Raw genomic sequence first — 286577 nt, forward strand, 5'->3', positions numbered from 1 at the left:
CATTGCTTTTTAGATTGTCTCTTTGTTTTATTGTTTTCTGTTGTAAACTACTAGTCCTAAGTCCAAAATAACTAGAGTACCGAGATCTAATATTTGCACGCACATATATTTTATTTTCTTAACATAATACTAAAAATAATCTAATACAAAGATTTATACTAAAATCAACATTTACAAAGAAAAATTATTTTTTCTAATCCTTAATTTAATCTAAATACACATAGAGCGATAAACATCCATTTAAAACACAAATATTAAAAAAAAAGACTTACCTTAATATTCTTTTTCTCCTCCCCTTCTCCTCCCCTCCTCCTTTCTCCTCCTTTCTCCTCTTTCTCCTCCCCTTCTCCTTCTCCTTCTCCTTCTCCTCTCTCCTCCTTCCTCCTCCTTCTTCTCCCTCCTCCCTTCTTACTCCTCCCTTCATCTTTTCTCTTCTCTCTTCCCCTCTCTTTTACTGGCGCGTTCCCTCTCTGCTCGTGACTGAAATTTGAGACGGGCGGGCGCAGCCGTGCGAGCGTAGGGGTGAGGGGATAGGGGGCTCGGATTTTTCAACAAACCGTTTGGCGAAAATACAATTTTTATCGTACGGTTTGACGATAACTAATTTTTGCCCAACCGTTCGACGAAAATTGCCTTGAAACTGCCGCCGAGCACCTCAAACCTTCCGCCAGCGCCACGTCACCAGTTTTCGTCATACGGTTTGACGAAAATAATGTTTTCACCATACTTTTTAGCGAAAACTTGTTTTCGCCAAACTGTTGGACGAACAGATATTAATTTTAGAATTTCCTCATTTTTGATATTATTTCCATAGTATCCTAAAAAATGTAATATTGAAAAAATAATCCTTGCATGAAGGCGCTTTTAGTTTAGTTTGGGTCGTCACCTTTTAGTTAGAATGAATGCAAAAAGGTTAGCGTGCCTGTCTTTTGTAACCTCCTATCATCATGTTGTCGTGGAACGGCGTGCTTTGTCACCACTCTTGAGTACACACATCTCCATCGATTCCATCGCCACATTGGTTAGTTATATATGTTACTTTTGGATAAGCCAAATATAGCAGCTGGTTAGCTGTTCCTTAGTTGAAAATGCATGTTCGACTATATGGCTGTACTTTCCATGCTTGCACGGTGTTCACGGGGTTAAGAAGCAGCTGAAAGCCCAAGGACAAGAGAAGGAACTCGAACATGCATCCAATCCAAAGATCAGTGCATGATGCGTAGCAAGCAACTGATCTCACTTTCCCCTCTGCAACTGCAATCAAACAGGGGGGGGGGGGGGGGCGTGCTGCTTCCATAAATGACAACTTCGCAGAATTATGACATTGTTAACAGCAGTACCAGCAGAAATAGGAATAGCATAGAGGGATCCGTGGATATTCATAGATCTAATCTAATAAAAATGACTAATTAATTAATTAAGTTAAATTAAAATGGATTCACGGCTCGTTATGTACCAATATCTAACCGCAAACCACATGGAACACGAAATGAGACCTTGGATGATCCATTGTGATAAACTGACCCAACTGATAGGAATTTGGCCCTCTTAGAGTAACTCCACCAGCTTTGCTAAATCCTATTCTCTATATTTCTCGTATAGGGAATGTTCTAAAAAGATTCTAGTCCTATATCTCTTCAGTCTCCAGCAGCTTCCCTAAAACTCATCCTTTATATCTTAGAATTCTCTATTTTATTTGTATCCAACCACTATAATTCAAACGACAAAAATTCAAACGGTAAAAATTCAAAGGCTATTTCTCCAATGGTTACATTTCAAACGGCTTCTTTTCAAACGGTTATTTCTCCAATAGCTATATTTGAACTTCTATATATTAGCTGTTCTTGATGTCTCTTCTCCACCACACCATAATGAGTCATTGTAGCTTCCTCATGCAACATGCCTTGGAGTCTGATCACCGCGCCCATCAAATACACAACGATTTAGCAGATCGTAGAATTACAAGGTAGAGGGTTTGATCTTACCATGGTGGCACAATAGGGAAGGTCGTCTAACGCTCCGGCTACCGCGCAGCGGCACAAGCGAACTGGTGGCTGCAAGTTGGATCTGTGAGGTGGGGCAGATCTGGAAGAGAGGGGGTGAGAGGTGAGAACAAACGACGGGCAGTATACTGAGACGCTAGCGAGTGGGATGACGAGCATAGAGCTGAGAGGACCACCGGAGATGGAGTCGAAGATGATGGCGGGGAAGAAGCCGGTGGCCGGGTGTCGCCGACGGGCGTGGAAATGGAATCTGGGTCCAATCTGCTCGCCCACCGAGCCACTCTGCCTCCTAGTCACTTGACGTGCTGCACGTCTTGGCGCTGTGTGTCGCAGATGGGGGAGGCAGGGGAGCCAGCGTGCGGGAGGTGGACGAGGCGATGCGCGGGAGTTGGAGGAGGTGAGATAGGGAACGAGAATCATTTGCTATCTTTGGGGAACGAGAGGAGAAGGATAAAGAAGCGAATAGGATAGGGAAGCTGCTGGAGGTGAGTTTTTTGCGCTATATTTCTTACTTTTAACTATATGGAAGTAAGTAAGGTAGTTGCTGAAGTTACTTTTAGACCCAGCTTTGAACCCCTAAATCCCCCCCCCCCCCCTGAAATTCTAGCAAATTCATGTATTCTTTTACCCCTTTGAATCTCATAACTCTTGCTGCAGTCTTCACTTTCTACATTGCCAATGGTGCCAGCGGTGCAAGCATTTTCTTTTTTGCTTGCAAGCCTGACAGTCGTGTATCTTGGAATGTCCTAATGAATGAGCTCCATGACGAAGGTTTTTCTCATCTCATGAGAAAAAAATATTACTGCTTGCATAATTTATTTGGTATGTTTGGTAGGGTTTTTTTATTTAAATTTTTTAAAATGATTATGTAGCTAAAAGTAATTCTGTAAAGTAAATTTTATGGAGAAAATAATTGTATAGGAGAAGTGAATCGGAGAAAGTTGATTTTTTCAATTTTCAACATCTAATTTATTTCAATAAATTACTCTTATAAAATTATAAAAGCTAAAAATACTGTTTAACAAAACTCCCATTAATTTTAGTCTAAAAACTGAAGAAAATTACCAAAACGAAGAGGAAGGAAGAGCAAAAGCCCAAAACAGCACAGCGCAGCCACAGCAAAGCAGCGCACACAGCCACAGCACGACACCCTGCCTGAACCGAACGGACAAAAATGGCGAGCTCCCAGTAAAAAATGTCCACTGGGCCCTGGTCTTTCGGGGTCGAAGGCAGGCAGCGGGCGGCAGGGAGGAGAAAGGAGCACGCAATCAGTCGGCCCCGGCTCAAGCTCTCTGCTCTGCTGTGCCTCGCTCACCACCGGAATTCGGGGATCAGTAGAAACTGAACGGATTTTCGAGGTGTTTCCTTCATAAAAATTCCATCTTTCTTTCCGATTTCATCTGGTGTTGGAGGGAGACGGATGTCTTTTATTGGGGAAGCCATCCAGCGACCACGGAGAGCGGAGGCAGTTGGGAGTAGTCGTCCTACCAGTCCAGCAGGTGCTCCAATCTAGCACCCGCAGCCGCAGGCCGTGGAGAACGAGGACGACGACCCGGCCGCCTCATGGAAGGTACGTGCTTTCCTCTTGCTTCAGGACCTGGTTTCCTCTCGAGGGGAGATGAGATAGCTTTGGTTCTAGATCTGCGCGGGGTTTCCTGAGAAACAGGATTCAGGCGGTTTTGTTCTCCTTGATTTTTCCCGATTCCCGGCTAGTTTTCGTAGTCCGAGCTGTAGAATACATGTACAAATTCCCGGTCGATTGTTTGTGCTGTTCTTGATTTTTGTTAGGCACCGAGCGGCTGGGCTGGCTCCAGGCTCGCGCATGGCCGGGCCATCGGTACAAAAGGGCAAGCAACTCCATCCAGAGGGGCCATGGAACAAACAATACACAGAACCGTTTCCTTCTTCTCCTAGGTTCTTCCTTCTCGGCTGTCTCTCCCTCTCTGTACTGCTCATCTCCTACCTCTAGTCTTCTTCTTCCTCTAGGTCCTCCCCTCTGGTTCCTTACCTTAGCAAGGTTGCTAACAATTGGTACAAGAGCCGTTCTTCCTGGAGTGCCACCATGACGGATGAAGATTGCGCTCTTATCATCGCCGATGCTGAACTCGGCGACATCTCCATCACCTCTTCTGACTCCGAAGCCCCTGACGTCGACTCCGAGATCTCCATCCTCTCCGGCACCAGCGTCGAGTTAGTAACTGACTAGCGTACTACTGACATCCCGGAAGCCATCGCACCGCACCTTATCGAGAGTGGGATCCGGAAGCCGGACTACGTCTTCGACCTCGACACGGCATCCGACGCTGGTGCGGAACATGCTGCGATCACCAAAGCCTCCGACGCCAGTGCGGACCACAACAGTCGTATCTCAGACGTGCTCTCCACCAGCATCATCCACCCACACTGGTGTGCGCAAGTAATGAAGGAATCCAGGGGTGCGACAGACCTAGAGCGCGAGGTGGAGGCGCAATCGGAGCGTGGGGTCTCGGAGCTGCGTCTACGGCCAACTCCGCCGATAGACGGCCTCAAGCAGGAAGCTCCCGTCGTCATTTGCCAGGTGACCGGCATAGGACAGCTCTACATCAGACGAGCCATGGGGCACTACCCACAGGTCGTGAATTGGGACCCCGGCATTGACGCCGTCGTCTCCACCGTCGAACCGGAGAAGGAGCTGCCCCTCATCACTGCTGAACCGAAGAAGGAGCTGCCCCTCGTCACCGCCAACACCATCCTCTCCATCCTCGCCGCCAACTACCCAATCGAGAAGCTGGCCTGCTACCTCTCCGACGAACAACGGCGTCTTCCCGGCCTGGTTATGCTTTGAAAACAGCGCGTCTAGCTCCGTCGAGGTCTTGCCGGACAGCATCTCCCACACGGAGCAGAGCTGGCCTGTGCGTGCGGCCGCGTGCATCGCGGCGTTGTCCTATGCGCGTCGCCACGGGTGCAGCAGCGCCCCTGGGTGGTCCTCGCCTCTATCCCCTTCATTGTCGGCAACAAGGACGAGCAGGCCGAGAAGATACTCCTGGGCACTGACGACTTGCTCATCTCTGGCGGATCCATCACAATCCTCGACACCGACAACCATCCCACGACCTCAGCGGTCGGTGACATCATCCGCGACGACATCAACGTCGAAGCGTTCACCAACCGTTCGACGAAATGCCTTGATGACGACGATGCCGACATCACCGCGCTGAATGGGCTCAGGGCGTCCATCCACAGCCCGCTCGTGGACGAGCTCCATGCACGCGGCGAGCTTCTATGGCTCGTCGCGCTGCTCCGCGCGCCTAATCTCCACGCCGTCGACATCCGTGGCCGCGCGTCCATCCAGGTCGTGCGCTTCTCGTACCTCGACCCTGCGCTCCCCGTCATCCGCGAGTTTGGCCTCTTCCACAACATCGTCGGCAACAAAGACCTCGGCATCCAGGTCGTGCACTGCTCGAAGCTGGAGGTGCAGTTCTGTTACGCGTTCATCGACGACCTCGTGCTCATGGCTGCCACCGTTGGGCGCACCATCGTCAAGGACAACGCCACGAGGGGCTTCAAGTCATGGCTAGTGCACGGGCTCAAGCACCTGTTTGGAAGGAGGCCAGGGAGTGAGCTGTTGGGCTGGTTCAAGCACCTGCACTTCGACGGCTACACCAACGACACATTCGAGACACTGGATACCAGCAAGCACTAGTGCAAGGTTGCCTTGCAGTGGCAGCTGGGGCTGCAGGAACATGACGACGTGCCGCTCATCGGGCGGCTGGACCACCAGAAGGGTGTTGACTTCGTCGCAGACGCTATATCGTGAATCGCCGGGTAGGACGTGCAGTTGGTGTTGCTAAGCATAGGGCGCCATGACCTGGAGGACTTGCTGTGGCGGTGCAAGGCGAAGCACAACGACAAGGCTGTGGAAATCACCACCACGCTAGAGCGCTGCGGCCATAGCTTCCTATGGGTCCTGCGGGGCCCGCCAACTGTCGAGTCGGGCGCCGGTGCTCTGGACAGGGCGGAACATTCGACGGACACGAACTTGGACAAGCTGCTCGCAGAGGACCTCGGCAACGACATGGTGGGGCGCGTGTATGTGTTCCAGACAAGGGACATCAGAGTGCATAGCGAGCATGACATCAAAGTGCACAACGATATCAACACGGTGGACGAAGCGTCCAACGGCATGGGGTGCAGCGCCAGCCTGATCACCTTCGACCTCGCCAACTAGGACGTTTCATGGGACCCTGGTGGCGTGACGACAGCGTCTTGGGGGCAAGCTTCATTTCAAGGGAAGAGGAATGTTAGGCCCGAGCGGCTGTGCTAGCTCCAGGCTGGTGCATGGCCAGGTCATCGGTACAAAAGGGCAAGCAACTACATCCAGAGGGGTCATGGAACAAACAATACACAGAACCACTTCCTTTTTCTCCTAGCTTCTTCCTTCTCAGCTGTCTCTCCCTCTCTGTATTGCTCATCTCCTACCTCTAGTCTTCTTCTTCCTCTAGATCCTCCCCTTTAGTTCCTTCCCCTAGCAAGGTTGCTAACAATTTTGCGGCGATTCTTTGCGTGGATATATCAGTAAGGATTAGGGACAAAGAGGAAAAGGTTCGATTTTTTCTTTGAGGAGTTATTACTTGTGACCTTTAGGATGCCATTCTAGGATTTTAGCTTTGAATGCCGTGTTTGATTGAAGTCCTGCTCCCATGGGAGTGTCCAGTTGCTCACACCGGGACTATTTTTGCAGGTACGGGTCTTGCGATAGATTTTTTCTTAAACTTTGGCTCTTGCTTTGGCGTGGTATAAGACGGTATTAAACTCTTTCACATGATAGAGGATGGCTGCGTAGCTTTTGCGGTCCGTGTTTTATGGGTGATTTGGGCTTTTATATAAGATTATCTTTTCTAAGGTAGGGCAAATTCAATTTTAAGCCACTCAGCCAGTTTTCAGGTTCATGTGTGCAATTTGTGAACAAAATTAAGATAGATATTTAGAAAGGAAAGCAATTCCAGTCCTATGGGTTAATTTTGAAATGATATTACAGAAATTACCATATGCATTGCGCAAGTGCAGTTGAGTTTGCCACTTTAGCAAACAACAACACACTAATACAGAATGCACTGCACATTTCTGCCACCTAAGTTTCTGAATTTTTTGATGCTCTAGTGTAGATGCCGTGTATCATTAGGTCAACAGCAATGCCATGTATAATTTGGTCAACAACAATGCCATGTATAATTTGCTCAACAGAGGTGCCATGTATAATTTGGTCAACAGCGATTCCATATCCTTGTCCCCCTTGTGACCAGAATATATATGAAGCGAGTATTACAAAACGTAGGAATGCCCAATTCAATTCGTTTGGGATTTCAGTCGTATTTTGTTTATTTGGTTGTCTCAGTAATTCTTGAATGCCTGGTAATCAATCTGTTCAAGGCAGATTAACTTGAGTAGTCCTTTTTGTTAGTAGATTGGTTGATTGTTCTCTGATCCTAAATGTCCTGAACATTGTGTCCATATTTAAGTTTCTATGCTTTTTCTTTGATATGTATGGACTTGTTGGATACGACTAGAAAAACACAAAAAGTCATGTCCATATTGTATTGTACTGGTATTGGCATGCCAGTATTGGTTAAACCATGTCCGTATTTCCTGTCATATGTATGGTTTCATAGTACACCTGTTATCTACTTATCTTCAGTACTCTAGTGTTTATCTGTTACTTCCTGTTTCTTTACACAGCTTCAATCCTAGAATTTTCTTGAAGCCCCTCGCATTCATTTACTCTGAAGTCTGAACATCCTTTATGTACAAACTTTACATTTTGTAACTGAGGAATTTGATGGCATTTTGCAGGCCAATCACCTGACCATATATCAGTTGATTCAGCTCCAAAAAAGTCTAGTACTTCATCACGAGGTAGACAGCATAATTTCTCATCATCTACATGTAAAGATTTTCTCCGGAAGTTTGTGGACAACAAACTTCTGACTTCGAGCCTAGAGGATTGGTTCTCTGGTCACAGTGAAGATTATGGTTTCAGGAAGCCGGCATTTGATGTCCCTTTTGACCTTACTGAATTACAGAATTTTGATTATGCTCTGGAGGGTGTTACTTTTCAGCAGCTAGTACGGATGCCAAATGCTCTTTATGCATCAACATCAGATGTTTTTGAAGCTACTGCATACCTTGCTTTGGAGGATTTCCTACATGCAGGTATTAAGGGATTTTGGGAAACTTTCTGGGGTCCTGATGAAGCAATGCCTTGCTCAGTTGCCTGTATACACAGCACAAGCTCCAAGTTCTATCCTGCTGAGAAGGCTATTAGCAGTGGGAAACTCGATGGTGTTTGTGCAACAGCTGTCCTGCTGAAGAATTTAAAGCATTCTCAAGGAAGATGGGATCATATTGTTGTATTGGCTTTGTTGAGACCTGATATTGGAATGGTTTCTGCACAAGGTGACCACGAGCCATCTCCTGGTATCTTGGGGGAGGCACTGTTCTTTGCCTTGCGTGTTCTACTATCTCGAAGCCTTAGCAGATCCTCCACCGTTCTTCGAAATTCAGATTGTGTTTACTTGCTTCTTGTTGATTCACAGTTTGGAGGAGTGGTCAAGGTCCAAGGTGATCTGAACAAGCTGGATTTCGATCTGAACAATGTTTATGACTGTGCTGCTGAATGGATAAAGAAACATGCCAAAATTACAGTTTCTTCCATAGATCGAGTGTGGAACAAACTTGGGAATGCTAACTGGGGAGACATTGGGACCCTTCAAGTTCTCCTTACAATTTTCCATTCAATGATCCAGTTTTGTGGAGAACCTAAGTATTCTCTTGATGAACTAGCAACGGAACATAGTTCCCGACTAAAAAGTCGCAGATCAGAAAGACATTTGGTCGACAGACAAGCTAATGGAAATGGTTTATTTCGATTCCAACAACAAAGTCATTCGCCTGAAATTGTTGAAGTACAGGAGGAAGCAGCTGTTGATGTGAAACCACAAGAAACCTTGAAGCTTGAAATAGGATCTGTTGTATTGATGGAGGATGCTTACTGCCAAAAGGGTTTCCAAATCAATGACACTCTAACTTACAGTGATCCTCCTATTTATACTTCTACTCCTGTAGAAGAGCCTACCAAAACCTATTTGTTCTATGTAGGCTCCAGCCCTTCTCATTTGGAGCCGGCATGGGAGGATATGAATTCCTGGTACCAAGTACAAAGGCAGACAAAAGTACTGACTTTGATGAAACAGAGTGGCATCTCAAGCAGATATATACCACAGATGGTAGCTTCTGGACACGTCGTCCATCCAGGCCCATGTAACAAGCCTAACTCGAGTGGGAATTGTGGTCACCCATGGTGCAGTACTCCAATCCTTGTCACTTCACCAGTCGGTGAGACCATTTCAAATCTTATACGGAATGGTTTGTTCGGTGTTGAGGAGGCTCTGAGATGTTGCCATGATTGTTTATCTGCCCTTGCTGCTGCATCATCTTCAGGAATTCGTCACGGTGATTTCCGGCCAGAGAATGTGATCCGTACGAGTAACGGTTCAAGGCATCCATATTTTGTCCTTATTGGATGGGGTCATGCTATCCTAGAAGATAGGGATCGACCTGTAATGAATCTGTTCTTCTCATCTACGTTTGCGCTCCAGGAAGGCAAGCTATGTGCAGCATCTGACGCAGAAAGTTTAATTTATCTTCTATTTTTCTGTTGCGGTGGAGTTTGCCCAGAGCTTGACTCAGTTGAAAGTGCACTTCAATGGAGGGAGACGTCATGGTCCAGGAGAGTTATACAGCAGAAGTTGGGCGATGTCTCAGCAGTGTTGAAAGCTTTTGCAGATTATGTTGACAGCCTCTGTGGGACCCCATACCCAATGGACTATGAGATATGGTTGAGAAGATTGCGAAGAACAATCAATGAAGATCATGGGAAGGAGATCGATACATCAAGTTAATACTGCAACACATTTTCTTGCAAATTCAAATCGTGGAAGATCAAGAACGATCAGCCCATTACCTTTTGTTGTTGTTGTTGTTGTATATAATTGATTTGTTAAAGGTCCATAGCTCATAGTATTGTCCTTGGTCTTGCACCATTTCATCGATAAGGTCACTTCCAAAGTTGCAATCTGCTGCTGCTATCCTCAACTTGGATCACTGTTCACTGTTCCGTGGTTTTGCGTTCAGCCCTTCACACAAAAATGTAGTATATAGATCCTTGAGGATATCAGCAACATGATGTATTTTGTGAATGGTCTTTGTATATTGGTGAGCTGCTCTCTGGTTGCCCTCCGAGATTCTGGGTCCATTTTATTTGGTACGGCTGGGCTTGTTGATGATTTTATTTTTCACATGGTCAGTGTTTTAACTTTTAAGCAGTAGGTAAATGTGGATATGGAGTGTGGGAATAGTCGATCAAGTTTTTGTCCTTTCTCTTTTTGTAATCTGACCAGAATGGATTCGTGATTAGAGGTGGTTTGGCATAGTAGCATTTTGTTCCGAGTTCTGACTAAATTATTTGTTGTGTGCAAGTGCACCAAGTTTCCTGTAAATGGTATCTTGCTCAGTTGTTCAAGTTCCTATCCTGAAACTGCTGGGTCTGGATTTATTTGATGATGCCAACATGCTCCATGCATCAAGAAATGTCTTTCTGATGGTGATATGACTTTTGTTTGCATCACTGCGATGGTTGTACAATTCATGTATCACATTCAGCGGCTGCTTCATGGGATCGTTACTCATGGGGCCTCAAACTTGTATTGGTCACTATTTATAAACTTCGGATGATGTCTAAATTATGTTGTGATGAATGTTTCTGCATTGTTTCTGTGATTGTTAAGACAGCCTTTTCCAGGTTACAGTTTGCAGAACAAGAAGAGAGCTGCATACAAACTCGAATGCTGTGCCGATTCTTGTTTAATGTGTGCCTTTGTTGTAATCCACATCTACCATAATCATCATGGATGGATCAAATTATCGAGTTAAAGACAAGCAAGCAGATTAGTTGGGCTGCTCTATATAAGAGCCAATTGTTTTTTTCACCGCTAAATAATTTCATTTATTTGTCATTCTAACTTACAGTTATTTACTCTTGGGTGGTCACATTTTATTGACACAAGTGATATTATAATTAAACGGGTCTGCTAGCGTCCGGACGTTCGATCCGGGCACAACGTCGAACGGTTCCATGAAACATTGTCAGACCGTCTCCAACCGAGTCGGTATCGGCTCGGCTTTGTTCCTGTTGCGGCTGGCGGGCGCCCGGAAGCGACTCCAACGGAGTCGGTATCGTGTGCGACAGGGATGCGGGGTGGGAAGCGTTCGGCAAAACCAGATGGCGCTGGAGGCCGCATTCGGGCGAGCGGATAGGATAGCCACCAGCTCCCGAGACGCTGCGGAAGGGGATCTGGCGAGGCGCCGCGGCGGTGAGGACGGCGGGGGGGGGGGGACTCGGGCGGAAGCGCGGAAGGTCGGGGCCCTCGGCGGCGGTCCCTGCGGAGGAGGAGAGGAGGGGAGCAGATCCGGCGGAGGCAGTTCCATCGTCCCCGCCGTCCGCGGGCTCGGCGACAGCACCAAGGAAGACGTCGGCAGCAACGTAAGTCCTCTCGCGCTACTTCCAGTCCATGCGGTGGCCGCTGGTGGGGGGGGGGGGACCGAGGTGGGTGCATCGGCGCTAGGGATTGGGTTCTCCACGGCGCTAGGGATTAGGGATTTGTTGACGCCTCGGTTCGGTTGTGGCTGTGGCAAGCGCGTAGACGCAAAGCATGTAGCTTCGACGGCGATTCATGGTGGCCACAGGTTGTTCGGCCGCAAGCATAGGAAAAGTAATTTTGAGCCATTTTACCGAGGCGTTTGTTGAGGAGTTTATGAACTGGAACACTGCTTGGTTGATCTGGAAAGCACATAGTGAAGGCATTGGTGATGATAAGCAATGTAGTTGAATTAGGGGCCGAGCTTGAAGAATTGGTATTTGCTCCCTTTGCATTCATGTGCTAGACCTCAAGATTAGTAAAATTGTGGTAGACTTGCATTTGAGCTGCGGATCTGACATCATGGAGTCATGTGCTCTCCTGTCCTAGCTGGTGTGGCTAGTGTTGCTTTGATTGAGCTATGTGTATTATGCACTGATCTTTCTTATATATACACACTGTCTTTCTTTGAGGATACACACTGTCTTTGGTATATATACACATAGCTAATTCTTTGGTAGGATTATGTTGTGCAAACTGTTTCCCCGGCTGAAACCTAATGAGGGACTCCATGTGCTCTCCTAATTGTTTCTGAGAAACCTGAGATGAAATAAAGGGCTCTCCTGGCCTAGCTGGTGTGGCTAGTGTTGCTTTGATTGAGCTATATGCAGTTATGCACTGATCTTTCTTATATATACACACTGTCTTTCTTATATATACACACTGTCTTTCTTTGAGGATACACACTGTCTTTGTTATATATACACATAGCTAATTATTTCCTAGGAGTATGTTGTGCAAACTGTTTCCCAGGCTCTCCTAATTGTTTCTGAGAAACCTGCGATGAGGGAACCTTGTGCTCTCCTATCCTACCTGTTGTCCACAGTAGTCATTCTAGTTGCAAATACCTGTTAGTAATGACCTGTTTACTTTGTCCATATGATCTGTTTGTGTCAGGCATATTCGATAGCGCAATGAACCAGAATGCTTCATTCATTTCAGATAGTAATGGTCCATTAGATAGTGTAATGTACCAGAATTATTGGTTAATTTTGGCTGCTGCAGGACACAGAATGCCATGTGTTTGCCTCATCTTTATTTTTCTGCATATTACTGCAAGTGTCAGCATAGTACTGCTATTGTACTGCAACTGTATGGAGAGGTACATTAGGTACATGTACAGAATTCATGCATGATTGGTAGGTAACAGATTCTCAGTTGAGCCATCGGTCTCATTGGTTGTAGATGGACGCCGCTTCGCTCGCCGCCCTTGTCTCCAAAATGCAGGACCACGTCGAACAAATGGCGGTAGAACTGAAGAACGTCGTGAAAAACAACTTGAGTACGGAGGGCACCCCCGCCGATGTGGACCTGAACCGAGCTCTCCTTCAGGTCGAGAACATTGCCGGGGAACTGGAGATGCTCGTGTTCCAAGTGGAAGATGCGCTGCAGACTGGTGATGGCTGCAAGGAAGTGTCCGAGACCACCACTTTGCTCGAGGATGGGTCCGGTTCACAGGATGTCGACTGCAACGACATTGTTCCAGTGGATTGGAGCGGCGATGAGCTGTTGTGTGGAGATTCAGCGGACTCTATGTCAATAGAATCCGATAGGTCGTGGCGTCTGCAGTAAATTGCTCTATGTAGTCGGCTTTACTGCAGTGGTAATAAACGTAGTGTTGTGTTGTACTGATATAACGAAACCATATGTTGCTTATTGTCTTTGTGTATTGTCTTTGTCGAGTAAAGTGCATGGTTCATGTATTTCATAGCCTTTGTCCCATATTTCATGTGTTGTACTGATATAACGAAACCATATGTTACTTACTGTCTTTGTGTATTGTCTTTGTCGAGTAAAGTGCATGGTTCATGTATTTCATAGCCTTTGTCCCATATTTCATGTGTTGTACTGATATAACGAAACCATATGTTGCTTACTGTCTTTGTGTATTGTCTTTGTCGAATAACGTGCATGGTTCATGTATTTCATAGCCTTTGTCCCATATTTCAGGAGCAGTATGGAGTATGCCCCTTTTCTTCGGGGTGATGAGGATGACATTCCGTGGGACGATGTTGTGCCGCCCACTCAGGATGACTTCATCGGGACGCAGCTTCCTACGTCCGAAGAACAGAACGAGTTGCCAACGGCATGTGGTCGTGGAAGCAGTTACACGATCCAGGAGGACCTTCTGCTAGTCAAGTCGTGGCTTAACGTGAGTATGGATCCCGTGGTGGGGACGAACCAAAGTATGGGGGCTTTCTGGCAGAGGATCGAGATATTTTACCACGAGCACAAGGAGTTCCCTACCACTCGGAACAAGAAGTCTCTTCAGGGTAGGTGGACCTTCGTCAACGGCATGGTGCAGCGATTCTGCGGCCACTATGCTAAAGCCCTTCGTACTAGGAGGAGTGGGATGACGGAGGCCGACACGGTATGCATAATTAAATGCAAATGTGTAGTTTCAATTCATTATATGTACTGTGGCATTTAATATGATGTGGGCCAATTTCAGATTGCAGCTGCATGTCAGATGTTCCAGGCAGCGGAGAAAAGGGAGTTCACATTGATGCCATGCTGGGCCGAGTTACGCCACCATCCTAAATGGCAATCAGAGCCGTCTCACAAGAAGAAGAAGACTGCGGCACAGGGAACTCCGGTATCAACACAGGAGGGAGAGACCTCCCCCGGCTGCATCGATGGTGATGGTGCGACGCCCACGCATACCAGCGGGAGCAGCCGGCAGAAGCGGCCAGCAGGCCGAAACAAGGCAAGGGACCTCGCTCGCGGTTCGGCTTCATCAACATCGGTCACAAAACCAGTGCTTGAGATGTTCGACAGGCAAATTGCGGTGAAAGAGAAACTTGAGAAGGAACGCGCCGATCGCTTTGCAGAGCTGTTGAGAATTGAGGAGCAGAGGTTGCGCCTGGAGGAGGAGCGTGTCCAACTGGAAAAGGTCAAGGAGGAGAGGCAAAAAATCAGGGAGGAGAGGGAGATCATGAGCATGGATATTTCGCAAATGGACGAGGACCAGCAGGCATATTACAAGAGCCTACGCCGAAGCATCATCGCAGCTCGCCGAGCTGAATCTGCCCCCTGAGTTTTGGTGCCCATCTTTGCAAACAATGTTTCCTTCACTTCATTTACTTTTCATGCAAATAGACTTTTCCTTTACTGCCTGGGACTTGTTAAGCAAACAGGATTTTCAGTTTTGTTTGTTCAGTACTATGGACTTCCTACAATTTGTATTACGTGCATGTTTTAGCATATTAGTCGGAACTGTTAGATTGTGGCCGATCGGCCGAGTATAACAGATGGTTGCCGATAGTGGACCAGGTATTTGTGATATTAGACGTATTCGACAGATATTTCATTATGCTGAACTTTTGGTGTGAGTTTGCTGATGATTTCCTTTGCGCTGTCAGAAGATAGAGGATCGGCCAATATTGATCTGTTGAGCAACATGCATGAGTGCCTACCATGATCTGCTGTTTTCAGAATTGGAGTGGCTGATGTGCAGGCTCAGAAGTGATATATGTGCCACTTGTTGATGTGCAGGCTCCGAAGTGATATCAAGGAGGACGCAAAACCTCCTCTGGCAGCGAAACAACCCCTCCAGCTTGGACGAAACAAGCTGCCGGTTTGTGTGCAAGCAAGCCTACACGCAGAATTTGTTGTTCAATTGGAAAAAACTGTTCGGCAACAAACTGAATTTGTTGTTCAGTTGGCACAAGGGAAACGCCAAATATTACATGATACTTAGTGTGCCTCAAAGTTCACATTACCCCAATGAAGCCATGGAAGCGACAGAATGGAACCATGGACTGGGACACGATATTACATTTATTTGAACACGATGTAATGCGATACGATATTACATTTATTTGAACACGATGTAATGCGATACGATATTACATTTATTTAAGGTGGCATGAGGTCTATTGTCCTCTTGCGACCTGCCACAGGTGCTCCACAATGTCGTCACGGAGTTGATGATGCGTTGGTCGACTTCTAATTTGCCCGTACCTTTCCATAAATGCTTCAAGCGGGGGGGGGGGGGGGTTGGTTCGTGAGACGGCACCGCGTCCTCGCCCGAACCCTCGTAGACGTATTCGACAGCACCTTCCGTTCTCTCATCCTCGATTATCATGTTATGCATGATGATACACGCGGTCATTACGTCGCTGAGGATTTCTTGATCCCACAACCTCGCCGCGCCACGGACGATGGGAAACCTGGACTGCAACACTCCAAATGCCCGCTCAACATCCTTTCGTGCAGCCGCCTGCTGCACCACGAAGTGTTGATGCTTCGGGCCTACTGGAGATGGTATGGGTTTCACAAATGTCGCCTACTCTGGGTAGATCCCGTCTGCAAGATAGTACCCCATTGTATAATGGTGGCCATTAATAGAGTATTGTACCTTCGGTGCTACTCCCCCAGCAAGGTTGTCAAGGAGATGAGACCGGTGCAGCACATTGATGTCGTTCAATGAACCTGGCATCCCAAAGAAGGCATGCCAAATCCATAGGTCCTGCGATGCCACAGCCTCTAGAATGATAGTCGGTGCATTGACATGGCCCCTGAACGAACCGGACCACGCCGTGGGACAGTTCTTCCACCTCCAGTGCATGCAATCGATGCTTCCAAGCATCCCGGGGAACCCTCGACACTGGTTCATATCCAGCAATCGAGCAGTGTCCTCCTCGGTCGGCGCCCGGAGGTACTCGTCACCGAACACCTTGACAATGGCCCGCACGAAACGCCGCATGCTCTCGATGATGGTGCTCTCCCCTAGCCGGAGGCACTCGTCAAGAGAATCTGCAGGAGCATCGTAAGCTAACATACGGAAAGCGGCAGTTACTTTTTGCAAGGGTGACAGCCCAAGCTCTTCGGCAGCGTTCCTCCTTTGCTTGAACCATGGGTCATGGTCCTTCACCTCCCTCACAATCTTGCAGTACAAATCGCGATTCATCCGGAACCTGCACGGCGATGGATCAGTACTAGTTCATAAATCGTCCGTTTCGTACACCATCGAATAGTGTTACCTGCGCCGAAAGATGTAGTCGGGGTACACTGTGGACTCAGCAAAGTAGTCGTTGTACAATCGATTGTGTCCCTCCTGACGATTCCTACGGATGCGCCGGTGCCCGGGGACGGAGCCTCCCCACGGCCCTCTGCGCGAAGCTTCGACGTCGTTATGCCATGCGGCAAGCGTCGCTAGGACCAACTCATCTTCCTCATCGGACTCCTCGGTGGAGAAGCATAACCCTCTCATGTACTGCTTCCATGCAGCACGAGGCTCCATTTCGTGGCTTGCAAATGAGAGCCCCTCTTGCACGTATATATAGTGCCCGACCGAACCTTCCAAGAGAAGCCACTTGTGCTCCTTCCCTTGCAAGCCATTTTGTCGGAGCCTTCGCCCGCAAGCTTCCGTCATCCTTGCTTCACACGATTCCTTCTACTGGAAGACACCAAAATTTATGTTGCAACAAACCAGTGCAACGGGATGCTAAGTATATGTCGTCACGATGCTCAGTATATACCAAAATAGGAAAGAGAAGATAGAGGATGAAATAAAGGAGATTCTGTTGGAGATGAAGGGAATGAGGGATGCTGCAATAGTGATAGGGGATGCTGTAATAGTATTTTAGAGGATGAAGTTTTAAGGATTCTGTTGGAGATGGCCTCAAAGAACTTATGCAACATCGAAATACATACACTGAAAAAGTAATTAACGGATCTGAAAAAATTATCCATTTGAGTTAATTTCGTAGGATGATGTGTGAAACATTCTTGAAGAACTTTTGTAAATTTTCATAATATCTGAAACATTACATTTGAACGTCTAAAATATTAAAAATTCGAAAATATAGGAATTAACTCGAATGGATAATTTTGTCAGGTCCATATCTGTATATAAGAGATTTCGGGATGTAACATAAAAAAATAACTATAGCAATAATTTTTCATAACATCTGAAAGATTAAATTTGAACATCTGAAACATTAGAGATGCGAAAATATAAGAATTAACTCGAATGAATAATTTTTTCGAATCCAGATCTATACGTCAGAGATTCCAGAATGTAACGTACGAAAATAATTATAGTAACAAATTTTCGTAACATCTAAAATATTAAATTTGAACGTCTGAAACATTAGAGATACGATGACACAAAAATTAACTCAAATAGATTATATTTTTAAGTTCAATTACATGCGCCAATCAAACAAAACGTCCTATGGCTCCGGACGTACGTAGACAAACATCTCCGATAAGCAAAAGATCAATCTTTTCTATGACAAATCATCAATTTATTCCTATAAAACGCCATCCCGTTTGTCCGCTCGATCGGACGGTTCCCGAAGCGAGCCAGGCACCCCGGCCCCTCCGTACCCGGCTGTCTCCTCTCGCCGCATCAATTTGAGGAGAGGGATCGATGGCGGCCGCGGCGCCGGTGTACCGGCGGGTGCTCAGGGCGGTGCAGAAGCACGTCGGCGGGGGCGCCTCCAAGAAGCACTTCCGCGACTTCGTCGCCGCCGAGTTCCGCGCCCCCGCCGGCACGGAGGCCGACGTCAGGGCGAGGCTGCGGCTCGCCGGGGATTACGCCTACCTCCTCGCCAGCGTCCACCACCACAAGGTAGGAGGTTAAGCGCGATGTTATCGATGCGGAATGTTATAGCTGGTGGTGCTTCTGAGAAGGATCCGTTACTTGTTTTACGGGGGAGATCATGTGTTTGACGAAATGTCAACGAAGAGTCTTCCCCCATTTTATTCGGCTTCCTTGCTTCGATATGGTATGCATTAGTTACAGAGAATGGGATTTAACTAAACAAGAGCTTACAAATGTGAGAAATTTATAATTTGGATATGCACGAAGTGCTAGTAGTTGGCTGGCTGAATCTCACTCAGGTCTTCGGAGGTCTAGTTTGGTTGATAATCATACAACGAATAGGATAGAAAATTTCATCATGTCTGTATGTCTGTTAATCATAATGTGCTCACATGCTTTTTTAATTGCTAATTACTGACATTTGAACTAATTAGATAACCTATTTTACATCAAACAAGTTCTTCAAATCGTTTCGATGATTGCATGATACCATCTGTTTATAGTGCACTGATTACTCCATTAACTCTAGATCATGTTTGATTATCCAGGACCTGCTATTCTCATATAATATAGCTGTGGACCGATCCGATGAAATGAAGAAGATATTGAACAAATCTGCTGCCAGTGTAGGCCTTCAGCTTCCAGATGTCTACCAGCCATGAGAGCTTCTTTTTCTGCACGTTTATGGGACCCATGGTACTGCCATTTAGCTATGTAACTTTGTTCTGAGTCCTACATTCGAGTTGTTTTGGAAAATTTAGCTTGCTTATTGTGCACCTTTCCCAATAATGAGCAATGGCATTGGTTTGTTGATGATGTTTTGTTCCATGCTGTATGAATTCCTTATATGAGAATCAATCGCTTCCCTGCTGTAACTTGCATAGCATCTAAATCGTGTTACATCATTGGTTGTTCCTATTCACTGTCTCTTCAATTTTATCATTCTGACCTGGCAAAAAGCAAGAAGGCAATCCATAGGTGTACCTACTTTGTTGATACATCCACTTTTCTTATCCAAGGTCAACATGCTCTTAAAAAAATAAAATGCAAAGATATTATGAACAATGCGTGGGAGATATAGAAAATAATTAGATTTAATACACTCTCATTGAAAACATTTTCTGTGGACTGAGGTATATAATAAGAATAGTACTACACTTTCCTTTTTTTTGTTAATGATGTCAACTCAAAATCACAATGGTCATATCTGCAAACAAGCTCCCAGTTGTACACAAGTAAAACAAAGCTATCAGCTCTTGTCCTTTGAAGATTGGGCAGTTCTATTTGAACTATTACTTTCTTTAGCATCATACTCACCTGGTGATTCTGCGTTAGCTTCAGCAGATGTTTGTGTGGAAGATGTATTTGGACTACTAATTTCGTTAACATCGTCCTCAGTTGTTTCATCGTTGCATGCTGTGGTAGCTGCTGCAGATGTTCCAGCACCTTCATTTCCTTGTGCCCAGGCTGAAGGAAAATGCCCTGATTTTTCGCCCTCGTTCCTGTTCTTGTCATCTGAACTATCTTCAAATGAACCATAGTCTATGTTCTGAAGTACTGTTGGAATCTGCATACCCCCAACAAGTACTTCTTTGTTATCCATGTCTATATCATTCTTTTTCCTTGGGGTTGTCACATCCAGACCAATATATGGAGTGTAGAACCCGGCTTCAAGTGCTCCCTCACCTACCCGTGAACTGAAATCATTCAGCGGAGGAGGTATATTGGTAAAGAACACTTCCGCAAAGTTTGCTGCTATGCTCTTTCGGTAGGGATCGTCGTCCTTATCATAGTGGTATCTGAAGTTCTCATACGTTGTCTGCAGTGCAGAATATGTAGTTAGTATTGGTAAAACTATAGGAGCTTGTAAGTACTAATACCATTAAAATGGTGGAAACTTTTAAACTACTCTGTTGACCATAAAGACATTTTAATTTGGATATTATATAGCTCACAACAGTAGATTACAAAGCCATTTTAATTTGGATATTATATAGCTCACAACCTTAATCTGGAGTTTTTACATTGTACTTGGTTACATGTGATCTGAATTGGGAATTCAAATCAACAATAAATGTTCTAACAGAACCAAATTTCCTTTTTTTTTTCTTTGTGTACGGCCTTGTGCAGTCTTTGCATCTTAATAATAACACTTTCAGTAGAGATCTACCCCATGCCAAAAATAACATCCAATCAAAATATTTGGTCAGTGCAAAATTATTGTTGCTTCCACTGGATCTACCAGCACCAGAGCAAGAAATTAGTTTATTTCCCTTTTCATGGTAATCATATGGAGTTGCTAGTTCAAGAGACCAAAACTGTCTTACTGAGTTATTGTAGTCCAGTCAAATGCATTACTCGAATTCTGGTATAAGAGAATCAGAATTCTTAACAATATTCTAAAAAGATATGCAACAAAAGGAAGTAAAATCACCTGATTAGTACTGAAATACTGTGAGGCCACCAACAAACCAAACAACTATGGAAGTGTATATGATTAGCGCAAAAGAGTAAGCTTCCTTGTGCAAGGCCTTCCAGATAGAGCCACTATTGTCTTCCATTTGGCTGTAGACACTCACCATGAAAAAATAAAGACAAATATGCACAGGAAAGTCGATGTTGCTATGAACAGAAAGAAGTAGCGGTAGTTCCTCTGTAAGGAACATGAAAAAACAATGGTGATTATTCTTGGCCAATGGAAACTATTTAAGAATGCAAATATCGATGGAACTTACTTAGACAGTGTTTATCTGTAAGATATTATTGCATTTCTGAAATATGAATTTGGATTATGCTTGACTTATCAGTTTTTAATGCAAACTATGACACATGTCCGCAAAGCCTCAAAAGTCAGTCAGTGAGACATATGTTAGGTGTGGTTCAGTATTTCTTATAAAAATTTGGAAGTTCACTTTCCTAGTTAAGTGTCTAATCTGATTAACAAATCCAGTCAGAGCTAACAACTTTCCCTGGTGATTTTGTAAAAAAGTAAGCTGCTACTGAGTTTGGTCTAACACAACTAATTGGAACTTTTTAGTTAATAGAACAACTAAAGCTGTATGCATAAGTCCAAATTACTAAACACCTGTATTTGGCAGGTTTCTCTCTCCCTTTAATACAATGATACACAACTCTCCTGCATGTTCGAGAAAAAAAAGAATTTTTTTTTTGCTTGGTAATGTCTGGATATTCAGGAACAGATTAAAATTAGAGAAATATCAGAGATGAAAGGAAATTAGGCTAGGTTTGGGGCTTTGGGCTCCTTGCCGTTCTTATTGAAAGCAAAATTCATTCCATGGTGGGCGGGCGGTACCTTAGGCAGGTCTCGCAAAACTTCACCTTCACTGTGAAACCATTCACAATGACGTCCTTTGGCTGACGGAACCTCATCCGTGGGGTTCTCCCGACGCTCCAGTCCATGGATGGTGTGCTGGAGCCAAGCAACTCATCAGCTTCAGGTGGCACTCTTCTTGGTACTATTCCTGGGTCTCTAGCAGATGTCATCTAGAGGAAGACCAAATCCAGCATTTGAGGCCATGGGTTGTTCAGTTTTACGTTCTAGTGGCAATTGGAATGTTTAATTCTTGAAGTACTGGATGGTCACACTTTCAGATGTTAAGGCTGAAATCGTTGTGGATTCATATGATTGCTGGTATGAAAGTAGAGATGACAAAGAGGCTGCTCAAAAAGTTGCAGTGACGACTTGATGACGGCATATACTGACCATAATTGTTGTGACGATCACTATCAGCAGTGCCTCGATGCATATGCTGTTGCCCAGTGGTGTGCTCCTGAGAGTTGTAAAATTTGGATTTCATCTGGTAGCAGAAGACGATGGTTGGGCTGACGTTGAGGAACGTTGACAGCAGCAGTGATGCTGCATCTGGTCCAAGTATCAGCCTCCCACCACACAAGAATACCTTCAGATTAAGCTTGACGTACATCATTAAATGTCTCTCTCTTTCAGGTAAGAACTTTGGGGCTTGAAGAATTCTCATGTAATTTGAATTTAAAGGCTATGTACCTAACTATCAAGAGTTGTACAGGTGCCCTATGGCATCGAGCTTTTTGTGAAGAACAAATTGCTGGAGATGACAAGGCTATGCGATGCTGTGCCCGTGCAGACATGGTGGCTAAAGCACACATGTACAGGCGAGGGGGAAATGAGGCAGGTGATGAGGTGAAAATTAAGCAGGCGTGCGTACGTTGTTTCCTTTCCAAGCTTGGTAGAGCCTCCTGGGCTTGGCGTCCAGCTGCTGCAGTGTCACATCGGCCTCTGGCTTGATGATCATGTCTTCTCCTCGCCGCTGCTGTGTGAAGCTTTTCTCGTCTCATGAGTCATGGCATGGTGATGAGAAGGAGATCTGTGTGTGTTCTTTGGTTTGAACGGATGGGCAGAGCAGAAGCATTGTTGTTGCCGTAGGAGGAGGACGGATCATTGGCACACTCTCTCAGCATGTACCAACTGGATTTCCCTTTTTAATCTATGGAGTCCCCAAGGATTGGAGAAGCGATGACTTTTTTTTAGCCTCAGCACGGGATATAAGTGTAGTATCCGAACATACTTCACACATACTTAAGATCTACAATTTATACACACATGTCTACCGAAGAGGATTACGAAGTCTTTCACTAGAGATGGCCAAATGAGCCAGTCGGCCCGGTTCGGCTAGGCACGGCCCGATATGCTCGGCTAGTGTAACGAGTCGTGCCGTACCGGTCCGCATGCCGTGCCCTCGGCCTAAGGCACAGCCCGTCATGCATCGAGCTGTGCCGGCCCGGTGGGCACAACGTGTATGGTGCCACGGGCGGCCTGAAAAAATAAAAATAAAAAATAGCTACAAAATTTAAAAAATATATAGAAAATAGATTAAAAAATAAGATAAAAATATAGAAAATAGATAAAAAAAGCTGCAAAATTAAAAATATATATAGAAAATACAAAATAGTTGGATCCAGACGTGTCAAGCCGAGTCGTGCCCTTCCGTGCTGGCCCGCGTTGGGCCATGGCCGTACCGGCCTGTCGTGCCGCGCGTTCGGCCTATGGTCTCATGCTGTATCTGGATCGTGCCTACAGTGTCGAATCTTGGACCGACTCAATAGGCACAACCTATTTAGCTATCTCTACCTTTGACTTGTTAGTGACAGGCACATCGTGAACAAGAGGAAGACTGGCTGCGTCCGATGACTTTTGTGAGTATGCATGCAAGCACAGGGAGGAGGGTTCTTTGTTTTGTCCTGTTTAGGTTGGGCGTGTGTTGACAAATCACAGCGTTGATCCCAATTATATCCTGCTGCGATCCCCGGCTTTGTAACGCAATGCTATCCCCTCTCTCTCTCTTCAGTTGTTTGGTTTGCTGTTTGGAGATCATGTAGATTGAATACAACAGTAGTAGAATAATCATTGTGGATGCTCGGTTAACAGCAAGGAACTTGGTTTATCGTGCTGCTGGTTTTCGGGATCGATTATCTAGTCAATGATGACGGGCATATTGGTGTGGTGTGAACCAAGCCTTGGAAGCTGCTGCACATGACAATGACATGCATGAAGAGTGCAGCCAATTGAGAAGTAAATCGCCAGCTGAGTCCATACCTGCGCGTCGCCGTCGTCGGATCTTCAGGGCCGCTGGTTTTCACCTGCGCCGCTACAAGTATTAGGCACGTTCTTCTGTATTTCCTTTTCTGAAATCCACTTTGGTTCGTTGGACGGAAAACGACTGACGAAACAGATCCGAAACCTCAGTCAGGCTCAGCTGCCCTTGGCTGACCGCACTACCGGAGTCAAAGTGCAGTGGTCATCGGCTAAAAGATCAAAATTTATGTTATTTTTCGTCATTTGCTATATAAATCTCAATTTATTGAAAAAAAATCTAAAATTAGATATTCCGTTCCTCTAAAATTTTCAAAATTCATAAAATAGCTTCAACTCAAAGCTACCAATTAGATTGGACCAAATAGATCGATACGAGGCACGACCATTTTGACTTGGTCCAGACACGGCATGACAAACTAGGTTGTGTTTGGACCGACACCTTGTCACGATATGTTGGCACGACTTGATCCTGCACTGCCCCACTCTAAAACGTGCCATTATGATACTATCCGACTTTAAATGAGCCGTGTCTGAATCGAAGACTCAACATATAAACCTATTTAGCTAACTGATCGAGCTGGAGCAGACCTGGTCAAATGAAAGTTTCTAAATCCTAGATGAATGTTCCCTAGTCGAAATCTTGACCATTCGAGAAGACATAATTGGAAACGGACCGAGATCCTCTGATTTGAGAGAGTAAAATCATGGGTGAACAATACTTGTGACTTTACCCCCTCTGCGAACCGTCGGATTAGAAATAAACGAATCGCTACAGGCTTGATACAGTAGTGTACTACAATACAATCGATACAACATTTTATGTACATCATATTTGCTACAGTAAATATGTTCACCTCTGACTTTCCTTCTTCAAATCCGAGGATCCGGTTGCATTGGAAACAAACAAGAACCCAAAATGCAGGCCCCTGGGATCTTCTATGGATCACGGGCAGTGCGACCACACGGCTTCTTTCTCTTCTCTTCTTCCTCAACCGGACTCGTCTTCTCCTCGGACGGAATCCCGTTCTTTGAACTAAACCGCTTCTCCTCTCGTACGGTACGTACTACCGTTTACTTGCCCAATTCACTGTAGCCTCCGGAGCCTAGAAGGTTCTAGAAGGCCAGGATGTGCGGGATCTTCGCGTACCTGAACTACAATGTGTCGCGGGAGCGGCGCTACATCCTGGAGGTCCTCTTCAACGGCCTCCGCCGCCTCGAGTACCGCGGGTACGACTCCTCAGGGATCGCGCTCGACGCAGACCTCCCCTCCTCCTCCTCCTCCTCTTCCTCTTACGCGGGGGCGCCGCCGCTCGTGTTTCGCCAGGAGGGCAAGATCGAGAACCTCGTGCGATCCGTCTACTCTGGTCAGTCCTCCCTTCCGATTTCCCTCGAGTTCGGTTGAATCTTTGGTCCCTGTTACGATGCTTCCTGGCGCAAAGCTAGGATTCTTTTTACGAGATCTTTTGTTCATTCGGGGTCTGTGTTGGGTGTTTCACGCGGTGACGGCAAGCTTCGATTTTGACCGGGTTTCTGGTCTCAATTTGGGGGATATTTTTTTAGGAAGCCTTTGGGGGTGATTTCGAATAATTCTGCCGTTCATTTTGTTATTGGAATCACATACTCCCAAAGGTCAGGATCCTTTTTCTTGATCTCATTTTACATGGTCTTGTCGCAAGAACATGAAATTCAACTCATTCGGATCAAGTATAGTTGTTTCGTTTATGCCATTTGTCAATATCCGCTGCAATTCGGCACTTCAAATCCATTTTTTGGATTTCCTTGCAATTTCATGCTATACAAGTTCCGCTTGCAATTTTGGTACTCCCGTTACGTGCAACTCATGAAGTATAGGAGTAGCACATAGGCTAAATTTTAACTCCTACTTTCGTGTTTGCGTTTTTCAGAGGTTGATGAGAAAGATGTGAACTTGGATGCCGCATTCAGTGTGCATGCTGGAATTGCCCACACCAGGTGGGCCACGCATGGTGTGCCTGCCCCGAGGAACAGCCACCCCCAATCTTCTGGTGCAGGTGATGAGTTCTTGGTCGTCCACAACGGCATCATCACAAACTATGAGGTCTGCTTACTTTGCCATGGTGATATTGTATAATAAAATTCTGGTGTTTTGTTTGTTCCATATAATCTTCACAGTTGTGGGTGCACATGGGATGTCTTGTTTTTCGATAAAGGAAGCTTTATTATTTCTTATCGTCACATCAAGATTATTATACAATAGCACAAGAGAATGCTCCCGGCCTTTGCATAACTAAGATGCACACAACAAAAAGGGGAAAAACACAAGCCAGGACGAACCACAAGACTCTGAAAAGGGAAGCACTTCGAAACAGGTCTAAGATGGTGAATCAGCTATACGAAGTCTAGACTGCCACCCAAAATGGGTAAACAACACCCGCTCCAAGTACGCACACGCCGTAGCCACCGAATGTCGCCGTTCCTGTCGTTGCAGAATAGACCGCATACAAGAGAAGATAACATGCAAAGGAGAGGAACACTTCTTTTTGTTAAAGGCAATATCATTTCTACATAGCCATATAGACTAACAAAATGCGGCAGCAGCCGCCATTAGATCTGCTTTTAACTGTTTACTTAGACCACGGAGCCAATTACTAAACATATTAGTTGTGCTACGTGGTGGGCAATATTGGTGGCCACTTGGACTATGAACTATGCTGATCGGGCAAAACGACAGTAAAAAAAGAGGTGCTTAATCGTCTCATTCTCGTGACAGAAGCAATACTTTTGGCTATCTTGTCATTGTCTTTTATAAAGGTTAGCCTTTGTTAATTGAACTCCTTTGCGCAGGTACCAAACAAAGACTTTAATTTTAATGGCACCTTCAATTTCCGTAACTTCCTATTCAAAATTGGCGTGTTGTGATGTATTAGAGAGCGATATAAAGAGTTTACGTGGAAATTTTTATCTTATCAGCCCGTTCCAAGCGAACAGTTTTGGACCAATAAGGCTCCTTCGGAAGGAGATATCCGGTGGATTTGAGTGTAGCACGACGGCAACCATGTCCTCCTTGTTTCGTGGATGTCTTGTTATCTTCCTTCATGTTTCTTTCAAGAGAGAATCTGCCCTATAGTTTCGAAGTTCATATAGTTAGTACTAAAGAACAGTAAGTCCTGCAGTACGTTATTACTATTTAACAAGTGGAATATCAAGAACCGATATTTCAGTTTGGCGGGTTATTTTCACCATAGTCCAAAATTTCTTTGTCTTATTGTTTATATGATTAGCAATACGCAATGTTAGATTTCAAAAGTTGATCATTTGTTTATCAGACATTTATGTCACTGAAGTCTCAACCATCTGGTACTTGAATGCACGTGATCATTTGCAACCTCCCGATACTGTTGTAAACTAATGCCACACCGTGTGATAAAATTGGAAATTACAGTGCTAACTTGTTTCTACTGACATATGTGTTCAGGTCCTGAAAGAGACACTAACTCGGCACGGGTTCACCTTTGAGTCCGATACGGATACAGAAGTCATCCCTAAGCTAGCAAAGTTCGTTTTTGATAAATGTCATGATGAAGAAGGTATGCATATATGTCCTTTAAACTGCAATATTTTTGTCATAGCCAAAGTTGAAAAGATATACCCTCTGATCTTTATCTGGACCATTCATTCGGTAGTTGCAGTTATTCTCTTGGAGCATTGCACTATGGCTAAAGCATTATTGTCCCCTTGCTCTAGGAACCAGATGAGGCTATAATTGATACACCTGTTATTCTATTTTTGTAAACACTTTCTATCAGCATGTAGAGACTTGTAAAGCAGCACACTACTCCAAACTTGGCAGCAGAGCTCCTTGAGCATGCAAGAACAGTATTATTGCGTTACAGAGTAAATAGTTATTGAATGAACCCATCTATGTTTACTTCTAGTTAAGGCAGGTCTTTACATTGTTCTCATTTCCTTAGGTGATGTGACATTTAGCCAAGTTGTTATGGAAGTGATGAGGCAGCTTGAAGGAGCCTACGCACTTATATTTAAAAGTCCACACTATCCCAACGAACTGATTGCATGCAAACGAGGCAGCACACTAATACTTGGTGTCAATGTAAGCGAAATAGCATCCTTATACCCTTGGGCTCTTGGGTAGGTTTAATTTGAGCAAAGTAAAGTAGTATTTTTTTTGTTGTGCACAAAATATATCTGTTATGCACTTATGCTCTGAGCTAGATTTTCTGTTAAAATCAGAGACAGTTAACCTTTTCTTGTCATTATCTGCTTGGAAAATATAAGCATTAAAGATGTTAATTCCACCTTTTTGAATCGAATATGCTCTATAACTGCCTTTTTTAACCATATGTTTTCCTTATCAAGGGAAACTCTTAACAAGGTCCACACGTAAGTACTCAATATAGTAACTAACTGGCTAATTTTCACATAATTTGCTCCACACTGTTCGGATATTAAGAACTATGCAGTTAATTGGTTCCAGATTGATTTTGTTGAGAGGTTTGTTTGGTTATGACTTATGAGCAACCTTTTCGGTAATCTGTTTTTGCATACTGCACTTCATCTTTTGTTATTGTTATCATTCAGATCTTATAATCCTCTTTTATTGAATTCAAACCTTTCCTGTACAATCATGACCATTGTTTCTTGTGTTTCAGGAGTTGAGTGGTCAACATAGTGGGAAACCATTTCATGATGTCAAAGCTTTGACAACAAATGGAAAGCCCAAAGAATTATTTTTTTCCAGTGATCTATGTGCTATTGTAGAGCATACCAAGAACTATTTAGCTATTGAAGATAATGAAATCGTTCATATTAAGGTATTCTTTAAGGGCTTATTCTTTAGTTTACATGCCATTTGTGTTTCTTTGTCATCAATTTTTTCTCTTTAAGGTTCCTCCATTTTAATTTGTGTAGTTTGCGAATGACCTTTTCTGGACCTTGATATATATAATAACCATCAATGCTATTCTTGGTTCCCTGCCACCATGATGTTATGTCCAAGAAATACATTTTTTTTGTTCTTTTTTCTATTTTCTAAAAAATGGATTGCACTACGTGCAGCAGTTCTTTTGTTTCTTCCAGGACCCTTGTTCTTTATACTTCACCCAAGTTCTAACAGTTTGGGCATTGCAGGATGGCAGTGTGTCTATCCTTAAGTTTGACCATCACAAAGAGAAGCCAGCATCTGTGCAACGAGCATTGTCTGTTCTTGAGATGGAAGTTGAGCAAATAAAGAAAGGAAGTTATGACCACTTCATGCAAAAAGAAATCCATGAACAGCCACATTCATTGACAACAACAATGAGGGGTAGGTTGAAGGATGGTGGGGTTCTTCTAGGTGGACTGAAGGAGCATCTCAAAACAATTAGGCGCAGTAGAAGGGTGGTTTTTATTGGTTGTGGTACAAGTTACAATGCTGCCTTAGCAGCAAGACCTTTTGTGGAAGAACTGACCGGTAAGTAAAACCAATTACTCTAGATGTATTGTCTTGGTGCAGAAATTTTAGACATCGTTAAAGCAATTAGTATTTAGTTATTGATCCTTTAGCCTGACCATTTCTCCTTGCTTTATTTGGATGATAGGTATTCCAGTGACTATGGAGGTTGCAAGTGACTTGCTGGATAGACAAGGTCCCATCTACAGAGAAGACACTGCAGTTTTTGTTAGTCAGTCAGGGGAGACAGCAGATACCCTCCTTGCTCTTGATTATGCACTAGAAAATGGAGCGCTTTGTGTTGGCATAACAAATACCGTTGGAAGCACATTGTCAAGAAGAACACATTGTGGAGTTCATATCAATGCTGGTTGTGAGATTGGTGTTGCCAGTACCAAGGTTGGTCTGTGTAAAACTTTCTTGTTGCAATGTTTTATCCCTTCTTTTAGCCATCTTATTTCCTTAGTCCTAACAGTACTTGACAATCTTGCAGGCATATACAAGTCAAATAGTAGCCATGGCGATGATGGCCTTGGCTATTGGGTCTGATCAAATATCAACTCAAGCTAGAAGGGATGCTATCATCAGTGGACTTTCAAGGCTTCCAAGTATGTTGAATTTCATTTTGTATTATGTAGTCAAGCAAAATGTTGTTTTTGACTGACATTTCCAAACGCGTATATTCTACGATGCAGGCAATGTTAGTGAAGTTCTCCAACTTGATGTTGAAATGAAGGAACTTGCCTCTTCCTTGATCGATTCAGAGTCACTCCTCGTGTTCGGAAGAGGTTATAACTATGCCACCGCATTAGAGGGTGCGCTCAAAGTTAAGGAGGTTGCACTGATGCACAGTGAAGGCATGCTTGCTGGTGAGATGAAACACGGGCCGCTGGCACTAGTGGATGAAAACCTCCCCATCATTGTCATTGCAACACGTGATGCATGCTTCAGGTAAGCTCTTTGAAATGGAACCAGGTCAGCTTTTGGTTGCTTAATAACAGGACTCCCCTAAACTAAGCCCCCCCCCCCCCTCTTGCAGCAAGCAGCAATCTGTGATTCAGCAGCTCCTTTCACGTAAGGGGCGCCTTATAGTCATGTGCTCGAAAGGAGATGCTTCTTCTGTATGTCCTAGTGGATCTTGCAGAGTTATTGAAGTTCCAGTGGTTGCAGATTGTCTCCAGCCTGTGGTTAACATAATCCCATTACAGGTTTGTCTAAGCTTATTTTGTAATTTTTTGTCGAATCCTCAAACCTCCTTTTACACCTTTGCATTTTTACTACAATTCTGTTATTCGTATAAATTTTGTTATTTTTGGTTCAGTTGCTCGCATACCACCTTACTGTTCTTCGTGGATTCGATGTGGACCAACCAAGGAATCTGGCGAAGAGCGTGACCACACAATAAGTAGAGGGAGTGGGTAACTGTCAGAAATGTTGTATCAGGGTTCTAGAGCGCAGGCTGGCTAGCTATTGTTTCATACTTGTTGGTTAGCCATTTTGTGTAGTGTAATTATTTCTATGCAACAATGATTCTTGAGGTGGTCATTGTTATATTATGTTAAACAACTGATTATGAAATGTATGACATTTGGGAATGAAATGCCCACGCTTTTTCACTTGTTTATTTGTTTGATTGCCAAACTTAAGAATTCACTCGGGTCGCTGAAATTTTGTAAGCAGCGTGGGGAGTTCACAAGGCGTTGCCAAACTTAAGAATTCACTCGGGTCGCTGAAATTTTGTAAGCAGCGTGGGGAGTTCACAAGGCGCCCATATGTTACAGCCATCGAGGCGGCTATTACCAGCCAATCGTAGTTACGACGAGTGGTGTGAAAACTTGGAAGCCAGTCTTGGTCTCCTAGGCTTTCTCGAGACTACAGATTCAGATCATGAGTTCAGACTTGAGATGCAACAAGCAATGAACCAGCCTAAGTTCATGCTTAGTTTGAAATACCACTGAGACTTGACATACAGTTTCAGGGTTCACACTTGCCTGACGGCCGAGGACAATGTGACCACTAAAGCTGTCCAAATAGACCGTGTCTAATAGGTTGGCATGTGGCTCGGTCCTGCAAGCACGGCACGTCTAGCTAGGTCATGCCTGCGCCAACACCTTGACACGGTCTGGCTACGCCCTGCCCCTACGTCGTCGCCCTGCCACGTCTCTATCATGCCCTGCTGCCCGGTGTGGCACGACGTGCCACATTCGTGCCCAGGTCGGCCCGACATGGCACGGTCTCTCACGAGCCATGCCATGGGCCAAGCCTTCAATACGCGGGCCAGCACGACACGACACAGTTAGTTAGTCAGGTCTGACAGGGCGTGTCTAGGTGTGCCCATGCCGGGCCGGCCCATTAGACCCAGTTGGCCAAGTCTGGCAACTACCATCCTGGTCTGCTAGTGGACTGCACGTTTGGCCTACAACTTGTACAACATCTCACCCACCGTATTCACCTTCTCCCTCTGGTTGGGACGATAGCGGCGGGATGGTGTGTGACCCTCAACTCTATCTTAGTGCCACTCAAGGATTTAAATTTCGTTTTATAATATATTTTTCACCGGCGAAAAGACCGAAATTCACGAATTTTCAGTCATTTTTCATCCTCTGCTCTGCGGGTGAACGAAAATTCTAGAATTAGATATTTTGTTTTCCTCTGAAATTAATCCTTGGTGCCACAACAGTCTCACACGCCCAACTCCGCATCACAGCAACTTTGTCTTTGATAAGGATGTCGACGGTGAGATAGGCAGATGCAAGTTAAATATTTTTGTTTGCACAATGATATTACGTAGGAAGCACGTCCAATTTACACCCTCATCTATTACCTCGATTTATTTTTTTACTATTTGAACCGATGAACTTGACCACTCAACTGTGGTGTGGACGGATCTGGTTTTGACATGTTAGACGTTGACATTGTCAAGTTTTACCAAGAGGGAACGAGCTCGAAAATGGATACATGAAAATATGTATAACTAGGGACGTAAGCTCTTCTTCTTCAATACCAGTAGGGAATCATAACAAGTAGGCACTGATGCTGCGATCGAATCGACGGAACAATGAAGCAGATATATACTGATGGAACCACGGGTAAAGGGATATGCGCAACTGCTGATCATGTGCCAAGTGTTGTAGAATCATGTCAGTATTGCCATGCCAAGCGACTGAAATAAATAAATAAATAATCAAAGGAATATACTTTCTAAGTTTACAAACATGATTTTTAATGTTAATAACACTACTCAATCATGTTTTTTCGAAAGAACGACAACATAATTGCCGAGCATATATTATAAGAAGAAAAAAAAACTGGACAAAACAAAAGTTTTAGTACATCATAGAGGCTCCTGGAGTGAGCAACGACTCATACTAGTCTGGAGGGAATACCATTCCCTCTCCTTGCGATACCGACCTAAAAAGGTAGATATCGTACATAAAAATGCTTATAACTAGATTACTATTAACTATCTTTGGTCTAAAGCATGTCCATATGCCATTGTATGCATATCAATGTCCTCTTTTATCTTGTATGTCACTTACGGAGTAGTTAAGTATTCTCTTTAGAAAATTCTTCTATTTCGCTCTTTCCAAATGTTCCACTACAAGTATATGACGGCTTCATAAAAAAATTTCCGATAGTGCTTCTCAATTTTCAGGCGTGCTTTTTTCCACCATGTTCTGGTGGTGATGTAGTCTGGAGATCTGGCAGCCCTGTAATCGACATCCAAGCTGTGATATTCATTCAAACTTGATAAGTGAAGGGGCAAGTTTTGCATAAATATTTCGGAGTTTCATCTTATGTTAGGCAGAGTTTACAGAGTCGATGATGAGACCAACCTCTTTTTGCAAGATAGTCCACAGTTAGGATTTTGTTCTGGATAAGTACCTATGCAAAGAATTTGCATTTCAGCTTGGTTTTCGCTTTTCAAACTGGTTTCATATCAAAAGTGTTGTAAGAACCTGTAAACTGAATCATGTGAAGGAGTAACAGCAAAGGAGCCCTGCAGTGGAATACAATCTAAATAAATCGAATGCTTGAAGCATGCTTGCAACATTTAAACCTTGACTAACTGCTGTCAAGCGAAAGAAAACCGGCAGGGTGCGCCTATTCACTTATTCTGATATGTTTGCAGAAGGATATTATGGAGATCTTGCAGCTGCAGCGTCAACAGGCAGGCTAAGGGCGTGTTTGGTTTGGTTGCTCCACTCATACAGGACGCGTGCGTGCAGCCAGACGGAGAGAGACTGACGTTTGGATAGCTGCACTGGTGGGAAAAGCTGCACCCGCTGGTGCAAATGCATCCGCCCAGCCAGGCCGGCGGGAAACGCCGGATTCGGCCGTTTCTCTCGGGTCTGGCCGGCGGGATGCAGCAGATTAGCACTAATGACGAATAATTAGTGAATATTAGCTCATATTAATATTTTTTAAATTAGATTAAAGTTTAATATGATAAATTAATTATTATAGAGTGTATTTATGTTAAATAAACATCATATTAATACTTGTTTTTTATTTCAATCTAATGTAACGTATACTCGTGCGGGCAACCAAACACAATATCTTTTCAACCAGACTGAACACATGCAGCTAACCAAACAGACCCTACTGCATCTCCTCAGTCTATCTTAACTCAGCCTGCATGAGCCATACGAGCCAGGCTGAGGACGTTCGGGCAACCAAACACACCCTAACATTCTGCGTTTTGCAATTACCGTTCCACACATCATGTAATCTCTGTCTCCCGTGCAGATCTTCATCTCACGTTATTGCTTCACATGTCTGGCACGGGTTTGACTGATCCAGAGCCAGATCAAATGAAGTGAATGGATAAGAACTGAGCCCTGCGTCTTTTCTGCAGCACTGGGTACCTCGCTGGTAACTGGCACACTGTTTGCAATATAGATGTTAGACAAGCTTGCTGATACCTAGGAATTTGGCCTACTATCACCACATGTTCAAGATTGCTTATTCAACCTAATTTTCTTTTTGAGTCACAGAAAGGTTCGTACGGGAACTCCTCTTAAAAATGGTTCTTTCCATACCAGTCACTCTCAATTTCGAGTTCCAGCATGGAATTCGTAGTATCCACCTTGAATGTGTTATTCTGCGACTCCTGACTGCTTCCCTGATCATACTCCTCATCGAACCAAATTGCATTTTCCGTTTCACCAATGTTGTGACATCCAGACAAAATCAGATCAAGCATTTTCCTCCGTACATTGTATACAGGGTTAGGCTCACTCAGAGATCCTTTACTGTAACTCTCCCTCAAAATGACTGCCTGTACGCTTCCTTTGGTCGAGATTTAGAAAATACCAGGGTGCTTAATCAGAAGTTCCCGCAATTTTACCTCCATAGCAAAAACTCTCCTAAAGTGTGACAATCTCTCAAGTGGTATCATTTTTGGGGTATTTGCAAATACCTCACTGATTTTTTATTTTTTACAAGAATGTCACTCGAATGATAATTTTAATGGTATTTTTGTAATTTTCTAGTGACAAGTTTGCAATAACACCCGGAGTAATAGTTTCTTTGTAATTGTCCCTTTTTTCTATTGTCAGGCTTAAAAATTCATGAAGAATACCAACAATACGTTTCTCTAACCGCTCCACATTGTGGATCGGATGCAAGTCATTCTTCTCATAAGGTTTGGTATAGGGAAGCCTTTGCCAGTTCTTGACTTTTTCCCTAAAACCTTTCTCAATCTTAAAGGCAGTAGGAAAATTGATTGGGAAAGCATATTTTGTCTCTGATTCAGCCAGACATTTTTCTGTGTATTCATTCTCCCTCCATTCTTCAACCTTAGCTACAGCTAATTCTTCATCCCAAGAGACAAGTGACAGGTATAAGGGGATTCAAGAAACAAATCATGTCGATGCTTTGGTAGTATAGAAGACCTGTAATCATCAGGCAGTCCAAGCTCTCTTCTTATGAGCCATAATGGATGCATATTCAGAATTCCCTTTGTAGAGAGCATGAAAAGTTTCTTCAGGTGCTGAACTATGCCAGTCTCATTTTCCCTGACTGCAGCGTCTTCCTCTGCAATAAAATCGGTCGTCTGTTGCGTAATCTCGCAGCAATGGTTTTTCTTGACAGGGTGCATGCAAATCTGAAAAATGTGGGGATATTTCTTGAGGAAAGCACCGATCTCAATGTTAAACCCGACCTCATGTCTCCATTTTGAAAGAAGTTGGAGAGATGCAAATCCGTTCCTCTGTTGAGATATCAACTCATGTAAAGCCAAGGTCAGCCTCAAGTTCTTCAGTTGGATCATTAGCTTGTCCAGCCTATGATCCCTTGTTCTGTCCTCCAGACGGGTTCTTGCTGAATCTACTGGCTTTTTCCACAATTAAAAGGACCGTACTGAAACGTCTCACTGAGCACGCGCAGTCGCAGAGAGAATGCATGCAGGTTCCTTGGACCAAATATGATCGATGCCCTTCGCTTGTATAATAGAAATGCAATCCGGAGAAAATGTAAAACCGCATCGAGAACGAGACCTGCATCTCTAAAGTAATTGCAACCCGTTCAAGCTGCAAGGAAGGAGATTCAGCATTGTTAGTTTCGTAGTTAACAAGATGTACATCATCAAAATGGCATGAATGTCAGTTTCATAAGATCCAGTACGTTAGCTAGAACGAAGTATGACACGATGCATTGGAGCGGCAGAGAGAAGAGGATTGTCCCCGAATCGACAAGAAAGAGGACAGAGAAAAGGAAGGGCATACAAGTTGATGAACAATGGGTTCCTTCGTAGCCAGCCGCAAACTCTCGCATCCGTACGTAAAATCATAAATATTAAATATGATAATTTTAAACATAAACTTAAAGTACAAAAATAAATTTAATATAAGAGCACCATATAACAAATATGTCGAGAGTCAAAGGTCTAGACCAAGACTAGAACCATGTCCAGTATAGACCCATTAAGACTTGGACTTTGGTTCTGATTATCTCAGTGGAAGCTTCGTCTTTGTGAGTAGCGATATTGTAATTTGATTTTAGATAAAATTTAATAAAAAAAATTATCTGTTATAGGACGAAGATAGATAATAAAAAGATAGAGAGCAGGGGGAAGATGACGTGTTCCCCTCTCTTCTCTGCTCGCAAACTCAAGGGTTTAAGCCTTGGCCTCGCCGTCAGCAAGCCATCGCCGCGCTGTCCGCCCTAGCCCCTCGGTTGCTTCCGCCGCCGCTGCGCCGCTCCGCTGCTTTCCCTGCCGTTGTCTTGTCTACTGTAAACTCCAGGCCCCCTAACCCAACCAAAGAAATCGACGATGCCGAGCTTCCCTCCGCCCGGCGCCGTCACCGTCTGCGAGATCAACCGCGACCTCGGTTCGTACCTTCCTAGCAAATCGATTCCCCCTCCTGCTGAACCAGTTAGCATTTGCCTCTTTGCTCATTTGATTCGATCTGCCTTGGCCTCGCAGTTGCGGCGGATGTCCTGTCCGACGACCGCGCCAAGGACGCCTACGGCGATGTCCTCGTCAGTTCGCTTCCCTAAAAATTTCGCCTTTACTCTTCATCTATGAAGCGTATTGTGCTTATCTGACGAGGGATTGGATTTTGGGGTTTGGCATTTGCAGGGGATGGTCTTCAGCCCTATCCCTTTCCAGCCCGATGCTCTTCGCACCAACCGCGACCTTCCTGCTGCCGACCAAGCCGAGCCTGCTGTTGAGAGCGCACCAGCAGCTAGTTTGGCATCCACCGTATCCGAGTTCTTCAAACGGATGATCTTCCCTCCGTTAAATGTGAGTTGGATCATCGTATCTGAATTACTTCACTCCAATGTTCTTTTAACTCCATAACTTGACTGCTTCCTCCAGCACACTTTCTAAATTTTTGGCATTACCCAGTTATCTTAAAATATATCCTCAGCATACTTTCTAAATTTTTGGCATTACCCAGTTATCTCAAAATGTATCCTCCAGCATACTCTCTAATTTTTGGCATTACCTAGTTATCTCAAAATGTATATTGGGATTTGCTTCCTACTTGTTGAATTTATTTATTTTTCTGTGTGGACCTTTTTGAGAAAGTCATTATAGTCATACTCACAAATAATCGTTCTGATTTACCAGCCAAATCTGCTAGAAGAATCTGATACCCAGAAAGTAAGTTGGAATCCACACAAACATTGTTTGGCATTTGTGTCTGCAAAGAACCAGGTTACAGTTCATGATTTTGAGGATTCAGGTGAGATCTGCCTACTTTGTTATGTTGCATTAGTTTCGTGAACTAAACTATGTCCATCAACTTAGTTGCAGCCCATAATAATGGCTGATCTTTTAAACAGATGGTAAAGAACCGTGCATTTTAACAAGTGACCATCAAACGGATGTTAAGTCTGTTGAGTGGAGGCCAAATAGTGGGAAGATGATTGCGGTTGGCTGCAAGTGTGTATTACTACCACCTGACCATAAACCACTTTAAATTGCCTCCACACTCTTGTCATGTCTTACTTTTCGATTGAGTTGTTCATTTTGTTTTCAGGGGTGGAATATGCCTCTGGTCAGCATCATATCCTGGCAATGTTCCGTTCATGAAATCTGGAGTCACCTCTTCTTCCTTTAGTGCCTTTCCTAGAGGTTCTGGTGGTCAGTGGATACTAGTGGATGTTCTTCGGGGTTCTTCTGCTGAGCAAGTTAGTGTACTTTGTTGGAAGCCTGATGGAAGATATCCTTGATAAATTTTCATAGTAACATTGAGCAAAGGTTACTGTTGGTTTTCATCTCTTATTTGAAATCTAAAATAACATCAAATTATCTGTGTGGGCTATTGCCAAATTAGCATTTACTATGCCCCATGCATACAGAAAAGTTTACGATAGCTGTAGCCATTATTCGTAGGGACTATCAACAGCTATAGACATTTTTCCTTGACATATCTCCACATACTTGGCATCCGCCTCCTGTGATAGTCCATCTTTCACAATTTGGGATGTTTCTCAAGGTAGGTATAGCAGTCCTTTTCTAAATGCAGACAACCAATCCCATTTCGCACAGAACTGTGTACTAATTAATATCTGGGCACCTTTCTTTTGCTACAGGCTTGGGAACTCCTATACGGCGCGGATTAAGTAGTATATCATTAGTGCGGTGGTCACCCAGTGGAGATTACCTTCTAGCTGCTAAATTGTATGGTCAATTTCATTTCTTTTTTACATTTATTGTTACTAATCTTTCCAAAGAGTTACAAAATTGATTTTATATTAGCGATGGAACGTTTCACTTCTGGGAGACAAGCACATGGACGTCAGAACCCTGGTCTTCATCTAATGGATATGTGTCTGTACGTAATATCTTTACTCCTAAATAGCTATTTTTTGAACATTCAACATCATTTGTTTGCCTTGCAATGCTATATTGATTTTATAATATTTTATGTTGGAGCGCAATACTCCTTAGTGAGGAAGGAATAAGAAACTTAATGCATTTTATTGATTGCTTGTTACTTTAGAAGTTATATGGGATCTGCTGGAAATGAGTGTTTACCTACACGGCTTTATTCATGAATCCGTTCGGGTATCATATAAAGGTATCTTGAAAGCTAATATATTTATCATCTGATTGATGGATATGGAACATCGCTAAATTTCTCGTTGCATATGGGACCTTGGATTTCAATAAATATACTTTTAAAGATACATGTATCATGCTTCTGAACTTTAAGTTTATTTTCTTTATTCATGACAACCTTGCAACCTTTTTTTTGACTTGTTAATCATTTCTGAATGATTTGTAGTCCCAACAGCTGAAAATAGTTTGCTTTTTTATACGTGAAATGAGAATTGTTTAATAGGTGGATATAATTTTGTTCCGCAAGAAATATAGATGCCTGTTCAAAAGTTGATGGTGCCTAACTTTAATTTGGTAATAATGTAGATATTGCATAAAGCTTAATTTGATATGAGTGTCTAAGCTATACCAATACATAATCAGCTTTATGGCCAAACTATTGGCAGTACACATACACATCCATTGGTCCCTTAAACATTATTGGATGATATCTTGTTCTACAACTGTTTCTCATGTTTGCTTCTTTTTTTTTTGGTTCCTGTCAGGGAGCAAATTGGGACCCAGAAGGCCATGTTGCATTGTTGTCCTTTTCTAACTCAACAACACTTGGCTCAATTCACTTCTCATCTAAGCCACCATCTTTAGGTATATGCAGACATTCGTCCAAATATTTTGTTGCTAAAGCTATGCTATTCCAAATTTTTTTTTGTCTGGATCCTGATAATTTGTTCTGCGGTCCATATCTTCAGATGCCCATCTCCTACCAGTTGAACTTCCAGAAATTGCGTCCCTGATTGTTAGGTAACAACAGAGGAATTACAATTCTATACTCTTGACCTCATATGCACCTTAAGCTACACATTTTTCTCATCTTGGCTGCTAATTTTAGCTGATGATATTTCCAGTAACATCATTCGCAATTAATTGGTAATTTTATTTTCTATGTAACTTTTTTGAAGTAAGTCTGCTATCATCTTGTCTTAGCTCGGAAGTCATTCTTGATGTATATAGCATAGTATTGTAGGATCGTAAGGAAATTTGTCTTCAAAATCTGCCTTTTGCCGTCACACATGCTCTCATTTAGTGTACACTTATATTTAAGAAATTCATCCATTATTATAGCCTAGAATCTTACTTCCATTCACTAATTTATGCTTTAACTACTTCATCTAGCCGAGGCATAGAGAAATTAGCATGGGATGCTTCAGGGGAACGTTTGGCATTGTCGTTCAAAGATGGAAATGAAATGTATTGTGGTCTTGTTGCTGTATATGATGTGAGGAGATCTCCAATTGTCTCACTATCACTAGTGTACGAGCAAAATCTTCTGATTACCACATCATTTTGATCATTAAAATTGTGTTCCAATGGCATTCCTTAACCATTCTTCAATGACATTCCTGTGTGCATATCTAGTGGATTCATTAGAGGACCTGGAGAAGGAGCAAAGCCACTTGCTTTTGCTTTTCATAACAAATTTAAGCAAGGACCATTGATTTCTGTGGTAGGAGATCTGTGAATCCTGTACAAATGATTAAAAAACAATGATATCCTTATGCTTCCAACTTGTTTTGTTCACATATTGTTCCAATCTCACGTGCAGTGTTGGAGTAGTGGCTGGTGCTGTACATATCCACTGATACTTCGTTCTCATTGACTCCTTCGTTGGAGGTAAGTTTCTTCAACGGACTGAATCTTTCAGTTGCCTTTGATGACTTGATATTGGCGTTGCCTACAGTTGATAATTCCAACTTTTTCTTTTGTTGTCTGGCGTGGCATCTCACTTGGTTCAAGACTGAATGTTTCAATTCTGTCGACGACTTGGTATGCATGCATTGCAAATGCATTGCAACATGGCTTTTTGTGAACAGGGTGCAGTTTCTATGCGCCTAGGTGAAATGCAAAACATGAATTGTATCCTCATGTATGTAACATTGTGGCTTGAGAAATAGTGCCTATTGCACGGATACAGCTCCAGATGTATTTGCTTTGGATGTACATTTCCTTATGTTGATTGTAACAGTTTCTGTCAGTAGAGATGGCCATCGTCTTTGGTTTTGGAAAAAAGACATGGCCATCATCTTTGCCATGTTCAGTGCACGTAAGGCTGTGCGTTCCAGAAGCACATTAGCTATCGTAAGCGTTTGGTGCAAAGCTCTAACCAACGGTCATTCAATTCCCACGGATCATTTGTTTCGTGCAAAATCATGTGTGGTTTTGCATCCGTGAGATTGAGAATATTTTGGTTTTCGGTGGGGTTAGTCTATAATGAGTCTATAAGACCATATCCAACAGCTACCTTAAATTTTCATCCTCAAAATACTATTACAGCATCCCCTATCACTATTACAGTATCCCCTATCCTTAACACTGTAGCAATACTGTATAACTGGATAGAGGATCTGTTGGAGATGAATTTCTAGTGCTACAGTAGACCGTAAAGTACTGTAGCACTGGAATTTGCAGGTTTGGAGACTCCGTTGGAGATGGCCTAAGCTCGTTTTCAGCAGATACTTTAAAAATTTATCCTTTATAATACTATTACAGTATTTTTTAACATAATTACAGTATCTCCTATTTTTTCTATCTCTAATAACTATTCTATTTCCTATTTTTTATTATACTTCTTCTTCTTTAAAACCACGTATATACGTTATAAACAGTGTTAGAGGATATCGTATCCTGCTGTAACTTTGCCTAACTCTATTTGCAATCTCTATTCCTGTAGCAGTGAAAAAGTCGGTTTGGAGTAGCTGCTAAAGCTTGTTGCGGTAGCTTCCGATCGGCAAAAGGACAAAACCAGGTGGTACAGTGATTTTACGACAGGGAAACGGAGACTGCTAGAGATGGCCTAAGATGTGATGGGGATATGTTTGTTCAGTTCCTGTGCTGGTTCTCGAAGCCAGTTTCCCTAGCAGAGCATTTTAATCCCCTGCATCTATATGTTCTTGCGTCAGATATTAATCCAAGGACTTATGCAAATACAAGGCAAATCTTAATCCAAGGACTTGTGCAAATACAAGGCAAATCATGCATGATGCCGATATAGGATGACTATCTGAATAACTGCAGTTTATTACACCTTGAGAAACTAGGGTTCAGTTTGATCAAGCGAAAGCAAAGTAACAAGAAATCAGTTTGGCACCATTTAGACTGAAATGAAAATAAAATAACTCACACAAACACATTGTCTATAGATATAACTTCACAAATTTTCGGAGCTAGGAATACTCTTCTCGGAATCTGAGCTTTACCAAACAGGTCTTATTCTCGAACTCGTCAACATCCTGGCACCGGCATGTTGGCTGCTTTGCTCACCGTGTACCCGCCGTCGACGAGGAGGTTGTGCCCGTTCACGTACTTGGACTCGTCGGAGGCCAGGTACAGCGCCGCCCTCGCAATGTCTTCCGGCTCGAGCACCACCCCTTCCATCTCGTTGATGTCCCTCTCCACGATCCGCCTGTGCTCCTCGGCGCTCGCCCCGGGGAACCACTTGGCCATAGTGCCCATCACCAGCGGCGTCGGGATGTGGCTGGGCGAGATGGCGTTCACGCGCACGCCGGAGCGCGCCATCTCCGCCGCCACGGCGCGCACGAGGCAGACGACTGCCGCCTTGGAGACGCTGTGCGCGGGGGACCCCACGCCGCCCACCACGCCAGCGATGCTCGCCGTGCAGATGATGCTGCCGCTGCGGCGCGGGACCATGACCCGCGCGGCGCTTCACGCCCGCGACCACCGCACGGGTGTTAATCGCCATGACGCGGTCGAAGTCCTGCAGGTCGAGGGAGCCCGTCGGGGCCCGCTTCAGGTCGCTCCCGACGCCGGCGTTGTTGAACATCACGTCGAGGCGGCCGTGGCGCGCGACGGCGAGGTCGACGGCAGCGGCGACCTGCGCCTCGTCGGTGACGTCGCAGCGGGTGTAGCACGAGGCGTCGGGCCCGAGCTCTGCCGCGACCGCACGCCCGAGGTTGTCCTGCACGTCGGCGACGACGACCCTCGCGCCGTTCCTGACGAACTCGGCGGCGGTCGCCTTGCCGATGCCACTCGCGCCCCCGGTGATAACGGCCACCTTCCCAGCCAGCCTGCAAACCAATTCCATAACCAAGGTAAGGCTCCTCTCCATGAGTCAGGAGCAAGTAAAAGAAGGAAGTGCACCTCTGAGAGCTGGAAGCTGAGGAGAAGCCATTAACGAAGCCCGAGGAGTGTGGCCCAAGAACTCCGCTCTTCTCCCTGCGACACACAAAATCGACCCGCCTCGTTTAGAACTTTAGATCGATTAATCCTAATGCCGGTTCTTGCGAACATTACAGAGCAAATTTAATTTGGCGCGCCATACCTGAGGACGAGTTGCAGCGCTCTGAACATGCTGCTCGCTTCCTATTCCTTGACCAGAGCAAAGCAGCGAACTGATCTTTGTCTCGACGAGGTGGTTGATGAACCCGCTGCTTCTTAAGGAGTGGAGAGTGGAGACTAGTATGCTGGTCAGCTGGTCTTGGTCTTCCATTTTTGGTATGTACCATGTCGGTCAGCTGTCATTAACTCATTGTTCAGATCGGACTTCGGAGCGCACCGTTCCGACGAGGGCCGCCCTTCGAGATGCGCCTGGTAGTGGTAGGTGCAGAGGTCGCCGCCGCTGCAGGGACTGCGCATGACGCTGACATCTGCTGACAGAAGTTCAGCTTCGGCAGTGTCATGGGCACATGGCGATCAAGCTCGGGGCCGCGCAACCACCGTCGCCGCAGCGGCGGCATCCTCTGCCCGGCGAGAACCGCGGACCTGCTGGGCCGGCGGCGTGGCGTCCCGCACACCGTACAACATCTCGAAGGACAGCCGTCGCCGACCGGCCCTGTGCGAGCTCCGTGACAGCTCAGGGGAAATGACGCACTCCGGCCGTCAGCCGTGCAGGTGAACGCCATCTCCGTCAGTCAACCTATGGTGCTCCAACAGGTGGGCTTGCATGCGCTCGTTCAAATCACGTGAAATCAGAACAGCCACAGCTGGGAACGCCATCTCGGCGAGAGCGCGGCGTGAAGCGGAGGCGTTCTCGCGCTACTTCACAAAAGATTATCACTATCGATTTAAAATTAATCTCATTATCAAATTTTTAACCAACAGTAAATTAACGGCTCCGGTTTAAACCTTGAACCGGTAGTGATAATTCTATTTTCATTGCCGATTCAAAACACCAGTATCATTGCCGGTTCAAAGCATGAACCGACAACTCTACTATCACTGCTGGTTTAGAACATCAGTATTATTATCGGTTCAAGGTATGAACCGACAGTAATAATTTTTTCAAATATGCAAAAATACTCTACTACGACCTCTTCAGTATAAGGATCTGTCTTAAATTTAATGTTAAGATAGACATCTCATACCGAAATGTTCGGGATAGAGTTTTATACCTAAATTTAAAAATAGAAACAGATATTGTGAAGTTGTTGTACCAAGAGCTCTTCAGATGCTTTCACGTCAAAGAGATCCTTATACAGTAGCTCTATCCCATCCGTTATACATTTTATGTGCTCTTGAGACGTTGCGACCGAATTTTCTAGGTGGAATGGGGTGTTGGCACACACATTTATTGGAGCTGTTGGCAAGAACACCGGCCAATTTTTGCAAGCCTGTGGATACTAGAGCTAGTGAAACGGTTGCTACTAAAGTGTAAACTGCTATCTAAGAGTGACAATAGTAAATCTAAATGAACGAAAAAAAACACGATCTTTAACACTCAAACTCAGCTTGAAGTGACTGTGCTTTTCGTCATTCCATTATATCTATCTATTGTCACAATCATCTTCACACAACATTTGTGCAGTGGAGACATGGAGAGAGGAGATGAGGAGACGGAGAAGGCACGCAGCTACGTGTTGGCTCAGGAGACGGCGGGCTCGGCGAATGTATGCGAGGTGGCTATCTGCTCGAAGGACGGTGAGAGGAGACAGTGAGAAGAGGAATGATGAGATGGGGAAGGCGCACATTGGCTCGGAAGACAATAGGCACGATGGACATCGACCTCGGCAAACGGTGGCTATGGCGAGGAGCTCATGTAAATAGTGTTGAAACTGGGCACAAAGGGTAGAGGCGGCTGCAGTGGAGACGGTCGATGACTACCGCTCCACTTTAACTGCCACTACCCCTATAGAGTGACTTCTGGGAGAGCAAGAAATGAGAGATGGACGTGGCTGAGAGAGACATGTTCTATTTATAGAAAAATTATTACGACCGATTGAGAATACGAACTGACAGTGACAATAATTAACACAGCCGGTTCATCGTCCTCAATTATTACTCTATCGGTGCAGCTTATGAACCAGCAGTGATAAACATTATCACTACAGGTTTTTAAATGCATTTATTTTTATGCCCGTCTTTTCACCGTTGGTTTAAAATATGAACCGGTTGAGATAAATACTATCACCGCCAGATATTAAAGACACATCTTTTTAAGAACAAGCGGTGATAATTTGAACATCACCACCGATTCTTATCGGTATAGCTTTTTTTTTACGTGTCTGATTATTTTTTGAACCGACAGTGAAGAGGGGACGTGGATGACCCTCTATGAGGAATGGTGATGTCCTAAGAGGGGGAGAGGAGAATTAGGACACATAGAAACCTAAACCAAAATGGCTTTAAAAACTTCACAAGATAAACCTATATCAATCTCTATCTAAATATACTCTAAGTTTATCTAGTGTCTATTTTACCGCTCAAGAAAATTGCAACCTACTCAAGCAAGGTAAATTGCAAGTATGTAAATGCAGAAACGTAAATAAGATAAAGAGATAAACTCGGTACAAGGGATTTTTATCCTGTGGTAGCAATGGCATGAATGCCACCCCAAATTCACGTTGGAACTCCATAAAGGATATGCTCCCTGTCGCTAAGCTTCTTCTAGTCACAGCTCTTGAGCTATCAAGTCACCAAGACAAGCTCTCAAGCACGATGAGCCATCAAGCCACCAAGGCAAGGTCTCACCACTAGCCTCTCTTCCGATCACTTGTCGTCGTGATCACTTCGAAGCTTGAGCCACCAAGACAAGGGTCTCTACGTCCTCATACATGTATCTTGCAACTGCACCACACCAAGTCGGAATGTCAACAAGCTTGAGCTACCAAGACCCAAGATGTTGGTGAGTCACCAAGACTTCAAGGTGCCGATATACCACTCGGTACAAACTAGAATCACTATTCAATCCTTTCTTCAAGTTGCATCACTTAGCTACAACTCACTCTAGACCTATAAGCACAAAACACTCTCTAATCTTGTGCTCAATCGCCTTCTTTAAGCACTTTGATGGTTTAGATGTCTTCTAAAGTGTATATGAGCTTACTCTAGACTCCAGCAGTATGCCATACCTTCAAATGACTAAGTGGAGGGGTATTTATAGCCTTAAACCCACAGACTAGATATTTCTCCAACGGTCCAGAACACCGGATAATCCTATAAGAACAGTAGTACTAACACATGATCATCCAGTGAGTACAACTTCAGAAACTAGCCGTTGGACTTCCACTCAAAGTCTCTATGAACATCAGATACTCTGGTGTGCCTTCAAATCCATCAGCGGATCTTCTGGCGAGTTATCTTGAGTCATCTGAGCCTTTGCAGCCTCTCTTAAACATTCTCTTCTTTTCCTTAGAAATGCTCCGATGTAACTATCTCTGTGATCACCAAACTATTCGGTGAGTTGATCTTCATTCTTTAGCACTTGCAGTTGTCTCTACAAGAAATGCTCTGGTACTATACTCTGGTGTGCATAAACCAAATATCGAACTATCTGGTAGGTTGATCTTCAGTCTTCTGCACTTGCATTTTTTTCTGAAAGAAATGCTTCGATGTTATCCGATGCAGATCACCGGACTATCCGATGAGATCCTCAGCCTTCTCTCCTTTTATCAGAAATACTCCAGTGAGTTTAACACACAGAGCACCAGACTAACCGGTGAGGCTATCATCCTCTGTGCACAATGCTCTGGTGAGTGCAACACACAGAGCACTAGACTATCGGTGAGGCTATCAGTCTCTATACATAATGCTCCGGTGAGTGCAAACTCCTCTGCACCGGACTTTCTGGTGAGATCAATTCTCCTAGGACTTCTCCAATTTAATCAAACTTTATCCTGACTATGGTGGCTTCTTGATGTATTGCATCCATGAGATCTACTAATATATATTCTTGACATACATGTTAGTCCTAATGACTATATTATTATTAATCATCAAAATCACAATCATGTCCTAATAGGATCATTTTCGCTACAAGATTCCCCTTTTGTTGATTGATGACAACACAACCAAAATAAGTGATAAATAATAAATGATATCAATCGTAAAGAGCCTTACCACATTGCTTGGATGCATGTTCTTACCATTTAGTTCCTCTTTGTTGTGGCTTCCCTTTCTTCATTGTCACTATCTCTCTTGATCGACCCATGCAAGCGCTTCTCCCTCTTTATCAACCTAGGTGCCTCATGTTGCTTCTTGTATCTTCTTCTTCTCTCCCTTTGTCAATTTCGATATTTCTAGATATCTTGTATCTTTGCTTCTTGTTTTGATCATGAAACTTATCCCCTTTTATCAACAATCTCAAAAAGGGTTACAAACATATGTTGAACTTGAGAAAAAATGTTAGAGCACATGGGAGAGAGCTTTATAAATTATGATCCAATAAAAATGATACCAATTGAAAAGATATACCAACTGTAAGGATATGATGCATTGATATCAATTGAAAAAGATAAATAGAAATCATAATTCATGAAACTCAAATGATATAATCTAAACTCTCCTTTTATATGTGCATACATATAATGAGATTCACTTGTGAATACCACTTATAGAAATGTAGCAATATATGCACATCTTGATAATAAATAGAGGTAGGAAATTTAAGTCATATCATATATGGAGCTAGTTTAAATGTAAAAATAAATTAACAATAATACCAATTAAAATATTTAAGCATTGCATACCTCCGATGACGTGTTAATTTCTCTGTGAGACTACAAAAGATACATCTGGGAACATATGTTAGTCTCAAAATCATAACACATACTCTCCCTAAATATGTGCATACAAGTTTTGAATATTTACGAGATATATGCACTTGTTATTAATAACAATGAGAAATGTACCCTATAGATTGATTCATGGCACGTAAAAGATATCAATTATGAAACTAATACCATAAAAGAAACCTACAACTGATAAATCATATAGATTGTTCATAGATTAGAGACAGGCAAAATCAACCTACCATATAAAAACTAGGCATTGCAATAAATCGAAATATGCATAGGCAATCTTAGACAAGGCAAATGTGCATGCAAAAAGAAATGAACAAAAGTTTAGCTACCATTTACCTCTTTTACCTTTGGATAGGGATTTGGATATATAATGATCATGATCTTCATCAAAGCGCCCAATCTTATGTACTTGACTTCTTAAATTGAACCTTCACTTTATCTTGTGAACCAAGTCTCCAAATCCCCATAGTCGTATTGGGTTTCAAGTCTTTTTTAAAACCCAAACTGATTAGGCCCCTTCATGTTGGTGATGACTTTCTTGGACATCCAAATAGGTTGGTTCCACTCCTAATTCTTTATTCCAACCATATATGTAACCACTTTTCCATTGTTCTTCTTCTTGAGCTTGTAGTGGTTGCTCTTGATTTTGATCTTGTAGTTGGGTTTGATGTAGATATTGGAGATTTTGTTGGAGAGGTTCATGATCTTCTTCTTCTCCTTAATCTCCTTCTTGACTTTCTTGCATTAGAAGGACTTGTGGTCTTCTTGATGACATTTAAAGCATGTCACGGTGGACCCTTCCAAAAGCTTACTCACCTAAACGGAGGTGAATTAAGACACTTAGAATCTATTCGGCTCTAAAAACTACACAAGATAAACCTATATCAAATTGTATCTAGATGTACTCTAGGTTTATCTATCTACTCTACCGATCAAAAAACTTGCAACCTATCTTGGAAGGTAAATTGTAAGATAGTAAATGCGAAAACGTAAAAAAGGTAGAGAGCAAACTCGGCACAAGTATGTTTATCCTATGGTATCGATGGCATGAATACCACCTCTAGTATACATTGGAGCTCCACAAATGATATGCTCCCAGTCGGCACCCGATCACGGCTCTTGAGCAACCAAGTCACAAAGACAAGGCCTCCACCTGGATGAGTCATCAAGACACCAAGGCAAGGTCTCACCACTAGCCTCTCTTCTGGTTCTTTACCGTCGTGATCACTTCGGGGCTTGAGCTACCAAGGTAAGAGTCTCCGCGTCCCTATACACGCTTCTCGTCGCCGCTCCACACCAAGTAGGAGGGTCAACAAGTTTGAGCCACTAAGGCCCAAGATGCTGGCAAGTCACTAAGACTCCAAAGAGCTGACGTACCACTCGGTACAAGCTAGGATCACTCTTTGATCCCTTCTTCAAGCTGCAGCACCTAGCTATAACTCACTATAGGCCTATAAGCACTAAACACTCTCTAATCTTATGCTTAATTGCCTTATATCATCACTTTAAGCACTTTGATGGCTTGAATGTCTTCTCAAGTGTGTATGAGCTTCCTCTAGACTCTAGCAGCATACCACACCTTTAAATGACTGAGTGGAGAGGTATTTATAGCCTCAAACCCGCGCACTAGCCGTTAACCCAATGACTCAGCAAAGTTATTAACACCGGATGATCCGGTGAGAACAATAGTACTAACACCGGATCATCCGATAAGTATACTCTCACAAACTAACTGTTGGAACCCCACTTAAGCCTCTATGAACATTAGACACTCCGGTATATACTTTATCTCCATCATCAGACTATCATATGAGTTATCCTGAGCCATCTGAGCCAACTGCATCCTCTCTGTGTAAATTGCTCTAGTGTTAGCATCTGGTTCACATCACTTCATCACCGGACTATCCAATGCCTTAAACTTCGTTCTGCCTCTTTGCACTATTTATTGTTCGGTGTAGCCTTACTTCATCACCGGATCTTCCGGCGTGTTGATCTTCGATCTTCCATGGCTGCAACCTTCTCTGATAGAAATGCTCCGGTGTCTATCTTACTTTGATCACCGGACTATTTGGTGGGTCGTTTTATTCTGCCTTTTGTACAGAAATACTCCGGTGTTGCCATGCTTTGATCACCGGACTATCCAGTGAGGTTTAGTCTTTATTCTTTAGTACGACATCCTTCTTTGGAAGAATTACTCCGGTGAGCACACTTGGTAATCATCGGATCTTCCATTGAGGTCTTAATGCATCTCTTCCCCTTTGTCAAATATGCTTCGGTAAGCTCAACACATAGAGCACTGGACCATCCGATGAGGCAAATCTTCCTAGGACTTCTTCAATTCAGTCCAACTTTGTTCCGACTACGGTAGCTTCTTCATGTATTGCATCAATGAGATTAAGAATATATGTTAGTCTCATTGACTATATTGTTATTAATTATTAAAATCATACTTATAGACTAATAAAACCATTTTCACTACGTGTGGTAGTGGCCAGAATAAAACAGGTCGATGATGTGTCTAAGAATGATAAATTAATTTGTTATTTGTTCTATCATTTTACTCTTAACGAATATTTTCTTTCATTTGATAGCCATGTGCACAATAGCTTACACACGCACATGCATCTTTTGATTGATTCGTTCCTGTTATGAAAACTCAGACTTAAGGATCGTTATTTTGTACTCAAATATATATGAGGCTATGTAACTATTTTGTTTGCATTTATCTAGAATATATAATATTAGATATCCATCAAAACTATGTTACTGGATATCTATCGATTGTTTCGATAGCGTGTACTATGCCTATGCATGGATGGCTTGTTACAAGACATTTCAATATCTTACTGTAGCTTGCTTTGTTAAAAATAATGAATGATCAGGTTAAAATCAACGTTGTTTATTGTAACTCAAAGCTACTAACGTAGAAATATACACATCACTATATTTGATTAGATGGTTCGTTTGATGCAAAAAATAAATTCATACCGTCGGCATGATTTTAAAACCATTGCAAAGGACGGGCATTGTCCAATAAGACCATCCCAACGCCTTCCCGTCCCGGTTCCCATACCCGTCGCGAAGGGAAAAAGAACGTGAGGGGAACCGCACGCGAGCTCCAACGGACTCCCGTCGTGAGCCGGAGTGGGACGGGATAGGAGAGAGGTTCCCACGGGCGTGGGAACCTCTCTCCTATCCCTTCGCGGTTCCGCCGAGCGGGATAGAGGCTGGTGGTTGGCTCGCGCGCTCGGGCGGAAGCGTCGAAGCGAAGGAGCATTGACTGATGAACTCGATTTGGGTGGGGGCGACCTCAATCCGATGTCGAGGAACTCGATTTGGCTAGGTGCGAGCTCAATCCGAGTAAGAGGAACCGGATCACGGAGGCGGCGGAGCTTCACCCTTCTCCTGCATCCACTGGAGGCGGCGGAATGGAAGCGGTACCAACAGGGCTCCATCCCTTTCTCCTCTCTGACCCCCTCCCCTGCAGATCGAACCTCCGTCCCTTCGGTTAGGATTCGAAGGGATTTGGTGGAAGATAGAATGGGGATTTGGTTTGGGGCTTGATTTTAATCTCACTGATGGCTCCTAGATGATCTTCCCTTCGCATCTGAGTTGGATTCTCAAGGAATTTTGGACTGGTTTGTTGTGTGTGAGAGAGAATACGGCTGAAGGTTGAAGATGAGGCCGGTCCTTGGTCCTGCGCTGCTTGGAGTGGAAAGAAAGGGAAAGGCAAGTACTATACGTGTATATCAATCCAACGACGATGAACTCAATCTGGGATTCTGGGTGCCCATTCTAAACAGTGTATACTTGTCACGTATTTATGTCGTATTGTATGTGTCGTGGTAGTTATAAAAATGATAGAATATTGAAAGTCTGTTAGGGAAAAGAATGGGGAAGGGAATGCTGTTGGAGTGCAGGAATGTGAAAGGAACGAATCTGGGAAGAGAATCTTTTTGGGAAGGGATTTTGTGCTGGAAAGGGAAAGAATCGGTTGGAGATGGTCTAACAATTGAACGCCAATTGCTCTTACGTCCTGTTCCTGCAGTGCTAGCGTTCCTGTATGGGACAGGAGAATGACAATGTTGTGATTGAAAAAATCATAAAATGTGAGCAATCCTGCCGAGTTGTCAGAGTGGTTATCTTTTATTTATATCACCATTTCCAGAGTAATGTGGTTTATGTTGCTGCCAGCTTTTCCAGCAAGTGGGGGAAAAAGAGGAAAACAAAAACAGTTGTCTGAGCCCAGGTTCGAACTGGGGACCTTTAGTGTGTGAGACTAACGTGATAACCAACTACACCACCCAGACAATCTGCCTAACTGGCTGTAGGTTGCAAGTTAAGCACTGCGACTTATGAGGACGAACGGAATTCGAACAGCCTGCACATGATATGAATTCGCAGTTTTATATGAAGAGTGATCGGAATCATCTATATTGGAACAGACAACAGTAGTATGAGCTATGATATCAAAACAAATATATGATAAACTTGGATACAGACACATGTATTGAAATCCGATTTGGATCGGGTGTCCAATTCAACAAAGAAATTTGGACACAAGAGCGAAATCCGACTCGGATTTAGAGTGTTCAATTCGGCAAAAAAAAAAAATGAACACTAACATTGGTCATGGTGTACAACACAAGCTATTGAGTATTTACCAGAAATCTCCACAGGAACACTCCCCGTCTCTGAAGTGATGGAACCGGGTCCGGTCCCTCATGATGATCTCCCTTCCATATACCCGTGAGGCAAGCTTTGCGCTGTCGTGACAATCGGTGCAGACCCGGAGGTTCTTGATTATCCTGATGGGTGCGCCTGGAGCGGAAGCAATCAGCGCAAAGGCGATGGCGAGCTTCTCACTGTGGTAGGACAGGGCATCAGCCTTGTCTTCCTCCTCGACATCAAACAGCATGGCTGCGGTGCTCGGCCGGCGCCCACACTCACTTAATCTGGCCTCGATCTCTTCAACCATGGCGTATATCTGGATCGAGGCAGGGTGCAACTTGTCACCCATCAAAAACTCATGGAGAACGCCATCTATGTCCAGAAGACTTGACCCAGGACTCTTGTCAATGCCCATGGCCTTCATCTCTTTCCTCGCCTTCTTGGCGTCTTCCCATCTGTTCATTCTCGCATAGAAGTTGGACAGCAGGACATAATTCCCACTGTGCTCTGGCTCGAGTTCCATCAACTGTCCAATCATCCTCACCCCAAGCTCCAGCTTGCCATGAACCCCACAAGCCTGGATCAGAGACCTGTACATTGCTGCATTCGGTGCGACGTCCGTGCCCTGAATGATCCTCTCAGCATCATCAAGTCGACCTGCCCGGGTCAGCATGTCAACCAAGCATCCATAGTGCTCAACCCTCGGCACAATCCCAAATTCAACCTCCATCCTATCAAAGTACTGCTGTCCTTCATCCACCATTCCAGCATGAGCACACGCACACATCACAGCCAGCATGGTGACGCTATCCACCGGCACCTTCTCAATGCACATCCTGTCAAACATGGCAAGCGCAGCACGGCCATGCCCATGGACGGCCAAGCCATGGAGCATCGCATTGTAGCAGCGCGTGTCCCTGTCCGCAACGCTGGCGAACACCTGTTCGGCCAGGTCCAGCCTCCCGCACCTGGCGTACATCTCCACAAGCACGGTGGCAACGAAGCAGTTCACGGCGAGCCGTCGCTTCAGGACATAGGCGTGCGCCCAAACACCGTGCCCGAGAGCGCCAACCTCGCCGCACGAGCTGATGACGGCGACGAGCGTGATCTCATTCGGGCTGACTGCCGACGACATAAGCCGCGTAAACAGGTCAAGAACCACGCCCGCCGAGTCCGCGCACGACAGGTCCCTCGCCCAGCGCGCGTAGGCAGACAGCAGCGCGTTCCATGCCGGCAGGTCTGGGTGGGCGATCCTGTCGAACACCCGGCGGCAGGAGGCAATCCTACCGCAGCGGGCGAAGACGTCGAGCAGCGCGGCCCCGAGGACGCGGTCGCGGACGGCGGCGTGGGCGCCGAGGAATTTGAGCGAATGGGTGGCGAGCGCGAGAGAAGCGCCCGGGGGCGCCGCGCGGAGGAGGGGCGGGTAGGTGAAGGCGTTGGGGCGGAGCGGAGAGGAGGAGGGAGGGAGGAGGAAGAGGAGGGCGTAGAGCGCGAGGGCGGAGGGAAGGTGGAGTGGGGAGGCGAGGAGGAGGGAGTTGGCGAGGAAGGTGGTCGGGGGCAGCGGGGAGCGGAGGAGGAGGCGAAGGCGGTGGGAGAGGGAGAAGGAGGCGGGGGAGAGACGGAAGAGGAGGGCGAGGTTCGGGGAGTGGAGCGCGTGGCCGGAGGTGAGGAGGAGGGCGTGGAGCTGAGCGAAGACACGCGGCGCGGCGCGGCGGCGGGAGGTTCGGAGCGCGCGCAGCGGGTCGGCGGGACGGGGGCGGCCGGGGGCTGCTGAATCTGCGAGTGGGCCCATTTTTGGCTTTGGGCTATTGGGAGGGGAGGTAAGGTAAGAGCTTTTTTATTTTTTATGTTTCTTAAATCAAAAAATTAAAAAATAAGCGTCCGTTCTGACATGTCGAGACTACTAAAAATACACCAATCTAGCACTATAAAACTTTTCAACTCAAAAAATTACTTATACAATAAGAAACTACAAAGATAAATTTCATTTCAGACTACTAGTACATATCATATTTTTGTCTAAATTTTTGAGAGAGCTAGATCATAGTATGATTAGTATCTTCTGCACCGTCAAATGTTTTTAGAATCTTTCATGTTTTTTTCGATAATATTTTGAATTTTAAGAGCAACGGAACACATCGTTTTTTAATTTTTAAACATGTCACCAACCAGCAATAATTGTGCGATTTTTTAAAACAAGCGTCTATTTTACAATTCTTAGATTTAAGAAATATAAAAATAAAAATAAAAATAAATCGGGAGGTGACGTCGCTTCTACTCTAGTCTTATTCTGCAGGCTGAAGAGTTAGTGGGCTTCTATTCATTATACGGCCCATTCTTGTCTACCAGATGGTCTTCTTCCTCCTGCAGATACAGCTGTTCCAGTGCACTGCAGATATCCGTACCTTTTTTTTTAACGAATCAAACACTATCTACGACAACCTCCGTTTCAAAATACTTGTCATTTTTAATTTTTTTATTGTAATTTTGAATACTAATTTTTAGCAAATACACCAGAAAACAATTATAAGTGTATAACATGCTTAAAGTGCTTTATATGATAAATCTAATGATGTTATTTGTATTTTACTTAATTAGATATTTTAAAAATTATTATTAGTTAAAGTTTAAACAATAATATAAAAATATCAAGTATTTTGAAACGAAGGGAGTATTTTAGACGAACAAAATATATCAGGATCCATCAAGCTAGCAATTCTGTTCAATTTCACAACCACTCCTAGGCAACGTTGTAATTACAAGCCGTCAAGTTAAGATATGAACTTATTAATCTCGATATACTTACACGTCTCCTAAGTACATGCGCCCGTGTGAACATGGCGGCCGGTGGTGGGTTAGGGTTCGGGGTTTTCGGGATGGGGCGGTTCGGGGTGCCGGATTTAGAGGGAGGCTGGAGGCGACGGAACCAGTGGTGGGCGGTGGTTTGGTGGTATGGTGAGGCAACGGCGGTGGCACCGATGCCACGGGTGGTATGGGCGGTGGGCGGGGTTGACGACTAGGGAGCCTAGCGGTGGGCGGTGGGCATGGATCTGGCGGCATTCCTGCCGTTAGAGACGGTCGGAGATAAGCGGGGCAGGGGGAAATGTCGAGAGGAAGAACCATCGAGTGGGAGAACCATCATGCGAGAGAACCGTCGAGAGGAAGAAGGTGGCCGGAGGAGGAAGAAAGAAGCACGACCGTTGAATCTTCATCGGATGGCTAAGATTAATCGCTGAAGAAAAAGAAAAAATCATGTGCCTGGTAGATAGCATCATCCATGTATTTAGTACAGGCGACATAATTTACGGTGGCTTAAGGAGAGAATTCATGCCTGCCTCGGTTAATTCCGGCCTTACCAGTACAGCTTTAATGTCTTTTTGAAGACTTTAGAAGTACAACTTTTTATTTTTTTTAAACATTCTTTTCTTTTCTTTTTATGAAGGCTTTACAAAGCACACAGCTTGAGTCTAAGGTTGTCCAAAGAACCCTGGTTTTTTATCACCACTACTCACTGTTTGTTTTCCCAATTGATTCGACGGTCTACGTACATTGCGTGAAACATGAGCTTTTGGCTCATGGTTTTTGTGTGGAATTGTGTACTTGCTCCATCGGACGCCTCCAACAGCTCCACGCCGCCTCCTGCTGCGAGCAGCAGCAGCAATGCCGCCTCTGCCGCAGGAGGAGGCGCTACCAGCGCGATGGATTGGCGGCTCTTTGCTTGGTAATTCGATTCTGCTGCAGTGTTTCTTCTTATGCTCTGCGTGCAAGTGCAACTAGCTGGCTCATTGATTCAGCTGTGCTTATCTTGAAATTGTAATGTGTGATGACAGGTATTTGATGGCTCTTGATAAGAATCCGGCGGTGGTAGCTAAGGCGATTACTTCTGCTGCCCTAACTCCAGCCGGGGACCTTATCTGCCAGGTGACTTGCTCTCAATGCAATCGTTAGGCAGTGCAACATGGATTTCGTAATATAGTGTTAGTTAATGAACCGTGGTTTCGAGGCATGGTCTCTTGACTCTTGTTGTGTTACCCCTTTTTAGACGTTCCTAGTCGTGCGCAGTAAACTGTTAACCACCCACTGTCAATCCTGCTGAGGTTAAAGAGAAATTTAGTGCTGCAGATATCCTAAATTGTGCTTAACATTTCAATTTTCTACTGGTGTTATGCAACCTTGTTAAGGTTGCTTACAAACTGATTTTCTCGTATATTTACCAATTACCATAGCTGTTGTTGCTTCCTACTTATTGTGACATCTGAACCCATTTCTGACAATACACTTGTGCAATACTATTACAAACCCTGTTGAGGGTGGCTCACTGAAGTGTTTTTGGTTTATAGATATTCCTATTGCTGTTCTTTGCTGCTTACTATGCAACCTCAACAAATAATCCCCCTAAATATACTTCTGTTTATGTTAGAGCTTGCCATTGATCGAACACCAGAGCTAGATTTGAAGAGAACATTTGTATTCACATTCTTGGGACTTGTTCTGGTTGGACCAACTTTACATGTCTGGTAATCTTTTCTATGCTGCAGAAGTAATGGTTATCCATAGTCAGTATAGACGGTGTTCTCTGCCCACTGCTGTTTGTTTGATAATTAGCCTCCACATGCAGGTACCTGTATTTGAGTAAATTAGTGACAATTGCTGGAGCATCAGGTGCAACAGCACGCCTTTTACTTGACCAGGTTTGGTTCCTATTCCTTTCTTTATCCCAACCACAAGGATAGATATAATAGTTACATAATTTTCTTGCATGTCATGTTCGACCTTCTTTCTACATTTATTGTATTTTTTTTACATATAGCTAATCTGCTCTTTCTGTCCAGTTTATTTTCTCTCCCATTTTCATCGGAGTTTTTATGAGCTTTGGTCACATTGGAGGGAAATCCATCTCTTGTAGTGCCAAAGCTTAAGCAGGTGAGACGAACCTTTTGTTATAAACCTATCGTATCACAATACTATGTGGTTGTGTATGCTATCTTTGCTCCCTTTTACTGCTATCTAATTTTTTGTTTGTAATATTTACAGGAATGGTTATCATCAGTATTGGCAAATTGGCAATTGTGGATACCGTTTCAGTTTTTGAATTTTTACTTCGTCCCACAAAAGTTTCAGGTATTTAAAAATGCACATTTTAGAATTTCGTATTTAATACTCTGGAAAGTTTTTTTTCTTTTCTTTTTGTGAATGTTTTTAGCACAATGTATTCGTTGATCTGACCGAAATTATTGCCCAATTTTTTTCAGGTTCTTGCTGCTAATTTTGTAGCCCTCGCATGGAACGTGATTTTATCATTTAAAGCTCACAAGGAGATTGTAGCAAAATAGGTAATCTCATCGGGTAGATACAACAACCAGGGTTTCAGTCTCTTAGGTTAACTTTTCCAAGTGATGGCCCCATTTTCACTGACTTCATGCCAATCAGCCAATGAAGTTTGCCTGTGTTTATATCCAAGAAGGGCTCAGGGTTAAAACTGATTTGACTTTTCCTTTCTGCAATTGTGTATGTGTGTATGGATATTAATTATTCACTGATAATCTCATTTGAGAAGCTGTAGCAAGAAAAGCATATGTATATCTACAGGAATTCACACATATTACTCTTTCACGATTACTTTATGGGCGGACAGTGCAGTTCAAGTTCATATTCCATTCCAGGGGTAACTAGATTTTCTGTACGTTGGTTTTCACTAATGATCCCATCTGTTGTGATCTTTATTGCTTTATTGTGAGGAAAAGATTTGTTGCACTGGACTTCTCAGACCCTACCTAACATTTGTTTCCATAAGCATTACATCTGTCAGTTGATGCATCACAAACATGTGGTTTACACAATTGTACGTTGTATGATGTCATTAATCATGGAAGTAGTTACATTAGTGGTCTAGTCTTTGTCTGCCCAATGTGTTTTTGTTGGAACTGCAGGTTGATTCATCCTTGTTTTCCTTTTTCTTTTACTTTTTTTTCTAGGAAAAGGTCTATTCATGGTCCTTACATCCTGTGCTTTATAGATACTTGGCTTGAATGCAACTATGTCTAAGTGAAGATTTTTATCAACACATATTATATTCACTCGGTATTATTGTATACTAGTAGGCATTCTGTCTGTCTTCGAGTGAAGTAAAAAATACGAGCTCTTTTATGGTGGTCCATACTATCTAGAGGTAGAAGTAGTATAAATCTAATCTGACGATCCATGTAATTAGATATTTTGGTAATTATGATAATTTTGTTAAAATTACTCACTATACTTTTGCTAATAGAAAGATCGACGCCGCAAACGTCGGATTGCTACCCTAGCCGATGGGTAGCAAATGAACTCTCATATCGAATGCAGATTAAAATGTTAAAACGACAATGAAATATTACTCTATTTAGAGACATATAACTGTAGTTAATTAGTTTCATGCCACGTATTTTTCTCCTCAAAATAACCCTAATATTATCATACTACTCACATATACTACATATACTACCGGTAAGAAATAAATAGTATACTGACTAATCTAGACCGTTAGACTTAAAAATAAATGGCTCATATTAATTTTAGATCACTGTAAAATTTCTCAAAAAATAACAAGAGAGGGGGTCGTAGTAGGCATTGTGTATGCCTCTGAGCTTCCCTTTCCTTTTCTTTTTGACCAGCCATGCGAGTGGATTTGATCTGTTTCTGTGTGCTTTAATTACACTATGTCCATTAGCTTTTTCCCTGAACTAATTTTCCGCCGTCCCTGAAAGCAACATTATGGACCTGTGTAATTACTGCAACTTGGCCTCCCTGAAGTCAGACATGTCAGCTTCGTATCGCTTTTGCAATTTAACATGATCCTGACTGATGCTAAAGATACTTTTTGTTATTTTGCAATAAGAAGGCCTCTAGAGTCAAAGGGAATGGATCTGGTCAAAATATCATATTTTTGCGTGGCTTCTAGCACTGTAAACACACTGTGGATTTGCTTGATTCGTCATTTATGACTTGATCGTTCACTGATCTCTCGCTCCTTGTAACTGACTTAGGTTTCAGTTGATTTAGCTGGCAATGATGAGTGTCGCGGCAAGTCAGAGCAATTATTCCTCAAAGAGCGAACTCCGGGGAAGGATAGCCATTTTGCAGCAATCTATACTGCCAGCGCAGTTGTATATAGAAGTTGTTAGATTAGGTCATCTTCAACGGCTTTTTTTCAGGGACGAAATTTTCGTTTCTTTCAACGGTTTTTCTTCACGGTTTTTGTCACGAAAAAATTCTCAAGATCATAAGAATAAAAATAGAGAAGAGAATCAGAAAAGGAACGAAATAAAAGAAATATGGTTGAAGATGATCTTAAATTGTGCATGCCTCATTCTGAAACATATCATCGTTATGACATGTTTGTGTTAAAGTGTTGGATGATCAGTTGGAGGCGAAACTTGATGTCATGAGACCCGCCTTGTAGGCTCGACGATGTGCATGTTTATATGTTGCACTTGCCTCTGTTTTGTACATGATCATGCCACACGTGTGTGTTCTTTTATTCTGCTGGATTATGGTGGTATGCATGGACAGCGTCGCCTCCTTAAGAGCTGTTTGGAACACCGAGGAATTTTGAAAGAAACAGCTTGAAACTCGATGAAAAAATTGCATGATGGAAAAGGGGACCTTAGGGCGTATAAGTTGCTCTGATGTTGTACTGCTAAGTTTGGACTTGTGAGGACATGAACAATGCTAGTACTTATGACTAGTGATAAAAAAAAGAGTGTTAAGTATGTACATAAAAAAATAATTTCTAGTGTAAATAAAGATACAGATGCTTAAAAATTGTAATTTCTAATGTAAATAAATACTACACATGCTTAAATATAATTAACTATCTTGTTAGCACTAATATAAGCATCGATATTTAAGTAAGCTCATTATCCTTCATCTAAGCATATGTGCTACTACACTTAAGAAAAAAAATCCAATTTTTTTCATAAGCATCTCATCTAAGTATTTCATTGTACATGCTTTGAGTGAATGATTGAGATGGTGGTAGAGACGTTGTTCGCTTGAGCCAGCTGAGCTGCATTGCACCCAGTTGCATTTGCTTTGTAAGAGCATCGTCAACCAAACCCTCTTCCCATCCCCTACCCTATTTTTTAGCAAAAAACGCTCAAGCCCCCCTCCAACCGGTCCCTCATCTAGCTCTCTATTTTTTTATGATCTCCTTCTTAGTATCACTCGGTCCTTAGATGTAGGGGCTTCCTATCCCTCAACAAATGCTCCTTCTTGCCGGCACGGACATCTCCTTCGTGCCATCGCAAGTTCGTTCCCCTCCCCCTTCCTCTTCTGTTTTGAGGTGGATTTGCGGTCGAATGTGGTGTTTTCCCGGATTTGAGAGAGAGGGCGGCAATAGAGGGGGAGATGATACCAAAGGTTGCCGACGGCCCCGGATCCAAGGCTCCTGGCCGCCCTTCCGTTGGTGCTGCCCTGCTGCTTGCCGGTCGCTCACACGCAACGCCCTCCCTTGTTGCCCCGGATCCGTTGCTCGGTCGGCTACACGCACGGAGGCCCCTCCCGCATCGCGCCGCCTGACCACCCGCACTAGCCCGACCGCTGTGATGCTCTGTGCTGTGGGGGAAAGAATGAGATAATTGGAGAGAGAATGGGAGACAGAGAGAGGACACAATTTAATATTAGAAATTCTGCAATGCTAGAAATTGGTTAACTGCATATTTTGCAATGCTAGAAATTAGTATCATGATACAATTGTTGTTATGCAGGTGCTGGTTACAACAATGAATGGTTTTTTTGGAATTGATGAGTGAGCAAAACATTGAAAATAATAGACCGTATTGGGATGATAATCAATTTGCAAGCCCACCTGAGGAGCAACAACTGCCACATGTAGAAGCTGGTGCATCCCAAAAAGCAAAAAAGGTCAGATAAAAAAAAATCAGTGTAAAAGAAGACAACATGTTGGTGTCAGCATGGCTAGAAGTTAGTTTGGATCCTATACAAGGGAATGAACAATCCCGTGCTACGTATTGATAAAGAATTGTTGATTATTTTCACGAGCACAAGAAATTTACATCTGATCGTAATTCCAATTCTCTCTAGCACCGTTGGTCTGTCATACTAGAAGGTGTTAACTGGTTTTTGTGGATGTTATGTCCAGATTCAAAATAGGATGCAAAGCAGGATGATATAGTAAGATAAGGTATAATGTTCTCTTCTTTATTTGATTATCATTTCATATGTTGGTGCAAGTCTAATAAGACGTATTTACATGTGTAGGTAATGCATACATGTGAATTGTATAAGTCAAAAGACCCGAAGGGCAGATCGTTCGGATTGTTGCATTGTTGGAATATTTTTCAGCATAAGCAAAAGTGGAAGGATACGTGCGTCCAGAAAAAAAAAGACATCCACCATTGGAAATCCTCTTCCACTTCTAGGACCAATGAGAGTCATCAAGAGGATGATGGGGATGGTCATACTTCAGAGCCCGTGGTTAGGCTAGGAGGTAGGAAGGTGGAGAAAGAGCGACATCAGTGAGGTAAAAATCATGTCTCTTCCGGAGATAATCTTTATATGGAAGTCTTGGCAAATATGTGGGCTAAGAAGAAAGAGATAGAAGCTTTGAAAGAGGTTGCAAAAAAAAAAAAGCACTATGATGAGAGACTTGCACTTGAGAAGAAAAAGATTGAACTGAAGGAATAAGATATTGCGATAAGGAGAAAGATTGAAGATGATAAAGTGATGAATATGGATCTTAGTGGTATGAGTGAGCGACAATGACTATACTATACAAGCTTGCATGATGAGATCATTGCTCGGTGGTTTGGTATGGGCTCGGGTTGAGCTACTTCATATATCAAACTTTAAGTATTTTGTTTGCACTTTAAGTATGTTGTATAAAACTTTTAGTGTATTGTACGAACTCTATGTTAGTTGTATAGACTATCTATGTTAGTTGTATGAGCAATATTGTTGTTATGAAAAAACTGTATACATTACCATACATTATTACAACTGTATACATATTTAAAAACATTACATGATAGATACTGACTACATTATTACAAGTGCATATGTAATTAAAAACAATACATGATAGATAGCGACTATATTGGTACAACTACATACACTACACCCTTCCGTATTTTTTCCCACAAATGCTCGACTAGATCATTGCGAAGCTGTGAGTGAGTTTCCCTGTTAGTAATGACTTGATGAGTTCAAAGAAACTCTTGCAGTTCAGGTGTAGGACGATGAAAACTATCACAACTCCTCCCATCCCATCAAAATAGTTGTCACCTACTGCATCTCGCTCATCCTCAACGATCATATTATGCATGAGGATACAAGCTGTCATCATTTGTCCTAGTGTGTCTTGATCCCAAAATCATGCTGGTCCACGAACAATGGCAAAACGAGCTTGCAGAACTCCATAGGCTCGTTCCACCTCCTTCCTCATCGCTGCTTGTGCTTTCGTAAAATATTTCCTCTTAATCACATGTGGAGATGATATTGGCTTTGCAAATATCGCCCATTGAGGATATATACCATCTACAAGGTAATACTCTATTGTATAATTATGACCATTGATGGTGTAGTTCATTTCTGTAGCGTGCCCTTCAGCTAGCTTTGCAAACATATTAGAACGGTGAAGAATATTAATATCATTGTGCGACCCTGGTAAACCAAAGAAGGCATGCCAAATCCAAAGATCTTATGAAGCAACAGCTTCTAGAATAATGGTGGGCTCATATACATGGTCGGTAAACTAACTTTGCCATGATGCACGGCAATTCTTCTACTTCCAATGCATGCAATCTATGCTCCCAAGCATGCCGGAAAAACCCTTTTGCTCTCCAATTGCAAGTAATTTGAATAGCAATACTTTCTATAGCAGTAATTTTTTCAATCTGAATATAATAATCAATAGCATTTGCTACTACTCCCAATCTATGTAACCTTTTAAGACTCTCTATAGCAGTATTTTCTCCAATTCAAATATAATCATCAGTAGCATCTGTTGCTACTCCATAAGTTAGCATCCTAAATGTTATGGTTATCTTCTACAAAGGAGATAACCCAAGATGTCAGTTTCTATCTCTTTGCACAAAAGAATTATCATGTTGTTCTACAGCTTGCAGAATGCGAAGAAATAGAGAGCGAGTCATTCTAAACCTGAAGAAAGAAATAAGAATCAGCCGAACCCAAGAGGATGAACCAAAATGACGTACAAACCAAAACAAAAGACCATTTACAAACCTGTTACGAAAAACAGTTGAACCGTAAGTAGGAGTATTTGAAAAGTAGTCTTCATATAGCCTTCAATTCCCGGTTTCTCTGTTGCGCTGACGTCCAAGCACGGAACCGTTAGGTCGTGCAGCATTCATAAGCTCATACTGAGTGTGTGCTTGGTGTAGTGTAGCAAGAATGAGTTCTTCATCATCATCCTCTGACGACAACGATGAATCTAAGAGAAAACGACAACTCATTTCGGTTAGAGAGGTAACTACAAGGGAGTGAGACTTGGTGAATGGCAATCAACGGACTAGCCGGGTATATATAGAGTTGGAAGAAGTAGCTGTTGGAAAAAGTAGCCGTTGTGAAAAAATAGTCGTTGCAAGAAGAGTAGCTGTTGGAAAAAATAGCCGTTGGAAAAAAGTAGATATTAGAAAAAAAATAGCCATCGACAAAAATAGCCGTTCGAAACAAATCGTTAGAAATATAGCCGTTAGAATTAATTTGGTAGTTATAGATAGTAGTAAAATATAGGTGAATGAAATACATGGTCAAATTTAGAGGTCGGTTGGATCGGAAAAAAATAAAAAGTTAATCAGGATAGGAATAACCTCTTATATAAAAATATTGGAGTTAAATATAAAGGACAGATTGAAGACGCTCTAACCTAGTTAAGTCAGAGCGGATCGAGTCATCCAGTTGAGCTGATGTAACATCACATCATGTTGCTTATTCTTCTTTCCTTGCATTCTTGCAATCCCGACACCCTCTTTATTGAAAAAGAGAAAAGAAAAGAAAAAATCTATTTGACAGATAATGACATGAGCATGAGGGGACGATGGCGTCTGTGATGGTTGGCCGGCGGCCGAACAGTGATGAGCCGGCGGCCGGCAGGTTGGCCGCGAGGAAGCACGTGTGCGACGTGAAGGGGTCCAGGCTCGACAAAAGCATCGTCTTCTTCTTCAGTGAGTCCAGTTCTTCTTCTTGGACCGTAGACCGTAGTGCAGCGCAGGTGACCCGAAATTCCCATGGCGAGCAGTCAACACAGCTCGTGATAGTGCTGCTGCTCTGCTGGTACCTGGTACCACCACATCCATGGTCGTCGTCGGTACGTGTCCCCTGAGCTAGGTAGACAAAAATCCTACTCATTATCGATTCACGTCCTGGCATCCATTCAATTCATCATCTGCCTCTGCCTGTCTGTCGGTCAGTGTTATCTAGATATATGTTTAGGTACCGAAATCTAATTCAGATTTAGAGTAAAGAAAATTTAGATATATAAATACAATTCGAAATGCAACTTAAATTTGATATGTCTGATTCGATAAAAAATGAGATACGGGTGTCCGAGTAGCACTGCTGTCCGTACAACTCCGACAAGGTCCGTGCTGTCTTCCTCATCGCGAATCGTGACTACTCCGAACGTGGTTGATGACTCGACGGTCGATCCTCCCTTTGGGCCGCCACTTTTGACTGCTCCGAACTCCGAACTCTGTCCAAATTGATCTCAACCGGACAGAAACCAGAGCAGTACTCTACTCGCAGATTTGATGGGCAGTCGTCAGCTGATCTCGCCGGCCATCGTTCATCCGACCCATTCCTGCCGATTTCTCAAAACCCAATTTGCTTTCAAGTGCTGCAAATTTAATTTTTCACAAGCCGGCATATGCTTTCGTCCGTTCACAAAGGGGCAAAAAGAAAATGCAGAGTCATATTGCCGTGAATATTCAGCTTGTCACTTGTCAGTAGTTATTTTTCACCTCCAGGGAAGTGTTTGGACTTGTGTGAGTGATGCAGCATACATGGCTATGGCTTGGTGCCGAGCAAGATTGAGTGGCTTAGGCTGTGTTTGTTTGCTGCTTCTGAAACTGCTTCTGCTACTGGCAGAAGCCAGAACAAACGAGGTTCTGGAGAAGTAGCTTCTGGAGAAGCCAGAAGCCTGTTTCTGAGGAAAATGAACTAAAGTTGAGAAGCTCGCTGAGATGTGCTTCTCTGAGAAGCTATGTGCTGAGAAGCCAAAAATTTATTGTAGAAGCCAACAATCTATTTCTAAAAACAGCTTTTCAGAAAAATCAAAAGCACTGCTTTTCATAGAAGCTCAAAAGCAGAAGCTCAAACAAACACGGCCTTAGTACAAAAGGATTAAATGGATCGATCTCACGATTCATTGTCAAGGACGTACTGTGCTTTCTGCTCTGTCCCCGTCGAATTTGGCTTCATCTTAACGTATCGTAGGGTCTAAGTAGCATTACATGTTGATGCTGCTACCCATTCTACTACTACTTTATTAGATCAGATAGGAGAACACACACATGCTTTGGTTTGGTGCATTGGTTAAACACTTTAGCTGAGTGCGGTGGCGGATGCAGAGAAACCAAATAAAAATGACTTATGCACCTCTCTCCCTCTTCTTTATTCTCTTCCTTCTCTTTCTCCTCTTCTTCTTCTCCATCTCTCCTCTCCCTCATACATGATAAAAAAATTATTGAGAGGCTCAGTGGACTTTCATTGTAGTCACCCTAGGGGTTAAAATTTTGACAAAATTTCAGTGAAATTTTACGAATTTTAGAAGGGAATAAAATATCTAATTTTAAAATTTTCTTTCACTGACATATGAAAGAAAATTTGGCTGAAATTTGATGAAATTTCACTAATTTGGATCTTTTCGCTGTAAAAAAAAATTATAAAATGAAATTGAAATCTCTGGCCTCTCTGGCTGAGTGCACTGCACCTGAGAAAAGTATTTGATCAATCAATCAGTCTCCTTAACTTTCTTCTTGTTCTTCAGTTGTTCTCAGCAGAGCTGGAAACATGCACGAAGATACATTCTATCAAAAGATAGATTTTTCTTGTTGCTCCGCGATGGAAAGGAAATAAAAGACATGGAAATGGCAGGCAACCAAACGAAAAGGGCTTGTTTTCTTTTAAGAAACGCAGCAATTAACGATCCAGATTGTTGCAAGTTAAATGGGAGAGAGAGAAAGAGATGTTTTCTTCGATCAAAAAGCATGGTGATCAGTTCAGAAATCGTCTTAATGAAGAAGTAAAAAACAGGGAAATCGTCTTAAAGCAAATGCATTCATAGGAGTATCAGGATTTCAATTCTGTTTTACAATTTTTTCGTTCACTAGCAAAATTCACAAAATTTCGATCATTTTTCGTGATCACACGTATCAGTGAAACAAAATTTCGAAACTGAATATTTCATTTCTCTCTGAAATTCCCAAAATTCATAATATTTCACCAAAATTTCGGCAAATTTTTTTAACCACTGGCGAGTATGCAAGCCGAAATTAGCAACAGAGACTGATGAAAAAAGATGCTCGTGGATAATCTGGCCATCTTATCTTAATTATGCTAGCTTACAGGCAGAGAAAGATGGTAATTAGAAGAGAGTATCCCAAGACTCCAAGGTCGGGAAGCCACAGTTGGTAGCACTTTGGTAAGGCCCTCCTCCTAAACCATCCGCCGGCGCCAACGCAGCCGAGCCGTCGCACGGCGCGTCTGCCCGGGCGGGTCCGCCGAGCAGGAACGCCGACGTGTCCAGCGTCGGGAGCGTCAGCGCGCCGGGGGCGGCGGAATCAGCGCGAGCGGGGACCGGGCGGCAGAGGAGATCGGGCGGAGGGAGCGGCAGGTCGTCGGCGCCGGTGACCTGGTGGACCACGCGGCGGAAGCTGGCGGGGTCGGTGCTGATGTAGGTGGTGGGCAGCCTCCGCGACGGGCGCGCGCGGCGCTTGGCGACGCGGCGGGCGGAGGGCGCGACGGAACGGAGGTGACGGTGCAGCGGCACGGTCGCGGGCGGCGGGGAGGGAGAGGGAGCCGAGGCCGCGAAATCGTAGAGGAGGCCGTGGTGGTCGGCTGGGAGCCAGGGCGGCGGCGTGGTGGTGGCGGAGGAGGAGGAGGGTGCGTGGCCGTGGGTGGAGTCCATGTGCATGGCGGTCATGAGCATCCTGCTGCAAGCTCTTGCTGTGCGAGGAGAGGAGATTGCAGGCAGCAGCGGAGATGATCAGATGCGTGCGGAGTCAGACGGAGGAGGGGCGCCTGTCGTATTTATGGAGTACAGAGCTCCAAAACCCAAGTGCACACTTTAATGATCCCGTTTGACAGAATTTTAAGTTTATCTAATAAAATAAAGTGATTTAAATATTTATTTTTAATTTAAAATAAAAATAAGATGACTAAATCAAAGACCCTCTGCTCATAACTTCAGCTCCAAAAATTTACGAAGCTAAAAATAACTAGCTCTAATTTTCTTTTTAACTAGAACTCTACCAAACTAGCATAATATATTCGAGTCTATATGGTACACATATTTAGAACTGGTGATGCACAAGAAATTAATTTAAATTGCTATTGTAGCTTAGGATGTAGCGGGGGGCTGGCAAGTCGCCATCAAACTCGCAAGCCTTTCAGCATGTGACTCACCGTTTGCGAATTTTTTCAGAATATGCCATTCTCGTTTTTTTTTTCCTCTCATTTTCAGTTTCTTTTTCACCTGGCCTGACGAAACTGCCCCTGTACCTCACACGATTGTGAACAAATTCGTGGGCGGAGTTGCACATCCTAAAAGTCTTGCGAATTTGATGGCAATTCCTGTGAGACTTGATGGCAATTCTGAAATCTCTCCGACTTAAACAAGATTGATCCCTATGTAATCTCTATTGACATCAGTCAAACAGAAGCAGTATACATTGTTTAAAGGTTGAAAAGGGCCGGAATGCTTAAACTTTAGTAGCATCGATCAAATGTTATATATATATAATTGCAGATGTGGATGGTTGTTACTGTGGGCAGCACCGTCCATGCCCCAGGAATTGAATTGTAGGGCTAGCCAGTAGCCGACCATGCAATAATCTGTGTCATGAGCTTGCTGCCTGCCTGGTTACCTATTTTAGCATAGAAATTGATTGGACACGCACTATGTACGTACGTAACAAATTGGTCCAAGATTTTGGATCCACACATGTAGGTGTAGGAGAGCGCACGTGAGTGTAATGTGCGTATGTATTTAAAAAAGACTTTGCATGCAATGTATACAATTCTCGTGCCACACACCAAAAGTTTCTTGCTCCTGTTTTGTCATTTACTTATATTGGGACCGCTGACCGACCGGTCGATGTATGTATGAATTCATACCGACGCTCAAGATCAATGACAACCGGATTCCTGTTGCTAACCATGCATACATGTGTTATTGATTTTGATCGAGGAATTAATACTTTAGGGACAGACTATTGATCAGGCGATTGTTTCTATCCGAATTTACAATCGACAAACGTGAGCCATTGGATGGACTCTATCCGAATTTACAGTCGACGAACATGGGCTGTTGGATGGACATCCAATGGCTCACGGGTCATTTCTCCCTATCCAGTAAAACCGTGTCTATTGTCTTTCTACCTTTTCAACAGCTCTATACCCTCGCCCTTTACCCGCATGGCTCTTGCCATCTCCGGCGATATCGCCGCCACAAAATCCGCACCCGTCGTCCTACCATGCTAACCCGATATCGTCGGGCTGCTTGCTCGCCTCTTCCATAGCCAAAACCGTCTACCGGTCATCCTCTGTCACCCGCTGTTGGTGGCGCCCCACCCTCCGTCTATCGCCACCACCGGACTGGCCGCCTCCCAAGTCCATCCCTCTAACACCAGTAAAAGAAAACCCCTCCACCACTAACTCGTTGTCGGCACCATCAACGGTATGTCAGGCTATTTTCAGTCGGCTGACGTACATGAAACGTGAATACTTAAAGATTTTACCCTTGATGTGTACCTGCTGTCTCTGTTGAGTGCATCCATCTAGCTAGTTTTAATTTGTTTTGGACTTCAAAATGCAAACGCATGCAAACATGTGTGCTAGGTTTGGCCTGGTGATTGATTAGCTTGTGTGAATGGTTAGCTTTGGTCAAATTCAAATTTGGGACCACATGCCACTGCAGATCTCGCCCCTACGACATGACGTGCAAACCAATTTACTCAAATAAGTACTAGCTAGTGGCTGCCGGATACACAATATACTCCATTTTGACGGTTCAGATTAATTATTGCATGCCACGAGAACAAATCTGATCAACTAGCAAATCAATCCAAAAATACAATACGTATTTTATTATGGCCTGATCTTCAAAATTAGACTTTGACCATTGTTTTCATATAAAATATAACATTTATAGCTACAAAACCAATAATAAGGAAGTATTTCGGAATATAAATCTAATTATATAATATTTATACACTAAACATATTTATAATTTAATTAATTATTAATCAAAATATATAAATTTGACTTTCCAAAATATAATACGTCTTGTATTCTTGGACAGAGCAGTAGGATTTGCATTGCGTGTCAATTTCATTCAAAGATGCATGGTGGACGCAATATATGCTCAGCAATTAATCCAAGGTTTTGACCGTATTTTTTAACGGCTTGTAAGTTGTAATTCAACATATATAATTAATTTGATGCGCAAGCTCCATCATCAGTCCTAGATTAATCCTCAAGGATGACGCGCTATATTGCGTCAGTTGATACATATTAAATTGTATTGGTAGCATTGACCATACCCCATAAGTCAAACTGTCATACTTTGTTTCTTTTTAAAGGGTATATCAGTGCCGGTTCGATCCCGACTCAATCATTAAATGAGCGCGAGAAGTTATAAACCAACGCTAATACTTTATCAATACTGATTCTGGCCTAGTCATCAGTATCAATGTCGGTTCTTATGAAAAACCGGTACTGATACTTCAGTGCCGAATGGTAATCATGAGCCGGTACTGATACTTTTTATCAGTGTCAGTTGTAGATATCAATTGGCACTGATATTACTTCCTACATATCAGTACCCCATAGTCATCTCCATGCCTCCACTCTCTTTCTCTTCCCATGGCGCCCCTACCCACTGACTCCTCCTTGTCGCGCGCCCCGGACCATTGCCTCCTCTATGTCGCGCAGTGGATCGTCGCCTCCTCATCCTCTTCATGCATTGGCCCACCGTCTCCTCCTCGTTGCCTCTTCCTCGTCATGCCCCAGCCCGCCGCTTCCTCCTTGTCGCGCGTCGACCCGCCCCCGTCTCCTCATCCTCTTCGCGCGTTGGCTTGCCGCCTCTTCCTCATCGCACGCTAGGCCACCGCCTCCTCCTCCTCTTCGCGTGCTGGACCACTGCCTCCTCCTCCTTGTCGCCTCCTCGACGTCCCCATGGCGAGCAACAATGACAGTGGAGGTGGAGGGCGTAGATCCAAGCAGCATGGAGGCGGCCGCTGCATCCTATCTAGTCATCCATGATCGGGTGACCTCCCTCGCACTCTCGGCCTCCAAATCCTGAAGCATCGAGATATGACCTAGGGGGGTGAATAGGCCCTTTTTCAAATAATTAAAATAGAATAGCACAACAGAAATTAATATCAGATATTCCGATCTAAATGATCAGATGTTCCAACTTACATCGGAACTTCTGATATACAATATCGGAACTTCCGATTTGCATGAATATAGAACAAAGCTAAATCTATGAGCAACAATGAGTTAAACTATGAAATGCAAGATGCAACATAATAATATACTATTCAATTTGGAGAAGTACTACCAAGCACAAAGTCTAACTCAAGATATTAACTGAATTGCTCGCAAACACATAAAAGGAGATAAATAACCACAGAGGGGAGACGCCACGAATTTGTTCCCGAAGTTCGGATCCTTGAGGGGATCCTACATCTCCGTTAAGGGGCTCAGTCGCACTTGAGCTAGGTCTCTTTCAACCTTTTTCCTCGCGAGGTTACACAAAACACTCCTCGGCTTCACTTGGTATTCATTCCCTTTCGGAGGTGGAATCCAGCCTTCACAAACTCTCACAGCGCACCACAAGTGATTCGGTGGCTCGTGAGTCACTCCTAGTCGTCTAGGAGACATTAATCTCCAAGAGTAACAAATGGGCACGAAGAACACTTGGAGATGAATCCTAGTGCTCAAAGATAAAATCAATCCACTTTCACTAGATCTCTCACTCAAAACCCTTTCACAAGATGTAGCACAAAGCTAGGGGAGTGGAGAGTTGAACTTTGGGGCTCTGGAGAGATTCTAACTTGTCAAAGCACCAGCAACCCGAAGAGGTGTGAGAGAAGGAGTATTTATAGGGTACTCTAAAAAACTAGCCGTTATGCACTTTTTCAACCCACATCAGAACTTCTTATTTTATGATCGGAACTTCCGATCAGTGCAAGGTAACTACATTCATTAGCTCTACTCAAACCAAGAACTGGGGATATACACATATCGGAACTTCTGATCTAAAACATTGAAACTTCTGATTCAAGCGAGAACTTTTCGAGCTCCATAGATTTAAACATATCGGACACACCGGCTCACATCGTAACTTCCGATTAAAATCATCGGAACTTCCGATCAAGCCGAGAACTTCCCGAGTACTAGAAATTTAACTACACCGGACACTCCGGCACACATCGGAACTTCCAACCAACAACATTGGAACTTTCAATTAAGTCGAAACCATCCCGAGCGCTGAGATTTTTAAACCACCGGACACTCCAGTTGATTCCGATATCAACAGAACTTTTTTTTAAAAAAAAACAAGTGACGTGACTGTGAAATGTGTCTCTCATCTAGGGGTTAACTTTGAGCACTAAGTTCAAAACAAAGTCTTCAATGCTGCATCACTCTTAATAGTACGGTATTCCTATACTCATTTCATAATAAATTACTATAGATATAGGAATAACCATGTGCTATCTTCTTTCTTTATTTTTGGGATCGCCAACGTCGTCTAGCTTTCATCATTGGGACTTTTACCTATTCAAAAGCTCATTAAACATATTGGTCCCTTAATTGTTTGTCGTCAATCATCAAAACTCACTTAGAGAGACTAGATGCACTTTCAGATCCTGAATGACGTATCTATGCCCTACCCGAAAGGGCCACGAAACACATGGGTTAGTTATCAAATTCTAGGTCTCCAATTACAGTTAGCAATTTTAGTTAGTAAATTGTAGTCAGCAATTTTAGTTAGCCAATTTAGGTCCTAAAATTTGTATTAGTAATTTAGTTGTGCTGCCTTATTCTTAGAGATGTTTCCTAGGGTTTTGGGTTCTTAAAGATGGTGCAACAATATATGGCTAATGGTAATTCAAAGTTGTGTTGCCTTGTTCTTAGACCAATGATGATAATTTGTGAGATGTTTTATAGGGTTCTGGTTTCTTAAAGATGGTATAGTAACATATGGTTAATGGTAATTCAAAGACGCTGAAGACCATCGTTGAGTCATTATTCACATGTTGTTGCACTATTTTTATCAAATTTGAGTTACTAAATCCTAAACCTCTATGGTAGTTATTATTTGAAGCCAATTTTGACTTAAACTTCAAATGAGTCGATTGATTTGGTATTAGTGTTTTTTCTGGGCATGTAGATGTATCTGTGACTTGTCTCAGGTACATCTGCATGCTCAATGATGAAAATCCCTTTGCTAGAAATTATAAGAAGATCAGTTAATATTGTAGTTCACAGTTAACAAATTTTGACACGATTAAATTCAGAAACTGGTATGCTGATTGATATAGATGCTTCCTCGACTACAATGGCTACATGATATTATTACGAACATTGGTGACACCCCACCTGTGGTGACGATCACATTGGCTGAGAACAATAAAATTAAGATCACTATCTCTTTTAAGGTTGTAGTACCTAAATAAGTATATATAATTTTAACAGCATCTAGCTCCAAAACAGACCAAAAGCTTATAGCTGAAAGATCTGTTGTCTATACGCTTCTACAATCGGTTTACCTGTAACTTGGATATATATTTCTGGATTACAACTATTTAAAATTGAAAACACTTGAACAAAATGAGGATGCGCTTGCAATGATTTCTAGGCTCTCATGGTTATATGCAGCTAAAATGGTTGGTGACATGAATCTATAGCTTGTAGTTAGGATTATTTCAATAATATTAAAAATTTTCTCTATGTTGCTGCTCTTTGCCTATTGGATTTTTACTGAAATACTTAGATGTGGATGGATCGTAGCTTGGCTTCAATCTTACCTCTTCTTGCATAGCACTAGGGGTACACAGTGCTGGGCCCGTAATGCATGAAGGTTCGTGAATAAAAGTATCAGTCATTCCTTGAGTTTCGGTGTGATAGCAATTATTTTGTTATCTACGAAAGTCCAACAGAACTTTCATTTAAAGTAACGGCTAGTATGCTTATTTATACACTGAACCATTTTGATGTAATATTTGGAGTTGAAATTTTAGATATAAACTATGTACGTAATGGTCCTTGATGTAATTTTAGAAATACTTGTAGTTTGAATTAATGTATTTGAGTTTATCGTGATTGAAATATCTGTTTATGAGTAAAATATCTGTATATATGCTTGTTATTTGTGATTGAATTCTGAGTGAAATGTATATGTGCTTGTTATCTATACGGTTTCCTGGATGAATGAGAACTGAAACAAGCATTGACAATCAGTATCAATGTCATTTCGTAACAAAGAATCAACACTGATATTGATTATCAGTGTCGGTTTATAACAAACAGTTGGCACTGATACTCATTATCATTGCCGGTTCAAAAATCGACTGATAGCGTTTTTGAGTCGGCACTGATGACCATTTCTATAGTAATAATGCTATGAAATCAATATCTTATTAATATATATGTGAAATACGAATCTATTAATACATCTTTTGTACATGTCAAAAAAACATATGCAAAATTTGACCAATGTTTGGTTAAAATTTACAAAGTTTGATTTGTTTAATCCTAATAGTCATATATTTTGAAACAGATTGAGTATAAGAATGCGTGCAGCATGCGCTTTCAATGATCTTACCTAGAAAATCAAGCACAGCACCACAAAACTTGCATTGATTTACTCGCAAATTAAAATAAATTGCTTCCACTTATGTTTATTTCAATCCGAACAATTTCATAGATGTCGCACTACATTAGCCTGAATATATACTACATGCTTGATCGAACAAAATAGCCGATCCTTTCATCTGCCAGCCAGCTACAATACATGTTGTTGGCAGTGTGAAAATGGTTTGGTACGACGTGACCCTTTTGGCCGGGGTCTAGTCTATTACATATACTAAAGAGCCAATATTTGGAGTAATTATAGGATTAAGTTACTGTAGCTACTGTATATAGAAGTCCCACGTATATGTATGTATATCATAATATATACATATGTATAAGTATATATGTACATATATATATGTATAAGTGTGTGTATATATATACATATGTGGATGTATACATAATTGTTTTTTGAAATTCTAGAAAATAGCAAAAGTAATCATAGTTATATTGATAAATCGGCTGAAATAATCTAAAATACATAGAAAAATATCTAAAACTTAAAAATAATATGAAACAAATTTAGTTAGGTTCGTATTACTATCGTGTACATGTTAAAATTATGTGTACGTATGAAGTATCAATGTTTTTCTCATTATTAAATGAATGTGTTAAATATTGATAAATTTATAAATAAATATTGAGATGTCCAAAATTAATGAACCTAATTTTTTAGTTTTCTTTTATCATATTCTGTCAAAAAAAATAGACGTGAAGTAAACGCGCTAATCCCCTAGTATAATGTCAGGTCGACAGGTCCTTCCTTTGCAGGCTTGACCGAATCAGAGTACGTGGGCTCACTTTTTTTTTTTTACTTACTCGTGCATTCTTCGAGCACATGGATTCGTCTGTTCGTTTGGACAGGGTTCACAAAACTGTGAGAAAATATATTTGGTAAATCTAGTTAAATGCATAGCCAATTTTTTTTGCTAATGTAAAAATCATGAGACTAATTTGTTGGTCTTCTTACATGATCCTATGTCTTTTAAAAATACATGAATTTATGAAATAATTATTGTAATATACATGATTGTGTAAATGTATTACAACTAGATTAATTCATAACTAACTCATCACATCTCCAAAATTAGTGAAACCACTTTTATTAGCATATTCACTTTATGCTTGTGAACTTTGTAAAAGTCTTGGAGATATTAATAAAACTCTAAATAAAGTGAAACCAATTTTAAAGATACTCTTAAGATATTTCCTACATAAAAAAATATGTGTTTACATGTTAAACTCTTTCTTAACGTGATGGGCCCAATCATCATGTTCATACAACCCATTTCAGCAATTTTTTCAAACTTTGTCTCCATGAAATATGATGCGCAAACGACATTATTTTTGAAAAAAAAAATCACATAAGGTCTTAGAATTGTCTCTAGTATTTTTGTGAATTTTTTTATTTAAATTCGAAAACCGGTCGATATCTAAATGCAATGTGGACTGAATTGGCCAATATTCGCGAATATCGAATAGTTTTCAATGATTTTTCAAACCCTATCTTGGACTCAACTATTCCTCCCTTCCTTTCTTTCTTTCAATCTTTCTTACTTAACTAAGCATGTCTGCTTCGTTAATTGTTTCCCAATTAATATTTTCTTTTCGAGAAAATGAGAACTTGAATAATGCTTTGACTAATTGTGTTGCACTGATGAATGATCCTACTCCTACTTTTTGAGGTGGGTTCAAATTGAGTTGAAATACGTTTATGAGGGGATTCAAATTGTGGGATTACTTTAACTCTTGCATGCAATAATCTTACATTACAAGCACTTCTTCCTCTTCCTAAAAGTTGTGGAGCTGAGATGATATGGCCGGGGTTCATATATAAAACCATGCAAGACTCTGGCTGGACCCATGCGTAGAGAAATGCCAAGTTTTGATATAGCATTCTTTCTTTTTATGAGAAACCCAGTACAATACATACACATTTACACTTCCACATGTAAACACTCACACAACATCTATTGAAGACCGGAGATACAGAGCATGAAGATTAACGAGGTCATCACATACGTATGGCTATCGACGGGTACGTCACTTATTATTGGGAAAAAAAAACCCACCTTGGTGAGATATATAAGAGCAAACCTAAGATAAGAAGGTGAGATCTTGTGGATAGATGGAAGGAGCTAAGAAGATTGATGGTCTGTGGTGGATCCAATGGAGTCCTTTTGGACTCTTGAAATCAAAAGTAAGGAAGACTTCGTTGTGCCAGTCTTAATAAGGAGGGGAGTCCTTATTAAGACCTCCTGAATGAGACGCCAGGGCAGGCATACGAGTCATGAATCCATGATGTGTCATAGCAGTCAGTAAAATGCAGCAACTTACTGTAACCACACAAGTGTATACAAGAACGAGACACGCGTGTTGTTGAGGTGAGGGTGACATGCATGCATGAACTGATGAACACAAGGTTGCAGGAGAGCGCGGGGAACCGGAAAGAAAATAAGATGAGGTCAAATGGCCGGTTCCTTCCTCTTCGGCTGCACAAGGGACGATGCCAGCTGTCTATAACGGATACACATGACATTTTGGATGATGTAGAAAAGAGAAGAGCCGGAGAGAGAAATCCTATCTATATATTAGACACTTTGCTTGTGTCTACATCATTGTATAAGCGGTTATTGATGTTTATATTATTAAATAGGAGTCTTACATACAACTTTTATAGATTATACGTTGTATGAGTTATTTTTATTACTATTTAGAAATACCATGGATTAATATTTTATCCGTTCAAAAATAGTAAATATATTTTTTTAACTCGATCTTCGAAATGGTATTTTGATTAATATTTTCTTATAAAATATATCATTTATACCTACAAAACTTATATAGTGCGAAATTAATTTGAATTATGAATATATTTATATAATTTTTATACACTAGATATTTTTATAATTTAATGAAATATTAATTAAAATACATAAAATTTAATTTAAAAATATATATATATTTACTATTTCTGAAGAGACAGAATACTTAGAATCCTTGTCTATACTTGTCCTAGGCGTAGCTAGGATTAGTGGGACTGACCCGTGATTGCAGGTTGTCTCTTCTCTTATGTTCCCGTGAACTTGACAAAAGGCCAAACAGATGGCATACATGCAACGCAACTATGTCACGTCAAATGTGAATGCTGCAGCCAACGAATTGCAGTTTTCGTGCTTGCGATGATGAATCCGATCGACAACGTCCACCGGAAATGGTTGCGAAATCTCACCCTGAGCATTCTAGCTAGCCCTCTTGTAGCAACCGATTCTGAGTTTGCCTGATATGCATTAAGATTTGTGCTGAGGATGGCCCCTTCTTGACGGGACCTGCTCTGGCTAGGTTAGGATAAGGGTTTTGGGTGTCGGAGGTGTTAGAGTACAGTAAAGTGACAATCAGGTATTGGTTCATTTTGAAGTGCTAGACCCTTTTTTACATGAATTTGGGGTAAAACGGTTGGTAAATCTAGTCCCTGATCCAGTGAATATGGGCCGTGGGTCTACGTTCTGTGAGATGAACGACCTGCATCATTCCATTCCACTCATGTAGTGTTCATTTGGACTCTTTGTTGTAGAATTTAGAGATATAAACGACCCAACTACCTTAGAGTCAATGATATGTCACCAAACCTTATCTCTCGCGCTAGACTTGGATGTTAAGAAGCTTTGCATCTCATCGGATGCAGCCAATATGGTGCATGACATTAATGAAGGAAGCCACTAGCAATATAGCTCTGTCCTGAGGGAGATTGAAAATCAGCGATCCTCCTTCCTGAAAACCATTTTTATTCATGGAGAAAGAAATTCTAATAAAAAAGCGCATCAACTTGCTAGGAACGCTCGTTTGCTAGATGGTAATCATCATTAGACCTTGGTTATCCTTTTGTGTTAATGAATAAAGTGACCTCGTTTCTAAAAAAATCCATTCCACTCGACTCAACCCCAAAACCAAAGAAGGAGAATCCCGCAGTCACCAGTGAGGAAGAAGAAGGCAAAGAGAATCATCTCCTGCTCCGTGACACCCCCAAACCCTATAAGACCTAGGACCAGCACCGACCACCCATGACCATGGCGTACTCACTCCCCAGTCCCCACCCACGAACATGATCCCCCACTGGTGGACATGGAGGACTCGAGATCGTCGTCCGTCGCACCTGATCCTCCCCCGCCCCCGCTGTAGGACAACGGTTAGGTGCTCCTGCCAGCCAGCAAGGTTGAGGGGGCCCATGCGCCCGAGGTCTTCCACTGAGAAGACCTGCAGCAGGAGCTCGCGTGCCTCTAGAGCCTCTCCATCGCACTCCAAGCTGCTAGGGACCTCACCGTGCGCCTTGACTCCGAACTGGAGGTAATTGATAAGCTTTGTTGATCCAGGTGGCGCTCCTTGCTCAATTCGTAGTGACTTGGTCGGATTTGGATCTTGCGCACTTTAGCTTTCCATTACATACGATACTCGGATGTCCGGTGCCATTAGGTTCGGAATCGGAAAGATTTCTGTGATTCGTTTCCCTACCTTTAACTTTGCATGGAATGCGATAACAAGGGAACCCACATTTCCTATTCTTTATGATACAAGCCATATGATTGGTTGAATTGTACCTATGGAGTCATTCTGGGTGTTTGATTTCTAGTTTTAATGTCTTTGTGCATAAGAAAGAAGGGTGTTTCTTCAGCAGGACAATGAGTTGGCTGAAATGAGGCAGAGACTGCAAGAGCACGCTGATCGTATGGGGGCTTTCAAAATGTGCATGAAGAAATTATCTGAGGATGTCAAGGATCAAAGGGAGCAGTTTTGTGTCAAGATTAGACCATTGTCAGTGGCAAGCAAAACTCTTGGTGTAACACGCAGTAAACTAGAGGTATGGGACATGAAGAAATGGTTGCACATTTTACTTTCATTATGGACTATACCAGTTCCTAGATACTGATATGATATAACTGCAGTTCACTAAGTTTTTGTGTCTGTTCTGTAATAAGCTTCTGTTCAAACCACAAGTACCCTACACATGAAAGTTCTGATTGAAAAGTATATTTCTTTACATTGCCCCTTTTTTCCGTGATAGAAGTTGAAAGACCTGTATCAATGAGATCATTGAGTGCTGATCATTTTCATTTTATTTCCCTTTTGAGCTCTAAGAATACTCCTCAATGCCAAAATCAAACGCTACAGAAGTATGTAGGGTATTGTACCAATTATTTCCCTTGAGAAACTTTTGAGTACAAACAAATGGTGATTATATAAGTAATAATTATTTTGTTAACATATTTATCTAAACTTGCATTAGATGTATTCTTCTTTTGAATGTGTTGCTTGATGCATTTGGGTTCTCAGGATGTTGATTCTAGGAAAGAAAGATTTTTCTATGCATTCAAACTTGATATGACGCTGCCAAAATATTTTATTTTGTGGTTATAGGAAGCTAATAGATTGTTGTCAGTGGAAAATGGTGTTATATGCCTTAAAAATCTGGAACAAAAGTTGTGGATGAGACATCAATATATGATAACGCAAGTTGCCCAAATATATCATGTTAGGCCTTCGGATGAACAATGTCCAGATCACAAGACTGGCTTAACGTCCAGCATCATCGAAACAAGTATGTCATTTTCCGGATTTCAATTTTCATGGTTTTTCAGTTGTGTATTCATGCTTGCTATAAAATTCTAAAATAAAAATATCGTATTATTGGTGTACGACAGCAGACCTTATTTGAAAAATGAGAAGGCCAGATGATTGCCAAATAATAATTATAATGTGGACACAGGATTACAGTTGTTAACAAAGAAAGTGCTAAAGCGTTCATTGTAAAAGATAGGAGTATTGAACCTTTTACTAAGCTACAATACAATATTGTGGTTAGCTAATTGCATGTCTGGTAATTAGGGATGGGCATAGATCTATCAATTGAACCACTCTAGTTCAACTTAATTAACTAACTTGATAGATCTAACTAGACAATCTATCTAGTTAGTTAGTTAAGTTGAACGGATACCCATGGATCGATCCATGCTCATCCCTACTTAGTAATGATTTTCTAGTTGCAAAACAGTACAATTGGTAATAAAGGTCACCCAAGTTGATGGTACAATTTTTTGGTATAGTAAACTATTGCTGCTAATTCACTACTCCCTCAGTTTCACTGTATTTGTCTATGGCCTCGGGAGAAAACATTTCAAATGTTTGTCCATTGAGGAAATCAAGATCATAGTTATTGCAATATTTCTACTCTCTACCCCTAATTAAATACTTTTAATTTTGAAAGAGAAAAAATGGTTGTATCATGTCATTTAATAGGGGTATGAATGGTCATTTTACATTAACTATTTCTTAGGCCTATTGCTTTCTTGGTTAGTGTGTACGGTGGGCTATGGACAAATATAGTGAAATAGAGGGAGTAGCTTGCTTGAAAAATTCATCTAAAGATATTGGATAAGGCATGCAAATCATGAAGACTTAAATGTTTTTGTCAGAATTAATGGATAGAGACTTAGTTCTCTAAAACTAATGCTACTAGTTCATCTATCTTAAGACTCTTCATCCGAGATGGTGTTTTGGTCAAAGCTTAAATGCTATAGAAAATCTTCAGGCAATGATGAATCAATGTTGCCAAGTGGCTCCCAAAACAAATCTTTGGCCATATTGGGTCTACAGTTATCAAAGTTTTCTGTGAAAAAGACCGGCTACTTCAGTGATAAGACAGAGTTTCAGAATTCTGCTACTATTCTAGGATATGCTACACATATATGTATAATCTAAAAATTTGATTGATAATTAATTTATTATCAAATGAAAATTGACTTCACCATTAATTTGGTATTTCTACTTTCTTTTCTAGAGGATGTTGAAATTTTATTGGTTTATAGTTTAACCAGTTCTAGAACAAAGAGATATTCAGATTAGGTGGACATGTAACTAAATATTGTTCTTCACTTTGTACTATTTTATAATAATAAACCTAATTGTTTATTTGTTTTGAATCATAGGTTGTCTCCCTCATTGCATCATATCTCAATGTTCCTCTTCAATATCCTTTTCGCTTTGGAGGTTCACAATCATATGTTCTTGATCATGTGCCTTTAGTTGAGCTATCATCTATAAACTCTGTAGTAAATTATGTCCCTCCGGGCACTAGCTTGAGGACAATGGAATTCCCTCTGTTTTTTTTATGGTCAAGAGACAACAAGATCAGCATATGCAATATTCTTGTTGAACAAGGTTGGTCTCCTTGCTATTTGGGTATTTATTTAATGCAAAGTGAGCACTTAACATTGGCTATTGTTTTTTAGCGATGCTGTTGATCATAGAATCAGGATGATGTAAAATAAAGAGATAATATACATGTTTTTCTTTTGTCGCCATGTTTGCCTAATCTGAGAATTTGCCTCACTATAAGGTAGAATTTTTTTTAGTGCAATCAAATATGGTTTGAAATAAAGTCATGCCTATGTCTTTTTGTTAATCCTCTTGAATCTGGATTTAGCTTCAAATAGACCAATATGTGTTTTGGTACTTGAGTAGGCGAATGAGTACAAATTGTTAAAATATCTATCCTATCTAGCCCATCTAGCCAAGCTGATAGGCCCAAGCCGGCCCTCTCACCCCCAGCTGCCACTCACCCTATTAGGGCTTTGTATGCATAGAAAGTACAGCGGTAGTTTCCTATATGGCTCATTTCTTACCTAGTTTAGCTCTTTGTACATCTATATAGGCCAATCGGCTATATGGGAATAAACAAGCCAAGTATTTCCCCATCTTCCTACTCTTTCATGGCATCAGACTAGGAAATCCCCCATTCCTCTCCTGTGCCATCCACCAGGACGACGCCCACTGTGCGTGCCTCTCCTGCAGGTCGGCGCAGAAACCCCCTCTCCCCTAGCACCAGCACAACCCCCATGGCACAGAACCGCCTCACCATGGCCAATACACAAGCTTCCACCCTCTCCACCATAAATGTGCGTACACACATCCCCTTTTCACTCGAGCTTCACCCATCAAACTACTCTTAATGGTGTGAATTGTTTCAAGTTCTCGTCGGCAAGTTTGGTGCCAAGGGCCACATCGATGGATCCTCCCCCAAGCTGAACACCAAACCAGAGACCAGTGACACCATCTCTGCTTGGGAGTCGACCAACTACGCTGTCCTCTCCCTTCTTTACGTGTCCATCTCTGAGGAGATCCTCCATCGTCATCATGCCTGGTGCTTCTGCGCACGCCATCTAGACCAGTATGGAGGGATTGTTCCGCGACAACAGGACGACACGCGCCCTCTCCCTTGAGGCCGAATTCCGCAACTAGGCTCGGGGTGACTAGACCATTCTGGTCTACTCCCAGCGCCTGAAGTACTTTGCCAACGCCATCGCCAACCTCGAGCAGAAGGTGTACGAGGACACTCTTGTCCTCACCATGTTGCACGGTCTGTTAGACCCCTTCTGCAACATTGCCACCATCATCAAGACCAAGACGCCCTTCACGACATTCCTCGAAGCATGCTCTCTCCTCCTTCTTGAGGAAGCAAACCTCAAGATTGTGGCGCCTGCCGGCTCCTCCAAGGTATTGGTGGCCACCACCAGCACCAAACCCGTCGGTAACTCCAGCCACTCAACTGGCTACGGCACTGGCACCAGGAACTCCTCCACCCACCATTGGGAGCAAGAACAGCAGCAGCAGCAAGAGGAACAAGAATAAGAACAACCAGTGTGGCGGCGGCGACAACAACGACAATGGCGCATGTGGCTCTAGCGCCCCTCCCTCCACTTAGCCCTGGGACGCCATGTGGCCTGGGGCCAACCAAGGCATCCTCGAACCTCGAACTCAGGCTCCCAGCGTGTAGCACGCCTTTGCCACACCTGGCGTGTACAACATCCCAAATACTTCAACACTGTCATGAGATCAGGCCTCCCTCGTCTAAGCCATGAATGCCATGTCTGTGCAATAGCAGGCACCCTGGTTCATGGACCTAGGTGCCTCCTCCCACTTGTTCGTCGACCTGGGTAACCTCTCCTACCTCTTTCCACCCCCAAAAGCTAGAACACATGTCGTTGTCGGTAACAGCTCTATGCTTCCCGTCACAGCTTCCGGTCGTGTTGAATTTTTCGTAGCCAAGCCTCTCACTCTGTCTAATGTTCTGGTTTCCCCAATCTCATTACCAATCTTATTTCTGTTTGCAAATTCACCACTGACAATTTATTGTCACACCCTGATTTTCGGATTTCTCACATTTCTAAAAATTTTCAAGATTAGATTATAGATTAAATAATTAGAATAGGAAAAAAATCCTATTTTCTAAATTCAAATTCAAATTTGAATTAGGTTATAATTGTTTGAATGCATTCATGCTGAAAATAGGCATTTAGGTTTTATTATTTTTCTCTAGATCTTATTGGATTTTATTTGAGCTCATTTGGATTTTATTTGAATTCATCTGAGTTATATTTTATTTCCAAAATATCAAAATATTTTCATAAGTTCAAAATATTACAGTTGTAGTTTCCTATTAGGGTTTTGTATGTATAGAAAGTACAGCTATAGTTTCTTAGTTTAGAGAGGTTGATCACTTACCTTGTATATCTCATCTCTTACCTAGTTTAGCTCTATGTACATCTAACATCTATATAACCAGCCGAGTCTTCACCTATCTTCTTCATACTCTTTCACAAATGAAGCTGCGTGAAACAAATAACCCAACAAATAATTTTGCAGCATGGAACCTAAAATTGTGACAATAATAACTTACTGGGTGTCCTTTTCCTAGAAGTACCCGACCTGCAATTGATAAATGTAGAGTTGTTCCATATTTTCAAGCCAAAATTTTTATTTGATTATTGTAGCCTGAAATATGTGGCTATCAAAACTCCCACAGGTGTTCTTTTTTATTCCATCCCTTTTTGGCATTGTTCATTTCAGACATTAACCTATCGCGTGTGGTTTCCTGGCAGGATATTGAACAAGTTCTGAATTACATTGGTGCAGAAAGTTTTGGCCCGAGACATGTATTAGCTAACCTCAAGCAGCTGACAACGATCATCCAGTCGCAACAATACATTTCTAGTTTATTGATGTGACCCTAAAACAATTTTTGAGTTCAAAGTGAGTTTAGTGCAGATGCAGTTGGTGCCAATTTTTAACAGGCACACTTTTTTCCCTTATGACACAGAATATTCTATGTTTTTCTGTGCTGATATGTTCATGTAAATGAGTAAATCAACATGGTGTAAATTGTTCTCACTTCCAGGTGTACAGAAAAGACGTGGATGATAAATGAGACATTAGTGGCAAGTATAGCTGCTTGTTCTGGCCAGACTTGCTGGTGTTCTGTGTGTTCCGTATTAGTAGTGTAAACTTGGTAACTTTTGACGGACGAGCTAGCGATGTTTTTTTTTCTCCAATACGTAGGAGAGCTGCGCATCATTGAATTAAGGAGAAGAAACAGAGGTTTAAGGTACACTGCAACCGCAAAAGGTCAAAAGAAAGAAACGGAAACCAGGAGAATTACAAAGTTATGGCGGTCAGAAACTAATTAAGAAACGACCAGAGGCGACGAGACAGAGCAGCTGGTCTTAGAACACTGAGCCGAAGGTGCGCAGCCGGTCACAGAGGGTGGCCAAATTCGTAGCTCCGGTCACGCACCAACAAGCAGCGTCCTCCCATATCTTAGCCGTAAGGGCGTCGAAGGAGGCACGGAGTCCATTGAAGATGATATCATTACGCAATAGCCAAATACGCCATGCGTTGAGGAGAATTAGGGAGTCAAGACCTTACCTAAGGCTGGTGGCAACATGAGCACGCAAACCGGCCCACCAGTCAAAGAAACCAAGCTCGTCGACCGAGGTAGAGGTCCCCAGCACCCGCCACCAAAGGTAGCGGGCCAGCACGCAGTGAAGAAGAAGACGGTCCACAGTCTCGGATCCCTGTGAACAGTGGGTGCAAAGATCGTCCAACTGCAGACCAAAGCGTTTCCGGTGAGCGGCAGTCCACAAGTGGTCGTGCATCCCGAGCCAACCGAAAAACTTCACTTTTGTTGGCGCCCAAGCTTTCCCAAGGAGAGAACCAGCAGCGAACCACGTGGATCCATAGAAGAGGACTTTGTACGCCAAATGAGCAATGTATACACCAGCTGAGTTCCATTTCCAAATAGCGCGATCGTCCTCCCCAGTGAGAATAACTTGCTGCAGCCGAGAGCAAAGAGCAAGGTATTGAGACAAAGCAGGGAAGGATAAGGAGCCAATGATATTCCGAATCTGCCGATGATCAGACAAGGCCTCGCGGACGGTCTTGCGGCGTCTGCAGGCAACAGAGACGCGGAGTAAGAGGTCAGGGGCTAAGGCATGGATTGAGCGGCCGTCAAGCCATGCATCTTTCTAGAACAATGTCGCGTTCCCATTGCCGACGACAAAGGTGACTGAAGCGTCGAAGAGGGTTTGGACAGCACGCTCATGGCGCAGAGGAAGGGTGGCCCAAGGTCTAGACGGATCCCCTTTGCCATCATAGCCATCGTAGGCGAAGCGCAATGCCGACCATCCGGAGGTCCGCAATTCCCAAGCTAGCGATGTTTCTTTGTACCATGCACAGCAGATCAGTAAAATCGGGAGCTGAGTTGTTCAATTATTCCTTTTCCCTCCCTTTAATCTTTTTTATCATTTATGGTTGTTGATCTAGCAAGCACTGATTTGATTTATATAGCACATACAGCACGCCCCACCCTTACCCCACAGGGAAAGGTGACCACATGCTGCTGCGCCATTATTGTACCATCTGGGTACAGATTGAAAAGAAATGAAAAATGGTTCCTCGCTGTATATGTACATGTAGTTACAGAAATTAACAAGACTTTCTGCCTCTCCATGCGAATAGCTCGAATGGATGGTGTAAGCTCCAATATAAAACGGAAATGGGAGACCTTCTTGCCCATCTCGGTCACAACTGTTCGGAGTTTGATCTCGCAGCTTTTATGAAGGTAAGTGGTCAGGCTTGTTGCCAGTAAAGCATTGTCGCACAATGGCGGAAAATGGGGAAACCTTATTGTCTTAGCTATGGAGCTGTACGGTATGGTCCAAACTCTTAACTACCACTGCAAGCTCCACAGTTGCGGGAGCAGGCAGAGCCATGTCAGATGCCAAGGGGGAGACTGTTTGGAACAGACGAGGAGAGATGAGCACGACAGCTATGGATCAAGGGACACTATGATTGCCTTGCACTTTCCCTTTCCCTTTCCCTTTCCCCTGCAGCTGAGAACACCACCTCTCTTTCTTTCTCGCAGTACAGACATTGCCATCAGGCCATCGTCGCCTTTCCGTGCCGGCAAAGCATTTTTGCTGGTACTTAAGGTGGCGGTGCTGCTGCTCCAAAGCAAAGAATCCTCCGAGAAGAGAAGAAGAGAAAGAGGAGGCACTGCACTGCAGCTTCGTGCCTGCTTCCTTGCTTTATTCCCTCCCTACCCATCGCTTCTTCCCCTCTCCACCCCCCTTGCTTTCCCCATCCGCCCATCCCGTCACCTGTTGCTGCATTCGTGAGAGACATTTGAAGGATTCTGGCTCTTGCTGCTGCCTGCCTCTCGTCAAGTTGCGGCAGGTGCGTTTGTCATTTCCCAGTTCTTGTGCCGTGAATTCTGTTTCTTGCGCTGTGCTGCTCTTCTCTTGAGTGGCATTGTTGGATTCTTCTGAGTGAAACCTTCGTGTTACCGTAGCTCTTTGTTTCCGTCTGCGTAATGTCATGGTGTTGATTTGATCTGCAAATTTGCTTCATTTTCTGTTCTTTTGTTTACTAAAATTTACTGTTGTTTTCCTCTCGTTTGGGTTACTCTTAGACACATGTAACTCAAGGGTGCTGGTGGATTCAGAAATGAATTTCGTGCTATCTGCTGAAGGATTGGGTATCTGACAAAATTAGTCACTTTTGGTACCGATGATATGTTCGTCTTTCTAAGCAGTGCCTTTCCATTCCTCATTGCTGCACAATGTTGGGCAGTAGAGATGTCGATTTCCCGACCATGTTTTCAATGTTCGACGGCAGAGAATAATAGTTTTCCAACCAGAAAAAATCACATAAAAACATTAATCCGATTTCTCTTAATCTGTGACTGAAATGATGATGACTTGAGTCACTTGACCACCTCATATCATGGGATTGATTTGTTTCACATGATTAAATTACTATACTTTTTTAACTATTTCTATAGTACTGATCTGCTTCCTTCTTCCTGTTACCAGGTTAGGTTTTTGTATCAGGACTCAATCCACAGCGATAAGTATGGCTTTCAATACGAACAATCTTCTATCCCACATCAAGACAGCAATGCATTCTTCTATCAGACTTGGCTATCAATCTGCTTGTGATTATCCTGTAGTACTTGGAGCTGGCATTTTGTTGCTGTTCGTACACCAAATTTGCCCTTCTCTATTCAGGTTCCTGTTGTCTTCCTCTCCGGTGTTCCTGTTAACTGCACTTCTTCTTGGAGCACTTTTGAGTTATGGTGAACCAAGTGCTCCTGTGATTGGAGAGGAAACACTGGAGAAGCAGCAAAATTTATCCCCTAAATCTTATATTTCCATTACTGACTGTTCAATCGAGGGGGTTGAGAATGTTGATGTCAAGGCGCACACGGCGAAGAGATTTGAAAGTCAAATTGTCTACGCTGACGAGAGAACTTCTGATGGCATTGTGCATGTCACTCATTGCGATGAAGAAAATGTCGTATCGGTGTCGGCTGATACTACCGTTTATGCAGAATCTTCTGAATTTTCCAAGAGCAAAGCCATTGTGGAAAGAGAAGAGTATATCAAGGAAACCTGCGAGAAGGTTGAGCTGCAAGAATTTGAGAGCACCAATGCTGAGAGGGGTAACAATGAAGTGAAAAATCAGTATCAGTTTGGTGAACTCATGAGCTCATGTTGGCAACCTGTTATGAGGCAGGATCCTTGTTCTGATTCTGAATCTGACCTTACTGAGAGTTCTTCGGATGCATCAATCACTGACATTTTTCCGATGCTCGATGAGTTGAACCCACCTGCAAACTTGGGGACTGGTCACCCTTCCTCAACCTTCAGAGAAAACTTGAACTCTTCATCAGATGATGACGAAGATGACTCTGGGGAGGATGGTGACCTTAGCTCAAATGAAGATGGAGCAGAACAGAAGAAAGATGATGGAAATAACTGGAAGGATGTTACCGCTCCAAGCTCTTCGAATTCGGAAAAGAATGGTAACTTGGAGAGTTTGATGGAGCGGCGAAGAGCAAAGAATATTCTGAAGTTTGAACTAGACAAATGGTTAATGGACATGCAAGCTGCTGATGCAATTCAGAAAATGGAGGAGGTGTCACGCTTCCGTGTTCAGGTTCCCTCCATTTCCACAACAAGGCGTATTATTCCGTTTGACCCTTCAAACGTTTCAGAGGAAATAGTGGAGTTACCACAAATTCCTGATTCAGCACCATCTGTTCTCCTTCCCTGGAGAAAACCATTTGATATTCCATTCGACCAAATAGTGGACCATGACAGGCAATTGCGGGAAACTTGGACTCCTCGCTCATACTTTCCATCAGCTCAGCATAGAAAGCATGGGAACTTATACGCACGGCAGTCTACTCATCTGCAACACAATGGCATAAAGCCAGAAAAGCCTGAACTTGGTGGAAAAAATGCTTGTGATAGTCACTCAGACAGCGATTCTGAGCAAACAGGGAACAATGGCAAGTTGTTCGGTTCACTGGAAGCATGTATAGGTGAAGAAATTAAAATACTAAGCTCAGCAATTTCAGATGCTTGTGTGTTGGAAGTAAATTATGGAAGTAATGAAGGCACTAAAAACACTGATTCTAGCGATGGCACGACTTCATTTTATGTCCAGAAATCCAAATCCAGCACTTCAGAAACAAAGGATTCGGTTTGTGCAGGTAAAATTGTTCATTTTTTCACATTATAACAGATGTAATGCAATTTACCTTTCTGAAACATTTGCTCAATTGAGGCTTATGTTGTGCAGGTAGTGAGCAATTGACATCGTGTCCTGTATCCAAAGAAAATAATTTTGAGCAACATATTGTTGAAGCAGACTCAATCAGTGAAGTTAACTCATTGTTTAAGTGTCGCATGGAGGAAGTACTAGTGCAGTCCATTTCAGAGTCCAGTATATGTCAACCCTTGACAGTTAAACTTGAAGATGAGTTTCGTGCCACATTATCTTCAGACTGTGGGATGCATTTCATTGAAGCAAGTTCAGTTGAAGAGTTGAATTCACAAATTGCACAGCTCAATGAAGAAACACTGCCATGTGCTGCTTCTGACTCCACTTGTGATAATGAGTTGATTCAAAACAGACCATGTGAAGCATTACCTGCAGAAAATGGGCATACATCTGAACTGCCAATCAAAGATGAGCATTCTTCAGATTGTACTCTTGACGAGCCAATGGCCGTGCCCGTGAAGATTGAAGCCAAGCCAAATGAGCTGCTGACTGAAGATGGTGAGCTTCCTGTTCTAAAAGCAAGCTCAGTTGAAGAGATGAACTCACTATTCAAGCAACTGGAAGAAGAGGCGCAGGCGCAGATGCCTCTAAGTCCAGAGCACATGTTTGGTCAGGATGAAGGAGAGTCTACTTCTGACGTGCTAGTTCTTGAATCGAAGACTATGGAACATATCAGTTTTGCTTTCAGACAGTTAGGCAACGGCCATGATGAAATGAAGATGTCTGAAGATGGCGAAGTAAATCTAAATTCAGCGGAACTAAACTTAGGACTACATGTTATCGAGGCCAAAACTGGGAACACTGATGACACATCAGATAGTGGCTCTAAGGTGACTGAGCTCAAAGATTCACCTGAAAGGGCCGAATATACTGCTGGTCAAGGGCATCCAGTTGAAGGGTTGTGAATTGTGATGCTACTTCTGGTCTTCTGGAGTTCTTTTTTTAGCATCTATGCGAGAAATTGGAACTAAAACAATCCTTATAAATCATCTCCCAGAGAACCAGAGAATACTCCTGACTGTCAAAAAAGACTCTGGAGCGCAACAGATCTACATGGCTATGTTCGTCTTTGGTTCTCTCTCTTATTGCTTTGTTTATACGGCGTTCTTTTCCTAGTAGCATGGATGATGGATGTCTAGTTTTTTCTGCGGACTCCGAGAGTTTGTGCTTGAACGTTATTCGTCTGTTTCATACTATTTTACTGATATAGTATTATGAAATTCCAAGAGATGACATGTTGGATTAATCTGTAATTGAGTTACTATTGCCTGTGGGGGCACAACACAACAAGCCGATAAAAGAAGTCTTTGCGTTAACAAATGACACCTACATATATGTGAACTGTAGCATTGCTGCACAGCATGCTCATATCGTGCAGCGCGCTGTGCATGACAGCATCGCTGTGCAGGCCTGCAGGACTTAAAACTAAAATTAAGGTAGTGTTTGGTTTGTGGGACGGGGTGGGACGGAGCGGTTTCATCCCGTTTTTGAGCTGTTTGGTTGGAGTTCAGTGGGATGGAATGGTTCTGAATCAGAGAATATTCTTCAAAGATTCGGGACAGATCCGTTCCAAAAAAAAGGTTGAACGCAGCCATCCCACTTGGGACGGGTCACTGACGGTGGGCTCGAAATCTAAAATGGACTCGTTCCATCCCACCCACCAAACAAACATCTAATTCCGAACCATCCCATTCCATCCCTAAATATATGAATGGAATCATCCCATCCCACCTCACTCTTCAACCAAACACTAACTAAGATGGCATCTGAACTGACTAGCCTCCGTGTGTCTGGAATACATCTGGTCGGGTTCTATTATACTATGAGTTGCGTTGCAACCTTATAATCTGTCCATTTCCATATGTTTCGAACTGTGTGTGCCACATGCAGTTGTTGTTTCAGAAAACCAAAAAAAGAAAACACGATGCCTGGCTGTGGGCAGGCCGCTTCCTTACAGTTGTGACAGGAAGAAGACGAAAACAAACCGAAACGAGTTTATATAGGTAGTCCATTTCTGTGGTGGAACCTGAATTAAAAAAATGCAGAGGCATATTATATTGGCCTGACCAACTGTTTAATTTGGTTTGGTTCAAACTTGAAGCATGCGTGCATAGGCATGTAGTAGCTTATTCTAGTGCACATGGACCCTGAAACGACAGTTTCCTTGGTCGATCGCGTGCAGCCGTGCACCACATGCAAATATGCAATGCATGCGTGCTTATAGTTATATATGTTGACCGTCTAGCGTGCGTGCTTTTCTATTTCACAATCTTGTTTATGTATCGTCGCACACTTTTGTGCTGGTGAAGTTTCGAACAAGGCCAGTTTGTGTGCGCGTGGTACATACAACACCCGTGTTGTTGCACGATTTTTTTTTTTAAAGGAACGTCCTTTTTCCTGCCTCCCTGCATGAAGCATACACTCAGCTATCTATTATTACGAGTTTCAAACATAGGAAATAAAAAAGGCAACAAATAACAATAGTTCATAAGTTCCAAATGACTGAAAGAAAACTTAATCGTATAGTCTATTAGTAGCCAATGCTTGACGAAGATCTCTATGACCGTAGTCTTTAGATGTTGCATGCTCATTTCATCCTCTCTTTCCGCCTCTTTTTACAGCAAGGACCAAAAGCGAGCCTGGTGGATCCCCGGAAGACAACCTTCATGAAAAGATTTGTTTTTGTTTTGTCAAAGATAGATAATGCTGTTTCTGCACGAATTATATTTGACAAACTATGGGCCGGCGGATTGGAGGAAATAGTATCGCAATGCAGGCATAATATGTTTAATTACTCGAAGGGACTGTCTAGCTTCCAGGCCGGCGTTTAACAATTCCAAATTTTTTAGAAGTTGGTTCATAAGGCATGTTTGTTTTTTTATTTTGATTATAGATTTTAGCACCAGAAGCAAAAACAAAAGGTTTTACTATAAAATCCTACAATCCATAATCTGATGAGAAGTTTTCACAGACTTTATACACTGGACTGGATTATCATAATTTAAAGCTAAAATAAATAAGCCTTAAGTGGAGTTTGCCGGTTTTCAGATGACTAGAAACCAACCAGAAATATGTACATTGAAGAATTGCTTCCAAATGTACTCAACACAAACACAGATGTGAAATTGAAATGGATAAACATATAAAACAGCTTGACTGGCATTGCAAGATTGGACAAGCATACCAGACAATTGAGAGGATACACGGAAGGAAAGAAGAGTTGAGGAGCATTGTTAATTGGGAGAACAGGATTAGGAAGGGGAGAGAAAAGCCGAGCCTAGGTGTTCTTATCATGTGGATAAGACGTGGTCAGCTTAATTCAGAGCATACACCGTAGAAGATTATTCAGGGTCTTCATGAGGTGTGTGAAGAACCAAGTTAAAATATGTTGTGGTTTATATGTGATTAGTAATTGATAAGGTTATAGATTTAGTTTAATGATGGTTAGATTACATTAGCATGTATATGTATTGTAATTATGATCATAACTAACCAAAGTTACATAGAAAATAGAGTTGACATATTTTTCTCTAAATCTAGGAAAATTGTACACGTTGGACGGTCAGTCGCCTAGGATTTTGAATTCACTGGATAGTCCGACATCCAGATGGTACACATACCAAAGCATTTCAATTCAGAAGAAAAAGTTGAAGTACATGCCAGATAGTCTGGCGATAGGCACTGTGAGCGTCGGTGTACCACCCTGCGTTTTAACATTTAGAATTATAGCAAAATTCATTCCTTTTTTAAAAAATCTAACTATTAAACCAGTATAAAATCAAATATATATATATATATATATATATATATATATATACTTGTATGTGTGTATTCAAATATATTATTTTAGCTAAGTGATGCAAAAAGCACCAAATTAATTTTTAAATTAATCCTTGTAATAAATTGAGCATATGCATTTGGTTTAATTGCTTTTATGGTTCTTTGAGTGGATATTTGAATTTAAATCTCTCTCAAATTCAAATCTATTTCATAGATTCTTTTCATATGAAACTCAATATAATTCAATTCTTTTGAATTCAAACCTCTTAAGTCCCGAGGCAACCAAAACTGATCACACCGCCGCCATTCTCTATCCCTGATCTCCTCATCCGAGCAGCCAAAAATCGATCACACCTCTATCCGTGATCTCCTCATCCAAGAAGCCAAAACCGATCACTCCTCTATCACTGATCTCCTCATTCGAGCAGCCAAAACCGATCACACCGCCGTCATTCTCCTCTGTGTTCACATTGGCCATCACCCCATCTTTTTCCTCATCTTTTTCCTCGTCCATCTAAATGCAGCGGAACTAAACTTAGGACTACATGTTATCGAGGCCAAAACTGGGAACACTGATGACACATCAGATGGTGGCTCTAAGGTGACTGAGCTCAGAGATTCACCTGAAAGGGCCGAATATACTGCTGTTCAAGGGCATCCAGTTGAAGGGTTGTGAATTGTGATGCTACTTCTGGAGTTCTTTTTTTAGCATCTATGCGAGAAATTGGAACTGAAACAAACCTTATAAATTATCTCCCAGAGAACCAGAGAATACTCCTTAGTCCTTACTGTCAAAAAAGACTCTGGAGCGCAACAGATTCAATGTCACTTACTTATACCTTAAGCAAGCAATCTGATGTTAACGCGTGTACTTCGTCTTGCGATCTTGATCATCAATAAATCTCTCCCGCTCTCAATCCCTCAGGCCGTTTTATCTCTTGCACCAGTATTTCTTTCGCTTGACTCTGTTAACACATTATTTTAATCCGTCTTCTCACGCTTTGCTGCTCTCCATGCGTACAGCTAGAATCACCTTTGATTCCGTTCGGCCTCTTTGATCATTCGGCACCAAGCACCCCGCTTAACCCGATCATCTCGTCATCGACTGTCAAGTTGCATTCATCACCTACATATCATAAGATAATCAAACACGTATTTTCAACTCCATTATAGATTAGTCAAAATCAAAATCCTCAGTTAAAAGCACATCATAGAAAAAAAATGTAAACACCGAATGATCCGACGTGTATTGCCCTCTGATCATTGGATCATCTGACGTGTGCAATATTTTATTTACTGACACACTCCTGGAAAACCCTTCAGTGTGCATACCTTTAATTGACGAACCACCTTACATGTACATCATCACCAGACAAGCTTTGCATCCTCTCTGGAAAAATTAGTCTAACGTGCACATCTTCTATCGTTGGACCATCCAGCGTATAGAATCACACCAAACACGTTTTGCAAACTCTCTGAAAAAATTAGTCTAGCGTCCGGTGCTACCCATCGTCGAACCATCTGATGTGTTAATGGATTTTCTCTACTGAATCAAAACCCTCTAGTGTGAAATCTTCCTGAGCACCGGACCATTCGATGTGTTCATTTCACTAGACGCTGGACCATTCAATGAGGCAAATTTTTCTGGATTCAGAGACAAAAAATTCCAAATTTATTTTCTGTGCACCTTTACTTAGACATGATCATAATTGCAATACATAAATATGCTCATGCAATCCCAAAAATCATCAAACCAAAATTAACAACCTTATCAATCACTTGTCACTAAAAACTAAATCACATTTCAACTTGTTTTCTCACATATTCTACTAGCACAGGTGGATGCAAAACCTAGAGCTTCTTGTTCGATCGTATGTACCACATACGATTCATGCATATACGTAGGATGTCATCGCCTATGTACGTGCTCCTATTTCCTCCTCTTATTTATCCCTACATGTACGCTTTTGTGCTGATAAAGTTAGCGTGTGTTTAGTTGCTTGTATATATTTTTTTAAGCTGCAGCTTATATTCTGAACGAGTAGATGTAGGCTAAGCGGATGAAATAACTTAAAAAGAAGGGTATTTGGTTGTTTACATAGGCGGATACAATGACCATTTGAAGGTGTTTGGTTACCTGCATGGGCAGATGCAGTGACTCCATATATGAGATTAACGAATGAGCATGTTGCAGTACTGTAGCAGATGCAATGTATCTACCAGGTTAGGCTCCATAAAGAAGCTCGATTCGGACGTATCCACCAGACCAGACTCCAACCGTATAATTTTATCCGCGAATGTAGCAACGAACAGTGCATGCAAACAACCAAACGACCTTTTTTCCGTGGGAATATAAGCATAGGCAGAGCCAAGATGCAGAGATGGTCAAATGGGCCATTCGAGCCGCCCCGGCTACGGCACGGCCTAAACGGCCCAGCTACTATAACGGGCCGTGCTGTGCCAGCCCGCGTGCCTCCCTATCGGCCCACGGCACGGCCCGTCGGTCACCGTGTCGTGCCGGGTCGGCCCGGGAACGATTTCGGCCCGACGGCACGGTCGGCCCGGCGAGCACAGTGCCACGGGTGGCCCATTGGCAGAGTTAGCTCGAAAACATAAAAAAATAGCTACAAAATTAAAAAAAATATATATAATAGATAAAAATATAAAAAAATAGCTACAAAATTAAAAATATATATAAGAATAGAAAATAACCGGACTTATGCGTGGCGGGCTGGATCGTGCCGGCCTGGGCTGGGTCATGCCCGTGCCGACTCGACTCGGCCGGGCCGTGCTATGCCGGCACGCCGTGCCACGCGCTCGGCCCAGGCACGGCCTATGGCCTCGTACCGTGCCTGGACCGTACCTACAGTGTCATGCCTCAGATCAGCCTAGTAGGGACGGCCCATTTAGGCATCTTTAACAGGATGTCTCTGATGCGGAAAACCAAACACACTCTTAGTTTGCCACCAATTCGTAATATATATATATATATATATATATATATATATATATATATATATATATATATATATACAACTTATAGACGTACACACACTCATATTTACATGTACGTATTGAAAACCGAAGACGTGGAACTTGAAGATTGATGAACTCATCGTAGACGTCTCTCTGTAAACGGGTACATTATCTACCACTAAAAGAAAATCTCATATTAATAAGATACTCAGGGAGCAAATCTAAGATTTGATTTGTGATGGGTAGAAGATACAACCAACTTTACTATCTAAGTCGAGGCTCGGTTTTCGTGTTGTACAAACTTAACATGTACTGCACGATTTAAGTTGGCAAACAAGAGAATAAGTCAATAATGCAGATTAAGCTTAATTATTGATTAGGAAGTGCATGCCTATCATCTATCGCTGATACATAATTTGAGAACTTGGCCCCAGACTGAATCGTCGACTACCGTATACGAATGAAAAATACAGACTACAGAGGCGGCAATGACCTGGACTTCGAAGCACACAAGTAGCTAGCATTGCCTGAAAGGCTGGAACTCCTTGCAGAGGCTCGAGGAGAAGTTGCTTCCGAATGGGCTCGACGCAAACAAAACATGTTAGCAGATGTGAAAGGGAAATGAATAACACTCAGGCTGCAAAATTGGAGAAGCATATAAGACAAGGGAGAAGATACAAGGAATTGAGGTAGATTAGAGTTGCCTTGTTAAAATTAGGGGTAACAAGATCAGGATGGAGAAAGAAAAAAAAAACATAATTTTTTCAGAGGTGGAACAACAATATGAAATTTTCATTAGACGTACTGTTTATATATGGATGCATTTCACCTGATGAATGACACCGTTCTGTACAAATCAACTCTGGATGCCTGGATGGAATAATATATTAAGTGATAGCAATTTCTTGAAGGTTATACGGCACTAGGTGGTGTCATCTCGTGTGAATCGATCGGGAGATACGTCCCAAATTCAAGGAAAGTTGTGGCCACTATCATGTAGTAGTAGTACATCGTGAGATGTATCATGCATGAACTTAAAGCTTAATTAAGGTACGATACGAAATACTGCTAGGATATTTTTGAAATTGGACTATCAGAGGCCAGAAAACATGGTGCGAAATGGATAAATGTAAACGTGCATGGAGGCATTGATCAAGCCCCAGTCACGCACTAAAGAAAATGGAGTAGATAAAAACAAACATTATCTGCCGCTGAGAGGCTAGACTAGACTTCATCCTCGAGCTCCCAACGTCATTATCGTGCATGATCAAATCACACACCAACTCCTGCATCACAAATTTAGTAAATGTATTAATATACACGACACCTGGTCTGAAGAATTATAATATTGTAGTTAAGTTTTATAGTGAAGTGTGGAAGAGCGTGAGACGACCGTTTCCCTGCCTCGTGTCCCTTTCGTTTCATTTCTTCATCTACTCTCACGCGCTGCTCTAGTAGAATTTTCAGATTTTAGTTTTTTTTCAAAAACTTTTTTTTACATATGGACCTACGAGAAAGTAATGTTAAAAAATAGATTATCTTTACAGTGACATGACTCTTAACGTTGTTGATAAATAGTATGATGTTGTAGTAATTGGTGACGTGGTAGCTGTTAAGTCCAACGTACAAGATCATATGTGATAGTTATCACGACATTAATTGTTACAGCGATATATTATTCAACCACGAAAACAAATTTAAAATAATTTACTTTTAGAAATTACTTTTACAGAGGTCTTGTTATTTGTAGAATTTGTTTTTAAAAGATCAAAATGTAAAAAATCCACCGCTGCTCTCCTGCTTCCTACGCGACTTGATCGGAAAGAAAGTTCTATAAGACCTTTTATTATTAAAAAAAAAAAGAGGGAGACATAACGTAAATAAGAGGAAATTTTTGCCGAATCTTATTAATTGTCTTCCGCTCGGTCGGCCTCGCACGTACATAAATAAACGTAGGCAACGTTCACTCGCACGCTGCTCCATTTCCATTTCGTCGTTGCCCGCCTCGATCGGCTCAGCTCAGACAGCTCACAACAACCCAGCTTCAGCTTCTGCTTCAGCCTCTCTCGCTCTCTCCATGGCCGACCGCGTCCACCCCATGCCACCGCCCACCTCCTCCTCCCCGCCTCGACGACCCGATCAACAAGCGGACGCGGACGCTGCTGCGGCGCTCACGGAGACGACGCCGCTGCACCCGTCCTTCCGCCGCCCTTTGGCTCCGCCGCCGGGCACCTACATCATACAGGTCCCCAAGGACCAGGTCCTCCACGTCCCGCCCCCGGACCGCGCCCGCCGCTACAGGAAGCTCGCCGCGCGCCCCGCCAGACGCCGACTCCTCCGCCGAGCCTGCTGCTTCTCCTGCGCTGCCGTCATCATCCTCGTCCTCCTCGCCGCGGCTTTCGTGGGCGCCGTGTACCTCATCTTCCGGCCCCGCGCGCCATCCTTCTCCGTCGCGTCCATCTCCATCCGCGGCCTCGACAACCCCACCCTCTCCTCGTCATCCACGCTCTCCCCGGAGCTCGACGCCGGCGTGCGCGCGGACAACGGCGCCAACAAGAAGGTCGGCATCGACTACCGCGACGGCTGGGAGGTGGCCGTTTCCTACTCCGGTGTGCGGCTCGCGTCCGGGGACTCGCCCGCGTTCTACCAGCCGCCAAGAAACGTGACGGTGTTCCCGGCGGCGTTGAGGGGCCAGGGGGTGAGCTTCACGGAGGAGCAGAGGAGGCAGCTGGCCGCTGATCAGGCGGCCGGCGCGGTGCCGCTGACGGTGGAGGCAAGGGTGCCGGTGCGGTTGAGGTTCGGGAAGGTGTTGCGGACGTGGACGGTGGACGTGAAGGCGAGTTGCGACGTGGCGGTGGACAAGCTGGCAGGGAACGCGGCGGCGGCGAACAGGGGGTGCAGGGTCAGGGTCAAGCCGCTCTGGTGGTGGTGGTGATCGCCGGCGCCACCGCTAGCTCATGCGTGGGTAATGCTGCCGCTTAACAATGCATTGAACACAGAGATTAAGTCCTACTTAGTATTCCGCCTGTGAAGTAAATTAATCTCAATGTCTAGAGAATTTTTGGGGTGTATATTTTGGAATCAATGTGAAGACTGTCGGTTATTCAGTATACAGAATTCTCGGTTGCACTATGTCGTAACTGGGGTGAAATTAATATGGCAAATAAAATATATGTTCTTTATCAAGAATATTTGGCGGTTTAGTACTATGCTATATTATTGATGATTTATATTTATATGGTATTTTACACTTTCATTTCCTTTCAACATTCAGATATAAGTTAAGATAATGTAATAATGAATAATGGAATCAATGTTCGCCGCCTGAAAAAACTAGGGGGACTCGATATCCTGAACCTAAAAAAAATCGCAAGAGCTCTTTGACTTCGTTAATTGTGGTATGAATGGACAGCGGATAATAAATCATGGATTGGTATGCCTACACCGTTCACTGGCACGGACCGAGCACTCTTTGCAACGGCTACCACCATCATCAATGGAAATGGAGAAAAGGCAAGTTTTTGGCACTCGGTATGGCTCCAAGGGGAACCACTGAAGATGATAGCGTCAAACATCTTCGCGATTTCCAAAAGGAAGAAACATAAGGTGAGGAAGGCTATGTACAACAACACATGGGTGCGACACATCAATTTTACTGCTATTTCATCCGCCCAACAATTCATTGACTTTATCCTCCTATGGACATGCCTTCAGTAGATCCAATTGAATAAAAATGTCCTATACTATCACCTGAAACTTCACCTCCTATGGAGAGTATACAGCTATCTCAGCCTACCAAGTGCAGTTCTTAGGATCGACATCCTCATATATAAAGCGACTAATCTGGAAAGTATGAGCACCATTGAAATACAAGTTCTTCTTGTTACAAAATCTAATTTGGATTGCGAACAGGCTCATAAAGAGGGAATGGCCGAACCAGAAGACTTGTCCACTATGAAGAACCACAAATGAGTCGGTGATCCACATTTTCGCACATTATAGATTTTTCAAGCATGTATAGGAGGCCATCTACACTTGGTGCGCCAGGAGAATCAACTGCACAATGGCATGGGATGCTTTTGACACAGTCAAGCAATTGTGGATAGCAATTGGCTCCCTGCAATGAGTGTTGCCTAGGTCTCTTAGATCTCTTATCATTCTTATAGTATGGGAGCTATGGAACGAAAGGAATATGAGAGTTTTTCAAAACTATGGGAATAAGACGATCGCCCTAGAGGCAAAAATCAAAGACGAGGCTAGGGCATGGTGCATTGTGGGAGCAAAGAGACTAGCAATTTTTCTTTCACGGCCATAGTTAGGTTCATTTTGATTTTTTTTTCTCCAGAAGATTTCGTACTTTCTCATACTCTATTAATATAAAATTGGTAGATCTCCTGCCAATTTATTTTTTAAAAAAATAATGAATAATAGATATATGCATCACATCGACCGAAACTTTTTCTCATTGTCTAAAAAAAGATGAAGTATATGTTTTTGTAAAAAGTAAACGTAACTTCAATCAGACCATTCTGCCGTGTTGTGAGACTTTGAGCTCTTGGTTATATCTGTAGAGTGTAGCCAGGTCAGTAGCTCGTGGTGCCTGCCTCACTTCCGTTCGCTGCTAACTTATTACCGGGTCATCTTTCTTGTTTTTGTCTTATTTTTCCACGAATACTAATTGACCTTTTGCAGCTCTGCCGACGACTAAACTACGGCATGCAGCAGTGTTCTGAAGCCTATTTTAATCTTGTTCTGAAACCATACTGTTTGTCCATGCCTCATGATCGTGTGCTGGGTGTAGCATGGCCAGCAATCGGCGTCATTGGCCTGTCCTGTTGCTTGATTCTTGTGTCAGAACGGCATTGTGCACCCACTCAAACCGCAGTAGCTAATACTATTTCTATTACGCATTGCTAGTCTGTATCATTATTATTGTTTTTATTTTGCGAGGAAGTGTTGGTCTGTATCGTAACTCTGAAGGCTCGACTGACTCAGCTGGGGCGAGCGATGAAACATTCAACAAGAACAGCGTGCGGTGTTTGTACCCATCAACCTCACGTCACCTACTGATTTGGTCTAAGCTCAACTTTTGCAACCAGCGTGCAGCTGTATGTCATCTGGGATTGTTCATTCTGCCACAACAGGGCATTATACAGTGTAAGGGTAGTCATCTTTGTGTCTCCATTTTCGTCTCTCTCCCAGCTGGCTCTGGCTCTGGCTCTGGCTCTGGCTCTGGCTAGCTAGAGTTGCATCAGCAAGGAGAAAACGGCAAGCAAGCAACTCCAGGGAGACAGGGATCAACGAGGCAGCTGTTCTCCATTTCGTAGCCTAATCAGGATTGGTCAGGGCCTGGAGTGATGCGTTCATCATCTTCGTACCAACGTCGATGAGAGCTCCGTTTGAAGTACAGAGACAGTTACCTTTTTTAATCTGTTTATCAAGAATTTATAGATGGAGACAGTTACGAAGATGCGTTCATCATCTTCGTATCTTCTCTGAATTTTATCAAGAAACCATTAATCTGTTTTCCTTTAGAAGGTAGGGGCTGTTGTTCAGAATCGGACGGATTAGGTGTAATTTAGTCATGCTCGGCAACGTTTTCACTATGACTAGGTAACGCTTGGCCTTGATCAGGGAGTTCAAGAAGCCCTCGGTTTTTGAAACCTTCATCCTGGTCTAGCTTCTTTTCGAGGCTCTCTCCTTTCTTGCTCTTCCTGCACCTTCCATTCACTTTCTACTCCAGAAGAGGTCAGGAACCACGTTCCTTCTAAAACTTTTTAGTGTTGCCAATTTCTTACCTTCCATTTGAAGAAGATGAACCAAAGGAAAACAAGCACTAGAAAAGATCAAAACAGCATGCCTGAGTCCGACATCAACAAACAACAAGCCCATCCCTTGCTCAAGCTTTCCAGTGCTCAGATATGTGCTCTGCTACCAAACAGGTAAACTGGGATTTGCTTTACCAATCTAGATTTATACTGTCAGAAGATAAATAAGCTCTAGGGTTTGAGAAAAGCACATCTTAAAGCTCCACATTCCGCGCCAGAACTAGAAGTTGCAGTGTTGCCACTTCAAAAGGACCGTCCACTACTACCAGGTACCAGGTACCGCATGTACATGACAAAAGAGAACCTAGCAATCTTACTAGCCATCCAACCGGTAGCATCACTTCTTTCTTCTTTTTGAAGTCCTGGTTGGCTGCGAGGCTCCTGCAGATGACTCTTCTTGAGCAACCTCCAATGCTTCAGCTTTAGTGCTTCTCAAAATCCTCCTAGGCATCGCCGTTGATGGACCTATGTTTTCATTTTCTTCCACCAGTTCAGCTTTCACTCCCTTGCGTCTCTTCCTCGAAGAACGGTTGGCTGATGGAGCTTGATCTTCCCCAGGCTCATCATTCACATCATCATCACCATCGACTTCGCCCTCCAACCGGGGCCATTCAGTACCACAACTGGGACAGGCTCTTGAAGCCTACATATGCAAATAAATTAGAAAACCATGACTTTAACATCAACATGATAACAGTGTCCAATTGCTCTAAACTCTTTTCTTCATTGTGCTTTTCTCTCCTTTAATAAAATCGGCAGAAGATCCCCTGCCGTCCTTTCGAAAAAGATAAGGAAAAAGCATAATAATAGTGTGAACAAGAATTAGGCAACTACCTTTCGTTGTGAAAATTTCTTCTTCAAACAGTACCCATGAATTCTTACATTGCATCCCTCATTAGGACAACTTGATGCCTGTTGTGAGCATAAATAGTAGAAAAAATATATCACAATGTTAAGGGTTTACGGTAAATTAGAAACAAGAGCAAGGCAACTGAAAATCATATGATTGTCACATACAGTACCTTTATACAAGCTTCGTTGCAGACCACACATGATGGAATATCATTACCACGGAACCAGCTTCGGAGATCAAGAAATGATCTGATGCCAAGACCAATCTTACCTGTGGAGGTGTATGACAGCCAATGATCTCGTATCAGTTCATTAAGAGTTTTCTCTTTCTGGCTCAACGTGAAGTTTTTTATGGAAGTAGGCAGATGAGATTGACTGTCCTGTGAACCGTCTACAATTACGACCTGGGAACAGAACACTCAATTACTCATGATACTATATTGCAATCAAATATTAAACTGTGGGTAGATATAGTGCTGCCACAAATATATGAAACTATTGTAAGCTTACTTAACATCTTGTAAATTATAATTGTATGAGCTACATCAAAAGCACATGACCATTTGGTACAGTTAGATATATGACAATATGTGGTAAATAAATACATGAAAACAGACTAATCATGTTTCCAGAATGGCTATACAACAGACCTGGTTCTCAAGCCGGACATTGAGAGCGTCAATACTGGTAATGCTCCCATCATTTCCAGCTTCCTGAACTACTGCTTCTAACTGACACAAGAATCATTGATGATATAGTTACATGAACATATACGAAAATTAATGCAGCATATGTTATGTCAGACTGAGCTGTACAAAGGAAGCAATGGCATACCAGTCCCTTGTAGAATGCAATCTGTGGCACAGAATACTTTGTTCCAAGCTTTGATTCTTCGTCAACAATGTTATTGACCACTCCATAATACACTGTTCCATCATACTGGTTTATGCATGCTCGCAGCTCAAACTGCAAGTATGCGAGCTCCTTGTTGATCTTGAGAAGTGTATCGTTGAAAAGTTGTTGATGAGTGGCTGCAAGCCATGATATGGAATATAAGTGATAGGAGGCAAGAAGTTTGGCAAAATGAATTAGGGAAAGCTTAAGCCCCATAGGATAAATATTCACTAAAATACTCTTCAATAAACTTGCCCTAGATACAAATTCAGCCAGCATAGCAGGTCTCAGCTGAACTGTAAACGAATAAATCCACCGTAATGTGGGGTGAAGGTCATTGACACAATCGGACAAGGCATGTTTAAGTTTGAAGTGATTGTGCGATAGGTTCAGTCTATCATCCATCAAATAGTCAAGCTTCCACCTCTGGAAACATAGAAATTGCAGCTATTTTTGGCTCACATGATAAAACTAAAATGTTCGTTGCAGGGATCAGGATCGGCTGCAGTTGTAGTAGTGACTGGAACTTTAGCAGTCGCAGGGGTTGGGATCGAGATCATGATTGGATTGCAACAGCTCTCGTTGAGTGACTGCTAGAGTTGCAGCCGATCCCGATCCTCGTCCAAGACATGGTATTCACCTTAGAGAGCTTATATAGACTACAGTGAACCCGAGCAGGTCAAGAGACAAACTAAGTCTCGAACAAGAAATGATGACCAAGGGGCAACAAGGGATAAGGAAAAAAAAAGGCAATGGCCATAAATCATGCTACATGCACGAGCACAAGAATACTCGAAATGGTCGACTTCTTTAAAAAGAATTGTAAATAGACTTGTAAGCAGAGTGAGCAGGATCAGATTTGTAAAGTGCATCTCTGTGCAGTAAATTTAGGGTGTGACCGACCATCCTTTTATTAGGAGCAGCAGCAGAACTCATCAATTAGAGAGAAAAAAAATAGAGATAAATATAGCACAATCGGAAGAAGTACTAGCAGCACAACAGGTTATTCCCGGAGCAGCATTTCGTCGAGCACTTGGGCTACGGCATACGAGTATAGAGAGGATGGACCGGGGCCGGAGCAAGAAAGAAGAAGACACACCGGGGTTCTTGCCGGAGATGGCGGCGAAGACGGCGTGGAAGTCGGTTTCGGAGAGAGGCCCGCGGGAGAGCAGCGCCTGCAGCAGGGTGTAGTGCCGCCACGAGAGCGGCGCCATGCTCTTGCGCTTCTTGCTCCCGCGCGGGATTGGGCGAGGAAAGCCTAGCAAGACAGCGAGCAAGCTCGGCGTCTCCGGTTTCCCGATCAGATCGGACGCCTAGATGGCGAATTCCGCTCAGGGATCAGGATCGGAGGAGGGAGGGAGGGAAAATCAATTTGGGGGTTCGCGGGAAGCAGAGGCGAAGAGCGGGAAGGAAATGTTGGGTGTGGGGGGGGGGGGTGTTAGACAAAAAATGTCGGGTTGGGGAATGGGATTAGCATCTTGGGTAAAGTCAGATGTGCTATAGTAATTTACTGTTCTACAGTAGCTTTGCTGAAGCAAAATTAGAGGATGTGAGTCCTGGGGAATGGGTGCAGTGCAACTGTAACAGTCAGCCCAGAACAACTATAGAAAGCGCACACCACACTCATATCCATGTACACTCATCTTGTTACGTATTAATATACATCTAAATAAGATTAGAGATATAGCATCATGTAACATTGGCACACGCTTTGACCACCGAACGTATTAACATGTGCATAATTATTGTTCTCGAAAAAATATGACCATTCGTACCGAGTTCAGAACTCAAATCTGGATAGACATGTTTCACTGTAATGATCCTAACTAACTGAGTAATGATGTGAGGAATGCGTTGTTTGAACTAAGACATAGCGAGAAGCAATGGCGTTGTGGTCAGGCAGCGATCGATCGATGGCCACACATGAACCAAACGAAACTTGCGCTGCTGCCGTCGGCTCCTCACGGCGCGAGGTGAGCACCTGCATGGCGAGGAGGATGAGGCGAACCAGGAATCCGCAGCTGGGTTCGACGCGATGGTGGCGCTGTTCAACAGTGGGGAGTACCATGCGTGATGGAGGAGTTGTGGTACTACGTCAAGGACCCTATGCAAACGCTCCTACACTGCATCCACCAATGCGTCGTTGGATTCCACCACCTCTTTAACCACGACCTCCCAATTGGACTACCAAGCTTGTGATTAATGAATTCTAAATGGCAAGTTGATTTGATTGAACTATGGGTGCAGAACCACCGTGGTGCGATGATAGAACTCAGGGAATGCCTTTGCAAGATCCGCAAGCTGCATTGGGAGGACAACATGTTACGAACCAAATCGAGATACAGAGTTTGGGTGGATAGAAATCTAGAGGGCATGTAAGGTTCCAGCCATCATCGAGCAGAGCTCACCGTCCTGAGTTCGTCGTCCTTGTTCTCCTTCCCTTGTTACATCCCACTATTATAAGCCCCTTGGGCCGAAATCACTTTCTCACCCACTTTAGGCCGAAGATTGCTGGATTGGGCATGCTTGTCCGCTTGGCCTTTGTGCAGTTGACAGGTCTTGATTCTAAAGCTTCTTCTTAGCAACATCTTGAGCAGGCTCACCTTCTTCATCATCTAGTTAGCCATGACATAGGTTCTTGACAATCTCTCCTCCTTGAAAACTGGCTTGACCCTAATCCAATGCAACTATAAATTCTTATCGAAGTCGCTGCTCATCTTCCCATGTTGCTATAGAATCAGGCCATCCTAACTAGCTAACCAGAACCTACGGGGACACACTAGAGCCAACCTTATGGGTGCAACGATCAAGTATGGGTTTTGGTACCTGATAAGGGTTGGAGACAGGAGGTAAGACCCAGCTTGCATTGACATAAGTACCAATTGCCTTTTTCAATTGAGAAACATGAAAAACCAGGTGAGTTGTACTAGAAGCAGGTAATTTCAGTCGTCAATAGATGACTAGCCGCAAAAAGGTTTAACAAGTACGACGGTACAAGGAAGAAAAAATGGCCGAATAAAGGATCATCATCGGTTGTCATCGTTGATGGTGTCGGAGAGCTTTGCCATGGAGTAACCTTAGTCACTTGGAGCTCAATGTTGCCATGTTGTTGTTGTTGGGTTGGGGTCTTGGGCACTAGGGTCATAGGGTCGGGGAGGCTGGGACAGTTGGGGAGACAGCATCGTGGTGACGACTGAGATTCAGACCAAGAGAGCAGGGCAGCAGCGACCAAGATAGAGTACAATAGGCAATGACGGGCCAACGGCTAGTGCAATTACTCGGAGGAGACTGGATCTGGCGGTAGCCGAGATGGGAAGGTAGCCAAGAGGGGATAAGGCAACGGCAATGGCGATCGAGAGAGGAATAGTGACCAGGAGGGGATCTGGTGATGACGATGGCTAAGACGGGAATGGTGGCCAGGAGGGGATCTGGCGGCGACGATCAAGAGGGGAATGACGGGTGATGAGGTGAGTGGAGTGGAAAACAAGCGATGGGCGACCAGGGCAAGAAGGGAGTGCCTGAGTGGGCGACAAAGTTACTGACCTATTAGGTTCGAGTTGTGTTCATTAGGCTAAGCGCGCGTGGGCCGTTTAGGCTATATGAGTTATGGGTCAGATCTACAACATTTTACAAGGAGGTGGGGGACCCATGGGTAAACTAGCTGGGGGTACTACGAGAACATACCCGAACCAGTTCCACCCGATGGATGAGATTTTTGCTCGTTAATAGACCCGTGGGTAACAAAAATACCTCATACCCGACTCTTGATGGAGTAATTACCTGTCGGGTAGCGGGTACTCATTGCCATCCCTTGCCCCTCCACCGCTTCCCCCTCCCGGCTCTCGTGAGGTTCCCTATTGCCGCAACTGAGTGGTCGGGGAACGGGAAGGATGCCACCACATGATCACCTTCGTTAACTCCCGCGTCTCCCTCCCCCTCACATCCCCTCGAAAGCACCAGCGGATCCAACCCCTCCCGCCCTCCCTCCTCACGGGACCCTGCCCACCTTTTAAGTACCACCTACATGTGTGGCACGTGTGCCATCTTTCGCTTCCACCGCCGCACTAGCGATGTCATGTAGCGGGGTGGAGGTGGTCGCTACTAGGGGTGTGTGAGGCTGTTGCTCCCAGGTATGCATTAGCCCTCCCCCGCCACTTCCATCGCCTTTGTCGCATCCTCCTCTGCCTTGCTCGCCGCCGCCATTGTCGCTACCAATCCGAGTGTGGGGGCACGAGCCAACATGGGCGGGCCCTTCTATTGCGAGGGAGAGGTAAGGTGGTGAGATGCATGATTGGGGGTTGGGTGAGGGATGAAACCGTGAGCGTAGTCTCATGTGGGGGACGCTGGGAGACTCGAGCGACTTGGTTAGCCAATTTTCCAATTTTCGCTCATCCTCAATCTGAGAGCATATTCCCTTTAGTTGGCTTACCCTATTCATTCCTGTAATCCAACCAAACACTCTCAAAACTAAGATAACCATCTTTCATCCATAGATATCCCTTCAACTAAACAGTACCTAAATCAAGAAAGCACATGAAAACTTAAGAGAAGCAAAGAATTTTGGGTTTGACTAATGTTTGAATTTAAAAATAAAAACTAAAGGTACTACACCTTTACAATTGATAAAAATAAAAATAAAGTTTATAGTGCTACAATGATTAAATATGTAGCCTATAAATTAAATAGACTTATCATAACAAGAAGTGTTTATGCACAAAATATCTATGCCATTGCCACACATAACGATATGCTTTATTAAAAGAATAACACGTAAATGTGTTTTAGTTCCACAATATAAGTCGCAAAAATTTGACAAAAAACCTATGGGTCATTTGGATACCTTGCCAGGCCAGGCTATTGCCCAGCTAGCCTTGATGGACAAGGATACATGTTTAGTAGTAGTCTTTAATACTTGCTTTGCCAATCAAACTCGCCTTCGTAGGCAAGGAAAAGGTTGTCAGGCCCGGTGAGCCGATTTGGCTCTCCCGCATCGACAAGGCGAGCGTGCAGACAAACAAAAAGCGAGCGGGCGAGGGGTAAAAATGGTGCGAGCGCTCAGCTCACCACCCTCAAGTCCTATTTACCACCTGCAATGACCGTGCATCCAATCGAACCCAATCCACTCGTAGAGGAAGCTACTCTGTTCATTACTCATGGTTGGTAACTTTCCCCTCCACGTGCTCTCTCCCATCTATTATCTCTTTCTTCCTCTCTAAATGCTCTCTCCTAATACATATCTGGTCCTCTCCCCTTCCCCTTCCAAGCTCCTTATCTGTGTGCTAGCTGCTCCATTGAAGGTAATTTCGATTTCTATTTATCCTTACAATTATCTATGGAATTGATGCAAAGATTCATTTCTTTTTCTACAACTGATTCATGCCTTTGGATCGATTTCTATTTTCCCTTGCGATTGACTGTTTCGGTTTGTTAGGGCTTTATGATTGGTCCCTCTTTTTCTTCATGGTGGAGTGATGCTTATATAATTTGGGAGTTTTTGTGTTCAGAAATTATAATTACTTATTTGAGGTAGCAACTAAAATCTTACTGGATGCTAGGCTCTGCACTTACACATCAGGCTGTTGCAGTACTTGGTTGCATCCTTTTAACTCATGCGTTTGTAGTATGTTGACTGCACTTATTTTTTGTGTTTCAATTCATGCACCAGTAAGCTAGTTTCAATTCATGCCAGACAAACAATTAAAAATAGTTGTTATCATGAGCTTTGTTCCTGGATCAGTGATAGGGAAAATTATTGTAGTTGTTTGCAAGTAACTTCAATTTGGGACCTTGCTTTACTCTTGATTGTTTATTGTTCATCTAGATGGACATCACATTGGAATTGATCCAAAAAAATATAGCTTTTATGGTTGCATGTATGGTGCCATATTGGGCAGTAATCACCTATCTGCATAATAAAAGTAATCATGTAAGATACTCTATTTTGGAGAGGAATAGACACCGAATGAAATATCTTGAGAAATTGTACTGTGACCAGAATTCATATTGTGTTAATCTTCTTAGGATGAGTAAACATGTATTATTCAAACTATGCACCAAGTTTCATTCTATGAATGTACTTCGGGATACATGGCATTGCACGATTGAGGAACAAGTTGCTATGTTTCTTCAAATGGTAGACCATAAGAAAAAGAACAAGAACATAAAGTTTCTTTTCACAAGGTCCGTTGAAACTGTTAGTATATATTTCAATGAAGTTTTGTATGCTATTGGCCAACTTGGATCTGAGATGATGAGACATAGATCAACAGATGTACCCTCTAAAATTAGAAACAACTCAAGATTCTACCCATATTTTGAGGTATGCTTCACCCTTTCTAAAGAGAACATGCATAATTGATTTACTAATAAATAAATTTATAAGCCTTGTTGATTTGTACAATCTAGGATTGCATCGGTGCTATTGATGGAACCCATATACCCTGCAATGTTCCTACAAGAATAGCAAATCGTTTCCATGGTAGAAATCCCTTCACAACCCAAAATGTGCTAGTAGATGTGGACTTTGATTTAATGTTTACTTATGTGAGTGTTGGTTGGGAAGGATCAACACATGATTCAACTGTCTTGAGACACCCCCTTGATCATCCAAATAGCCTCCGTATTCCAGAATGTTTGCCTACACCTTTTGATGCATTTTCATGATACAACAAATCATGTGTTGATGTTTTTAAAACTTATGCTAGGTAAATTTTATCTTGCTGATGCTAGATATGCAGCAATGCCGGGGGTTTTGCCACCTTAGCGTCAAGTTCGTTACCATTTACGCGAATGGATTGGTAATATACCCCAGACCCCACAAGAACTTTTCAACTTGCGACACTCTTCTTTGTGCACCACTGTTAAGAGATCATTTGGTACTTTGAAGAATTGATTCAAGATCCTCATGAGTAGACCCTACTACCTTTTTCCTACACAAGTCAGGGTTATCATAGCATGCTACATACTTCACAATTGAATTTTGCAAAATGGAGGACCTGATTGGTTTGTATACTCTGAGGAACTATGGAGGCAACTATATCCCCACTCAAACTGTTTCCGTCAAGACGCTAGAACAGAACAAAGGCAGATGACTGAACTTAGGTATGGTATTACAAATAGAATGTTTGATAATAGGCACTTCGTTATTAGAGATAATGCCTAAGATTTTTCTTGTTTGGGTTGTACGTGTCTTTGTTGTATCAGCACCTTAAGACTATTATTGTGGTACTATTTGAGTTGTAACAGCTTTGAGACCACAAGACCAATGTATGCCTTTTATACATTGAAATTTGATAATGTTTAACTATGAACCATTGTATTATTCTTATTATTCAAGCAATTTTTTAGTGGTCAAGCGCAAGAGATGGCTGGGGACAATGTGATATGGCAGCCCTAAAAAGTGGAAGATCTCCTTCTCTACTACAAAGAGAAAATTCAAGTGTTATGGAAGGCCCTGGTGTTAATAGAGGTGCATCATGAGGAGTGTGCTCGAAGAATTAATCAAAAGTATGCTACAAACTTCACAAGGAAACAAGTCTAATACAAGTACCACAAGTTGAAGGCGGAATGGAAGGTTATTTTGGAGGCAAAGTCTGCTAGTGGTGTTGGTTTTGATGATGTCCAGACGAAGATAATCCATGATGAAATAGAGGTTGTGAAAATGAAATCTGTAAGCATGCATGCCTAAAATGTTTTGTTATAGCTATAAGTTTTTTAATATACTGTTTAGTGTCCTAATAAAGCCATTAATTTATTTTTTCCTTATGTAGAAAGGTGACAAGAGAGTAGGTTCTAATTCCATTGTATGGTGAGATGAAGTTTGTCTTCATGGTCAAACATGCAACTGGAGAGTTTAGTGTGCTTCAAGCACCTTTTGATTACCCACTAAGACATGGTGATCTCATTGGCAATGGAAGACCAACTCAAGAACAAGTGCATGTGGATATTGATTCTTCTCAGCACTACGATTATGATACTCTTCTAGATTCTAATAGTCCTAGCTCAGTTGGTTCTAAGCACCAGCCTGAAGATAAGAATAAGAGAAAAGGAAAACGTGGCAAGCATGATTATGCATTAGTCCAAGATATCAGTGGTGCTATGAACAACATGCTAGATACTATGTGCTTCACTCATGTCACATACCCAAATGAGCGTATCTACAAGTCCATCGATAACACGCATGAATATCCTTTGCTAGTGCGGCTTGATTTGCAAACTTATCTTGCTCAAAATGGTAACATTGCTAGCATGTTGAAGGGGTGGCCGGAGGAAACTATCAAGCAGTGGATGGCACAGGGGGTCATGAATTACTATTCTACTAACTAGTTTAAGTCCTTCCTATAAGCAGTGACTAACTAATTTATGCTTTAAGCAGTTCATGGAAGCAAGGTTTGAAGAGCCATGCATGACATCTGTGTGTTTTGGCTATATAAAATTATGTGTTTTGGCTATATAAAATTATGTAGGCATTCTGCATATTTTGGCCATACAAAATATACATGACATACTGCGTATTTTGGCCATATGAAACTTATATATGGTACACTATGTATTTTAGTCGGATGAAATTAGATAGGGTACACCGTGTATTTTGGCAAAAATCTATGGATCATAAAGGTTGTAATGGTTCTTAATGTTATTTTTTTTTCAATTGGAAGTGTTCATAGCATGTATCTATGGCTTGGTATGGTACAATTTTCAAGCTTATACCTTTAGTTAGATGGATGGAGGGTAATCTCACCAATAAGGCAAAGTGATGTATATCTCTATAGGCAAAGGTTCCAAACAACCACATCATCAATCTTATTAGCAAAAGCAAGTTTTCAACAAGAATACCAAACATCACCTTGCCTATATTAGCAAAATAACCAAACGAACACTTTGCTATACGTAGGCAAGTTTGTGGCAAAATACAAAATTAGACAACATATGCGACCATATTTACCGAAATAGATAACATATCATTGTATTTACAATTTTAGCATCAGTATTCGGCACCTCATTTATCGAAAATTGACTTTCAGTACATCATACACCGAAAATACCATATTCGGCACACGGTGTACCAAAAATGGTACTGTAGCACCATATTCGGCACACGATATGCCGAAAACAGCACTGTAGCACCGTATTCAACACACGGTGTACCGAAAATAGGCTACAACACCATACGTCGAAAGCGAACAGTACCGCGTATGAACAGTAACAGCAGTGCTTTTGAATTTCGTTTTTCCTCTTTTTCAAAACGGTGGTCTTCTGTTACTCCAAAAATGTTAATTTTTTTTACATATTTGATAATCCATATGCAACCCATTTTAATTGGATTCACCAAAAAATCCATTGTATATTTAAAACTAAAATTCTCTAAAAAAGACTACCTTTATAACTTGTAATAATTGTTAGTATCTCAAATAAATTCCAAAAAATCTAGGAAAATTTACTAATATTCTTCTTATGTGATGGAATAATTTCTAAAATTATTTTTAGCTCTAGTTTATATGATGAAAAAGTGAGTTCCTTTGTAATGCTTCATTTACATGAAATGATAAAAATGCATATAAATTAAGCATTACAAAGAAACTCACTTTTTTCATCATATAAACTAGGGCTGAAAATAATTTTAGAAATTAGTCCATCACATAAGAAGAATATTAGTGAATATGGTATTTTCGGTGTACGATATACCGAAATTCAATTTTCGGTAAACGAGGTGCCGAATACGAATGCTAAAATTGTAAATACGATGATATGTTGTTTATTTCGGTAAATACGATCGTGTATTTTATCTAATTTTATATTTTAGCCTAAGGTTGCCCATATGAGCTAGGCAAGAGGAAGAAAATGATGCAAGCCTACCCTATTTTTCGATCATGATTTTTTTACCCTATTCTCCTCCACGTCTCACGTGCAAAATCCGCCGGGAACTCAAAAAAAAAAAAAAAAAAAAAAAACCAAACACACACACACACACCCCCCAAAGGGGAAAGAAAGGGAGGAACCTCTCGTCTTCCCCCTTCCTCCTTCGCCTTCCCCTTCTCCTCGGCTCCTCCTTCTCATCCGCGGCGGCAAACTGAAGCTCAGGAGCTCGCTACAGAGGTACTCATCTCTCTGTCTCCCCCAAACCCTAAGCTCCAGCCTTTCCCCGAAATCCCCAAAATTTCTGATCTTTTGGGCGATTTTTCTAATTTTTTCTCTGCACAAGATTGCCTCGATCCTGCTTTCCCAAGAAGCTTAAATTTCTTTAGGGTTTTCGCGTCTCCGCAAGGGAGCGGAGTTAGGGCTGAGCCTTCGTGATGGCGGGCACGAAGGCTGATGCAAACGCAGAAACAGGGGACGGCGGCAGGGGAGGCGGCTCCTTTAGCGAGCAGAGATTGGTCGACAAGCTCAACAAGCTCAACAGCTCAGCGGCGAGCATTCAGAGTATCCTTTTGGTTTCTTTCTTGCATGCTTGTAAGTTTGGTAATCTAGCTGTTGCTTTCTTTTTACTATTTTGATTAATCTATTATCGACTAAAGCCCTAAATTGCAAGTTGCAATGTATACGAGTAGAGCTGGCCAGGAGATCTCATTGAGCATTCAAGATTGGTTTTATTGCGCTGTTTCTTTTCTGGTTTGTACCTGTCTTGTTCTGTCATTTTGCTGGTGCACATGGGTAGAAGTTATCAATACTGCCTCTTGTGGTTGAATGTGATTCATATGAGTGTGTCTATAGCATAATCTGATTTATTTTTCTGTACTTCCTGACCATTCTTTTGGTTATAGTTTTTCTCTTGGACAGTTTGTTCGAGAAAAATAGTTTTCTTTTGCTGCATTACAATTGTAATTAGTTTTGTGCTGCACTTGATTTGTTGTGTTTTTACTGCCAGTGCTTGGTTTCCGATTCTTTTGATATGATTTCATTGAGGGTGTGCTCGTTGTGAACTGGAAAATAATGACAACTCCTAGGACTATACATTACATTTTGTATTAAGATTTAGGACATATATGTCTCTTTATTCTTGGCGCATACTTTTTTATCCTGTTCTGTTTACCAAATTAAGTGAGCAAATAATTATATGCTGCATCCTTTGATAAGGAGCTAAAGTCTGTTTAGTCATGTGATTTTAACTGGTTGTTCATGATGTCAAATTTAATAAGAAATTTGTTTTTTTCTCTATATAAGTTTGCACCTAGATTGCTGTAGTGTTTTTTTCCGGGCGTTCCTTAATTCTTATTCAGCACTTTCACAATGGTGCATTTTTCACCGCAAGAGAGCCAGAAGGGTTGTAGACACATGGGAAAAGCAGTTTAATAGTGCAACAAAGGATAAGAAAGTATCGTTCCTGTATCTATCAAATGATATCCTGCAAAACAGTAAACGCAAGGGAGGAGAATATGTGAATGAGTTCTGGAGGGTTCTACCTAGATCACTGAAACATGTCTATGAAATTGGGGGAGACGAAGGAAAGAAAGTGGTGGCGAGATTGGTATGATTTTTTTCTTTGTTTCAATGTTACATGATTAATAATTCGCAGTCCAGCAACTCCTTTTATTCTAGAGTGCTCTTAGTGCCTTGTCCAAGAACGCCGGAGGATCTAAATGTGTCAGTACCATCATAGTACTATAGTACCATTGGACCAATGATTACTGTTAGTTTAGTTGATATAGCAAACTATTGGAGTCATGTGTTATTTCTGCTTTAAGTTATTCAACTATCCCATTATTCCCTGGTATACTTCTCTGGATTCCAGATATTTGTTTGCTCTGATGTCTTCTGAAGGTATGGCCATGGTCATTTGCATGGTGTATTAGAGTTTGACATACATATGTGCAGAAAATGTGAGAAAAAAGTCATACAAGAGTGTTACCAATTAATTAAGCGAATGCACCTTTTAGTTTCTAGCTCATTTCCATCTATTTCCAAGAGTGATGGGTTCTATGAATATCATTGTCTTTTCATGATGACTGTCTTGCTTGGTAAGTTGGTAGTCAGCTGCCAGAAACAGTGATCCAGTCTTTCTTCCACTTGTATTCATTAGGTGTATAAATATTTGCACAGGGTCCTTCAATCAGAATTTTCTTTGACCTTCGTCAATATTCTGAAAGGAAATTTGTTGCAAAGTTTGTTGGAGCCATTTGCTCTAATAGGACACTGTACGCATTGAGAGTAGGTTAATTATGAATAAACCAATGGCAAATTTAATCATTTACTTAATTTTTGTCGCAATACCAAAATAAAAAAGAAAAATTTCCATTTTGTTATTTTTTTGGAACTACAGATAGCAATTTGGGATGAACGGAAAGTTTTTGGGACCCGTATTGAAAGTCTGAAAGATGACATTGTTGGTAACAACCCTCCTGCATTGGATAACAATGGGAATAGTTCGAACCCTAGCTCTAATCCCTCTTCAAACTCCAAAGCTGCAAGGAAAGATTCCAGTACAATAGTAAAAGTAAGTTGCCTACTATCCTGTGCCACAATTTTGCTTTCTTGTATCTGGATGGATTTAATATATTGAATTCGGTATGAGAGTGCCTTCTTAGTGTTGGTCTATTACTGTAGAAACTGACTGTTGGCGGGATGCCTGAAAAGATTGTAACTGCATACCAATCGGTGCTTGATAAACATTTTGATGAAGACACAGCTTTGAACAAATGTAAGAGTACTGTTGGTGTTTTGGAGAAGATAAATAAAGATATAGACAATGCTTGTACACATGGTAAGGATTTTGCTCACTCACTAGTTATTTAATGTTATGGATTTGAGGATTTCTGCTGTTGAAGAAATTTGACACCATTCTTATGCTTTCTGCTATTTTGGCCTATTTATTTTTCATAAGGTGTTCAGCCAGCATCATCATTGATTTCCGACCTTCAAGAACAGGAAACAACCCTAAAGAAGTGCATTAAACAACTTGAAAGTGTCGAGACGGCGAGGATATCCCTGATCAATCAATTAAAAGAAGCCCTCAGTGAACAGGTCTTGAGCACTCCTTTTATTATCTTCCAAATGTTCCATCTCTATTACATATGCCTCATGTTTTTAAAAATTATATGTTTTCTTGTTTATATAACAGCAGTCGAAGTCGGAGCTTCTTCACAGTCTGTTGCAAGTAAGAATTATTCTTTATGTCTACTTGCACGTTGTTGTCCTTTTCATTTATTGTTATTCCTTGCAAAATCACATCCTAAATCATTATATCCTATGATGCCTGTTCATGTCCAACTAAATGGGGTTTATTAGGTCATAAATACATGCTGAGCATGTTATTGGATCTGTAAGTATTCTCCTTATGATGCTTATCTTCCTTGCCCCAGTTATGTTTTTTCCGTTGAAGTCTTGGCACCATTCTTTTATCTTGTTATTTCCTACGGTGTCCCATGATGTGGGCATAAGTAGAGTTTTTTGCTTTATCAATGATATCCCATTGACGTTCAGGATGAATAGTGTGATAAAATAATTAAAAAAGAGCGGCAGCCAACTCACAGTTTCATAGAGAAGCTCTAACATGGTTCTGTTGCTTAAATCCTTAATCCTCTAATGCATAGCTAATGACTTCTGAATCTCTAGCATATTTTGCCTTTGCGATGGAAGGCAGACCAACTGTGCTCTGCTTGGTATGTGTTTGTTGCACATATATGTCAATGATCATAACAACTTGGTGCGCCTGAAGTCCAAGATGGTCTTTTAAGGTGCGCTTAGATGCATTTGGACTGCTTGGACTGTTCTGTGCACTGACATTTTTCCAATTTGCTATTTTCAAATAAAAAATGGATCAGCCCTCACAACTCAAAAAGTGTCCAGTGTCCTAGCCTTAAAAAAATATTTTTATTATTTCGTATATGCTTTCTAGTTCTTTTAGGTACTCTAATTTCTTTTTTGGTGCGTAGTATAGCTCTTAATGTAATGACATGCTCACGTCTCGCCACAACTTTCATGGCACTTCTATAATAGGTCTGATTGTCTGGTCCCTTCTTGGGCATCTGATCCCATCAATATCACTTTCCCACATGTACATGCGGTGAATAACACTATTCACCATCATCAAACGTGCCTTGAGATATAGGGCCGTCACTGGGTCTAGGAACCCAATTGACTTCTGTGCCCATACCCATCTATATTTGACCTATATATCTATCCATAGCCATAAAAGCGGGCACTACTGATTTACTGAAAGGATATGGGTAGAGCAACGAGTAGAGGTGAGAATATACTTGATTATCCATGGGTTCCGCATTGCAAGTGGTCCCACCTGTGCGCTTGGACCCATCAATTTGCACAAAGCAGCTCCTGTGCTTATTGAATTATCTCCACCAAATTTCAGCCGTGAAAACTTTATGGTGCCAACGCAAGGTTATAATTCAAAATATTGAACTTTCAGTCTTTTACCATTCATTTTCTTCAAGCCTATGGGTCCCACTTGTGCAGTTAGTCCTGCCAATGTGCACAAACTTTATGGTGTCACGACTGAACTTTTTCTTTAATATATAGAGTGGGAACATTACTTTCTAATTATTCTGTATGGGTATGGGTAAATGATGGGCAAGCAAGTATTACCCTCCCGATAACCTAAATTCAAGCGGGTTGGGAGATTGGTGGAAGGATTATATTGGAGGAGATAGTCGTGGTGTGTTAGAGGACTTGGCCGTGGACTTTGTAGATGTGGCTGACTGATTGCGTTGTCAGCTATCGCCTTGGCATGGCAAGGTTGAGAAGGGGACTACGAAGGTAGATTGCTAATTCTTGTGTGATTTTCTTGGGAGTAGGCAAGCTTATATAGTGCTTTCCCTAACAACTGCAACTAGGACTAAAACTAGGAAGTGAACCAACCTAGAGATAGCTTTCCAACTAATGAAGGATAATAACTAAAATCTAATTAACTTAAACTTAGGCCTGACCCACAGGAGATATGTTGCCGCCGACTACATTGTTCTTGAGCAGGACATACCCCACGACTGCTTCACATTCTTACCCTTACCTGACCCTACCTATATTGTGGGTATGGATTTGGGCATAACTACATGGGTAGTGTTTGCCCAAGGGCATACCTATCAAGATTGATGCAAACTTTCGAAATTCTGATCACCATGCTGTCTTCTGACCTTAGCAATGTATTTCCATATGTTAGGAATAGCAACTTGTATTCAATGGTAGCCTATGGGGGTAATATATTGAGTACATGAGGGAAACCCTAGACTAGGAGATTACCATAATACCGTTGACTATTATACCCTTAACCCCCTCCCCTTCCCAAATGCAAGACGTATACAATAACATTGCATTCGAAAGAGGTGGCACTAAGTAATTGTAATAAATTTAGGCAAAATAAAACTAATAAATCTAAAATATGTCTCTTCAAAGCCGTCAGAGTGGAGTATTGGTAATCCTGTCGAATCAAGCTGAAGAAGTGCAAAGTGGAGCACATAAGTAGAGTCATGATGATGACATCAAAAGAACGCCCTTGATCAAGAATCGCAACAAAACAATGACAAGTAGCAAGACGACAAATGAAATTGTCACTAGAGCTATGGAAGACCAAGATGATACAAGAATGCTCTAGATCAAGAATTACAAACAAAGCAATGATGAGTAGCAAGACAACAAATGAAGTTGTCACTAAAGCTACAGAAAAATCTAGATGGCATTGCTGCATCAATAATGGCGGAAAAGAAATTGACTAATCAATGAAGGAATATGTGGACTCGTTTGGCATAGATGAACTCACATTGAAAATAGACTTGGATGTGGATGTAGCGGAAAAACGACTAAAACTAGACAAATGAAACTAGCAGCAGATAGCACTAAAGCACAGCCTAGCACAACAACATGCCACCACACCTAAGACGCAATAGACCATCATGAAATCTTCAGTAGGAGCAACCCACAACCTAGACGCAGAAGAGCAGAGCAAGCTATGCGACCAGAAACAGGAGACCAAACGATGGAGAGAAGTCTCGGGTGTGAATGTGAGCATGAGTGTGCAACAGAGCAAAAGCTAGCAATATGCAGCAGGAGATTGACAACCCAATGTCCAAAGCAATGACGAGTAGACTGTGTGTGACCCTGCCTTGCTCGGACCTAGAGGAACAAGACCATAGCCTCTCGAGTCCCAGTTGACACTGGCATTGGCCCCTTCCACCCAGCAATGGTAATCAACCTAGCACATGAATCCACGAAAAGAGAACACCTTGTCAACGTCCCAGATAGCGGGAAGAGCCCCTTGCTTGGATCAAAGGGGATCGGGAGCTCCAAGACCTCCCATTGCTCTGTGGAAGATGAGAACCGCGTGAGCTTGCTCACCTCCTAGCTGTCTGCTCTGTCATACCATCTTGCACCTACTTCGCCGTGGACAAGATGCTCTATTGCCCGGACTGTCGCCGCGTGACGAAGGTGGTGCTTGACCACGCCACCGGCGACATCATTTGCACTGACTACGCGCTCGTCCTCGAGGCGCACAACATCAACAAGGGCTCGGAGTGGCGCAACTGCGCCAACGATGGCGGGGGCGAGGATCTTGGCAACGGGCGGGCAGCGGCAGGGACGGCCTGAAGTGGATGCGGTGAGGCGGCCTCGGGCTCGACGAACCCAGTTGGGCGACGACGCGAAGGCATGGTGTGGTGCAGCAACGCGCGGGACAGGGCTGTCTGCGGGGTGGGGTTGGGTTGGATCTGGCGAGAGCGGGGCCAGGGCGAGTTGACGCTTCTCGGAGAGGCATAATGGCGAGGATGGGAGGCTGCGGGTTCTGTTCCTCCATTGTGGAGCTCAGCACCATGGGCGAGCAGTCTGGTGAGGCTGTAAAGGCAGTCGGAGTATATGCCACGGAGGCTGTCAAGCATGGTGCTGCTTGCATCGGCCTCCAATCCCACACCTACGCCGCTGTCGTCAACAAGGCCGCCTTCGAGCTCTCCTCCCACCAGTGCACGGGAAGGCATGACAACCTCACTAACATCGACTCTGCCGCTGCAATTGTAGATTTGATTGACGAGGTACCAGGTGGCGACGTGAACGAGGTGGGCGACTGTGAAAGAGCCGTCAGGAAGGGGGGTGGGGGGTGGGGAGCCGGCGATGGAATAGATCAAGACGAGTTGCAGCGTCCAAAAAAGAAAACCTAGCGGTGATTTAAATATTAGAAATAACAATTTGTATTCAATGGTAGCATGTGGGGGCAATATATAGAGTATATGAGGGAAACCATAGACTAGGAGATTACTATAATACCATTGACGATTATACCCTTAACACCATAAATCTCGAGACACCTTGGAGGGCAAAGATAGTACAAGGCTTAAGTTCGTTGAAATTTGCCGTACTTGTACATGTTAGTGTGAAATGTTCAACTTCATGAGTTTGACAATGTAGCTTCCAAGTTTCATGCAACTCCCCACATATTTGGGTGTAATGGTCCTCATTTCGAAACTAACATTTCAAAAGTGTGTTTCAATTTCACTGTAACTAGCACCGAATTCTAAATTCATGCAGGTTTCTGTTAAAAGAGTTCTAGACTTACGAATTCTTGTTTTAATGAATCCCATCGGGGCTAGCGAGCAGTGAACACGTTTTGGTTGAGCCATCTAGCATCTAGGCAGCACCGATATGAATATGTGCATCGGTATCGGACTGATACATATACGAGGATGTGCCATTTTTCTAGGAAACCCAATACACGGATACGTTTTATTTTAGAAAAAACAGTAATAAGTTTGTAGGGTATGCTTATATTATCTGAATCACTCAGAGGCTACTATCGCCAACATGTCATATCAAACCAGAGCATGTGCCTAGATTTAACTCATCGGTAATTTGCATATGAGATGACAAAAGGTAGTTCAAATTATGCACTATCAACACTAATTTGTTTTGTCATCTTCACAATATGCAAAAGTGTTTCCACTCCATATGAATCATAACCACCGGCCAATTTTGTTAACCAAATAACCTGAAAACCAGTGCAGTAAGAAATTTTTAGGGGCACCGTATTTACAAGAAGGCATTCACCACTAATTGAAGTTCAATCACAGCATCAGCAGTTCAGTAACATATGAGTACATGACACATCACATATCACACATTAGCCGGTCACTACTCGGTCGAACAATCTCACAAATAGTCAAAATCACATAAGAGAGGGAAGGGGGGAAAAGGAGGAAAAGGGGGAGAGTCGGAGAGGAACTCACTGCCAGTCGGATGCGCCTAGGAGGGCGTTGAGGTGTGCGGGTCTGTGAGCGGCGGCTGGCGTGAGAGACTGTGGGCGACTTGTTAGGTCATGCTGGCGCAAATGGGTTGGGCTGTATCCCTGAAATATCGGAGAAGTATCCAATTGCGTCTCCTTACATAATTTTTTTTTCCGGATACTTATTGGATATGTATCCGGCGCATATCGGTATCGGCGGATACGGTGCCTTCTTGAAGTATCGGTGTTTCAGAGCTAGCATCCCTGTAACCCAAGTATGCCTCTTACCGGCTCCTATTGCAACCTGGCCAGCACATGGCCTTTATAACAAAGCTCACTGCACACTTGGACTGCCTCCTGATTCCAACTTAAGCGTGTTAATTTGAAAAGGCCAACCTAGACTGCTTCCCTAGCACCTTGTGATGGGCATGTCTTGTTGACTATTGCTGCTCCTCAATTGTAGTATTTATTCCTGTGAACTTCTTGTTGGAATTTTTCTATGAGGGCACAGTTATTTTTTTTTCAGTATTGGTAACTATCATCATATATGAGATTATAGTATCATTTCTGCAACCGTAATCGTGCTTTAGCTGTTATCTGTCTGATCCCTGATCTAATTGCCAAAACAGGTTGCTCGAATAGAAGCTGAACGTGCCATGCAACTAAGACAACAACATGGTGGTACCCTTGTCACCAATGGTGCAGGATCGAGTTCTAGCCCACTCATGATTACTTCTCCAGAGCAAACAGCTACCACGACGCAGAGTTCAGGAGTAAGGCCAATATCTCCCCAGTTACAACCACTGCATCCAGTGACCTCACTTCCCACCGCAGTCAGTGCAGTGGGTGACGAGTCCAAGAAAACGGCAGCAGCTATGGCAGATAAGCTTGCATCTTTGTCAGCACCTGAGCAGGTGCTGTCCTCCATTTTGTCATCCTTTGTTGCTGAGCATGCTGCTTCCATGAATAGTGGATCGCCTTCTGGAGAACTCTCTGCAGGACCACCAGGCTTCCAGATTGAAAAGAGGCCTAGGATTGAGAAATACGCGCAGGCTGGTGACATGGTTGCTCCTCCCTTTTTTGGGCAATTGCCACAGTTGCAACAACAGATTGGAGCAGTGTCTACTTCTCTTGGAGGCACACAACCACCAACGCAAGCAAACCAAGCACCTGGCACATTTCCACCACCTCCACCATTGCCACCACTTTTGCAACAATTTAATCAAAGTACTGGAGGAATGATCGGAATGGGACCTTTTGGGATGATGGTCGGCTCTATGCCACCTCCGCCTCCACTGTCTAACATTCAGCCAGCAGGTTTTCCAAGACCAAGCGGACCACCCCCTCCACCTCCGCTTCCACCAGCTCAGAATCAACCCCAGCAACAGCAGTTTCGTCAGGCACCACAGCAATCACCGACATCAACTGGATTCTTTCAATCATCAGGCATTGGGTTCTTCCCTCCGGTGCAGGTACAGCAATCTCCGTCTGTCCAACGACAGTGATTCAACGGCATCCGCCAGACTATAAAGGTAGCACAAGGTTGTGCTAACTTTGTATATTAAACAATAATCCCCGAGTATTAAGCTTTTACTAGATTGGTCCTGCAAGCCAAGCAGGATCAATGCTGAAAGATTTGTAGAATAGGAGTGCAGCTTTTGTGATGTATAACTGTTCCTTTTTGTCTGAGGAGTTTGTTGAACTCTTCCTGGTCATGTGAAGCAGAGTTAGACTTTCATTTTTCTTTGCATTGATCCTTAATTAGTCCTGAGGCAAAGGGAAAGTGACATGACATTGTTGCTTACGAGCTGCCCAATGGTGGAACAGTTTTATGGCTGAAACAGTTGTAAAACTTACTGGTCATAGTCTCATAGATATGATGTGAACTGCAAATATCTGTCCTGTTGTTAACATTTATTTATTTATTGTTTTCATTAAAACATTTGGTGTAAAATTGCTGTTTTTTATTCACTTGGTTCCTACATTGGGGTCAGTTCAGATCAAGGGGTGGTGATTTAAATGAGGTGAAATCAGCAAACTTGAACTTTGCCAATAGAATATGAATATCGTGCACAGATTGATCTTATGTTGCCAACAGCGCAGTGGAGAGAAACTGACACATTTTTTCTAGTTCCATCTTCTACAAAATGAGGCCTCCAGCGAAGCTACGAACTAGCTTAATCAGCAGATCTAGAGATCATATGAAAACACTTTATGCAGCACTAGAATAACCTGCTCATATAGAAGCACTTTGAGATTAGTATTCTCTACAAGATGAGAAGAATTGCTAGCTACAAGAGACGAGATGGAAGAAGCAGCAGCTTCAAGCTCCGGTCATCGCCTCCATCAGATCAGACGGACCCGGTAACTAATTGTGCCAGGGGTTGAATCTGGGCACCGGCACGGGCCTCTTGCTGGCGTCGAACTCCAGGTTCGGCGTGGCGTTGGTCCCCGGCGTCGTCTGGACGCCGTCCTTGACATGGAAGGTGGTGGTGGCCATGGCCGCCGTCGGTTGCAGCAGCAGCAACCTCCTGGCCGTGTGTCGACGACGCTGCACCAAGCCTTGTGCTGCTGCAGGATTTTTGTTGTCGTGAGGAGGCAGGGTCGTTGGCGATGCTGCTGCGCTCAAACTACTCGGCAGGAGAAGATGGAGCAAGAGCATGGCACTGATAATCACTGCACTGCTGCGTTGAGACTTCATGTGTAGAGCCTTCAGCTGTGACTTGAGCAGGAGCAGGAGCAGGATTATGTGGAGTAGTAGATCGATGGAAGAGAGTTTAATTTGTCTCTCTTTTGGACTTGGAGGGCGTTAGTAACTTGGGATTGTATATATTGTGCCCGGCAGTTAGCATGTACTAGTAAGCATGTAGTGTAACACATGTGCAATAGTACAACCTATTTAATATAAGATAATAAAAAGTATGAAAGTTAAATAATAGAAGAAAACATTTAGTATGGAAAGAGATGAATTACAAGATGCAAGGAGACGTCAGTATGAAAGGAAAATAATTAGTGATTGATAGTATTTTTAGAAGAAAAATAGGATTAACTTTACACGGTGACCGTTTGATCAACACGGATGAACAATGAAGACTGTTTAGATCCATCACAATCAGTGAATTATATAGGGCCTGCTTGTTTTAGCTTGCAGATCTGCAAGCTGAAACAAACATGCTGAGTTGTACGATCCACTGCAAGCTGAAACAAAATGCTGGGTTGTACCATCCAGCCTCTATATTGTCATAATCCAGCAATCTGTATTTCACTAACTTTTGCAGATCGTACAATTCAGCTTTACAATTCAGATTTCACGATCTAGCTTTTTACAATCCGCAATATATAAACTGCTTTTCACACTTTATAACTGAAACAAATAGGCTCATGGGAGTATAGATGCATGCAAGTGGAAGCACGCTACTTCCATTCCACTAGTTGGGAACATGCAGAGAACATGGTGCTACTCTCCTCCAAAGAGATGTTTAATAGTGTAGTGGAGCAGAAGGGCGAGCCATGTATGAAGCATATGGCCGAGCTGATGTGTGAACATGTCACCCTGAGATCTGCATCAGTTTCTTTATTTTGCCGGCAAAAGAAGCATTGGGTTATTTGATTCTCCATGACCTAAACACCTCATTTTCTTGATGTACATACCGTTGCCGTCCTTCCTTTCACAGAAAACGAGCAAAGAAAAACGCATTGCCGTCAGTTTACGGTCATCTGGTCAAATGCTTATTTCAGTACAGACGAAGCCCTAAATGCCGACCATGTGAAGATCATCCCTGACTAATGACTAGTATTTAATTTGTTGCTTTCCGGCCGTATAATTGGAGTTGTTTCGCCGTGTCATGTGATGAGATGAGACGTTCGCTACTTGGAGCACGGTTAGGACACGACAGTTGAGAATCTCATTTGGTTGTGCGTACTGGTACAATAATGCAGCAAGTTTCAGATTCAGATGGGAACCGTGGCGATGTACCGGCAGTATGTCACAAACGTATCATACACAGATATATAGCATGCTCCTTCCTTTGGAACCGCAGCAGCTATGCACTTTCTAATCCCGAGATATATATGGACAATACATACATATCCGATACTATTCAAATTCAATTCCTACTACGAAAATCTACTTGTGTCTCAGCTCTGAAGTTGGTTTTCGAAAAGACGATATGAAATTTACCGATTTTATTAGAAAAGAAATAAAGTCGGAGATAAAACAAGGAGACCTAAAGTACGAAGCAGGAGACTACAAAGTGCACCCGTTACAAAGACGAGGCCACAACCCAAAAGCAAGGAACAGACCCCTCTACCACTAGAAAGGCAAGCAAATCAACCAAGCATTGCGCTTTTTTTTTAATGAAACAGTAGGATCGTCCCCTACTGGTTATATATTAAGAAATAGAAAGAAAGTAGATACAAGGAACATCTATAAACCAAAAACAAAAAAGCAAAAAAGACCTATACAAGTTATTCTAAAGAAGCAAGCCATTGAAACATTGTGTCAACACGACAAGCCTTAGCACAATGAATGACCAGCTTGAATTCTTTCTTGAAAAGCCTCCAAACCTCCTCTGTTGTTGGAGGAACTTCATTGAAGACCCAATTATTCATAACCTTCCAAATACTCCAGCACATCAAAATGATAATCTCCATGGCAAAAGGGACATTAAGATTCTTTTTGAAAGATCTCAAAGTTTGAATCGGTCTATGATGGACATTAACACTAAGGTTTAGTTTTAGCCAGCATATCCTCGAGAAATTGCAGTGTAAGAATAAATGATTCCTGGTTTCATCCAACTGAAGGATACAAAGATCACAAGTATAGGATTGCAAGTCCATCTTTTTCCTTCTTAGGAGATCTCGAGTATTTAATCTGTCCTTCAGAAGAAGCCAGAAGAACACTTTGTGCTTCATCTGACAACGACTTTGCCAAATCCAATTGAAAATGGGATGAATCTGCTTGTGGCCAATCATGATTTTGTAAACTTTACTGGCAGAGAAGACTCCTGAGCCCCAAATGTATGTCCAAATATCATTGTCTTCAGAAACAGTGAACTGGCTAAGATACGTTTGAAGACTCTAAAATTGCTCAAAAGCCTGTACTGAAAGAGGAAGGTGGAAGGCTTCATATAAGTTGTCAGCTTCAACAGCCTTTAGAAGAGATAGTCTAATATCCATAGCAAAGGAAAAAAGTTGAGGAAATTGGAGTTTAGGGACAAAACCAGCCCAAATATCATCCCAGAGCGAGATGGTGCTGCCATTACCCACTAGAGGCCTAGAGATCCCTTTGTAAATGTCTACAAGTTTCATGATATCTCTCCACCAGAAAGAGCCTTTTTTAGCATTGGGGTTGAAAATTCCAGAAGAAAAGTAGTTACTCCAAAGAAGATGCACCCAGGGAAGATCAATCTTGTTGAAGAACTTATGCAAGTTTTTAATGAGAAGAGCTTGATTATGAGTCCTTAGATTAATCACTCCAAGCCCTCCTTCTTTTTTTGGTCGACAAACCATTTTCCAAGAGGCCAAAGATGGTTTTTTTTCCATTAAGATCTGAACCTCTCCATAAGCAATGTTTTCTATACTTATCAATTTGCTTGATAACTGCGCTGGAATCTTAAGGGTGCACATATAGAAGGTTGGCAAGGCAGACAAAACAGAATTTACCATCTGGAGCTTGCCAGCTTGACTGAGCAAAATTGAAGTGCTGATTAATCTCTTCTCAGCCCTTTTGATAATAGGCATAAATTCTGCCAAATTTGGCTTGGTGAGACTGAGGGGTAGACCAAGGTAAGTAAAAGGAAGGGAGCCTTTCTGGCATTGAAAAGTTCTAGCAAGGATAGCCATCTTTTCTTCAGACATATTGATTGGAACCATAATGGATTTATTATAATTAACTCTTAAACCAGTGGAATCGGCAAAAGTATTTAGCAGAGCTTTTAGCAATAAAAGTTGCCTAGGGCAAGCTTGAACTACCAAAAGAGTATCATCAGCATACTGAACAATTGGGAAGTCCTGAATGGCTTCAATCTGGAGCGGGAGATTAAGGAGTCCCTGACTTCTTGCTTTATTCAAAATTGACTGGAGGAGATCAGCCGCCAGAACAAAGAGTAAAGGAGAGAGAGGATCTCCCTGCCGAACTCCTCTTTTACAATTAAAGAATTGCGCTTTGACATTGCTTAAATTTCTGCTTGATCCGTTCCGCGACCTGCACAACCTCAGATTCAACGTTTTGTAAAGTTCTACTGTTCATTCATTTCCAAATATTTCACCAAAAGGCAAACACCAGACCATCGAATTATCTTTGAAGTTGTTTGTCGATTCGGCGTGACGTCACGGTGCACCAGGCCTTTGTGGTTCGGAAGGATGATAGTTGTGTCGTATAAACACATAGTCTTTGCTTAAGTGTGTGGGTGTTTCCTCCTCTTGATCACATAGACGGTAAGTTTGTTGCCCAGACCAATCTCTTTTAGCAAGGTTGTCCGTGGTTAGGATTTTATTTTGCATGAGCACCCACGAGAATAGCTTGCACTTCGGCTCAACTCTTGGCTTCCAAATAGATCGCATGTTGAATTTGTTTCTTTGGCTGACAAATTGGATTTTGTACACGCTTTTTGCCGTGTATAGACCGTTATTGGTCCACCACCATGTTATTCGGTCTTGTATGTCTGGTTGGAGTTGTTGACCACTCCGCAAGCTCCATAGATGTGAGATTTGAAGTAGTTTATGCTTTGTTTCAATTTAGCTGATGTAGCCAAGCCATCTGTGCTCCAAGAACCCTTTTTTTGATCTTGAATTTTTTCCTCGAGGATACTACATAGATGAGAGGTGCAATATTCTTGGGAGCCTGGCCATTTAGCCAACTCAAATGCCAGAATTGTGACTACTGTCGAGGCACTGAAAAGGTCAATGTCCGTTTGATCACAAGGCACTCGGAAACCATTCCATGGCCTATCATCTTGCCATTGGAACCACAACTAGCGAGGTCTAAGTGCTCTTGCAAAATGATGTAGTTCCAGGATACCAAGACCACCCAATTCTTTATGCTTTGCAATGGTTGGCCAATTGAAGAGGCAATGCCCCCCCCCCTCCTAGACTTTGTCTGGGTCCTCCCCTCTCTAGAGGAAGGCTCTTCGAATCCTGTCTATCCTATTGAGAATTCATTTTTGCAGGGGAGGATAGTTAAATGATATGTCGGCTGGGAGGACAACATAGCTTTGACGAGCGTTTCTCTGCCGGCCAGAGAGAAGAAGCTTCCTTACTACCCTGAGAGCCTATCGCCAATTTTGTCAATGAGTGGTTGGATGTCAACTCTTCTTACCGTCTGGTGTGTAGGGAAAGACAAAAGTATTTGCATGTAAAGAGCCGACCTTTCCGGGGAAACCATCTAGAATTTGAGCCAAAGAAAGTTCGTCGCATCAAATCATATAGATTTCTCTTTTGGAGAGGTTTGTGACTAGGCCAGGGCAGTCACCAAAGGCCTTTAGTATTGTTTGTAGCACGAGAAGCTCTTCTCTATTTGGGTTGGCAAAAATTGCTACATCATCTACATACAGGGAGCATCTAAATTTTGCCGAACGTAGAAGGATAGGCTTAAGGATGACTTGTTGCTTAGCCAAGGAGATCATTCTCTACAAGGGATCAATTGCAAGGTTGAATAGTATTGGTGATAGCAGATCACCCTGGCGAAACCCTTTTGCATGCTTGAAAGCTGGTCTCGCTAGACCATTTAGCAAGACCTGTGAAGATGATGTCGTGAGGATGGTCAAAACCCAATCCTTCCATTGCTAACCGAAACCAAGATTTTCCATTACCTCTAGGTGGTACGGCCAGCTCACTGAATCGAAGGCTTTGGAGATGTCTACTTTAATTAAAAAAAACACTTTGCTTTTGTGCAGACATCGGACTACGCCCTGAACGTAGAGGAAGTTATCGCGGATACTTCGCTTCTTGATGAAAGCACTATCCTTTCGAGATAAGGTCGTCTAGGAAATGTGCTAGTCTGTTGGCCAACAGCTTTGTGATTATCTTGGAGAGGCTACAGATCAAACTTATTGGCCTGTTGTGCATTGGGTTTCTTGGACTGTAAAATGATGTTGGCTTTGTTTATAAGGTGAAGCTTGTCTCATCGCAGCCTTGAGAAATCATTGATAGCATCAATGAGATCCTCCTTAATCGTTTGCCAGCGGTGATTGAAGAACAAGCCGATGTAGCCGTCCAGACCGGGTGCCTCTTCTGGATGCATAGACTTGATAGTGTCCTGATTTCGTCAAACGGGAGTTCGAGGCATGATAGAGCTCTCAAATTGGTCATTATTAAGAGAAAACAATGCAGTACTAGGCACCCACAAGTGGCTCTGAACATGGAACAGAGGTTGCCCAAGGACCGTCTGTCTCTCAAGTCCACAGATTTGACCACCCATCAGTCGAGCTCCTTGCATTTCATTGCTCCTCTGCAATCAATCATTGAGACATTCTTGGTCTTTTTAGCTCTTGGACCACCCGTGGTAGATGCATGGCATACTCAAGTAACATGGGGGCGTCTACGTTTCTAATGGATGACGCATGCTATTTCGAATTGCATTACTGCAAATGAGACTTTTTTGTTTACTGAACTCAACTATCTTTGCTCTGCAAACTTCAAATCCAACTCATCTTAAACAACACTTACCTGACAACAAACAAAAAGCTCTCCAAAGGCAGCATCCACTGCATTTCACGGTGCAGTTTTCTGGGGCACAGATGGGCTAGCACTCATGTTGATGTTACCAGGAGTCCAGGACCGGTCCACGAAAAATCGTAGTCGGCTAGCATTCATGTTGAGTGGTCGGGGTTTCAAACGACGACCACCCCCGACTTGATGTTTCGCTTCATTTCGCGATTAAATCGCGACGAAAAAACCTGAAACATTTCGTAGATATGGATGATCCAATGTTGAAACAACATACAAAGTTTCAGAGTCGAATACGAACTGTCGGGAGAGAACGAAAAAAGAGAAACCTGGACTCAAGGTGGACGGTATTTCAAACACTGACCACCCTTAATCCTCATATTTTAATTTGTTTCCCAATCAAATCACGACTAAAAACTCTGAAATAAATCACGTTGACGGGAAACGAGATGGAGAAACATCACATAAAATTTCAAGCTCAACAGAAACCCGTGGAGGGAGAACGAAAAAGGAGAAATCCGACCACCCCTGACCTACTATTTCACTTTGTTTCTCAATCAAACAGCGACGAAAAAAAATGAAATAAATCACAGACATTTGGAATGATACGGAGAATCAGCAGATAAAATTTCAGGCACGACCGTTACAAGTGGAGGAAAAACGAAAAATGTTAATTCCAGACTTGGGGTGGTCGGTACTTGAGATAACGACCACCCCAGACCTGTATTCGGCCAATTCGTGACGATAAAAAATGAAAAAAAAAAGCACAGAGGCGAATGATACAATGGAGAATCAATACACAAAACTCGAGTCCAAATACATCTGTGGTGGGAGAACTAGAAAGGGAAAAATCATAGACGAATGGTGTAGCGCTGCTTACGTGTCGGAGTTTCACTTGGTTTGGGATTCAAACGGCCACGAGAAATTCTGGAAGAAATCATAGAGGTCGAAGGTCGAGCGAAGAATGGCCATAACTCGGAGCTGGAGAATGGCCGGCACCGGCGGCGACAAGCTAGCCACCGTAACCTATACACATTGACTAGTCTGGGATCTAGGCAGTAGGGCATGCAGGCACTAACTAGGATAGAAGGCACGCTACGCTAGACCTGTCTAAATAGGCTTGTCGGACTGGTCCGACACAGGCATGGCTAGGTACTGCTCGGCTAAGGCACGGTCCGATAGACCCGGCTAAGCAACCGGATCATGTTGTGCCGGTCCGCGTGCTGGAGGCGCGGCCCACGATACGGCCCGTGGCTGATTGTGCCGTGTTGGGTCGATCCGGGCACAGTTGCGGCACGGCGGGCCGGCCGAGCGGGGAGGGGCGGCGGGGCCGGGGCGGAGCGGCCAGGAGACGGCGCGGCTAGGCGGGGCGGGGAGCTGCCGGGGAGGCTAGGCGGCTGCCGCGGCGAGGCGGCGGGGCGGGGCAGGGAGGTGGCAGCGCGGTCAGGCGGGCGGGGAGGGGCGGCGGGGGCGTCCGGGGCAGGGTAGAGGCAGGGGCGGCGAGGCCGAGCGGCGGTGTGGCCGGTGCGGGCGGGTGGCCGGGAGTCTGCGCGGGCGGCCGGGGCGAGACGGGGTGGGCCGTGCCGTGCCGGCCCGTCTGCGCTCAGCCTAGACACGATCAGTCGCACCGTGTCGTACCGGTCCGGCCCGTCTACGCTCGCACCATGCCGTGCCTGGGCAGTGCCTACAGTACCGTGCTTCAGGCCGGCTCAATACGCATGACCCACTTGGACAGCACTACGCTACGCCGCGCCCATTGTGCAACCTTGCATGGCAGCGTGGGAACTCTGAATAGGACTGTTTTGTTTTATATACCCATCACAATGACACTAATAATATTCATATCTACAATGTTGATCAGAATTTTAAAAAATTGAAAAGGATAATTAATAACAGATCTAATGAAAAAATTGCTTCTTTTTCTATTCCCTCCGATTGCAAATATAGGTCGTTTTAGACTCATGCACAAGGATTAAGAAAGTAGATCAAATGACCTTGTTGCCCCTTATTTATTCTGCATTGGAAAAGATAACTCATTAATTTGTAAGAGTGATAGCATTTATTAAACAAGGGCAAGAAGGGAACAAAAGAGAAAAAAGTGCATAGAAGTTTGAGAACGACTTATATTTAGAGAATTGTTGAGGGGGCTAAAACGACCTACATTTGCAATCAGAGGGAGTATAGTCTTAGATAAAGACGTCCAAATGGGCCGTGCCTACTGGGCCGGCCCGAGGCACGGCACTGTAGGCATGGCCCAGGCACGGCACGGCCCGATCACCGACGGGTCGGGCCGGCACGGCACGACGCCACGGGTCGTGCCTGGGTCGAGCACGTGGCACGACGGGCCGGCACGGGTACGGCCCAGCCCGGCCCGGCACGGTCCGGCCCGGCACGGTCCGGCCCGGCACGTATTTTCTATTATATATATATTTTTAATTTTTAGCTATTTTTTAATATTTTTTATCTATTTTTTTATATTTTTATCTATTTTCTATATATTTTTTATATAATTTTTCATTTTTATATATATATTTTTTATCTATTTCGGCCCGTCGGGCCGACTGGGCCGTCGGGCAGAAATCGTGCCCGGGCCAGCCCGGCACGACACGGTCACCGACGGGCCTTGCCGTGGGCCGAGGGGAAGGCACGCGAGCTGGCACGGCACGGCCTGTTACTGTAGATGGGCCGTTTGGACCGTGCCGTAGCCGGGCCGTGCCGAGTCGGGCATGTGCCGGACCGGCACGAATGGCCCATTTAGCCATGTTTGGTCTCAGAGCTATGATTGTAATAAGCCTAAAAATAAATATACAATCTTTCTAGTTAGTTTTGCTAAATATCAAAGTGATACACCATGAAGGATTAGCCATACAGGGAATATAGCTTTATAAATGTACATTCTACGCAGCTATTTCATAGTGGTTAACTAACAAAAAAAAGCCATAAGTAACACTGAACATTCATGGGTCTAGTTGGCTTGAAGCAAGTTATGGACAATACATTCTTTCATGCAACCATCTCAATATAAGCTCCACACTTCTTTTAAGAACAGCAAAGCCAGACAATCTATGATTTTAGGTAACCAAATATATGAGTAAATACTGATAATCGGCACACGTTAGGCCTAAATAAAGGTGAGAATAGTAAAATAGCAGAGAAAAACTGATAATGTACTTTTCCTAACTTGCAATCCATAGACGGTTCAAGCTTCTGAGTCTCATGATCTCAAGGTCAAGAAAAATTATGGGAAATAATTATAACCCTATGCATGCGTATCATAATTTGGACTCAAGAAAATGTACCTGCCAATGGCCATTCGCTACACATGTAATAATAAATAACACATGAGAACGGCAACCCGTTAGGGTCTTGGTTACTCAAATGGAGTCTTAACCACTGAACCATAGACGCTTACATAATTGTCGTAGGACATAAAGGTGTTTCAAGTACTACAGAGGGTAACCTCTATAAAAAAATACATCCTCATATGAATAGTAAATATATGAAGTAGAAATCCAGATATAAATATTCCAGAATAAAGTGGTGCAACTACAACCTCAGATAAGAGATATGGGAACCTCTATAAAAAACATAATTGATATATTCTCATATAAATAGTAAATATATGAAGTAGAAATTCACACATAAATACTCCAGAATAAAGTGGTGTAGCTACAACCTACATATGTGAGAAATATTAACTTTAGCATATTCCCATGTATAGCATGAACAAAAGATAACATGCAATACACCGTAATTCTTGTGGCTAAACAGATCATATTGGCAGGTACAAGTATTTATGGTTAAGGCTATTAGATTGATGCCCAATATTCGAACATCACCATGTATATATTATAAGTTCAATGCATCAATTAACCTCGTCGTGTGACATCATGCACATACATAAAGGTCAGGTGGGATCTCATATGCTCTCAGGATTTGCAAATTTTGTGAAAGCTCAAAAAAATCCAAAGGTCAAATTTGGAACATCCATTTAATATGGTGAACCTTTACATATATGTTAGACCATGATTTGCAAAAGGAGTAATATTTTAAATCATAGCCCGAAAAGGATTAGCAGACAACCATATGTGAAGATGTCAACACATCAGATTACCTTTGGCATTTTAGGAAGATATCGCACTCCATTACATACAGTATAATTTTGAATTCATCTCAAGAAAGATGGGCTCAAATTCTTTGACTTGTAACAGTCTTGTGTCACATTTGTGTTAAAAAAAGATAGAACTTTAGTAGCACACTAAAAAATGACATGGCGAAGGTGATCCCTTGAATGATGATCACCAGAAAAAATTGAAGAAAGGCTGGAGATACCTATAATTCTGGGAGGGGCTTTTATTTTTAGCCAGTATCTTTACTTAATTATCATTTGTGTCCTGCAAAACTCATATAAAAGGTCAAGGTAAGAAGCTAAATCGTCCCTAGAACCTACACCTCACAAATATCGTAAAAAAGCTCCATTTATCCCAAACTGCTTAGGTCCTCATACCTTTGTCTTCCATTAATAAATAATCTATCAATGTATATGAATTTTATATTTACAGGCTTGCAATTTGTTCATCCATGAAATTATAATTTTGAAACACATGAAACTATGAGTAACCCGGCACCATAATTAAGCTCACTCCATCAAAGGCTGCCTAAACCTACAACTGGTTCAAGAATACAATGTCTATAAATAGATTCGGGTGCATAGGCGAGAAGTGACAAAAGTCCAACAGTAAAATGCAGTGAATCTGCAATGTGTTGTCTTGCAAACTTTATCTTTGATATGAGATTTTGAAAATTCAGTGACTGCATCACCACCATCATCTCCACTCCAGTGGCCGCGCCGACGGTGGTGGGGCTGAGCTCCTATCTCTGCACCTGTTAGCTAATTGAGCCTAAAAAATGCACGAATAAGAATGCAACACAAAGGAAAAAGGGAGAAACATGAGGTAAAAGATGAATGGCTTCCCATCGATAAAGAAACATAGAGAGAAAGTGGAAGATCGATGAACCCAAGCGTAGGATAGAAGTAGTTGAAGAAGGCGCACCCAACCATCTGGATCCCCGCCGTAGTGGTGAGCGCTCGAGGAACAGCGTGTCGAAGCCAGCCGTGGTGGCGGTAGGATGGCAGATGGGGGGCTCCTCATTGTTGCCAGTAGCACCTCGCCTATCCCCATGTTCGACTCTATGCCGTCACACTCCTCCCCATCGATGCTCCTCAACTCGAAGGGCAGTGACCGTGGCGTCGAGTCGGCAACAACCTTTAGGTAATGGAAGAAGGAGGAAAAAGGGATGGGGCGATGACTAGACCACGCGAAGCACCGACGGTGACGGGTGCTACGGATCAGGCTAGCCCAGATCTATCCTCACCTGAGCCAGATCTAGCCGACGCCATCTCATTTTTACGGTCGTCGGAGCCCGCTACCGCCCTCCACTGCTAGTGACACCGCCATCCTCATTGCCTTCCTCCTCTCTGTCTCCCCCTCGATCCCGTTCTGAGCAACTGGTTCGACACCTCCCTCCAGCGCTCAGGTGAAGAGGGGTGGGGGATTGAGAGGGACGGTTTGCATCGTGAGAGTGGCTTGCCGATGTCAGATCGCTGGGAGGGGTTGGGGAAGGTGGAGGGGCGAGGAGGAGGCAGATGGAGCAAAAAATGCTAGAGAGACGTGGAAGAAGGAGGTGGCGACGATTTTGGCTCCGCCGACTAGAGTCTTCCTCCGGGACAGGAGCGAGCGCCAACGTCGGGACCCACCTAGTACGAAGCCTGTGATTAGTAGGGGCCCACCTATTAGGAATAGGAAACTACAGTGAGGGAGAGACTTAGGAGGCTGCCGAGGTCCGAGCCACATAGGATATAATTTATATTTCGACCGGCCATCCGTGCGAGCACGCCAGCGTGATCTCTTTTAGGTGGACACGACGCGACCATCCGGTGGTGTTAAGGCCCAGAAAAGGAATGACCAACGCCCTAAAGACCAGCAATCCTCAATGCATGGGCCTCGACAGACATGGCGCAAGACGAAATCTCATCCATAAGTTGTCAGTGAAGAATGGGTTAGCAAGTAGGAGAATTTGGACTAAGCCAATGTATCGAGAGGAGATATAAAAGGAGAGTTGCTAGGAGATGAGGAGAGGCTACAAAACGATGTATTCATTTTGAATATTGTCTTCCTCTTGCCCTGCCAACGTCTGCTTCTAGTTCCTGCTTCCTTTCTTCTGATTCGATTTCTTGCAAGTCGCTAACAATATGGTATTAGAGACCCTCCCTGTGCCAATCTGGATCCACGGATTGCTCCACGCCCATCCCTATTTCTGCAACTCCAGTCTTTAGATTTACATGTACTGGGCTAGAGGATAGCCACTGTGTGTGTGGTATCGTGTGTGTTCTGTGGACAATCCGATAGCGGTGGTATATAAGCCAGGGTCGAACTCTGTAATTGGCATCAAACCAGAAATGTATTGAGACCGGGAATGGTGTTCCTCGGCTGGCACCGTCTTCCCCAAGAACTCTCCCTCGCTCTTGCTCTCAGTTGATCTCTAGATTCCGGCCGGTCTGTTACACAACTCTATCTAGGCAAACGCTAATGCCAATCAATCTGCTCACGTGCGTGTTTTCGGGCCTCAGAGGCAACGAAGCAACAAGAGAGTGTCCATGTAGGTCTCTCATGTAAGACCGACCACCCCTGGGTTGATATTTCACTTGGTTTCGCAAATCAAATCGTGATGAAAAATCTGAAAAAATCTAGTACACACTGGTCACCCCAAAAAAGAGAAATCTTGACTCAGGGCGGACGATATTTCATATACCGACCACACCTGACATCCTAATTTCACTTTGTTTGGTGGTCAAATAGCAATGAACTATTCTGAAATAAATCAAAGATATGAGGAATGAGATGGAGAGAGGTCTTCACACAGAATTTCAGTTTCAATAGGAAGGGTGGACGGTATTTCAAATACCGACGAGCCCTGAACCTTGTATTTCAATTTGTTTCCCAATCAAATCACGTCTAAAAGTTTAAATAAATCAAAGAGATGGGCAATCAGATTTTGAAAGATCACACTGAATTCCAAGCTCAGTCGAAACCTGTGGAGGGAGAACCAAAACATAAAAACTCTAGGATTGGGGTGGTCGGAATTTCAAATATTGTCCATCCCCTGACCTCCTAAATTCACTTTGTTTTTCAATCAGACGGCGATGAAAAATTATGAAATAAATCATAGTAATGGGTAACTAGATGTAGAAACATTTCACAAAGTTTCAAGCTCAACCACAACCTGTAAAAGAAGAACAAAAAAAAGAGATAAATGTAGACTAGGGGTCGATGGTATTTCAGAAACCGACCACCCCTGATATCCTATTTCACTTTGTTAGTCGATCAAATCGCAACAAAAAATTCCAAAATGGAGAAATGACACACAAATTTTCAAGCACAACTATGACCTGTGGTCGGTGTTTCAAATACCAACCGCACCCCTGACCTGTATTTTCAGTTCATTTCACAGTCAATTTGTGTTGAAAAAAGCCTGAAATAATTATCAAATGTAATGATTCAATGTAGAATCGCTGTACAAAATTTCAGATCCAAATACAATATGTGGAGGAGCTTTTAACTTGTTCCAGTATTTTCTATTTCTTGTGTCAAAAACTCTACATCAGCTTTGGGAATTTATGCTTAAAAGAAAGAACTATGTCAACAGTGAGCACACCATCATAGTTAGATAAAAAAACAAGAGTCATGTAGCGCAATCGAGCTAGTAATCTATATGCCTTGGATAGCCTAGCTGTGGTTCTGTATGCCTGTGCTCATGTGTTCCAGAACTCCTATAGTATTGCTCAAACTGAAGACGATCACCAGCCTACTGAATTTTCAATAACAGCTATTGCTGTGAGCATAACTTTTGTCATTTGGTTAAAACCAATAGACACAAATCTTCCAAAGTATATACAAATTGTTTGCTAATCCCAACCTTCGAAAGAAATATTAAGAGGATAACCTTCACATAAAAAAGACAAAATGCTCATGGTTGGCCAGTAGAGTCGTAATGGGCTAATGGCAGCCCTAATGGGAGTGAAAGAGAGGGTGATTGCCCAAACCCAGGTGTCGCCCTTCGCCAGGGCCCTCACCGGAGATGACCAGACGTGATGCCATTGTGGACAGCAGCGCCACGGCGGCGCCCCCACGGTGGACCCCCGCAAGACCACAACGGTGGCACCGAGCAACACCACTGGTGGACAAGCAGGACGCCATGAGCAACGTCGCTGCCAAGGAGGTCCCCACTGCGGCAGCACCCGAATTGCTGGTTCTCTATGCCCAATCCAAACTGAAATCCTTCAAAGGCTAAGGGAAGGCTGAAAGTGCCTAGGGGGGGGGGGGGGAGTGAATAGACTTTTCTGAAAATTAAAACTAAAACAGAGGATTAAATCTGCCGGATACTCCGGTGAAGGTCGGATACTCCGGTCTGGTCCGGAGTATCCGGTCTAGTCCGGAGTCTCCGGTATATACAGGAAATCTAGAACAACTACGAATTAAAGCAAGTAGCTAGAATCTATAGTTGAAGCTAAGTCTACTAGATATCACAGAGCTAAAATAACAATTAATACTAGGATCACTAGGGCAATTTGTATGAAGAATCACAAATTCACACGATTAAGCAAATTACACAAATAAGAACGTGAGAGATTATCCCAGAGTTTAGCCACCTCACAAAGAAGTGCCTACGTCTCCGTTGAGGAGCTCACAAAGAGTCGGGTCTTTTCCAACCCTATCCTCTTCTAGCGACCACAAAGATCAAGCTAGAATTTCCTTACTCAATTCGAAGATGATTACAAACTTCCCATGGCACTCCACAAAGTTTGGGTGCTCTACGGGCGATGCTTTGCCATCTAGAAGCACGAAGCTGCAAGAGTAATGATCACAGCGAATGCCCGAGGAAGAACTCAATACTCAAGTGGCTTAAACCCTCTCCAAACACAAACTCACTAAATTTTGCAAACTTTGCACTAAAGGTGGTTGGAGGGTCTTTGAATGCTCTTAAAGTGCTCAAAGAGTGTAGAGTTCACCAGCAACAACAAGCCTTAAATGCCATGGGATGTGGGAGTATTTTATAGCCCTCTCTCAAAAACTAGCCGTTATTGTTCTGTCAGACCTAACCGGAGTATCCGGTGAACACCGGAGTATCCGGCCCTAAATCCAAAAACGGCGTCAGAACGGTCACATAACGTGTCAGAACTAGCCGTTACAATTATGTTAGGTTACCGGAGTCTCCGGTCCTGACAGGGCTTTCAAAAAGACTAAGTCCGGAGACTAGCCGGACCCTCTGGTCTCTCCAGGTACCGGAGTCTCCGGTGTTCCGGTGAACACCGGAGACTCCGGTCTTTTTATCAAAAAGATTAAAAACTAACCGAGACACCCCTACCGGAGTCTCTCTCGGAGACTCCGGTTAAAACTTATCCTCTTACCGGAGTATCCGGTGAACACCGGAGACTCCGGTCTTTTTCAATTAAAATAAAGACTTAACCGAGACTCTTTGGCGGAGTCTCCTTCCTAAAAACTCATAAACTACCGGAGTATCCGGTGAACACCGGAGACTCCGGTCTTTTTCCAATAAAAATAAATCGGAACCGAGACTCTCTGCCGGAGTCTACCTCGGAGACTCCGGACTAAACACTGAGTACTAGAGTATCCGGTGAACACCGGAGTATCCGGACTCAGTGAACTTTTGCAGAACTAACTCGGTGTCCGTGGGTGAGTGTGTCTCTCAACTAGTTGGTTCTAAAGGATATCTTGAGCATTGAGACATTAATCAAGCAATCAAATGCAACCCTCTTAATAAAGCAGCTATCCTAGACTCAATTTCAAAAATAAAAGAATTTAAATCCTATTGAGTACTCTTAGTTGCTTCTCCTTTTGTTTCGACGTGTGTCAAACATCATGTGTCTTCTCAACTAATATTTAAACCTATTCATAACTTAGATAAACATATTAGTTCCTTAATTGTTTTGTCATCAATAAGCCAAAACCCACTTAGGGGGCCTAGATGCACTTTCAAAGGCACAACAATATCTCCGATGAAACCGCGGTGGATGATCGAGGACGAACGAACTCATCTCGCTGAGGTAATATAGTATCACTTATTTAATTATTCACCAATTTCTGAAGAGCTTCTTGATCTAAACAACACGATTCGATGCAACACGTTGGGATATAGGCAGTCTGGCCTAGATCCGGAAGCTTGGCCGGCAATCTCGCTGGCGGGGAGGGTGTCCTCATCGTCTCCGGCGTGTTCCAAAAAGGGGGAAATGTTCCCCAGGCTGCTACAGTCTTCTATGGGTCAAATGAACAGGGACCCGGCCCAGCCCACTGGGACACCAATGTTTGGCTACTCTCACACATACATATACGCACACTCCTCCCAGCTGGTGCCGCATCCTTGAATTTGGATCCCTAAGGCCAACAACCAACTAGGGTTAGGGTTCCCAGCAACGAGAGAGGAGATCCGACAATTCGGTTTGGGAGCGAGGAAAGCGAGACTTGTGAATCCCCCTCCACCTTTGTCAACTCTTTTCGCTCAAGTTCTGAAGGCGGTTCCCATGGCGCGTCCTCAAGACCAAGATCAAGGGAGGCTGTGGGGGAAGAGAATACCAGAGGAAATCTGGATGGATAAAGAAGATCTCCATGGAGGAGATCTGTAGAGAGAGCGTGATTTGAGCCACAAGCTTCAACAAAACTTTGCTGCTCAAGGTGAGCAAGGGGGCTCCTGTACCCACACGAGAGATGAACTCCACCACCGTGGCCATGGTGGCCGGGGGGGGGAGCATATGGTGACTCAAGACCACAGTTTGGCCAAGGAGGCTGCGGATCTGGGGCTGGAGACCATAGATCTGAAGGTGGTTTTGGGGGTACATGGGGTAAACAAGAGGGAAGGCAAGAAGGGAGATTAGCGGACTGGCAGCAGGGCGGCCAACACTAGTGGGACGCATAGTGCCAAGGATCCAAAGGTAAACACCCAAAAATGACCAACCCTATAGAGAAAATTAGGTGCTTTAGATGCCAACAAAATGGCCATCATCAGGCGGATTGCACTGATGAACCACTTTGTTTCAAATGTAAACAAACTGGCCACATAGAGGTGAATTGTGCTACTAGGTTTGGCAAGACCAAGAAGATCTAGATGTACGAATTCACCACACAAAACCTTGGCTTCTACTCTATGCACATCCCAATAGAGAAAGCACAGGTGTTCCAAACTTATGGACTGATGTCTGTCCTCATGGGTGAGGCAACAGTAGAAAAAGATCGAGCAGAACTAAAGCACCTCATTGATCCCAAATGAGATTGGAAGGTGAGGATGCTTGATGAAAAATAATTCATGGTAGTGTTCCCTAACAAGGAATCCTTAACAACTTTCATGATGTTTAATTCTGTTGAATTGGCCTTACACAATCTGAAGGTCAAGATCAGTAAGTATGGAAAGGACCCAGATGTTACTGATGTACTGAAATCCATTTGGATCAAACTTTATGGAATCTCTGCTTTGCTAAAGATGTGGAATCAGTTAAGGAGATCACCTCCCTGGTGGCTAAGCCCCTGGTGGTAGATGAACTCAGCCTTTTAAAGAATAACCCAATTAGAGTTAAGGTCTTGTGCAAAGACCCTCACAAGATCAGGAATTTTATTGAAATCTTCTTTAATGGGGATGAGCATCTGATCAGATGCATCATGGAATGCTTTAATGACAAGACCCCAACAGGAGACACCCCCAGCAAGCAAGATGAGGATGATGACAAAGGGTCAGATGATGATGATTTATCTGATTTTGATGAAGAATCTAGTCATGGTGACTTGGCAAAGAAAGATATGGAAATTAAGGATAAGAAACGTCAAGCAAGAAATCACAAACCAATGGGAAAAGGGAAGCAAGTGCCTGGGGGGGGGGGGCTATACCTCCAGAAAACTGCCAGGAAATCACTCTCCTTGCATCATTTGATCCAATTATAGGAGAACTTAAAGCTTATAGTAAAGTGGAGGTGGGGGAGAGCCATAAGGAGTACCCCTCTCTATCACAAAGCTTAATTAAGATAGGGGATAAGCCCTTGGTGACTTATTCTACCATGGAGGCAGTTCATCACTCCCCTTTAGAGTTAGCTTTAGCTCCCCTCCACCAGGTTACAAAGGTAGACTGCTACATGGGGGAACAACACAATCTTGGAGCAGGACAGTTGGAGGTTCATCCCAAGAAAGAAGGTCAATATGACACTGATGCCCCCCCCCCCCATGATTTCCATGTTCCTGATGGAATGCTGCATGTTCATAATCAGAAGGGCCCCCACCTGATTTGTGCCAATTCTTGGCCAAACCTATCACTCACACAAGACATTAATACCGAGCATCTTCATTTGAATTAGGAGGTTCACACATTTGATGAACTGCAACCAACTGAGCCTATGGGAGAAGAGGATGACAACTTTGACAATCTCTCACTTGTTAGCACCAGGACTGTGGATGATGACAGCTCCCAAGGATGGGTGCATGCCCAAAAAAAAAAGATCAGAAATCCCAAGAAAAAGGGCTCAACTATTGCCACCAGAGCAAGCTCCAAGATCCCCAGAGATGACATACCAATTCAAGCCAAAGCTATAAAGAGAGCTCAACAAAACAACTCAACTGCAGGTACTTCTTTATCACCTAACCAATTTACTATTCTAAACAACTCTTCTAATACTTATATTGCTAATGTCATCCATGAGTTAGATTTAGTGGCTGATAATATTAATACTCAAATTGATGCCTTTAAAGCTGAGGAAGTAGCTAGGGCTAGGATTGTAGAGGTAAATTATAAAGCCTTCCTGCAAAAACAAAGTGAGCAGGAAGCCTAATTGTGGAGGGCTTGGAAGAAGATATGACCGTGGAGGTCAACGACAACAGCGTTAGAGATCTTGATAATTCTAACTTAGGAGCTCTGGAGCCCACAAGGAATGGAGCTATACACAAAAAGGGGAGAGGCAGACCAAAGAAAAAGAACAAATGAGGATTCTCTTGTGGAATGCTAGAGGGTTAGGCAAACCAGTAAGGAGAAAATAGATAAAGGATTATATAATGCGGGAAAAGCTGGATATCATAGGCATCCAGTAGACTATGAAGAAGGACTTCACAGCAAAAGAACTTAAGGACATAGCTGGGAATGAAAACCTTGTTTTGAGTTCTTCCCTGCTCATGGTCACCCTTGAGGTATCCTTGTTGGGGTCAAGGATGACTTGTTGGAAGTGGAGCAGAGTGTGGTGCACCAATACTTTATTCAGTTAACTATGAGGATGAGAACCACCAATCTCAGATGAGAATTCATCACAGTATATGGACCTAAAAATCATAATACTTCCAAAGACTTCATCTGTGAATTAGAGGGGATCTGTGACAAGATGTCACTACCTCTTCTTCTGGGAGGGGATTTTAACCTTATTAGGGAGGCATAAACATGGCCAAATGGGCCGTTCGTGCCGGCTCGGCACGGGCCCGACTCGGCACGGCCCGGCTACGGCACGGCCCAAACGACCCATCTACAGTAACGGGCCGTGCCGTGCCGGCCCGCGTGCCTTCCCCTCGGCCCACGGCACGGCCCGTCGGTGACCGGGCCGTGCCGTGCCGGCCCGGGCACGATTTCGGCCCGACGGCCCGACGGGCCGAAATAGATAAAAAAATATAAAAAATGAAAAAATACATAAAAATATATAGAAAATAGATAAAAATATAAAAAATAGATAAAAAATATTTAAAAATAGATAAAAAATATTTAAAAATAGCTAAAAATTAAAAATATAAATAAAAAATAAAAAATAGTGCCGGGCCGGACCGTGCCGGGCCGTGCCGGCCCGGGCTGGGCCGTGCCCGTGCCGGCCCGACTTGACCGGGCCGTGCTGTGCCGGCCCGTCGTGCCGCGCGCTCGGCCCAGGCACGGCCCGTGGCGTCGTGCCGTGCCGGCCCGGCCCGTCGGTAATCGGGCCGTGCCGTGCCTGGGCCGTGCCTACAGTGCCGTGCCTTGGGCCGGCCCAGTAGGCACGGCCCATTTGGACGTCTTTAGGGAGGCACATGACAAAAACACTAACAACATACATAACAACTTGATGGACCTCTTCAATGGTTTTATTTGAAAATTTCACTTAAGGGAAGTGAAAAGAGCTAGAGCCAAATACACTTAGACTAATAAACAACTAACCCTAATAATGGTGAATTTGGATAGATTCCTTATGTCCTGTAACTGGGAACAATATTTTCCCTTATGTCATGCATGGAGCTTGACTAGGGTTGGCTCTGACCATAACCCTATTTGTTTGGATTCAGGGGAAGCTACGGTGCATAAATGTAAGTATTTTAGCTTTGAGAGACAGTGGCTCCTAGTTGATAGTTTCAAAGAGAGTGTCCATTAAAGGTGGTTGGAGATGAAAGGGAGAAGACATGTTAATGTTTATTCTATGGATAAATGGCATGGCAGCCTATGTGACATTAGGCGGTTTATGAGAGGTTAGCATAGACATAATATTGGTGAACAAAACAAAAATAAGCATGATATGTTAGCTCAGCTTGCTATGCTGGATAATAAGGTAGACTCTGAAGGGCTGGCCATGGAGGAATGAGAGTTTAGATAAGTTAGAGGAAAGCCTTGAGAAAATCCTTTCCATGGAGGAGATTTTCTAGAAACAGAAAGGTGGAAAGACCTTAATTAAAGAGGGGGACAACAATATTAGATTTTTTCATCTATTTGCCAATGGGAGGAGGAAGAAGAACTTGATCATGTCCATGTAAACTGATCAAGGTCAAATCAGTTCACAAGAGGAGATTAGGGATCATATTTATGAATTCTACAATAACCTCTTTGGATATGAATCCAAAGGTGGGATGAGGCTTGTTGATTCTTTCTGGGACAACCATAACAGCCTGCCACCTGATGTCAAAGATACCTTGATCTAACCTTTTTCTACACAAGAGATTGAGGAGGCCTTCAGGGGAATGAAAGAAGATTCTGCACCAGGGCCTAATGAGTTTACTGCTACCTTCTTTAGAGTCTTCTATGACTATGTCAAGGAGGACATCTTTGACATGTTTGCTGACTTTCATGTTGGGAACTTGGATATGAAAAGAATCAACTATGGTGTCATAAAATTGATTCCTAAGGTCAAGGAAGCCAACACCATCAAACAATATAGACCTATCTGCCTAATATTTACTACAAAAATTTCACCATGGTCCTTAAAAATAGACTGACACCAGTAGCCAAGGAGGTTATAGGCCCATGTCAAATAGCCTTCATCAAGGGTAGCAACATTTTAGAAGGGGTGGTGATCCTTCATGAAGTCATACATGAACTAAGAAGAACTAGGCAGCAGGGGGTGCTAGTGAAAATAGACTTTGAAAAGGTCTATGACAAGGTCAAATGAGATTATCTAGAGGAAGTCATGAAAGGGAAATGGTTCTCTCCCATGTGGATTGATTGGGTTATGCAGTTTGTCAAGGGGGCAGGGGCAGAGTTTACATAAATATTAATGGTCAAAGAGGACCAAACTTTAAAACTTACAAGGGATTAAGACAAGGGGACCCTATCCCCCTTACTTTTTAACATTGCAGCAAATGCTCTGGATGCCTTGATGGTCAAAGCTTCAAACAAGGGCCTTCTCAGGAGGGTGATTGACCATCTCATTCCAGGTGGGATCACCTATATTTAATATGCTGATGACACAATCCTGATGATTGATAGGTCTAACGGATCTATCCTTAATCTTAAAATCATCATTTACTGCTTTGAATAGATATCTAGACTTAAGATTAATTTTCACAAAATTGAGGTATTTGGGTTTGGTATGCAACAAGAAGAACAGGAAAGTGTGGCAAAAATGCTAAATTACAAACCGGGATAACTTCCCTTGAATTACTTGGGTATTCCTGTGTCTGAACACCATTTAGGTGATGCGGCCTCAACTGAGATCCTTCCAAAAATGATCAAAAGGTTAGACTTGTAGAAGGGCAAAAATCTGACATATGGAGGCAGATTGACACTAACAAATTCCTATCTCACTAGCTTACCTATGTATACCATGGAGTTTTACCTCCTTCCTAAAAGGGTTCACAGGAAAATAGACACTATCAGGTCTAGATTCTTTTAGAGGGGGGCTAAGGATGTGAACAAATACCACATGGATAAACAGACTGCCATCTCCAGGCCTAAGGACTATGCGAGCCTTGGTATTTTAAACACTCTGATAATGAATGATTGCCTAATGGTCAAATAGATTTGGAAGATTTCATCTGGCTCTGAGGACATCTGGTGTAGACTGCTTAGGGCCAAATATATGCCAGATGGTAATTTCTTTTCATCTAGACAGATAGGCATCTCTCAGTTTTGGAAGTGCTTGCATAAGGTTAAACACTTATACCAATGGGGAGCGGTGTACAAAGTGAATAATGGTAATAAATTTTCCTTTTGGAGAGATGTGTAACTTGGAGACACTCCCTTAAAAACTTAGTTTCCTCATCTATTTAACCTCTGTGCTGACCCTGATGTTGTGGTCTCTGATTGTTAGTCATAACGAATGGGAGGTGCAGTTCAAAAGGAGTCTGATCACTAGCAATTTACTCCAATGGGAAGAGTTGCTGCACATACTACAACATGTTCAGTTGAATGCTGATGAGGATGAAGTGGCTTGGGCTCTAGATAAATCAAGGAAATTTATCATCAAATCTCTGTACAGGTTTCTCGCCTTTGAAGGGGTGTCTTGCAAGGGGGCAATGACTCCCTGGTCCTGTAAACTCACTTTGAGAATTATGGTTTTCTTGTGACAAATATTTCACAATAATCTTCCTGTGTCCACCTCCCTCAAAAAGAGGGGTGAAAAGGGAGCATGAATTTATGCTTTGTGTAATAGACTTGAATATGCAAACCATATTTTCTTTGGATGCGTTTTGGCATAATTCAATTGGAGTGCTCAGAGAGACAGTTTTTGTTGGAATGGGTTTCCTGTCTTGGCAGCCGACTTATGAGCGAGCTGGCTCCCAAAGTATTTCAAAATCTCTCAAAAGCTAGGTCTTTTTCTTTTTGCAGGGGTTGCTTGGGCACTTTGGAGGACGCAAAATTGCAGGGGTTGCTTAGGCACTTTGGAGGACGTAAGACACCATGACGATCAAGAAGAAGTTCTCCCACAAGCCTGTTAAAGTGTTGACACTCGTTGTATCCTTCGTACAAAAATAGAGTATCCTTCTCAGCGAAGATGACATAGCCAAGGTGAACACGGCAGTAACTCAGGTCCGGGAGTGGCTACGGAGCTTTACCCAGCTGAGGGTCTAGATTCTGACGTTTGTGAAATTTGATTTGGTGTCTTCACTCAATCATGTAACTTCTCAGCATGTTTATCCGTTACTCTATCACTTTGATGGGTGTGCATCTCGGTCTGCTGGTATCCCCGGTTATTGCTTTTGTTTTAATTTTTCTTTTCTTCTAGTGTATTGTGAACCTATTTATTAGCTTTCAATGTAAGTCAGGGTTTTCTCCTTTAAAAAAGTGAAGGAGAGCATATGATCGCTTTCATATTTTAACAGTTGTAACTAAGAAGTTGGTGAAAGATCTGTTTAAACAGACACGAAGAAAGTGACGAATTTTCGCTTTAAGAGACCGTGAAATTTGCAACCTACGTATTTATATTCCCATGGCGCATCAACATCTCCGCACGTTGTGCCTAATGTTATCACATCTAATGATAATATTTTGCTTTCACCTAGCGATATTTCAAATGGGGGATGTAGCTCAAATGGTAGAGCGCTCGCTTTGCATGCGAGAGGCACGGGGTTCGATCCCCCGCATCTCCAACTTCGGGGATTCTTTTTTTCTCTTTTCTTTTGCGTCGGCATCATCGCTTCTTCTACTCTCCACTAACCACGCACATGTACCCCACGAGGTGAAAGCTTGCGACCGCCGGCGGCGGCGGCATGAGATGAGCTTCCTGCTCCTCTCAATCCACGGACCCATCCCTTTCTTTCTTCCTTTCATTTCCCTCCATCCTTGCTGCCCATTTGTTTCCTCGCCGTACCAATCAGTCAACCGCCGGATGGCGTCGTCGGCGTTCAAATCCACCACGCGCCGCACCCTCCACTCCTCCTCCCACGACCGCCCCGCGCGGAGGGACCCGTCCCCCTGCGCCCGCAGCTCCCGCTCCCGCTCCCGCAGCGTCAGCGCCGCGCCCCGTGCCCGCTCCCTCCAGGAGGGCTACGCCAACACCCGCACCAACCCGCTCTTCGACTGCGCCGCCTCTCAGACTCCGTCTCCGCCACCGCAGCTGCCGGGGACTGCTACTAGCTCCGGCGGCGGGGATGTGGCGAGGCGGGACAGAGGGCGTGAGCCTCTCAAGGGTGGGGGACGCGGCGGAGGGAGAGCGCGGTCGGTGTCCGTCGCGCCTCAGCGGCCGCGCATCGCCTCGGCGGCGTCGGTGGACAGTGCTCGCTCTGTCGGTGGGAGGAGGGTCTCGCGGCCGCCGTCGGTGGCCGATGACGCTCGCTCGTACCGGGGCTCCGAGGTCTGTTTCTGCCTTCAGTTCCTCTGTCCACAAAAGCTTCGCGCTTTCCCTCGTACTATTGGTTTGCAAAAATTTTAAATTTCGTACTTTTACATCATCAAGCCAGTAGAGTTGGGAAATCTGCAGAGTAATTGGGATTCAATCTGCATTCCATCCCAATAAATCTAACCGACATCACGTATTGCCAATTAATCAGAAGTTTTTGTCTTGTCAAATTTGGCAGACTGATGTAGAAACAAGGGACATGACAAGGAAATTGCAGTCACGGACGACTCAATATTCAGTTCTGGAGGTGTGTAAGCTGGTTCTTGTCTTGTGGGCCATAAATTGGATGGTTTTGATACGGTGTAACTATGTACTTTAAAGAAACCTGTATTCTCATATTTGAAGTAACGCCCTCACAGGGCAAACATAGGAGAAATGGAGCTCATGCATGTTGTTCATCTCAAGGGTCAACGACCCAAGTGGTATATGAATAGTTTGTGGAGTTTGATAAAATGATACATGCCATGAGGGTTTACTGGCAACATGAACAAGATCAGTAACTTACAGTGTGTTTATTTTACACAGAGGTGCCAACAAATGGATGAAACTACGCATTCCGTATCAAGCACTGTTGTTTCTTCACCTGGTGATCATCTTGAGCATGTAAGAATTAGTGAATCACTCATGTCAAGCTAATATCCATTGAAATTCCTTGGTGTAGCTATGAACTTGCTAAAGGATGGCTTTGTCCCTTTATGTCTCATAACTCGAAGAAGTGGCAAACATGCATTTTTTCCTTTTCTAGGGTTATTACAATGGATATGCCAATATGATTCCCCCTTGTGTCTCTGAGTTTGCAGCATGTTGTCTTTGCATTTAAATATTTCCAGTCTGAAAAATGACTTGCCTAGAAATGTTTTGTTAGTCCTGCTTTCTCTGTGTAAAGGAGAAAAAGTTGCCTTTCTTTCTTTCCATCCTTTGCTTTGGATTTGATTTTGCTGTTTTACTCTACTAAGTATATTATGCTTAGACCCTTGGTTCATATTTTATTCTCTTGTGCTAAATTGTTTGTGATGCTACTATTCTTCTGTCATCAATAGGCCATTTGGCAGCAGAACCATTCAACCGTCCCGGTAGATCCAGTTCTGGACATTCCTCCGGAGTTCGATCCAGATTCTGCTGAGTTTATCTCTGACATAAGTGATTATGCAACAGAATACCGAAAGGAAGATGTTGTGGAAATCCCTCTTGATTTTGATACATACGCTGCTGAGCTTGTTTCTGACATAAGGCACAATGCAGCAAAAGAGCATTGGGAGCAAATGGAAATACCTCTTGGGTTTGGTCCAGATGCTGCTGAGCTGGTTTCAGACATACTGCACCATGGAACAAACCAGCAACGAGAACAAATGGAAATTCCTCTTGAGTTTGATCCTGACACCTCTGAGCTGGCTTCTGACATAACAGAGTATACAATAAAACTCAAACAGGTCTGATAACTGTTGTGCCAACTGTGTTGTGCCTTTAGTTAAATGCAGTTATCAACTATAACCTTTTACTGCTTGATTGCAGTCACATGAACGAGCTCGAAAGCTTCGGGCAGATTTGGCTGTTGAAGAGCAGCGGGAACAAGAGCTGAGTAGAATGCTAAATGATATAGTAACAGTTCCAAATTTTACCGAGACACATGAAAAACGTCGAAGAAGAAAGGTAATATACTCACTATTCCAAACTTTAATACGATCCACTTATCAGTAGAATCTAGAGATTGATTTGTATTCATAATATGAAATCTTGGGCTGCCTGTTTGTAACACTCCGGGGACCTCTACAAGCCCGAAGCGCTACTAACTTACTGGCCCGCCGAACAAGAAAATTTCGATAGCACTTCTCCTAAAACTAGAGGTATAACTGGCCAAACACCACATAACAAGAGATAAATATATCATCATACTAACGGAAGTAAGCATCCAAGTAAGAGGAACATGCCTCAAACATATAACTATGCCACAACGAGACAAATAGACAACGAAACCACTAAGAGACCCCAAACTGACATTATAACCAAAAAATACAAATAGGTGGAGGTGACCATGCATAAGCCGTGCTGCTACCCCTCCCGAATGCTCGACGTCACCTTATGGCGCACCTGGAAGATAACGAGGGTGAGATTCGGAAATCTCATCAAGTGAAATGCTTTAACAAGCGATTGAGCTACAATTGATTAAACATTCATCTTTAACAAAATGATATTAAGCTGAACAGGTTAACATTATCTGGAAAACATAAATAAGCCTGACGATACGACATCCACATGCTATCATCCACTAGCTAAGATTTCACCTTAGCAGTATCATCCAAAACGATATTAAAGACTTCCTGGCAACATAAGATCGACATTGATACATTTAAAGTAAAGATATCCATATGAATACACATGTATACATATGTCATGCTCTTCCTTATCCTTACCCCTCCACGGGTAGCGTAAGGGTGTGCACTGTACCCCTTATCGGGTAACATACAGTGTCGTGCCGGTACGGTCGCGAACACTGCGTGACAGAACTTCCAATGCGTGAGATGGATATATGTATGACACGCTTCGTGCATAAACAAACATAAATTTCAAGAGATTGTGTATGTTATGCTCTTCCTTACTCTTACCCCTTCTCAGGTAACATACGATGTTGTACCAGTACAGTTGCGGCCAGAAGATGACAAAACTTCCAATGCATGAGATGCATATGTATAACATGTTTCATGCATAACCAACAACATAACTTCTAGGATATGCTTAAGACTTCAAAAACTGCATAATTATAATAAAGAACAACTGCAAAGCGACGAAACTCGCTTTATCCACTTCTTAATTCAAGATTCAAGTAAACTTTAGAAAAGTAAATATTAAAGCAACAAATTCATACATAAATGAAAGACATACTTCCAACATATGAATATACTTCAAATATTGCATACGAAGAGTATGAACATATGTAAGTAAATGACATACCCCACTACTTTTACCTCATAATTCATGAAATCATCAAATCTTCAGAAAGTAGACAGAAGCAATATGTAGGGGTGGGCAAAAATACCCGAGACCGAAAACTGAGCCTGAACTACCCGAGACCAAACCCAAATTACCTGAAGACCGAAATTTCGGGTATGGGTCCCAGATGACCGATTTTTTTTTTTTTGGGTATGTTCCTCGGGTACCCGAGATACCCGAAATATCATTATGTTCTTTTCATTTAGTGTTTATGGAGAGGAAAAGTGTTTTTTTTTATTTGATGTTATACTGTTTCGAGAAGAGACATATACATATATGTTCCTGTAGCGTCTGTTCCCTCATTTAGTGTGTGAATTGTGATACATTATACAAGATTATGAGACTCAATTTCATTATCCATCAGTCAATATGGGTAGTTTAGGACAAACAAATTTGATAAGGTAGTAAGCGACAACTTTACTAAGGGTGTGTGGTAAGCTGTTGCTTTTTTTCTTTTTCTTAATAATTGTGCATAAATCTAAAACATGAAACCAAAAATAACAAAATGAGTACCACATAAGAAATTGGGGTATTTTGGGTATTTCGGGTACACGAACCGAAATTTCGGGTACCCGAATTTTCAGTACCCGAATTTTTGAACCATATTTTGGGCACTAGTTTTAGAAGACTGAAATTCAAAATACCCGAAATACCAGACTGAAAATTCCGGTATACCCGAATGTCCACCCCTAGCAATATGCTTTATAGATTATTAGAGAATACAACAATTAAAAGATGGAGGTAACAAAATAACAAATTATAGCATAACACAATCACTACATTCACTTGCCTTCACCGGCGATGAAGACAGCCACTAGCTGCGTCTCGAGACGGCACCACTTGAACAAGCGCACACTTAGCACAACCACAACACACAAAAACAAATAAATACTTCCTACGCCCGAAGACCCCGCGAACACAACATATGAAGTTTATGGGAGAATATTACCCTCGACAAAAATGCCACTGATTCAACGATTACTCCTAATCTGCTCAATCGAAAAGAACAAGACCAACACCATCGGAAAGATAACAATGAGACCTACCACTTATGTTTTAACCAAAGTGTCGAATCCGATATCGATTAAGCCTTAGGATCACATTAAATCGTTGCACGCTAAACAGATTATCGTAACACTAAACCGACGCCGAAAACGATCGTCGCCACACAAATCTACAAGCTTCAAGGATTACGAAGATGTCACCTTTGGAGCGAGATCGTGAATCAACGACGAAAACCGGTGAATTCACCGAAAATCCTCTTCTTCTTCTTCCCTGGTTGGCCAGCCCCTTATCCTCCTTGCCCCTCTGCTCCCACTGACCCTCCTCGGCTTCGGCCTCTATTGGCCGACTGCGCATGGCGGTTAGCCGGCCGGTGGCGCGCGATGGCAGCCCGATGCACACAGGTTGGCGCGGCGGGGCGGTGACGGTGGCAGCCAAGGCACGCAGGGGCCCAACAACAGTGACCGCTGGGGTGGGTGGCTGGCCAGCGGCAGCAGGCGGAGGTGATGACGGGAGGCAGTGGCGGCAGCCACGGCTGAAGCGGCGGGTAGTTGGGTGCGGGGCACGCTGGAGGCACGTCGGCGGGGCTGCGTGGCAGAGGGATGGTTAGCGGGGCGGCTCCAGGGCATGGTACCACCGACAGCGGTGGCTAGGATTTGGCACGGGCGAGCCAGGCGTGGGGGGTGCTCGGGCCAAATGGGTCGGGATTGGGGTGGCGATCGATCCCACTCGGTCTTATCTTTTTTTTCTTTTTTATTCAACTGACTAGATTTATTAGGCTCGTTACGGCTTCACTGAGTATCCAAACAAGACGATAGATAGCAAAACGGAATAATCTCGACGTGATCTACGCATCCACGGTCTCCTATCATCCATCCGAGCAACAGTTTAAAAGGTCAAAATTCGCACTCCTTGCGAATCGCACAGTCAATCTTTGAATTTTCGTATTTTGGGGGTATTACACTGTTCCCTTTTCCATTTGTGCTGACCTTTATATCTGTGTTGGGGTTTCAGAGTAGTATAGAAAGACTGAAAGCGTCAAGGCATTTAGCTGAAGAGGCAATGAATTATTTTGAGGAATGTGTTTCAATTTCAACAATGGATAGCACTGATTTCTCATCACCTGAGGACCCTCAACCAAATCCAGTTGTGAGTGTCCCACCAAAGAGCAACAGTAGATTTTTCCACAAAGGGAGATCAAGCTTTCAAGAACCGCACACTCCCACTGATCAACATGGCCATCATGAGGTTGGTTATTCGATTTTCTCTGTGCTTGGAGTCTTGTTCAAGTTCGCTCATTGGGGCTATTTTCAATATCTTTTTCTATTCAGAAGTTCAATATCTTTTTTTTTTTTTTGTGGAGAAACAAAGTTAAAATGTAAACACACCTTTTTAATCGATTTTGGATATGAAAACTTGCTGCTTCTTACCATAGCTTATAGAGGTCCCATGAGGTCCACTGCGCCTGAACTGGGGATCATCCTGAAACCCCAACTGTGCTATGCTTTATGGCGATAGGTTGTCACAAATCATAACATCATCGGTGATTGTCATCTTTCTCTAGTTGTTTCCATACTCTAGGATTATTTATAGTGATGTTTTTTGTCTGATGTATGGATTCATAGAATATCCTCATCTTGAATTTTTCCATGGCATTTTAGTAGAATGGCATTTATGGATTTTTTTTTTCCTCTCAGGAATCTGACAAGCAAACCCAGTGCTCAATTAGCATAACTGGATCTGATGTGTGTGACAGTGTTATCTTAAGTCATACAAATGGTTTGAAAATTAGAAGCAACTCCAGTGATATTCTGGATGGCTTTGACACTCCACAGAGCAGAAGTTCTTGTTTCTCTTTCACCACTGAGCCAGCAAAAACTGTTGAAAATTGTGATGTTTGGCAATACCGTGGAAATTTTGGAAGGGGAAACAATAAAGAGCTAAGAGAGACGAGGCCTAGTTATTTTGCTGATGACTATGTCTTCCAGAAAGCAAATGCAGACTTGTTAATGGACATGGTAGCCTTTCAGAATAGAATAGAATACGGGGGGCTTCTTATCTGTAACATTAGAACATTCTGACAGTGTACAGAGCAAATAATGTGCAATGGTAAAAAGAACTTAAGTAATTATCATGATATAGTTATACAGATATTACCATTGGGCAATTATCTGTGTTGTATGTGTATTCTCCATCTGTTTTTCCCCTGGTGAATGTGAATTTTTGGCGACTGCTATGACATGATATCATGCTTCTGTAGTAATCATGCAGGCTATTTTGTTTACTTGGAATCTTGGAATAATTTGCATCATTTAGCACTATAGGAAGGAAGAGCTATTAGATTTCCCAACAGATGAAATTCCTGTGTTTGTGAACAGAGGTTGATGAGATAATTGTTGAAAGTTGAGACTGCCATACTTACTTTTATATTCTTTTTTTATGCTTTTATATTCTAAATCCAAGTCACGGTGTTTGTTGTCGACGTTGCAATTCAATATATGCTATTACTGAGGTTTTGTTTGTTGTGAGAACGTATCATGTTATAATTATCTTTAGAGGGTATCATGTTATCGTCGCACTCCTCTCCCTTACATTGGATTGCAGACTTCTTTATCCATTGAGTGGTCCATGTCAATTCTTGATTTTGTTCTCCTTTTGCCCGTCCTCATGAAAAGTGCAGGTTTGACTTATGCTATCTTATATTATATCACCACTATCTCATTTAGCTTGTTTATGGAACCACTGGTGAGGATATTCCTTTAGTACGTGGGCGGTTGTATCTCCATGTAACTTGCAAGCAAGCATGTTGCTGCATAACGGGGGATATTAGATGGAAAGGTTTGGAATTTCTTTGTCTTGGTTCAGGAAACTGGCAACCTAAAACTTTGTACTTCATCAACTCAAACACCAGTAAAAGTAGTTGAGAAACGAGGTTAACTACTGAACCAAACACTCGCCTGATTACCTCCACTACAAGCAACATATTTTTGAGTTTTTTCAGGCTCCGGAGTTCGGAATACTCAAATTTCTGCACGGAACTTTCTGTTTTGCGTTCAATGGTGTTCAGCCTGGTTGATTGTCCTGGATACTTGTCTTGCTGTATCTCAATGTGAACAAGCTGGATATAGAGTGAGCTGCAGTAATAATTTCAATGCACTTTAATTTCATTTTCGTCGAAGGGAAAAACAAAAGTTATTTGTAGTACTTATGATTAGTTTCGTACGAGATCTGCACGTTTTTTTTTAGATGGCGTGTCTTTGTATCAATAGAAGAGAAGACGAAACACAACAGTACCAGAGCTGTGCAAGTCTCGGCAGCAACCTTGCCAGCCATGCAGATAAACAACGAGCCAGCATCGGAGTAACAGTTGTTTTCGCCGCAAAGTACTAGCCAGCATCGGAGTTCCTATGGGATATTTCAATTGATTTCTCATGCGGCCAGTCTTGTTTCACATGATGATTCTTTTTTCTGAAGCAATGTTTCACAAGATGATTAAGTTACTGTTTGATACAGCTCTACTCTAGATTTTTTTACTTTGCTCCAGAAATCCACGATGGAGCATTTGTGTCATGGAGCTAGAGCTGGTAGCGAAAGTGTTTGACTAGTAGGATGACTCTAAATCTAATATTAAGAGATTTTACAAGGAATTGTCAATGATACCTTTTGGTGTTGCTAGTATATCAGCTATCTGAATTTAAAACAATTGATTTTGTGTCAAGTTTGGGTGGTTCTGAATTTTCCAGAGTTGGTCAGCACGTGTCATGAGCCTTGGCCTTCCTGCTGAGTGAATCCAGCTACACAATTCCTTTCTTGCCATGAGCTAGATCACTGCCGTATCCGGGTGCTACTCAACACCAATCGGATTGTGCACTCATCACATGTTTCGGCCGGTACAAAAATGTGATCTTCGATTGTAATTCCTGTGCAAACTGAGTTGCAGCTCCTGTTTACCATCTTGGCAATTCCTATTTCATCAGTGCTCTGATGCTCTCTACATTCAAAGGATGTACGGCAGCATTTGATCACCTGCCGTCGTTTTTGACCCATGGAGGCACTACAAGACGGGCTGCTCTGCCTGAACGAGCGATTCTTGGCTCTTGCATGCGCAACGCGCCTGCACTAGTGCTTCTGTTTCGGCGACAGGTGCCGACGCCGGTGACCTGTACTTGCAGGGCAGGAGAGGAGGGACCCCATCCCAAGGAAGCAGAGAGCCGGCGTCGTGAGAGAAAGGAGCCAGCGGCTTGGGAATGCAGTGCATGGGCGTTGCCATTTGGACGCATGCAGCTAAACATGTGTGCGCCGATTACGCAACAATGGCTGTGCTGTGGCGCGCGATGCTCGTCTCCTTCTGCTGTAGCTCCTCTGGGGCCACGGCTCAAACCCAGAGGCGTCAGTCTTTCCGTCTCCTTGCATGTCTTGCTTCCAGACTTGGGGAGAAAAATTTTATGACACCCGCCCGCGTAAGACTCCGGTGAGATTCTCATCTGCATCGTACACATATGATCGCACGATCCGTGCGTGTGCATACATACGCATGTGGGGACACATGTCACAACGCTACATGGATCTTTACGAAAGGTCTGGTCCCATAAAATTTCTCTCCTATTGGAGTAACATATTCCACGAACCTGCAGTGAGCCCCAATTTTGGAGTATGTGGATTTTTCATGAATCCTGTGGGAGCTGAACCTTTTGTTTGGGGGAAGAAATTCATGCATTTGCAAGATCGATTGCATGTTTTGAGACTTCATTCGCACTGCTTGGTTGGGTCTTTAATCTTGTCAGTGTAAGTGACCTGCCATCTGCATGATTGCATCCTCAACGAGGTGTCTGTCCCTTGCAGGAACGCACACGCTGGCCACCACACAGTAGAAACGGCAAAAGAGGCCTTGCCGTTGCCAGTTGAGCGGCCTTATGTGCAAGGTTACAAGGAACAGGGTATCATGTGAAATCAACGGTGGGAGGTGATTGTGCAAATTTTGACCAAAACCCTCCAACCTCTCTTGCTCCCGACGCGGTTCCTCTAATATAACTGCACGGGATGATACCACCGCCGACGCGCAAAGCCTATGACCTGTCTAGCTCCTCCTCTATAAAACCCCTCACCTCTTTTGCTCTCGCTCCTCCTCTATAAAACCCCTACACCTTTCGACTCCGATCTTCGTCGGCCATTAGCAGTAGCAAGCAAAATACCAGCATCATCAAGGAGGAGCCAGTGGACAAAGAAACACACACACAGGGAGAGAGATCGATCATGGAGAGATCTCCTCGTCCTCGGACATCTCCTCCTCCTCAGACATCTCCGTCGTCTCCTTCCTCGTCGTCGTCCAATTCCTCCTCGTCGATCTCCAATCCTCCCCGCAAGAGGGCGAGGACCCAGAAGAGCCAGAGCAAGGCCAAGAGGCCCAGGAAGGAGGCGAGCGGGCAGACCAAGGAGGAGGACTCTGCTGATCCTCCCAATGCCACCACCGGGAAGAGGAGCTCCATCTACAGGGGAGTCACCAGGTACTCATCTCGCCATCTGCATGCCTTCCCGTCTCTTCTTGATTGCGAATTGCCTGCGAATCCTTCATTGCCATTTAGTTTGTCAAGAACAATTCTGACTGAAGTGGTTGATCTACAGTCCACAATTGCGCAGAGTATCCATTTTTTGCGGTTCATGATTGCCTTGATTGCGGATCTTCACTTGCATGTTACATTCATCGATTCTGGATCCCAAGCTGTCTGCTCCTCTTTTCACTCCTGATCCTTAGGACCTTGTTGAAGGCGCGGCAACATGCTCCCCGGCCGCCTCTAGAATTCACAACTGTCTCTTTCTTTCTGTTCTTGTTCCACCATATATTATTTTGTAAAAAGAAAAGGTCGTTTTCTGATAGCTAGGAAGTAGGAAGTTAGTTGATCTGCATTACTGCCCACTAGTTTTGATTGAGATGGTCAATTTCTTGGAGTTCTTTTTTTCGTTCTTGTAAGGCAAGTGCTGCAAATTTGTAGATTAATGCTGCTGCTGCTGCTCACCAATATACACGTCGCATTGCATGCGTGTAAACAGGCACAGGTGGACAGGCAGGTTCGAGGCCCATCTCTGGGACAAGCATTGCCTCACCTCGCTCCAGAACAAGAAGAAAGGCAGGCAAGGTGAGCACTACTTCTGGCATCACAAATGCATTTACACTTGCTTGAAGAAACACTGGGTCTCAAAACAAAGGATTTCAAGCATTTTACATAATTATGTGTTCCTTCTGAAAAATGGTTCCTCATCGTTTTTTTCAAAAAGGAAAAAAATAGAAAGTCTAATACGAGGATTGTGCAGTGACACCAATAGAAATCCAAGGCCCTTGTCTTGTGCAAGGATCCTGATACATCTGCCATTAGTATAAAGCTCAGCTTACAGTGCAGCGAATTTTTTAAGGCTGACATTCTGACCAGATTTTCCTGTATCTCCTTTCTTTTTTTTCTGTTATCTTTGGGGGACCTTGCCTGGTGATCTGCATGTGGCTGTGATCTACTGCCTGATGCTACCCCTCAATAGTCTATTTGGGTAAGTCCCACAAGTACTGAATATATCCAAGCTGTCTTGCCACATTCAGTCATGTTACTTGTCGCCAGATCATCTGGTGATCTGCATCCCTGTCTTAATATGAAACCAACTGTGTATTATCTGCAGGGGCTTATGATACTGAGGAGGCAGCTGCTCGTGCGTATGACCTTGCAGCCATCAAGTATTGGGGTCCTGAAACAGTGCTGAATTTCCCTGTAAGTTCCTGCTCCTAGAAAACAGACTGTTCTTACACTGCTAAAAGAATCATCTATAGCTTATGGGGAAATTCGTCACTTCTGGCACCGAAAAAAAAGCCATGTTGCCCATTTAGCAAGAGGCAGGCAGAATGTATCCTATTCCTAGCAAACTTCTGTATTCTCTGCATGACCAAACAACCCAGAGAGTCAAGTGAAAATGGCTCTTTTCTGCTGAATTATGAGCACAATACAACTAGTAACAAAGATGACATTGAGATCAGTGGCCTCACAATTCCTGTCGGTCGGCTTGTTGTAAGTAGATGTAGGACACATAAAAACACAGACAAGACCAGCCTTTAACAATGTGTGGTCGTAAGCAGGAGTAACAGGCCGTCACAGTTTGTTTGTTGTTCGTATGCATATTAGTCATTGAATCAAATTAATTTTGGAGAAGCAAATATGATACATTGCTGATGCAGGTGGACGATTACGCGAGTGAGAGGTCGGAGATGGAGGGGGTATCGCGGGAGGAGTACCTGGCCACCCTCCGCCGCCGGAGCAGTGGCTTCTCTAGGGGCGTCTCCAAGTACAGAGGGGTCGCCAGGTACCAACTAACTAACCATCCAGTCTCAGTGTACTCTATCTCTATTTTTTTAAATACCAGTACAACTCGTAAAAGTACGCACATACTCATACCATCCCGCGCATACATTCACATGACACACACTAAAGACCGGAGATATAGAACTTAAAAATTAACGAAGTCACTGTATATAATCTCATTGTCAATAAGTGTGTTACTTATGACTAAAAGAAAATTCCACCACAGTGATCATAAAACACACCTGGCGAAATCAAGTGCCAAAAATGGAGCCGAATGGGGCCCATACTGGAGTGGAGTGACTCCGGTGGACAGAAACATTTCCTCTGTAGTCAGCTGACACGCCCTAAGACGATGCCCATCTGTAACGTCAGTTGCCAAGTCATACGCCAGCCATGTCATGCATGGCACATGGCTTCTTTCCTGTGTAGTACTGTAAATGATCTCTCTATACACTCTGGATCTGTATTACATGAATCAAATTTATTTACCTGTGTTCATTGTTCAAAGATGCCTTGAATTTCATTGAAATTATAATGATATATTCAATCTGGTATCCTCTTTGATTTTGTCCAGGCATCACCACAATGGAAGGTGGGAGGCTCGGATTGGGCGAGTCTTTGGAAACAAGTACCTGTACTTGGGAACATTCGGTATGGCCTGTGTTCCTGAACACTAGCAGTCCCATGCTCTTTGTTCTTCTTTGAGCAAGCTAGTTTCTACCAAACATTTAAATGCTACCATTGTTTGTTGAAGAATTGTCCAACTTACTCTAGGGGTCACCTAACTTTAACCAAATTTTATGATCCACCTAACTTCTACACAATTCAATGGCTTGTCTTTCTTTGTTCCCCTTCAATGTAGACTCGACACTCCCCTTATTATACTGAGCTACTCAGATATGGGTGATATTAACCACTTTGTAGTTGTTTTTTAAAAGGAAAAAAGGGGGAAAAAGTAATGGGTCTGATCATCCATCAAATCAGATAAGAATATAGAAGCATAATTTTGAAGCATTTTTCCTGGCAAAAAAAAGGTCCTTTTCTTGACTGCTCACTGGATCAAGACCATGACACCAAGATACTACTATCATGTAAGCGATCCCCAGAAGATTAAGAGACTAGAGTCCAGCTTGCCATAAAATACCAGCATAAAACAGGCAAGCTGTTGGCTAATTACCAGCCAAAACGACATGACTTCCAAACTCATGTGACAGGCACGTGATGGGAGTAGTCACCTGCCACGCCACTGCCAGTAGTAGTGATAATAAGATGGTGCCTAGGGATCTCCAATTCCTCATCACTGCCGGCCTTTTCTTTTTTTCACTTAGCTGTGTGACTCAGCACCAGCAACGACCAACCAGTGATCTCTTCACGTGCATCAAGCATGCCCTCTGTCAAAAACTAGATCAAGATTCAAGATCAAGATCCAAACTATACAACTATTTTCACCGCTATTACCATCACAAAAGAGTGAGAGAAATTGGTTAGCTACTTGCAATGAGTACGGACGTGTCCATTCATTGAAACATGTGCAAGTAGCATGCAGGCCACAGTCAGTTAATTCGAACAACCAACCATAGTGTGCAATTAAGTATATACCACTCAACACAAGTGTATCTGGACATCTGATCATCTCATGAATTTAGTATTCTCATACCAGCAAACACACCCGAATCTGCCACTGACCATTTGCCTTATACTCTAAGATGCACTGCACTCTTACAGCACTAATATACTCCATTCGATTGCAAATGTAAGTCGTTTTAGACTTGTGCACAAGGATTAAGAAAGTAGATCAAATTATCTTGTTGCTCTTTATTTATTCTGCATTGGAAAAGATAACTCGTTTATTTGTGAGAGTGGTAGCATTTATTAAACAAGGACAAGACGGAATAAAAGAGAAAAAAATACATAGAAGTTCGAGAATGACTTATATTTAGAGAATAGTTGAGGGGACTAAAATGACCTACATTTGTAATCAGATGGAGTACTAATGAAGATACTTGGGAATTTTTGCAGTTTGCAATTTCCCGAGATATTAGTTAAGTCATCACCATGCCAAAACTTTCATTGTACCAAAACTGCATTGTCTCGGTCTTGACAAGTGATGTGCTCTCATTCAGACAAACTTACCAATGTTCTCTTCTCACAGATACCCAAGAGGAGGCGGCTAAGGCCTATGATCTAGCAGCCATTGAATACCGAGGTGCCAATGCTGTAACCAACTTCGACATTACCTGCTACCTGGACCACCCGCTGTTACAAGCACAGCTCCAACAGGAGCCACAGGTGGTGGCAGCACCGAACGAAGAAGCTCAACCTGACCGGAGTGAAAATATGGACCAAGAGCAATCTTCAAGTGAAGCGAAGACGCCTGACGAGATTGCAAAGCCCCTCGCAGTCAACGACGTCATCGAAGAGAGCTTATGGAGCCCTTGCCTGGATTATGAACTGGATACCATGTCCAGAGCTAACTTCAGCAGCTCCATCAATCTGAGCGAGTGGTTCAACGACACAGCCTTTGAGAGCAACATTGGGTGCCTGTTCGAAGGGTGTTCTGCAGTTGATGAAGGCGGCAAGGATGGTGCAGGCCTCGCAGAATTCAGTTTCTTTGAAGAAGGTGATGATAAGCTGAAGGATGTTTTAGACCTGGAAGAGGGAATACATCCTCCAACAATGATCAGTGTGTGCAATTGATTCGCCTTGTGCTTGAGTGTCTGTGATATCCGAGTAGGTTTTCACTTTTCAGGTGTCCAGTCTTGGGTATACTTAATTGTCTAATGCCATAATGCAAATGCTGCAAAGAAGCTGAACTTCTTGTAGACTGGCTTGGCAAAGTGGGAGATTCTTTGATAGAGCCCCACGGGCCACAGCATTCAACTTGGCATTAGACAAGTGTGTTACTATCCCTTAATTCTTTGAATTTCCTCCAGAGTGGTTCACTAACCTCAAGAGATTGTCTCACTTAGAATAGATTCAACTAATCGCATTCTGATTAGTCTGAAGTGGATTTAATGGTTGTGTAGTATTACAGTTTTACAAGGATGTAATCCTAATAGCTCCAGATTAAAATTCTGGCAGTTGAACTTGATTGATCTGGTGAGTTCGTTTATGAATGCAGAAGGAACATAGCTTTTTTTTTTTTTTTTTACATTCCAATGAAAAGTAATCTTAAGAAGACTTTGTGTAACTTTATTCCATACATATGTGACATGTTTTTGAAAAGCAGATAGTTTTTCCAGAAAATACTTAAATGTAATTTGTTACCCGTTGCCCAAAGACATAAAATGATAATTACAAAAAATGTAGACAGGTACTGTATATGGACTGGAACTTTATATTATAATCAATTTACACAGTATCACATCTTGAATATCCAGTAAAAGAATGAACAACGTATTTAAACAACCTATCAACAGGTAACAGTATCTTTTCCTGTGAAGAACAAACAGGGCTACCTTCTTAACATGCTGAATGATGGCATGTTTTGAATACTACAAATGCCTCCGAGTGTAAGCTCTTGCTCTAACTGAACTCGTGTAGACTTTACAACCTCCTGATAAAATGGAAATAAGGATGACCAACTGAACAAGGTGATCGAATGGGAAATCATTAGTAATGCAGATATTATTATCTGTGGTGAGGAACACTCACATTGAACTCCATATAACTAGCTCGCCTTGCCAGCCACTGAGCATCAAGCATCTGAAATGCTACACAGAAAAGGTTATCGAAAGCGGTATCGTCATCTTCAAGTTGTTGGACAAAGCGAACACCAGCTTTTGTACTCAATTTTCCTACAAAGAGGTGAAAAAGATAATGTGTAGTTTTGCATAGATTACATGCTTATGAACCAAACTCTGAAGGCAGTGGAGAAAAAAATGGATCCGAGTGAAGACTAGAAGAAATTTAGCAGTCATTGCATTCATTTCACCTGATTGTAGATCCAACATTTGCACTAACATATAAGATATGTTTACACCAGCTACTGCAAAAGGATATTCCCATTCAGCTCTCTTGCCATCCACCTTGTGTAATAGCCTATGAAAGGAATCCTGCATGTAATAGCAACTACTGACTATTAAACACAACTGAGTCACCCACTAATGGCCCATCTATAGAGTAAGTGTCCACGGTGAATAGAAACATACTGGGTATTGTCTGGCGAAGTATACTAGATTTTCCAAGGACATGAATCCACCAGCCCTGCAAGCATGATAGTTCAACATAAAAATCATCTTGGTTCACATAACACATGATAATTCGTCATGAAACATCAACACTAGGGAAATGAACCTAAAATCTGTTGCTGGATCGGAGTTCTGCCAGCCCATCTCTTTCCACAGATCTGATTTCAGAGGAGGAGGTTGTCGGTTAGGATAAGCCAACCTCCAAAGTTCTTTCAGAGCATCCTGTAACAGAAAAAATGGTACTTCTAACTTGTACTGACTCTTTGTTCACGAATATCAAGATATTAACGATTTTAATTATATTAATATCACTTTCTAAGGTAGAAAATTAGCATTCACTTGGATTTGATAAGGAAAAGGATGACATAAAGGTAAACTGTATACAGAATGAGAACCTGATGCTTGACAGAGGAGCAGTCATATGGCACATCCAACCTTTGTCTCAACAATCTCAATCTTTGTTCCTAAAAAGTAAGTGAAACTGTCAAAAGCCATAACACAGTGTCAAAACAAAGTTGAGCAATGTAAACACTACTTTAGCAAACCTGAATGAAGTCAAGAATAATATACATAACAATGCTCTCTAGAAAAGATAAAAATTAAGGGAATAATGATTTCTTGATTTCCTTTTTAAACATGCATGTCAGCATCTAAGGGAGAAAGCCAATTGAAAAAGAAAATAACAACACAAGTGACATGGATACGCTGACCTTTTTGTTCATAATTGTAAATAAAGTAAACAAGTACGAACATTTGTTTCGCACACACCTAAAAAAGAATATGTAGATGCAGAGGGCACCAAACATCTAAATATGCACCAACCAACTCATCCAAGAGTTTATGCTACTAGGGGAATACGAGAAATTCTACTCATACTAATAACAAAATATTTCGATGATAATACACTGCTACTTTCTAAACTCTTGCTTTCAATGGAAGGACTCCCTTCCCTTTTTGTTGTACAGTAGTCCAAATGAAAACAGGACTTTTGCAAATTCCGCTGTACCTGTAATGGACTGAGATTAACTGGAATTTGACCATTTTGTGAACTTTGGGAAGCAGAAGAGCAACTGAAGAGTCTTGCTAGCAAAGATCCAAATTCAGAAATAACAATTACTGCATAGAGAGAAGTGGGCTTTTCAGAACAGTGAAACTTCAGAATGGCAGGAGTGACAATAGCAAACACAGCATATTACGCAGACAAGGATGATATAGGCGAACTTAAGCGCAAATGATACATAAATTCTGTAGGTATAACCAAATCCTTAACTAGAAGATCTTCTATACAGAATACAAACTACATTTTCTTATCAAAACCTACACTGTTCCATGATGTCCAAAGCACTAAGAGATAAATGTGAGGAAAATAGATGTTCTCAGAAATAGAATTATCAGCGGCACCCAAGTTATAACTCATACACATTTGGCCAAAGATGAAGAATCTTCCCAGTAGGAGTATGTTCTTTCATATACCTTGGATAACGCTACAACATCTAGCTTTTCTTGGATTAAGGTTTCATGATTTCTCAGATTAAGGTTCCATGATAAATACCTATCTTTCTTGCAGACTGAGCAATAAAAGTTGATAGAAGATGTGCCCAACGAAGGCACTCCTGCCTTTTCCCATCCCAGAATTCTGACCGCGTAGTAGCTTCGTATCTCTTTAAACAAAGTAAAAGAAAGGGCATATAAGAAAACCATGAACTAAAATTTGGTCAATGACACAAGCATTTCAGGAGAAGCTACTAACTTTGGACTTATCTTCTTGAGTATCTACTAGAAGAGGTTCTGTTATGGAATCTGGCATTGTTGTCTCCATATATTTTTCACTTGTTTTATCAGTGTCAGCACTGCAAGGCCTTCTTTTTATAGCTTTTGAGGCCATACTAGCTGGCTGTATGAATCATGCCTGCTGTGAGAGAGATACGGAACAATATCACAAAACTTCACCAGAAACAACTAACCAATAGAGAGCAAGACTAAAAAACATTGCTCCTGGTCAACAAGAATCCCAGGAATATATTAGATTTTATCCTTAAAAAGAAAGGCAAAACCATAGATACTTCTGACAAACAAAACTTGACAGTTCCCAGTAAAGAACAAATTGAATGAACCAAATTTATAGTGAAACTTGCCTGAAAAAGTTCGCAAAATATAGTGCAACGATTCGAGACCAGAAAAGTTTAACTCGAAGAATGGTACAAAACCGAGCAGACCCAATGGCATCGAATTTACGCCCAATTCATCAAAACGATGGGATCAATTTTGACCAACTCGCCGCCACTCGGCTGAACAAAATTAACAACCTAATTGGCCTCAAAGGTGGCAAATTTAGCCTCTGAGCATCGCCTGGAAGGCAGACAATGAGATCAGAATTTAGATCGCCTCCAGCCCTCCGCCAGCGTATCAACCACTTCACACAAAATTTCGCCCCAAGGGAAAAAAAGGGCGGGTAAGTAGCAACATTGCGTCGCACCGCGATTTGCTTACCTCGCGAATCGCCGCGCCGGATGATTGAGATCCGATTCCAGTCAGCAACCCTTCTCATTTCTTCCGCAGGGTGGCGAAGTGGGTGGGGGTGGGGACAGCGCGTGAGATCCGCGTCCGCGGAGGACGACGGTATTTTCCTTTCTTTTAGGGGTGTTCATGCAAACATGTCACGAGACAGACGTGCTAGACTGCTAGTACTATCTACCCCTCCAAGAATTTAAATTTGTATACATGACCATTTCCCTTAGGCACGCACATGGCTTAGTAGGCCATCTCCGATATATATTTTAAAAATTTATTCTCTAAAATATTATTACAATATTATCTAATATTATTATAATATTTTTTAATTTTCTCAGCAGCTACCATATTTCTTACCATCTATTACTTTTCTCCTCTTTTCAGATATATAATCATCATCTGTGAACAATATTTAAGTGAAGAGAAATGTATAACAAATTTGATGTACTCCAGTGCTACAGTGCAGTTGGTGTGCAACACTATAGCACTAGAAGCCACCTCTGCTAGAGTGTATTTGGAGGCAGCAGAGACGAAATTGATTATCGCTATGGTGATAAAGAGGTAAATGCCGTCTCTATTAGAGCTGACCTTAGTCCATCTCCAGCATTATCAGCTTTTACTGATCCACTTTCGTATGTGACTAATGTATCTATTCTTTTGTTGGTTTCATTGGATGGATGAATGCTTTAGCAGCTTCTCTATCTGGTGCTATCGAGATAGGGATACGAGAGGGCATATCTCATATTTAGGTATTTTTTTATCTTTATTACTATTTATAAAGAATGATTATAGGATTAAAAAGAGAATAATTAGATGTAAAAAATAAATAGTCGTTTAAGATGGAAAAAATAAAAAGTATTGTAAGTGTTAATAGATGTTATAATAATATTATATGGGATAAATTTTTAAGTATTTGTTAAAGATAGACTATGATTATTTATTTACATTGATATTTGTGCTGAAAAGGTAAGTAAAAAATAATAGAGTTGAAATCAACTAATGAATGAGTAGTATAAGACGAGACATGAACAGTTGAGATAACCCGTGCTTACACGAGTGCATGCGGAGTTTGCATTTTCCGGCTTGGAGCCTTGGACGGCTGCTGCTCACCGGCGAATTGGCAACCACCGTTGGATCATGCCGCGGATGCCACCTACCGGTTCCCGCCACAACGCCCCAGGCATGGTGCTCCTCCCTCTCCTCCTCCTCCTCCGCTTCGTTGCCTCCTCCTCCGCCACCGCCTCATCTCGTTCTCCGGCCACCGCCCTCTTCGTCCTTGGTGATTCCACCGTCAGCTGCGCCGCTACCACCCTCCCCATCAACCTCACCTCCCCCTCTCTCTCCGGTCTGTGCCTCTTCCCCTCCAGCCGCCGCTTCCTCCCCGACCTCCTCGCCGCCAAGATGGGCCTCCCTCCGCCGCCCCACATCTCCACCCTCAACGGCACCGCGGACGCCGTGTCCAGGGGCGTCAACTTCGGCGGCCAGTACGGCGAGGGAGGGGTCTTCCGCATGGGCGCCGTCGGCCAGCAGCTCCGCCTGGCCGCCGAGACGCTGCAGGTGCTGCAACTCGAGGCCGCCACGCCGCGGGACGCGTCTGCTGCCGCAGAGGGCGCGGTGTTCGTCATGTCCTTCGGCACCGATGCCTACGCGCGGCTGCTCGCACGCGGACCCGAGGCCGACGCCGCCGCGCCAAAGCACGGCCGCCGCGGGTTCGGACGCCTCCTCGCCGACCGCATCGCCCGCACCGTCTCAGTGTTGCGACTACCCCCAAATCTTCGCATCCATAATTCACAAAGCATACAAGAAGAAGCTAAGCATGCTTCGCCGACGTGCAGGAGCTGTATGAGGCGGACGTGAGGAGGGTGGCGGTGATGGGGGTGGCGCCGCTGGGGTGCGCGCCGCGCGTCATGTGGGAGGGGATGCACCTTCTGGACGGCCGCAGCTGCGTGGAGGAGGCGAACGAGCTGATCCAGGGGTACAACGCCAGGCTCGCCGCTCAGCTGGACGACCTGCGGCCGCAGCTGCCTGGCGCCGACATTGTGTTCTGCGACGTTTACAAGGGGATGATTGAGATCATCTCCAATCCCGGCAGATACGGTAAGGATGAAATCTTTCCACTGCACTTTCAGTTGCTTCAGAGAACAGAATGGGCCTCAATTGTGCTGGTCTTCAGTCATGTGATGAAGAATTTCAAATTTCAGATTAAGGAAACTGCATTCTGCATTTTGGATATTGCATTCACGACCTTTTACTTCAGTCATGTGCGATGAAGAATTTCAAATTTCATATTAAGGAAACTGCATTCTGCATTCTGGACATTGTATGCACAACCTTTTACTTTTATGCATAGCTATCAGCAAGGCACAAAAATAGAGTGCCGAATCGATCACTGACAAAAACTAGTGGGTGACAAAGATCAAATTCCAACATATTGTTCTAGGTTACTTAGTAGCACACTCTCCATCCTCACCATGCATTCTTAATTCTGGCTAATGTTATGCTCTGCAGCATGCACAACTAGCCTACTGCGGTCAGCAGTCACGGTGGCCGATCATAAGATTCTTAGCCGATTTTAGCATACAGCGATGTGGTTTCTGCAAGCCTGTAACTAGGTTTTTGCATACATTCTTCAGACTTTTGTTACTCCTACGAATATGTCACACCTGATTTTTAAGAGAACAAACTAGATGTATTTACATATATATTAGGATCAAATTTTCATACATACAGTGATTTTATAAGTGATAATATAACAGTGTCATTAAATAACAATAAGATTCATTACAAAAGGACCCGTAGGTCTTAAAGAAAATACTACGATAACTTCCAGCAATAGCAGGTCTTTCATCCATCAACACGCGTTGTCCGGGGGAGCGCCAGCCTACGACATGGTCTTCAGGTCGACATCTTCTCTCGCCTAGAACTCAGCTCCATCGCCCGGGATGTCTTCAAAATCCTCACATTCTAAGCAGCATCAAGAGGTTGGAAGAAAACAAACGTGAGTACTCAGCAAGTGTGGAAAAATATGACATGAAGGCTTAAGATAAGGCTTGACTCTGGTTTACTGCATCTATGACATCCTAATCTAGGACTCAAAATGACATATCAATCCTATTTACTTTGTGTGGTGACACCAACATTAAAGTAACAGCTCATTGAATTCCATCTGACTACTAAACTCACCAGATATCTCATATCCTGCTACCAACTCATCGGGGTTCCACCACCCGACTATCCAAAACCAACCATCCAAGGTCCCCACTAATTATGAAGAAGTCCAAGCCTGCTCTTGACTGTGAGCACCACTGATCGATCAGTTTTATACTCTGCAGAGTTTGCACATTTTACCCACGAGTCGTGATTCCTGTTTTGCTTCACACTTCCGGGGTGTAGAGCCGGGGTCTCACTACAAGGCCTTTACAAAGCGCCTTCAAATCCATATGCTCCCACTAAGGTTTCACCGCTAACAGGAATTTCATCCACTGCAGAGGCCCCTCTTGTGCCACTCAACCGTTCACTGGTGCGTACAGAATAAGGAGAGCATCTAATTAATTAGCCAGGCTGTACCCATATAAGCCTCGTGATTGCGTTGTTATGCCGGGTTACAGGCTTCACAAACCGGTCCTTAGGATCTACAGCAGGTACTTGCACATCACCCAATGCGCACACAACATCCATACCATTCAAACCAACCTGCCTAGATCCCTATAATTAAAGTTGCTACAAAAATTACCAAAACCGGTTCATATTGCATAGAACATTATTCAGATTAATATTTAAACCACCTGACTTGACAGCACAACTAAGCATTTCTACCCTTGACACTTAAACTATAACATAGATGACAAGGACAATAGGGAAAAATACTAGTAAACCCTAAACAGGGGATTCATATTGACCAGCATGCATCTAGAAAAATAAAAGCTACACTTTCCTACAATAGGATCAAAGTGATCAAGGACACTTGCCTTCAACCGCTGGTTATTCAAACTCCTCGAACGTCTTGTCCTGCAGGTTCACATGCTGCTCGTCTCCTATAGCAATCGCGCACACTGGAAACAAACAAACACAAACCTCTAAGAACAGTATACAAAACAGTAGCAATGCACTATAAAAAGATTACTAACGGATAGTGCTCGCTGCTACGATCGCGGGAGCACAAGAATCGTCTAAATCGGAGCTCGTATGAAAAAGTTGTGAGAGTTTTAAGCTACATGGGCTTTTCTGAAAAAGTACTAGGGCTAAATTGTAAAAATAGAAAGTTACAGGGACTTATTTGTAAAATTTAGAGATCTATTTGTAATTATATAAAAGTTCAGGGGCTAAAAGTAAATAATAGTACTAACCAGGGGCATAACTATGAAAATAGAAAAGTTTAGGGGCCTATATGTAAAATTACCTAATTTCAGAGAATAAAGGAATTATTTTTTATTGAAAATCCTAATTATTGTGTCAGCAGGCTGATTGGGCTCGGGTGTGCTGACGTGGCATGACACGTGGGTATGGACGTTGAGGTGGCTGATGACTTGGCACTAGCGCTGACTGGATTAAGAGCATTTAAATCTAGGGTGCATGATCTAGATTGGACGACTGAGATTTAAAACGCGAAGGGGTATCTGGGCTTCTAATCTCGACCGCACGCGATACATCGGACATCCGACGACAATTGGGGGAGAATGGGCTGCCGGCGGCGGTGGGAACACGGCGGCGCCGCCTCGGATATCGTCGAAAAACGGCGAAAACCTCGTCGTCGAGCACGATTCACGATGACGAGCGGCTGGGGAGAAAGAGGAGCGGACGATGAACCCGTTTTGGCGCATACCTTCGGCGGCAGGGCATGGGAAGGTGGTCGACGGCGGTGAAGGCGACGAAGGCGCTCAGGTTGACGTCGGGGAGGCGCTTCGGTGGCCGAAAGGCAGCGAGAAGGAGTCGGCGGCCTTGCTCTCGAGCCTGCGAAGCCGGGGAACCCATTGGCGAGGGCGGAGCGGCACCAGAGCGGCAGCGACGCGAGCTCGGGGGTGTGCGGCAATAGCGCTGGGCGGCGGCAGCTAGGGCTGTAAAAATTGATGGAAAAGGAGGGGGGAAACGTGCACATATAGAGAGGAGGGGATGGATAAGCGCGTGGAGAACGGATTTTGTTGGCGATCTGTTGGGATTCGGGTTCGGGGAGACGGCGCTCGAGCTCGAATCAGACTCGGCCGACGCGGCGCGGCGATGATGGCGAAGCTGACAAGTGAGCCCGGCGAAACGGCGTCACAGAATAGCATATAGAACTATTTGTTCAGAAGTTCCTACAAGCCATACGGCGTATATCAAAACTTTTATCTTTTGTTTTGTGTGAATTGTTCGAATAAGTTACATGTTTAGAACATCTTTTTACTGGAACAGCCATTGAAACTATCCTCCGTCGATCAATATAATTATCTTTTGAAGATTTTTACGGTACACTTAAATGAGTGCATGCCGTCCATTTTCTTCATCTGGTGGTTTAGATTGACCCAATGATACCCTATCGCCCACCAGTATCATGGGTATCATAAGGGTAGGATTGGAAACAAAAAAACTATGATAAACTTGTAAATTATATGTTTAATTAGTGAAGGTTAAAATGTTAGTTTATTCCTCGGATAAGCTTTCACTTGTTCTGTTCATTTCATTTATTAGGGTTTTCACCCTCCGTCGACTGGTATAGGTGACGAAGGTCTGAAATACGGTTAGTCAATGACGTAATTACCCCTAAGGGTACCAAGATAATTACAATAATACCTACTAAAATAGACGGTTGGATCACAACAATGATATTCTCCACCATTTAGTATCATAGTGTACTGTAAATGTTCTCTATCTTTTAGGTATCTCGCATGCTCTATTTCTACCTACTCGGTACTTACAACCAAAAAGAGTATACTCGGCACTAGAAACACTTGCAGCATACATGAAAGGGATGCGGCCTTGTTCAGTTCTCATAAGTTAATCCGGTAGTGACAGTTTCATGTTTAAGTCTATTTCTGAAGCCTTACCTGTTCCATTGTTAATATAGCTGAAGATAAAAAGTTCAGTTCTCCATAATTCATATATATTGGATCCACACGTACGGAACTGCGTCTTCAGAACTTAGGTTGCTCTTGATAGAACTGTTATGGCTTTATTTATTATGCTCCATTGTGGAACGTTGTCTTCCATTTTTCCATGGGCAAGTGGTACTCATGGTATCCCTACTAAATACACACTTTTTCTATCTCGGTTTCTTCTTTTGTGCTTACTTGTATCAAGCCCCAAATTGAAGTAAAAGAAAGAAGCCCCAAAATCACGTTTTATTTCCCCAAAGAAACTGAATCCTCACAGTTTCTTAACAATTGTTAGTAATAAATAACAAAGTGTACAACAACAATAAAAAAATCCTGGTAAAAAGCTCTTTTTTCTTCTTTAAAAAAAATGGAACTAGGGTGTCAACCTGGCTGCTGAAGTATCAATTTTTTTCCAAACGTGATCGCCTACGTGCCACTGGAAATTCATTCCGATTGCTCTTATCTCTTGTACTTACAAATATTTCTAAATAAATCGGTGTTTCCGTCATATGAACATTGTTTTGTATAAAAGAACTAACAATCCAAAACCGGGGTTTTTCTGTTGAAAATGAAAGGTATCTGAATTCGGTGTGTGATTGCTGATGACTGATTGGCAAATAAAGGAATCAGCCATGAATGGTGTTGCTGGTGGTGCAGGATTTGAAGAGGCGAGGGAGGCATGCTGCGGGCTGGGGCCTTTCAAGGGGACGATGGGGTGCTTCAGCAAGGAGATGGCGTGCCGCACGCCGGAGAGGCACGTGTGGTGGGATCTGTACAGCCCCACGGAGGCCGTCGACTCCCTCGTCGCAAACTGGTCGTGGTCACCGCCGCCGGGCTCCGGCTCCGACGTGATGAGCATCTGCAGTCCCATCACTCTGCAGCAGCTGGCTTCGATGCTGTAAGATGCGGGACTGGTTAGTGGCAATGCTTGGTTTCTCCTAAATGACTGGAATGGTCTGGTAGCTAGCTATCTGATTGAGCTGCATGATTAATATTTGTAGGTTAAGCTACAAATCATTAATCTTGTGGTGCGTGATTTGCCAAGCTTGGATGTTGGCACCTAATGAACATTGCGACAAGATCACGAAACTGGCGTCGGTGTCACGGTTCACTGGCTGCTGCTACAGTATATGATTCCGTTGGACTCGTATGAAAGCATGCGCATGCAGCTCCTAGCTTATCACCGGCGTCAGTGCAATGGTTCTGATCTGGCCGCTATGATTTCTGTTCCGGTGTATTTGTATTCAAGCAGCTCCTTATCAAGTAGACTAAATGTAGCTGGATCGTAAACGAGAAAAAAGGCATCTCCATGCCTATCAATGTTCCGTCGTCAGCAAACGAAAATCAGTCGTCGTCATTAGCGGCTTAGCTAGCTAGCTGCCGTCACGGCCGCGGTCACAAAGCCGATCGATGGACGGGAAAATAATCCAGGCCAGGGGTGCATGTCGTGGAACACGCCGGCCGAGCGAGCCTTGCCGGCGATCGACCGATCGTTCGTGTGCATGGATGCCTAGTAGCTAGATAACTCTCCGAAACAGCTAGTGACCGGACCGGGTGCCGGCCGGCCGGCCGGCCTGGCACATGTGCGCGGGCGTCGCCGGCCGGCCGTCGGGTGCGTGGTCCATGGATCCCGCCGCCGACCGCCGTGAATGCATGGGACGCTCATGTCCACTTGGTGTTTAGTAGGCATGCATGCTGCATGATGATCATTAATTATTCATTAAGAACGATGGATAATTAATTATTCAACTGGAGTATATTGGCGCGGTGGGCTACCCGCGCCACAACCCCTCACGATTCCATCCATCGGCTGCTGCGTTTTTTTAAAGGAGGCGGCTCACATCTGCACGTCCGTCCGCACAGCCTTCATTAGGAAACAAAGTCTGATTAGAAGCCTTTGTAATCATGCCACGTATCTAAAGTAGTAGCCCTCGCGCGAACTCCCAACCCTGATGCGCATGCGCTTAGGTCCCGGGCCCACAACGTCTCCCAACCCCACACACCACCTCCTGGAGCAAGACTCTGTGGCGACTCTCGTTTCCGGATCGCCATTGCCACACACCAGAAAGAAACAAAAATGCTTCATAAAAAACGAGCCCTTAATGTTGATAAACTTTAGATATGAACATATATTTGCTAAAAAAATGCATATCTGAGAAGAGATAGAAAAATTGCCCATATAAATATATATGTACCAATTTGGATATAGCAAGATGTTGCTAGTTTTGATCCCCTAGTGCTATGCATCACATGTTAACATTAAAAGTTGCTTCCCTAACAACACAACACATTGATACAGTAGATATGTTTTTCATCTCTTTATCAAGACAAATTGTCCTAATTCATATGCATGATAGATTAACATACAAATTTTCACACCACATAAATTTGGACACAAGTTTAAAAGGCTACCTCATATATTTCTAACCATATATCTGCAAATATTTACATATCTAACCTCTACTACACATAGTAATACTTTAATTTCTAGATAATGCTGTCACAATGCTAGTAACTACCATGGAACACTGCCATAATAGAAAGTCTACAAACAATATTTTACAAACCTGAGATGATAGACTTGGTTTGACCTTTAATGCAACAAATCTCTCAATGTCTTCCGTCTTTCCAAAGTAATGATTCCTGAATAATAGAGTGATCCCCTTGCTTAATCCGAAACAGATATAGCGAACAAGAAAAAAAAAATAGTGCCCCTATTGAATAAAAAAACCCACCCTCAAATTGTTGCTAAACTTGATTTGCAAACAAAATATAAATGCAGAAGAAAAGCCTCACATACTTTAAGTTTTCCGAAGGTGCTATCTATATTAGTATCAAACTTAATAACCTTATCAATCAGTGTCTTTTTCCAAGCTGCAACTCTTAGTAGACCACCAGGAATTTAAACATTTGGAACATCCAATGGGTCGAGATACAATACATGTATAGATGAATAAAAAACATGCAATCATTAAAAAAAATGTGATTAGCAAAAAAGAGCAAAAATATACTAAATGATAATGCTTATACAATTAAGATAGGCTTACCGCAATAAAGAAGAGGCAACTTTTGACAGAATTCCTGGTCTGCATTTTATGTACAGAAGTTTTCAGTGAATCTAGCACAAACTGATACCAATTGAGCTCCATAACTTTTGATAAATCACACAATATAGGATAACACTTTGGGTTAATGAACAGACAAGTGGTTGAACACAAGAATATTGACACAACCAACATAAGCCAAGACCTAAGGTAATCCTCATCTGTATTCTTATTGTCTCGAAGTCTTTTTACAATTGTTTTGATCTGAGGTGCCACCCCATCATCAATTTTGTATTCCTGATGAATGAAATTGATGGCTTCAACTTCGAAGTCATAGATCATCTTATTCTCTTCCCTTGGCAAGCCCAAAATCTTATGAATTGTTTCTGCTGCAACACTCACCCTCCCTCTCCCAGGTATCACAAGTTCGCTTGTTTCAAGTTGGAAATTCCTTACTACCCAATTGGTGAGATCAACAGGCAACACACTGGTTCCAATATTAAGCAACCCACTAAACTCAACGCCTTCTATCATGTTTTGCTGCTCAAGTGACATAGTTTTGTACAATGTAATAAGTCTTGCTGGTGAAGCTCTATTTCTAGCACCCTAAATTAAAATAAAGGAGAGCAAAAAAAAAAATCTATGGTTTGGTTACTAAAATGCATAATCAGTGTGCATGCATAAAACATATCAGTAAAAAAACTTGCAGCATTAGTGCTTTGTAAATAAAAAAGTTGCATAATGGATGAATAAAACTGCATAATGATTATAATAGAATTCCTTCCAGATTTTATAGAACTTGCTTTTTCATATTTTCAGAAAAATGCATTCTGAACACTGTTCATAACTACTTTTACTAGCTTCATCCCTATAGTTTGCCATAAAAAGAATAGAGCAGCTACTAATCACCTGGCCTATATTTTGGATAACAAGCATGCACAAATGCGTGATCCGAAGCAGAAGAAAAAAAATGCTCTATCCCTGCTGCATCCATACTGCATATGCACAAATGCACATGGCATACATATATTTCCTTAGATAGTTAGATGGGTTAGTGATGCTATGTTTTGGGTAACAAGCATTAGGGAAGAAAAACTGCATCATGGTTTGGAACTAGTTGCTTTTATATTTGATAAAACTTACTTATAATATTTACACAAATCGTAAAAATGGGGAAATATCATAAAAAGGAATAAAAAAAGTTAGATGTACATACCCATAATTGCGCTTCCCAACATGATTGCTACGCAAAGAAGATGAAACATCCTTTTTCTTCCCATTTATTCTTGTCATTTCCTAATAAACAATGACAACGCATAAGCTTGTGACCGGCAACATGCTATCAATATCTAGTAGATGAAGCTATCAATATCTAGTAGGCTAAGAAGAAATCAAAAAAATTCCAGCAACCGAAGAGAAAACAAGTGCTGAACTTAGATCATGTGGATTGTGTGCCTCAAATTAACTATCCTAACCAATCAACATTTAAATTTAAAATTTAGACCATTTAATCCACAAATCATCAATGCAATGCTTAAGCAATATTTTATTATTATTGAGGCAAGTTCTATTTTAATGCCAAGTATTTTCTCCTTAGAGATTAGATGACTTGGTATCAGTTTATCACGTGTAAAACAATGATTATGTGAATCATTAATTGCAACTGAATATTGTTGTATCTTGTTATATTGCAATCAAATATTTAGTATACAAAAATTCAGAAATGTGTGGCCTCTTTTGTGGATGTTCTACAAACGGATCACACATAAAAACAATGATGTTAGAAATTTGAGGGGGAAACTCAACTTTAAATAGGTACATAGCTTACCACTTTTCTTGAATTATGACAAACAACATTGGTGACGAAGGAGTCCGTCATGGCGGGCGCCGCCATGAACCCCCGACTGTGGGGAGTGCCGATAACTCAGTGGGCACGCCTCCGCGTGCGAGCAGGAGCATCTGCCCGCTGCTAGGCCTCGCCAGCGTCGCCACGAGGGGACATCCCACCTTGCCATCACCTACCACGATGGAGTCATGCTGCTCGACCGCCGGCAGAGGAGGATGCGAAGGCGTGCAGAGATTGCGGCTATGGCGGAAAGGCGACGACTGGAGTCTGACAGCGGTAGTGGAGTGTTCATCGGCGTTTTAGTTGTGTGTAGTCGATCATTTCAAATTTGAGCTATAAATTACTTTTTATGTATTGAGTTTAGATATTGAAAATAGTATAGATAAATTTGTCTCAAAACGTGCTTTCATAATAATATATTTTTGCTATATTTTATCAATATATTAAAAAAATACTAGTGCCGAATCGAACACTGACAAAAACTAGTATTCACAACCTTTTACTTTTATGCATAGCTATCAGCAAGGCACAAAAATATAGTGCCGAATCGAACACTGACAAAAACTAGTATTCACAACATTTTGGACATTGTATTCACAACCTTTTACTTTTATGCATAGCTATCAGCAAGGCACAAAAATATAGTGCCGAATCGAACACTGACAAAAACTAGTGGGTGACAAAGATCAAATTCCAACATATTGTTCGAGGTTACTTAGTAGCACACTCTCCATCCTCACCATGCATGCTTAATTCTGGCTAATGTAATGCTCTGCAGCATTCGCATCTAGCCTACTGCGGTCAGCAGTCACGGTGGCCGATCATAAGATTCTTAGCCGATTTTAGCATACAGCGATGTGGTTTCTGGCTCATCAATAAGCATGTGCTGCAAGCCTGTAACTAGGTTTTTGCATACATTCTTCAGACTTTTGTTACTCCTACGAATAGCATATATAACTATTTGTTCAGAAGTTCCTACAAGCCATACGGCGTAGTTTCAATATCAAAACTTTTATCTTTTGTTTTGTGTGAATCTGTTAGAATAAGTTACATGTTTAGAACATCATTTTACTGGAACAGCCATTGAAACTATCCTCCGTCGATCAATATAATTGTCTTTTAGGTATCTCGCATGCTCTATTTCTGTATACTCGGTACTTACAACCAAAAAAAGTATAGTCGGCACTAGAAACACTTGCAGCATACATGAAAGGGATACGACCTTGTTCAGTGCTCATAAGTTAATCTGGTAGTGACAGTCCCATGTTTAAGTCTATTTCTGAAGCCTTACCTGTTCCATTGTTAATATAGCTGAAGATAAAAAGTTCAGTTCTCCATAATTCATATATATTGGATCCACACGTACGGAACTGCGTCTTCAGAACTTAGGTTGCTCTTGATAGAACTGTTATGGCTTTATTTATTATGCTCCATTGTGGAACGTTGTCTTCCATTTTTCCATGGGCAAGTGGTACTCATGGTATCCCTACTAAATACACACTTTTTCTATCTCGGTTTCTTCTTTTGTGCTTACTTGTATCAAGCCCCAAATTGAAGTAAAAGAAAGAAGCCCCAAAATCACGTTTTATTTCCCCAAAGAAACTGAATCCTCACAGTTTCTTAACAATTGTTAGTAATAAATAACAAAGTGTACAACAACAATAAAAAAATCCTGGTAAAAAGCTCTTTTTTCTTCTTTAAAAAAAATGGAACTAGGGTGTCAACCTGGCTGCTGAAGTATCAATTTTTTTCCAAACGTGATCGCCTACGTGCCACTGGAAATTCATTCCGATTGCTCTTATCTCTTGTACTTACAAATATTTCTAAATAAATCGGTGTTTCCGTCATATGAACATTGTTTTGTATAAAAGAACTAACAATCCAAAACCGGGGTTTTTCTGTTGAAAATGAAAGGTATCTGAATTCGGTGTGTGATTGCTGATGACTGATTGGCAAATAAAGGAATCAGCCATGAATGGTGTTGCTGGTGGTGCAGGATTTGAAGAGGCGAGGGAGGCATGCTGCGGGCTGGGGCCTTTCAAGGGGACGATGGGGTGCTTCAGCAAGGAGATGGCGTGCCGCACGCCGGAGAGGCACGTGTGGTGGGATCTGTACAGCCCCACGGAGGCCGTCGACTCCCTCGTCGCAAACTGGTCGTGGTCACCGCCGCCGGGCTCCGGCTCCGACGTGATGAGCATCTGCAGTCCCATCACTCTGCAGCAGCTGGCTTCGATGCTGTAAGATGCGGGACTGGTTAGTGGCAATGCTTGGTTTCTCCTAAATGACTGGAATGGTCTGGTAGCTAGCTATCTGATTGAGCTGCATGATTAATATTTGTAGGTTAAGCTACAAATCATTAATCTTGTGGTGCGTGATTTGCCAAGCTTGGATGTTGGCACCTAATGAACATTGCGACAAGATCACGAAACTGGCGTCGGTGTCACGGTTCACTGGCTGCTGCTACAGTATATGATTCCGTTGGACTCGTATGAAAGCATGCGCATGCAGCTCCTAGCTTATCACCGGCGTCAGTGCAATGGTTCTGATCTGGCCGCTATGATTTCTGTTCCGGTGTATTTGTATTCAAGCAGCTCCTTATCAAGTAGACTAAATGTAGCTGGATCGTAAACGAGAAAAAAGGCATCTCCATGCCTATCAATGTTCCGTCGTCAGCAAACGAAAATCAGTCGTCGTCATTAGCGGCTTAGCTAGCTAGCTGCCGTCACGGCCGCGGTCACAAAGCCGATCGATGGACGGGAAAATAATCCAGGCCAGGGGTGCATGTCGTGGAACACGCCGGCCGAGCGAGCCTTGCCGGCGATCGACCGATCGTTCGTGTGCATGGATGCCTAGTAGCTAGATAACTCTCCGAAACAGCTAGTGACCGGACCGGGTGCCGGCCGGCCGGCCGGCCTGGCACATGTGCGCGGGCGTCGCCGGCCGGCCGTCGGGTGCGTGGTCCATGGATCCCGCCGCCGACCGCCGTGAATGCATGGGACGCTCATGTCCACTTGGTGTTTAGTAGGCATGCATGCTGCATGATGATCATTAATTATTCATTAAGAACGATGGATAATTAATTATTCAACTGGAGTATATTGGCGCGGTGGGCTACCCGCGCCACAACCCCTCACGATTCCATCCATCGGCTGCTGCGTTTTTTTAAAGGAGGCGGCTCACATCTGCACGTCCGTCCGCACAGCCTTCATTAGGAAACAAAGTCTGATTAGAAGCCTTTGTAATCATGCCACGTATCTAAAGTAGTAGCCCTCGCGCGAACTCCCAACCCTGATGCGCATGCGCTTAGGTCCCGGGCCCACAACGTCTCCCAACCCCACACACCACCTCCTGGAGCAAGACTCTGTGGCGACTCTCGTTTCCGGATCGCCATTGCCACACACCAGAAAGAAGCAAAAATGCTTCATAAAAAACGAGCCCTTAATGTTGATAAACTTTAGATATGAACATATATTTGCTAAAAAAATGCATATCTGAGAAGAGACAGAAAAATTGCCCATATACGTATATATGTACCAGTTTGGATATAGCAAGATGTTGCTAGTTTTGATCCCCTATGCTATGCATCACAGGTTAACATTAAAATCTGCTTCCCCAACAACACAACACATTGATACAGTAGATATGTTTTTCATCTCTTTATCAAGACAAATTGTCCTAATTCATATGCATGATAGATTAACATACAAGTTTCCACACCACATAAATCTGGACACAAGTTTAAAATGCTACCTCACGTATTTCTAACCATATATCTGCAAATATTTACATATCTAACCTCTACTACACATAGTAATACTTTAATTTCTAGATAATACTGTCACAATGCTAGTAACTACCATAGAACACTGCCATAATAGAAAGTCTACAAACAATATTTTACAAACCTGAAATGATAGACTTGGTTTGACCTTTGATGCAACAAATCTCTCAATATCTTCCGTCTTTCCAAAGTAATGATTCCTGAATAATAAAGTGATCTCCTTGCTTAATCTGAAACAGATATAGTGAACAAGAAAAAAAAACAATGCCCCTATTGAATAAAAAAACTCACCCTCAAACTGTTGTTAAACTTGATTTGCAAACAAAATATAAATGCAGAAGAAAAGCCTCACATACTTTAAGTTTTCCGAAGGTGCCATCTATATTAGTATCAAGCTTAATAACCTTATCAATCAGTACCTTTTTCCAAGCTGCAACTCTTAGCAGACCACCAGGAATTTAAATATTTGGAACATCCAATGGGTCGAGATACAATACATGTACAGATGAATAAAAAACATGCAATCATTAAAAAAAATGTGATTAGCAAAAAAGAGCAAAAATATACTAAATGATAATGCTTATACAATTAAGATAGGCTTACCGCAATAAAGAAGAGGCAACCTTTGACAGAATTCCTAGTCTGCATTTCATATACAGAAGTTTTCAGTGAATCTAGCACAAACTGATACCAATTGAGCTCCATGACTTTTGATAAATCACACAATACAGGATAACACTTTGGGTTAATGAACAGACAAGTGGTTAGACACAAGAATATGGACACAACCAACATAAGCCAAGACCTAAGGTAATCCTCATCTATATTCTTATTGTCTCGAAGTCTTTTTCATAATTTTTTTGATCTGAGGTGCCACCCCATCATCAATTTAGTATTCCTGATGAATGAAATTGATGGCTTCAACTTCAAAGTCATAGATCACCTTTATTCTATTTCCTTGGCAAGCCCAAAATCTTATGAATTGTTTCTGCTGCAACACTCACCCTCCATCTCCCAGGTATCACAAGTTCGCTTGTTTCAGGTTGGAAATTCCTTACTACCCAATTGGTGAGATCAACAGGCAACACACTGGTTCCAATATTAAGCAACCCACTAAACTCAACGCCTTCTATCATGTTTTGCTGCTCAGGTGACATAGTTTTGTACAATGTAATAAGTCTTGCTGGTGAAGCTCTATTTCTAGCACCCTAAATTAAAATAAAGGAGAGAAAAAAAATCTATGGTTTGGTTACTAAAATGCATAATCGGTGTGCATGCATAAAACATATGAGTAAAAAAACTACATAATCAGTATGCATCATTAGTGCTTTGTAAATAAAAAAGTTGCATAATGGATGAATAAAACTGCATAATGATTATAATAGAATTCCTTCCAGATTTTATAGAACTTGCTTTTTCATATTTTCAGAAAAATGCACCCTGAACACTGTTTATAACTACTTTTACTAGCTTTATCCCTACAGTTTGCCATAAAAAGAATAGAGCAGCTACTAATCACCTGGCCCATATTTTGGATAACAAGCATGCACAAATGCGTGATCCGAAGCAGAAGAAAAAAGTGCTCTATCCTTGCTGCATCCATACTGCATATGCACAAATGCACATGGCATACACATATTTCCTTAGATAGTTAGATGGGTTAGTGATGCTATGTTTTGGGTAACAAGCATTAGGGAAGAAAAACTGCATCATGGTTTGGAACTAGTTGCTTTTATATTTGATAAAACTTACTTATAATATTTACACAAATCGTAAAAATGGGGAAATATCATAAAAAGGAATAAAAAAAGTTAGATGTACATACCCATAATTACGCTTCCCAACATGATTGCTGCGCAAAGAAGATGAAACATCCTTTTTCTTCCCATTTATCCTTGTCATTTCCTAATAAACAACGACAACGCATAAGCTTGTGACCGGCAACATGCTATCAATATCTAGTAGATGAAGCTATCAATATCTAGTAGGCTAAGAAGAAATCAAAAAAATTCCAGCAACCGAAGAGAAAACAAGTGCTAAACTTAGATCATATGGATTGTGTGCCTCAAATTAACTATCCTAACCAATCAACATTCAAATTTAAAATTTAGACCATTTAATCCACAAATCATCAATGCAATGCTTAAGCAATATTTTATTATTATTGAGGCAAGTTCTATTTTAATGCCAAGTATTTTCTCCTTAGAGATTAGATGACTTGGTATCAGTTTATCACGTGTAAAATAATGATTATGTGAATCATTAATTGCAACTGAATATTGTTGTATCTTGTTATATTGCAATCAAATATTTAGTAGACAAAAATTCAGAAATGTGTGGCCTCTTTTGTGGATGTTCTACAAACGGATCACACATAAAAACAATGATGTTAGAAACTTGAGGGGGAAACTCAACTTTAAATAGGTACATAGCTTACCACTCTTCCTGAATTATGACAAGCAACGTTGGTGACGAAGGAGTCCGTCATGGCGGGCGCCGCCATGAACCCCGGACTGTGGGGAGTGCCGATAACTCAGTGGGCACGCCTCCGCGCGCGAGCAGGAGCATCCGCCCGTTGCTAGGCCTCGCCAGCGTCACCACGAGGGGACATCCCACCTTGCCATCACCTACCACGATGGAGTCATGCTGCTCGACCGTTGGCAGAGGAGGATGCGAAGGCGTGCAGAGATTGCGGCTATGGCGGAAAGGTGACGACTGGAGTCTGACGGCAATAGTGGAGTGTCCATCGGCGTTTTAGTTGTGTGTAGTTGATTATTTCAAATTTGAGCTATAAATTACTTTTTATGTATTGAGTTTAGATATTGAAAATAGTATGGATAAATTTGTCTCAAAACATGCTTTCATAATAATATATTTTTGCTATATTTTATCAATATATTAAAAAAAATACTAGTCAAAGTTATATTTTGAGGACTATATCGATATCTAAAACGACACTTATTTTAAATTAAATGGACTAGGAACTAAGCTACTAGACTAGATCTATGGCTAAGGTGGTGCGGGATCATCCCTCTTGACTCCGGCGAGGTCGCTAGCAACGGAGAAGGAAAGGGCCAAGGTGGCAGCGGGATGAGGAAAACCCTATGTTACGGTCCCGATCGGTCAGAAAGAGGAAGGAGATCGGAGATGGGAATCGAGGTAGAGAAGCACAACAGAGGTAGGTTCAGATGGAGGACTGGGATATTCCATCCCACACGATTATAGAGTATTTAACCCTGGGTCGCACACCGCCCAAAGGTCCTCTACTTGGCCCATTCAGAAGTTGGGTAACAGGTACTAGGTTGGCGCTCGCCAACTCTTTTTCTATCTTGCTGAAGCAGCCCATTTCTTTCTTCAGTGCGGAAGTAAATTTTATAGGATTATATCCAGAAAGATCCTCGTATGATTATATCCATACCATCCATCCCGTGATCCAATGGCTGGGCTGAAGAGGAAAGAGAGGAAGTGGACACGTGTCATTACAGGAGAGAGGGTCTTTCGTAGGACAGGGTCCTATAGAATTTGCTTCTCTTCAGTTCGGCCTCCCTTCCTGTCTCCAGCCTGACGATGAATAGTCATAGCCTGACGAGTAGCTGGAGCTCCTGTGACACCATAGTCGGTTTTGATTAGGCTGGCGCCCAACTGCTGTGTTTGTGGCTGTGGCTATGCCGAGAGACTTATGATCGGATCCTATAGAATTTGATTCCCACAATGAAGCAAATTCTATAGGACCTACTTATAAAAGATTTTTATGAGACCCTGATCTAATCATTTATCTCTTGATTCAACGACTGTACTGAAGAGAAGAGAGAGAAAGAAAACACATATCATCATAAAGAAGAAGATCATTCATATGACTTGATTCTATAAAATTTGGTTTCTACAACTGGATGCATGCATTAATAACGACGAGGACATGCATGCCCATTTCACACGCACCACGTACAGACGTACTCCCTTCACACGTCGTCGTGTACGTACGGTGGCCACGAAACCACGTCTCAAGCGCAAACAAAATGCATTCATGCGCTAGCTAGCCGCCGTTGCCATCTACACCATATTAGCAGGCTCCAGGCCAGTCTCCAGTACTGTTCAGTCAAATTGGGAAGGTCCAAACAGCTACAACCGTAAAAGATGTCTTGAACAGTACGTCCAAATTTCACAAAGCCGATCGGACGGACATCTATCTGCACTACCTGTGAACTAGCAACTTTCTTTTAAAAGGTTGCGACGAAATACTGTTCGTATCAATTTGGAGACTAGCTACGTACATGCATGTCATCATCCTGTACTCTACAACCGTAAAAGATGCAATGAACAGTACATATATACATCCACCATTCACAAAAGGCAACCGGACCGGCATTCACCCGTGAACTGGCGACTTTGTTTTAAAGGATGTACATTTTGTCTCATGCGCCAAACATGAGCTCATTATTATTTATATTGAGATTTATGTTAAAACAATATATAAAAATTATAAGATAAATAAGAAAATAAGTAAATGAATAGATAGTATATAAGGATGGATGAATGAAATAACCTAGAATCCATAGCCCATAGGGAGTTGGTATGGAGGAACACGCATCGGCCATTCCTGCCAATCGTCACTCGTCAACCACCTGTCTACGTGCCTCTGGCTGCGTCGCAAGCTCGAGCCAGCACCATTGGGCGCGGCCACGTATAAGTTTCGTCGCCATGCACTTTTTCTATGAACGGAACGAACTCGATCGCAAGTGGTACTATTCTTAATGGCACAAGACGTGCTTGACCTCGTGGCCACACGATTAGCGAGTCAAAGAATCGATACCCATCTTAATTACCCTCCTAACGAACACAGCTACAGCAGCCACGGGCAGTGAAAAAATTTCAGTCTGATATATTCGATACATATAGTTAAATATATTTGAATTTTATTTATATATTTAATAAATCATGTTTACTAATGATTTTCGATAATTTTTATTTACCGGAAAAAAAGTCTCGGCCGCTGATAAATGGTAGTCTCGTTCTCTTAGCAAACACACCCGTGCTGGACGCCGCAGCTACCTCTCCTTCCATGCTATAGATTTGCATCCTCTAACATTACTAAAGCAATATCACCGGTGAACAGTAGTTATGATATTAGCCAGGTATCCGATTGTTGCTACAGTAAATTAATATACAGTAAAATCGATACAGTATTTTACTATATTAAAATTGCTACAGTATATATGTCACGGTACTATCTACCCACCTCAATCACTATTTATTCCAGTGACATTGCTTTGTAATATCATAGGATACGAGTCCCCATACCATCTATATAACAGTATTCGTGCCTTTGCTCTCCAAGATTCTCACACCTTCACCTGCTCCAGATACTGACCAATCGATCACACACCTCACAAAGCTAATAAGTGGAGGAATAGTTAACAAAGCAGTACTTCGATCTGCCTTCGATGGAGAAGAGGGGGGAAGAGGAGAAGGTGCCTCTGCTGGAGGCTCATGGAGATGGAGGCAGCAAGGTGGAGGAAGAAGAAGATGACTCGTCGTTATCGCTGGGTCGGCGTGTGTGGGGGGAGAACAAGAAGCTGTGGGTGGTGGCGGGGCCGTCCATCTTCACGCGCTTCTCCTCCTTCGGCGTCACCGTCATCAGCCAGGCCTTCATCGGCCACATCGGCGCCACCGAGCTCGCCGCGTACGCCCTCGTCTCCACCGTCCTCATGCGATTCAGCAACGGCATCCTGGTACGTGCCTGATCGAGCGGCGGCAAGCTCATGATTATCATTTGAGGTGGTTGGTAGCATTTGAGGTCACGATCTTGGCATCTTGCACAGCATACGGCATATATAGCGCCAGCTAGACGAAGAGGCATCACGATTTCATCATAGATTCAGCTTGTACTCATCTCATCATGCATCTAGTTACATATATAATTTTGTGCAAATGCGGCCTTCATTTGGGAAAACCGCTACGTGTTCCTACCTACTAACAACAAACTGAAGACCTGAATCCGTAGTCTAAACCAAGGCAGCCCTCTGGTTCAGTTGGTTTACCTGCGGTTTCATGCAGTGCATAGACAACGACCATAGTATGAAGAAGACAATTTTCCTAGCCACAAGCTTTACCTAACAGCAGTGGGAGTGATGTGACATGTCAATAAGATAAAAAATGCAAGACAGTTAGCAAGTTATGTCTGATTTAAACGAAGCAAATTCCAACAAACTGCTTAATCTATATGCAAGAACCATATTCATCAATGCTGAATGCGCCATGCAACAGTATTGTGGTCCATGCCCGATACCATCAACAACTTGAAGTTCGATCTTCTCCATATTTTCGGCCCATAAATTAAAGTTGAGTTTGATCCCAACTTGTATTTGGAAAGGTGGCAAAGCAGAACTAGAGGTAGACAACGGACCTGTCTCACAATCTCTGAACTTTTCTTGCATTCAGGAGACTCATCAAGTGAACCGTATTCTATTTCTCCAAAATTAAATCAGTGACTGATTCATCACGGCCATTACATACCCGCCAATGGTAAAGTCGCCGATCGACCATTGCACCAAGTTATGGTAGAAGATGCAAAATTAAAGTAAACAGCTTCACTTGCTTCTGTTCTAGCCCGACCACCCAAAAAAGAAAGAAAACGTCTTCTGCAACCCAAGCTAAACAATATTTGGTATGCAGTGTACTACATCACACTGATGTTATCATCAGAAATCAGCTTGTATAAACGACAACAGCTTAAAAGTACATAATAACCTCATAAGTGTATCAGTATATACCAGCCCAGATTACACTCTGCCAGCTTAACTAACTATGCATTGCATGGACATTGTCGTAAACTGCAGCTGGGCATGGCGAGCGCGCTGGAGACGCTGTGCGGCCAATCCTACGGCGCCAAGCAGTACCACATGCTGGGTATCTACCTGCAGCGCTCATGGATCATCCTCTTCGTCTGCGCCGTCCTCCTCCTTCCAGTCTACCTATTCACCGAGCCGCTCCTCGTCGCCCTTGGCCAGGATCCCAAAATCTCTGCTGTGGCCGGCACCATCTCGCTCTGGTACATCCCGGTCATGTTCTCCTACGTCTGGAACTTCACGCTCCAGATGTACCTGCAGGCGCAGAGCAAGAACATGATCATCACCTACCTTGCCATGCTCAACCTCGGCCTCCACCTCGTCTTGTCATGGCTCATGACGGTCAAGTTCCAGCTCGGCCTCGCTGGGGTCATGGGCTCCATGGTCATCGCCATGTGGATCCCGGTGTTTGGGCAGCTTGCCTTTGTCTTCTTCGGGGGTTGCCCGCTGACATGGACAGGGTTTTCGTCTGCTGCGTTCACTGACCTTGGTGCCATTATCAAGCTCTCGGTATCTTCTGGTGTGATGCTCTGGTAAGCAGCATTAATGTTTATACATATACAGTTTCGAAAAAACAACTCTGTTGATCACAAAATAACAATGCACATGCTGACTAGGTGCTCTCCTACATATCATTATAACTTCCCAGTTATATCAATACTCTATTTTAGGACATCTATCAAGACTTCCAATGCGCCTGACATATATATCATTTGTGCTTGCTTTTTTCAGTTTGGAATTGTGGTACAACACCATATTGGTGCTCCTCACAGGGTATATGAAGAATGCAGAGATAGCACTCGATGCTCTTTCAATATGGTAATATACAGTTTACTTTAAACTTCACTTCACTTAGCAAGTTACTAATTATAATTGGCATTTCTTCCATATGCTTTGGTTTTGCAATCATAAGCAGTATTTACTTTGAGAACAATAGCTACTTGCTCGTGCATACAAGTCGTTGTACTGGTTATGCTGTTCCTTTTGTGGTCACAGAAAAAAAAAAAAACCATTGCGATATCTACTTGTGAAATGTGCAGCCTTAATATCAATGGTTGGGAGATGATGATTTCTATCGGCTTTTTGGCAGCAACAGGGTAACCACTTTATCTTTAGCTTGTTATTCATAAATTGCTATTTTTGTAAATTTGATGATAATGCATTGTATCTTCAGAGTGCGAGTGGCAAATGAGCTTGGAGCAGGAAGTGCAAGAAGGGCCAAGTTCGCGATCTTCAATGTGGTCATCACTTCTTTCTTGATCGGATTTGTGTTATTTGTGCTCTTCCTTCTCTTCCGTGGAAACCTTGCCTACATATTTACGGAGAGCCAAGCAGTAGCCAACGCAGTTGCTGACCTTTCGCCTCTGCTAGCCTTCTCCATATTGTTAAACAGTGTTCAACCAGTACTATCAGGTCAGCTTCTCAGTTTTACTGAATGATAAATGCATTATTATCATGGTAGCTTGTTTTATTGACACTAAAATGCCATTTGATTATCTGCAGGTGTTGCTGTTGGTGCGGGCTGGCAAAGTGTAGTTGCCTATGTTAACATTACATCGTACTACTTGATTGGCATCCCTCTTGGAGCAGTACTAGGATATGTGGTGGGGTTTCATGTAAAGGTAAGGATATCCAGCTTAGTATTACCATTGTGTCTGGTGCATCTTGGCTTTTAGTTGTGTTCCTCACTCCCCTTGGTCGTTTGTTGAAGGGCATTTGGATTGGCATGCTGCTCGGAACACTAGTCCAAACCATTGTGCTTCTGTTCATAACATTAAGGACCAACTGGGAAAAACAGGTAGCCTTGGTTCATTGTTTGCTTACTGTTGTACTTAAATATGCTATTTGCAATGTTCATTGATAATAAATGGGCTGCTAGAGGTTACACAAAATGTTGAATTATATTTTCTTCCTATTTGCAGGTGGAGATTGCTCAAGAGAGATTGAAGAGATGGTACATGGAAGAGAACAGAAGACTGCAAGGCTCGAGGGGAAATCCGTGAACTGGCCCTTTGATTGGGGCTTGTGGGTCAAAAAAAATAAAAAGATCTCCTCGGCGTTTGAGACCCTTCGGTAGATACACACATTTTTTTTCACCATCTCAAGACTGATAGAGGGAAGTTTAGGGGCTGTTTGGTAGAGCTCTGATTCTGTAGTGAGAGTGATTCTGTGGTGAAAGTGATTATGTGGTGGAAGTGATTCTATTTGTAAAATCGTTTGGTATGCTAGTGGTGTAAGTGATTCCTGAGAGAATATTATGTTAAAATCGAGAAGAATCAGTTGAGAATCAAGTGAAAGCTAGTTTTTTCAGCTCTCACCTCGCTATACAAAACGGGAAGTGATTTCTGCGCGGAATCACTCCCTGACCAGCCCGTTTAGCAGCACTAGGAGCGATTCTAGTGCGGAATCAGCTCCTAAAACTTTACCAAACGAGATCTTAACCTACCCAATGAAAAAACAGAAAATGTTTTGTGTTCCTCCTCAAGCCAAGCAACGAAAGCAGTTGTCAGAGTAGTGATTGTCCAGCAGAAAATTACCATCTTATTTGCCAGCGGCACGGCATAAATATGCGAGCCTATGTTTGCCAACCGTAAGCTTGTCAAGAATGATGCTCCGAATTAGTTTTTGGGGGTACGCTAGTGTCCTCATCAGAGCAGTGGCTGTGGTTTGGGAATTTGTAGCAAATTTGTTTTTGTATGGATACTTGCACATCATTAGTTGGACATTTGGACCCATTGAGCTCTGATTACATATAGTTCTCCACTGGAATCCTTGTTTCGGCCAAATCAAATTGTACAAGTTTAGAAACGGTGTTTGTTGTCTGCACTCAAAAGTGTTGTTTTCAGATAGCAGGAGATAAATTTTGCGCAGCTTATACAACTCACCATCCGCACGGGGTTGGAATGCAACGCGTGATAGATTGCGCAAGCGAAAATGAAATCGAGATCGGAGGAGTACAAGAGAGGAGAGAGAGGAGGGGAGGAGACTGACGAACCGAGATGAACTCCGTAGGCGGATGGGTTGGCGGTTACAGTCATCTCCCATGTAGGCTCGTCGCCCCGCATCGCCAACCCCCATCTACTCGCCTCCTCGATCCCCATGGTTGCAGATCGAGCCTTGTCCGCCGGCGTCTAGGCTCATTTGCTGCCGCCGCCGCCCGCCGCCGGGAAAGAGCTAGGAACGAAGGCCCAGTTGACCACCAAACAGGAGATGTACTCTACGGGCACTGACACGTGGGGGACGGGCCCGCATGTCAGTGGGCGTAGTAACCGTGCCTGTCCGTTGTCCAACACCTTCTTTGCCCCGTTTTTAGCCGAGGGCCAAGGCTCAGGTTTGTTCTCTATTTTGTTCTTTTTGTTTCTTTCGTCCTCATGTTTGATTATACTTCTATTATTCTATTAATTATTCAGTTTTTAGCATACGATTTATTATGACTACGTGTTTGTCTTTTTAGCTCTGGTGGAAGTGATTGTGCATGCAGCATGTGATGGAGACAAGATTTGGGGCTCAGATGGTGAGATTTGATACGAGCTTAGAGATTGGGGAGAGATAGAAGAGATGGGAGGTAGAAAAAGAGGCACAACATGCACGCATATGAACAGAGCCCTATGTATTTTGGATGCAGTGGTGGATTAAGAGCCACTCTCTCTATTCTTCTTCCTCCTCTTCCCCCCCCCCTTTTCTTTCTCTTTTTTTTTTCTTTCTCTTCTATGACTAAAAATTAAAGGGAGGCTTGCCATAAAAGGTGGATCCACCGTTGTTTAGATGGATAGTTGGGATATGCTTTAAGAGGACGTACTGCTTCATCACATACCTACCCCCAGTATCGTCTAGAGAGATTCTCTGTCGTAACTTCATGGGACGATATCGCTGCTGACACGCGACGCCCACTCAGAAAGTACTCACTATTTAACATAGTAAACTTAGTGATGAAGTGTGCGGTTAACTCCTGTATAGTGAGACGACGTCGAGCTGTCGTCAGGGTTGCGGCGACGGTGATGAAGTGTGCGGTTGACTCCCTGAGCTTCTTGGGGTAGGGTCCTATGCAGTGGGCTTTGGGCGGCGATATGGGGCGTGGAGAGGTATCGTATGCCTCTATGTCACTCTCTTCGGCGCCATTGCCATGGCTGTGCGTCCACGTGGGGTGCTCGTCGCTGCCGGAGCCACTGTAAGGAATGGGAAGGATACGGGCGAGAGCCTAGCCCGATTTTTTGCCGTTATCGACAACGGCGACGCTTTCAGGCACTGCTCTCCCTCATGAGGGCGTTGTCGTGGTGCCTCCCCCACTCTTCCTACGATTTCTCTCCGAGTGAAAACCCTGTCCATTTTTTGGATGGGCGATGGCGGTGTCTTCGACGTCGCTCCCTTCTTGAAGGCATCACCTTGGAGATTCGCATTTCTTCCGGTAGCTGGGCTGTTGCAGGGCTGGGGTGTTCGGCGAGGCCTCTGCCCCCTTCGAGTTGCATCTTGCTTCGCAGTGGATGTCTCGCACGGGTGGAAGGTGTTTGCTGTGTAATTTCAGAGCTGCTTCGTCGTGGGGTGCGGTGGAGCTTGGCAACGATGACATGCGGCAGGCTCTTTCTCGCGAGTGTCTTGGTGTTTGCTGTGTGTCTAGGTGCGTTCTTGTGGTGTTTGATGCTGATGTCCGTCAAGTCGAAGCTGCTTCGTCGCTTTTGTGACAAGCCTGGCAACGATGACTCCTGTTGGGCTCCGTCGTTTGTGGGTTATGGGTGTGTAGTGGTGAGTTTCAATAGTTGTCCATCCCAACCGAATTCTTTTTTCATCAGGGTTTTTGGCCAGTTTTTCTTAAAAAAAACAGTGCGGTTTGTATGGTTTTAGACCCGATTTTCCTCACAAACTGAGTCAACTCCAGTCTTCTAATATAATCGACCACTTTGTGGCTCTCGGAAGCTTTAGTGGCTTTCGAAAAAAAGAAAGTACTCACTATTTGATTCGTGAACCTCAAAGTCGTGGCAAGCTACAACACGTCACCAATAAAGTCAGGGTACTAGACTTGGGGCCAAATACTGCTTAAACGCAAAACAAATAGATCCCATTCTTCAGTAATATATGTTCTTCATTCATTACTCTACAAAGGACACAAATAAGCACATATGGGTCCTAATACTTAATATGGTCGGTGCATGTTGTGATTGCCGACATTTCAACTCCATAAAAGGTCACGACTATATATGTAGTTGCATATATGTGGAAGGTGGTTCTTAGATGAGTGATTTATCAACTAAAATAATTCCAAGGCACATTACATGGTCTCGGCCCTGAGTATGACTCCCTCGTCACAAGCATCACGACGCACATCGACACCTACACCATCAGCGATGTTTACGCGCACATGCTGAGCTTCAAGATGCGCTAAGAGCACAACAACACTGTCATCCAGGTATCGTCCACTAATGTTGTCAACAGGAATTCAGGCTGCGACGACGGTGGAGGCCGAAATGGACGAGGTTGATCCTGTGGCGGCGATCCCTCTCAAGGTGACCGCAATGGACGTCCAAATCAAGGTGGCCGCACCAACCAAGGAGGATTGCGAGAGGTGGTGTGCCAGGTCTGTCACAAGGCCGACCACGATGCTATCCAGTGTTGGCATCATTTCGACCACAACTATCAAGCTGAAGATACCACTAAGGTCGCTGCCATGGCAGCCAACGACAACAACTACTCCCTCGACCCAAATTGGTACATCTACACTGGAGCAACAGACCATATCACCAACGATCTAGAGCGGCTAAGCATCAAGGAATGCTATACTGGAGGTGATCAGATCCAAGTCGCTAATGGAGCAAGTTTGTTGGTTGCTCATGTTGGCTATTCTAGTATTGCTGGTTATGTTCATCCTCTTCATCTAAATCATATTCTACACGCTCCTAGAACCAATGAACACTTGATCTCTGTTTGTAAATTAACTTTTGACAACAATGCAATTGTTGAATTTCATCCAAACTCTTTATGTGTCAAGAACCAAGCAACCAGGATCACTCTTCTCACAGGCAAATGTAAAAATGGTCTCTACATGCTCCCACATAAGAAACCCATCCAAGCCTTTCTATCAGCCAAAACAACTCAGGAGCAGTGGCACCGATGACTTGGACATCCTGCTTCTCCAATAGTTCTACAGATTTTGCATAAAAATAATATTGCGGTATGTGATGCCTGCCAACAAGGAAAAGCACACCAACTTCCTTTCAGCTCCTCTCATGTATCTACAACACCTTTGCAAATTGTGCATACTGATGTTTGGTGTGGGGGAACATTCCAAATAATATTCTAGTTAATCACCAAGTCGATCATTTACATAATCACGACTTCAACGATTAACCAAAATATCATCTCGGTAGTCCTGGCACATGTTTTATGCCTAAGATCGGAACACATATCTTTCCAACATAAGCAATCATAACCAAGCTTAATAAAGAGCGAGTAATTAAATCATATTACAAGTTCTTAACCATTTACAATTAACAATTTACAATAAAAAGGATCTAAGAGCTAGCCAAAAGAGAAACTACGCAGCGAAAACAAAAACTAAAGACAACAAAAGATGGGTGAATCCATATACCCTTATGCTTCACCTCAAAAGCGCGACCTCCGAGTAGTTACCTACTCATTCCCGCCGCTAACATCGACGGACATGAAGTAGCCAAACACCGCCTCTTCCTCACCTGCAAAACCTGCAGAGCAGCTAAGTACGAAGGTACTCGAAAGACTTAATCCATATAGGGTGCATATAAATAACCTGACTCTAAGGATTATGCATTGGGCCATTAGCAAGGAAAAAAGCCATAAGGTTGATTAAAACATATACGCCCACAACCTAGGCACGTATGTGTGAGCATCTAAACATAACTAACATATCCTTCCAAACCTGTAACTATCAACCTGCACATGAGTGTAAATGAAACCATAGTAATACATCAATAGGCAGCCATTAACATTACCCAGTATACCATCCATACCACCATCCCATATTAGTAACTCTATGACCGATGCAAATGGACAGAAGCATATTCATGGCCGAGAGCACGGCAATTCGAATTATTTTTACACCCTGCAGGGGATACTCCTTTACATACATGTCTCGAGGACCATGCGATTCACGTGTCCACACAGGCCCACGCGAGGGGGTACTCATGTCAACCTTTTCCAATAAGCTCCAACTGTTTAATCATACGTCGATAGGTGTGAGTGTCATCTAGAACTACTCCCGGAGCAAACTGGATACTCCTACAAGCCCGCCCGCTCACACCATCGACTCTCACGTTAAAAGACCACAGCTACAGAGGTATTCGGCTTATCATTCCCATATGCGACATGTAATAAGTACGGAAAGTGCTAAAGTCAACTGTACCAACGGACGATGCTTAACCGTTGCAAAGCGGTATATGGTGCCTGGCTCCTCTCCTGAACTACCCCGAGGAACTCCTCTGAGGAATTCGCTTGGACCGGCGGCGCAATACCCTCTAAACGAATCAAAATACAATGCATAAACAAATGAGTGACGAAAAAAACACGCAAATGATGCATGCTTGAAGTATAATAGAGTGACAAGCTTCAAAAATATTTGCAAAAGACAGCTAAGTGATTAGAGTTTTGAAGTTTGAAACCCCGGACAAGGTAACCTAAATATACCTAGCTTTAACAGGCTGGCGGTCAGACCAACGTAGAGGTGGCGGTCTGACCGGTGGCCAGCAGAGAGTTTTGGCCTCTGACGGTCTAACCATAGGCATAATGGCGGTCAGATTGCCCACCAATAATCAGACCGCCCCAAGTGGTAGTCAGACTCTTGTATAAGTTTACAATTCAGATTCTTCGGTCTCAACTAGCGGTCAGACCGGTCCTAGAGGTGGTCAGACCGTCAGACCTTGCCGGCAGCGCCTTTGTGGGGTCGCTGGTGAGTATTCCGATGAGACATTCGACAACGAAGGGTACCAAAATACTCTATGAGACTAGTGGAGTGTTTCTAAAGTGATTTGAACATCATTCACCGAGCTAAACTCAAAATACCCCATAGATTGGATCTAGGCTAGTTTGATCTTGGGCCTCAACGACACGAGGGTCGAATCGAGCTCGGAAACAACGGAGAAATGGTAGGAGATAGCTCACCTCAGCTTATGGAAGCTTTCTATTGGATTGGAATGCTTCGGGGAGGTTCTGATTCGCGGATCGGCTCCTGAAGTGGTGGTAAAGCTTATGGTCGATGAACGGGCCTCCGACGAGGGAGAAGAGGGGGAAAACTTGGGAAAGTCCTCCGGGAAGCTCGTGGGAGTTCTCACCTCCGATCTCCAGCCTTCGAACATGATGAGTAGAGCTCTCTTTCTCTCTCTAGGGTTGGGTGGAGAGAGGGAGAGTGAGAGAAAAGTGAGAGGGAGAGAGAAAAAGAAGTGATCGATCCACTTAATTCGAGCCTCTGTGTGCTAGCCATCAGACCGCGAGCTCGGGCGGTCAGACAGTAGAAAATCCACATGGCAGCGCACCTGATGGTCAGACCGTGGGTGACACCGGTCAGACTGTGAGGGGGTTCTTTTACTGAAATTTTCCTAAATCTCCCCTCATCATCTTTCTTCTATTCTTTTCCTTCTCCAAGGCATGTGGGGATTCTTCAAAGTGCTCTAAACTATCTCTAAGGTGTTTGAGACATGTTTAATCGGTTTTTGATAGACAAATACGTGCAAGCACATGTGATGATGATTATGCATGCCTAATTACATAATAAGCATTTTAGGACATGATATTTGGGGACCTGCCATCTCATCAGTCAATAATTCCAAACATTATGTCTTTTTTGTTGATGATTTCAGCAAGTTTGTGTGGATTTACTTTCTGAAAAACAAATCTGAAGTTGAGCCTGTGTTCCTTCAATTTTAGAGACATGTAGAACATTTGCTTAATGCCAAAATTCGCTTGATTCAATCTGACTAGGGTGGTGAATACCATCGTTTGCACAATTATTTCAGAAACACTGGCATTGAGCATCATATCTCTTGTCTTACACACACCAACAAAATGGAACTGTAGAGAGGAAGCACAAACACATTGTAGAAACTAGCCTTGCTCTCCTTGCACAATCTCACACACCATTATGGTTTTGGGATAAATCCTTCAACACTGCTTGTTGTTTGATTAATAGAATGCCTAGTCGTACTTTTGATCATGATACACCCTTTCACAAACTCTTTGGTTATGATCCTGATTACTCTTTCCTACGAATATTTGGTTATGCTTGCTAGCCAAATTTGCGCCCATATAACTCCAGGAAGCTCAATTTCAGAACAAGGCAGTGCATTTTCCTGGGGTACAGTTCTTTTCATAAGGGCTACAAATGTTTTGATTGGTCCACAGGACGAGTTTACATATCTCGTGATGTTGTTTTCGATGAAAATGTTTTCCCTTTCACCAACCAACCCACTACAAATACTCAACTGCCTAATCATCCACACCAGCCAATAGTTCTACCTATGCTAGCCAAAACCACCAAATATTCAGAACAATCATTTATTGTCACTGATCCAGCTAATAATTCCTCCTCTGACGAACCACCAATTGCTAGTCCACACATGAGGAATGGACAAACTAACCCATAAGCTGACACTGATCCTTTAAGTGCTAGTGTGTCTCCTGCAGGGCGATTAGCTAATAGAACTGTCACTGGTGATTTAGTTCAGGCTAGCTTGAACCTTGGTATGAATGAGTCAGCTAAAGATGGAACAACTTCATCATCAAAAAGAGAAAGGCAGCACCTAATGAGAACCAGACTTCATGACAACAGTCCAACCTAGAGAGTTTACAGATGGGACAGTTAGGTACTCAGATAATTATCGTTGGTTTGTAGGTGCTGTCACTGACGTCAATTCGATAACAAATTCTTCTGCTGTTTCAGAACCTCATAGCTTGCAGGAAGCGTTGGAGAATTCAGAGTGGCATCAAGCCATATGACTCTGAATATTTAGCGCTGATCAAAAATGAAACTTGGGATCTGGTGCCACCAAAGAAAGGGATCAAGTTGATTGACAGCCGCTGGGTGTATAAAATCAAGAAAAAGGCTGACGGTTCAGTGGACAGATTCAAAGCAAGATTGGTGGCAAAGGGATTCAAACAAAAATATGGTCTTGACTACCTTGACACTTACAGTTCCGTTGTCAAACCATCAATAGTTCAAATTATATTGTCACTTGCTGTCACACAGAAGTGGAGTATGAGACATATTAACATACAAAATACTTTCTTCCATGGTATTCTTTGGGAGGAGGTGTACATGAAACAACCTCCGGGTTATGAAGATCCAAGCAAGCCATCAAACTACATATGTCGTCTCAAGAAAGCACTTTATGGGCTGAAGCAGACTCAAAGAGCATGGCATTTTCGTTTGACCGGTAAATTACAGGAACTGGGATTCACTTTGACAAAGGCTAACACTTCATTATTTGTTTTCTGTCGAGGGGGTGTCACTATATATATGTTGATTTATGTAGACGACATAATCATAGTGAGCTCCTCACCCAGTGCTACTAACAGGCTAATCAAGCAACTGATGACAAACTTTGCAGTGAAGGATCATGGTCCACTTGAATATTTTCTGGGAGTGGAGGTCAAATAGGAGAAGAATGGCATTATGTTGTCTCAGAGAGGGTATGCTTTTGACTTGCTACTGAGAGCAAACCTAGTAAATTGCAAGACAATCTCCACTCCTATGGCTTCTAGTGAGAAGCTGTCTAGAGATCAAGGCACACCTCTGAATGAAGAAGAACATTTTAAGAATAGAAGCATTGTTGGAGGTTTACAATATTTGATCATGACTCAACCAGATCTTTCATTTGCAGTTAATCGGGTACGTCAATTCATTCAGAAACCTACTGATGTTCATTTGGCCGTTGTTAAAAGAATCTTGCGGTATATAAAGGGAACATTTGACCAAGGCCTGAAAATTTAGAGATCGCCAACAACCAGACTGGGCTCATTTTAAGATGTTGATTGGGCTGGAAGTCCTGAGGATCAACGATCAACCAGTGGGTATGCTATGTTCTTAGGCACAAATCTTGTGTCATGGAGCTCACAAAAGCAACCAACAGTTTCGAGATCAAGCACATAGGCCAAGTACAAAGCTATAGCCAATGTTACGGCTGAATTGATCTGGATTCAGTCATTGTTAAAACAACTCGGTGTGTTTCAGCACATGTCTCCTTTGCTTTGGTGTGACAATCTTGGTGCAACCTATTTGACGGCGAATCTGATGTTCCATGCCAGAACTAAGCATATTGAAATTGACTTCCATTTTATTCGTGAACAAGTTGCGTGGAAGGCAATGGAGGTGAGGTTCATTTCATCAAAAGATCAACTTGTTGATGTCTTCACCAAACCGCTGTCAAGGGCTCCATTCACTTCAAATAGTTGCAATCTCAACCTGAGTAGTCCACGTTGTGATTGAGGGGGACTGTTAGAAATTGTATGTGTTTGTGTACAAGTGTTAGCCGTGTGCAGGGGCATGTAATTGTTAGTGGTGATTGCGTCATCACACGCGTGGTGACCGTGTCTAGTTGGTTAGGCTATTGCTGGTCATGTAGGCGCGATCTTGGTTATTTCGGATCATGGATCCGTTGTATTAATTGTTGCTATATAAATATCACGATCCCGTCGAGGACTTGTGCGATTGGCAAAATCTTCTCCTCTCCAAAAACCTTTTCATGCAACACTTAACGATCGAGACAATTAGGGAAGAAGGATTGAGAATAACGCCTCATGCCAAAATAGATCTCAATACATAGTTTCTTCAAAATTAAAGCTGGTTACTGACTGAAGTGTTCAATAGCCTTGCAGAGCCTATTGAGGAGTTGCACAAAGCACATGAACAGTTTATTCTTCGCATGGAATCACACAAGAGGAGTAAAGATAAAGTATAACTCTCATTTCATGTATTACAGTATGGTCATGGCCAATGTTGGGTTTGTTGACCTTTTCTCATATATGTATGCTTTAGCTGCAGGAAAGAATGCCTAGGAAAGCTGGATCAAGTGCTACCTTTATGAACCAAGTGGAAGAGTAGGCCTACGGAAAAAAGGAACACAAATCAATCCCTGGTGTAGCAATTGTTGCCTTTGCCAAGTTTCTCTCTATTAAAAGCTTACTGATCAATGTTTTTGAGAATAAAAGAAATATTCTCCCTTTCATCACTTACTTATTCTTGTAGATCCTTACCTTGATCTTTTCTTTGGATAACACATTTTCTTGATTTATTTGACATGGAAATAGAATAGGTGATTTGATCCAGTGTTACTTTACTTATTTTTGGAATATGTTGCAGGTGAAAGCAGAAATTGTAAAGAACTGAAACCCAATACAATGCAAAAGTCAGGAAGCAGTTCAAATCCTTCAGTAGATTTTTATCCTCCATTGGGACTTGCAAAAGTTGGTATGCTATCCAGAGGCAACTCAGGAGGAATCAAGAACTTGTCTCGTTGTAACAGCGACGATACGGTAGTTGTACGGTTTGTAGGCTGCAATGGTTGGGAAGTCAGAAACTGAAGATGCCTGCCATCATGGCCTTGTCAAACCAACTATAAACACTAAAGAGGCTACGAATGCCATCAGTAGCATGTTTTTTGGAGCCACTGGAACCAGAGACAATGCTCAAGAGGCGATCAAAGCGTGAAAAAAACAAATTATAAGCAGCAAACAGGTGCATTTGATATTTTTGTCGATGAAGATGAACCTAACGGTAATGATCCAAACATGCTCCGAAACAATAACATGAAGCAAGACCATCCAAAGTTCAGTCAGAAAACAAGAGGGTTTGGGATCTTTGTTGATGAGGATAGTCCTAATGGCAACGACCAAAATGCGGAGCAAAACAGGAATTCTGAGAAGGAAAACATTAAGTTAAAGAAGAAAACAAGTGGGTTTGAAATCTTTATTGATGAATATGAGGCTAATGTCAATGTCTAGAATGCCATATGCCACAAGAATAATAGGTGTCCTCCTAGACCATTGTGTGATTCGTCTAGGCAGCAAGGCAGAAGTGACCTTCAGAAGCCATTTGTTGGAGGATTTGCAATATTGCCAGATGATGAAGATGAAAGATGTGAGAAACGTGATGATGGTGTTAACATAAGTTCCAGAACTGTGCTGACTACTCATGATAAGAATACTTTGCTCTGTCCACTTCAAGCTGATTCAGGAACAAGATATCATGAAGGTTCTCATCCTGTGAGTTCTGGACTTCGAGAAGGCACTGTCATTCATAGGTTTGTTGGATCTACTATTGTTGGTGAGCCTAAGGTGGAAAATGCATGCCACCATGGGTTAGTCGATTCAACTGTCAATCTAGAGGAGGCTATGGATGATATAAACGACCACGTTTGAGAAACCACTGAACTTCAAGGATGAGAAGACATCTAAGCCAAAAACCAATACACTGTCAGACAGAAAAGCAGCTCCATTTTCCGGTTTCTCCATATTATCTGATGATGACCTCGAAGAGAACCCTGCTGTAATACCCGATAATAATAATAATAATAATAATAATAATAATGATGATGTGATCTTCTAAACCGTTGCTTGGTTGGATGACCGGAGACCATGGATGTGTAGATCTCGTGAAGAAGAATCTATTTTGCTATCTAATGTCACGTTTGGGCACTTAGTGAATCAGTGATGAGCACAGTAAATTTAGACCGTTGGTTAAAATAAATAAAAAATAAAAAGGGGATAAGGCTTGGTGGGATCGGCTCTCACCCGATCCCACCCGCACTCGCCTTGCCCTCGTCTCCTCTGGGTCGACGCCGTCGCCCCCAGCCTCTAGCTCTGGCCACCTCCTTCGACTGCCGCTGTCCTAGCCCCGTCGCCGCGTGCCTAGCCTCCCGCCGTCGCGCGCCCGGCCGTCGGTCGCTGGCCGGAGTGCTGCCGGTCGGTGGTGTGGGGAGGAAGGAGTAGGGGGGCCAGCTAGCCGGTCGGCCAGAGAAGAAGAGAAGGAAGGAAAAGAAAGGAAGAAGAAAAAGAAAGAAAGGAAAATGGAAGAAGAGAAAGGGAAGAAAAGAAGAAGAAGAAGGGAGGAGGAGGAGGAGGCCATCTGCTGGTTCGCCGGTTTTTTTCTCACCGGTTTGCGGTTCTGCTCCAAAGGTGACTCCTCCGTAGTCCTTAGATGCTAGTAGGAGATTGGGTTTAGTCGTCCATGTTGTCGGTTAAATATATTGTTGGTCCAGTTAGTGAGTAGGGAATCAATTAAATTGGAGGCCTAACCGGTGTTGGATACGAGTGTATGTCTATAATGGAAGTTGTAGTTCATGTTATCGACGTACTAATGGTGTTGGCGTTGTTCTTTTTGGGTAAGCGGTTTAGGTGCTTTTGGCTATTTTTGGTGTCCGTGTCCGATAAGGTTTAGCCATACGTTATGGCTTATTATTCGGTCTTTGATTGAGCTAGAGGAGGTTCTTGCTCTGCGTCTAGCGAGCTAGTTGGTAGATGTCTTTCTGAAGCCTTCGGTTGTCGAGAATGCTGGGTTTTGGGCGTACAAGCGTGCGCCTTCTTTTACTTCGTTGTTGCGGCGTCTTTGTTCAAATTGTGTGTTTGTTAAGGTGGTGCCGCCTCGCGTCGCGGCCAGTGCCATCTTCATTGTCGGTGAAGGCAAGTGAATGTAGCGAATGACTACGCTTTAACTTGTTATTTGGTTGCCTACATTCTTTTAATTATAATGCATTCATCTAACCTGAATAACTGATTATGAGCTGGTTACTATGTTATTTACCTTTTAGAAGTTTACTCGATTATTGATTTACGAAGTACAGTGAGTATGTTATGCCATTTGCAGTTGTTCATTGCTATATTATGCAATTCTTAAAATCTCAAGCATTCTGTGGAAGTTATGTTGTTGGTTATGTATGAAACATGTCATACATATACATCTCATGCATTGGAAGTTTGTCACCGTCTTCTGGTCATGATCGTACAGGTACAACACCGTATGTTACCCGAGAAAAGGTACGGTGCACACCCTTACGTTACCCGAGGAGGGGTAAGGGTGATGAAGAGCATGTCATGTGCATGTTTATGCATTCATACGAAGTTCATTGATTTATTCGCATTAAGGTTTTACTTCCTTTAGTTGGCTTATATATATGATGCGGCTGTGAAGGTTTATGCTAACATAATATTAAAATGGTTAATGTTGCCATTGGACTTGCTTAGCCATATTTTTTTCTCTTGTTGTTGATAGACTATTTTGTTACTAGTTTCTATTTTAGAGATGATTGCTTATTCAATTATAGCTAAATAGCTCTTTAAAGCAAATTCGCTTGCTGAGATTTCTTAATCTCACCCGTGCTTTCTTTCCATGTTCATTTTGAGGTGTCAATCGCTAGCGAGATGTGTAGCTACACGTTGCCTACGCGTTCACCTTCTCTTTTAGGCTAAACTTGTTGTGTTGTTAGATGATGACTTTTACCTTGTGATGTATATAGTTAGTCTGTAGTGGTTAAGTTGTATGGTCGAGGTTTGTACCTGGTTTGCTAGGATCTTTATGTTGTTAGTGTGATAATCTTTAATCTGTTATGTCTATGTGTGTTTTGTTGTCAGTTATACCTCTAGTTTTAGAGGAGGTGTTGCTAATTTTTTTTTTAAAAGTTCGACAGATCTGTAGGTTGATCTGAGTGATATTAGACTTATTTTGTTCGCTAGAGTGTTACACCCGCCAAAGCCAATCGGAGCAACTCCGGCAAATTTGGCACCGAGAATGGTCTATCTGAGCCACAATCACCACAATGTCTTGGCGGAGATCAATGATATGTTTGGAATGCCACTGGACCTCTAAGATACTTGTTTGATGGAATTGAATAACTCAACAGTCACAGTTTGCTATCTACTTTTCACTCTTCCCTTGAGAAATATGCAGTGTATTGGTGTATTGCTGATATGAAGAGCTCGGAATTCAGTTGCTTCCTTCGGTGCATATGTGGTGAGCATTTTCTTAAATAACTGTTCAAATATATACAGTTCATGTGTATCATTCTTGAATATGTACCAATATGTTTAGTTTTGCCAGTTATTTTGTACTATACGATCTGTACAATTGCTACATTGTTTTTGCCAGTTATATTTTCCCTCCACTGGAATCGTTACTCTGAATATTCTTGGAGACTGCTCCTTGCTTTCTTCGTAAGTAATTTGGCCTCTAACGAGCTTTGAAGATTGAAGTGGTTGGACGAGACCTCAAGTACAGTCTACTTGTTTTAGGGATGCATTTTTCACTTGTTACTGTTACAAGAATTTACAAATGCATTGCTTCTCTTGGCGCAGGTGGAGATATACATCAGATGTTGAGAGGTAGCTCCTCTCCAGTGATTCAGGGCGCCGGCAGACCCAACAATGACGCCATCAGTAGCAGATGCAGAAGAGATAGGTAGGGAGTTCATCCACCTCTCTCCCTTTTCTTTCTTCTCTTTTCCTCTCTTTTTTTCTTCCTCTCCCTTATTCATGATAAAAAATTGTTGGAAAATTTGTCTATAGGACACCCATCAATTATGGCTTTGTCTGTGTTATACTTCACAAGTCGAATTAGGCCACGGGACACTGCAAATTCCTGATTTTTGCCTCCATGACACTAGAGGACACTATAGCAGGGGAGAAAGAGTGCTATGCTCCTAGCTTCACACTTTTGGGATTTTTTTCTCCATGCATAGACCATAATTAATTCTCAAAATTTGTAGAATGATGCACTGCTCTATTCCTCATACGTGTGATTTTGGTTAGATTTTTTAGACAAATCTTGCAGAATGAACCCAATGGCAAAATGGTCTTTTCCCTTTCTCTAAGTGTCCTGGAGGCAAAAACCACGGATTCGCAGTGTCCTGTGGCCTAATTCAACTTGTGGAGTGTGACAGAGATAAAACCATAATTAATTGATGTCCTGTAGACAAATTTCCAAACATTGTTGGAGGGCTCCATTGGCTGTGAAGCTGTTGTGGACTTGTGGGGGCTGGAGCCCCCCTGGACGCCACTGCTGGAGTTGTTGCACTTAATCGCCCCTATGTTTTCCAGAAAAGGGAATGGATGCTCTTGTTAGCACCGATCAGTTGATCGCTGGAGCGGTGCCATGTATTGCTGATATTAGCTTAAATGTTGGCTCAAGGCTTCATTTTTCATGTTGAAAAATGTCGAGACTAGTATATTTGATGCAACTTTTAGCAAGCAAGGGTATCGAAGCCAGAGTCTGATATCAAGTCTTGTGGTTGCGCATGTACGGATTATAGGTACACGCCTGCATTGGGAGGGAGAATATCCTACATAGATCATCGAATCACTCTAGCTTGTCAGCATGATGAAGCAGCAGTTCGAGGAAGACGATGACCGGATTGAAACTTAGTTCGAGCTGTATTTTGCATATCCAAATTTTTTTCGTCGAACTGGACACCTTGAATATAAATCGAATTCCGAATTGTATTTCACGTGTTCAAATTTTTTTTTTGCCGAATTAGACACTCAAATCCGAATCGAATTCTAACACTCGTATCCGCAGGTATCACTGCTTGTTGTACCTACGGACTACTGTGAATGCTGAGTAGGATGACAATGTATGTACGTAAGAAAGATTGCTTCTTGCGAAATTGGGCCCTTAGTAGAGTAAAATGACATCTGAAAAGAGCTACTATTTTGATGTTATGCGTTGATAGTGAGATTCTATCTTTCTCCTCTATTAGAAAGAACTTGGCATTTCTCACAGGATATTCAGGCATATCTTGCTATCATTGATTTCTTTGGGATGGCATCGGGCCTCTGCACTAATCTACAAAAGTGTGCTGTTGTGCCAATTTGTTGTGCAGAGGAGCATATTGCTGCCATCAATGACAATCTTCCGTGTGGCACTTCCTCTTTCCAATCCCTTACCTGGGGGTTCCTCCCTCGGCTGGTAGACTCCGCAAAAATCACTTACAACCTTTGGTCTACAAAGTTGCCGCCAGGTTGCCTCCTTGGCAGGCCAAGCTCATATCCAAAGCGGGGCGAGCCACTCTTGTGAAGTCGGTACTTTCATCGACGCCCTTGCACACGCTTATCTCCATTACGATGCCACTGTGGGTGATCAAGGAGATCGACAAAATTCAGAAGGCCTATTTGTGGGCTCAGGTTAAAGCTATGACCAGTGGTCGAAGTTCGCTCTCCTGGTCGCGGGTGTGCCGGCCGTTGGAGTACGGCGGTCTTGGCATAAAGGACTTCCGTTTGGCCGGGCTGGCCCTTCGTCTTAGATGGCTATGGTCACAGCGGACCTATCCTACCAAACCTTGGGCCAATCTCCCGCTACACCACAAGATGGAGGTCATCGCCCTTTTCAACGCATCCACCAGAATTGAGGTGGGCAATGGCTTCTCCACTCTCTTTTGGACTAACCCATGGATCGATGGTAAATCCATCAAAGCATCGGCACCTGATCTGTTCGTTTGCGTTCCACCTTCTGCTGCGAAGTTGAGAATGGTAAGGGAGGCGTTGCTAAACCGGAGATGGATCAGTGATATTTCAGGCCCCCTTTCCATCTCTGCATTAGCTCAATGTCTGTAGCTATGGACTCAGCTTGATTCATACAGTTTGAGCGCTGTTGAGGACCGTGTGGTTTGGAAGTGGATGAGCTCTGGCCGTTAATCGGCCAAATCGGCATATCATATCATGTTTCAGGGCTGCATTCCCTTTGAGGGTGCTAATTTGGTTTAGCGATCATGGGCCCCGATGAAGGTGAAGTTCTTCACTTGGCTAGGGCTCCATGGCCAGCTATGGACAGCGGCACGGAGGCAACAACAAGGGCTGCAAACTGATGGCACATATGCACACTGTGCTCAGGATCCGGAGACCACTACCCGCCTTCTCCTTCATTGTATGTTTGCGAGGGAGATTTGGTGGCGGCTTCTGGGAGTTGCGGCACTTGATGACACGCATTTGATCATGGATTGGTGGCTAGATCTGTGACGTCGTGTGGCCAGAGAGCATTGAAAGGGGCTACACTCCTTAATCCTTCTCATCTGCCGGAGAATCTGGCTTTCGTGTAATTACATCGTCTTCAACAACAATCGCCTTTCTACTGATTCCCTGGTGGCCATCAACCAGGCGGACATGGACTTGTGGTGTCGGGCAGGGGCTAAGAACCTGTCCTATCTCATGGAGCAGTTGAAACTTTTTGGATCAATCATTTGAACTAGTGCTATCTCCGGTCACTACGGTTGCCTCAAACATTTGTAATCACCACCTGTAGTGTCTTGTGTCCTGTACTCTTTGTATAAAAACTTTTGATCTCCTCCTTAATACAAAGATGCGCAACTCTCCTGCGTATTGGAGAAAAGAAAACAATGAAACAACAATGTGTAGAGCATTTTCAGTAAGCCCTGAGTGCAGACTTGGTTGCAGTATTATGAAGTCTGCTCGTCAGCAGTGTGACCAGATAGCAATCACTTCAGGACATGTTTGAAGTTAGTGCTTCGAGTACTTGGAATATAAGCATTCCGTGCTGTTTGTAAACTAGCATATGAGCTCCTGCAAATGCTGCATACGCTGTGCTACTAGCTGTTACTTTATCTTGGGGGTATATAAGAGCTCTTCTGCGCCAACTTTCATGTTGGGACCTGATGCAACCTTGATAATTTTGTTGTCGAGAACTGAAACCTCGACTATGAACACACCACAGACAGGGCGATGGTCTGAAAATTTCGACTCCCCGCGGATGTAGGACAGCTGCACTATCCCTTCACCGTGCCAAAGAATCCGGTCACACCTGCAAAATGTTTTGGTTCATCCAGCACTGAACATTTCAGTACCCCCACACAGTTCAAAAACGCTGTATGCTGAAAACTGAACCAACTGCAGACATGTTCTGAAGTCACATGATCATTGCATTTGTCATGCAGGATATGTGCCATCAGAGGCCTTACCATGCTGGTGTTCTCCTCTTCTTCTTCGACGCCACGTCGTCGCCCGCGTAATTGTCTGAATTCCAAGAGTACTTGTATGTCGGAGCAAAGAGGATCTTGCCCTCGTTCCACCCTCTGAAAACTCCACTCTCTCTTTCAGTCTTGAGCTGTTCAGTCCAGGACGCCAAATAAACATTCGCAGAAACTCTGACAGAGTATGTGCAATGCATTGTTGTCATAAATGGAGTGACAGTTAATCGGTTAGTTTAGTTACCTGATCCTTCTCGAAGAGAGAGCCCCAGTCGTTGGCCTCGACGAGCTTCTTCGCCTCCGAGTAGCTCAGAGCAATCCGGTAATTCAGATCGCCCAACCAGATCACGCGGCTGCAACCATTTTCAGTTACAATTCTGACGGCACATATGCAACCCAATGCATGAACAGTCAGTGCCACTTACTCGTGGTCGAGGATTCTCTCTGGAATCCTGCACCCGGATCGCTTGCAGAGCCGGCGGAACTGCGTGTTCTTGAGGATCTCGACGACGTCGGAGTTCCTCCTGAGCTCGTCGCCTTCCTTCTCCCCGGACGCCAGGTGGCTGCACACGAAGCACAGGGTCGTCTGGTGCAGCGACATGCTCACGGATATGCACCCCTGTAACCAAACACACGATGGTATTTGATGGCGACGACGACGACGACATGCCATGGCATGGAGTTTCAGACAGTTGAGCTGCAGTGAACTGAATTAGCTTGCTGACCTTGTTGCCGAGGTAGCCCATGATGCCGCGGCCGACGCAGGAGAACCGGACATGGCCGACGTGCGGCACCAGCTCCCGCCTCACCCACACCGTCACGAACAGCCCCACCATCTGCTTGCACGCCATCAGGCAGTACCTCTCGCGCCGGCTAGCCGCCGCCATCGCCGCTGGGCTCTTCGCGTCGGACACCGCGAAGCTGCTGCTCCTGGCCTCATCCACGACGACGACGTCCTCCTCCTCGTCTGACGTCGTCGTGTCGCCCTCGACGGCGTGCGCGTTCTTGCTGCCGCAGCCCATCAGGCACGGCGCTCTGTACGACCTGCGGGGCGGCTCGACGGGGCAGGTGCACGACTTGAGCCGGCGCCCGCGGGTGATGGCGGCGCGGCGGACTTCTCTGTCTCTGCGGGACGACTTGTGGAACCTCGACGGGTCGAGGGGACTGGAGCTGGAGACGGGGGACGCAGAGGCCACCGTGTCTGCCGACTGGCTGAACGAGCAGCTCGCTGCAGTTTCAGAAGCGGCGGAGGCGTAAGCGCCTGGAGATGGAGACGGGCGGTTCAGCGCCTGGTTGATGAGGGCGAGCCATCTCGCCGCCGGCTCGTTGTCCTCGATCACAAGGACGTTGCCGGCGTTGAGGGGGACCACTTCTTGGAATCTGCAGTCCAAAATGGCGGGAAAGTCTACCAAGTTACGACTTCAAAATAGCTGAGGTGAATGTTACTACTCAGGGCATGGATTAAAGTTGAAATTTGCCATGGTACATTAGTATGGCGAAAATCAAGTTTTTCGATATTGGAAGCTTTATTAACTCATAACAAGGAGATGCAATCGTATAAGAATTTGCTCTCAATCTCTGTATAACTAAGATACACATAGCTTAAAAGATAAAAGAAGGAAACCGCCAAACACCAAGAAAAAAACAATCTCAAATGTATGGGTAAACTTGAGACAAGGGAGGATCAAGTTCCATCGGTATTTGATTTCCCAGGACTAAAGTAGCTTAATGAGTTGACAACTATCGGCGTGTTAGTTGCGAGATGATTGTCATTAGAATTGGATCTTAGTGTGCAAGAACACCACACGAAATAAGTCGTCATTAATATGCATGATAGGAAGCTCAAGATCAGTAAATTAAATGCGCTGAAAATCTCTTGTGGTGCAGGAGATGTGCAAAACGACAGAGATTTAAGCCCAAAAGGAAACGTGCCAGATACTGTGATGTTTAAAGTTGTGCGTACGAAAACGACAATGGAATCTCTATCTGATAGAAACTAAACATTATGTAATTTTGTGGTGTTTTAAGCTGTGCATACCCTAACACATAAATGTCTGAGTAGTCATCAGAAGGAAGGAAATCATTCAGACTCAGACCCTTGTTAGGGGTTTTTCCGGCTACGTTCCATGTTGCTGCAAATACCCTGTGAAAAGCAGAGAATGAAAGGAGTAAAGACCTAAATTTAATCTACTGACAATAGGTTACTTGTGACATGGAGTGCCGTGAAGATTGGAAAATTGGTGACTTATTGACAACTATGCTCACCTGAAAGCCTCTGTATGGGTACAACTGGTTGTTGCAGGAGAATTGAAACCACTGAATTTTAGACTTCTACTTTCTGTTTGGAACAAGATGAAGGTAAGAAAATGCAAAGGAAAACCATGATTAGAATTCAAGGTCAAAAGAGTTAGATGATACATGGAAAGTAAAACTAATTAATGATTGAACGTTGAAGATTAGAACTAATGGAGCAAGCTGAAATAGATAGATACCGGAAAGACTTCTGAAGGAGGATGAGGACGATGCTGACGGGGAAGCCAATGATGCTGGAGACTCTTTCAAATCAACTGAAAAACCAACATTAGTGTTTGAATTTGAATTAATTTAAATCCAGGTATATTTTTATAACATGCAGAAACTAGTATGCGCCCACTTCTGAATTTGAAGTTAGCAATCACGACCATGCCCCAAACTAGTATGCATCGAGCTTCAACTTTCCAAAGCACACAAGGCAATGGATTCTTTTTATCATCATGGATTACAGAACAGAGAAATATGATTGTTTTGACGTTAGAAAGGATGTTGTGAACCCAAGAACCAACCGGTGGAGTTGATGGAACACTCAGTACTAGGTCTCGGCGAGGCATTCCCATCCTTCGCACCAAGAACTTTTGGAAAGAGAAACTGAAAATGAGAGAGTAGATAAACTGACTAGAACTATCTCAAATGACGAAACTTGCCTGAAGGAAGGGATAGAGAAGGTGTTACCTTCTTCCTTCTGCTGGTTTTCTGGTCCATTTATGCACTCAGTTTCTGCTTCCAGCATCAAATGCACAGCTTTTGAAACAGAGTAATCCTTAAGCAATGAACATAGCTAATGCTAATCCAACTCCTGCAAAAGTTTTTTTAGAGCAAGTCAGGTAGGTAGAAGGTTTCATGTTCCACGAAACCGCATAGCAAGTCTAGTGATCAAAAATAGGAAATCAATGGTAGCCATAGGAATCAAGACTTGTTCTTTTGGAGAAAGACTGATAGCAAAAGCGATTCAAAGCCACAACACAAGAAAGTGAACAGGCACCAACAACCCATTTAGAAACATGACTTAAATAGTTGTACAAACCTAACCGCAAAACAATTTCATCAGATCACCGAGTAGGACAGTTTATATTTTCTAGAAGACGTCCCAAGATAGATGAGCAAACTGAAAAGTTGAACCGAGCAGACAACAAAGAAAACAATGAACAACCGGGAAATATCGTGACTAAAAAATTTTATTGTCGCAAAAATACAGCATAACAATGATTAAAAATCTAGAGAAAGCACCAAATGAGGTTTTGTTTTACCAAGAATGGGGCGTAGACGACGACGAAGCATGTATGGTCCACCCTCAAAGGAACGATCTATAGGATGGGTATTTTCTCCAAAATTTGTATAGGATCGAGAGTGGCGACTAGAGTGAGCTGAATAGGGGTCTTAATAAATTTTTTACGAAATTAATAACATTCTCCTATTCGGTCACCTAACGTACCTCTACAAGAGAATCACAACAGAACGCAACACAAATACACAACGAAAAAACTACACCTACCCAAAAAATACAGAGATTCCGGAGAAAGATCAAGAACTAAACTTGAAGGTTTAATAAAAAGTGGGTCTCATGGTTGGAATCAAACACTAGGTTACACAGCAAACCAATTCATGACTCGTTCCCACATAAAGGTTGAATCTTGAGAAAAGATCACTCAAGGATCCAGAGATGAACACCGGGTGAAGAAGATCTCCAAGATGACGGTCTAAAGGTAAGGGAATTCAAGACCCTATTACATATGTATGTGTATATGAATTTTATGCCTTTAGCATGAAGAAGAACTAAAAGTGCATCTAGGCCCCCTAAGTGGGTTTTGACTTATTGATGACAAACGATTAAGGGACTAATGGTTTACTGAGTTTATGAACAGGTTTTAAGTCACATTGGTTAAGATAAGAGTTGTTGGCGTCTCTCAAAAATAAAAGAGAAGCGACATAGTTACTCAATAGATTTAAATTTATTTTATTTTGAATTTGAGTTAAGGATGGCCGTACTATCAAGAGGGATATATATTGATAGACTTGAAGATATCTCAGTGCTCAAAATATCCTTTTAGGACCAAAAGATGAGAGACATAATCACTCGGACACTTGGAAATAGTTTTTGTTGTTTGAGCCCGGATACTCTGGACTCTGTCCAGTTGGCCGGAGTCTCCGAATGAGACTCCGCCATAGAGTCTCTGTTTGAGTCGAAGAAACTCAACCCGGAGTCTCCGGGTTGGCTCGGATACGCTGGGGTTCTGTTAGTGGACAGAGCCTCCAAGTGAGACTCCGTCGGCGAGTCTCGGGTAAAGTCGTGTATGCTCAACTCAGAGTCTCCGGGTTGGCCCAGATACTCCGGTGTTCTGGTTGCGGCCGGAGCCTCCGAGTGAGACTCCGCCAACGAGTCTCGGGTAAAGCCTTGTGTGCTTAACCCGGAGTCTCCAGGTTAGCCCAGATACTTCGGTGTTCTGTTTGTGGCCGGAGTCTATGAGTGAGACTCCACCAGAGAGTCTCGGGTAGGCCTTAAGTGTGTTACCCGGAGTCTCCGGGTTGGCCTGGATACTCCAGGTCCTGATGTCTCCGGACCCTCCGGAGAGGCTCTGAACAGTGTATTTTGCCTAAGTCTTCGTGTGTTACCCGGAGTCTCCGGGTGAACCTGGATACTCCAGGTCAGTTCAAAATAGACTGTAACGGCTAGTTTTTTTGAAGTGAGCTATATATACCCCTCACCCCCTTTGTTGGGGTGCTGCTGAACCAACTCGTGCACACATACTTCCAAAGCCATCCAATAGCCTTCCTAACTCCTCTAGAGTACAAATTTGTGCAAAATTTGGAGATTAGGGTTTGAAAAGTGAGATTGAGTGCTAGAAAGCAAAAATTCCATTTTTGAGCACTTGAGGTCATCAACGAGCTTTTGATTAGCATTCTTTTCTCTTGGAGCTGTGAGCTCCTAGACGGTAAGGCGTCACCCGGAGAGCACCCAAATTTGTGGAGTACCGCGGGAAGTTTGTGTTACCCTCGTTGATTTGAGTAAGAACCCTCGCTTGATCTTTGTGGTCGCTTGGGAGAGGAAAGGGTTGGAAAAGACCCGGTTCTTTGTGAGCTCATCAACGGAGACATAGGCATCTCTTTGTGAAGTGGCCGAACTTCGGGAACAAATTCTTGTCCATTTCATTTTGTTGCACATTAACTTGCTTTAGTTAATATTTGGGGATATTTCCCGATCTACTCATTAGTGTGCTTGTGACTGCAGGGTGTTGGTGATAAGGTACTTAGACCTCCTCTAGAACCTGTGGTAATCCTTGGAATCACTTAGATTTACTCAACAGTTATTCAGTTTCGATTTCCTATATAATCCGAAGTATCCGGATAAGACTGGAGTATTCGGATTCTGTATAACCCGGAGTATCCGGATCCAGTTATCCGCTGTCAAGTTTTTAAATTGTAGGAATCGCCTATTCACCCCTCCCCTCTAGGCGACATCTCATACATTTCAATTGGTATCAAAGCCTAACCTCCTGCAAGGCTTCACCGCTTAGAGGATTTGAAGATGTCAGCATCTGGAGAGAAAAGCCCGAGGAGTCCGAAAGGTGAGACTTCGAGTGGTGGCTCAAGAAGGCCAATGGATTCGGGCGACGCTTCAACAGCTGGTGGCTCCAAAGATAGAAGGGGAGTTGAATTTAATTTTGATTATAGTAAATTGAATTCTCCGTCTAACAACTTCATCTCCGTGCCTTCCAGGCGTGCGCCGTTCTTTGATGGCACACATTACGCGGCTTGGAGGCACAAGATGAAGATGCATTTAATCTCGCTCCATCCGAGCATTTGGAAGATCGTGTGTGTAGGTCTTGACTTTCCGGCGGAAGACATTGAACTCACACCCGAACAAGAGCAAGCAATCCATCGAAATGCTCAAGCAACAAGCGTTCTCCTTAGTGCCTTAAGCCCCGAGGAATTCAACAAGGTGGATGGGCTTGAGTAGGCTAAAGCAATTTGGAATACACTCCAAGTCTCCCATAAAGGCAACACTAGTGTGAGAGAGTCCAAGATAGAATTGCTTGAAGGAAAATTGGGAAGATTCGTTATGGAGGACGATGAAACCCCCCAAGCCATGTATGACCGAATGATGGTGTTGGTAAACAAGATTAGAGGGCTTGGAAGTGAAGAGCTTGATGATCACAAGGTGGCGAGGAGGTTGCTTAGAGTCTTTACATCAAGAAATCCCACCTTGGTCACACTAATCCGAGAAAGAAGAGACTACAAGAGGCTCACTCCAAGTGACGTACTTGGAAGGATCCTTGCTCATGAGCTTATGGAGGAAGAAGCCAATGAAGTAAAAAATCTTGCAAAGCAAAGCTCAACCTCCAAGAACAAAGAAGTAGCCTTCAAAGCAAAGAAGAGCAAGCAAATCGAATAATCAAGTTCAAGTGAGGATGAAGACTCGGATGATGAAGAAATAGCATTCTTCGTAAGAAAATTCAAAAAAATTATGAAGAAGGGTGGCTATAGCAAATACAAGAAATACATGCCCAAGAAAAGAATATCCAAGAGGGCATGCTATGAGTGTGGTGAAGTTGGTCATTTCATCGCTGAGTGTCCTAACAAGAAGAACAAGGACAAGGAAGAAAAGAAGAACAAGACTTTTAAGAAGGATAAATATAAGACCCATAAGAAGAAATACTCGGATCAAGCTCACATTAGAGAGGAGTGGGATTCTAACTCCGACTCCAACTCCGATGATGAAGGAGTCGTCACCATTGCCATTTGTGCCCCTACACCGACAAAGTCACTTTTTGGTGACATGAGCGACGACGATACGCCCAAGTGTCTAATGGCGAAAGGGCGCAAGGTAAAATCACAACCTAAGCTTCTAGATAGTGATAGTGATAGTGATAGTGGTAGTGAAAGCATGTTTAAAGGTCTTAGTAAAAATGCCATATCTAAATTAAAAGAACTCACGAAAATAATAGAGAGTCAAGAGGAGATCCTCGAGAAGTAAGAAGACTTGCTCATCCTTGAAAAGGAGAGAAACCTTGAACTTGAGGAGATCCTTTCTAAAGAGAAGAAGAAGGTTGAGAAATTGACCAAATGTCTTGATTTGGCCAATGTCTCTATTACTAGTCTTGAGAGTAAAAATTCTACACTTCAAGAGAAACTATCATGTTTGGATGAAACTCATAAGACTCTTGAAATGCAAATTGATACTATTAAGAATAGCACATCCATCTCTAATGATGAAAACTTACTCTCTAGTTCCTCCCCTAGTAATGGTTGCTCTCGGTGCTATAATGTTGATTTAAATGCTTGTATTGCTAATGTCGAATATTTGCAAGCATTACAAAAGGAAAATAAGAGACTAAATGCTTTGGTTAAGTATGGATGCATCAAAACTTACAAGTCCAAAGATGCACCATACAAGACCATTGAGATCAAGGACAATAAGCAAAAGAGAGGCCTTGGGTTTGACATGCATACAAGCAAGATAAATGAGAGTGTAGTGATCAATGGCAAGGAGTGCCTCAAATTCATCAAGGGAGGCAAGCAAGTTGATCATATCTCTCAAGCAAAGCAACCGAAGATCCATGCTCACAATCTACTTTCTATGCTTCTTATATGCTCAAGAGGAACCACCGTGGTAAAGTGGTTGCTCTATATGTTGGTACCCGCACAAAAGATAGAGTTGTGAAAAGAAGTGTGTGGGTACCAAAAGTACTTGTCACTAACATGAAATGACCCAAACAAATTCTAGTACCTAAAGCAAAAGCTTAAAATTGTTTTGTAGGCATACTCCTCCGGTGGATCAAGTTAGGTGCTTAATAGCGGTTGCACAAATCATATGACCGGAGAAAAGAGTATGTTCTCATCATTTGAAGAAGATGGACGACCACATGAAAATATCATATTTGGTGATGATGGAAAAGGAGAGGTAATTGGTTTAGGTAAAATTGCCATCTCAAATGATTATTCCATTTCAAATGTCTTGCTAGTTAAATCTCTTAGTTACAATTTGTTGTCCGTTTCACAACTTTGTGAAATGGGATATAATTATGTTTTTACCAATGAGGGTGTGATCGTCTCTAGAAGGGATGACGCCTAAATAGCTTTCACCAGTAGATTGAAGGGTAAACTTTATCTTGTTGATTTTTCAACGGATGAAGTGAGGCCTAAAACTTGCTTGATTGCTAAGTCTAGCATGAGTTGACTTTGGCATCGCCGACTAGCTTATGTTGGCATGATGAATTTGTCTAAACTTCTAAAGGGGAGCACATCCTAGGACTAACAAATGTTTCTTTTGAAAAAGATAGAATTTGCCGTGCTTGTCAAGCGGGAAAGCAAATTGGAGCTCCTCACCCCACCAAGAATGTAATGACAACCACAAGTGCATTGGAACTTCTACACATTGATTTATTTGGACCAATCACCTACATAAGTATTGGTGGTAACAAATATGGCTTAGTTATTATTGATAATTATTCTCGTTTTACTTGGATATTCCTTTTGCATGATAAGAGTGAAACACAAGCCATATTCAAGAAATTCGTGAGAAGGGCTCAAAACGAGTTTGACGTGAAGATAAAAAGAGTGAGAAGCGACAACGAAAGAGAATTCAAGAACACACAAGTTGAAGAATTTCTTGATGAAGAAGGAATCAAGCATGAGTTCTCGACACCTTACTCCCCTCAACAAAATGGGGTTGTTGAGAGTAAGAATATGACTCTCGTAGAGTCAGCAAGGACAATGCTTGATGAATACAAGACATCGGATCAATTTTGGGCGGAGGCCATCGACACCGCATGCCATGCCATCAACCGTTTATACCTTCACAAGATTTTGAAGAAGACCGCCTATGAGCTTCTAACCGGTAACAAATCAAATATATCTTACTTTAGAGTCTTTGGTAGCAAATACTTAATTCTAAATAAAAAGGCTAAAAGTTCTAAATTTTCTCCTAAAGTAGATGAAGATTTTATGCTTAGTTATGGATCAAATGCCTACGCCTACCGTGTCTTCAACAAAACCTCCAGTTGTGTTGAAATTGCGCGTGACGTGATATTTGATGAATCTAACAGCTCCCAAGTGGAGCAAGTTGATCCTAATATTTTAGGTGATGAAGAAATTCCAAGCGAAGCAATTAAGAAGATGGCAATTGGTGAAATCAAGCCTCAAGAACCCCAAGAGCAGCAAATGGATCACAATGATCAAGCTCAACCATTTTCATCAACTCGAGTAGAGCCATCAACATCTATTCAAGATCAAGATCAAATTAATGATGACTCTAACAAGTTCCTTGATGATGATGAAGTGGAAGCGATTCAACCGCAATCCCAAGTGCCACATCCAAGAGTTCATCAAAGCATCCAAAGAGATCACCCAGTGGATAATATCCTTGGTGATATACAAAAGGGGGTAACTAATCATTCTAGAATTGCAAATTTTTATGAATACTACTCTTTTGTTTCCTCTTTGGAACCATTGAAGGTGGAAGAAGCACTTGGTGATCCGGATTAGGCGATGGCCATGCAAGAATAACTTAACAACTTCAAAAGAAATGAAGTATGGTCATTGGTGGAAAGACCCAATCAAAATGTGATTGGAACCAAATGGGTCTTTCGCAATAAGCAAGATGAGAATGAGATCGTAACAAGAAATAAGGCAAGGTTGGTTGCTCAAGGCTTCACACAACTAGAAGGTTTGGATTTTGGTGAGACTTATGCTCCCGTAGCTAGACTTGAATCTATTCGAATATTATTTGCCTATGCTACTCAACATGATTTCAAGTTGTATCAAATGGATGTGAAAAGTGCCTTTCTTAATGGACCAATCTCCGAATTGGTGTATGTCGAGCAACCACCCGGGTTTGAAGATCCCTCATATCCTCATCATGTGTTTAAACTCCATAAGGCGCTCTACGGGCTTAAGCAAGCACCTAGAGCATAGTATGAATACCTTAGGGATTTTCTTGTCAAAAAGAGCTTTGAAATAGGCAAAGCCGATTCTACTCTCTTTACTAAAAATATAGATAATGATTTATTTATTTGCCAAATATATGTTGATGACATTATATTTGGTTCTACTAACAAAAGTTTTTGTGAAGAATTTAGTCAGATCATGATAAAGAGATTTGAGATGTCAATGATGGGAGAGTTGAAGTTCTTCCTAGGATTTCAAATTAAACAACTTAAGGAAGGAACCTTCATATGTTAAACGAAGTATATCAAAGACATGCTCAAGAAGTTTGACATGGAGAATGCCAAACCCATCAAGACTTCTATGCAAGCAAATGGACATCTTGATTTAAATGAAGATGGCAAGACGGTGGATCAAAAGGTATATCGCTTCATGATTGGTTCTTTACTTTACCTTTGTGCATCTAGGTCCGATATTATGCTTAGTGTGTGCATGTGTGCAGGATTTCAAGCTGCTCCAAAAGAGTGCCATTTAGTGGCTGTTAAGAGGATTCTTAGATATTTAGTTCATACCCCTTACCTTGGCTTATGGTATCCTAAAGGTTCATCCTTTGACCTTTACGGCTATTCGGATTCCGATTATATCGGTTGCAAGGTGGATAGGAAGAGCACCTCAGGGACTTACCGATTCTTGGGTAGGTCCTTGGTGTCTTGGTCTTCAAAGAAACAAAATTCCGTAGCTCTATCCACCGCCGAAGCCGAATATGTTGCCGCGGGTGCTTGTTGTTTTCAACTCCTTTGGATGAGACAAACATTGAAAGATTATGGCTACAATATGTCTAAGGTCCTACTTTTGTGTGATAATGAGAGTGCCATCAAAATAGTCAATAATCCCGTGCAACACTCAAGAACCAAACACATAGACATCCGTCACCACTTCTTAAGAGATCACTCAACAAAAGGGGATATCGATATTCGCCATGTGAGAACCGAAAAATAACTAGCCGATATCCTCACAAAGCCACTTGATGAGCAAAGGTTTTGCGAGTTGAGAAATGAGCTAAATATCCTCGAATCTCGCAACATGGCTTGATATGTTGCATGCAATTGACTGTTCTAGCTTTATAGTTTTGGTAGCTAGATTTTTGCAAAAATCTCCATGTTTGCTATTTTAAAAAATCATTTGATTCTTGATCTTTGATCATAGCTTGCTACTTGTGATCGTTGTTATGTACTATTGTTTGTTGGCTGATCACAAGTGGTAAGAAGTTCTTATATGTCCAACATTCCTTCTCTCAAAATTCTCCATCAAATCTCAGCTCAAAATTCAATCTTGTCAAGTTCCAGAACCCGGAGTATCCGGATGGATCCGGAGTGTTCGGATTCTGGACGACCAATTATTTTTCTGTTGAGTTGACAGAACCCGGAGTCTCCGGGTTCACTCGGATACTCTGGATCCTGTCACTCAACTCGGAGGTTCCGGTTCACCCTTCGGGAAGGAGTCTCTGTCTCGTGCTTAACTCCAACTCGGAGTCTCCGAGTCAGGCTGGATACTCTGGGTCATCCATGCTTTTTAGCCTTCCCCGAGCAGCACACCTCTTATTCAACCCCAAAATACCTCTTTCATCTCTCCCTCTCCGTGAAAAGCCTCCTCTGGCGATTTCAAGCATCCTCCAAGGATTTTGCAAGTTTTTCTTCAAATCTATCTCAACTCTAGGCCGGATTCTCCGGGGTTCCCTCCGAATCGATCGTTGGTGGTATTTTTGCCCTAAAAAGGTACTTCAAGAACTTTTTCACCCGATCTCTCAAATCCTCGATCTAGAGTTCGAGTCCTTTGGTAGATATACTTCATTTACATCATAGTATCACATACTCAAAGGATATCGCAATGCCTTGCTCCAATCTCTCATACCCTAAATTCTTGCTCCGGAGTATCCGGGTTCACCCGGATACTCCGGGTCAGTGAATTTTTCTGCAAAAGCCTATTTCATTGATTCCTTCCTGAGTAATCTTTCTAGTATCTTAATATGTTCATCCTCTGGTGTGTCTCAGGATTTGTAAAGATGGGACAAGACAAGGGCAACGCTTATCAAAGAAGAACTAAAGCGAAGTTTGATCTGCTTACCCAATCTTCTCCTCATCAAGCAGAAGGAAGTGAGAGTAGCAATGGCAGTGGCCATGGAAGTGGTCTTGGTCGATCTCGATTAGTTGTTTGGAAAGTACCTCACTCATCAACAGGGATTCATATTAATGAACCTATTCCCACAACAACTTCAACTCACGGGAGATCAAAGATACAAGCTATGAGAGGTAGAGGAAGAGGTGCAGCGAAAGATTGAGGAAAAGGGAAAGCTGCTACTTCTGGCTCTTGGAGTCAACATCATGAAGAAATTGAAGAAGAAGAAGTTCCAATGATGAGTCCTTTGAAGCTTCATCGACCCATTAGACTTCACACAACAAATGACATGCCAAAGCAAGTGGTTAATTACATGAAGAGAGCAAGTAGAGTCAAGAAAGAGATATGAGGACCCTTTTCAGTATGTGAAGAATGTATCTGATCATCGTTTCTGGAGTGACTTTCAAGAAGATTTTTATGAAACAGTGATCCTTACAAAGAAGAAGCCAATCACTCCTATACAATAGATTGATTGAGACTACATGGCCAACAAAAAGATCCAACTTTCAATGAGGTGATTTCAGCTTGTGACCACAAAAGAATCAAGTCCATCATGGGTCTGAGATATGACTAGAGTGGAGAAGTAATTGCTCAATTCTATGCTACACTTTGGTATGACCGGGAAGAGAACCAATCCATGTTTTGGACTATCAAAGGAGAAAAGTATGAAATCTCATATCGAGCCTTCGCTCATGTTTTTGGCTTTGACATCCATGACACTCAGAAGACTAAGATCCATATTGAAAGTCAACTCTTAGAAGAAGACATGGATTTCATGTATTTGGATCACGGAAGAGTAGTTCATGGCATGGTCACCAGCTTGAGGCCTTTCTATAAATGCACGAACTCATTGTTTAGGGTCACCTTGGCTCCTAAAAGTGGAGATGCCACCGATGTACAAGGAATTTCAAGAAATCTTCTTGCCAGGATGTCCAATGAGGGAGATCCCTTCAGTGTGATTGATTTTATTTGAGAAAAAAATTCACACAGCATCTCACACTCCCAGCAGAAGCTACCCATATACTCCCTATATCATGTTCACGATTGAGAGAATCTCTCAGTAAAACTTCTTCAAAGAAGTGAAGCACGAGCCTTACAGAATGAGGTTGGTGAACAATAGATCAGCCACACCTCCTCCTTCACCTCCTCCTACAGCTCCAAGCGCTCACAGGCAAGCTTCACAACATATGTCTTCTTCGCATAGTTCTCCATCTTTCATAAAAAGAGCTCTCAAGTCAATTTTCAAAGTGTGCACTCACAACGCCATCAAGATCAAAGAGCACAAGGACAAAACAAATATGAGATTGAGGAAGATAGAAGAGAGTCAGAAAGCTATTTGTGCCAACTTGAGGATTGAGCCTCCTTGCTCTCCACTTGCCTCAGAAGAAGAAGTGAGTGAACCAGCAGCGTTTGAAACCCTTGGGCATGGTATGATGAGGCACAATCAATTGCAGCCGGGACCTCTCATGTCCAAGTTGATGATGATGAGGAGACAGAAGAAGAACATGTGCAAGGAGCCGAGGACAGCTCTCCAGACAACAATGATGGCTCCGATGATGATGGCGATGACGACTTCGCAACGGACAGTGATTAGTTTCTATTCGATGCTTCTCTTTCTTTTTAGTGCTTGATGCCAAAGGGGGAGAAAATGTAATCTCTTAGGCTGTTCATCTTCTCATGTTTATCTCTTTGAGTTTCTATCTTTCCGTTGGACATGTAAGACATATGTATCTATTTGTAATGAACTATGTGTGGTGTGGTAGTTGTTAAATTTGTATTTGTAAGTTAATTAAATTTGTGCTAGTGTGATGCCATGAGATGCTTTGATGGTTGTTTCTTTCTTTCTTTTGTTTGTGATATCTATTGTCATATGCATCACGTACTATCATGTTCACATACTTGCACCCGCGGATTCTAAAGATATAGGGGGGCTCTGGCAAAATTTCTTTAAATATGTGCATTTGATCTCAAACTCCAATTTCAAATCAATGCACACATTTAGGGGGAGCTCACCATAGATCTTAAAATTCAAACTCTTTAATTTAATTATTTCTTGTAAGCTTTAATCATGTTGTCATCAGTCACCAAAAAGGGGGAGATTGAAAGTGTATCTAGATCCCCTAAGTAGGTTTTGGCTTATTGATGATAAACAATCAAGGGACTAATGGTTTGCTGAGTTTATGAATAGGTTTTAAGTTCATTACTCAAAGAGATCAGCCCTATTTTAGATGGATTACAAATATTTACCTCTCAAAACTGTCATCTATTACATAGGCTAAGCATTCATCCTACTTTACTCTAAAATCTTAGCACAATGCTCTCATATCGGTGGCACAAAGGGCTCAAATGGCTGGTTCATGCTCTCCTATAGCCTACCCCTCTATTTATAGGTCAAGAAAATTTGACCCCAATTTTCCTAGCTTTTTTCCAAAATACCTCTCTCTTATAGTACACTCCTACCTATCACCAAGAATATTTTGGTTATTTTCTTCTCCATTCATCGGACGGCCTTGGCGCCTTCACGACTTGGCTTCGCCTTGACGCAAGCTTTATGATGGTGCCACACACTCCTCCAATCATCCCACGGTTTGAGGCCAAATCGCGGAACCCTAGCATGCTTCTCAAAGCGTGACTAGCCGCCACTTGCTTCCGCTTGAAGCAAGCGCTCTGATGATGACGCGTGTCCTCCGTCTTGCGATATTGATCGTCAGCAAGTCTCTCCCGCTCCCAATCCCTCGGGCTGCCTTGTCACTTGCACTGGTATCCCCTTCGCTTAACTTTGTTAACATGTCGTCTTCATCCTCCGTTTCATGCTTTGCTTGACCTTCATGTTTACAGGTAGGATCACCCTTGACTCCGTCCAGCCCTCCTTGATCATCCGGCACCAAACACTCGCTTTGCCCCGATCATCCATCGTCAACCACCAAGTTGCATCCGTCACCTGCACACCTTGAAACAAGCAAACACATTTCTCCACACTCCAAAATATCTCCAGGTTAGCACAAAATAAAAAACTTCAACTCAGAGCACATACTACAGAAAACGTGAATACCGGATGTTCTGGTGTGTTCTGCTCATGAATACTAGACCATCCGGTGAGTGTAACACTATCTGTTTCAGAAAATTTTTGCTCTCTGCAAGAAAAGGTCCAGTGAAAGCTTCCGGTGATCTCATATCCATCACCAGATAATCTGGCATGTGCCAATCCATGGAACCACCTTTCCACAATCTCTCTGCAACAAAAGGTCCGGCGCATTCTTCGGTATCCACAAACTCAACACTGGACTATCCGGTGTACATAATCAAACTTGGCGCCAAAAATCTTCTCTCTGCAGAAAATACTCCGGCGCTCTCTAAGTCCGTCACCGGACCATGCGGTGTTTGCTTGTATTTCTGCTTCAGCACTGAAAATGCTCTGGTGCTCACTTCACCGTAACACCGGACTATTCAGTGTGGTCAAGAACCCACACACTGGATGTTCTGGTGAGGCATAATTTTCTAGATTCTGAAACAGTCTGCTCCAATTCAAACTTTAGTTAGCTATAAACAAGATCACACACAGACAAGCTAATGTCAACCAAAATCATTTCAAATCCAGCGTTATCAATGGCTCATCAGAACTTGATGAATCTCCGGTCATGTGACACGAACAACCGGAGTCAATGAGCCACTTGTTCTCTAGGCCTTCACCTGCCACCTACATATAAGAAAAATAATATGTGGATGGCTCAGTACTAGTGTTAGTGAAAAACCTCTTAGGAATTTAGTACTGGGTCATCCGTCTTGAAGTGGTAAAAGCAGTTGCAGATAAAACAGGTCTAGTACGCTGAGGGCTAGTACCACGATGAGAAAAATGTGGTCCACCAAAGAGCTGAGATTCAAAGCCTCTTACACGTGGACCAAAACCACATGAGTCATGACAAAATCCATGCTAGACATAACCTCTAGTAAGAGACTGAAAAGCGCTAGGGACTTGTGAGTGGAAGCAAAAAAACTGCTCATGTACACCAACAGAGGGGTGGTACATGTCTCGAGTGCTTCACTCCCACTCACGTTGCTCATCTCTCCTACGGCGAAAGCAAAAACCAACCAAGTGACCCTCTCTCTAGCAGTAGGTGCAGTGGTAGCGTCTTTCGGGAACTCGTCTGCCAATCACTCGGGACTCTCTCACAGGCTCTCTCATCTTAGGCTGTGGAGCTCTCTTGGGTTATAATGCGAGTTTCTTTTTTGTGGATTGAGGAATGGGTTTCTTAATGGGTTGTGGTGTGGCATTGATTTTGAACTTATCAGCTTCTAGGGTAGTAGTTGGGGTGAACACAGTCTTACTTTCCCCACTGTAAGCCACCCTCTCAAAACCTAACCCAAGAGCCAAACCCACCTTATCAGCATACATCTTGGTCTTAGCCAAGATCAAATTTCATTTTCACTTTGCCCTTTGAGCACTTCTCCACCAGAGAAAGGAGGTACACATTTTTAGTCAAAAGCTTTTGAACTTGCCCTCTAACCCAGATGAGTTTGTCCTGAAAGATGATGCAGGTGGAACAATTTAGCTGCATATCCTTAGAACTCCCATCACTCTCCAATCTAGACTCTAGCTCATTCAGGCGTTGTCTTTTAGTTCAACATCCTTTGCAAGTATAGGGCAATTCTTACAAGCACGTAAGAGAGCAGACCTACATTCTTTCTCAAGGAGCTTCTTCTCAGCACTCTCAAGCCGACTGGTGACTTGAGCACATATTACGAAGCTCAGCAAGTTCAGCCATGACAATCAGGCAACTCTCACACTCCTCAACATCGAGCCTAGACCTAAGCAATGGAAGTTCAGTAGAGACAGACTCATATTTAGGCCCAAGATCCTTCAACTCACGCACAACTTTCTTAAGTAACCTATCCTGACTAACGAGAACATTATTCAAGGTATCAACTTGGATGGAAAGCTGGTCGTAGGAAGGTAATACCTCAGAAGGATCTAGCAAGGGGTCGCTGTTGTTATTGTTATCGTCCGCCATGAAGCAGAGGCCAATGAAGTTCTTGGCCTTCTTCTTGTTATTTGGTTGCGGTTCATCCTCTTCCGAGCTCTCCTTCTCGCTAGAAGAGGTGTCGATGTCGCTGAGAGCCACCACGAACACCCTAAAAGCTGCCTTGGCCGCCTTCTTGGCCATCTTATCGCGGTTCTTCTTGAAAAAGGGCTTCTTGTTCTTCTTCTTATACTTGCTGTAATCGTGTTCACCGTCTTCCCTCTTCTTGAGCTTGGGACAGTCCGCCTTGAAGTGAGTAGTGTCACCACACTCAAAGCAGGCATGAGAACCACCCCTCCTCCGGTCTCGATGGTTGTTATATAAGCGGGTGAACTTCTTTACAATCAGCGCAAGGTCCTTATCATCCAGCGTGTCCACCTGCTCCTCTGTGATAGAAACCAAGGAAGACAAAGCAAATCCACTTGATGAAGTGTTAGCACAAGAAAAGCCAGCAACAAACTGATTGCCACAACCAGGTTCGAAAACCAATGTCATGTTCTGAGACAGGGGATTTTCGAGACCGATCCGAGCCACCTTGGCTATCTCGGTGGACTTGAGCTTGCTGAAGAGCTCAACACATGTCAACGTGTCGTAACTTGGAGACTCTTCAATACTCGAGATCTTCAATTCCCATATACAACGATCAAGAGCATAGAGAAGGTTGATCGCTCTCTCGTGGTTAGAATAGGGCAATACACCAGTTGATCGAAGATTGCTAACAATCCCATCAAAGCAAGCAAACATCGCATCCAAAGACTCTCTAGGGCCTTGCACAAATATTTGGTATTCTTAGTTTTATGTGCTTTGGCGTCTAGCCTTAATCTGATTAGTGCCTTCATGAAAGACACTCAGAGTATTCCAGATCTCCCAGGTAGTACGGAGGTGTTGGACCCTATCAAACTCATTCTAACTCGGGCTAGTGAACAACATATTTCTAGCCTTATTGTTGGCCTCATACTGTTCAATTTAAATCTGAGTCGTGCGAGCAGCAGAGATCTCATAGTTGGAATCAACTACTTCCTATATTGCACTTCCTTGGCTTAGAAGATAAGCCTTCATGCGCACCTTCCAGTACGAAAGATCACGGCCATCAAATAGCGGAATCTTCCCACTTCTTTTCATATTGCCTACGGATCATAAAGCCAGTTAAGATCAATAAGTGATCAAACTAGCTCGAATACCAATTGTAGGATCAAGAGTGACGACTAGAGGGGGGTGAATAGGCATCTCAACAAATTTCTTGCGAAATTGATAGCGTTCTCCTATTCGATCATCCAACGCACCTCTACAAGAGAATAACAATAGAACACAACACAAATATGCAGCGGAAAAACTATACCTACCCAGAAAGTACGGAGACTCCGGAGAAAGATCAAAAATCAAACTTGAAGATTCAACAAAAAGTAGGTCTCATAGTTAGAATCGAACACTAGGTTGCACAGCAAACCAATCAATGACTCATCCCCACACAAAGGTTGAATCTTGAGAAAAGATCATTCAAGGATCAAGAGATGAACACCAGATGAAGAAGATCTCCAAGATGATAGTCTAAAGGAAAAAGAATTCAAGACCTTATCACATATGCATGTGTATGTGAATTTTATGCCTTTAGTATCAAGAAGAACAACCTCCCAAATTGTTAAAATTTCAGCTCAAGAAAAAAAACGAAAATCAACACCAAAGAGAAAAAATTTGCGCACAAGGTAAGGGAACTAAGAGAGGGAAACTAGAAGGAGGGGAATTCAAGTATTTGTAACAAAATAAACTTCATTACTCAAAGAGGTTAGCCCTATTTTAGGTGGATTACAAAGATTTTCTTCTCAAAACTTTCACCTACTACATAGGCTAAGCACTCATCCTCCTCTTCTCTAAAACCCTAGCATAATGCTCTTATATGGGTGGCACAAGGGGCTCAAATGGCTAGTTCATACTCTTTCATAGTCCTACCCATGTATTTATAGGCTTAGGAAACTTGACTCCCAAGTTTTCTAGCTTTTTCTCAAAATACACATCTCTTGTGGTACTCTTCTACCTACTACCGAGAGTATTTTGGACTATTTTTTTCTCTATTCATCGGACAACCTCGGTTCCTTTATGACTTGGCTTTGCCTCTATGCAAGCTTTAAGATGGTGCGATGTACTCCTCCAATCCTCGTATAGTTTTGAGGCCAAACCATGAAACCCTAGCATGCTTCTCAAAGCATGACTAGCCACCACTAGCTTCCACCTGAAGCAAGCGCTCTGACGATAACGCGTGTCCTCTGTCTTGCGATCTTGACCGCTAGCAAATATCTCCCGCTCCTGATCCCTCAGATCGTCTTATCACTTGCACAGGTATCCCATTCACTTGACTTTGTTAACACGTCGTCTTCATCCTCCGTTTTATGATTTGCTTGACCTTCACGTTTACAGCTAGGGTCACCCTTGACTCCGCTCGACCCTCCTTGATTGTCTGGCACCAAGCACCTGCTTAGCCCCGATCACCCGCCGTTGACCGCTAAGTTGCATCCGTCACCTGCATACCTTGAAATAAGGAAAGATATTTCTTCACACTCCAAAACATCTCTAGCTTAGCACAAAATCAGAAACTTCAACTCACATCACATTCTGCAGAAAATGTGAACACTAGATGTTTCGGCATGTTCTGCTCCTAAACACCAGACCATCCGATGAGTGTAACACTATCTGTTCTAGAAAATTTTGCTCTCTGCAAGAAAAGGTCCGGTAAAGCTTTCGGTGATCTGCAACAAAAGGTCCGACGCATTCTCCGGTGTCCACAAACTCAGCACCGAACTATCCGGCATACATAATCAAACTTGGTGCCAAAAATCTTCTCTCTGCAGAAAATACTCCGGTGCTCTCTAAGTCCGTCACCGGACCATCCGGTGTTTGCTTCCATTTCTGCTTCAGCACTGAAAATGCTCTGGTGCTCACTTCACCATAACACTAGACTATTCGGTGTTGTCAAAAACCAATACACCGGATGTTTCGGTGAGACATAATTTCCTAGACTATGAAACAGTCTGCTCAAATTCAAACTTTATTTAACCATAAACAAGATCACACATAAATAAGCTCATGCCAATCAAAATCATTTCGAATCCAATGTTGTCAATAGCTCATCATAGAGAAATTAAGCATATTTCAACATGGTTTTGCAATATTAGTTATGGAGGACTTTTACAGTACATCTAAATGAGTGCATGCCGTCCATTTTTTTCATCTGGTGGTTTAGATTAGTCCAATGATACTCTATCGCCCATCAGTATCATGGGTATCATTAAAGAGTATTATGAGTATCATAAGGGTAGGATTGGAAAAAAAACTATGATAAACTTGTAAATTATATGTTTAATTAGGGAAGATCAAAATGTTAGTTTATTCTTCGGATAAGCTTTCACTTATTCTGTTCATTTCATTTATTAGGGTTTCTACCCTCCGTCGGTCGGTCGATGATGGATGGCGAAGGTCCGAAGTCCGATCAGTCAATGACGTAATTACCCCTAAAGGTATCAAGATAATTACAATAATACCTACTAAAATAGACGGTTGGATCACAACAATGATACTCTCCATCATCTAGTATCATAGTATATTGTAAAGGTTCTCTAGTTAGGATACGATCCAATGGAACAGTAGAAGTTGACCAAAACAAGTTTAAAACAGCCATGACAAGTTCAAAATGGAGGGATACAACTGCTACTGATGGGTCATGTCATTAAGAAAATTGAAATTTGAAAAACATATTATAACAAACTGAAAATGAAACAACCCACGGGAAACTTCCTCAAAACAGTGGACAAACTGAGAAGACAAGTGGATGAAATTGTATTTATGTTCGCACAAGAATAGGCATATTCTACAAGCCTATATCCTTATTCTTTTGTAGATCGAAATGGCCATTGCAGGGAAAGTGCACTGTTATGTTTGTGATACTATCAATCAATGAAATTAAAAAAAAAGAATCATCGGAGAATTGGAAAAAGGAGGCCAAGAAAAAAATATATCACTTTGTCATGGCACAAAGGCAAAGTGGGAGACCTTTTGCAACCTGGGAGCAGCTTTACCTCTGGGAAGCATGAAAAACAGATGAATGGAGGGAAAACCAACGACGCTTCACAAAAGTTGGAGTTTGACAAGCTGTCTTCAAGTAATGAAAAGTTGCCAAGAACTGAATAAACTAACCTATGCAAACCAAAGCTGTCAATAAACTGCATGGTGCTGAATTAAGAATTCCTAGGAAACATCGATCCAAATTAAGGTAAGTGGTCACTCTAGGAAACACCGGAAGAAAATAGATGAAAGGTTTGAAACAGGATATTGGAGTAGTGAGTATAGAAAACCTCCAAAACCGTATCAGGCAGGTATAGACAAACAGGAACAAACCAAAACGGAGCATACTTTCATTCATAAATCATAATAGAGTAGTAAGCGAATGTCTAACCAATCGCCCTCGCACCAAAACCAAGAAGGGAGAAGACCAGACCACATTGATTCTCCAAGGCAGCCGTTTCGCAAATAGTTACCGGTCCCTGGTGGTAACCGTAGTTACCGTACAGTAATTCAGTATAAATCGATCGAATTTTGTTAAATTTTTGAATTTTTTTAATTTTAATTTGAAATTTGGTCGGTAACCGTTCGATTTATAAAAACGGTACTGATCAAATCGTTCGGTAACCGCTCGTTTACCGATGATATTTGTAACCGTGATTTGGAAGCATCCAAACCGAAAGGTTGAGAATCCAAGAGAAAGTAAAAGTATTCAGATTTTAGAACCATGAACGGGACGAAGAGTTGAAAACTGCAGTGTGACATTTTTGTTTGTCATACAAAATTGACCAACCAGTATCTCATCCTCTTTGCTGTCTTTGTAGAATTGTGAAGGTCCCAAGAGTTATATCGGGAACTTGAGGGCAACGTGAAGCATCAAAACAACATAGAGCGAAAAGCAATCTTACAGGAGGCAAGATATGACGAGTAAAATACTTGTTTAATTTTTTCGCAGTTTACCGACAGCTATTACCACTAAAAAATCTGGAAGATGAACCTGCGTACGTCTTGATGGAAAGCATGGGAGGCAGGAGGCTCCATGGAACCACAGAAGAAAAGCGAAGACGTAGAGAGGAGAGAGAAGACAGGCCATCGACGAAATGAACTCCAGTAGATATTGGAACGAAACCAAATCAAAGCATGGAACATGCAAGCATGAGAGGTTAATCGTGTTCATACCACAACGATCGAAGAAGCAGGACGGAAGCAGCCAGGTCGTCCCTGCTGATTCGGTTTCCTTTCACCTCCAATGTTCGGGGCCAGCCGCTATGGAGATGGAGATGGAGATGGGGATGGAGATGGAGAGAGGCAGAGGGTAGAGGCGTGCCTGCCGAATGGATGGAGGCGCCCTCGAGCTCAAACTCGAAAGAAACGGACGTCTGAAAGGGAAACGAGGGGTGAAACGAAATGAAAAAAAGGAGATAATTTAAATGTGATGGTGGTTTGGAAACCGCCGGCTCTGGAAAACATGACGAGCACAGGTCATCGTGGTTCGCGATCGCCTTGCCTTTTACCTGCCGGAGAGGTTGCGTTTGCCGTTGACGAGGAGGAATGGGAGGGAAGTGGCCGACGTGGGGCGCGGTGGTTGCTGCGGTTGCTCTCCGTCTGTCGCCTGTTGGAGGAGGAAACAATTATACTGTTTGCTTTTTCATTTGCTGGGTCAACTGTGAACAAAGACTTGTTTGACAGAGTTTTATCTATAAGAATTTTAAAACCGGTCATTAATAGTTTTAGAAAATTTTGGAACCAAAACTATGGACAGTTAGAGGATTTTTTATTGAGACATTTTATTTTTATTTTAAATTAAAAATAAATATTTAAATTATTTTATCATATTTTATAAATTTTAAATTCTATATGAACCTTAAAGCTATAGCTCTGATAAACGAGCTGCTCCGTAGATCTCTTGTTGTCTCGTGCGCTTGCAACAGCTAGCTGCTTCGTGCATCGCTATACAGGCTAGTGTTCATCTCGTCTCCAAGGTTCCTGCATGGACCACCTAGTATTCCTTAATTTGCTTTGACTTCCTGTTTTGTTTGGGATAACTATAGATGGCATGCATGCTTGCTGGTTGCATATGGGTGTTATTGGTTCTTTACATCTCTATTTTAAACTAGCGGATGTATAGAATCTTAAAATAAAATTATTTGGTGGTTTGTGTTTACTGTTGCAACTTAAACTGATAAGTGCAAATATACAATTTTATTTTAGTTTAGGAATGAAGCTTGACACTCCGCAGGTTAGTTCGATGGATATATGTTTTGTATCCACTCGTATAGATGAATTCACTTGTTAGAGTTATAAAATCATCTTCGTACCAGTAATTAATCTTAATTTTAATTTTTATATCTGTTTATATGACTTCAAATTCAGTTAATCAAATATAAATTTAGCTTAACCTGTCTAAATAAATACGACCAACACAATACTCTTTTTCCTATAAATATAACTTTACTCAATTTACTTATTCTTATCATACTTATACGATATAATCCTACAAAACCTTATACCAAAAATCAAACACACACTAATATACTCCCAATGGAAACACGTAAGTGGGGCCATGCTCTTGCATGCGTCTCCAGATCAGGCTGAGCTGGCTGCAAATTATAATAAACAAGATTCAATGCGTGACCCTATTTTAATACGTTGGCACCGCCACTCGACCAATATTTCCCCTGTACTATTAGCGAGCTAAGAGCGCTAGCCTCCGAGTATAATCGAATACTCCGTCCATGTATTTTTATATAGGATCGAGAATAACAACTTGATAGAATGAATATATATATATATTAAATAGATGATCTATTTTTCATTCACCTAATGTTTCTCAAACACATATAAACAGAAATATAAATTTTAAACGAAAAATAAAGTTTCAAGAAAATATGATTCCACGGATGGAATAAGCTTGAAACTTGAAAAAAAACAAAATAAAAAGACAGTCACTGAAAAAACAACTCTTCAAGTTGATGGTCTAGATATAAGGGGATTCAAGATCCTCTCAAATACATGAGTATATAAACATGTATGTCTCTAACAATAAGAAGAATAACTTTTCAAAATTGAAAAATCACAGCTCAAAGGTAAAAGAAAAAATCAACAAGAAAATCACAATAAAAAAAGAAAACTTGCAAACTTGTAAGAGAATCAATAGAGAAAGACTAGAAAGAAGGGAATTCAAGCATATATAAAAATATAAACTTTATTTGTCAAAGATGTCAACCCTATTTTAGACAGATTAAAAAGATTTTATCTTAAAATCTCTCACATATTACATAGGCTAAGCACTCATCATCTCTCCTCTGAAACTCTAGCACTAGCTCTCAAATGGGTGGTACAAGATGCTCAAATGATTGATTATAACTCTCTCATAGCCCTACCTCTCTATTTATAGATCTAGGAAATTTGACCTCTACGTTTCCTAGTTTGTTACCAAAATACACATCTCTTATAGTACACTCTTACGTACCATCGAGGGTATTTTAGTCCATTTCTTGCTCCGTCCATCGAATGGCCACGTCGCTTTCACGATATAGTTTCGCCTCGATGCAAGCTTCACGATGGTGCCACGTACTCCTCCAGTCCTCCCACGGTTTTGAGGCCCAACCGTGAACTCTCTACAGGCTTCTCAAAGCATGACTCGTCACTTGCTTACACCTTTAGCAAGCGTTCTGATGTCGACACGTGTACTCTGTCATGCGATCTTGACCACTGACAAGTCTCTCCCGCTCATGAACCTTCGGACCGCCTTGTCACTCGCACCGATATCTCTTTCGCTTGACTTTGTTAACACGCCGTCTTTATCCTCCGTTTCATACTTTGCTTAACCTCCACGTGTACAACTAGGATCACCATTGACTCCGTCTGACCTCCTTGATCGTCCGGCACCAAGCACCCGCTTAGCCCCGATCACCCGTCGTCGACTGCCAAGTTTCATCTTTCACTTGCACATCATGAGACAAGCAAACACATTTCTCCAACACCAACTCCAGTAAGTCCAGAATCAAAATGCTCAAATCAAGCTCAAGCAATTCAAAACTTGACAAACCAAATCGACAACTTTGTCAATCACTCATCACATATAAACCAAGAAAGTGCTGAACCCTGTCAAACTCATTCCGACTAAGGCTAGTGAACAAAATATTTCTGTTCTTTTTGTTGGCCTCATACTATTTGATTTGAACCAGAGTCGTGCAAGTAGCAGGGATCTCATCGTTGGAATCAACTACTTCCCATATTGCACTTTTTTGGCTTAGAAGATAAGCCTCCATGCGCACCTTCCAATACAAAAAGTCTCTTCCATCGAACAACGAAATCTTCCCATATCTCTCTATGTCGCATACGGATGAAAAAGCCGGTTAAGGTCAACAAGTGATCAAACTGGCTCTGATACTGATTGTAGGACCAAGAATAGTGACTAGAGGGAGGTCGATAGGCACCTTATAAATTTCTTACAAAATAGATACCATACTCCTTGTTTACCCAACACTTCTAAAAAATGCACAAATAGAAAGAGACAAAAAGAGAAATAAAGTTTCAAGGCAACATGACTCCACGGATGGAATATGAACCATATACTCTATTCAAGACCATTTTATGTGTCTTTGAACACAAAAGCTTGAAACTTGAATGAAGAACAAAGCAAAAAAAAAAAAAAATCATCGAAAGAAGCAACTCTCCAAGTTGATGGTCTACAGACAAGGGGATTCAAGACCCTCTCAAATACTTAGGTATATGAACGTTTATGTCTCTAGTAATAAGAAAAACAACTTCCTAAGGTTAAAAAATCACAGTTCAGAAGCAAAAACAAAAATCAATAAGAAAATCATAATAAAAAAGGAGAACTTTCAAACTTGCAAGTGAATTAATAGAGAGACTAGAAGGAGGGGAATTCAAGCATATGAAAAAATATAAACTTCATTACTCAAAGTGGCCAGTCCTATTTTAGGTAGATTAAAAGGATTTCTCTCTTAAAAACTCTCATCTATTACATGGGCTAAGCGCTCATCATCTCTTCTCTAAAACCCTAGCACTAGCTCTCAAATGGGTGGTACAAGGGGCTCAAGTGGCTGATTTTAACTCTCCTATCACCTTACTCCTCTATTTATAGACCTACTAAATTTTACCTCTAAGTTTCCTAGTTTGTTATCAAAATATCCCTATCTTGTAGTACACTCATAACTACCACTGAGGGTATTTTGGTTAATTTCTTGCTGCATCCATCAAACGGCGGCGACGCCTTCACGACTTAGCTTCGGCTCGACGCAAAGCTTCGCGATGGTCCCACATACTCCTCCAATCCTTCCACAATTTTGAACCTAACCGTGAAACCCTCTGCACGCTTCCCAAAGTGTGACTCACCAGTTCCTTACACCTTAAGTAAGCGTTCTGATGTCGACACGTGTACTTCGTCTTGTGATCCTGACCGCCAACAAGTCTCTCCCGCTCTTGATCCCTCGGACCGCCTTGTCATTTGCACCGATATCCCTTTCGCTTGACTTTGTCAACACACCGTCTTCATCATCCGTTTCATGCTTTGCTTGATCTTCACATGTATAGCTAGAGTTACCCTTGACTCCACCCGACCTCCTTGCTCGTCCGGCACCAAGCACCCGCTTAACCCCGATCACTCGCCGCCAACCGCCAAGTTGCATCCGTCACCTACACACTATAAGGAAAGCAAACATATTTCTCCAACTCTAACTCCAGTTAATCCATAATCAAAATGCTCAAACCAAGCTCAAGCAATCTAAAACTTGACAAACCAAATCGACAGCCTTGTCAATCACTCATCACATGTAAATCAAAGTATATTTTAACTTAGTTTCTCACTTTACAAGACGTATTAGGATTTGAGAATTCTTTTAAAGTATACTTTGATTATTATTTTCTCTTACAATATATTACAATTGCTAACCAATATCTTATTAAAAGATATATGAGGTACAAATTTATTGATACATCTCTGGTACATTTAATATGCATATAGTTTGACTAATTATCGGTCAAATTTATGAAGTTTCATTTTCTTGAATCATTCTGTGCCCCAGTACTTTGAAACGAAGGGAATACTATTTTTCTAAAAAAACAAAACATCCTTAGAATCAAATGCAAGGAATACCCTTATTTGGGCCTCGCCGGTGGTCCGATAACAATCTCTTTCATGTTGGATCGATGAGCTAGCTGGATACCATAAGGAATACATACTCTTATTTGGAGCTCGCCGACGGCAGTTCATGGGCTCCTTAATTTCCCTACTTCCTCCCGGAAATCCTAAACCTACCAGGTTCGGTGTGGTGGTTGTAAATCTAGTTTGGAACTCAATCTTCAAATGCATTTTTTCTTAAATTTCAAATCCGATTGAACCAAGTTTAGAACTAATAATAATAGAACAACATAAGCTCCAATCTAAATATTTTTTTTTAAATCATCCTTCTAAATCTATTATTTCAAAAATTCGAATATACCATTTCAACATTTTTAATATATTGTTTAACAGTTGATATAAAAATATTAAACTAATTTCCAAAATATTGAATTAGATTTATAAATTGTTTAATCAAGTTTTAGAAATTGCTGAGTGCATTTTAAAGATGGCTTGATGAATTACATATAAAATATTGAACATGCGACACCAAATTGTTCAACTATGTATGAAAATTTGTTGAATTTAATATTTAAAATTGCTGAGTGCATATAGAATGCACAAAATCGTAAGTCTAGTGAATAGTAACTTAATCACGAGGGCGAGAAAAAACGAAAGAGAAATGAAAAAGAAAAAGGCTGCCTATTGCCATGAGCTTCCGCGCTCCGTCAAGATGGGCCGTCTTGGGGCTACTAGGCTGTCTAATTTGGTGGAAATTTTTGGGCCCGCGTTGTATCGGGAGTCCCATTTCCACCACGTTGGAATTTCTTATCTGGCTCTGTATTTGCACATCTGATCCGATCGGATTCGGATCCACGTTACAATCAATCATCATGCATGTTCCTGCTTCCATCAGCTGCTGCTGAAAGCTAGTCTGTACTCTTAAGTACTACCGTTAAAATATATATGCTTGATATTATATTTGTGTAATTTTAAATAAATTTTAAAGGTTCAACTATGTGAAGGTCGATGCGCATCTTTTAGTCTCACCTTGCTAGTGGAGATGGAGAAATACTAACTTAAAAGGGATGCTCTCCTTCACCCACTTAGCATGTGGGGAAAAGAGGACTAGAAGAATACGCATGTGCTCGCTCGTCTTGCCAGGCCGTGGCGGTAGGCCTGGGCGGACGCCACATGTGTGAATAGACCGTCGAAAACAGGTCCAAGTGCGGTTTCCTTTTGCAGATTTATTCTTTTTGCTACGTGGGCAAACAAATAAGTATATAGAAATCGAGTTGGTTAAGAGTCCGATCGTGGCGCGCCTCAACCGCGCATAATCCTCCCTCTATATATATGCCAGCTGTCGCCACAAAGCATATATGCAATTAGGGTTTTACAAATTTTTCTTTGTTGTGTCGTTGTACGTAGTCTGCTCCATCCCGTTGCACTGGCATGCATCGACAAATAAGAGAGCAGATCTTCAGAACCTGTTGCTCTTTGGATCCTGCATTTGGAGAGGGCAAATAAGATTTTTAAGAAGCACTCATCGCGACTGCTCATGATCTGCTTCCTCTACATCATCGTAATCTACTTTAACTACTTCATCATCTTGGTCATCTTCTACTGCTTCGACATCACAGAGGCCTCTGCATCACATATCATCATCGGGTACGTACATTACTATCTAGTCGAGCCCTACTCGACTGATAGTCGAATTTAGTCGGGACTCGTTGGAGCTAGTTGAGTCCTACTCGAGTGATAGTTGAATTTAGTCGAGACTCGTCAGAGCTAGTCGAAACCTAGTTGATATTGATTATATGTATCTGTTTTTGTTCATATTATATTAGAAATTAAATTAAATTAAATCTAAAAATTCTATTTTCCAACACAAACTCCTACCTCAATCCATAATTCATCCTGTTAAAACTAAAGTATATACTACTTTCTGATATATATATATATACACATACACACTATTTTCTAATGTATATACTTTTTTATAAGTAAACTATATAAATTTTCTCTAAGATGTATATACTACTTAAGATACACATACTCTTTTTTAACCACCTATTAGAAGGGGAGTATGTACACTTGAGAGTATAGAAATGCTTCCAATATAGACTGAGTAATATATATAGACACACGACTGTCTATGTAGTTAGCTAACAGTCCGACATTTGATTCTTCATACATATATGGTTTGTTTGGTTTGCTGCATCCGAGCCTGTATATATGAGAAACTTGCATTTGCTAATGCATTTCGGTACATGAATCTGTTTAGCTGCCTACATGGTGGATGCATCCTGTATGAGTTATCTTGACTATACGATACGCTCAAATCGAGCTTCAGTCATATCCAGACTGGGCGGATGTAGGCTGCATGAGCTACAGTATCAATAGGGCCCACTTATCAATCTCAGGTTATAGAGTCATTACAGTCGCTCATACAGACAACCAAATAACTTCACAGCTTCACTACATCCGCTCATACAGCCAACCAAACATTCTTCTCAAGAACTATAAGACTCTCTAGCCTACTTTCACTTAGCCAGGCTATACGATGCAACCCTCTTTTGGGCAAAAATCCAAAATAGGCAACAAACACCTCATGTGCTGAATACAGGCCGAGCGTGGTGCTCGCGTCGCATCGTGTTCCTGCTTTCGGTGCGCCCGGTCACGTCGTGTCGCATCGTTTCTCTTTTGTCGGTTTTTTAACCCACGTGCTGCTGTCCCCGCATTAATTAGTTAGCCCCCGTTTTGCCGTGTTTCGCTATAAGATAAGAGCGTGCTGGTAAGGAGCCGCAGTGCGAGAGGAGAGAAGAAGTGCAAGCAAAGGAGGAGAGGAGAGGAGAAGCAGCAATACAACGTGTGGAGAGGGGAAACAGTGCGAGGAGAGGAGAAATAGCCTGAGGCGAGGAGGAGCAGCAACTCGAGTTACAGTAAGTATATAAATTATGTATTCAATTAATACTTGTAGCAATAATAGTAATTAGAGTAAGTAGATTGTTTAATCCATTCAATTACATTTGTTTGATTATTTGCTTAGTTTGATTATATGAATTTGATTATTTGCTTAGTCAGTGTAGTAGTAATTAGTGTGAATTTGTATAATAGTAATTAGCGTGAATTTATATAATAGTAATTTTTGCTTAGTTAGAGTAAGTAGATTGTATAATATTAATTAGAATGAATTTAATTAATTAGTGTAATTAGATTATTTAATTATTTTAATAACATGATGGTCTAGTGATGACACTTTGTGCAAGTGGTGGCGTATGGTGATGGTTTAGTGCATGCATGCTCCACAAAGGTGTAAGTAGGGTGTCGGTGCAATGAGAGAAAAATGAAGGAAAAGAAAGGAAAAAGGGAAAAAAAATTTATAAAGATTCAGAAAACTTGGGTTGGACAAAAATATTCGATTAAAATCACAATGCACCGAATAGTGGTACGCATAAGAACTCTTGCCCTTAGTTAAAGAAAAGAAGCAGCTATGAAGTCAAATAGAGTAATGCTTTTAGTGTCTTTTATTCATCGTAGACTAGTTCATTACCCCCTTCAGCTCACTCAGTATAAAGAAATAGATGAATAGGTTAATAGTGCATTGTCAAATGTGAGCACTGAAATTTTGTTAGAAACTATAGCTATAGTAGTATTTACCATAAAAAGGAGATGATCACCTGAGTTGAGAGCGGCATGCTGATGTTTCTGACTTCTAGAAGAGTAAATGTGATGTAAAGAAACTTAGCAAAACTAGCTTCCAAAATAGTTTTGAAGTCAATTTATAATGAGATTGAATATTTGATCAATATAACTTTTATGTTAGTTTAATTCATATTTTAATTCAATATTCAATATTAATTATTTCATTTTAATTCAATATTGATTATTTAATTAGCATTGCTATTTGCTTAAATATTTAGCATTGTTAAGTACTGTACTATTTAATTTGCATTTTGAATTTATTTATTATTTATCGAGGGGCGTAATTAGTTGTATATTGTATATACATCTAAGTAGTTATTTTATTAGATGTACCTTTGTTTAGCAGATACGATACGACTTTTCATATTTATTATGGAGAACATTCCGTAGTTTTGCACAGGAGGCTCGTAACAATTCAGAAGTGCTAGCACATAAAGAGTTCGGTTGAGGTACCTAATGACCTAGATGGCCTGAAATCACATGTTATAAGCCTTTTGCGTGTGAATTAGTAATCCAATACTATTGTCCGAGAGGGTATGCGGTCATGGCTTGTTCCAAATAGCTCGGTCGTTATCCATACGTTATTCGAGTTGAGAAGGAACAATGCATGGGCTTTGTACTCACGCAAGGCATTAGAAGAGAACTTTGGTATGGGGTGTACGTAAACATAGTGCCACGAGTGGTGCAAGGTGATGCAGTGACTACCGTGGAAGGATCAGACCCAGCAGGTGATGCATGAAGAGGGTGGAGGGCATGTAGGGGAGGGCAGTTCTGGTAGAGAGGGAACTAGAGTGGACCCTTCTGAGGTAGATGCAGGATGCATGGATGATAAAGCCAGTGGTAGTGGGGATGAAGAAGCTGCTATCAGAGGGTTAGCTCCTGTCGCGGGGATCCTGAGGGACCCCTTTTTAAAGATTCGACCGAGAGGATGATTCTGAATAAGTTTGCTGGAGAAATAAATGGATATGAATGCAATGGTAGGTGGCGGGGAATGATCTAATGCAGAAAAGAGTAAATGCGCTAGGGGATTTTTAGACAGGTTCGGGCCGCACAACGCGTAACACCCTACTCCTGTGTGGATGCTATAAATGTCCTGAGAATGTCTCTCAGCAATGTGCTAGTTACAAAAATGTCTGTCTATCCTAGATCCTGGGGCTCCTTGTTCTTCGGTTTCTATGCTCGTACGAAGGTGCTCTTCGATCTGTGCGTGTATGTTGGCGCTAAGTACCCTTGTATGAGAGTTCGAGCGCTGCCTATCAATTAATTCACCCTCTCAGACCTTCAGACTTCAAGACCTTTTAGACTTCCTCCACTTGTCTTTGTCCGTGCTGCCGGCCGCTTTAAATACCCGCCGGCAGTAGCGTAACCCCGAAAGGGAGGACACGAGTTCCAAGGCACCATAAATGGAAAGGGCGTCATCATAGCCTTTGTGCGAAGTGACGGGGGTTGAAAACACGCCCCACACCCGGTCTTCAGTCATCATGATGGCGCTGGCAACGGGCGCCGTGGAGAGGGCCCACTGGGCAGCTGTAGAGCGTTCCGGCGTGCCCACCCGGTCTTGTTCGCCTGCCACAGCAGCGCGGCAGACAGAACGCCTCGGGCCTCGCGATGCTATCCTGAGGCGCGCCGGATAGCGCGGGATAGGACCCGTGCATTAAATATCCCCACGCCCTTCTGCCAGAAGATGGCAGGAACTGACACCGTGCGTGGCGGGAGCAGTTGGAGGTGACAAGCCACGCGCGCCCTTAAATGCGGTATTGGACCTTTCACCGGCTGACACCTCATCGCTGGACCCCTGTGGGGGCCAGTGACGGGGGGCTTCCTGGGTCGTCGGGGAACCGAGTGCTTGGAGGTCACTGTTCACCTCCCTGAGCACTCTCTCCCGAAAACGTCCTTTTCTTGGTCCTCGGGGAACCGAGTGCTCGGGGCCACTGCTCATGGCCCGAGCACTCTCTCCCGGGCATGCTTGTACGGATCCTCAGGGAGCCAAGTGCTCGGAGGCCGCCGCTCGCAGCCCCGAGCACTCTCTCCCGGAACTACCTTCGTTGGGTCCTCGGGGTACTCGGGTGCCCGGGGGGCCACTGCTCGCAGCCCTAGGTACACCCCTGCCGGTACTTGGTTCTCCTGGTCGTCGGGGGACTTGGGTGCTCGGGGGTCACTGTTCACCTCCCCGAGCACTTTCTTCCTGGTCACTTAGTCTTCGCAGATCATTGGGGAACCCAGGTACTCGGGGACCATTGACTGTGGCCCCGAGCGCCCTCTCCCGGGACTTAGTCTTTTTTACCTCGCGGAGGTGACCCCGTGGGATGGCACCACGTGGCGGATTGCTGGCCTGGCCTCGGGATTCGGGGACCCCTGGTTCCTGATTCACCGACAGCTGCTGACAACGATGACTCAGTACCGGTGATCCAGTACTTTCGTGGTGTTGGGTTGCTCGATTGTGCCGTCGTTGAGTATAACACCTTCTCTAACTGGGGATACCAGAATAGCGACATTCAGGCCAGGCAACAGTTTTGTAACAAGGGGGAGGTCATCCACTTTATTAGCAACTATGTTGTAATGACAAGAAGGGACCACAAGTGCACTCGGTCTAATTCTACGGAGTATGAGGTCAGGTGTATCAAGTACCCAAATTATCCTTAATTCGTACGAGCATATAAGCCAAAATATGAGAACTATTTTGTGATCAGTAGACACACCTACATAGATACAACGAAGAGGCTATTAGGAACGTGAGCCACACCGTTGATGCGAGGTTCATAGTCCAACTCCTCATCACTCTTGTTGGTACAAACATTTATTTGTCGCCAAAATCTATTATGGAGGAGGTACAGATTAAGACGGGTATGCTGATCAATTACCACACTGCATGGTGAGCGAAGCAGAAGGCGTTGAAGATGCTGTTTGGAAGATTCGAGGAGTCTTACAACTATGCTCCGAGCTACTGCAGAAGATTGCCATGATGAATCCAGGGACCTAGTAGGCCATGACGGATGAGCCGATCAAGCTAGAGGATGGGTCATACAGAACTACTGACTGATACATCATTAGGTTATTTTGGTGCTTTGGACAATGCATCAAAGCTTTGAGACATTACAGGCTGGTTGTATGCGTCGATGCCAAATTTCTGAGTGGCAAGTACTATGGTACCCTTATGATAGCGATAGTGGCAGATACAAATAATCAAATCATTCCTCTTGCATTTGCAATGGTTGAGAGTGAGAACAATGATAGCTGGTTGTGGTTCCTCACTTTGGTGAGGACACGTGTCGTAGGCAACAGGGAACAAGTTTGCATCATCTCAGACCGCAACAAAGGTCTTCTGCATGCGTTGGACGTGTTGCATTATAGCACAAACTACTCCATTACATGACCTGATGTGAAGAGAAGATGGTGCATGCGACACTTAGGAGTGAATTTGTACATAAGGTACCGCAACAAGTCTCTTGTAAAGAGATTCAAAGGATTATGTCTACAGAACTAGTAGACGCAGTTCAATGAGATATGAAGAGAGTTAAATAAGACCACTCGTAAGATGATGGCAGGTCAACAAGCATAGGAGGACCATCTGCGAACCCAAATAGTTGGAGAACAAACTATCGTTAGTTGTTCATGTGCTACGTTTAGCCAGTGGATAACGAGGAAGCCGGCGGAGCGTTGGGTCCTAATCCATGACACTCACGGTGCCTACAACATTGTAATAATGAACAACTAGGATACATAGGTCGGAGTAATTGTTTATTTCATTATCTGAAAAGAAAAGACTTCAGGTACGTATATTACAAACTACCATTTGCATCACATACAACCTAGCTTGAGAAAATCTCTTATTTAGTAACGCTACGTCAGGCGACTGTTTTTTCGTTTTTCTTAGTTGACGATTTTCTACTGTTAGATCTATATTGGGTGACATCGATTATTTCTTCTTCCTCTGGTCAAACGCTGTTCTTCTTACCCATTGATCTTTCACGCGCTCGCCACCCGGACCACCCTCCTCCCATCTCCAACGGTGTTAATTACCGTCGCTGAATCTACACCTATCGCATCTGTCGCGCTAACCTAGAGAAGTCGGATGGTCACCATGCGTCCCTTACCTTGGCACTGTGCACCAGCAGTCCTTTGTTGGTTGGCGATGACCCTAAGGCTCCCCTCCCCCCGGTGTACGATGGCCACCACTGCTGGACTGGCCTACTTTTTCAGACATCCTTTAAGCCATGGATTTCGCCAGAGAATTTTGAAATCACCATAGACTATACGAAGATGTAATTAATTCTATTCGCCTTTAATATAGGAAGTGTGAAAAAGAAAAAACAGCGCCGATATTGATGCATATAAGGCTTGCAATAGCTTCTTTTCTGGATATAGAGCCCTCTGCATACTAGATAGTTAAAACGGCTGTCTAAATCAAATAAAAGAATTAGACATGCATATGCAGTTGTTGGGAACCGAGTAAGTACTAATACATATGCTAATTAATCCTTGCATGTATAACTAACCACTTCACCAGAACACGCAAGTCGTTGCAAGCAAGAGGACCGAGCTAGCTAGTACCCGTTTACTGTAGGAGCACCACTGTGTGTGCATATTTGCATAATTGCATATAGATGCAGGTAGGCTGCTTGTAAGCTTAGATCTCTCTGATCGATATTATCAGAGATGTGATCCCTGTACAGGAGGACAGGAAAGGAAAGGTGGTCCAAAGCTTCTACTCAGCTAGTAGGCAATGGAGATTGGAGAAGATGAAGCTAGTGGGGTGTGGTGGGTGGAGTTGAGTAATAAACAAAATTGGTTACCTCAAAAAAAAAAAAAAAAAAATTGGTGGCTCGTCCGGCCCTCTCTGATCCGCAATGGACCAATGGATTAAGTAGTGAACACCTGCCTGTTCACGGCCATGCATCTCCGTCGTCCAACCCCTGCTTCGCCGGCGATAACTCACATGGACTGCGGCATTATGTGCCCGGCCTGCCGCCGGAACTTTGCCGGCCTTTCCAAGTTGGTTGCCTCCTCGTATGTTACCACAGCAACACAGGTCGCCACTATATACCCCGTCCTCTTTCACACCTTATTAGTTGTAAGATTCAATAAGGTTCAATGACGACCGCTAGCTTGTAGACTCGTCGACTGGAATACAGACATCAAGATGCGATAAATTCAATTGAAAAAATAAAAAGGAAAATAGATGTCTATTAAGAAATCACATGCAATCACCTCTGGTGACCTGTAGGATCTAGGTCAAGTTTATGGCAATGACAAGGTAGCTAGCCCATCCAGTCCAGCCTCTTATACCTTTAGCCAGGATTAGTGTGGGCACAATGATGCTCTAAATGAAGAAACCCAAAAGTGCACGTTGATAATTTGGGTCAAGTGGATCATATGGGTCGGCACGGGATTAAATTGGGGTATGAGACTCTTTTTCCTTCATTTAATCCTTTGTTCCTCCCACAGTGGCCCTAATTCTTTATTTAGCAGTACTATACGACATGATATGGTTAGGACTATTTATGTCGGTCACACACTGCTCTACTCTATATTCTTCGTACTGCTCTCATGGGACACGGATACAGCTACAGGTGCTACAGCACGCTACAGCACTGGTGCTACAGTGCAGATCCCTGATACAGCAGAACCAAACACTGCAGCTACAGTAATTGTCAGCGAACAGTGACTAATTAATAACTGTAGCAGAAGACTCATATTACTGTACAAACAGTAATCCCTCTGCATTAATCGTCATTACTGCAGAGGATCCGTGTCCCTCTCCATGCAATTAAGCAGCGAGCCCTTTTCTCTCCGATTAATCCATCGACTTGCACTACTGCAGAATACCTCATCAATATTGATTTAAAATTATTATTAGTGACGGGTTTTGAACTGACACTGATTACTTGGTACTAATAGTAAGTGATTATCAGTGCCGGGTATGTAACCAACACTAAAAATCACTATCAGTGTCGGTTCCATCCACGAACCGTCACTGATAATTCATCGACACTAATAGATATTCGGTAGCCAAAAAAATTGCACAATCCAAAATGCATCACATGCACATGCATCCATTCTTCTAATGTTTAAGTCACGATGAACACTTAATACATTAATTTAAACTACATGCATTTCTAAAATTACATCAAATACTATTACATGCATAGTTGATATCTAAAATTTTAACTCCCAATATTACATCAAAATGATTCAGTGTATAAATGAGCGCACCAGCTGTTGATTCAAACGGAAGTTCCATTAGACTTTTGTAAATAACAAAATTATTACTATCACACTGAAACTTAAGGTGTGACTAGTACTTTCTTTCCTGGATCTTCCTACATTGAGGATCATCAAGTAATGTGTACCCCCACTGCTGGGTAAGAAGACGTAAGATTGAAGTCAAGCTACGATCCATCCGCATCCGAGTGTTTTAGTAAAAATCCTATAGACAAAGAGCAACAATATAGAGGAAAATTTTAATATTATTGAAATAATTCTAGCTACAAACTACAAGTTTATGTCACAACTGTTTCAGCTACATGTAACTGCGTGAGCCTAGTAGTCATTACAAGTACATCCTCATTCTGTTCAAGCACTTTCAATTTGAAATAGCGTAGTCCGAAAATAAAAGTTGCAGGTTAACCGATTGTAGAAGCGTATGGATAGCAGATCTTTCAGCCATGAGTCTTTGCTCTGTTTTGGAGTTTGATGTTGTTAAAGTGATATATCCTTCTTTAGAAAAAACAATGCTAAAGGAGATAGTGATCTTTATTTTATTGTTATTAGCTAATATGGTCGTCACCATAGGTGGTGTGCCACTAAGGTCCGCAATAATATCATGTAGCCATTGTAGAAGAGGAAGTATCTACATCAATCGGCATGTTAGTTTCTGAATTTGTTAACTGCAATATTAACTGACCTTCTTATAATTTACAGCAAAGGGATGTTCATCTCTGAGCATGCAGATGTACCTAGGACAAGTCATAGGTATGTCTACATGCCCAGAGAAAAAAACGCCAATAACATATCAATCGTACATGTGGATAATATCGCAATTATGTTAAATCATCAATTGAAGAACAAGGAAATACCAAACTAGTTACTCACTGGGAAGTGATGGTAACATCTAAAACAACGATATAGCGATACACATCTAATATTATGACATACACATATAATAATAAGTCAACATATTTTGAACTAAAATACATATAAATTTCAGGACCTAAATTGGCTAACTAAAATTGCTAGCTACAATTTGCTAAATGCAATTTGCTAACTTAATTTGAGAACTAACCCAGGTGTTTCGTTGCCCTTCCGAGTAGGAAGGGGATACACCATTGAGGATCTGGAGGCCAGGAGTACGGGGGTGGTCATCCGGACCCGAGTGGCCGGATAGGATGGAGCAGTCGCCTCCACGCTGCCTAGATCTATGCCCCTCCACTGCCACTACTTCTCGCCATGGGGACGTCAAGGAGGCGGCGACGGGCTGACGCACGACGATGACGAGAAGGCGGCGGTCGACACACGACGAGGGGTAGGAGGAGGAGGTGGCAGTCGGGGAGGAGGAGCGGCGTCAGGCAGAATGGAGCAAACGAGGAGAGCGGTTAAGTGCTAGATATACATATAATAGAGATATAAATGCTGGTTCTAGTTCCTACCAGCACTGATAGTGACTATCAATATCAATTCTTAAACTCCTGCGCAGGAGCAATAATTGAGGCGCTAAGAACCGGCACTTATAGACACTATCAGTGCTAGTTCGTGGTGCCTCAATCGTGGTTCGCATGTGGGAGTTTAAGAACCGTCACTGATACGTCAACAGTACTGGTTACGCTCGAACCGACACTGATGAGATGCTACTTATGACCTACTATGTAGTAGTGTGAATTGATCCATACAAGCATTGACAACCGGAGATCGATCAGGACCACTCACTCTGACACTATAACTCGTTAGAAAGCTAGCCTAGAAGTAAAGATAATTATTGCAATTTTTTATTATTTTCTATTTAGTTGTATGCACTAACCAACTCATCCTAAAAAGCTAAGCTAGTAGGAAAAGTGAACAATTCACTTATAATTTAATACTACTCCTCACATGGAAGCTCTCTCGGGTCTCAAACGTGAAAATAGGAGTTGGTTATAATATGTTATTAATTGCGTCCACCATAACTCTAACTCGAGATTTCTGGCTCTAATCACTAAAACAGAATAGGCCATCTATGCCACCTCATCAGTGCTGATTAGACACAACCCGGTGCTGATGAAGTATCAGTTCCAGTTCGTAACATTCTGAGCTCAATCAATGATTGAGCCAGATCATCCAGTGAGTACAAATGAACTCTTGTAGAGAGTTTGGCTCTCTGGAAAATCTGTCTGGTGAAGCATCCGGTGAGCACCGGATTATCTGGTGTGCATAAATACATGTTGTTTTAGAGAGCTCAGAGCTTTTGGGAATTGATCTCTAGCGTGTGTATTTCATACATTAGAACATCTGGTGTGCATTAAAATTGAGTTTAGTGTTCAATTCTAATTGAACTCACCCGATGGTCCGGTGTTCACATTTTTGTTCTCACCGGACCATCTGGTGTTCATTCTGAGTCTGGGTCGAGTTTGTTTTTTAGATATGTTCGGATTCTTTCGGTAGTTTTGGCCAAACAAGGCATGTGTAGGTGGGTTTTAGGGATAGAGTACTATTCCATAGGGTCAAGTCCAACCCCCCTATAAATAGTTGAGGTGTAGAGGCTGATTGCATCTACCACAATCGACAAAAATTCAATCTATTTTCATATCTATTTAAATTTTCACTCGTTTACCTTACTATTCTTCTTCTTCCTATTGTTGCTGCTCTTGATCTCCACAACTTAGGGCAAGCCATCGGTCGGTCGTGCCCTAACAATGTCCCTCCTGGGTGCGATTTGCTAATGAAGATCCGCTGTTGTAGTGCCAAACTGGGCTTCCCAGGTGCTACTTGCCGGATTAGTTATCCTTTGCCGGCTTGTTCGTAAATTGGTCGCTTGTTGCTGCGAAAGCGCTATAGTTATCTCCGTTGATGTACGCCCACGTGTGGTGCTGCGGATTGCACACGAGGTGCTCTTGTATTGGTGCGAGGATCCCTAATTTATGTGCCAAAACTGAAGCCAAAAATTTATGCAGGCAAACTGCATTCGTGAACAAGTCCGCGTACGCACGAGCTCAGCCTTATCTCCTCACCCCTCACCTGGTGGAGCTCTAAGCCTTCTCTCTCTCTCTCTCTCTCTCTCTCTCTCTCTCTCTCTCTCTCTCTCTCTCTCTCTCGATGGAGCCTAGATCCACACTCGGGAACAAGGTGCACGCGGCATCTGAGACTGGGGCTTCTTCATGGCGGTGGGGCACGGTTTCCATAGGGCACCGAGGATTGTGACCTTCGCGTCTTGTGTCACCCTTCACATCAGGCCTCGTGGGCCGCCTCTTCGGCGGCCATCGCGCCACCACCCGCTCGGCTTCGGCCGTCGCTGCCATCTTCGAGTGTTGGCTCGCCTCCGTGGGTGAGGTATGGGTTTCTCTCTCTCAAATTATCGCATTGGGTTGGGTTACTCTCTCTGATTGAGTATGTGTCTAGTCTTGTGTTTTTTCCTCTCCAGTGACCAGGAATTCGCACGATGAAATCCTGACAGGCCTCAGGATGCCGGGAGGCGAGGATGAGTTCAGGATGCACTACAACCTAACTGTACTCTCCGATCCACAAATTGGTGAGTTTGTTGCAGATGATTTTTGGGTGCTCTAGTACTCTATTTTGGTGTGAATTTGTTCAATTTTGGTAGTGATGTTGTTTGACCCTGAGGTTGTGGTGACCTGGTGGGTGAAGTGAGAATTCATAAGGCTTGTACGCATTGATCTGTTGTGTGTAACGTGTTTGGTTGATGAATTGGTGGGTCATATTTGGAGGTACAAAGACTCTGATCTTCTCTAATGTTGGGTTGTGCGAAATGATAGAGGTGAAACATGGAAAGCTTGATGTGTTTTTGATGCATGATTTCTCTGGGACGATGATATGATATATCTGTTGGATGCGTTGGTGTTTTTTTTCTGTTTCTGTGGTTGAGTTATCTAAAAATACTGATGATTTGGCTCATGTATTTGGTTCTTCCCGTCAGATCGATTCAAGAAGCAAACTTCACATGGATGGCACTAGCAAGGGCCTAGGATGGATAGCAGTAGCTAGAATTTCTATTTTATAGATGTTTGATTGTTTCTAGGACTTTTGATTTTGACATGTGTATGTCCATTTTGTTGTATGACATATGTATATATGACATATCTTCTATTGTAATATAATGAACATTCATATTACCAATGCAATGAACTAAAAAATATTTATGCTTGTCTCATTTTTTGTTCTGTATACATGATAGTAAGGCCGATGGGCTCTGCCAAGCCAAGACATGGTACCAGCATGGCTACAAATGCCATACAAAAAGCCAGTACTGATTTTGAACTAGAATGCGCAGGAGAGCCATCAGTGTCAGCTCATGCAAAAAGCCGGCATTGATAGTCATAGTATCATTGCCAGTTTGTCCCACAAATCGGCACTGATAGTCTAAGTATCAGTGTCGATTCCATGTTATGGACTGGCCCTAAAAATACTCATTATCAATGTTGGTTCATAAACCGGCACTGATAGTCATGAACTATTAGTGCAGGTGCAAAAATGACATTTTTGAGCCGGTACTGATGACCATTTCTGTAGTAGTGAATACTACATTGAGCTGCATGAACAAGCCAGTTGGTTCATGTGTGTGCAAGCAAAAGCTATATATGATCAACCATTGTTCATGCATGATTTGTTCGAAAGAAAATGGTTGTATAGTATATAAGAACATGTGTATATAGTCACTTGGTATGCATACTATCAAGGTTTAGTAAAACAACAATGTAGTATTGATATGGGGTAGGGATCACCTGATCAGGAGCTATGAAGTGTAGATCGAAATAAAGGACATGCGATGTAGATAGGTTTAGGCCTCCTGGAGGATAATAGACTTACGTCTTGTGTGTTGACTACAATATAAGGTATCTAGATCTAATCCCTAAGCTATTTGGTGAGTTTTACGAGCTAGTCGAGTTCTTCTCCTTGTCTTGAGGGATTAGATCTCCTCGAGTTGAGTTACCTTCAATTTGGTTGAATTCCCTTTTTCTGCACGTACCCCATATCCTAGTTTATATAGTTGGACAGAGAGGGGTCGTGTCCTACTCGGAGTCCTGAGCATAGTTGAGCTTATATGTATCTCCCGAGATATTTTGGGCACTCGATTCCTTATATGAAGATCATTTCCAACTACAGATACATCTTGTATTTGGAGCACGAGATTATGTCATACGTACCATAATGGCTTATAAAAACCCCTTGCATGGAAATTGGACACTTGTACGATGGATATTTCATCCTTAGAATATATTGTTTTTCTAGTAATATTTTTAATTATTAACTATATATTCCTCGTCAGCTAGTCCCTAACTCTGCTTAGAATCACACAGCTAGATAAGAAACCATCTTAAGCGAAATATTTGAGCACTACTACAAAAAAGGTCATCACTGCCAATTCAAGAACCGTATTCTAAGGTCATCACTGCCGGTTCAAAAACCGTATTACTGCTAGTTTTTGAACCAGCAGTGAATAAGCTGCAGTGATTATCACTGCCGGTTCTTGAATAAGCTGCAGTGATTATCACTACCGGTAGTGATACTCAATCCAAGACAAAAAAAATAAAAGTTTAATCATTCGAACAATAATTTAACAAAGTTTTATATTACTAATCTCTGTAATATTAGGATTTATATCACACTAATATATAATTAACTTACTAACTTGATTACTGTACACAAAAAGCTAACGTCATGCACAACCACGCGCAAAAACCCTAAACCTACGTGTGCAAAACACCTAAATGCGACTAGCGGCTGTTGGCCATGATGACCAATAGTCATCATCATCCTCGTCCTCATCATCGCCATAGTCATTATACTCATCCTCGGCGTCATCTCAGTCGCCTTCGTCGAAATCATCATCAACCTCCTCCTCCTCCTCCTCTTCTTCCTCCTCCTCCGAGCTCGATCGGGGTTTCTTCGGCTTTGGCTTGTCGACGAAGAAGTCCCACACCTCGTTCTCGGAGGGGGATCCCACCGAGTCACCAAAGTTTGAGGTCATCGTTGCCTCAATCGATCACGAAAGTTTGTAATTTTTCAATCTTTAGTAGTTTTAAGTCGAATTGTTATGAATATGTAGTACAAATATTTCATACCTATAGGATATTTAGAATAGAATTCAGTAATTGATTTTGGCAACAATACATTTAGAATGATATAGTGTCAACATAAAGAGTATGTTAGTGATGATATTTGATGATTATGTAGAATACAAGTGATGATGTTGAATAGAATTTGTGGTTGCAACTGTTGTATGTTGATTACAATTATTTAACCTGGCGGAGTATAGTATGGTTGTTGAATCAGGAATGTCGACCGTAGTTGGGTTCAGGGTTTTTTACGGCCCTGGATATGTCATGCATTGTGATAGTGGGGTGGATCTGAGTAAGTTCCAGTATGTGGACACAAAATTTCATAGCCCAAGAGAGATTCGGCGGTCCCAAGTGTTTGGCTGGATGTATAATCTATTGCAACTCAGTTCGGCACATCAGCGGTTGATGGTGAAGGTTGTGAATCCTAGACATCGAGAAACCATCTAGCAGTGGGGGCTCTTGGAGGTTACATGTTTGAAGCAATGGCAGCAATTTGTGTCACTGGCGTTAAGATGGGATTTTTCCCACTATATACTTGTAGAAGCGAGCGATGTTGGGTCCACAGAAGTTGGGCCTAGCACCATAGAAGTTGTTGGTGAAAATATTATCCATGAGGAGGTGCAGGAGAGTGTGGTTCCAAAGGTACCCCTGCAGACTAGTGCAACGGTTGAGATACAGACTGCAAAAGAAGATCGTAATGACGGGGAAGAAAATCAAGCCACAATGCATGCTAATCAGGGAGAGCAGGATGAGGCATTAGTGGACCAGATGGAGGCAGATAACATCGAGTTCCGCACATTTGTGGACTCAGGTGCAAGAATCCCGGAAGAATGGTCGAATTTTGCTTTGGAGAAGTTGATGGTGAATGATGGACACAAGTCGACATGGGAGGATTCCATCGTGGTGACCAAAGGCAATATGTTTCATGACAAGGTCCATCTATAGCATGTAGTGAAGAGATGGTGTTTCTCGGAGGTGAGGGAGTTCAAGATGGTAATATCTAATCCTCGGACATACGACATCAAATGTTTAGCTCAACGTTGCACTTGGCGAGTTCATATATTCTTGTCGAGGTGTGACATAGTATGGTTAGCGTCTATTGTTGAGCCACATACTTACAACTTGAGCCAACCTTTGCACGCATAGGAACATGAGTGCTAATTATGTTTCAAATATGATGTACCCAGAGATTGTGAAGAAAACTAGTATGTCTCCTTTTGGAGTTATGCATGCTATCAACACCAGATTTGGGTACAAGATTTCATATGGCATAACATGAAGAGCGAAATAGAAGGTGTTAGAGAAGAGGTATGACACTTATAAGGACTCATAATACAACTTACCTTCACTGCTAGAGGTTATCCAGGGCAGGAACCCAGACATCTGCACTGATATTCATGATTTTGTCAATCAGGATGGAGATCGAGTCCTTCAGCAGGCGTTCTAGTTATTCAACTATATGATCGAGGCATTCTGACCTTGGCAGTTGGTGATGTGCGTGGATGGGACATTCCTCACATGCAAATACAGGGGCAAATACTCACAGCTATCGGGGTAGATGGTGAGAACTAGGTTGTGCCTTTGGCTTTTGCATTCGCTGAATGCAAATTTACAGATGGTTGAAGAGAGGTGTTGTTGGTAACATGCCTAATGCATGTGTACTCCACGATCATCATGCAGGCTTGTTCAACGCTATCAGCATATTGCATAGTGGTGTGGGTGGAGCATTGTCGTGGCCAGATTTGCATAGCCGTTTATGCATGCAACATCTCGGAGCAAACTTCTACAAACAATTCAAGAGCAAGTGGCTGATGGATCTTTTTAAGAAGTTGTGCAAACATAACCAAAGGAGTAAGTTTGATGCACTCTGAGAAGAGCTGGATAAACTAACTGGTAAGCACATGGATGAAGTTTTGAAGAAGCCAGTTGTACCAAGGGAGGAGGAGCCCGAGGGCCTAGAGCCTTTACCACTTGAGCCATAGAGTGTGACCAGGAGAAGGAAGGGTGGAAGGAGAGTTAAGTGTTTCTCCGATTGGATCAGACATGAACCACTGGAGAAATGGACACTCATTGTGGATACTAATGGTTCACGTTATGGAATTATGACAACTAACATCGGCGAGGTTTACAGTTGGGTAACGAATGGGAATAGGTCACTGCCATTTGTGGCAATTATGGAGGGAGTCACTTGTGGAACGTAGCGGTATCTCCGAGAGAGTTACAATAAGATCGCGCAACATATGGGCAACCCGCAAAAGGTGTATACGATGAAGATAATGTTTTACATGGAAGAGAAGAGTGGGAAGTGCCAGTCACACAAAGTTCATATTATTGGTAGCCGTCAGCATGTCTTCGAGGTGATGTTGCATGACAAGGGCGAAATGGGTATCGGAAGGCAGGAAATTACAATAGAATGCAGGTTGTGGCTAGCGGACAACAAGTATGAGTTCACTTGTAACAAGCCATCACTGATGCATTTTCCTTTTTCTCATGTGCTAGCTTGTTGCGCAAAGGGCAGCATTGAGTCAGAGTATTTCGTGTCACCATACTACCGCAAGTAAGAGGTAGAAAGTACATGGTCCAACGAGTTGCTTGGGTGGCGGGCGGTGAAGGACTTCACGAAGTCGCATGAAAATCATCTGTTTTGGATTCTAGATCCAAACAGCAAGGTTGACACAAAGGGGTGACACAAGACTCAGCGTATCAGGAATGATATGGACGATGCTAAGGGAGCATGTCCCTACAAGGAATGACAGGTATGCGGAGGTCCACATTCGAGAGGGTAGTGCGATCAGTATCCGGTAGACACTCTGGCGTCAGGCAAGAATGTAGGATGTCCCCTCTATGCAGATGAATAGGTATGAATCATTTATTGGCGACGAAACAGGCCTGTGACTTTATCCTTTCTTCTATAATACCATGCATCTTTCTCTCTCTACTGCAACAACGTTCAAAGCATCAAATGCAAACACACACTACTGCCACCACACCCTGCTACCAGCACAACACCTCTGTCATGAGTTAAGCTTTAGACATGAAGTAACCACACGACGTAGCTTTAAGCATGAAATGACAACACCCTGCTGCCAGCATAGCACCTCTGTGGTGACTCACACTTTAGACACGAAGTGACCACACGATTCAGATTGAACCATGAAATAACAACACCAATGTCGTGACTCAGCATCGAATATGAAGTGACCACATGACAGTCCTTCAATCATAAATTAAATTACAACACGATCCCTTCCATAGCAATTGGGTGTATATAAGGGTAACCAATCCATGGCTACTTCATCTCCAATATAGTGCAACACACTCCCTTCCGTGGCTTCCGAGTCTGGGTCCAACAAGGGTAAGGGCAAGATGGGCCCTTACGAGCAATGGCACGACATCCTTGATAGATTGAAGCATAAGGAAGAAGAGCGAAAGAGAAATGAGGACCCTGAGCAGAAGAAGAGGGAAATCGAGCTGGAGATAGAAGCGCAAGAGGCACACATGCCGCGGTACGAATATGGTAAAATAGCACGCCAGAAACCATTCCTGCTTGCCACGGTTGCTTGGTACTGATGTGGGGTAAGTGTGCATGACATCCTACCATGCTACGAATTTCATCTAATTCACCTTCTTCCCTCGAACAGTATGACTTGCCCAGGTGCAAGTACGAATGGTACGCGAACGAATAAGAGTACGCAAACATCAACTACGGCTATGAAGAGTCTCAGACAATGAGGTGCGTGGATGTTGAACGGCTGAAGATGAGGCTACAAGAACTCAATGAAGAGTGGTGGGATAAGTATCTCTATGCGGCAACATGCAGTTTCCTCCACAATATGTGTGCAACCTACCGGTTGTGTCAGGGCCTGTGGCACATGGACTGGCACATGGGTACGTGTGCAGTAAACCCTACCCCCATGGATGCAACTTCCAAGAGATCTATTCTGAATATCTAGATGAGAAGCCTCCATCTTTTCCACCAACCTAGTAGATATTTTCTTGCACCCGGCAGTCTGTCTTTCCATAAGGCTGATTCGTTTTGCGATGGAGTATACTATATGCCATTGTAATTTATTGTAGATTGTGTACGAGTAGGGTACGGATCGGTGCATATTGCCTTATGTTTTGTAGTCACAGACAAGCAATGAATGATTATGTGACCCTTACATGTGATGTACTTCACTTTCATCAATGAAATGGCCGGAATTTATCATTCTACCAAAAAGTTTTTTCTAAGTCCAATTCTTTTATAGGATTCCCTACCTTACATGCATAGGAAATAATAACTACTTACTGAACTTTTGTAGAATAAAATAATCACACCAAGTAACAGCTTTTATGGAGAATCTCTGTCAAGCATCAATGCCACAGCTTTTTCAACTTTCATAGGAAATCCTATGCTCCAGGCCCATCCAAGCCCTACTGCAACTCAGTCCATGCACCAGCCCCCAACCACTATAAATAACCCCACCCTCATCCATAGATAGATCACTTCTTCCTCAGCTCTCTCAACAGCTCCACCAAACCCACACAAGAAATATTGAGGGATTTTCATCCTTGAGGGGGTCGAACTGTCTATGTGTTTCTGTGGTGACCCTTATAGACTTCGTGAGTCCCAAGATATCTCCTACACCTATAGTCTACGCTTTTTCATATGTGCCAACTACCAGTACGACAAGCCTCGACATGGACCGTATGAGTACCCACCGGTATATTGACATAGATCACTCATGTGGGCCTTTCCATACGATTTCATACACTCTCTTACTAATCTCCCATCTTATTTTTTTTCCAGTCTCCTCCACCTATATACGACTTCATGCAATGACTCTATATAGAGCAAAATGAGCACCAGAAGTGGTGGGTGGATATGGAGATGCGACATCAGGTGGAACTATGGATGAAGCGGCGGGAGGACGAGCGCATCAGAGACGCCGCGAAGGAGTGTGCCGTGTCTCAAGCACGCAAAGCAGAGAGGGAAAGGAAGCGGGATAGGGCCTGTTGCGCTAAGGCGGAGGGCCCTGATGCCCTGAGAAAGGGAAATTATCCTAGGTACACTCAGTAGAGAGCATCTATTGTAACTCGACCTATTTTTATTTTCTAAGACATGTTAGGTTTACCAGCGGCACACTATTAGGTTAGTATTTAGACGTACCGTACATGCCAACAATTGTTTTTGTCATTTCTGTATGGTTATGGTCCATTCACGTAGCGACGATAAACCTCATGTCCCATGTAATGTTTACCAGCATATATAACCTCCGTGACGGATACTATAATAATTGTGCTTCATAACTACTATTGTTCAAAAATTTAGATTTTGTATCCTACCAACGCTACTTCAATTAAAAAATACTCACACAATTTTACATTAACTAAATAAAGAAATATCGACAAAATTACATCGAATCAATATTAATAAAAAAAAATAAACTACTCTGTGATGTTGTTTGGACAACTCTTTGAACAACAAACATTTTCGATCGGCCATTCAACAATAACGAATTATTGTCTCAACCTACGTGTAGCCTTTAGTTGCTATTTTCAAAAAAGTTTAAATTCTTTTATAGGATGCACATTAAGTTCTAGTTGTACCTTATTAAATACATGATATTTTTCTAATTATTAATAAAAAATATTTCATTAAATATATGATATTATTCTAATTATTAATAAAAAATCAATTAAAAGGGATAGTTGTCAGTCTGTCAACAAATGGAGTGACGATAGGCCTGTCGACTGTCTGCTACTGCGACACCCTTATCGGTGTCTACTTGGATTCATGTCGGAACACGGAATGCCGACAGGGGCCCAGGCCTAGTGCCACATAGGCTGTCGGCATGCGGAATACCGATAAGCCCTTTGTTGGTATTTCGCATACCGACAGGTAACTATTCTTGCAATTTTTTGAATTTGGCTATTATTTTTGTAATTTTCCAATGAAATAATATTATTAAAAAAATCTTCAACCTTAATGTGTGGGGGAAAATAATTTAATTGCTAGAATTGGTTTCATTATTTCTTCCTTTTCTAAGTGCAGATGATGTGGCTCTGCCTGAGAATGCTTGTGGGCCTAGCTTGCAAGTTGTCTCTCTTTCTCTCTCTATATATATATATATACACACACACATACACGGTGAGTCTATTCTGCGCTGGGTGTCCAGAAGTATCTAATTGCAATATGAGAAGGTAATGAGTTACAATCAGTTCCAATTAATATACATACATACACACACATATATACATATATATGTATATACATATATACATACATATATATAATGCATTAGTGTTTAGTAGTTCAATAGAAGCCCTGAAGTTGCTCGTTAGTGTTTAATAGTTTAATAGTATAGTAATGCTTAGTAGTTTAGTAGTTTCGTAGTGCTCAGTAGTTTTTGTTTAGTAGTATAGAAATAGTGAAAAATTACTATAATTTGGATGTTTTAGTAGTTGTTAGTAGTTTTGTTCAATAGTTTCAGTTAATAGAAAATTGTTCAGTAGTGTCAGTAATCATTAGTAGTTTAATATTCAGTAGTTCTAAGTAATAATAAAATTGTTCAGTATGTTCTAGTAGTATCAGTAGTTTGTTCAGTAATATGATCAGTAATTTTTATCAGTAGTGTCAATAAGTTACCAGTAGTTACTGGTAGTATCAGTAGTGTCAACTTCTATTAAATTTGCAAGATCTCTTCTATTTAGAATTCATAATCTGATGCAGGCAGAATAAATTGCCTCGAGTAAGTGTGCTGCATAATAGTACTAGTACAGGGATCATTGACTTGGATGCAAAACTCTAGAAAGCCTATAGCTTTAAATTTCACACAGAAGCAAAGCAGCAGCCAACCGGTCCTCTCGCTAACAAGTTCTTGTCTTAAAGTAGGGGTCAATTTCTATGATTCATGTGATGTTGTTGACAGAAAGGGAAATCGTTCGTAGAGCTGAGATAGAAAGCAGGCTACAGAAAGTGAAAAGAAATCATCAGGTAGCAGCTAGCGGTGGTTAGTTAGATGATAGCAAGTGGAAAGGAGCTCACTCACGTTCACCTCTCGTCCTATATATATACACACACGCGCTTCATGCGACAGTATGTAGCGCACTACTGCCAGAAGCTTACCAGGCAGCCAGGCACCTGCCGGACAAGGCAAAGGTTGAGATCGACGACAAGAGAAGCCCGGCCGGCCGGGCCGGGGCCGTGGAGGATGGGGAGGCCGCCGTGCTGCGACAAGGTTGGGATCAAGAAGGGGCCGTGGACGCCGGAGGAGGACATCATCCTCGTCTCCTACATCCAGGAGCGCGGCCCCGGCAACTGGAGGTCCGTGCCCATCAACACCGGCCTCATGCGGTGCAGCAAGAGCTGCCGCCTCCGCTGGACCAACTACCTCCGCCCCGGGATCAGGCGCGGCAACTTCACCCCCCACGAGGAAGGCATCATCGTCCACCTCCAGTCCTTGCTAGGCAACAGGTACTCTACTCTTCAAATTCTTGTGATCGCCAAGCTGCACATGAAAATAGCTACGTTAGATTACAATCGATTTGACCATGGCTAGCTATATTATGGCAGATGGGCAGCCATAGCGTCTTACCTCCCACAGAGAACAGACAACGACATCAAGAACTACTGGAACACCCATCTCAAGAAGAAGCTCAAGAAGCACCAAGCCATCGGCGCCATCTTCGCACCACCTCCCTCCTCTTCTGATCTATCAACCACTCTACCTACAGCGGCCGCAACGGCCGGTGGCCATGTCGACAACCTCCACCACATGATCACTGCTCCCCTCTCCAACTCCGAGGACGACTACACGCGCGCAGCCTGCAACAACCCAGCTGAGGTCGCCCAGCTCATCGTTCGACGCTCGCCGTTCGCCGCCCTGGGCTCAGTGAACACAGACAGCTTCTCTTCGTCGTACGCCTCCAGTATGGACAACATATCCAAGCTGCTCAACGGGTTCATGAAGAGCTCCCCACCGCACAACGGCGCCGCCGACATCAAACCCTCGGACATTGAGGTCAACCCTTTGCTGTCGTTCGACCACATGTCTGGTGGTTCGCTACCAGCCGCCGCCGACGTGCCGCAGCACCAGCCGCCGTTGGTGGGAGTACACGCCGGTTACGACGAGTCCAAGCAGCAGCAGGCGCCGTTGTCTCCGATCGAGAAGTGGCTTTTCGACGAGGCAGCCGAGCAGGTCGTCGACCTGATGGATCTGTCCGACGGCTGCTGCTCGGTTCCAATGCTGTTTTAGCTAAAAGAAAGAATACACGTCAGTTAGATAGGTAGATTTGTCGTTGCTGCAAGTTACCTCTTTAGGGGAAATCTATATATGTTGCATGCATGCATGAGACAAGAACAAGAACAATACATACACAATTACATACTAGCCAAACTAGTTACAGAAACATTACTCGTAGAACATTACTCGAAGAATAAGATATATAGCGACAGGATTTGCGAGTGTGACTCTGTGATCACATGCCATGAAATATAAGCATGACGAGATTAATCGTGATTTGCTCTTGGTATTTTTGGTTATATATACTGAGGTGAATTCCCATGTTGAATTGTACGTAATCCATCTATAAAGATGACTGCAAAAAAAATCAAAGCAAGATAAATATGACTTGACTAAATTTTGTGAAGTCAATACCAGTGTCTGGTATGGAGTAGGCTCTGCCATGACTCCTTGCAGTACTCCTTTTGTGCAGTCGTGATAGACAATGTGTCGTTAGATAGAAGCTGCAGAGAGATGAAGCAATTGCTATCTCTGTCGGCGAGCACAAGGCCCCTGATCACATTCAGTGCAGAAAGCAATCCAACTCCCAACTTTTTTTTTGTCCCTATTCCCCTCATTCATTTAATTAGTACAAAATTAAACAGTGTTATTTCTTTTCATTCAAATTAAAAGGTTCAATGCTTCCATGAAAATCGCATTAGTTTTCAAGCATCTATGCAAGCAGGATTCAATGAAAAATACACATATTGGCAAACATGGTGCAAAATATTTACATAAATGGTGCCTAGCAAGTTGTCAACATCACTGGAAATGTATTGCTACTTAGTTACACGTCTAAAATAACCCATAAGTAGAACTGAGAATGCTGACATCAATATACTACCTGATTAAGACATTGCCTGACATCCTTCTCTGGTACATGTCCCTTCTGTATCATCTCCAGAAAACAAACTCTGCCTCTCTTACAATGCAGTGCGCAAGCTTCACAAGTCAATGGATACTTCGTTTTCTGAAAGGTACAATTCAATGGTGTATTAGATATATAGTAAAACTGTTAGGAATTTTGGATCTAAAACACAATATTTAACGTGACAAAAATCCTCCAATGCGGAGGTAAAAAACCATAGGAGACAAATATGTATTGATAAGGGCATACACAAGGTGAATTTGTTCCTTATTATTCATATTTTTTTCATAAAAATAGAATACTACTAAGTTTTTGTATTTTTTGTTACTTAGGAACCTAGGAGAAGCACCATAACCTCACCTGAAAGTCATCACTCGAAGGGCAAATCTATTCGGAGTTAAAGTCGAGTCTTAGTAGAACTCCAAAGTCTATTCGGAGTCCCAGGATAACACGTCAGTAAAACATACATAACTCTCACATACGAAATCCGATTAAAACGATCTTAGACTTGATAGAAAGCTTATGATGAGCTATTTCCAATGGATCTAGCCTTGATCAAAAATTCCTTATAATTTAGTCAGGGTTGATGACATAAGGTGATGTGTCACTATTTTGGGTCTTGTTGGGTCTTATAAGCGTGTTGAGATTGGAGTCCAGGTTGTGTACGCCTCTTTCCACGACTGCACAACTCTAGGTCGACGTCCTTGTGTTCTCCCCTATAAATATACATTAGCCATCATAGTTTAGGCTTGAATTTTACTTAGATTATTCTGTTTTACACAGTTTCGTCATTTATCGGTTTGTAGAACCCCAAACTCAAGCACTTCATTGGTAATCAGCAATATTCAGATTGCATCTACATGTTCTTTCTTGTGTTCTCGATTCGCTTGCAGAAAAAACCTTCTTGGTGAGGTCAACCGTGTCTTAACACGGTTGATAACCATGAAGTAGTAGTGTAATGGTTACAAGGGTTCTTGATCTGTTCTGGTCGGAGCGTTTGGATCATCAACGTCGAAACTCCACCAAATCAACATATCATATTACCTTCGGAAGATCAGGTAAGATCGCATTAGTATGAACAATGAGAAACGAATTCACCTTGTGTGTATCAGAGGGAGTCATGCCCTTATCATGTATTATTATAGCTCTTGTTACAAGAACAGGGGTTGGCCCATATTTATAGGCCTTATTCAGAGCATACACTACTACAGAACAGGTCATAAGCAACGCCCTATTAGTATCGGTTGTGTAAAAACCATGACTGAAGACGTATCAGTGCCAGTTGTTAAGCTTCCACACGTGGAAAATGAGTGAGCCTCTAAGAACCAGCACCAGAAAGGACTATCAGTGCGGGTTCCAGCCACGAACCGGTACTGATAGTCTATTTTTCAGTGCTGGTTTGGGCCACCAACCGGCACATATGTGTCTGGACCCAGGCTCACGTCCGGTTCAGTCCTCGCGTCCGGCACGCTCAGTCCTCACATCCCCTCCTCACCACAAGCCTCACCATAGACCCTTATCTCTTTCCGCAAAGCCTTATCTCATCCTCACCAAATCGATCCCCTCCTCTCTCCAACTCTCTCCCACGAGGCTTTCCCCAGCGGATCGAGATCTACACGACAGTGCATCCCCTGCACCTGCCCCCACCTCTGGGCCACACACTGGCGCTACCCCCACTGCCAGGGTGGAAGGAGGGGCATCTGGGAGGAGGAGGAGGGGAAGGAGGAGGGGGTGCAGGCAGGAAGGAGGAGGTGGTGGGGCCAGCATGTGGTGCCTTAGTGACTCGAAGATGAAGCGGCGGCAGAGGGTGGCGAGCTACAAGGCCTACTCTGTGGAGGGCAAGGTGAAGGCATCGATCCAGAGGTATCTGCCCCTGCCTCTAATGGCTCCTAAGACATGGCTCTTCTCCGAGAAAGGAACCAAGGCTCTTGAAATGTTCGCAATTTAGATTCTTTTTTGTTTTTTGCTAGGAAAGTAACGTTTCTGGATATCTCTTCTACCACTACTAATCGAAATGGATTTGAGATTGTGAGTGTATGGATGAGATAGACATTTTGATTGTGTTCTTGTGTTTGAGATGGGTATATGGATGAGATGAGTTGATTTGTGCTTGTGTTCGTATGGCGGGAGAGGTTGACGGAGGAGCGACAGAGCAAAGAGAGGGACAACAGGTGCTCATCGAGGATGGGTGGCGCGTGGCCGAGCTACTGCTGCTTCTGGTGGCAGTCGTGTGACGCGGTGGCGGAGCACGCCGGCATACCGGCAACTGTGCCGACTTGATTTCGAGCTGGCTCGTTTCTTTTTTCGGCTCGTGATCCACCTATCACTGCCTGTTCGTGGCTCGAACCAGTAGTGATAGTGAGTTTTTATGCTGGTTCCACAGCCGGCACTAATACTAGTCGAGTATCAATGCCTATTAAAGAGTGTCGATTGAAAAACTGGCACTAAAGTCATTTTTTAACTGGCACTATTTTGTCTTTTTGCAGTAGTGGTACCCGGTTAGGAGTCTACCTATAATTTTGAGGCATAATATCTAACAACCCCCCCCCCCCCCGACTCGAAATCCCTAAGAAAATATCTCTGAATCCCCAAAGGGCTAACCAATGAATATGAACACTTGAATCTTCTAACACTTCATATGAAGCCAAATTGAGCAAATAACCAGTAGGTTCCAATGCACATCTATCAACAAAGCAAATGAACAATCTAGGTTTTCACGAATTCATAACCCCAGCAAAAGTTTGAGTTTGTGCAACTGACCATGTTATCCAAACTGAAACAACACTCAATCATCAAAAGCATAAGCCAAAATAGCACATGTGTCGCTGAATAAAACCTTCAGTGAAGAACTCATCTCATGAAATCATGTATTTTCCACAAAGAATACAAAACTCAGCAAACAACACTCTTGCAAGAGCAAATTGCATGTGTGACCATCACGTACACCAAACTGACGGCTATAAAAGATGATCATTAATTGCTTCTTTCAAACAATAGTCTGGATAAAGGCATAACGTATAATTAACGGAGTATAAAACTTTTATACTAGACCTTTCTGAATGAGCGAAGACAGCAACACCATATTGCATCTGCAATACCAAACGCTGTAGTATCTAGTAGAAAAAGAACCTCATTTTTTGCACTTTGAATCCTCCACCTTAACTCAATTCAGAGTAAAACCTTAACTTTTAAATATCAAAGTCTAAAGAGTATTTAAAAACTATAAGGCTGACATTAACGATGGTAAAACATCCATAATGATTAACTTAAAGTGATCCAATAAAATATTATCCCGATCTCTCCTCAAGTGCGTGCAGAACGACCCAATAATGATAGGACCGAGGAGCAATGAAACATACCATCAATAGAAGAACAGGGCATGAATTAGCAATTAGCTACATAACACAGGGTGTGACCCACTACCAAATAGCTAGCACTGACAAAACGCAAGAATTGTGTCACTTGGCATAATCCTCCTTAAAACAGCAGAAACCACCGGATGGATGTGATCAACTGGTGTGAAAGAAAAACGCAATATGTGTTACCCGGTTGCTTAAAAAAATAGTGAACTCTCCTTGGTACATCATGGGCCAAAGAACCGCAGCAAGGAAACGCCACGAAGCACAACCAAATAACAGAGTCCAATAGTAGATGCAGGTTCAGGGGCGATATTTTTTTTAATCCACGCGCGTGGTGTTGCTACCCTCGCGCACGGCAGATCAGAATTTTTTCTCATGTACTCGTTGTATGAATCCGGTTGTGATATCACTTATTAAGAATTTTAGATTAAAATATAATATTTGATGTGAAAAAACCATCCAATACGAGGTAAAAAATTACGGGAGACAAATCTATATTATAATGACTCATGTTATAAGTACATGGATTAGCTTATATTTATCGGTTCTATTCGAAACGTATTTGACTAGAAGTCTATCTATAATTTTGAGACATAATATCTAATAAAAACTTAGATGAGGGCAAACCTGGCTTGACTGAGCAAGGTTCGATTGTTCTGCCTGTGCAACGCCCAGTCTGTCTCCGAAATCTCAATGTGGCACACCTGGGGACCTGACCCAGCTTGCTTGGTGCAGCTGTATGTCCCGTATCAGGTAGAGGTAGAGCTGGACCAGATATCATATCAGCATAAACCGGTCAGTCTGCTCCTGGCCCAATCACAATAACCAGGAAATGATAATTGCTAAGCCCAGTCATAGTCTAAGAGTCGATATTATTAAGTCTAAAACCAAATGCAAGAAGGATGACAGCCTTCTGTCCAGCCAGAAAAGGGTGCTTCAGGGTGATTCGAACTAGAAATATGAAACGTCAAGTAATCAAACTTCATATATAAGTTGTAGAAATTGATTTTCTATAAACGTTGTAGAAATTGATTTTGTCTAAATAAATGTTGTAGAAATTGATCAAAGGCAAGGCCATTATTACTGCATGTTTAACTCACCTATGCAAAGCATCTACGAAATACTTCTCTAGAGAGAATTATAAGAATCAATTAGAAGAACATATCTCTATCTTGATATAACCATCAGAGTACAGTTGGGACCAAGTCAGGACCATATGGTTCATGTGTAATTAAACGCACTAATGGAGTGTGCAAGCACAACCAACCCGCAGGTAGCAATTAAGTACGAAAGGATCATATATGTTACCCCTGTACTAGACTACACAGACTAGCTCCACTGCGTTTCAGAAAACTACTTGCAGCATAGTAACCAAGTGTAAACACTAGCTGGGTGTCAGTGACGAAAGCTGTTACATATCTGTTTAAATAACAGAGCAGAACTGATATTCAGATCTGTAAACGGAAGTAATCTGAAAGCTTTCTATTGACACGAAAAGATATCACGTCAAACACTAAATATCTTGTGTGCAAGTTGAACCGAAACTTTCCTAGAAGGACCGGAGTTCCGTTCTGATTTGGGTACTCAGCGGACAGCACCGTCGCCGTGGCACTGCACCGTTGAGCCTTCGTCATCACCCATGCTCAGGAGGGATCCTGTCAGAGTGTAGATGGCCGTTGGTTTGTTCTTGGTCATCGAGATAAAGAACGGGAAACATTTAAGGTTAGAAAAGAGAGCTAAGGCAAGTAAAAATGAAAAGATAATGAAATTGATTTGATTCGATTGGATGTTGTTTCTCTCAATCGGCCATGGCCCTCTATATTTATAGGGAGGGATGGTTTTTGAGTCCGAATCTATCAAAACTCTCATTCAAATCTGACTCAATCTATTTCCTAAAACTCGGATTCGAGTTCGATCGGATGTTCCCATCGAGAACATCAGAGGTTCCGGTTGTATCGGAATATCCAGATTTCCCCAAACATGATGCTCTTGGTTTGATTTTAAATATTTAATCGGATATTCCGATCCTAACATAGGATATTCTGATATAGTCGGAAAGTGCGGTTTTGCTCAAACATTGGCCTCTCAGTTTGGCCAAAAATATTTACTAGGAAGTTCCAATTCAAAAATCAGAAGTTTTAATCGGCCGGAATGTCCAATTTCATCTAGACATGGGGCTCTCGGGTTGGACAAAAATATATAACCTGGAGTTCCTATCCAAAAAAGGATGTTCCAATGAAAACTCCAGTGAGAACAAGTTTCTAAACGCTGGACCATCCGGTGTTCACAAAACCAGAAGTTCTGATATTATAACCAGAAGTTCTGACCTATTGAATTCTCCAACTCTAAGATTCTTCACACTATCAAATTTGGTCATCAACACATGCCCCCTATTTTTTTGGTAAAGCTTGCGTGCCAAAAAATATATCTTCTCTATTTTCTATGTTTTTTAGTGCGATGATCAAGACATCGGCCATAAACATTCCTTAGGACGATGATAACTCATACATCAGCCATATTTCTCTTAAGTATCTTGTCATATACTAGGATAAAATTTCTTCAAATATCGCTCGTTAATAGCTCTAGGTAATTTCTTCCCTTGCAAAGTTTCTAACAAATAAGAATTTTCAGGGACGATACTTATAACTTTGTATGGACCTTCTCAACTTGGAGACCACTTGCCAAACTTGTTTTCCTTCGATCCAATAGATAAAATAGTCTTCCACACAAGATCATTAAAATGAAATGACTTTACTTTTACCTTCTTGTTATAAGCATTAGCTACCCTCAATTTGTCTTTCTCAATTTCTCTTAAGGCCTTCAACATTTCATCCGTCACTTTATCAATCTTGTCCATCATTAAATCATAATTCCACAGCCGATAGATTATTCTGCTCGACCAATCTTAAAACATTAAGATTCACTTCAACAGGTAAAACAGCTTCATGTCCATAAACAAGTTCGTACAACGTTACTTTAGTAGCACCATGTCTAGATATGTTGTGCGCCCACAAAGCCTATGGTAGAACTTCAAACCACCTTCTAGGATGTTCTTCTATTTTCTTCTTGATAAGCTTAATCAAAATCTTGTTACTAGACTCAATCTGACCACTGGCCTGAGCATAATATAGAGATAAATTAAGAGGTTCGATTTTCAATGATTCAACAAATTCACATACCTGATGTGACATGAATGAAGTACCTTGATCTATAGTTAAAGTTTGCGGAATGCAGAATCCATGAACAATATACTTCAATATAAAATCAATTACTTCCTTATGTGTCATGTTCTTGAGTGGAATAGCTTCAACCCATTTAGTAAAGTAATCCGTAGCAACCAAGACGAAATGATGACCTTTAGATGATGGAGGATGTATTTGGTCAATGAAATCCAAGGCCCCAACCTTGGAACAACCATGATTTGATGATAGGATGCATCATAGTAGCAGGAACCAATTGAATATCACGAAACTTTTGACATACCTCATATCCTTTATAATACCTGAAGCAATCATTAAGCATAGTAGGCCAATAAAAACCGGCTCTCTTCAATATCCACTTCATCTTACGCATTGATTGATATGTGTCACATATGCCTTCATGTATTTCACCCATAGCAACTATTGCTTGATCTGAATCCAAGCACTTAAGAAGCACACCATCCACTGTTCGGCGATATAGATCATCATCCAACAATGTATATTTAAAACCTTGTTGCCGAAATTTCTATCAACACTTTTGCTTGGATTCTTCAAATAATCATTGAGAGATATCCTCCAATCTTTAAATTCAGCAACTTCAACCTTTTCTTCCAATAAAGAAGGCACAACCGAACCCACAAATTTATGTTTGGCTATATAATAATCAACACTCCCAAGCATCGGCCTTCCAATCATAAATAATTTACCTCTATTAACTTGATAACCGGATGTTTGTTGTGCTAAGTCATTAGCTCTAAAATTATCATCTCTAGACACATGCTTAATAGCAAAATCATCTAAAACAACAATAATGTCTAGACACATATCAAGATAGCTATTTAGTGATTCGTTGAAACATTGATAATTACTAGAAATTTGCTGCACAACTAGCAATGAATCACTAAAAACTTTTTTGTTCTTTATACCCATGGAGCTTGAAATTTCTAATCCTAATAAGGGAGCTTCATATTCGACTTGATAATTGGTACAAAAATAATCTAAATGACAAGATATTTTAAAAACAGCACCTCTAGGTGAAACAAAAATAAGACCAACACCTTGTCTAACCCCGCAATCTAAACCATCAAAATAAAGCTTCCATGGTTTAATAGATATAAAAGTGACATCCAAATCATGCTTATCATTAATCCGATGGTCAATAATAAAATTATCTACAATTTAATCTTTCATAGATTTCAAAGATTCATAAGCCAAATCATATTCTATAAGTGCATAAACTCATTTACCAATTCTACTACTTAAAATTAGCTTTGCAACATGTATTTAACCACATCGGCTTGACATGCTAATACACAAGTACTAAATAGCAAATAATATCTCAACTTTGTACAAGCATATAGTATAGTGACAAGCATAATTTCTCAATAAAGACATACCTTGTCTCCGTCTCCAAAAGACGTCGGCTCAAAGAAGCAATCGTGTGCTCTTTACCATCAACTTCTTCCACTAAAACAACACCAATCACATCATCTCCCGCAACAATATATAGCCAAAAAGGTAATCCGGCTTTATGCGCCCGAAGCACTGAAGGAGTAGTCAAATATTTCTTGATTTCATCAAATGTGCACTGTTGTATTGCCCCCTAAGTAAATTTGGTCTCATTTTTCAACCGAAGTATAGGTGTAAAAGCACTAACTTTTCTGAATAAGTTTGATATAAATTTTCTCAAGTAATTCACCTTATCCAAAAACTTCTGCACATCTCTCTTACATGTGGGTGCTTGAACCTTTTGTATAGCCTCTATTTTACGATGGTTTATCTCTATGTCTTTCTCATGTATAATAAAACCAAAAAAAATTCTAGACAACACACCAAAAACATATTTGAGTGTATTCATTTTCAGACCATACTGACATATCCTTTCAAAGGATAACCATAAATTGGCTAAATGAGAATCATTATCATCTAATTTAACAACTATATCATCAATAGATACTACTAATATGACATCAAGCACATCATGAAAAATTAAATTTATAGCCCTTTGATAAGTAGCACCGGCATTTTCAACACAAATATCATAACCACCCACTCAAATAGACCAACAAAACTAGGACAACAAAAAGTTATCTTAGATATATCTTCCTCAGTCATGAAAATTTGATTGTAACCAGCATTATCATCAAGAAAACTAATTATTCTATGTTTTAAAGTATCATTAATTAACATGTCGGCTATATGCATAGGATATTCATCTTTAGAAGTAGCTTTATTCAAATCTCTCAAATCAATGCAAACTTGTAACTTACCGCTACTCTTCTTCTTAACCGGGACGATATTAGAAATCCAATCGGTATACCTATGTGTCCTAATAAAATCCGCTTTCAACAATTGGTCTATTTCTTCTTTGATCCGATCATACATATTAAGATTAAACCTTCTAGGTGGCTGTATATAGGGTCTAAATCCCGCTTTAATAGGCGACCGATGTTCTACTAACTCTCGATCAAGCTCCAGCATCTTATGATATTCCCAAGCAAAATAGTCAACATACTCTCTAAGTAACTCGATTACTCTAGCTTTGTAATCGGCTTTCATATTCTTGTTTACAAACGTCAGCCTTGGAATATTACCATCACCTATATCAACCTCCTCTAACAGATTGGTCAACGAGAAACCTTGTCCTAATTTATCTAACTCATCTAAATCTTCAATAGCTTTACAAATATCATTCCTATTTGACCGATTTTGCTCTATTCGCTTTTGTAGTCATTCTAAATTTCTATCTCTACTCATTGATACTTTGCATTGTACCGATTATCACAAATAGGCTTTACAACCATGGGTACAAATCCATCTATGGAGATACTAAGAAAATCGTAATCCGAAAGATCAAGACCCGATAGGCACTTAGTATTGCTATATCTCCAATCAACTAAAGCATCAGTCAAAGCAACATGGACCGAAGTATCCGCATGTATGATTTCCGCATCATCATTCACCCATCGAATTAAAAAATAGTGCAAGATAGAAAGAACACAACTATTTACATGAATCCAATTGCGTCCAAAAAATAACACTATAATTACCTTGCACTTCCACGACGAAGAAAACGGCAGATAATGTCTTGCTTCCAATAGTGAGCTCCATAGAAATAACACCCTTAGCCTCATTATAATCACTCGCAAATCCATTGAACATCAAATTAGTCTTCATTAATACATTATCATCTCTAATAAGTTTCTTGAAAATCGAATATAGCATCAAATTTACTGCAGCTCTATACTGCAGCTCCACCATCAACAAGCATTCTAGAAATCGGCTTCCTATTAATATGGCATGTAACATACAATGGCTTGAAGTGCCACTACTACAGAATAACCTAACATTGTCGGTTCCAAACTAGCTTTCACTGCCGGTTTTGGAACCGGCAGTACGCAACGGGCAGTGATAGTCAAATTGCTATCACTGTCGGCTGTTGTCTACCGACAATGTTAGTATTTTTAGGAAACAAAATAAATAAATGAGCTGCTTGCCGCCACCGCGCGCAAGCATGCTCCGCCATTGCTGCCACGCTGGCTTGGCCCTACAAAAATATATAGCCGGGAGTTCCTATAAAAAAAAGATGTTCCGATGAAAACTCTGGTGAGAACAAATTTATAAACGCCAGATCATCCGATGTTCACAAAATCAGAAGTTCCAATATTATAACTAGAAGTTCCGACGTGAATTCTCCAACTCTGAGATTCTTCACACTATGTCAAATTTGGTCATCAACACTTTCCTCAAAATTTTGAAGAACGGGCTAACGGGCAGATCACTCTGGCCACTGATTCTTGGTTTTAAAGAATACCGAAGTCTTGTGCAAAGCTTTACCTTACAATTCGTCAATACCAACAGCAGGAGTCATGTGTAGAGTCTTCAATGTTTTTCTCTTCATGCCGACCTATACTAAATCTGGGAGGATAGGTCCTTGTTCTGAGGCTTGCATTGGTACGTCGTCAAGAAATCTCTCTTATTTCTGCACAAAGGCAATAGACTCAAAGCTGAACCTTATTAACACCAGATGGCCCATCTTTTTTTATTGTCACTCGCCAGTGTTGCTTTTGTTATAAAACGGATATAATTAAGCATTTATTCTTTGATTGTTGTTTCGTTCGTTCTGTATGGTTTATAGTTTAGATGGTCTCAAATCTTTATCAACAGTGAAGTGTATCGAATATATTTAGGAATTAACTTCAGGGTCTTATTAAAAATTTGAAAGCCAATATACCGACGGCGGCGATCACTTTCTGTTGGTCCCTATGACTATGCAGAAATTATATTATTTTTAATAAAAGAAAAACTTTTCTCCTATGTAGATTATTTTTACTTATACATAATGGCTACGTTCATTTTTGCCTTAGTGTCACATGTTTTATATTTTGGTTATGTGTATCTTTGATATGCATACGCCGGTAAAAGACTTTAATATAACTATAAAAGTTAACAAAACTTTATGTTCCTTAAACAAAGAGATGGCCCTAATAGATAGATATCCTCAGTAGTCAGGAGTAAGAATAAAAGGCATTAAGTGACGCAGTCGGTAGCATAAGGATAGTGTCATCATCAGTTATTTAATTGCTATTTAATGGGCAGCTGATGTAACCAAACGAAAAGGAAAGATCTGAAGACCAGAACAATGTCATGCATGAATATTTGAATTGGAAAAGGATTTCACTTGGCTCGAAGCACTTTCCAATCCAGTTTTGTAAAACTCACAGCTATCTGTAAAAGTGTGACACGGATTATGATGTGAGTCTATATACATATTTTTTCTCAAAATGTAGGAAAACTAGTCATCTTTATATTAATGGAGAAGAAGTCTACATACACCTGATGAAAACAAGCATAAGCTTCGATCTAACAAATATTTCAAATGCTACTTTCTACTTAATGTATTATATAAACACGGCACACATTTTTTTTGTTGATTCTCTTTTTTTTTCAATCAAGCGCTTATTTATACCTATTAGATGCAGGAGTATCTTTATGTACAAGGATACTCTACGTACATATATATCATGTTTCATTTTGCTAGGCTAAGTTAGTAAAAATTTGATACAAGGGACTAAGTAAGCCTCAGTATTTAAAATGCTTAAGGCACTTTTCTAACAATAAATTTGCAACTAAAAGAGAAATAGCTACGGAAGAAAAACGAAATTATTTAGCTTACTAAGATTGTAGGACATAAAATACAAGAGAAAACTTAGCGGCTTTCAGTAATTGGTTCAAAAGATTGTCTCAGCAACAACACCTTTAGACAAGCTTTAACACGTCCACACCTTAGTTCACATGAAAGTATATTTGTACACATAATCGTGATAACAGAGTTAGTACCTTACCTCCCAACTACCAACCAGACTTGTACAACAAGGACCACCTCAGCCAGCTAATTCTTTTGTCGTTTAGGAAGGGCTTGTTAGGTTGCCAACGTGTGCCACGATATTTTGCTAAACCTGTTTAAGGTTAGATAATCAAAATAAGCGTCACAATATAGCAAATAAGTAATTTTGTCATATTTTTCTGAGTCTCTGACATGTAGGATCATAGTAGTAGGAAAAAAATATTACTACAACTATGGCTGCAAATCAAATGGCTGCCTAAATTGATCAAGCATGCCTAACCTTAGATGTGGCATTATTACAGAAAATGTCATCAGTACCGGCTAAAAAATGTTATCAATAGTGGTTTTTAAACTAGCATTGATTACTCGGTACTGATAGCTCATGACTTTCAGTGTCGGTTTATGAACTGGTATTGATAATAAGTATCAGTATCGGTCCATAACAAGGAACTGACACTGATACTCAGACTATTAGTGTCATTTTGTGGGACAAACCGATACTAATATGGAGACTATCAATACTGGCTTTTTATCATGAGTCGGCACTGATAGCCCCTTCCCCTGTTCAAAATCTAGTTGTTGCCGACAACAGTACTAATAATGTCACGTATAGTAAGATAAGCATGCATTCAAGCTTCACATGCACATATAATTATCTCAGTACATATAATCTCACGTACATACATAATTCATTCATATCTCATCTTATTCACGTATATATAATCATGTTCTTTCATATGTCATTCACTAAAGTTCATAACTAAAATAAGTTTGCAACAAAAATTCATAATTAACCCAAGTATGCAACAAAAGTGTAAGCAACAATGTTATTCAAATTTTCTTGTTAACCAAAGACCATGAACTACGCTTTTTGCCTTGAGAAAAATCAGGTAACAAACTCCACGGGGTAATTGAAGGGATGTCATCTGATAGCACCATTTGAAAACATGGTTCTGGCCAGACTCTGGAATGACTTCATCATTGATGAACCTGCAGAGTTGTTCCTAAAGTGTGATGATTCTCTGTAGTATGAGGATACCTGTTTCCAGCTCGAGTTCCTGCAATTACAAGAATTGAAGAAATCAATCTATTTGAACATGAGTAGGAACTAAAAACTAGTCATCAATATATATATCACTTACCTCAGCATCAATAATGCTACTATAATTGTCTTCGATGAATCCATGCATGAAGTCATATACATAGTAGCTATATAAATTGTTGCCCTTGGTCTAAATCATACAAGAAAAGTCAGTTATGACTTATCATTCCTTCCAGTATGGAAAGTGATGTTCATTCCTCTTGACGTAGCGCACATACACCCTGTAAGTGTATGATTATTGATCGTAACTAAACTTAGATTCAATCAATTCAAAGTTTATTAAAGCATTAATGAAATGATTAGTTTACATTTGTAGCAAGTCTATGAGGGATTTGTAGTCATCTACTGGATTTCTTCTCGTGTCGAAGGCAACGATACTACTAAGGTATGTCTTGATGACAAAGAGGGTCAGTGAAAACTACGCATATGTCACTATAGGTAATTAGTCCTAAGTCCTAACGTCATGTTGCTCAAAAAAGAGTAGAACAAACGTGGAGGGAAACACATACCCAAAGTTGTAAGGTAAAAGTATGTATCTCTTTAATTGGTACGTCGGAATAAAATCAAGTGCATAGTCCTCAATTGCTTATGGCTTGGTAGCGACTATCATCTGGTTTATTTCCATTGGGTCAAGGAATCCTACTTCAGTGATGCCCTTTTGACCGCATGCATGTATCTCCATTCTACATACACAAGAAGTTAAGATATTCAGTCTAATGGTATAAGAATATATACTATGAATTATACATATAAGACACTTACAGAATCCACAAACTTATGAGTTGAACACCGAGGGTATCTTGCTGGTATAGTTGATACATTTCATCGAAATGAATCCAGACTTCACTGTCCCCATGGAGAAAATCACTATGATTGTATTTAAATGCAAACATTTCTCTATCAGCATTCTACTGTTTCATGTAGTACACATGGAATCTCCGCATTTGGGTTGATAGCTCTAGGTTTTGCTTTTTCAACCTTAAATTGCAATCTAGGTTTCAACCTTAGACTCGTTATCAAGTGATTCTTTTGTGATTCCGGCCTCATGAAGAAAGTTCCTTTCTAAGTTCTCCTATTGTTCTAGCGCTCTCTACTTTTTTACCTTCTCGCACGACGCCTCCCTCAACTATTTTTTACCCATGATGTGCATGTAGTTAGATTTTGGCGGTGGGTCCATATGTATGGCCAAATTCCGAAGAAACTTGGTAGTCGTTGCTAGATCTATAGCACTCCTCTCAGGCCTAGTACAATTGTGGTGTGCAGTGACACTGGCATTCACATCCCTTTTGATTTCTTCATTAGATTTATCATAAGGCAGAGAAGATGTCAGCTTCTTAGATGCCGACTGTCGCTTCTTAGTTGGTGCTCACTGTTGTGACAAAGTCGATTTCTGAGATGACATTGACTTCTGAGATTGTGCCGGTGCTATAGGCTTCTAAAGCGGGATAGGCGGTGGTGGCAAAGGGGTTAAAGATCTTCTTGGTGGTTGTGAAGGTGACAGTAAGGAGGTGGAGATCTTCTAGGTGGGATTGATGACTCCAAACTAGACCTAGACTTATCTGTACCTACATTTTTTGAGAGCCTCCTTTCCTCTGCCTCTCTAGGTTAATCCAGCTTACTTTTACGGTACACATGTACTATACTGTCCACATGTACCCTGTCCTATCCCTCTGGTATCGGGTGGCCGTTGAAGAGAGTCTCTTTCACCCATTGCTCAGCCAGCCCCCTGACCACCATAGTGGGAACACCCAAGGTGGGCACCACAAGCTTGCATGGTGTGCTTTCTGTGATGTCATCCATGGTATGACAGAATAAGGCTTGTCCTGGAAGCCCCGTGGATTCGCAGCTGCTCTGAGGACCACCAGGGCTCGTCATCAAAGCATTATCTATGATAACTAGCTGCTCTTGTGTGGCTTGCTGAATAGCTATTGCTATTTTGGCATATGTCATCCATATCTCCTTTGCAAGTTCTTCTTTTATAAGGGTCATCACTTCTGACATATTTTCTTTTCTTCATTTCTTCAAGTGTCAGTGTTTTGTTTGAATCTAACCTTCCAAGACCTCAAACCCTTGCCTCGTGTGCAACTAGTGTGATCCTTGTTTCCCTGTGCCAAGGTTAGCTTGCCTTTTTCCCTATCTGCCTAGAAAGAGCACTGGGAAGACTGGACGTGATCATCTCTAATCTTCTGCACGACTTTCTGTTCTCGTTCTCTTTTGAATCATAAGCTTCTATCAGTCGCAAGAGTCACCCATCTCCCATACAAGTAGTTCTTCGCTCGTGGAATCCACTCAACAGTCATAGGTGTGACACCGCTTTAGGTTACGTCTTCTTCCATCTTCTCCCACTCGTCAAGTTTTCGCACGTACCCGCGCGAGCCGGTTCTATAGGGGTATAAGTTCTTCTTGGAGTTGGTATTATTTGCTTCACTTATCTTTTTTGCTTCCTCCAAATCCCTATACTTAACGAAATTATTCCAAAAATCTTTCACTGTTGGATAATCGTCCCAGTCTGGTGTTCGACCCTTCAAGTGATAATCTATGTACAATTTACCCTTAAATTCTTGAAAATTCTGCCTATTATGACTATGGCCTGATGCTTCGCTATGGCCATGTTGCATCCTTAAGGCTACTCAAAATTTTGCGATAACTTTCCCCACATAAATTCATTGATGCTATAAAGAATCACCCACTTATCACTTGTAGGGATCGGTGTTGTCCTAAGAGGGGGGACTGAATTAGGACACTTAGAAACTATTCGACTCTAAAAACTACACAAGATAAACCTATATCATACTATCTAAAAGTCCTCTAGGTTTATCTATTATGTCTACTCTACCGCACAAAAGCTTTGCAACCTATAGCCACTCCTAGCAAACTACTCTAGAAAGGTAAATGCATAAAGGTAGATTGCAGGGATGTAAATGCATAAACGTAAATAACATACAGGTAGTAAACTCAAATTTTTATCCCGTGGTATCGATGGCATAAATGTCACACCTAGTCCACATTAGAGCTCCACAAAGGATATGCTCTCGATCGCCAAGACTCTTCTGGTCACGGCTCTTGAGCCACCGAGTTACAAAGACAAGGCATCAACCCGAATGAGCCACCAAGCCACAAGAACAAGGTCTCACCACTAGCCTCTCTCCCGGTCACTTGTTGCCGTCTTTACTTCGAAGCTTGAGCCACCAAGGCAGGGGTTTCCTCGTCCCCGTACAAGCATCTCGCCACTGCTCCATACCAAGTTGGAGAGTCAACAAGCTTGAGCAATTCTGGCTCAAGGTGCTAGCGAGTCACCAAGACTCCAAAGCCTTAGCATACCACTCAGTATAAGCTAGGATCACTCATTGATCCACTCTCTTCATGCAGCAATCACCTAACAACACTCTCTCTAGGCCTATAAGATCACTTACTAATCATGTGCTTAATTGTTTTGGATGATCACTTTAACACTTTGGTGACATAGACATCTTCTCAAGTGTCTCTTTATTTTTCTGGACTCCAGCCACTTCAAATGACCGAGTGGAGAGGTATTTATAGCCTCAAACCCACCAACTAGTCATTGCCCTAATGGCTCAACTTTACTGTTAACATTGGATGATCCGGTGACAACAGTGGCATAAGCAACGGACCATACGGTGTGTACATCAGTAGAAACTAGCCATTGGACTCGCACTCAAAGTCATTGTGAACACTGGACACTCTATTGTATACTTCATCTCCATCACCAGACTATTATGTGAGTTATTCTGAGTCAATCTGCGTCTTTTCAACCTCTCTGTGTAAAATGCTCTAGTGTAAGCATCCGGTGTGCATCATATTTGTCGAGGGTAATCCCTAGCAGTGATTCATGGGTATGTTGGACAGTGGGTGTGTGATCTTTGTTCAGAATGCGTCTATTGGATCTAGCTATGTAGGTTCAACTCAAGACATCGGGGCTTATCTAGGTTCAGGCCCCCCTCAGGGTAATAGCTCTATATCCTGTGTATTCTTTTTCTTATGATCTAAGCCAGTTACAGATGATATTCTTGCCAAGCCTTCTCCTCTGCCTCTCCCTCCTTTCTTTCTTCCCCTCCCCCCTTTATATAACAGAGGGAGAGAGGACTTACACGTGAGTCAAGACATAGACATAGGCCTAGCTAGAGCTTTCTACCTAGGCCCATCATTACTAAGAGTGGACGTATCTCATTTGCTCTACGGTGCCACAGAGCCTGTCCCATCGCTCCACCGCCTACGTCATTCCAGTCACCCGAACAGTCCTGTCCCATCCCCACGCGCTGCCTGCGCACCTGCAAAAGAACTCCTGCCACGCCTGTCAGGTCGTCCCGTAGTGTTTAATGTTATGGGATCTAGGGAAGGGAATTACTCAAGTGAAAAAGTATTTATTGTGATTAGATTGGTTAGACACATATCTGCCCCGCGACGAGAGGAGACTGGTTGTGGGGTTTTCTCCTGCAACCGGGGACTGGTCGCAGAGCTCGGTCAGAGAGTCTAGTTCCATGGTCACTGGCTGGTCGCGGGGTTGCTGACTGGTCGTGCGGGAGGACCACGGTTCCGGACAAAATATGACATGCGGTACCTGCTGATATCTTACCGGCGTGGGTCCGCGAGGGGACCCCACTATTCTTTACACCGACAATATTCACATCGGACCATCCGGTGAGTTGAACATTCTCTTCTTTTACCTGAAAATTCTCCAGTGCAACTGTCTATATGATCACTGGACTATCCGGTGAGTTGATCTTCTATCTTCAATTGCTACAACCTTCTCTGATAGAAATGCTCTGGTGTGTATCCTCCTCTGATCACCATACCATCCGGTAGTTTGTTCTACTTTGCCTTCTGAGTAGAAACACTCCGGTGAGTACTCAAGCCTCGGCACCAAACTATCTAGTGAAGTCTTTCTCCTTTGCTCAATATGCTTTGGTGAGTACTGCCTTCAGTACATCGGACCATCCGGTGAGAACAAATCTCTTAGTACTTCTCCAATTCAACCAAACTTTGTCCCGGCTACAATAGCTTCTTCATGTATTGTATTCATGAGTCCTACTAAAGCATATACTTAACACACATGTTAGTCCCAATTACTATTTTATCATTAATAACTAAAATCATAATCATAGCCTAATAAGATTATTTTTGCTTCATCACTTCATTTGCGTCTCTAAGTTCTATAAGTGATTGCGACGTGGTTCCTTACGAGATACCCACATGTTGTCTTGAACAGCCTAAGTACATCCAAAGGTTTTATAGGTTTCCCAGCTGAATCGACCTCTATGATGACAAAACATCTCTTAGTCATCTTGCTGGGCTGGGACCTCAGCCACGCCTCGGTTCTTCGAACAACTGACCCACCGGCGCATCATCAGTGGTCGGACCCTCTGGAGCATCATCTTCAGGTTAATTCAAGTTGAGGTATGCACTCAGACTACCGCCTCGCTCCAAAGCATCATCCGAGGCTAGATCCTGATCAGAGGAGGGGCCTTGTATCGAGGATCACATCCGTGGATGGCAACTTGATTTTATACATGTCATTTCTATATAAAAATTTCATCTATTCAAATTTCTTGCAGCTAGATAAAAATTTAGAATTTCTTGTATCAGAGGACCCAAGCTTTATAAGTAAAATTGAACTATCCAATATGAATGGTAGGATCATATTGATACATTGTATAATAGCTATCCTTTAATAACAAATAGATAAGTGCTCATACAACAACATACCTAACTTTAATTTAAAGGTTCAAGTAATTTCCTTCAAAAGCAAGATAATAAATTCAGTTTCTAACTATAAAAATTCATTTAAATAGGATTATCTTGTTATAGCTTGGAACTTCAGAATACACATACAACTATTTGTCTCAATGCCCAACCTATAAAAGGCAAAGAAAAAAAGCACGATTCTGTTTACGTCATTTTCATGCATTTTTCATATTTGTCTCACTTGGAGACTTAAATTTAGCTTATGTATAAATAAGTCTCATTGGATGATGCTTAGTGTGTAATCTCTATTATTTAAAAAATATGTAGTGATTTTCGCACTAAGCAGGATGTCCTGCCTCTAGCCCTGCAGACTACCCCTAAACTTCGTAAAAATTACCCATCTTATACCACTCAATCTCTACTACTCTGCTCGCATATGTTCTGCTCCCGGAAATCCCGCTCCAGCGTTTCGGCTCTGGCCTCGCACGCCCACCTACCCAGCGCGCTGCGCGACATGCACGTCGACCACCTCCCGCAGCTCCTGACTGACACCACACATAGATGAGCCTAATAACTAGTAAATAAATAAGTCTCATAGATTAAACGAAAAGGCCAAACGGAGCCATGCATTTTTAGCTGCAGAGGAGAGGAGAGGAGGGGTGCGGTGGTCCTCGGATAATGCGTGAGCAAGGAGAGGAATTTCTTCCAAACTATCGGCACGCATGAATGTGGTCACTCTGTATTATTCCAGTCTCTGTTGTACCTTTGACTTGCTACCCTCACTATGCTTTGTAACAAACAAAGTACTACATTACTTTTACGTGTACATGTCTGAACTTTTCTTTCAGAAAAGGAGAAAAAATGATTTTTTTTCCGCCCTTTTTTGTGGTTCAAGACAAGCAGAAGGAACTGAGACCTGCAAGAATCTTTGTTCCCGTGTTAATAGAATATAGGGTCTAGAGAAAGGGCAAACATTCCAGGTGTATTACAGTATTATTGCACATAAAGAATTTAACTTTACACCTCAATTAGAGAGGAGTCCAGGTTAAAATCTTGAATGGTTACATACAAATATTTCTTTAGGGAATCAAGTCATGATTTGTCACTCTAACAACCTTCTTATTTGAACATAAATCCAGCCACATATAGGGATAGGCATTTTGGTGACTCCAGAATCTATTTCATTGCTCTACTGGCAAATAACGTAATGTATTTGACAATTTTATCACCTGCTACAATACCAGCATCATGGATTACAAAAATGTTCCTGTTATCCCCCTATGTGCAGTCTCTGCATTGCAGCTCCAGGGAATGAACAAAGCATAAAGAAAATGTTACAAGGCTATAATCCAAGGTTGAACCGGAATGATTTAGATTTTATACATGATTATTACTACTATCTTCATCTAAAAGATTGATGAAAGCATTGAATTGGGCCATCACATTCCTGGACCAGCTCACTTAGGAAAAGAACTACCACTTATCTATATGTCAAGGATTTAAAAAGCTACATAACTGCCATTGTTGATCATTCAAATGAACAAACAAAATATTGTAAGCACACTTTTTCTGACTTACAACATCAGAGACGGCAACTGCAAGAGATCCAAGAATAATAAAGAGTGATGCACTGAAGTAGGAAGGTAGCATGGTTCATATTGTTAGAATTGATCTTATCAAACCAAAACATAACCAATTTCTGGATCCACTCGCTCATTCACCACTCAGCTGATTCGCCAATGGATCCACTCTTAATTGTCCATGCTCAGTAGAAAATTGCATGCCTACACCTAACAGCAATAGAAGCACACACTACAACAGAATACGTTATCAGTGCCGGCTCAAAAACTCCTTCAGTAGCGATTTTCCAATCGGCATTAATAACTTGGCACTGATAATTAGTATCAGTACCGACTCTTTATTATAAACTGGCACTGATACTGATTATTAGTGATGGTTCTTTGTTATATAACCGATACTGATCAGTATCAGTGTCTATTAACCGGTACTAATACTGATTATCAATGCTAGTTTCAATTCCCATTCATTCAGGAAATAGCATAGATAACAAGCACATATATAGATATTTCACTCATAATTCAATCACATATAACAAGCATATATGCAGATATTTCACTCATAAATAGATATTTCAATCACGATAAACACTAATACATTAATTCAAACTACAAGCATTTCTAAAATTACATCAAAGACCATTGCGTGCATAGTTCATATCTAAAATTTTAACTCCAAATATTAAATCAAAATGGTTTAGTGCATAAATAAGCGCACTAGTTGTTGCTTCAAACGAAAGTTTCATTGGACTTCTGTAGATAACGAAACCGTTGCTATCACACCGAAACTCAAGGTGTGACTGGTACTTTCCTTCATGAACCTTCGTACATTGCAAGCCAAGCACTGTATACCCCATTGCTAGGCAAGAAGACGTAAAATTGAAGTCAAGCTAAGATCCGCCCGCATCTAGGTATTCCGGTAAAAATCATACAAGCAAAGAGCAGCAACATAGAGAAAAACTTAATATTATTGAAATAATTCTAGCTACAAGCTATAGGTTCATGTCACCAACCATTTCAGCTGCATGTAACCGAGAGTCTATGAGTCATTACAAGCACATCCTCATTCTGTTCAAGAGCTTTCAATTTGAAATAGCTGTAATCCAGAAATATGTATCCAACTTGCAAGTCAACCAATTATAGAAGCACATGGATAGCAAATCTTTCAGCTATAAGCCTTTGGTCTATTTTTGAAGCTAGATGTTCTTAAAGTGATATATCCTTCTTTAGAAACTGCAACCTCAAAAGAGATAGTAATCTTCATCTTATTATTATCAGCCAAAGTGGTCGTCACTATAAATAGTGTGCCACCAATGTACGTAATAATGTCATGTAGTCATTGTAGTTTAGGAAGCATCTACATCAATCGGCATACTAGTTTCTGAATTTAATCGTGTTAAATTTGTTAACTGCAAACTGCAATATTAACTGACCTTCTTATAATTTCTAGCAAATGGATTTTCATCACTGAGCATGCAGATGTACCTGGGACAAGTCACAGGTACATCTACATGCCCAGAGAAAAAAAATGTTCATGCCAAATCAATCGGCTCATTTGAAGTTTAAGTCAAAATTGGTCTCGGATAATGACTATCATAGAGGTTTAGGGTTTAGTAACTCAAATTTGATAAACATGGTGCAACAACATGTGGATAATGACTCAATGATGGTCTTCAACATCTTTGAATTACCATTAGCTACATGTTGTTGTACCATCTTTAACAACCCAAAACCCTAGAAAACATCTTACAAATTATCATCATTGACCTAAGAACAAGGCATCACAACTTTGAATTACCATTAGCAACATGTTGTTGCACCATCTTTAAGAACCAAAACCCTATGAAACATCTCTAAGAACACGGGAGCACAACTAAATTGCTAATACAAAGTTCAGGACCTAAATTGGCTAACAAAAATTGCTAACTATAATTAGAGAACTAGAATTTAAGAACCAACCTAGGTGTTTCATGGCCCTTCCGGGTAGGACATGGATATGTCATCGAGGATTTGGGGGCCGGAACTGTGAGGGGGGTCACCCAAACCCAGATGGGTGGATAGGATGCAACACCCACCTCCACGCTACCTAAATCTGCACCCTCCACTCCACTGTCGATGTTGCTTGCCATGGGGATGTCGAGGAAGCAATGAGGAGGAGGAGGCAGTGGTCCAGCGCAAAGAGGATGAGGAGGCGATGGTTCGACGCGCGACGAGGAGGCGGCGATGGGCCGTTGCGCGAAGAGGAGGAAATGGCGGGCCAGCGCGTGATGAGGAAGAGATGGCGAGCTGGAGTGCGATGAGGAAGAGGCAACAAGGAGGAGGCAGCGGGCCAACGCGTGAAGAGGACGAGGAGGCGGCGGTCCAGCACGCGATGAGGAGATGGCGAGTCAAGGCACGATGAGGAAGGGGCGACGGGCTGGGGCGTGCAACGAGGAAGAGGCAATGGGCCAGGGCACGTGACGAGGGGGAGGTGGCGGGCAGGGGCGCAATGGGGAAAGAAAGAGAGTGGAGGCATGGAGACGACTAAGGATAGTGATATGTAGGAAGTAATATAAGTGCCGACATATGCCTACAATCGACACTAATAAAAAGTATCTGTGTCAGTTCATGATTACCAGCCGCCACTGAAGTATCAATTCCAGTTTTTCTTAAGAACCAACACTTATACTGAGTATCAGTGTCAGTTCGATCCCGACTCAATCATTGAACGAGCGTGGGAAGTTACGAACTGGCACTGATACTTCATTAGTGTTGGTTCTGGACTAGCTGACATTGATGACCTAGCTCAAATGACTAGTTTTGATGTAGTGACAATTGCATGCCTAAACCCAATATAAAATCTACACCGAAAAAAGCATCACAATAGCAATAGAAGCACAATTGCATGCCTACACCCAATTTCACTGTTAATGTTCACTACAAAGATGTAGAGGAAAATGGATTCTAGTGCTACTCATCGTGGAGAGCAAAGGAAAATGGATTCCAATGCTACTCACAGCAAAGATGTAGAGGAGCGTGACGAGGAAGAGCGTCGGCTACATCCACCCAGCACCCACCACGGCCCAGAGAGCTGAGTGGAGCTCGGGGACAAGGAGGCCAATCTCGGGCTCGTGGCGACGGGGAGGAGGTCACCAGGGTGGACCTCGAGGATGAGGTCACCAGAGTGGAGCTTGGGGACGATGACACCAGGCTCAGGCTTGAGGTGCTGGAGAGGAGGTGCTCAGGATGGCATCTGGCTTGGGGCTGAGGAGGCAACAGAGGAGGTGCTCAGGACGGCGTGGAGGAGGCCACTGGGGTGGCCCTCGTCGTCAGGATCTTAGAGGCTGGTGCAATCGTCGGGGAGGAGGTCGGCGTGTAAGAGAAAAAGAAAGCCGTGTTGGGGAGCCATAGAGGAGATGTGAGGGGCACTGGCGGCGGCTTAAGGAGATGAATGGGGGAGGCTGCGGCTAAGTGCTGAGATATTTACGGGATAGCACATCAGTGCCGACTATGGTCTACAACCGGCACTGATACCAGCATCAGTGCCGGCTATGGTCTACAGTCGGCACTGATGCTAGGACTATCAGTGCTGGTTTTCTTCTAGAACCAGCACTGATATTATTTTCCTTTTTTGATAAAATATTTTGTTGTGTATCTAAAACTGTAATTTATTATATATTAGGGTTTATATTAGATCTATAATATGTGTAGTACTTAATCATTATTTTTTTTTTTAGGAACTAACTTATTGTATATTTATGTTTATAATTTATTTTATATTAGATTTAAATTTGTGTAGTACATCTTTGTTACATAAGACAATATATATGTTTAATAAAAATTAAAGTGTTTTACTTAATAGAAATTAAGGCATATTCTTAGTAGATACGAATTAGATATATAACTATCATATAATAGCTTTATTTGTACTAATTAAAGCATAAATGATAGCTATGAACTTTTTACTTAATACAAATTAAAGCATATTCTTACTTAATGCATATCCTTGATACAAATTATAGTGAATCTTGAATTAATTATTACATCAAAGCTGCTTTCATTTAATGATTATAGCTTTATTATGATCGCAGCGTATGTAAGTAGGTTCCTCAGTATCATCAATGGGAGGCAGGTCAACATTCTCTCTGAAAGGAGGCAAGTTGACATTCTCTCTGAAAGGAGACAAGTCGTCAAATTGATTGTAGTCTTCCTCAGTGACGACATCCTCAACACTGACAATCTTTCTTTTTCCTTGAAAAACCACATGGCACTCATTTTGCTAGCTAAGTATGTCTCCTTTACATAGAAGACTTGTGTAATATCTTTGGCAAGCACGAATGGTTTTTCTCTGTATTCGACGAGTTTGAGGTTGATGGTAGTCATACTGTAATTGTCGATATTTACTCCACTTGGGAGTCTGACCCATCGGCACCGGAAAAGGGGATCTTCAATTGTTCTCCATATTGAAACTCCCAAATCTTCTGTATGAATCCATAGTAGGTCTGTCATAGACATCAGTACGGACACCAGTGTCTTGGTTAGTTCTCTTGTTATCTTGTGCTCTCGTATAAAATGTATAGCTGTTAATGTTGTATGCTTTGTGTGTATGAATCGTAGTTAACGGCTCATTAGCTAGCATTTCTAACAATGCATCATATATATCTTTATCAATCATGTGTCTACGTAACCAACTACTGAAATTATCTATAAGCTCGCTTACTATCCAATCCTCGAATTTTGTTGGATTTGTGGACCGTAGCATTTGCACGTGCATATTGACATACAAGCCCAATACAACTAATT

General features: G+C 42.5%; 20 protein-coding genes, 2 non-coding genes and 6 pseudogenes across 34 annotated transcripts; 17 read left to right on the forward strand and 11 right to left on the reverse strand.

Annotated features, from left to right (window-relative positions):
• Window positions 1-3106: 3106 nt before the first annotated feature.
• On the forward strand, window positions 3107-10499 carry LOC133906208 (uncharacterized). Its single transcript, XM_062348028.1, has 2 exons — window positions 3107-3573; window positions 7833-10499. The coding sequence occupies exons 1-2, from the start codon at window positions 3567-3569 to the stop codon at window positions 9938-9940; spliced, it is 2115 nt and encodes a 704-aa protein (XP_062204012.1). The 5' UTR covers window positions 3107-3566; the 3' UTR covers window positions 9941-10499.
• Window positions 10500-16022: 5523 nt separating this feature from the next.
• On the reverse strand, window positions 16023-16979 carry LOC133906820 (uncharacterized). Its single transcript, XM_062348835.1, has 2 exons — window positions 16720-16979; window positions 16023-16653 (listed from the first exon to the last, which is right to left on the reverse strand). The coding sequence occupies exons 1-2, from the start codon at window positions 16977-16979 to the stop codon at window positions 16023-16025; spliced, it is 891 nt and encodes a 296-aa protein (XP_062204819.1).
• A 1033-nt stretch (window positions 16980-18012) lies between these two features.
• LOC133905675 (uncharacterized) lies at window positions 18013-19173 on the forward strand. Its single transcript, XM_062347439.1, has 2 exons — window positions 18013-18314; window positions 18836-19173. Exons 1-2 carry the CDS (start codon window positions 18114-18116, stop codon window positions 18947-18949), a joined length of 315 nt encoding a protein of 104 aa, XP_062203423.1. The 5' UTR covers window positions 18013-18113; the 3' UTR covers window positions 18950-19173.
• Window positions 19174-19419: 246 nt separating this feature from the next.
• Window positions 19420-22250, reverse strand: LOC133906822 (probable protein S-acyltransferase 4). Its single transcript, XM_062348836.1, has 4 exons — window positions 21578-22250; window positions 20867-21017; window positions 20760-20766; window positions 19420-20106 (listed from the first exon to the last, which is right to left on the reverse strand). Exons 1-4 carry the CDS (start codon window positions 21789-21791, stop codon window positions 19537-19539), a joined length of 942 nt encoding a protein of 313 aa, XP_062204820.1. The 5' UTR covers window positions 21792-22250; the 3' UTR covers window positions 19420-19536.
• A 2524-nt stretch (window positions 22251-24774) lies between these two features.
• On the forward strand, window positions 24775-30928 carry LOC133906210 (glutamine--fructose-6-phosphate aminotransferase [isomerizing] 1-like). The gene is made up of 11 exons (XM_062348031.1): window positions 24775-25244; window positions 25785-25957; window positions 27335-27446; window positions 27831-27970; window positions 28530-28691; window positions 29008-29329; window positions 29457-29707; window positions 29802-29916; window positions 30004-30259; window positions 30348-30516; window positions 30630-30928. Exons 1-11 carry the CDS (start codon window positions 25007-25009, stop codon window positions 30711-30713), a joined length of 2022 nt encoding a protein of 673 aa, XP_062204015.1. The 5' UTR covers window positions 24775-25006; the 3' UTR covers window positions 30714-30928.
• A 3400-nt stretch (window positions 30929-34328) lies between these two features.
• On the reverse strand, window positions 34329-35814 carry LOC133906823 (protein ROOT PRIMORDIUM DEFECTIVE 1-like; annotated as a pseudogene).
• A 583-nt stretch (window positions 35815-36397) lies between these two features.
• LOC133905708 (aladin-like) lies at window positions 36398-40857 on the forward strand. Its single transcript, XM_062347470.1, has 15 exons — window positions 36398-36642; window positions 36738-36793; window positions 36894-37058; window positions 37389-37503; window positions 37604-37703; window positions 37801-37983; window positions 38201-38259; window positions 38357-38444; window positions 38523-38598; window positions 39371-39470; window positions 39575-39626; window positions 39999-40136; window positions 40242-40329; window positions 40429-40495; window positions 40596-40857. Exons 1-14 carry the CDS (start codon window positions 36585-36587, stop codon window positions 40480-40482), a joined length of 1332 nt encoding a protein of 443 aa, XP_062203454.1. The 5' UTR covers window positions 36398-36584; the 3' UTR covers window positions 40483-40495; window positions 40596-40857.
• A 1023-nt stretch (window positions 40858-41880) lies between these two features.
• Window positions 41881-43293, reverse strand: LOC133906283 (momilactone A synthase-like; annotated as a pseudogene).
• An 8800-nt stretch (window positions 43294-52093) lies between these two features.
• TRNAV-CAC (transfer RNA valine (anticodon CAC)) lies at window positions 52094-52167 on the reverse strand. Its single transcript has one exon. It is a non-coding gene; the product is annotated as a tRNA-Val (tRNA).
• Window positions 52168-52314: 147 nt separating this feature from the next.
• On the reverse strand, window positions 52315-54320 carry LOC133905757 (pentatricopeptide repeat-containing protein At5g43790-like). The gene has a single exon (XM_062347519.1). It carries the CDS (start codon window positions 54318-54320, stop codon window positions 52518-52520), a length of 1803 nt encoding a protein of 600 aa, XP_062203503.1. The 3' UTR covers window positions 52315-52517.
• Window positions 54321-55365: 1045 nt separating this feature from the next.
• Window positions 55366-57891, forward strand: LOC133906825 (uncharacterized; annotated as a pseudogene).
• Window positions 57892-67046: 9155 nt separating this feature from the next.
• LOC133906267 (calmodulin-binding protein 25-like) lies at window positions 67047-67787 on the reverse strand. The gene has a single exon (XM_062348127.1). The coding sequence runs from the start codon at window positions 67692-67694 to the stop codon at window positions 67131-67133; it is 564 nt and encodes a 187-aa protein (XP_062204111.1). The 5' UTR covers window positions 67695-67787; the 3' UTR covers window positions 67047-67130.
• A 3168-nt stretch (window positions 67788-70955) lies between these two features.
• On the forward strand, window positions 70956-84687 carry LOC133906827 (vacuolar protein sorting 38-like; annotated as a pseudogene).
• Window positions 84688-86832: 2145 nt separating this feature from the next.
• LOC133905683 (uncharacterized) lies at window positions 86833-90885 on the forward strand. Its single transcript, XM_062347447.1, has 3 exons — window positions 86833-87193; window positions 87832-89516; window positions 89606-90885. Exons 2-3 carry the CDS (start codon window positions 87872-87874, stop codon window positions 90490-90492), a joined length of 2532 nt encoding a protein of 843 aa, XP_062203431.1. The 5' UTR covers window positions 86833-87193; window positions 87832-87871; the 3' UTR covers window positions 90493-90885.
• Window positions 90886-98336: 7451 nt separating this feature from the next.
• LOC133906385 (NDR1/HIN1-like protein 13) lies at window positions 98337-99501 on the forward strand. The gene has a single exon (XM_062348269.1). The coding sequence runs from the start codon at window positions 98421-98423 to the stop codon at window positions 99276-99278; it is 858 nt and encodes a 285-aa protein (XP_062204253.1). The 5' UTR covers window positions 98337-98420; the 3' UTR covers window positions 99279-99501.
• Window positions 99502-102280: 2779 nt separating this feature from the next.
• On the reverse strand, window positions 102281-105333 carry LOC133906702 (uncharacterized). Of its 2 annotated transcripts, XM_062348676.1 has the most exons (6): window positions 105017-105333; window positions 103858-104054; window positions 103674-103754; window positions 103194-103427; window positions 103006-103083; window positions 102281-102814 (listed from the first exon to the last, which is right to left on the reverse strand). In XM_062348676.1, exons 1-6 carry the CDS (start codon window positions 105129-105131, stop codon window positions 102509-102511), a joined length of 1011 nt encoding a protein of 336 aa, XP_062204660.1. In that variant the 5' UTR covers window positions 105132-105333; the 3' UTR covers window positions 102281-102508. The 2 variants fall into 2 exon arrangements, with proteins under 2 accessions (XP_062204660.1, XP_062204659.1); XM_062348675.1 differs by having other exon boundaries at window positions 103858-105333.
• Window positions 105334-111280: 5947 nt separating this feature from the next.
• On the forward strand, window positions 111281-112242 carry LOC133906828 (uncharacterized; annotated as a pseudogene).
• A 1607-nt stretch (window positions 112243-113849) lies between these two features.
• LOC133906137 (formin-like protein 20) lies at window positions 113850-123960 on the forward strand. 4 transcript variants are annotated; one of them, XM_062347930.1, is made up of 8 exons: window positions 113850-114012; window positions 114162-114336; window positions 115134-115381; window positions 116174-116347; window positions 116458-116614; window positions 116735-116874; window positions 116972-117007; window positions 122695-123960. In XM_062347930.1, exons 2-8 carry the CDS (start codon window positions 114210-114212, stop codon window positions 123568-123570), a joined length of 1758 nt encoding a protein of 585 aa, XP_062203914.1. In that variant the 5' UTR covers window positions 113850-114012; window positions 114162-114209; the 3' UTR covers window positions 123571-123960. The 4 variants fall into 4 exon arrangements, with proteins under 4 accessions (XP_062203914.1, XP_062203917.1, XP_062203916.1 ...); XM_062347933.1 differs by having other exon boundaries at window positions 116975-117007; XM_062347932.1 differs by having other exon boundaries at window positions 113855-114012; window positions 114182-114336.
• A 7935-nt stretch (window positions 123961-131895) lies between these two features.
• Window positions 131896-132504, reverse strand: LOC133906830 (vegetative cell wall protein gp1-like). Its single transcript, XM_062348842.1, has 2 exons — window positions 132498-132504; window positions 131896-132416 (listed from the first exon to the last, which is right to left on the reverse strand). The coding sequence occupies exons 1-2, from the start codon at window positions 132502-132504 to the stop codon at window positions 131896-131898; spliced, it is 528 nt and encodes a 175-aa protein (XP_062204826.1).
• A 16013-nt stretch (window positions 132505-148517) lies between these two features.
• Window positions 148518-148590, forward strand: TRNAA-UGC (transfer RNA alanine (anticodon UGC)). Its single transcript has one exon. It is a non-coding gene; the product is annotated as a tRNA-Ala (tRNA).
• A 16-nt stretch (window positions 148591-148606) lies between these two features.
• Window positions 148607-155516, forward strand: LOC133906243 (uncharacterized). Of its 3 annotated transcripts, XM_062348084.1 has the most exons (8): window positions 148613-149294; window positions 149518-149586; window positions 149699-149761; window positions 149865-149942; window positions 150380-150769; window positions 150852-150989; window positions 154344-154577; window positions 155027-155516. In XM_062348084.1, the coding sequence occupies exons 1-8, from the start codon at window positions 148716-148718 to the stop codon at window positions 155408-155410; spliced, it is 1935 nt and encodes a 644-aa protein (XP_062204068.1). In that variant the 5' UTR covers window positions 148613-148715; the 3' UTR covers window positions 155411-155516. The 3 variants fall into 3 exon arrangements, with proteins under 3 accessions (XP_062204070.1, XP_062204069.1, XP_062204068.1); XM_062348086.1 differs by lacking the exon at window positions 154344-154577 and having other exon boundaries at window positions 148607-149294; XM_062348085.1 differs by lacking the exon at window positions 149699-149761 and having other exon boundaries at window positions 148612-149294.
• Window positions 155517-158416: 2900 nt separating this feature from the next.
• On the forward strand, window positions 158417-163810 carry LOC133906421 (AP2-like ethylene-responsive transcription factor At1g79700). The gene is made up of 7 exons (XM_062348316.1): window positions 158417-158833; window positions 159378-159463; window positions 159858-159866; window positions 159993-160081; window positions 160543-160667; window positions 161241-161317; window positions 162819-163810. Exons 1-7 carry the CDS (start codon window positions 158583-158585, stop codon window positions 163361-163363), a joined length of 1182 nt encoding a protein of 393 aa, XP_062204300.1. The 5' UTR covers window positions 158417-158582; the 3' UTR covers window positions 163364-163810.
• LOC133906423 (uncharacterized) lies at window positions 162030-167458 on the reverse strand. Of its 3 annotated transcripts, none has more exons than XM_062348318.1 (11): window positions 167347-167458; window positions 166607-166765; window positions 166409-166517; window positions 165863-165972; window positions 165252-165320; window positions 164963-165078; window positions 164818-164872; window positions 164601-164721; window positions 164321-164463; window positions 164125-164222; window positions 162030-162057 (listed from the first exon to the last, which is right to left on the reverse strand). In XM_062348318.1, the coding sequence occupies exons 2-11, from the start codon at window positions 166739-166741 to the stop codon at window positions 162045-162047; spliced, it is 969 nt and encodes a 322-aa protein (XP_062204302.1). In that variant the 5' UTR covers window positions 166742-166765; window positions 167347-167458; the 3' UTR covers window positions 162030-162044. The 3 variants fall into 3 exon arrangements, with proteins under 3 accessions (XP_062204302.1, XP_062204301.1, XP_062204303.1); XM_062348317.1 differs by having other exon boundaries at window positions 166607-166768; XM_062348319.1 differs by lacking the exon at window positions 162030-162057 and having other exon boundaries at window positions 163984-164222; window positions 166607-166768.
• Window positions 167459-168434: 976 nt separating this feature from the next.
• Window positions 168435-174337, forward strand: LOC133906714 (GDSL esterase/lipase At1g71250-like). The gene is made up of 3 exons (XM_062348688.1): window positions 168435-169119; window positions 169203-169464; window positions 174093-174337. The coding sequence occupies exons 1-3, from the start codon at window positions 168505-168507 to the stop codon at window positions 174335-174337; spliced, it is 1122 nt and encodes a 373-aa protein (XP_062204672.1). The 5' UTR covers window positions 168435-168504.
• Window positions 174338-187362: 13025 nt separating this feature from the next.
• LOC133906595 (protein DETOXIFICATION 21-like) lies at window positions 187363-190972 on the forward strand. Its single transcript, XM_062348541.1, has 8 exons — window positions 187363-187835; window positions 188943-189484; window positions 189684-189770; window positions 189992-190048; window positions 190126-190364; window positions 190455-190573; window positions 190663-190749; window positions 190874-190972. The coding sequence occupies exons 1-8, from the start codon at window positions 187548-187550 to the stop codon at window positions 190952-190954; spliced, it is 1500 nt and encodes a 499-aa protein (XP_062204525.1). The 5' UTR covers window positions 187363-187547; the 3' UTR covers window positions 190955-190972.
• A 2102-nt stretch (window positions 190973-193074) lies between these two features.
• Window positions 193075-204768, forward strand: LOC133906831 (uncharacterized; annotated as a pseudogene).
• A 2243-nt stretch (window positions 204769-207011) lies between these two features.
• LOC133906600 (type I inositol polyphosphate 5-phosphatase 10-like) lies at window positions 207012-231710 on the reverse strand. Of its 5 annotated transcripts, none has more exons than XM_062348549.1 (11): window positions 231107-231486; window positions 211862-211985; window positions 211696-211761; window positions 211366-211440; window positions 211139-211211; window positions 210912-211016; window positions 209599-210253; window positions 209299-209492; window positions 209118-209226; window positions 208865-209010; window positions 207012-208707 (listed from the first exon to the last, which is right to left on the reverse strand). In XM_062348549.1, exons 2-11 carry the CDS (start codon window positions 211917-211919, stop codon window positions 208503-208505), a joined length of 1686 nt encoding a protein of 561 aa, XP_062204533.1. In that variant the 5' UTR covers window positions 211920-211985; window positions 231107-231486; the 3' UTR covers window positions 207012-208502. The 5 variants fall into 5 exon arrangements, with proteins under 5 accessions (XP_062204533.1, XP_062204532.1, XP_062204531.1 ...); XM_062348547.1 differs by lacking the exon at window positions 231107-231486 and adding an exon at window positions 231493-231710 and having other exon boundaries at window positions 207013-208707; XM_062348550.1 differs by lacking the exon at window positions 231107-231486 and adding an exon at window positions 231493-231710 and having other exon boundaries at window positions 207993-208707; window positions 211696-211777.
• A 27701-nt stretch (window positions 231711-259411) lies between these two features.
• LOC133906305 (MYB transcription factor 69-like) lies at window positions 259412-260848 on the forward strand. Its single transcript, XM_062348171.1, has 2 exons — window positions 259412-259831; window positions 259931-260848. The coding sequence occupies exons 1-2, from the start codon at window positions 259446-259448 to the stop codon at window positions 260610-260612; spliced, it is 1068 nt and encodes a 355-aa protein (XP_062204155.1). The 5' UTR covers window positions 259412-259445; the 3' UTR covers window positions 260613-260848.
• The last annotated feature ends 25729 nt before the right edge of the window (window positions 260849-286577 follow it).

This window comes from Phragmites australis, chromosome 23 (genome assembly GCF_958298935.1).
Source record: "Phragmites australis chromosome 23, lpPhrAust1.1, whole genome shotgun sequence".
NCBI classification, from domain to species: Eukaryota; Viridiplantae; Streptophyta; class Magnoliopsida; order Poales; family Poaceae; genus Phragmites; species Phragmites australis.

Bases quoted from the DNA above. Each gene is read 5' to 3' on its own strand.
- LOC133906820 (XM_062348835.1), bottom strand. From the start codon at position 16,979: ATGGAGCCTCGTGCTGCATGGAAGCAGTACATGAGAGGGTTATGCTTC. The intron at 16,654-16,719 runs GTAACACTATTC...ATCGCCGTGCAG, and splicing joins GACTACATCTTTCGGCGCAG to GTTCCGGATGAATCGCGATT.
- LOC133905675 (XM_062347439.1), top strand. From the start codon at position 18,114: ATGGCGGCCGCGGCGCCGGTGTACCGGCGGGTGCTCAGGGCGGTGCAG. The intron at 18,315-18,835 runs GTAGGAGGTTAA...TTGATTATCCAG, and splicing joins CCAGCGTCCACCACCACAAG to GACCTGCTATTCTCATATAA.
- LOC133906822 (XM_062348836.1), bottom strand. From the start codon at position 21,791: ATGACATCTGCTAGAGACCCAGGAATAGTACCAAGAAGAGTGCCACCT. The intron at 21,018-21,577 runs GAATTTTGCTTT...TGTCTAAGTAAG, and splicing joins CCGCCCGCCCACCATGGAAT to TTCCATCGATATTTGCATTC.
- LOC133906210 (XM_062348031.1), top strand. From the start codon at position 25,007: ATGTGCGGGATCTTCGCGTACCTGAACTACAATGTGTCGCGGGAGCGG. The intron at 29,708-29,801 runs GTTGGTCTGTGT...ACAATCTTGCAG, and splicing joins TTGGTGTTGCCAGTACCAAG to GCATATACAAGTCAAATAGT. The intron at 29,917-30,003 runs GTATGTTGAATT...TCTACGATGCAG, and splicing joins TGGACTTTCAAGGCTTCCAA to GCAATGTTAGTGAAGTTCTC.
- LOC133905708 (XM_062347470.1), top strand. From the start codon at position 36,585: ATGCCGAGCTTCCCTCCGCCCGGCGCCGTCACCGTCTGCGAGATCAAC. The intron at 36,643-36,737 runs GTTCGTACCTTC...TTGGCCTCGCAG, and splicing joins CGAGATCAACCGCGACCTCG to TTGCGGCGGATGTCCTGTCC. The intron at 37,059-37,388 runs GTGAGTTGGATC...CTGATTTACCAG, and splicing joins TGATCTTCCCTCCGTTAAAT to CCAAATCTGCTAGAAGAATC.
- LOC133905757 (XM_062347519.1), bottom strand. From the start codon at position 54,320: ATGGGCCCACTCGCAGATTCAGCAGCCCCCGGCCGCCCCCGTCCCGCC.
- LOC133906267 (XM_062348127.1), bottom strand. From the start codon at position 67,694: ATGCTCATGACCGCCATGCACATGGACTCCACCCACGGCCACGCACCC.
- LOC133905683 (XM_062347447.1), top strand. From the start codon at position 87,872: ATGGCTTTCAATACGAACAATCTTCTATCCCACATCAAGACAGCAATG. The intron at 89,517-89,605 runs GTAAAATTGTTC...TATGTTGTGCAG, and splicing joins AAAGGATTCGGTTTGTGCAG to GTAGTGAGCAATTGACATCG.
- LOC133906385 (XM_062348269.1), top strand. From the start codon at position 98,421: ATGGCCGACCGCGTCCACCCCATGCCACCGCCCACCTCCTCCTCCCCG.
- LOC133906702 (XM_062348675.1), bottom strand. From the start codon at position 104,322: ATGGATGATAGACTGAACCTATCGCACAATCACTTCAAACTTAAACAT. The intron at 103,755-103,857 runs GTATGCCATTGC...TTCTTGTGTCAG, and splicing joins TTGCATTCTACAAGGGACTG to TTAGAAGCAGTAGTTCAGGA. The intron at 102,815-103,005 runs GTAGTTGCCTAA...TTGCATATGTAG, and splicing joins AGAAATTTTCACAACGAAAG to GCTTCAAGAGCCTGTCCCAG.
- LOC133906137 (XM_062347930.1), top strand. From the start codon at position 114,210: ATGGCGGGCACGAAGGCTGATGCAAACGCAGAAACAGGGGACGGCGGC. The intron at 115,382-116,173 runs GTATGATTTTTT...TTGGAACTACAG, and splicing joins AGAAAGTGGTGGCGAGATTG to ATAGCAATTTGGGATGAACG. The intron at 116,615-116,734 runs GTAAGGATTTTG...ATTTTTCATAAG, and splicing joins AGACAATGCTTGTACACATG to GTGTTCAGCCAGCATCATCA.
- LOC133906243 (XM_062348084.1), top strand. From the start codon at position 148,716: ATGAGCTTCCTGCTCCTCTCAATCCACGGACCCATCCCTTTCTTTCTT. The intron at 149,295-149,517 runs GTCTGTTTCTGC...CAAATTTGGCAG, and splicing joins GCTCGTACCGGGGCTCCGAG to ACTGATGTAGAAACAAGGGA. The intron at 149,587-149,698 runs GTGTGTAAGCTG...ACGCCCTCACAG, and splicing joins CTCAATATTCAGTTCTGGAG to GGCAAACATAGGAGAAATGG.
- LOC133906421 (XM_062348316.1), top strand. From the start codon at position 158,583: ATGGAGAGATCTCCTCGTCCTCGGACATCTCCTCCTCCTCAGACATCT. The intron at 158,834-159,377 runs GTACTCATCTCG...GCGTGTAAACAG, and splicing joins ATCTACAGGGGAGTCACCAG to GCACAGGTGGACAGGCAGGT. The intron at 160,082-160,542 runs GTAAGTTCCTGC...TTGCTGATGCAG, and splicing joins AAACAGTGCTGAATTTCCCT to GTGGACGATTACGCGAGTGA.
- LOC133906423 (XM_062348318.1), bottom strand. From the start codon at position 166,741: ATGGCCTCAAAAGCTATAAAAAGAAGGCCTTGCAGTGCTGACACTGAT. The intron at 165,321-165,862 runs GTACAGCGGAAT...CTTACTTTTTAG, and splicing joins TTAATCTCAGTCCATTACAG to GAACAAAGATTGAGATTGTT. The intron at 164,722-164,817 runs GTATGTTTCTAT...TATTACATGCAG, and splicing joins ACTTCGCCAGACAATACCCA to GATTCCTTTCATAGGCTATT.
- LOC133906714 (XM_062348688.1), top strand. From the start codon at position 168,505: ATGCCGCGGATGCCACCTACCGGTTCCCGCCACAACGCCCCAGGCATG. The intron at 169,120-169,202 runs GTGTTGCGACTA...GCCGACGTGCAG, and splicing joins GCATCGCCCGCACCGTCTCA to GAGCTGTATGAGGCGGACGT. The intron at 169,465-174,092 runs GTAAGGATGAAA...CTGGTGGTGCAG, and splicing joins CTCCAATCCCGGCAGATACG to GATTTGAAGAGGCGAGGGAG.
- LOC133906595 (XM_062348541.1), top strand. From the start codon at position 187,548: ATGGAGAAGAGGGGGGAAGAGGAGAAGGTGCCTCTGCTGGAGGCTCAT. The intron at 190,574-190,662 runs GTAAGGATATCC...CGTTTGTTGAAG, and splicing joins TGGTGGGGTTTCATGTAAAG to GGCATTTGGATTGGCATGCT. The intron at 190,750-190,873 runs GTAGCCTTGGTT...TCCTATTTGCAG, and splicing joins GGACCAACTGGGAAAAACAG to GTGGAGATTGCTCAAGAGAG.
- LOC133906600 (XM_062348549.1), bottom strand. From the start codon at position 211,919: ATGCTGGAAGCAGAAACTGAGTGCATAAATGGACCAGAAAACCAGCAG. The intron at 211,762-211,861 runs GTAACACCTTCT...TCTTTCCAAAAG, and splicing joins AAACCAGCAGAAGGAAGAAG to TTCTTGGTGCGAAGGATGGG. The intron at 209,227-209,298 runs GTAAGTGGCACT...AAATGGTTGCAG, and splicing joins GAGAGAATCCTCGACCACGA to CCGCGTGATCTGGTTGGGCG.
- LOC133906305 (XM_062348171.1), top strand. From the start codon at position 259,446: ATGCGACAGTATGTAGCGCACTACTGCCAGAAGCTTACCAGGCAGCCA. The intron at 259,832-259,930 runs GTACTCTACTCT...ATATTATGGCAG, and splicing joins CAGTCCTTGCTAGGCAACAG to ATGGGCAGCCATAGCGTCTT.